General features: G+C 45.4%; 2 protein-coding genes and 1 long non-coding RNA gene across 14 annotated transcripts; 2 read left to right on the top strand and 1 right to left on the bottom strand.

Moving 5' to 3' along the window:
* The first annotated feature begins 61,342 nt into the window (after positions 1 to 61,342).
* Positions 61,343 to 185,664, top strand: SUSD4 (sushi domain containing 4). 5 transcript variants are annotated; one of them, XM_075925257.2, is made up of 9 exons: positions 61,343 to 61,485; positions 62,488 to 62,664; positions 127,838 to 128,050; positions 141,455 to 141,634; positions 150,675 to 150,863; positions 174,665 to 174,856; positions 175,311 to 175,455; positions 177,036 to 177,418; positions 177,972 to 185,664. In XM_075925257.2, the coding sequence occupies exons 2-9, from the start codon at positions 62,523 to 62,525 to the stop codon at positions 177,998 to 178,000; spliced, it is 1,473 nt and encodes a 490-aa protein (XP_075781372.1). In that variant the 5' UTR covers positions 61,343 to 61,485; positions 62,488 to 62,522; the 3' UTR covers positions 178,001 to 185,664. The 5 variants fall into 5 exon arrangements, with proteins under 5 accessions (XP_075781372.1, XP_075781376.1, XP_075781371.1 ...); XM_075925261.2 differs by lacking the exon at positions 61,343 to 61,485 and adding an exon at positions 61,519 to 61,744 and having other exon boundaries at positions 141,461 to 141,634; XM_075925256.2 differs by lacking the exon at positions 61,343 to 61,485 and adding an exon at positions 61,521 to 61,744.
* On the bottom strand, positions 184,829 to 209,202 carry LOC112544560 (uncharacterized). Of its 2 annotated transcripts, none has more exons than XR_003087898.2 (3): positions 209,142 to 209,202; positions 190,233 to 190,341; positions 184,829 to 184,966 (listed from the first exon to the last, which is right to left on the bottom strand). It is a non-coding gene; the product is annotated as an uncharacterized LOC112544560 (long non-coding RNA). The 2 variants fall into 2 exon arrangements; XR_012902945.1 differs by lacking the exon at positions 209,142 to 209,202 and adding an exon at positions 191,674 to 191,781.
* TLR5 (toll like receptor 5) lies at positions 206,981 to 244,335 on the top strand. 7 transcript variants are annotated; one of them, XR_016349260.1, is made up of 4 exons: positions 206,981 to 207,390; positions 210,161 to 210,420; positions 235,199 to 235,280; positions 244,002 to 244,335. XR_016349260.1 is itself a non-coding variant. In XM_075925253.2 (4 exons), the coding sequence occupies exon 4, from the start codon at positions 228,183 to 228,185 to the stop codon at positions 230,760 to 230,762; it is 2,580 nt and encodes an 859-aa protein (XP_075781368.2). In that variant the 5' UTR covers positions 206,989 to 207,390; positions 210,161 to 210,420; positions 226,193 to 226,307; positions 228,176 to 228,182; the 3' UTR covers positions 230,763 to 232,956. The 7 variants fall into 7 exon arrangements, 5 of the variants coding, with proteins under 5 accessions (XP_075781368.2, XP_075781370.2, XP_075781367.2 ...); XM_075925253.2 differs by lacking the exons at positions 235,199 to 235,280; positions 244,002 to 244,335 and adding exons at positions 226,193 to 226,307; positions 228,176 to 232,956 and having other exon boundaries at positions 206,989 to 207,390; XR_016349261.1 differs by lacking the exon at positions 235,199 to 235,280 and having other exon boundaries at positions 206,983 to 207,390; positions 244,002 to 244,334.
* Positions 244,336 to 244,555: the final 220 nt, after the last annotated feature.

Here is a 244,555-nt window from a genome sequence, read left to right as displayed (position 1 = left end):
ATTTCACAGGGATTGCAACAACTTCCTCCCCACCATCGAACTAGGGATGCAAATGGAGACAACCAAAGTAGTTAATGAAGCAGGGATTTAAATATCCCGCGCTCCATTAACATGATCTCGCCGGCGCGCTAGTTCGAATCACAGCTGATTCGAGCCAGGAAGTGCGCGCCGGGACGCGTTAGTCCAGACTAAAGCCCTTAGTCCGAACTAATGTTACTCCTCAAAAAATGAGGAGTAACATTACAGGCAGTCCCCGAGTTACGCAGATCCGACTTATGTCAGATCCACAGTTACGAACGGGGCTTTTCTCACCCCGGAGGATGGGAGCGGCGGGATGCCCAGATGCGCCGCGGTCCGCCGCCCCCATCCTCCAGGGCGAGAAAAGCTGCTCCCCGTCTCCCTGGTCTGCAGGGAGACGGGGAGCAAAGCCTTGGAGCATGCCCGCAGTGGGACAGCCCAAGCGCGCTTGGGCTGTCCCGCTGCGGGTGTGCTCCACGGCTTTGCTCCCCGTCTCCCTGGTCTGACCAGCAGACCAGGGAGATGGGGAGCAAAGCCTCAGAGCACGCCAGCAGTGGGACAGCCGCGGTGCACCTGGACTGTCCCGCTGCCCGCGTGCTCTGCGGCTTTGCTCCGTGTCTCCCAGGTCAGCAGACCAGGGAGATGGAGCAAAGCCGTGGAGGACTTGGGCGGTCCCGCCACCCCCGTCTCCCTGGTCTGCTGGGGGGGGGGGTGCAGCTAGTGCCCCCCCCAGCAGACCAGGTTTTTCTTGCCTACCCCTGGGGTAGAGCAGCTGGGGGCTGCCGGGTTGGTCCCGCAGCGCCGCTCCGGACCAACCCGGCAGCACCCCAGCTGCTCTGCCCCAGGCGTCCTGATTCAGCCGCTGCTGGTCAGTTTCAGCAGCGGCTGAATCAGGACGCCTGGGGCAGAACAGCTGGGGTGCTGCTGGGTTGCTCCAGTAGCGCCGAGGAGCCGCGCTACTGGAGCAACCCAGCAGCACCCCAGCTGCTCTGTCCCAGGCGTCCCCAAGTCAGCCGCTGCTGAAACTGACCAGCGGCTGACTACAGGAAGCCCGAGGCAGAGTTGCTCTGCCCCGGGCTTCCTGGAATCAGCCGCTGATCAGTTTCAGCAGCAGCTGACTTGGGGATGCCTGGGTTTCTTAAGTTGAATCTGTATGTAAGTCAGAACTGGCGTCCAGATTCAGATGTGGTTGAAACTGATCAGTTTCAGCATCGGCTGACGCCAGTTCCGACTTACATACAGATTCAACTTAAGAACAAACCTACAGTCCCTATCTTGTCCGTAACCCGGGGACTGCCTGTAGTTCGGACTAAGGGCTTTAGTCCGAACTAACACGTCCCAGCGCGCACTTCCTGGTTCGAATCAGCTGTGATTCGAACTAGCGCGCCGGTGAGATCATGTTAATGGAGCGCGGGATATTTAAATCCCCGCTTCATTAACTACTTCGGTTGTCTCCATTTGCATCCCTAGTTCGAACTAGGGATGCAGTATAGACGTACCCTTAGAGACTAACAAAACATGTCGATGGTATCATGAGCTATCATGAGCACAACCCACTTCTTTGAGCTGTGCCCACAAAAGCTCATGGTACCATCTACATTTTTGTTAGTCTCTAAGGTGCTACAAGACTATTCATGGTTTAAGTTTTTCCACTTTATCTCTTGTTGGGCATAGTGGATGTAGCATATAAGATAACAGATTTACCATATTCTCTCATGGACACTTTACTTTTCTTCCTCCCTCCTTTTGCTTCTTTTTCTTCATCCAAAATTAAAGCCATTCAGAGTGGAAAGTATATAGATTTGCTCTTTGTTTATGGATGTGCATAGCAGGGGAAATCATTAAAGGAATACACAAAGCACAGTTCAGGGTAATTACTGTAATGGCTAAAATATGCCCAACCAGTAGCAATCACTGCAAATCAGGAAAAACATCTAAAATTTGCAATGCATGGGCCTCTGGATGCTCAAATATATTCAAAAGTGCTTCACATAACCTGAGCCTCTGCCAATTGTGACAAAACTCAGTGAGTTTCTCATCTTTTCCCTACTCCAATATGCCCTCCAAGAGCTCAGTGCGCAAATAATCCCTTTATGTAAGCTCCAGATAACCTAATGACTATAGCTCATAGATCATAATGCCTTTCCTGGCGTGCATGCGTCTTTAGATAGTGATGCACCTGCTTATAAAAGACTTTAGCTAAGAGCACTAATGTGGTATGAATAAAAGCTCTTTGGAGTTTTAAATACAGATCCTAATAGAGCTCAGTCCCAAATGGAAACGTGACAGGGCCCCCAAAAACACAAAACTCCAGTCCTTTTGCGTTAACCATCTATTTATTAGAAACGGTGCTTGCTCAGGGTTTGGTCCTAGGCTTCCCTTACCTTCTGTCACTTTATAGTTTTATCACAGCCAGGCCTAGCTTCATTGTGAGCTTTGATTTGCATCATTCATTTTAGTGACTAGTGTGTGTTAGATGTGGTTGCTTTCAAATTGAATGTGATAGGCCCCAGGTGCTACAGGCATGGGTAACGCACAGGCAATAAAAACACCAAAATTGCCTTCAGTACAGGATAATTATAACTTGTGTGAAATGGTTATGGAAAAGCAGGCTCCATTTGAGCCTCTGAAAGCACTTATTACTGTTTGCCTCGTGTGTCTCTCTCTCTGTAGCGTGGTGAGAGGAATGGTATGATGTGACAATGCATTCTAACAGCCTGGACAGGAAACAAGAAAGGTGGTTTATTCAGTTGAGGCATTGGACTTGGATTTATAGCACTCTGGGTTCAATTCCCAGCTGTCACAACCCCTCAGTGTGTGTGTGTCCTTTGACATATCATCTCTGCCTCGTAGATTAAGGCCAGAAAGGACTTTCATGCTGTTACTACCAATAACAGGCTCTCTGGAACCTCCCTTCAGGGACTTGAAGGTTGCTATCAAATCTCCCCTCACTCTTCCTTCAGCCTCTCTGTGTAGGAGGTCATGTGTTCCACCCCCTTATCATTTTCGTTGCCCTCCGCTGGACACATTGGAGAGGGTCCACAGCCGTTCTGTAATGGGGGACCCAGAATTGGACACAATACTCCAGATGTGACCTCACCAGTGCTGAATAAAGGAGAATAATCACTTTTCTAGATCTGCTGGTAATGCTCTTCCTAATGCACCCCAATATGCCATTAGCCTTCTTGGCTACAAGGGCACACTGTTGACTCATATCCAGCTTCTTAACCACTGTAATCCCCAGGTCCTTTTCTGCCAAACTGCTGCTTAGCCAGTTGGTCCTCAGCCTGTAACAGTGCTTGGGATTCTTCCATCTCAAGTGCAGAACTCTACACTTGTCCTTGTTGAACCTCATCAGATTTCTTTTGGCCCAATCCTCCAATTTGTTTAGGTCACTCTAGACCCAGTCCCTACCATCCAACGTAGCTACCTCTCCACCAGCTTAGTGTCATCTGCAAAATTGCTAAGGGTGCAATCCACCCCCTCATTCAGGTCATTTAATAAAGATGTTGAACAAAATCAGCCCTAGAACTGATCCTTCGGGCACTCTGCTTGAAACGCCAACCAGACATCAAGGTATGGATCACTACCCATTGAGCCCAACCATCTAGCAAGTTTTCTATCCACCTTATAGTCCATTTATCCAATCCATACTTCCTTAACTTGCTGGCAAGAATACTGTGGGAGACAGTATCAAAAGCACATCATACCATCCCCTTCATAAACTTATCAAGGTTAGTCTTGAAATAAGTTAGGTTTCTTGACCCCATATTACTCCCATTGAACATAAGAACATAAGAACGGCCGTACTGGGTCAGACCAAAGGTCGGTCTAGCCCAGTATCCTGTCTGCGGACAGTGGCCAGCACCAGGTGCCCCAGAGAGGGTAGACCGAAGACAATGATCAAGCGATTTGTCTCCTGCCATCTCTCTCCAGCCTCTGACAAACAGAGGCCAAAGACACCATTTTATCCCCTGGCTAATAGCCTTTTATGGACCTAACCTCCATGAAATTATCTAGCTTCTCTTTAAACTCTATTATAGTCCTAGCCTTCACAGCCTCCTCTGGCAAGGAGTTCCACAGGTTGACTACACGCTGTGTGAAGAAGAACTTTCTTTTATTAGTTTTAAACCTGCTACCCATTAATTTCATTTGGTGTCCTCAAGTTCTTCTATTTAGGTAACTAATAAATAACTTTTCTTTATCGGCCCTCTCCACATCACTCATGATTTTATAGACCTCTATTATATCCCCCCTCAGTCTCCTCTTTTCTAAACTGAAAAGTCCCAGTCGTTTTAACCTCTCCTCATATGGGACCCGTTCCAAACCCCTAATCATTTTAGTTGCCCTTTTCTGAACCCTTTCCAAGGCCAAAATAACTTTTTTGAGGTGAGGAGACCACATCTGTACACAGTATTCAAGATGTGGGCGTACCATAGTTTTATACAGGGGCAACAGCCTTCCATGATACTCCCATATGTGAAATGGGGATAATAATACTCCATTTCTTCCCCCATGTGTGTGTGTCTTGCTCTTTCCCATCCTTGGCTGGAAAGAACCATCTGAACGCTAATGGACAAAATAACTTTCTGCTCTTAAAAAGTGAATGTAACAGTGGCATAGTGGGGTCCCATGCTTCTGGCTTCTTGGTGATATCTACATGAAAGGTGCCCAGAGTGCCACTAAAATGATGCTTTATGCCTTTATTCACTGCCAGCATTGCAGATACATCCTGGTATCCGAGAGTAAGGCTGAGCTTTTTCTCCATCTCAGACCAGCACCGTTAATAAACAACCCACCAGGTAAATTAGGCCCTGAGTTAAACCCCTTGTCTTCACATTGTACCCTCTGATAGAATAGAGTAATAGTTTCTAGTGGTCAATCTACCCTAAGATATGGCTTGGATTCTTCTGAGCCAGTAGAAATATATAGAAACCTGGAAACTGGGGAAGGAAGCAGTAGCCTGTACCTTTTTTGAGGCCAAAAGCCTTTCAGAGGAGGCAGGACAAGGCTCCTTCTCCTGCCCAACCCAATGGGAGAAGGGGCAGAGGCGGATATAGGACAGGGCAAGCGGTGCGGCCACCCCGGTCCCCATGCTTCAAGAAGCCCCGTGCATGCGCCATGGCGCCACCTCGCATGCGCTGTGGCAAACGGGGGCCCCACGAAATTGTGCTGCGCTGGGCCCCGCGAAGGGGCTCGGCATAAAGGCTGCATTCCTCCTCCTCCTCCCCACTGGCAGCCAGGCACAGCTGGAGAAGTCTGGCCTGCTGAACCCTGCAGGCTGGAGGGCTAATTGGGAATGGGGGGGAAGCTGGTAAAAGCCTTGCAGCTGACTCTTGTAAGGCAAGAGGCAAATATATGAACCTCTGCTTGAGCAAGAGGGCTGTTAGGAGGGCAGTTTTGGCAACTGTAAAAAGGCAGCGTGTAACTCCAGACTTAGGGAGAGAGGGTATGTCTACACTACAAAGTTAATTCGAACTAACGGACGTTAGTTCGAATTAATTTTGATAGGCGCTACACTAGTGCTCCGCTAGTTCGAACTTAATTCGAACTAGCGGAGCGCTTAGTTCGAACTAGTTAAACCTCATTCTTACTAGTTCGAATTAAGGGGTGTGTAGCCCCTTAATTCAAACTAGTGGGAGGCTAGCCCTCCCCAGCTTTCCCTGGTGGCCACTCTGGGCACCACCAGGGAAACTCGTATGCCCCCCTCCCGGCCCCGGAACCCTTAAAGGGGCATGGGCTGGCTACGGTGCCCGTGCCAGGTGCAAGCCTGCCAGCACCCAGCCAGCAGACCCTGCACCTGGCACGCCATGAGCCAGGCACCCGATGTCCCCCAGCCCTCCGCCTCTTCCCGGGACCAGGCTGGTGGCTCTTGGGAGCCTGGCCAGGACCGCAAGAGGCGGGCACCCGCCTGGTCTAGTGCGGACATCATGGACCTCGTCCACGACCTCTGCACTAGGCACAGGAAAGTGGCCATCTAGGGCAGGAGAGCTGCCAGCCTGGCCACCCAGGAGCAGGTGTGCATGAAAATCAAGGTGGTCCACTGACACCCCCGACCCTGAGCCCTGAGCTTACAATGGCCATACTAGGTCAGACCAAAGGTCCATCTAGCCCAGTAGCCTGTCTGCCGACAGCGGCCAACCCTAGGGACCCTGGAGGGGATGGACCGGAGACAGTGACCAAGCCATTTGTCTCGTGCCATCCCTCTCCAGCCTTCCACAAACTTTGGGCAGGGACACCACTCCTACCCCCTGGCTAATAGCACTCCATGGACCCAACCTCCATGACTTGATCTCACTTCTCTTTAAACTCTGTTCTAGTTCTAGCCTTCACAGCCTCCTGCAGCAAGGAGTTCCACAGGTTGACTCTTTGCTTTGTGAAGAACAACTTTCTGTTACTAGTTTGAAGCCTGCTACCCATTCCTTTTCTTTGGTGTCCTCTAGTCCTTCTATTATGGGAACTAATGAAGAACTTTTCTTGATGCACCCTCTCCACCCAACTCATGCTTTTATAGACCTCTATCCTATCCCCCCTCATTCTCCTCTTTTCTAAACTGAAAAGTCCCAGTCTCTTTAGCCTCTCTTCATATGGGACCTGTTCCAAACCTCTGATCATTTTAGTTGCCCTCCCCTCTCCCACCCTCTCTCTACCTCTCTCCCACCTCCTTTTCCCAGTCTCCCCGAGTTTTGTTCAATAAAGAGAGATTCTATTTTTGACCACATGTTTTCTTTATTTTGTACATCAGGAAGGGGGGCTAGGGAAGGGTAAGTGGAAGGAGGTGAGGGAGGAATGGGGTACGAGCCCCCAATGGGGAGGACTGGGCTGGCTCTGCGGGCTTTTGGGGGTGGAAGCTCTCCTGCAGCCTCCCAATTGTCCCCTCTGCCCAGATGGCAGCCTGCAGCGAGTGCAGCCAGTCTGATGGCCGAGTGCTGTGATGTGCCCAGTGTGGGCACTCAGGGCACTCCAAGCCAGGACTGCTTTGCAAGCGGGGCACCCCTGAGGTGGTGGGGGTGGGGGTCGGGTGGGGGTCGGGGTGGGGGTCGGGGTGGGGGTCGGGTCCCTTTAAGCACAGCCCTCGGCTAGCCTGAGACAGCATCTCCACGCTCTAAGTCCTCCTCTGATGCCCTGCCGGCACTGCTTCCAGCCATCCTTAACCCCGGTTCAGGGTCCACTTAATGTGGACATGCTAGTTCGAATTAGCAAAACGCTAATTTGAACTAGTTTTTTAGTCTGGATGCGTTAGTTCGAATTAGCTTAGTTCGAATTAACTAATTCGAACTAAGATAGTTCGAATTAGCGCTGTAGTGTAGACATACCCAGAGAGACTGTGTGAGTGGGGAAATCGGAGCCTTCAGTTCTTGATGATACCAGTAAGCAAGGTCAAGGTAGGAGCAGCTCAGGGAAAGTGCTGAGGCACTGACAGAACAGGCCCTGGCTACCTAAGCAGGATTTGGGGGTTGGTACCCAAAGGGGAAAGTAGGTCTGGATGTTCCTGACTCTGCCCAGACCAGAAGGGGCAGCATGAATGTCAAGAATAAGAGGCCAAGAATTACAAGTTTCAGAGACCAAGGACCAGGTCTGAAGGACATTAGATTCAGAGTGTTCTTTTGTGGACTCTATTAATCCACAGTGTGGATTAATGCACTGAGTGGTGACCTGGTTGGTGGGTGAGGCCATGGACTGTTGTGACACTAGAAAAATTACAGGGTGTGTTTGTCCAGAAAAAGCTTGTTAACACTGTGCCTAGGAACAGGGAATTGCTCTGGAGGTGAGAGATAGGATAGCATGCCCTCAGGGACTCTGATGCCTTCAGTGGGATTGCACACATAAATGTATCAGATTACATGATTCTGTTGCTATAAGGGACAGATGGTATCTCTCTTGCTTAGCTGGGTGGGCTCTGTAGAGCTCACAGGTGTAAAATGCAGCAGAAGCTTCCTTTTTGTCACTCAAATCAGTTTATAGGGCTTGAATACAAGCCCCAGGTCTGCCAGGTTAGATGGTGCCATTGTTTTCCATTTCAGAGTAGGAGCACACTTCTAGCCTTTCAACAACCCTGGTGAGGAGAGCTAAATGAGAGAAGCATTTTGTTTAGCTGGAAATGTGGATAACTAAAGCCACTACAATACATGGATAATTCAGTGCACAGCCTAGCTTATACTGGGCATTGGACTAAAGGATATGCCATGATAATACTGGGGTGTCTGGGGAAATAATTTGCTCATATTCAGCTGAATAGCAGTCTGGGGCTGAGATCAGAATTTTTCACAATGGGCTTCTCTGCAGAAGGTATAACTGAGTTTGAGAGAGATCCCAAAGAGCCTACTGAGATGGTACTCGAGCCAGGCCAGCATTAGAAGTCAACAGGAGTAGGGCCTGAGTAAAACCCAAGAGTGAAATGGTGCCAGCTGTTCTTGTCACTGAGATGGAGGGCTGTGGGACTGCACCTGGCAATCCCAGAGGCCTCCTAGGCATCAGGAAGCAGCGCTCAGCAGCGCTCCCTGAAGAAAAAAGGATTCAGCCTCCAGCCTCAGCAACCTTCAGAGAGCAGGAGGCCATCCCTTTGTCTCCACTCCGGGCCCACTGTGCACCCTCCCCAAACCTCCTGCCAGTTCCTGCCCATTGTCGTTACGTTGCCAGGAGCATCCCAGCCACTGCCTACCCTGTGGATCCTCCCTGACAATATTAACGTGGAAGAGCTCAGTATAAAATTAATACAGAACTGCTGTTGCAGAAACAGTGTTTCTCCCTCCCCTTTGCAGGGAGAGGGAAGAGCCATGTGAGGAAGATGCCCAGGACAGGTTTGGGCCCTGCGTAAATGCTCTGAATCCGTCCCTATGCCAGGGGCCTCCACAGGCCAGTTCCAGCCCACCAAGTGGGTTGATCTGGCCTGCAGAGGCCGTGCTGCTCCCCCGCCCCTAGGCCAATCAGGGCCTAAGGACTGGGGAGTCAACCCTGCCAGTTGACTCTAAACACTACATGCTTGAGGGCAGGGAGTAAGAGACTTTGCACCCTCTCCCTGCCCAATCAAGACTTGGGGGCAAGGGGAGTATGCAAAGTCTCCTCCCACTCTGCTCCAGTCCTGCAGGGAGCACACTCAGGGCAGGAGGAGACTTTGCATGCTCCTCCCTGGCCCCAAGCCCTGATTGGAATGGGGGGAGCGTGTGAAGTCTTCCCCCAATGCCAGGGGCACAGGCACCTAGAGGGAACCACCAGCTGTTTCAAACAGCTGGTGGTTCTCTCTGTGGGGGTGGGGACAAAGACTTCATGTGCTCCCACACATCTCCAGACCAATCTGGGTCTGTGCGGAAGTGTCCTGGCCCCGCCCCCTCCACCTGAGGCCCTGCCCCTTCCAGGGCAGCCTGGGGACACTTCAAAAATTTCTGTAATGGCCCCCGGTCAAAAATTATTGCCCACCCCTGCCCTATTGGCTTGTTATGATGGAAATCTCTTTTTATAGGTTGAAAAATAAATAGAATTCTTTTCATCAGTTATTCGAACCCTATGTGCTCAGCACTTCATATACCTACAATTCTTAGGGTTTGTGTTGCTTGTTATTTATTGCACACAGGGTGGACTCTGACCCCGTGTTACTAAAAGTACCTGTTACTCATTTATTAGGGTTATTCTTCTGGGGGGAGGGTGTTGATGATTCTATCAATATGTTGCTTGTGTCACTTGTGTCCTCAGATGGAGCTCTATTTTGTCCTTCTGCCAGTTCCCTCCCCATGGAGGTACCCACCCTAGAATCAGCTGTGCATTCACTCATTCAGTTGCCCTTTCTCTGAGCACAACTGAGAGGACCAGTTAATCAGCACTCACAAGCTGGCCCCTTATTTATTTCTGGACTCAATAGGCTGGGTTGGACAGCAGTGCCAAGCTGTGACCCTCATGTGTCTTTGGACTCAATGGGTTAAAGAGCTCTTTAAGCTGTCCCCCTCATATGTTCCCAGGTTCAGCACTTCCCTATCCTCATTTCCTGCTACCACTGTTTTGTTAGTAACTCACTTGATGAACAAACTCCACAGGATTTTTGGCCAATGCAGGGATCTTTAGCTTAGGTACAAAGAGCGTTGTTGCAGAGTGAATGGGGAAGCCAAAAATAACATCCCTGGGGATTGGGAGACAGCAGCAACCAGCTTAATAATGAAAACTATTTATTTCCAGATAGCTACCTACATGGGGAGCCAAACAAAAGAATTGCAATTTTAAATTTAAATGAAATTTGATTACAAAAGTTAGAGCTAGCAAACCATAACTGATTAAATCATGAGGCTGTGAGACACAGAGAGAGAGATTGATCTCACCACTCTGTGACGCTTAAATTGTTCAGGATTCCCAGGTGGTGATGGTAGCTGGGGGTCCAGAGTATTGGAGACAGGCAGAGCAGAGCCCCTCGCATGATCAGTAGAAGATGAAGTCCTAATGGGACTGATGCAGAATTGAGATCCAGGCATCAGAACACTTTACTTGGTAGGGGTTTTTGAAGGAAAACAATGGTTCAAGGGGGGACACTAGATTTGTTTATGGGTAAACTGATGATTCAAGGGAGTATTCCAAAGTTGTTTTGTTTAGGGTAGACAATAGGAACTGATCATTCCTGGCCATGGATGATGTTTCTTCGAGGGAGCTCAATTAGGCAGCTTCAGTATTTTGGATACTAATAGAGGATTTATTACTAAAATTGGTTGATAATTACTGATCTGAGTGCATGCAGCTGTGGGCTCATTAGCATCTGGAGCAGAGATTTCCCATCAGGCAGTGCTTTCCTGCATTTGTGTCCCAAAGTTCAGTGTGGTTCTTGCCTTGGAATTGCTGTTCCCCATTCTGTATGCTAAGATGACTTTCTGTCCCATTTTTTATGTAAATGAGACTAGGGGAAAGTCTCAGAGGGATAGCCATGTTAGCTTGTATCTGCAAAAACAATGAGGAGTCCTGTGACATCTTAGAAACTATGGGTATGTCTACACTTGCCCCCTACTTCAAAGTAGGGAGGCAAATGAAGCATACCAAAGTTGCAAATCAAGCCCAGGATTTAAATATCCCAGGCTTGATTTGCATGTTCCCGGCCGGTCGCCATTTTAGAAATTCACTAGCCCAGAGTAATTGTCCGCGTCTACACGTGGCAGTGAAACGGGAGTCCTTTTTAAAGCCCCTAATTCGAAGCAGCTGGTAAACCTCATTGCAGGAGGAATACCAGCTACTTCGAATTAGGGCTTTAAATCGGACTCCCATTTCACTGCCGTGTGTAGACGTGGGCAGTTATTCCGGGCTAGTGAATTTCTAAAATGGCGACCGGCCGGGAACATGCAAATCAAGCACGGGATATTTAAATCCTGGGCTTGATTTGCAACTTCGGTATGCTTCATTTTTCTCCCTACTTCGAAGTAGGGGGCAAGTGTAGACATACGCTAGCAGATTTCTAAGGCATAGCTTTCATGGGTAAAACCCACTTTGTCATTGTTTTAGGTGTGTTTTCTCCCTGCCTTTTCATTGCGTTTTGTAAGTCTTCCTACTGATCAGTCCAAGCAGAGGCCAGACGGGAAGGGAGTGGGAAGGAAGGTCTTCTGTGAGTCAGTCAGGCTGGATACTATGCCCTAGTTCCCCAACAAGACAGAGCTGGTAGGTAACAGCAGGCTTCTCAAGACTGGGTTTGGTCTACATTTAATGAAATTCTAAGGGGTTGAAAATAGGAATGTGATAGTGTAAGCCAGGGCTACTCAACATGTGGTCCATGGCCCGTTTGTTTGCGGCCCATAGTGCAGTATGGATTTACACAGGGCTCAAACGTGGCCCACAGGTGGGAGCCAAAACAAAAAAGTAGTCAATATAACGGTCTTCTGTTGAGATATGTTTTAGTAGTTAAATTCCTGGACTGTTGTTGTTCATTAAGTGTCATATGAAATCGGGTAAATATTGCATTTTATTAATATCAACAGAACTGACTTAAATGGGGCCTGTGCATTGTGTACTCTTGCTTTAATCTTTGTATTCATGCCCGTCAGTGTGAATGAAGCTATTTGCATATATTTGTATATAGATTTGCATGTATATGCAACAACACTTAAGTTGCAGCCTTTGGCATGTACTAGGATTATCATTGTGGCCCCCGGGGCTCCCAAGTTGAGTGGTCTTGGTGTAAACAGTTGACCGATGAGCCTGGACTCATCAGTTAACCTTCATCATTACACGTAAGCCCTCCCCTGCTCCACTCTGCTGCCTCTGATACAGAGGCAGCAGTGCAGGGAAGAAGGCTTAAAAGATGGCTCCCTGAATCCACTGGCTCCCACAGAGCCACTTCCTCTTCCCCCATCCCACACTGCTGCCTCCCCCTAGTGTAAATGTGTAACCACTGACTATGTCAGCAGTTACATATTTACAACCCCCCCACATTTTAACATCCCTGATTGAAAACGTGTCTTGTACTGTGTTCCAGCAGCTGAAATTAAACTCTGGTTAATATTGTTCACCGCTGGTAATAAGTGCCTGAGCTGACCTTTGATCGCTAGTATTTTTTTTCTGTAGGCACCAAAAGCCAACTGAGCATGTAACAAAGGGGTAAAGGGAGAGGGAGACACTGTTGATATATCACAGTTGCCTTACACATGCCTGCCATTTAATTACAGTCTTCTTCTGTCTCATGCCCCGAGGCAGCAGAATCCTAATAGGCCTGTCATCTTGGGAGATAACACAACACTGATCGTCACTAAATAAGTCATTTGAAATTAATTATCTTGCACTCTAGAAAGATTAGCTCTGGTTGACTCTTTACTCCCATTAGATGATTGTGTCAGCATTGACTAGAGTAGTTCTAACCTTGTGCCTGCTGGCAGATGTGCAGCATATATCTAGGGGAGGAAATGGGTGAACATGGAGTCTGTGTCTCATATATGGGAAATGCAGCATCTACTGCCCAGATGATGGAGAGGATTTCAAACCCTTGCACCTCTGCAAACAGGCTGAAATCCAGGCAATGATGATAGTTCATTTAGAGGTCTGAAGAATGATCTAGGAGCAGCACAATCCAACTACAACTGCAGACTCGGGTGAATATTCAGGCACGTAATCCTATCTCATGAATGTCACCCTGATTCTGGGGCATCTGGAGCCCAGTCCAGACCTGGTCCCCTGGGCCTTTTGCATTTGGGTGATAGCTGGAATGAAGCGATGCCAGGGCCATGAGTCTCAATGCTCTCTTCTAACTCCCAACACATTCCTGGGATGCTTCCTGCACAAAGAGAATTCAACAGAGAGGATGCTTTGTGGCTGGTGGAAAGGGGCTGCCGGGCAACCATAAAGTGGGCCCATAGATTTTAAGCTTGACTTCAGGCTTCCACAGAGGCAAAGGGTGGGGAGGAACCTTGGCGGTAATAACATTGCTCATCTCCTTGTTAAAATGAATTGTACAAATGTTCTTCCTCTCTCCAGATGGAATTCTTCCCATGCCTTTGATGATCATCCTTAGGATGTAATGGGTGCACAGTGATAATTAAAGACAGGTGTGAGTTATGTAGCTTGGCTTTGGAGTCAGGTCTCAATGGCCTTGTGGAGAAACATAGAGTACAGTTTTGTGCAATAGCTTCCTCTCTAGATTAGTGCCTGCAGACTGCAGGCCTGTAATGGGAAGCAAGTAAGAGCACTATACATACTTGTGTAAAGTATTATTACATTAGAACTCAAAGCTCTTTAGAAATAATGCCTTGTACAGTTGAAGGAGGGGGAATTGCTAGTAAAGCGACAGTGTGTGAATGTTTTGAGCTGGACTGTGTAGAATAGCTCTATCATTCATTCCTAAGGGGATTGGTATCCTGGAAGGGTTTGAGATAGGTCACAATGCCTCATGTAGCAGACAGATTATGACAACCTAGTTGCAAGCAAAAACAATACACAGTAGGAAGAGGCTGGTTGTTTTAACGGCTTTGTACAAAGGGCTATATGCATTCCCTGAGGCCCCATGAGCGTGGCTAATAATAGTAACTGGATTTGTATCTTGTAATATGGAGAGGTAATTGTGGAAGAATTGGTACAGGCTTGTGCTCCTAAAGCTCAGAGGACCATAGTGTGAAAACATTATTCCTGGGAGACATTTCTGTAGTGCAGAGAGGAGGAGCATAATGAATGCATGGGAATGGAAAACATAGAAGATGAGAAAGGGAAAAGTGTAAAGAATAACAATCAGGACTTGAAATCCTTAAAAAATAGCTACTTCAGTGCCCTAAAGTATAGCACCATGTATAAGGTCCATAGTTATTCTGTTTTGCAAGCAATGTCATTGCCAATATTGAGAATAAAAAGAGGTAGCTGAAGTAGTTTTGACATAATGAGCCCATTTCAGATCTGGCATAAGCAGTTGCAATTCCATATATGTTAGAGTCCCACCTGCTTTCATCAGGTCTGAAGTTGTCCCATTATTTCTGTGTGGCCATCCTCTGCCACAGAATTCTGGTGTGACTTGAGCAAGTCACGTAATCTCTCTCTGTGCCTCCATTCCCCTTCTGCAAAAGAGAATAGCAGCACTTCCTACTTTGCAGGGATGTCAAGAGGAGAAATATATATAGTGTGAAGTGATCAGATAGTATGGAAATGAGACATGTAAGTATAATAAATATATCTGCTTCCTAAAAAAAAATTTCAGAGAAGTTAAATTTAACTCTTTGCTGAGGTAATCAATAGAAACACTGAATGGGCACTTTATCCCCTTCAGCCAGACTCATGCATCTTTGGGGCCAGCAGTTTTATCACTGCAAAAGGAAAAAAAACTGTAGACACTCTACGCCCTCTTTCTCATGAAGGCATGAGAATTCCATGTTAGCCCAATAGAGCTGCAAAGAAACAATGGCCTGGAATGATTAGGTCTTGGACCAGAGTCTTTCAGAGCTAGTAATAGTGATCATCATGTCAGTATCCTAAAATATTTAATGAAATGTAATTCTTAGGTAACATTCTCCCCTATATTACCCAACTTAGCAAATTAGGCTTCTGCTGGAGATGCACTTTGTAATAGCCATGGTGCAATGCCTCGTTTCCACCAAACACAGAGGTGACATCCACAATTCTTCACTGTGAATTGTGTACCAGAATGATATATAATACTTATTTACAATCAATCAAACATTTCAGGATGCGAGACAAAAAGTTACCATCTAGAGTCCTACAGCAAGAGATTGGCCAAAAACAAAACCTTGATGGTTTGAAGAAATTGAACCTGGTTCCAGGTCCACATTTTTTGTTTTCTATCTCAAGTATCAGATCCAGGTATCTTAGACATCTGTTGTCATAGTAGCTAACAGTGGACTTGCACTAGTTATTCACATATTTACTGGTTCTTATGGACTTAGGACAAGATTTTCAAAAGTAACTAGTGATTATGAATGATCAACTGGAGATACCTTAAAGCGTCTGGATTTTCAGATATTGCTGAGTATTGAATAGTTCTGATTTCAAGAGGGTGAATATTCAGCAATATCTGAAAAACAGGCCCCTTTTAAGATTTCTTCAACTGATCATAGAAAATCACTAGTTACTTTTGAAAATCTTGGCAATAGGACTGCACTTCCCAGGCCCGGACGCAGGAATTTTTTGGGTGTATGTGTGTGCTTTTTTTGTAAATGTGGCCCACAAATTTTTTTAAACATAAAAGGAGCTCAAAATAGTCATGCAATGAGTGTGCATAAGAGAGGTTAATGGAAAATTTGAGTGGAAACAGTGATGGATAAAATTGTTTTATTATAACATACTAAGAATGTATGCAGTAATAAAGGTTCTATAGAAATTAGCTTCTGGGAAATTTCTGTAATGTTGTACATGGAAAAACAATATTCCAAAAAGTCCCCAGCCATTGGGGAATGCTGGGGCAGAATCAGCCTGTGTCTGGCCAGGCCACGGCTGTGGCAGCCCGGCCCAAGCCATGGGAGAGGCTGGTGGCTGTCCTCCTGCCCCGGTGGCCCAGTCCTGCCCCAGCCTCGCTTCTAGGGGACGGGAGAGAAATCAGTCCCAGCCCAGCTAGAATCGGACCCATGGGGGACCGTGAGTTCACCCCTTTGTATCCTCCATCTCCATGTACGGGCCTGTTCCTTAGCTTACTCCTTTATCTTTACACTGCTGCAGAAGGTGAGAGAGGCAACACTGATAAGAAAAATATTATCTGGGAATCAGAGTCCAAATCTTCTACTTCTTGCCCTGGAAGATGTTGGGACAAGGCAAGTGAAATGGATTTTTCACAGCATCTCACAAGCTGTGTGAAGTATAGAGATGGGGCCAATATTTTGGTGTCCCCAAACTCTGAGTAGGGATGGGGTTCAATATCTGAAGAGAGGTTGAATCCAGTTTTTGTAAATGACCCCTATCATTATAATGGGCTACATTAAAATCCCAGGCCCACACACCTCTAGATTTTGGGGTATTTAAAATTTAAAGCCAGATAAGGCATTTCATGAGAGGTCCACATTTAAAGTCTAGGGGGACACATTACTGCAGTGTATTTGCTGTATTTAGACTGGGGATGTTAAATATCGGTTAATTGAGTAGTCGATTAACCTCATGAATTCTTATTGGTTACTCAACTATTCTATAGTCCCCAGGGGTGGGGCCAGCAGCCAGTGCAATCTGGCCCCACGCCTGAGGACCCCCTGCCACTCCACGCTGCTGCCTCTATATCTGTATCCTGCCTTGGCTACCAGGCAAAGCTAGTCCATGAGGGGAGCCAGTTTAAAAAAATGCGACCTTTGTGGACCGACTGCCTGTTGCCAAGTGCTACAGAGGCAGCAGTGGGAGGGTGGCAGTAGCCCCTGTCCGGGGCAGGGCTAAGCTCCTGGACCCTATGTGAGACAGAACTGAGCCAGGCTGCTGGCCAGCCTGCTAAAAAATGTACTGGCAAGGAAGGGGGATGCGTGTAGTCTACAGCATTAACCTATAAGCTTTTGCTTCTCGGTTAATTGACTACACTATCACATCCCTAATTTAAACTAATGAGGACAGAGTTTTCATGGCTAGTTAAATGCTTGCTGTCATGTTCTCATTCATGTTCATAGAATTAAAAAAAAAAAAGGCCATACAGAGAAGCATTCCATTAAATGTTTTTGACTTGGGCAGGTGCTTTGGACCTGTGACTGTATTTGACGTGGACAGGTGAATCTATGGTTAAAGAGCTCCTGGGAACACTATTTCCACAAAGAAAGAGGTCACTTTCTGTTCCACTACAGTGGTGCATCTCGCCCCCTGTTGATTTCTATGTGACTACAAGCAGCAGGAGGAGGAGGATTAGGCTCATGGTATATGCAGAATGATTCCACACTGGATATGTCATTTAAAAAAGAACCAACAAGTGCCCCTCAGAGCAGGACTGGGTTCTTCTCTCCCATACCTTCTTAGGAACCACAATAAAATGCCAGACTCGAAATGGACATTCTGTACTACAGAGGGGCTACATCTTAACAGTTCTCTTGCAGGTGATGAGAAATGAAGATCCCCTGACAGAACTGATCTAGTGCGGTAAATATCACACAGTCTCTCTGTCCCCCGGATCTGACAATCAAGTCTAGACAGGACAATGGGTGTGAGGGTGCTGAAAACTGAGGGCTTGATTCTCCTTCACGCTGCACCTTCATGCACAGAAAGTGTATAAAGCCAGCATTCCCAGTGGTTAACACTTCACACCCACCTTGCACTTATGCAGAGATGAGGAGCTTGGGGCTGGGAGTGTAGCTGCTGGATCTCTGGTGTGGCGAGGACTGTGCTGCCCAGCCCTCCAAGTACTGGGCCTGGAAGTTGGGTGCACTGAGGCTGTGCCACCCCAGGGTCCAAGTGCATCCAGAGCCGCACCCTCAGCCAACCAGTCTCTTGCCAATGCACCACATGGCATACACCTTTAGGATTTCAAACACCTTTCTGAAAAGTTCGGAAAAGGACAACAAAAATGATGAGGGGTTTGGAACGGGTCCCATTTGAAGAGAGATTAAAAAGACTTGGACTTTTCAGCTTAGAAAAGAGGAGACTAAGGGGGGATATGATAGAGGTCTATACAATCATGACTGGTGTGGAGAAAGTGAATAAGGAAAATTATTTACGGATTCCCACAAAATAAGAACTAGGGGTCACCAAGTTAAATTAATGGGCAGCAAGTTTAAAACAAACAAAAGGAAGTTTTTCTTTACTCAGAGCACAGTCAACCTGGGAAATTCCTTGCCAAAGGATGTGGTGAAGACTAGAACTTTAACAGGGTTCAAAAAGAGCTAGATAGATTCATGGAGGTTAGGTCCATCAATGGCCATTAGCCAGGATGGATAGGAATGTTGTCCCTAGCCTGTCTCTGTTTGTCTTGAAATAGGTGACAGGAGAGGGATCACATGATGATTACCTGTTGTGTTTCCTCCCTCTGGGGTATCTGGTATTGGCTACTGTCGGCAGACAGGATACTGGGCTAGATGGACCTGTGGTCTGACCCAGTACGGCTGTTCTTGTGTTCTGATGTGAGGATTGCCTCTGACATGAGGGAGTCTTGTTTGTGTCAGTTTAGTGTTAGCTCCCTAATGCCACTGTCTTATTAGCCCAGAGGAAAGTGCCTGGCCTGTCTTTGCCTGGCAGGACAAGAAGAGGAGCATCCTCATGCTAGAGTTTCCCCTGAAGCATTCCCCTTTGTTGTCCAGCCCCTGACACTGCTGCTCACAGAAATCCCAAATCCTCTGCTCTCAAAGGAGCAGTGTGCCCAGTTTTACCTTCCAGCACTTCTCCTATAGAATGCACAACACTTTTGAGCACCTATAATAAAAGAAAATCTATTGAAGAAAGACTGGAGATGCAGTTAGAAACAGAAACAAGTAATGGAAGCAAATGTTTACAATGAAAACAAAAGAATAAAATGTGAGCTACAACCTACACTTTATCGGTCATTACCTTTCCTCTCTGTAATAAAGTAGGTTTCTCCCCATAACTTGATCTATTGTAGGGGAGGCTGGCTTCCTGGGAACTGGGATCCAATCCTTTGGGAAACTGCTCTGCTCCGCAAGCTGGTTTCTCAACAAATGGATGCAGAACATCTTTTGTGAGGCACTGAATCAATCTTATCTTTATTCACAGGCAGGGCAATTCCCCATCTGTCATAATGTTCCTTTTTATTCCTAGTTGTTTTGATTGTTTGTCTTTGTCTTTGGTTTTCCATTGACTGTTCTGAACCTTGCATTTCATCGTTGGCTAACCCGGAAGGGGTGACAATTCCCCTCCAATCACGAAGACCTATGTGGCCAGTTACTCACTTGTGGTCCAAGACTACAGGGCAGGGGTCAGCAATCTACAGCACACATGCCAATTGTCACTGTCATGTGAGCCTCCCTGCTGGATCCATACGCCGACCATACGGGACTGTCCTACTTTCAACTGCCATTGCTCCTCGCGTGGCAAAGCAGCCGCCACCTCCCCCTTTCCCCTCACAGAGCACGTAGGCAGCTCCATTGGAGCTTTGCTGGTGGGCACCTGGTCCAGCCTCTAGTGGTGGACATTTTCTGGCCACTCTGCTGGTCTCTGCCCCACCACCGGCCATGCAGTTTCTCCCTCCCCCCATGGGACTGCCTCTGGCGTGTGGCGCCCCTGCTCTGGCCATGCTGCCACCTCCTCCTCCAGGCCACTTGTTGGTACAGTGGCCACCGCTGCTGGGGGGGCTGGGTGGGTCCAAGGCAAAACCTGGTGGAGCTGCTCCTGGACCTCGGTGCCTTGGAGCTGTTGCTTCAGCCCCAGGGACTCTGTGGGGTGGGGCGTGCTCAAGCTCGGTAGGAGCGCTCCCTGAGAGGCCACTCTCTCTCCCTCTACCTCTCTCCACCCCACTGGAGGAGCAGCAGTGAGCTGGGTCTGGCGGGGAGTTTCTTCACCCCTGCCACTGCACCAGGATCCCCCTTGTGTGTGGGGGGGAGGGGCGCTGAGCTCCCTCCCCCTTCCCTCCCCACTAGGGGAATGGCAGTGAGCTGTCTGGAGGCTTTCCTCGCTGCAAGGGAAGCCAGGTAAGCGTACCCCCTTACGCCCAGACCCCCACACCCCAATACCCCTCACTCACTACTCTCCCCCCGCCAAGACCCCACACCCCCAGCTTCCTTTGAACCCTCCTTTGTTCCTGCACCCTCCCTCCTGGACAGACACCCTGCCCCAAACCCCCTCCTGCACATTCCTTCCTGGCCAGACACCCTCCCTCCTGGCCACACACCCTATCCCCAGCCTGCTCCTGCACCCTCCTTTGGTTCTGTACCTTTCTCCCCTCCCCTCTCCCCCTCTCTGGCCAGACACATACCCTGCTCCTGCATTCACTGTTGCTCCTGCACCCTCCCTCTTGGCCACACGCTGCACCCTGTCTTGCTCCTTCTCCCTCCCCCTGGCCAGACATCCTACTCCCAGTCTGCTTCTGCACCCTACCTCCGACCCAGATCCTGCACCCCATCCCTATCCCACACTCTGGCAGTCCAGTCCTGCACACTGAACCCTTCATTTTTGTCCCCAACCCAGAGACTAAGGGGGGGCCATAAAATCCACTAACTCTGGAACCCCAGAAAAGTAAATCTGGCCTATGGGAAGCCCTGATTCTTAGTCCTCCATGTCCCTTCTTCTTGCCCTGTGGGGCAGAAGCACCAGAGGAATGAGGTGTCTCAGTTGGGGGGCACATCAGTGAGGGTTGGGGGTTTTTTGATTTTTTTTTTGCTTCTCACTTGTGAGGTCCCCAGCTGATTTTTCTGTGCCCCCAGCCCAAAACAGATTCCCCACCCCTGCCATAAAGAAAGAAAACAGTGAAATCTTTTGTGCTGGACATAAATTAATATTTTACTTTATTTAAAATGAAGTTTGATAAATTAACATGAGATAGTTAAAATGCTTAATCTGCTTAATAATTTATATTAAACCAGTCTCCCTAGCTGCAGCTGATTCAGGAAATATGGTCACCATATCCAGCCTGCACTTGCCACCCCCCTACAAGATCCATAAATAGAAGTGAATAAGTTAGATCATGGCACGCTGCTTCTGAAAGATTGCCAACCCCTGCTATAAGGTATAGTTTCCAATTATACAGTTACATTATTCATTAAATATTATGCATATACACATCTCACGATTATTTGAGTATTGATAAGTTACAGGGTTTCAGCAGAGACCTCACATGCAACCATTCTTGGACGAAATCCATGAAAGTGATATTAGGTGTAGTGAGTTGTCAGGTCCGAGAAAGGAGGAGTTTTTAAAGAACAGTGAACCCTTTGCTGACTGGTACAATGGCTTCTATGTGATGTCACACCTTGGGAGTAAGAAATAACCAGGCGAGATGCAAAGGAAGTCTGAGTCCCTGTAGCCCAGTGTCTAATTATACTGGAGATGGACTCAAACAGCAACTTGCATCCACAGTTTCAACACCCAGAAGTGCTAGTTATTTGGATCTGGGGTTCTGGGCAAGCCCATTAAAAAGCATTGCAAACTGTGGCGCCATGCCTATCGCGTGTAAAGTATGGGAAGTTTATATACTAAACAGTTTTGCATTCATATTTTATATTGATTCACCATTATGTGGCGCTTCAAGTAATCTGAAAAAAGTAGGCTCTGTCATAATTGGAGAGCAGCAGTTTTGGCAAGACAGTGCTTAAAACATGTGCCTCAGCTATCCTGCTTGGTTTTTTAACATGTTTATTTTTGCAAATACTAGCTCCCCCCTCTGTAAAGCAGTACTTTTATCCAAAAGATCAGCTCCAGGCCTATGTAAGTTTAACTAGGATGCAAGTGGTGCCTACGCCTTGTGTGGCCTTTTCACAGGGATGCAGTTCTTTCTCTATAAATTGCATAACAATGTCACTTTGTGTGAATGTCCTTGGCTCAGATTTAATGTATTACACAATGGTCTCCATGTGATGCAACAAAAATCTCTGGCACTTTAACGAAACAACTGGCTATCAGCAGGCTGAGTAATTAGGCCCCTGCTAGGTTTACTCTGAATTAACTCTTTTCTCCTGGAATTACTCCCAATCCATCTGATCAGAGACCTACAGATTCAGTTTAGATGCTATAGTTAGTTGTTAGTAAGAAGATGCATGGAATCTTTTCCTTTGGAGATCTCTTACCAAACAGAACTAGATGTGATGTTGTACAAAAACATGAAAGAACGGTTTTTTCTGCATCAAACCCTGAGTTCTCGCCCCTCCTGTGGGTACAGATAGCTCCCGGTCTAGACACACTGGCTACATCTACACTGGTGGCGTCTTGTGCAAGAACAGCTGTTCTTGCACAAAAACTTGCCGGGTGTCTACACTCCACGTGCGTTCTTGCACAAGTAAATTTACAGTCTAGCGTCAGAAAACAGGGCTTCTTCTGGAAGAGTTATTTCTCTCCTCATGAGAATAAGCCCTCTTGCGCAAGAGCTCTTGTGCAAGAGGGCAGTGTAGACAGGCAACATGAATTTCTTTTGCAAGAAACCCCTATGGCTAAAATGCCATCAGAGCTTTCTTGCACAAGAGAGCATCCACACTGCCATAGACGCTCTTGCACAAAAGCACATCTCTTGTGCAAAAGCACATGCCAGTGTAGACATGCTCTCGTGGAAGACTTTTTGCGCAAAAACTCTTCTGCAAAACAGTTCTTGCGCAAGAAGCTGCCAGTGTAGACGTACCACTGTGTTTCTGCTACATAGCATGGGGGGCCAGGTCAGGAATCCTGACCATGGCAGAGCTGTCTCTTTGTAGCGGTGACAGGGCTCACTGATCCACCACTGTTCACTAGCCATTGACGTGTGTGTGTGTGTGTGTGTGTGTGTGTGTGTGTGTGTGTGTGTGAAGTTGTAGTGCTCCAGAGGCTACTTTAGTCCTGAAACAGGGGACTTTACAAAGGACTTTACAAATATTTGTGGACTAATCCACAGAGCACCTCTGAAGGAGGAAAGTGTAATAGTTTTACAAATGAGGAATCTGAGGCTCAGAAGTTAAGTAATTTGCTTGCAGTCACAGCAGGAGGTGGAATCTGAGCCAGCATTAGAGTGCAGGAGGAAGAACGTGTCTCGAGCCCCGTGGTATCCAACATGCTATCCTCTGGCCACTACAGTGGCTACTGCTATAGCAAACTAGCCACACTCGACTGACCAAATAGCCACATTGTTCGAGCCAACTAGCCTCATGTGGTTATTTGGCTGGTCAAGTGTGGCTATTTGATACAGAGGCAGCGGTGCGGGTGGCAGGGGGCTCCCCAGGAGAGGGGCCAGAAGTGCATTGGCTGCTGGTCCTGCCTCCGGGGGGGTACTGAACAGTCGTGCAACTGCTAAAAATGGATGCGGTTACACAACTATTCAATTACACACTATCTAACATCCCTAGTGAAAGGGAGGGAACTGGCATTTTTTGCTGAGGCTGATCTGGATATAGTAGATGGGCTGGAAAGAAGGCACATACTGGGCTGACCCCCTGTTGTCCTGCCTCACACCACATAATTATCTCGGGTTACAGCTGTGTTTCTACGCAGCAGTTACTGCTCTTCTTTGTACTTTCACACCATACCTACAGTTACCTCTCAGTTTTCCAGGTCCCACTGGATGGAAGCAGCTGCAGCATTACGTGTGTTTGTTGCTGAAGTTAGTGTGTGTGTGTGTGTGTGTGTGTGTGTGTGTTGCTGACGTTATTCTGAAATGCCAGAGTTAGTGGGTGATCTGCAGAGAGGCAAAACAGAGATAGAGAGCTCCACCCTGGTTCCAGAAAGGCCACTTTATGCTACTGGTGGCACAAGGCATCCTCAAAGCTAGCTTTACTGAAAGTGGAGCAGAGCCCAATCCCAGGGGAAACTCCGGTGGTACAGACTCAGTGTCATATCCCTTAGACCACTCCCTGGGGTGTCCTGGGGAAGCAGGAACATGTCCTGGTCATTTTGTGCCCCAGTGATTCCCGGCTGCAAACAGCTCTGTAGGATCATGGGCAACTAGTGTAATAAAGAGCGGAGTGGCCAGACAGCCCCTGGATCTGGAAGCAGAATGCTGACTTACTGCTGCCTTTGTCCCCATGTCCACATTTTCCAGATGCACCAACCACAGGATCTTGGGCTTGCCAATTCTAGTATTTTCCTAGATGAATGTCTCTGTTCAGTCACCCAGAGGAGATTGGAACCAAATACCTGGAGCCAAACCTGGCCTGAGATCTCAGTTCCATGTCAGATCCCAGACTAGTGCCTCTCTCGAGTGTCAAGAAGAGCAAGAGTATCAGCAGTGGGCTGCAGCTTCAACAGCTTGCAGAAGGCAACCCAGTCCCTCAAGGATAACACTGTAAACAGCTGTGATCAAGCCCCCTGCTGTGGGGTATGGTGAGGGGACAAAAGGGGCAATTACCCAGGGGCCAAGGTGAATTAAAAGAGCCGGGGGTCCCCGGCTGCCACCAGCAGCACAGCAGAGCTAAGGCAGGCTTCCTGCCCGCCCTCACTGCACATTGCTCATGGAAGTGGCTGGTGGCATGGCACATCCCTGCATCCCCCGCATCCTCACTCAATTGGAGCTGTGGGGAGGCATAGGTGGCGGGTATGCTAGATGGGAGAGGCATTGCCTGGCCCCGCCCATTCTCTGTCCCCAGAACACCTACTGTAGGCATACTGGGGGTGGAGTACTGCTGCGCCTGCCGTCCCCATGCTCAGGGACTGGGGAGGCTGGGGCCATGTGCCCTTCTCCTTCTTCGTGCTCAGGGGCTAGGGAGACTCGAGTTGCGCGCCACCTGCCCTGCCCATAATGCTTGGGTAGGGATGGGTGGCTTGCCTTCTGTGGGGGTGGGGTCTGGACAGAAGGGGCAGGGTTGGGGGCCAGCCCTACCTTCACCCACCACCCATGGGAGGGAGGTATGTGTGGACAGCGATGCATGGAGGTCCCCTGGCCTCCACCCTGCCTAGGAGCTGCTGCCAGAGGTGCGTGCTGGTCAATTTTGGGAGCCATCAGAGCTAAGCGCCGTATTCCTCTCCTCCTCCTGCACCCATGCTCCTGCTTCAGCCCAGAGCCTGCACTCCCTCCCACACCCGAGCTCCCTCCTAGAACCCTCACCTCACACGCCTTCCCACATCGCAACTCACAGAGCCTGCGCCTTGCACTCCCTCCCTCCCAGAGCTCTCACCCCACCACCCATCCATGCCTTGAAACTCCCTTCTGGAACCCTCACCTCACACCCCTTCCCACACCCCAGCTGCAAGTCCCTGCAGCCTCTCCTGCATCCTAACTCACCCCAAGCTCTCTCCCCACAGCCCCTCCCACCCCCAAATTCCCTCTCAGAGCTCGTACCATGCACCTCCTCCCACACCCCAGCTGGGAGAGAGCGAGCAACTGAGGGAACAGGGATGGAGTGGCAGTGGGGCCTCAGAAGGGGTGGAACAGGGGCATGGCCTCATGGAAGAGGTGTGTCAGAGGGTTTGGCAAGAGCTTTGGGTTTGTGAGATTAGAGGGTTGGCAACCCTACAAGGAGTGGGAGAGAGAGAGAAGCATGCCAGAAGAGCACACCCAGCAGCACAGCCAGCAGCTCACATGGCACCAGCTAGCGCAGGCCCAGCACCATCTGCACGGACATAACTTGTGCATGGGTAGGGGGCTCACTGATTGTTCTCCTCTGGGTGCAGAATTGCTGTCAGTGGACCTGGCTGTGTTAAAGTGACTAGATGACCTTAGGTTATATTGATGCAATGTTCCTATGTACATCTTTCCAGGTAGGTGCAAATGTCTGGAATGAAATAGGCTATGTGGTGCTGCAATATATAATGGTCACTTATTAGGAGCATCTCTCTTTCCAAGGAAATCACTGGAGGTTGCGTAAAATATGCAGCTTGGGTACATTATTTTCTCCCCTGTGCAGCAACTAGGCAGAGGTATTGGAATAGCAAATGCACTTCTATATTCATTTAGTCAGGCCCATCAGCCTTTACCCTGAGAGACTTGATCTGCGGTGAGGGCCAGGGGATAATTAGATTTCTGTCTGTTCAAATTTAGAATCTTTATGATTCAGCAGAGTCTGTTCAGTTGAGCTGTGTTCTCCTGTTTAGGGACTTTGCTAAGGAAAATGCAAGCTCATTATACAGTGCAAAATAAAGTATATTACCAAGTGATATGCTGGGTTTTTCCACAATGAAAAGGAATGAAAAATACCATTGTTCATCATTCACTTGTCGCTGTATTTAGATGCCTGTAATAATGATCTTCTTGTTATAAAAGCAACATCCACTTAACTGGATCCCAGTGGCTTTGGTTATTTATTCTATTTATAAAATGATATGTGTTCTGGGCCATGAGATTTAGTTGTACATATTTTGACAGAAAATAAATGGGGAGGAATCAGTGCAAAGGAGGATCAGAATATTATGCAGGAAGAACTTGATGGCTTTGAGGATAGGAGTAACAGAAATGGGATGAAATTCAATAATGCAAAGTGCAAGGTTATGCCCAGAGGGGTGAATAATAAGAATTACAGCTGCAAGATGGAGGTCATCAGCAGGAAACAACACAAGGGATTAAAGACCTTGTATATATTAATCAGTTGCAGGGTGACTGAGCTGCCAACATGATATGGACGTGAAAAAGGCAAATGCGAGTCTACGATCACATCAGATGAGACATTTCCTGAAGAAATAGGAAAGAATGAAAGTATCGTACAGGGCACTGATAAAAACTCATTTGGAATACTGTGTACATCTTTCTTAAATGGGTGACCAGAACTGAATTCAAACTAGAACAGGCATGGAAATCAGCTTCTAGGATGAGAATTCTGCTTGTTTAACTTAGCAAAATGAAGGCTGTGGGGAATATTGCTTCTTTCAATGAATACATTGAGAGTTTTTAGAACTATTTCACAATCAAATGTATCCCTCAACAATATAATCTATATGTTTTTTTCCCAGGGATCGAAACATTTTCAGACCCATCTGAAGCTTCCTCTGTGAATGGAAAAGCCTGAAAAAGAGATGTTGAAAGATGTGATGCCTCAGTTGAAATCTTTAGAGATCTGTGGCATTTTCCTCAGAAACAAGTTGATCACTTATATGGTTAGGTATCATTGAAGCTTTTCTCACTGCATTTCCTTCTCATCACAACCACATTTTTTAAAAGAGGGGGCCAGTTATACAAGGCTCAGTCCTACACACCTTGGAATAGTTCCATTTCAATGGATAATTTCTTTACAATTCTTAATATAAATTGAGTCTCGTTTTTTCAATGTTTAACGGATAGCGGTAAAATAGTTGTTTTGAGGGACATGGAACCTCAAATTCTTGCTGTGAGTAGAGAATTTAATTTCCCAGAATCATAGCTCTGGAATTTAATCATGCTGGGTTTCTCCTTGGCTTTCATGTGCACTTCCCAGGAAATATCAGTTTAGATTCCATGAGCAGCTTTTTTGGTATTTTCTCTGGGGCTATGCTTAATACATTTTTCTCTTTTCTTTGCAGATGGAACTCTTCCCTCAGGTCCTTAAATAGGCTAATGCTTCCTTACAGGAGACTAATGAGAAATTAATTACTGCAGTCTCTGATAAATAGCAAACTTTAGACAGGTGGTGGATAAGGCTAGGCTAGAAAGTTGCAGAAGTCAGACAGAGTCGCTTCTCTCATGCGATGGTGGAGATCATCCATTTTTATAACTAGTTCATATCGCACTTGAAATTCAAACCACAGGGCTTGACCAGAGCTAGGTTTTTACAAAATGTTTATTACAAAGAGCTTTGAGGGGTAGGTAAACTTTGGACAGCAGGGTGGTGATGTACTATAATATTCTCCTCTCCCAGGCTCAGGGATTTACCAGTTAGCCCATGTTTAAACCTTGACCAGTGCAGTGAGAATACACCCTTAACCCTTAGGTTGTTAGCTGGAGGGCTGGAAGTTGTTAGTACTTTTTCTGCTGATGGTGTATAGCTTTTGGAACCTCTGAAGCTTCCTCGAGGATCTCTGCAGAGGCTGCTGCTGCTGCTGCCTTATCTAAAGGGCTGGGTTGTAAGGTCTTTACTCACTGTGATTAGAACCTCACACTGCAAGTAGTTCCACTGATTTCAGTAGGACTGCTGATCTCATAGTATAAGATGTAACATAGTGTAATGGTATAAATCTGGCTCAAAGTAAGATAACTGAGGGTGTTTAGGGGACGTGGAAAGGGGAATTGCAAAATATCTAATGGACAGCTAGATCTGTTCTTTCATTGGTATGCATTGCTTTAGGCGCATGACAGTACAGAATCGTTGGCCTGATCCGACTCCCACTTACAGTGGTGCAAATCCAGACTAACTCCCCTGAAGCCAATGGAATTACAGCAGTGTATAAGCAGAGCAAGAGTAGCATTAAACCTGGCATTTGAATGTATAATTTTGGAACAGGAATGGTGAGAATAGAAGCGTGGACAAGTTTGGGGTTTAGGGGTTAATTATTCAACCCCAGTGACTGTGGGGAAAGGAGCTTAGATGAATTCTAACAATGCAAGTATGTCCCAGTCTGGCCCTCTGTGAGCACTACAAAGTTCTGTCTTCGGCATGATTAGAGTAACCCTAGCTGTTGGAAAATCTTTTCACACACTTTCTCCATTGGTAAATTATAATTAGTTACAATCTCCATCTCACTAATACTGCAGGGAAGGGAATATTACTGCTTGTATCTGGCACCCAGCCAGTGTTTTTTACCAAAATGACTGACAACCTTGACATTCCCATGAAATGTTAACACTAGTAAGACCCATTTCTCCTCTCACTTAGATCAGTGTAAACAGGGGTTACTCGAACAGAGTCAGTGGAGTTACACCTTTGTACTGCTTGCACAAGGGGAAAACTCAAGCCCATAGAGTACAAACCAAGACAAAATTAAGCTGAAATTCTGTTAAGAGGAAAGTACTAACTCACTGCATCTTTGGATATGTCTACACTACAGCACTAATTCGAACTAACTTAATTCGAATTAGTTAATTCGAACTAAGCTAATTCGAATTACTGCATCTAGACCTAAAAACTAGTTTGAATTAGCATTTTGCTAATTCAAACTAGCATGTCCACACTGAGTGGACCCTGAACCAAGGTTAAGGATGGCTGGAAGCAGTGTCGGCAGGGCATCAGATTAGGACTTAGAGCTGCTGTCTCAGGCTAGCCGAGGTCTGTGCTTAAAGGGACCCAACCCCCACCCTGGACAGACAGTTCTCAGGGGTTCCCCACTCGCTTGTCTAACTCGATAAGGGACAGCAAAGCAGTCCTGGCTTGGAGTGCCCTGAATGCCCACACTTGGCACATCACAGCACTCGGCCATCAGCCCGGCTGCACTTGCCACAGGCTGCCATCTGGGGGGGTGTGTCAATCGGGGGGCTGCAGGAGAGCTTCCACCCCGAGGAGCCCGCAGAGCCACCCCAGTCCTCCCCATTGGGGGCTCGTACCTCATTCCTCCCTCACCTCCTTCCACTTACCCCTCCCTAGCCCCCCTTCCTGATGTACAAAATAAAGGACACGAGTGGTCAAAAATAGAAACTCTCTTTATTGAACAAAACTCGGGGAGACTGGGAAAAGGAGGTGGGAGAGGGGAAGAGAGAGGGTGGGAGAGGGGAGGAGGAAACCTGAGAGGAGGGAGCTGGAAGGGGGAAGCCAGGGGAAGAAGGAGGAGGGGAAGTATAAAACTATGGTATGCCATATCTTCAGTACTGTGTACAGATGTGGTCTCCTCACTTCAAAAGAGATGTTTTGGCCTTGGAAAGGGTTCAGAAAAGGGCAACTAAAATGATTAGGGGTTTAGAGCAGGTCCCATATGAAGAGAAGCTAAAAAGACTGGGACTTTTCAGCTTAGAAAAGAGGAGACTGAGGGGGGATATGATAGAGGTCTATAAAATCATGAGTGGTGTGGACAGGGTGCATAAAGAAAAGTGCTTCATTAGTTCCCATAATAGAAGGACTAGAGGACACCAAATGAAATGAATGGGTAGCAGGCTTCAAACTAATAACAGAAAGTTCTTCTTCACAAAGCAAATAGTCAACCTGTAGAACTCCTTGCCGCAGGAGGCTGTGAAGGCTAGAACTATAACAGAGTTTAAAGAGAAGTTAGATAAAGTCATGGAGATTAGGTCCATGGAGTAGTATTAGCCAGGGGGTAGAAATGGTGTCCCTGGCCTCTGTTTGTGGAAGGCTGGAGATGGATGGCATGAGACAAATGGCTTGGTCATTGTCTTCGGTCCATCCCCTCCAGGGTACCTAGTGTGGGCCGCTGTCAACAGACAGGCTACTGGGCTAGATGGACCTTTGGTCTGACCCAGTACGGCCATTCTTATGTTTTTATGTTCTAAGCTCAGGGCTCAGGGTCGGGGGTCTCAGTGGACCACCTTGATTTTCATGCAAACCTGCTCCTGGGTGGCCAGGCTGGCAGCTATCCTGACCTAGACGGCCACTTTCCTGTGCCCAGTGTGGAGGTCGTGGACTTTGGAGGCTTCCCCCAAACTTCGATGAGGTCCACGATGTCAGCACTAGACCAGGCGGGCGTCCACCTCTTGCGGCCCTGGGCAGGCTCCTGGGAGCCGCCAGCTTGGTCCCGGGAAGAGGCGGAGGGCTGGGTGGCAGTGGGTGGCTGGCTTGTGCCGTGCCAGGTGTAGGGTCTGCTGGCTGGGTGCTGGCAGGCTTGCACCTGGCACGGGCACCGTAGCCAGACCATGCCCCTTTAAGGGCTCCGGGGCCGGGAGGGGGGCAGACGAGTTTCCCTGGTGGTGCTCAGAGTGGCCACCAGGGCAAGCTGGGGAGGGCTAGCCTCCCACTAGTTTGAGTTAAGTGGCTACACAGCCCTTAATTTGAACTACTTAATTCGAACTAGGCGTTAGTCCTCGTAGAATGAGGTTTACCTAGTTCGAATTAAGCGCTCCGCTAGTTCGAATTAAGTTCGAACTAGCGGTTTGCCTGTGTAGTGCCTATGAAAGTTAATTCGAACTAACGGCTGTTAGTTCGAATTAACTTTGTAGTGTAGACATACCCTTTATGCTTCTGGAAAATAGTTCTTGTAGCATGGAGAGGTAGAACAGCTAAAATCTCCCTTGAGTTAATTCTCCACTATCTTCTCACCGTCTGCTGCATGTTGGCTAGTAGGAATTAATCAACAATAGAATCATAGAATAATAGGACTGGAAGGGACCTCGAGAGGTCATCGAGTCCAGCCCCCCGCCCTCAAGGCAGGATCAAGCTCCGTCTACACTATCCCTGACAGATGTCTATCTAACCTGTTCTTAAATATCTCCAGAGAGGGAGATTCCACCACCTCCCTTGGCATTCCTCTGACATTCTCCAAAGCAGCATTACATTTGGCAAGCAGTTCCATCCAATCAGGTTCTGAATGTGCATTAAAGAAACTAGAGCAAAACTTAATGGGCCTTATTCTGGTTTTAGGTTCACCAGTGAAAATCTGTAGCAACTTTCCTGAAGTAGGAGTATGACCAATGCAGACCCAGTGTGGGTGTATCTACACAGCAGGGCTTAACTCGAAATAAGCTATGCAAATTGAGCTACATCAATTGCGTAGCTTATTTCAAAACTGGGAGCATCTACACAGCACTTATTTTGAAATAGAGCAGTCTTCCTTTGACTTCTGTTACTCCTCGTACAACAAGTGTTACAGGATTCTGAGTAAGAAGTCCTCCAGCTTGACAGTATTTCAACATTATTTCAAAATAACTGCCTGCTATGTAGATGCAGACAAAGTTATTTCAAAATAACACTAGTTATTTTGAAATAATGTTGCTGTGTAGACATACCCTGTGAGAGCAGCTGCCGTCTTTATAGCTACTTTTTTCATGAAGAGGAATTTTTCCTTAGTTCACAAGTTTATTTCACAAGTTTATTTCAACCATCTTCAAACTAAGTACAGGCAGCCCCCGACTTGTGATGTGATCAGTTCTTGGGGAAGCATTGCAAGTTGGGGGTATCGTAATTTGAACCCTCATTTATGATAGGCGTCGTGCACTGTCGTAAATGCGGGCAGAGGACGTATGTTGGGGGGTTTCGGCCCCTTTTGCACTTAAAAAAATGGTTGTAAGTGCAGGGAGTCGCAACTCGGGTGTTTCCTGTATCCATATTATATTTTTCTAATATCACAGGTGTATAGACTTAGCGATAGAAAAGACCTAGTAAGTCATACATTCTTTCTTCCTACCAAAGCCTGATTACTGCTAGCACTTTAATCAGCCTATTTTTAAAAAATCCCATGCTATGGAGCTTCCATCATTGTCCGGAAAGATAATTCCTCAGTCTAATAGATTTTACTATCAAGGATTTCTGTTAGTTGGCTTATGTTTTTCACCTAGTCTTCACTGCTCGTAATTATGCCATTTGGACCACCATAACTAGTTCTCTCTACTGCCTGATAGGCATTATGATGTCCTGCTGAAGGACAATATTTTGCGACAGCTATACATGGATGAACCCTCAGTGGGCACAGGGTAATCCCTTATGACTCTAACTGCAGGATCAGGTCCATATATTTCATTAGATGAGTTATGCATCTTTGGCTGTCTTTACACTTCCCTCAGGTTTTGCAGCACTGTTGTAATTTACAGAATTGCTTTAAAGGGTGGAAATCCTGCCAGGTTGGTTGGATTATTCCCTTGTAGTTCTTTCCATCTGATGATGCCATAGGACAGACACAGATCAGAGATGGGAGAGCAGATATGAATAATGCCTCACCTGATTTCTTTCTGAGTTCAGTCTCAGAAATGGATCTCTGCCTGAACCAAGCTTTCCAGCAACACAATTACTGGCTAATATGTAATTTCTATAGTGGATGACTTTGATTTCTAATTTCTACTTGCTATTTATCTAGCACTGTCCAGCCTATAATCTCAGAGGGTATGTCTACACTACCCCGCTAGTTCAAACTAGCGGGGTAATGTAGGCATACCGCACTTGCAAATGAAGCCCGGGATTTGAATTTCCCGGGCTTCATTTGCATAAGCGGGGAGCCGCCATTTTTAAAACCCCGCTGGTTCGAACCCCATGCAGCGCGGCTACACGGGGCTCGAACTAGGTATTTCGGAATAGGAAGCCTAGTCCGAACTACCTAGTTCGAGCCCCGTGTAGCCGCGCTGCACGGGGTTCGAACCAGCGGGGTTTTAAAAATGGCAGCTCCCCGCTTATGCAAATGAAGCCCGGGAAATTCAAATCCCGGGCTTCATTTGCAAGTGCGGTATGCCTACATTACCCTCCTAGTTCGAACTAGGAGAGTAGTGTAGACATACCCAGAGTGTTTCACAGCAAATTAATGGTCCCTTTGGAGGTATGTATTACAAACCCAGTTTTACTGAGATTATTACTAACCCAAGTGAGATAAATAATAACCAATATTGTCTCATTATTTCCTTGCACTCTCCTGTTGGTCAGTGTCCACCTTTTTGTTTTGTGATTTGTTCAGCACGAGGCAGGCTGAGGTTCTGGTCCATGGCTCAAGACTTTAGGCACTATGGTAGCACAAATCAATAAATCACCATCAAAACTGGAACTAAAACCTAGAATATGTAACGCCAAAGTCCTATGCACTAACTAGTGGACAGTTTTATCTCCCTCTGGAATCATAGACATTAAAATATTTTCCCTGGTTTTTTCCTTACAATCAAAACACAACAGAAATTTGACAGATCACTTACTCTTTTTACATGTCCACTTTCAGGCAGCTTAAATTTCCCCTTACAGCTGATATTTGCCTACCTGAATTTTTATCTTTGCTCACTTCCCCCTCAGAGCTATGATTACATGATTACGTTTACACTAATCTAGCTCCCTCCAGAGCAAAAATTAGTGCTTTATGTGACTTAAAACATCTTTTTCATTTACCTGGCCTCCACTCTGTTATTACCCCAAAGACCATGACATCTTCAACTCTAGACTACTTTCACACCTTTAACTCCATTAAAGCTACTGCTAATTTGCTCCAGTGTAGAGATTCCCTAGTATCCAACACAAATCTGTCAATGACAATGAAAAATAGTCTTTCATTGCCTCCCAAGTTGAGATAGACCTAGGAACCTACTGTTAAACTCTCTGCCTACCAACACTTTTAAACAATATCTGCTATCAGTGTTCAACCATGACAACAACACAAAAGGCTACTTATAATCAGTGGGCTAAATCTGGTTGGATTTACATAGGTGTAAGTTCTTTTACTTCAATGGAGTTCTCCAAATTGTCATCAGTGTCACTGAGACCAGAATATCTTAGCTATATCTTGCAGTCTAGTGGGCACATCAGAGCATGAACTAAGTAGATTGCAGAACTTTTCTGTTTGTAACTTTGGTGCATGCTCTTATCTATGTTTAGTTGCAGAAGCCACAAGCACCAGCATCGGCCATGTGATTATAGAAATAAATGCTGGAAGGAAGGTTCTAAGTGTTTAAGGCTGATCCTGTTTCCATTGAAGTCAATGGCAACACACACATTTATTTCAATGGGAAGTGTGTGTGTGTATGGGGAAGAAGGGAGTAAGATCACAGCCCACTACCACCCTAGTTCGAACTAGGGTGGTAATGTAGTCAACCGGAGTTGCAAATGAAGCCCGGGATTTGAATTTCCCCGGCTTCATTTGCATGTTGCCGGGCGCTGCCATTTTTAAATGTCCGCTAATTCGGATTCCGTGCCCCGCGGCTACACGCGGCACGAACGAGGTAGTTCGGACTAGGCTTCCTATTCCGAACTACCGTTACTCCTCGTTACTGGAGCTTCAGGGGGTAGCCGAGTTAATCTGTTACAGAAAAATAACAGCAAGCAAATGGTCTGGTAGCACTTTATAGACTAACAAAACATGTAGATGGCATCATGAGCTTTTGTGGGCACAGCCCACTTCTTCAGATGACCCCTTACTGGTAAGCAGAGCAGACAAAAGCAAAACAAAGAAACCTTTGAAAGTGGCTCAAGAGGGAAGCATCTCTCCACCAGGGTAATTAACCAAATGTTTCTCTTTGTATGTGTCTGTTTTTACATCAGGATCAGCTGCAATGCTGATATTTTAAACTAATTAAATTCACAGTCTGGACAGACCTCTGAGCAGCCAATAAAAGGGTTGATGCAATTTACTATTTATTATATATGAAATTGCCCCAGTCAGCACAGCAATCTGTTAAATCAGTATATATAATCCACAAAGTAAAATCTGTAAATTGTGCAAAAAGTTTGCTCTTATGGCTAGTAATTTAACCCCCCTGAAAAAAAAAGAGAGGATAAAATTTTCTGCAGAGAAATGGAGAAGGGACTGTGAAAAATGTGCCATGCATCCTTCTAGTTGAATTTCTAAAGATGTGATTTCTATTTTTAAATACTTTTGACAATTTTTCCCCTCATTTTTACTGTTTAGGCCTGGATCATGCAATTACATCTGTTATCAGGCCCCTTTCCCTCCCAGCACCCCAAGAATACCTGCATCCCCCTGCACAGCTCCAAATACATGTTTTACATTTCTTCACTAACAGGAAATGAAACCTCAGGCCTATTTAACGTAAGGATTTCTGAAGCTGAGGTTCCAAAGATTTGGGAATAAATCCTATTTTGTATCAAACATACTTTATCATATTCATTTCTGAATGTCCCATCACATACTAATAGACATGGTTCTGGCATATGAGTAACAATTTTTTAAAAGGTTCCCTGTCTATAAATGCTCTTTGGCTTCAAATGGAGTTTTCTATTCTCAGCCCTTCAGAGAGTCATGCTTTGAGAGTGTAATTCAAAACCTAGTGAAGTCCATTAGAATCTCTGACTTCAACTGGCTTTAGATCCGGCTCTAAGTTAGTGGCTCAAGGTCAAGTCTATGAGACTGATTGTCCATTTCCCCGCACTTTTGAGTTGGACCATATCTTTGGTTTGCTTTCCCTAAACTGAAATCTTTCCCCAAATATCCTAAATATTGCCTAAAAATGTACATGACTCAAACTTCTGGAATGCAGTAAATATGGTTGAAGAATTGGATCTATACAAAAAGGAATGCCAAAAGACCATGTACTCCAACATGTTTACATTAGGGCTGTGTCTACACTGGCATGAATTTCCGGAACTGCTTAAAATGGAATACTATTCTGTTTTCAGTTTTTACGGAAAAGGAGCGTCTACACTGGCAGGCTGCTTTTCTGGAAAAGCCCTTTTTCCGGAAAAGCGTCTGTGGCCAATGTAGACGCGCTTTTCCGGAAAAGAGCCCCGATCGCCATTTTCGCGATCAGGGCTTTTTTCCGGAAAAGACTACTGGGCTGTCTACACTGGCCCTTTTCCGGAACAGTGTTCCGGAATAAGGACTTATGCCCGAGCGGGAGCAGAATAGTTTTTCCAGAATAGCGGCTGATTTTGTATAGTAGAGCGTCGTTGCTTTTCCGGAAATTCAAGGGCCAGTGTAGACAGCTCGCAGCTTATTCCGGAAAAGCGGCTGATTTTCCAGAATAAGTGGCCCAGTGTAGACACAGCCTAGAAGTATAATGCATTGGTTTAATATTGTTCGCAATTCTGAACTGATAGAAGTGAAGATTTTAATTACTGAAATTATGCAGTTGTAAAAAAATGATTTAATGAAATTATTCCTCTCATTTGCATTCATAGGCTCCCTGCATTCAGACAGTATGACACATGGTAAATTGCACTGAGAATTTAGAATAATTACTAACGTTGTAATTCTGCCTGAGGACCCTGCACTTAAATCACTTTAATTCCAAGTGAAATCAAATCGCAGGGAACTAGATCTAACATCTTCTAAGGAGGATTAAATGTGACACGTGACTTTTGAAATTCCTACCCCCTTTCTTTTATTGAACTATGCCCTAGACCAGTGTTTCTCAACCAGTGGTACAAGTACCCTTAGGGGTACTCAAGAAAAGTCTTGGGGGTACGTCAACACAACTGAAATTTGGAAAAAACTGAATTTTTGTTTTAAGTTTTACAATGTTTTATTATTTTTGTACTTTTTACACCCAAAAATTTCATCGCCTGACTGGCTATGATTAAGTTGTTTAAACAAATGTGTTGCAATGGTAGAAAAAAATTGTGTATGTCTGAAAACTGTAGGTACTGGGAATACCTATAATTTTTTTTTAAAGGGTTGAGAAACACTGCCCTAGATCAGGAGTGGGGAACCTTTTTTGGGTCAGAGGCCACATGCAAGTGACAAGCAATAAATAAATAAATTAAATAAATAAACCTCACAGACGTGGCCCCCAACCGATAAGCAGAAGAAAAAGGGGGGAGACACTCATCTTGCTCATGCAAATTAAGGCACCAGGATTCCCCCTGCACTCCACCCCTGTGTGTGGTGGAGGGTGCCAAGGCTCAGAGCTTCCCCTAAGGGAATCTTCTGGGAGCCTGGGGCTAGTAGATTTTGTGGGGCTGTGGGATGTGGCCAAAAATTAGGAGTTTGGTGTGTGGGCAGGGGCTGCCAGGGAGTGGGCTGGAGATGGGGGAGCAGGGTTTGGGCAGAAGGCAGGTGCAGAAGCAGGGTGGGGGTGTGAGGTATGTGAAGGGAGGTAGGATGCAGGAGCAGGCTGTGGGTGGGCTGTGGGGTCCAGGCAGGTGGCAGTGTGCAGGAGCAGGCTGAGGGTGCAGGGTCTAGGTAGGGCTGAGGATGCAGGAGCATGGTGAGCTTGCGGGGTCAGGGCAGATGTGGGGTATAGGAGCAAGTGGGAGTGCAAGGATCTGGGCAGGAGAGGGGGGTGCAGGGATAAGGGTGTGGGGCCTGGGCAGGAGGGGGCAGAGGATTGGGCACAGCTGGGGTGCACAGGTGGATCTGTGCCTCCCTGCACTGACAAGTGTAAGGGGACTGTTACCCCTTACTAAAACTCTGTGGGAGTTTTTTGGTTTACCAGCTTCAGAAGGGGAAGGGTTCATGAGACTGACAGACCCCAGAGACAATGGAAAGCAGTCAACACTCCAGCTCAGCCTGACTGACAGGTTGTAAGTGGGAATTGTTCTGGCTCTGTCTCTGAACAAACAAGCTGTGTGCAGAAGAGGTCCTGCAAAGACAGAGAGCTGAGAGAGGAGTACAAGAAGAAGTCCTGCAGCAACAGAACCAGACACAGACTGGCCAAGCAGTGCAGACCCTGGTGTTGAGCAGCAGACTGGCAGTGCTCAGAAAGCCAAAAGGAACAGAGAAACAACACAAGAAGCTGGAACTGGCCAAGCAGCACAACCTGCAGCTGGATGTGGTGAGCTACTGGGACCTGCAAAGTGTGGGGAAAGGCTCTGGACTGGGAGAGGGGTCTGGCCACTTAGAGACTGAGGCTGTGTGGTCACTGCCAGTGCAAGTGTGTCCAGCCTGCAGCCCCTTGCAGCGCATCCAGGGCTTCTAAGGAAGAGACTGTGAACTGTCCTTACACTCTGCAGACTGCTGTGTTGATGTCCCTGTGCTACAGAGCAGGGCTGTGTGTTCTCATTTAACCATTCTCATTGTTTCTTATTCTATTCTCTTTAATCAGTTGATGTTTAATAAATTGTATTTGCTTTGAACCTTATGAAGTGATCACTGGGCCAAGAAGGCCTGCAGTGTAAAGAGAGCACCTCGGAGTGGGGACACCCTAACTCCTGCCCCTAGTGACTACAAGGTCAGGGATTAAGCCCCAGGAAACCTGGGCCCAGCCTTGTTGGGGTTTCAAGGGCTCTGCTACTCAGGAGAGTGGAGGGGGAGCCCTCAGGATCAGGGAGCCGTGGGGTAAAGGAAGTGGGAGCGGGGACTCAGATCCTTTCGCTGGTTCATTTCACCGGGGTGTATAGAAGCCAGGAAAGTTCCCCACAAGAGCGGGACCATTCCCCCGCTTACATAATTGGCGTCACGAACAGGATCCTATTCAAAGGGTCCACCTCATTGGTTTATTTGTTGAGTTCTGGTAGCACCAGCCAGGCCTGGTCGAGAGTACAACCATGGCTGGAATTGAAGAACTACAGATCCAAGTTGCTGAACTTCAGCGCAGATTATCAGACCAAAGTGAGGCATTACAGCAAGCTAGAGCTGAGCATAGAGAAGCCTTATCACTGGCCAGGGCAGTTATAGACCAACAGGCAGCAGAAGCTAAGAAACCCCCTACTATTTATGTCCCACGGGAGCGGAAGGTTGCAGAGTTTGGTGGCTTCCCAACTAGGCCAGGAGACATTACGGTAGAGGAGTGGGTGAAGTCTGTGAAGGCAGCTCTGCATGTGCTAAGAATACCTGAAGAAGATCATGTGGATTTCATAGAGGAGCACCTCAAGGGCCAGGCCAAGGCCACAGTAAAGTTTATGGCAATGGCAGACAAGAAAGATGTGAAAAAGGTATTTGAACTCCTCCTAGAAGTGTATGGAGACAAGGTACCTATTGGAACTCGGCTAAAGGAGTTCTTTGAGCGAAAGCAGGAGCCTGGTGAAACTATCCGGGCATATGCCTATGAACTCCAGGAGAGAATGAGCAAAGTGGAGCGGCGAGACCCTCAACGAGTTTCAGACGCAGATATGGCGCTGAAAGAACAGATGGTGTTTGGGCTTCGGGATGACTCCCTCCGCCGTGAAATGAAGAGAAGGCTGAAGGAAGAGCCTGGAAAGAAGTTCCCTGAACTCATGCAGGCTGCCATTATGTGGTCAGAAGAAGAGGAGGCTCCTTTGGAAGAAACCGGCAAGCCTAACTCCCGAACACGGAGTGGGGGCCTAGTCAGTGCAACTACTGGGGAAAAGGCCCTGCCCCAAACACAGTTAACATTGGAAAGTTTAAGTGAAGCTATCCAAAAACTGGCAGTCCAGCAGGGGGAGATGCTGAAAGTAATGACTGAGGTGGTGAAAGAAAAATCCACCTCCTCCACTACTTGGCCAAAATACCCCAGGACCCCAGGGTCCCGAAGGCCCCCACTAAAGGATGAGCTGGGAAGGTACATTTGTTATACTTGTGAAAGGCCAGAGCATACTAGCCGAGATTGTCCACTGAAGAGGGGACTGGAATCCCGAGTGTCTGAAATCCCAGAGACACCAAGATCGAGTAGCACATCAGGGGAAGGCCAAGCGGGGACAGAAGGGTTCCTACGGCTGTCCCTCGGAAAAGGGCAGCATGCCAGCAGTAAGGAAAAGGACCCTGATGATGCTAGTGCATTTGATGACTTCTGCGGTCGAGCTTTTGGGGACTGCTTGACAGTGGAAATAACCATAGCAGGGGTGAGGACCCGCTGTTTGATAGACACTGGCTCAGAAGTCACCACTATTTCTGAATCATATTTCCAAAACTACTTAAAAGAGAGAGATCTGACCATGCATAATACTCGGTTTGTACAGCTAACAGCAGCTAATGGATTAGCTATCCCTGTTGTGGGGTGCCTTGAAGCTGATGTAGGGTATATGGGTCGGATAATCCCAGGAAAATGCATCTTTATCCTAAAGGATCCAGCTTCGGAAAAGACTTTGATGGGGAACAGAGTACCAGGAATTCTCGGGATGAATATAATAAGAGAGCTGAAAGAATTACTATTAGTGGGGGAAGGAACCCAAGAAATGAACCGGCATGGGGAGCCTAGGATGAAGGCTGCATTGAAGCGGGTACTGGCCCAAGTGGAGAGACAAGGATGTTTTCCTGGTCCCACAGGACAGATTGGCTACGTAAAGGTGGCAGGGAGACAGAAGGTAGTTATACCTCCCTGGAGTGAGAAGATTGTTGATGGACGCTGCCAGGTACTAAGCAGATTCAATGGATACCGGGTGCTTGTTGAGCCAACACGAGGGGCCAGTCTACCTCAGGGACTACTGGTTGCGAACGTACTTGCTAATGCCAGCAAGGGAAAAGTGCCAGTCAGGCTGCTAAACTCAAGTAAGAAGGCCATAAAGTTGTACCCCCGCACTAGAGTGGCAGAGGTACACAGACCCGAAGAAGTAGTACCCCCAGGAGGAGTAGTCCTGGAAGAAAAGGGAGATGAGCTGCGAGTGACAAGGTTGGAGAAGGGAGCACAGGTTACTACACCTCAAGAGGCACCTGATGGAGAGTTACTCATTCCAGTCCAAGTGGATCTCCAACAGCTAACCCCTATGCAGGCTGGCCGTTTACGGGCACTACTGGAGAAACATCAAGAGGTCTTTTCCAGGGATGACCGAGACTTTGGTTACACCACCACAGTGACACACCGAATACCCACTAGAGATGCTGTCCCAATAAAACAGAGACACCGGCGGATTTCACCACAAGTGTTCCAGGAGGTAAAAAGGCACATCCTGGACCTAGTGGCTCAAGGTGTCCTTAAAGAAAGCCACAGCCCCTGGGCATCGCCTGCAGTGATTGTAATAAAAAAGGATGGTGGGGTGCGATTCTGCTGTGATTACAGGAAATTGAATGAAGTAACACACAAGGATGCTTACCCGCTACCCCGGGTGGAAGAGTCCCTGGATGCATTAGGAAGTGCCAGAGTGTTTTCAACTCTTGATTTGACTTCTGGCTATTTCCAGGTTGCAATGGAAGAACAGGACCAGGAAAAGACAGCAGTGACAACTCCGTTTGGGCTGTTTGAATGGACGCGTATGCCATTCGGCTTGTGCAATGCACCTGCTACGTTCCAGAGACTAATGGAAGGGGTGTTGGGAGATTACATCCTAGACACTTTGCTAATATACCTGGATGATGTTATTGTGTTTTCCAAAGATTTCGAGAGTCATATAGAAAAACTGGATGTAGTCTTCACACGACTGAAGGAACATGGGTTGAAGTTGAAGCCAAGCAAGTGCTGCCTCTTACGTGAGAGAGTCAAATTTTTGGGCCATGTGATTTCGAAGGATGGAATCCAGGTAGACGAGGAGAAGACCAGGGCTCTGGAAAACTGGCCAGTCCCGAAGAATGCCAAACAAGTGCGACAAGCTCTGGGTTTCATGAGCTATTATAGACGATTTGTTCCAAAGTTTGCACACATTGCGGCGCCACTATATGGATTGGTGGGCCAACCAACTGAAAGAAAGAAAAGGGATCAATGCTTTGTATGGGATGATGCCTGTCAGGCAGCTTTTGATGAACTAAGACACCGGCTGATGACACCACCTGTGCTTGCATATCCTGACTTTAGCCTGCCATTTATGGTGACAACAGATGGAAGCCTACATGGCCTGGGTGCAGTGCTCAGCCAGAAACAGGAGGGGGTTGAGCGTGTGATCGCATATGCAAGCCGAGGGCTGAGGAGGTCAGAAAGAAATGACAAAAACTACAGTGCTTTTAAGCTAGAATTGCTGGCCTTGAAGTGGGCTATTACTGAAAAATTTAAGGATTATCTAATGTACTCTAAATTCACTGTGATCTCAGACCACAATCCTCTCCGATACCTGTCCACTGCTAACTTAGGTGCGATTGAACACCGGTGGGTGGCCCAACTTGCTGAGTTCACTTTTGAAGTACAGTATAAACCTGGAAGACAGAATATTAGTGCTGACACCCTGTCTAGATTGCCTTTGGAAGAGGAATTAGAAGAGGGTGAAGACCTTGAAAAGGACTTTCTGGTCATTCCTGCAGACGTTGTGCGGGCCTGTTTGTGGTTAGAGGTTCCGAAGCCAGAGGGTGAAGTGATGGTAAAAGAGGTATCACAAAACCTGGTAGAAGGTGAGGATGCAATAATCTCAGGGTATTCATGGGAAGAAATTCGCACCCTGCAAAAAGAAGGGGACCTTGGGCCAGTCTTAGAGGCAGTCATGAACCGGATGAGGCCAGACCGGAGCTTTGGGGCCAAATACCCTCAGTCTAAGAAGCTGACCAGACAGTGGGAGCGACTTAGGTTGCACCGTGGAGTGCTGTTCCGTGTAATCTGTCATCCTCGTGATGGCGAAGAAGTGTGGCAGTTAGTGGTGCCAGTGTCACTTCGCCGACAAGTTTATGAAGCCAGGCATGACCATGGAGGGCATTTTGGAGACAGAAGCACTCTTGAGGCGATGAGGAAGAACTATTACTGGCCTACAATGGCTAGTGATGTAACAGCATGGATCCGTCAGTGCAAGCGGTGTGCCCTAGCCAAGGATGTGTTTCCACCCACTCGGGCCCCTTTGACCTGCACTAACGTGACTGCCCCAATGGAGGTCTTAGCAATGGACTACACTCGGCTAGAGAAATCTTCAGAGGGGTTTGAGAACGTACTGGTTCTCACAGATATGTTTACCCGATTCACTGTTGCAGTTCCAACTAGAAACCAGACAGCGCAGACAACGGCTGAAGCCCTCCTAAAACACTGGTTTATGTATTATGGTTGTCCAGCACGGTTACACTCAGACCAGGGGAGGAATTTCGAGTCAGGGGTGATATCAGCATTGTGTAAACTGTATGGCATAGCCAAAAGCCGAACAACACCCTATCACCCACAAGGAAATGCTCAGTGCGAGAGGTTTAACCGGACAATGCATGACATGCTCAGAACACTCCCGCCTGAAAAGAAACGAGCCTGGCAGGAGCATCTCCCTGAGCTGGTGATGGCCTATAATAGTCACATCCATTCGTCGACAGGGTATTCTCCTTTTTATCTCATGTTTGCTAGAGATCCCAGGTTGCCATTGGATATTCTGGACAGAGAGGGCCCTGAGGAAGATGATGTGACCAATCTGGATGACTGGGTCAAAAGTCACCATGACAGGCTGAAGAGAGCCTGTGAAGTTGCTCTCAGTACGTCTAAACAGGCAGCCCAAAGCAGGAAGAGGACTTATGATCGCAAGTCCAGGGGGGCTCTCATCAGGCCTGGTGATCGTGTACTAGTTCGTAATCATAGACACAGGGGACGTAATAAAATACAGGACAAATGGGAGTCGAGTCCTCACATTGTAGTTGCTCACAACAATCCTGACCTGCCAGTTTACACCATTCGACCTGAACGGGGAGGGCATGAGAGAACAGTTCATAGAGATCAGTTAAAACATTGCACCTTTAGTTCAGTCAGGAATCCTAGGAGGTGTAGATCAGGACGGCCTGAAGAGACTGAAAGGAGTTGGGGAATGGTTTTAGTCCCACAAACTGAATACCAAAGGGAGCAGAGGGTAGCAACCCCTGACCACAACGAGGATGACCAGATCCCTCAGGCTGACCCAGTATTACCTGAAGACAGGGAAATAGAAAATATGGGTAATGAACCACCTGTTGTAAGAAGGTCCCAGAGAACTAATAAGGGTGTATTGTCTGTTAAACTTAGATATGATTATGTTATTGGTCCTATGTAATGGCTTAATGAGTGTCCGCATGTCCAGTAGAAATAAGATGTTAAGTATGTGAAATGTTTTTGTTAATTGTTAATGTTTTTTATATGGTGTGAATTTTGTGGCTGTGGTAGAATTCTAGCAAGGGGGAATGTAAGGGGACTGTTACCCCTTACTAAAACTCTGTGGGAGTTTTTTGGTTTACCAGCTTCAGAAGGGGAAGGGTTCATGAGACTGACAGACCCCAGAGACAATGGAAAGCAGTCAACACTCCAGCTCAGCCTGACTGACAGGTTGTAAGTGGGAATTGTTCTGGCTCTGTCTCTGAACAAACAAGCTGTGTGCAGAAGAGGTCCTGCAAAGACAGAGAGCTGAGAGAGGAGTACAAGAAGAAGTCCTGCAGCGACAGAACCAGACACAGACTGGCCAAGCAGTGCAGACCCTGGTGTTGAGCAGCAGACTGGCAGTGCTCAGAAAGCCAAAAGGAACAGAGAAACAACACAAGAAGCTGGAACTGGCCAAGCAGCACAACCTGCAGCTGGATGTGGTGAGCTACTGGGACCTGCAAAGTGTGGGGAAAGGCTCTGGACTGGGAGAGGGGTCTGGCCACTTAGAGACTGAGGCTGTGTGGTCACTGCCAGTGCAAGTGTGTCCAGCCTGCAGCCCCTTGCAGCGCATCCAGGGCTTCTAAGGAAGAGACTGTGAACTGTCCTTACACTCTGCAGACTGCTGTGTTGATGTCCCTGTGCTACAGAGCAGGGCTGTGTGTTCTCATTTAACCATTCTCATTGTTTCTTATTCTATTCTCTTTAATCAGTTGATGTTTAATAAATTGTATTTGCTTTGAACCTTATGAAGTGATCACTGGGCCAAGAAGGCCTGCAGTGTAAAGAGAGCACCTCGGAGTGGGGACACCCTAACTCCTGCCCCTAGTGACTACAAGGTCAGGGATTAAGCCCCAGGAAACCTGGGCCCAGCCTTGTTGGGGTTTCAAGGGCTCTGCTACTCAGGAGAGTGGAGGGGGAGCCCTCAGGATCAGGGAGCCGTGGGGTAAAGGAAGTGGGAGCGGGGACTCAGATCCTTTCGCTGGTTCATTTCACCGGGGTGTATAGAAGCCAGGAAAGTTCCCCACAAGAGCGGGACCATTCCCCCGCTTACACAAGCACTGCCCCTGATTCCCAGCCAATGGGGGCGACAGGGATGGAGCCTGCAAGCCATCATAGGCCAGTGCAGAGCCACTTCCTCCCCCTGCCATGCAGAGCCTGCTGACTGGTACAGCCAGCAGCTTGGCTTGATCTGGCCTGCAAGGCTTGGAGCTCCTCCCTTCCTCCCAGCAGCAGAGAGCTGGTGCTCCAGCCATGCAGGGAGGGGAGAGGGAGCACCAAACCTCAGTGTGTTGTCCCTCCTCCCACGTGGCTGGAGTGCCAGCTCTGGCTCACCCTGTTGTGGAGTGAGGCAGAGCTCCAAGCCTCATGGTCTGGATCAAGGCAAGCTGCAGGCTGGATCCAGCCCATGGGCCATAAGTTACCCATCTCTGCCCTAAACAAATGTAATGTCCATGGGATGGTCTCATAGAACTGAATTCTGCTTCCATTGATTTTAATGGCAAAATGTCTATTGAGTTCCATGATGAAGAATCAGGCCCTACGAGATCAATATTTCTGGCTAACACATTAATTAAAGAGCCTAATCTGTGTTCTGAAGTGATAGCTGATCTTGCAGCCAAGCCAATTACTTCATTACTCATTTTTATGTCCATCCTCCCATCTTCTGTACCTGGATGAGACTGTAGGCTGCTTGGGACAAGGACTGTTTTAGTACCACATCAAGATGGCTGTCAGTGTTCACTAAATAATAAATCTTCAGGGATGATTAAATTAATAAAAATATTGAATTGGGGGACCCAGGAACTTTGGATAAGGATCCAACTTCACAGTTCATCTAGTAATTAGTAACAGGAGATGAATGAAACTGAGCCAAGTACTCCCAATCCTGAGGGAAGTTTAGTTCTGATTATACTTACGATAGGTTGAACCAAACCAAAGATTCAAATGTCCCATAACTGAAACTTCATGTGTTCTGTTGTTCCTTACAAATGCTGGAATTCGCATCCATTCAGTACTAACATTGGATTTTCTAAACATTATGGCTACGTCTACACTGGCCCCTTTTCCGGAAGGGGCATGTAAATTTCATGAGTCGTCGTAGGGAAATCCGCGGGGGATTTAAATATCCCCCGCGGCATTTAAATAAAAATGTCCGCCGCTTTTTTCCGGCTTTTAAAAAAGCCGGAAAAGAGCGTCTACACTGGCCCCGATCCTCCGGAAAAAGCGCCCTTTTCCGGAGGCTCTTATTCCTACTTTGAAGGGCGCTTTTTCCGGAGGATCGGGGCCAGTGTAGATGCTCTTTTCCGGCTTTTTTAAAAGCCGGAAAAAAGCGGCGGACATTTTTATTTAAATGCCGCGGGGGATATTTAAATCCCCCGCGGATTTCCCTACGACGACTCATGAAATTTACATGCCCCTTCCGGAAAAGGGGCCAGTGTAGACGAGTCCTATGATTTTTTCTAACACAAAGATATAGAGCCCAACATAAGGTATCTCTAATTTGACCTCATGACAGATTAAAAATGAACTAATCACAGAACTGAAAGTTGGTAATTGACTGGAGGGCTGGAGAAAATGTCTTATAAAGATTAGGCCCTAAGAGATCAATATTTCTGTGTGATGTTGCACCCCATATTCTTTATGCCCTAGGACTATGACATAACTGGAAGACACTTCCATGTACATGCATTTCCCTCCCCTCTCCCTTGCCAGTAAATTTTTTAGCAAGCTGCCCAGCGGCCCAGCTTAGTCCTGGCTCATGTCAAGTCTGGGACCTATCCGTGCTGTGGCTCTACTTTTAAAGTGTATTAGGAGTTAGGCAGGCAGGCAGCCTAGCTCAGTTCTGGCTTGTGCTGGGTCCAGGAGCTCAGATCCCCCCTAGACAGGGGCTGTTGCTACCCCGTGCTGCTGCCTCTTTATTAGAAGCAGCAGCACAGGGTGACAGGCAGCCAGTCAATGAGGGGAGCTGGGTTTTAAACTGGCTGCCCTTATGGACCAGCTCCCACCTGGCACCCTGCACTGCTTCCTCTGATACAGGTGTGCGTGGCTGTAGGAGGGCTTATCTCTTCACCCTCCAACGTGCCTGGTCCTTCTCACGTGATTCAGAGGCAGAAGTGTGGAGTTGCAGGGGGCTCTCTAGGAATGAGGCCGGAGCCACTGGCTGCTGGCCCTGCCCCCAAGAAATATAGAATAGTCGACTAACCGATAAGAATTCATGAGGTTACTCCACTATTCAGTTAACCGATATTTAACAGCCCTAGTAAGAAGTGGGCTCTCCATTTCTTGATGTTTTCAAATCAAGTCCGGATGTGTGTCTGTCTAGAAGATGTGCTGTTTTAACCAACAATGTTATGTTTCACTCGGATGTCAGACTAGATATAATGGTCCTTTCTGGCACTGAGCTTTCAATCTATTATTCTTAACATTTTTTCTTGGTCCCACCTCTGTAAATAATAGTCACTCCTGACTGTCAAAAATGTGCCCTAGTTGAACAAACTGGGTATGTTTATTCCAGTTTCACTTTGTATTCTAGAGCTGCAACTGAAAAATGTAGCAAGGTAAAACTCTGGTGTAATATAAACAATATAGTCATAGCATCTAATTACAAAAAAGAGTGAAGCACTGAAAATAGCATTCTGTATAATAGAAAAGGAAATAATACTGCTGTAGGAACCTGATAGCTACCCGTTGATGAAACTGGAACTGGAAGGGATGGGTTTTCATTGGCAGGTACAGGCAATGAGGAGATTGGCTTCTGTGAAAACATAAATACCTGGAAACTGGGTTATTTACAAAAAGACGCAACTGGCCCTTCTGCGCTGTGGTCATATGATCCAATCAGATTCTCACAGGATCCCCATTTATTGCAGTGTACAGTGGGTCTTATGTGGAGTGAACAGGGAAGCAAAAAGAAGACAAAGGCAGCAGAGGTCCAGCTGCTGTACAAACTCCATGCAGTAGTGAGCGCTGCTGGCCTTGACTCTTCCAACTACATGGAAGTGCTGCTGTCAGATGGCTGCCTTCCCTTTGGTGGAGGAAATGATGGTTCCTTTCTTACCCTGACTCCTCCTCTTAGGAAATGGACTTTGATATTATAACTGGGTAGTTTATATGCTGCCCTCTGCTGCATGGAATCAAAACCACTCAACTGTGTTATTGCCAGTGGCCCTGTATGATTATCTGCTAATGGAGATTCCCTTTTAGTTCAAGCTTTGTTTCTGGAGCCGGAGGCTCAACATGTGAGCCCAGCTAAGGCTCAGATGTTCAAAATGGCCATGGTGTAGTATAGTGATGACCGGTACAGTAGGGTCACCAATATAATTGGTTAGGATTTACTGGCATGGCGTCCTGACAGGTCTGCTCCATCAGTGATGATAACCAGAAGGCTGCATGCTTGTGTGCTCAATCATTTGTGCCGTGTTTACTCGCGCAATTAGTTAACACAGCAGAGTCTGAGAGAGCCCCCACAGACCACAAATCAGATAAGGATTGAAGGTGCCCAGCCAGATTTATTGTTAAGTGAAGAACAGTAATAGTTGTCAGTAGACTCTACCGAACCACTACGCATATGTACTCGTAACAATGGACTCAGCTCCGTCAGTGGCTGGACAACGACTGCCCCTCCAAGACACCACTTTATACATAGGTACAGACAAGTTACACATCCCTTCTGATGTGTTAGGTTACCATCCTCTGACTCTACTTAGATACCACCCATCTCCCTGCACCATGTGGTTCAATTAGAACATCTCTATCCATCATGCTGTCATTTTAGACTCTTTCTGGAACCTGGGTGGGAAGACTGAAAGAACTGGGCTTGTATGGTTTGGAAAAGAGAAGACCGAAGGGGGACATGATAGCAGTTTTCAAGCATCTAAAAAGGTGTTATAAGGAGGAGGGAGAAAAATTGTTCTGCTTGGTCTCTGATGATAGGACAACAAGCAATGGGCTTACATTGCAGTAAGGGAGGTTTAGGTTGGACATTAGGAAAACTTCCTGTCAGGGTGGTTAAACACTGGAATAAATTGCCTAGCGCAGTTGTGGAATCTCCATCACTGATTGTATAGATATCTATCAGCAGTGGTTTAGATGGTGCTTGTTCCTGCCACGAGTGCAGGGGACTGGACTTGATGACCTCTCAAGGTCCCTTCCAGTTCTAGTATTCTGTGATTCTATGAAATTCCTTGGTGGCCATGGATGTGTAACAATAACACTCTTATGATAGCTTGATCTTTTCCAGTATGAAATAAGGATCACACGTGGGGGTGAAAAAAACCTGAGTAATCCTAAACTTATACAAACCTCCAATCAAATGTACAGTTCATATAATTGGTACAACACCATTGTAACTGGGCTGTGGATTAATTTGATTCCTTTTTTTAGCTAGAAGAAAGACTGGCTGCAGCTGGAAGATAAATAATTTACTGGAAAGTAGAAATGGACAAAGATTTCATATTTAATTTCTCAAAGGTTTAGGCTGTGTGGATCTGGCCATCATATTTTTGAATTGGGTCCGTTTCTCTTGGATTTAATAATTGCATGCTATTTTTCTTAATGTTTGAGAATAACTACTGAAAGAAGCTGCAATGACACAGATGAAATTCGATTTTTGATAGTTCTTTGACTGGTTTATTTTACTTCATTTTATAGCAGAGCAATGTATATTACTCTAAAAATGTACAAATAGCTAATTTTGGCTTAAATGAGAAGCTCCCTTGCCTTTAATGCAATTATATCAATTTACGCAGGTTTGAATTTGAACCATGTGTTTAAACATCTGGAGATTGACAGCTCTCAACAGGGTAAATTTCACACTATGATTTTTCTTTTAAAAAATGTATTTCTGCTTTTACTGTTATTGTGTAGAAATGAAAAGTTCTATCAACATAATTTTAAACCTTATTATTTGGAATATAATTTTGGTGTGTTATAAAATTGATACCTTGTGTTATCTAGGTATTACATTAAATTTCTAAGAACCCTTCCTATCTGCAGAGCTAAACAGCCATTTTGTTCTAGTAATTGCTGGAGCTTGTTGCAGAGAAGAAATACACTTTCACTTTGTTCTCACATGGAGACTTGGTTCTTCCTTATTGTTTGTCTTCCAGTCATTTTCAATTATATGTACATGGTTGCTATTTATGAATGTGAGTTTCTTGGGACAAGGACTGCTTTTTAAATTCTTTATTTGTACAAGGTCTAGGGGCTCCTAGGCAGTGTAGTCATACAAATAATAACAAATGTAAAAATGTATCATATTGACGATAGATTTTGTGCTATGGATAATGTGGGTAATTAAAAACTTTGGAACATCCCCAGCCTGCGCCCAACAACTGATAATTTGGTGAAATGTACTAGGTAAGATAGCTCTGGAAATGGAGCTCTTCTATTTATTCATATGCCAGATAAGAAATGGTCCCTGACAGAGCAGACTCTGAAAACTTGTGCTATCAGTTCAGTCTCATTAATGACTATTGAGAATGTGTAGCATTTCTCAACCAGAGAACTCAAAGTACTTTACAGAAGGAGGGTAAGCATTATTATCTCAGTAATAGAGGAGGGAAAGTAAGGCAGTGATGCAATCACATGCTGAGTCAGTAGCAGAATCAGAAATACAAATTCAGCAGTGAAATCCTGGCCTTATTGAAATTAATGGCAAAACTCTCATGAACTTCTATAGAGCTCATCTGCCGTCTTCTGACTCCCAGTTTAGTTTCTTATTCAGTGGGCTGTGCTGCCTGATGTTAAGGAACCATCTCTAGGGGTAGAAGTCTGATTTGAAGGACATACCCATTCCATGCTTAGATGTCTGTTCCGAGATAGCAAACAAGTTTGCCAGTTTTGACACAGACAGTTGTCTCCATTTCCTAGTAGACAAACTCATTTCACACAAGCCTTTGCAGTTAGTAATGAGATTCAGTAACTAATGAACTGCAAACCATGACTTAGAGGTGAGAGGTGTCCTATTCTATTAAATGTATCCTACACTCTGAGACTTGCGTTAAAAATTTACTATGAACTTTAAAAGCCTTAATGATTTAAAAGCATATACAGGCAGTCCCCCGGTTACATGGATCCGACTTACATCGGATCCCTACTTACAAACGGGGTGAGGCAACCCCGCACTAGCTGCTTCCCCCCAGCAGACCAGGGAGACGCGAAGCTAGCGCCCCCCCCCCCCCAGCAGACCAGGGAGCGGCTTTTCTCAGCAGACACCTCAGCTTGAGAATAAAGGACTGAGGGAAGTGAGATGTGGGAGAATAAAACTGAGCTCTGGAGAAATGTTTGGCTAGAGTTTCTCCTACAATATGTACCAGTTCCGACTTACATACAAATTCAACTTAAGAACAAACCTACAGTTCCTATCTTGTACGTAACCCGGGGACTGCCTGTAATGTTGATAGTTTTCATATTTAAAATGGTGTTGCAAATCCAGTACTGTACATTAAAAAGCATCCATACCAAACTGTTTTGAGGGAGTATGAGAGAGATAGGTATCCATAACTTCTTAAAATGTTTTAATACTGGAATTATTAAAAATGTTTATGTGATTGATGAATTCTTCAACTGAAAATAACTGTCTCCTGGAAAGTCAGGCCTTTCGCTCTCTTCTCACAAGAGTAACTACATCAGTGGGATAACTCCTGCAAGGCAAGTAGGATTTAGTTTGAATCAATAAAGTACAAAATATAATGTTTTGTTTATCCAGCTAAAGAAATAGACCTGCTGTTCAGTTTGCAATCTGTACAAATATGTAGGGGCTTCATATTTTTGTTTAATTTCTTCTGGGGTTTGTTGAATGAAGTAAGCATAAAGAATGCTTTCATGTTAACTAAACATCTTTTTTGTCTCATTTAGGCATTTTTTAGTTTAAAGAAACAAAACAAAAGTAGTTATGTATGTCATTAGATTAAAACAATTAATAGTTCAGTCTCAGGTCTTTGCTATGCCCAAAGTCTTTGTAATGAACTTAATTACCACTAATTAATTAAACTATACTGATGCCTAGTTATTCAAGATTGTAGATTGGTACATTCAAGGTTATAGATTGGTAGTTATGTCTGTAGGTGTTGATAATTCACTGATTGAAAATAGAAATGTCTTTTCAAGTCCCCTGTGATTTCCTTCAGGGGGCTGAGCACACTCATGGTCCAACTGATATCTCTACTATATATTTAAGAGAGTCCGTCTGTTCAAGAACTCCTAAATGGTAAGAGCTAGGACCACCAAATTTGGTATGCAGCTTCCTGTTATCATAACCTAAAGCAAGGTCAGGGTTTGGTTGTGCCAAGAAAATGGGATGTGCCCGGAATAGGACAGTTTCTCATAAAACCATACAGAAAAGAGACAGAATTACCAGGCAGATGGTGGGTACTCCATCCCACTATCTAGGACTGCCTCATTCTCAAGCCTTCCAACCCCCAGGTTTCCATTAGGGAGAGCAGGAAGTGGCTGATGGTCCTCTCTCCCCAATTCATATTGGAACATTGCTGGCTTTTCCCTCAGGGGAAAGTGCACAGTCTGCTGTATTCCTCAATCTGACTGGGGAGCACAGGGGGCAGATGAATCAGAACCAGGCTCAACCAGGAGATCTGTATCCTTCCCTCGGCTGTGCCCACTGGAGCTGTAACAGCTATGAAGCCTCCCACCCAATCCTAAATTGCTGCAGTGAGAGAGGGCTGGGGTAGTCCTCTCCGCTGCGCAGCCTGCCTACTGGACCGCTCCTATCTTGTCCCATCCCGGAGCAAAGATTTAAATGAAGAAAAACAAAAATTAATTGAGTTAAGGACCTGAGCAGTGCTGCGTAAATCTTACATTTTAATTATATTTAAGAAAATCCCTCTACTTGTAGGAAGATGAACATCCTTAATTCCAATCTAAAATTGGTGGGAGCTAAGGGTACTCAGCAGAGCCAGGACTTGACATGTGCAAACTGCTGTTCTTTAGCCTTTGTACGTGTTCAGTGATTCAAAACTTGTTATACGTGATTGTTGCACCAGTTACTTACCTATGCTTGAAACCAAGCTTTTAGGCAAGCATCTGTTCCAAGTGACCACCTTAAATGAGCCTGCTGGGAACGACTGCTTTCCACAATCATAATGATTGTGGGGACAGCAATTCTCTGAGGAAGAATAAAATGAAAGAGAGCAGGCCTGGAAGGACAGTGGTGAAATCGAGATCAGGAATGAGAAGGAAAAGCCTCTTTTATGATTGTTGTTTTTTAAACTGCACATATGTCACCAAGATTCCACAGGGCCAATTGCATTATAAATGAAATTCCTAAGATAAATAGGATGGAAAGGAAATCCCTGAAGGTATGATATAGTTTGAAATCCCTGAATTTCTCAGAGTTCATCCTAATCTTTTGAGGGTCACCTCTTACTAATGAGGTGAGCTGGGTTGTTTGAAGAATAGGATAGATATGAATTGTTAATATTTATGTAATACCTAAAACTGCACTAGGCCCTGCAGACATTTAAGATTAGAAAGCTTCTCTGTATTATATGGATTCATGAAGTGCCCATTATCACTATTGGGACACATTTTGTATCCCTGTACTACAGGTTTGAGGATTTCTCTGGAAAATTCTCTGAATACTGAGCTTATAAATGGGTTGAAATAAACTGCCAAAATCAGCAAATGATGACTAATTTGTGTGGAAAGCCTTAACCTGTTACAAATATTAGAAAAGTTAAACCAGAAGGACACTTAGGGTTGTTAAGCTGACATGGGACTTAATGGTCTTGTCTTACAAATCGTGCACTTCTAGCTCATTAAACATCAACTGGATTAATTTAACTTTGTTTTAAATTGTTTCCTTATTTTTTCTAGTTTTTTCATAGTATTATCTTGTCTTTCCTTTTCCTGTGGTTGATTTTTTTTTTAAAGGAAGGTGGTTTGTGACAAGGAAGGTCTGAATGGTGTTTGAAGTGATATACTTACCTCTTGAAATGATTTTCTGTTAGTTCAATCTCTTTCCTAGTTCATTGCCACTTTATATTTTAAAATAATTCATCACCTAGGTGACTTCTTCTGAATGGAACTCTTTGCTTCTCTATTAGACTTACCATCCCTTTACACTCATGCCCAGATGGAATTAACCTGCAATATTCCCTTCTCTACAGTGCTCACATTAGCTCTAATCATATATATGTATCCCGTAACGGAGTTCTGAAGCATTTGATCAAATAAAAGGCCTATTTTCAAGCAGTAATCATACCTAGGTATGATACTGTACCACAGAAAAAACTGTGCATGCATGCACATGTGTGCTGGAAAGAGGGAAGGAGGAGGCCCTTAAAAAGGAACTTCACATTTTTTTTTGTATGCATCAGCATATATTTTCTTGAAATGTAGGTGGTCACCATTAATAGAGCCTCCTACTTGCAAGTGAGCTGTGAGTAAGCAGGAAACCGCTCCTCATATTTAGGCTAGCTAAGTTGTAATCAATCCAAGACACCTCAGCTTGTTAGAAACAAGCCAAAACCCACCTGCTCACACACAATCGGACAGAACTAAAAAGCTCCTTCTCCAACTCTCCAAGCCAGAACTGCATCTTGCTAGATGGAACCAAAACCAACCTGTGGTAGCAATAATCTCCCTCAACCTTATTTTGTGTATGTTCCTAACTAGCAGGAATATGTTTCTGGGGCAGTCAGGTAGGGTGTGGACTTTGTTTTACAACTAGACGGAGGTGGGTGGCTTTAGTTAGTGGGTGTGATTTAACTTGGTTCATATTAGTGGGCAATGATTTGGGCAAAGGTTTCATCTCCCTAGAACCACTACTGAGTGCACTTAGGCTTGTATTTGTATCTTACCCCAGCAGCCTTTTCAGTTAACACTTCCCCTGTGATGTGACCCTTGTGTACCTGCCTTGTGTACCTGCTGACTGGGTTGAATCTCGCACAAGAGAGGCAATCCCTCAATTTCCCTAAAAGGCACTTCCACCCAGTCACAGGGAGGTTCTGAGAACTTCTAGCTGATTAAAAGTGAATCTAGAAGGACACATGTGATTTTTGTTTGGATTTTGGTGGATTCAATTACCTGAAATGCCTTCCCTTCTCCAACTTTTTGAACCATAGATTCTTCCTCTCCTCTTTCCAATCCTGACTCTAAACATGCATGTGCCATGAAGCCAATTAGTGTTGTTATGGCATTCCACAAAAGATTTGTTATTTATTAATGATACAAAATAGCTGTACCTTTGTGTGATAAATCTACTTCCTGATTACCTAGTGCTTTGTGCATGGGGTGGAAGTTGTTCGTCTACTTAGGGCTTGATCCCTTAGCCCTGTGTACATGGTACTCTGAATTGAGGATACTTAGCTTTTCACATGATTAGATTTTAAGACTGTGTTGTGTAGGGAAAGGACTGTGCATTCTCTGCATTCTCTACAGACGTAAGCACAGTGGGAACTTCAATAGCAGCTGCCAATGATTAAGCAATAACTATTTACCGAAAGAGATGCTCTTTTCCATTTATCCTCTTCTGGATGGAGAGGAAGCTTTGTTTCTGGGCATCCTGCCTGACATGTTGAACTCAGGATTAAAAACAAGGGTCTTCTGAAAGTGTGTGATTTTTTTCCTCCTGTCCACTAATGGAAGATCCATTTACCCCGCTATCTCCCCATCCTTCCCTGGGTGTGAGAGGAATAGACATGCCTCTCACCAGCCCTCCCACCTTTTGTCAGATAATTAATACATTGATCTGGCATAAAATCTTTTTTCAATACTCTTAAAATCTAACCTGCAGAAAATTGCAGTGAGTTGCTCAGCCTCATCTCAGGAAGAACTCTTCCCCGCCGCCACCACTCACTCTATCCTCCATGTACATGTCCATATAGATTCTCCATGTCAGTAGAAATTGAGGTGAGGAGAACATACTGCTACTCAACTGCTGCACTACACCCCAATGCACAGAGATAGCTCTGCTTGCAGAGAGACTCATTTCATGTTTCTTCTTTTGCCCCATTTTCTCCCACTTGCTAAGTCCTGTTATCACCACATAATTTACAGACTTGTGAGGAAAAAAACATGACAATGGGGAAGCTGTCTACTCTGACCACAGCTTCCTGTCTTGCCTTAGCGTGCACGCATCCATTCAGGACTTTCATTGTCCTTCTGTACATGGTGATTGCTTCAAAAGCCCAGGCCTCCTCCCTTCTGAGTTGAAGAAGAATTTCTCTTAGTTGTTAGCAATATTGGGCTTGATACTCAGTTGAACAACTCTGACTCTATGCAGTAACACATATAGTGTTGCACATGAACATTAGCTAACTCAATACAAGTTGACAGAAGATATACAGTTTTCCAGTCCTTATTTAAATCCAGACACTGTATTTTGTTTCAATGATACCTTGTGGTGGTGAATTCCACAGAATAAATCCTGGGAGTGGTGGGGTGAGTCCTGCTTACTAATAGGCCAGGGTGGCCAACCTGTTCCAGACGAAGAGCCACAATAGCAGTGGAGACAGTGTGAAGAGCCGGGGCAAAGTTGTTGAGCAAAAAAAAAAAAAAAACCCCACACAGGGTGCTGGTATACCGTCCCAGGGGGCACAGCTGCTTGCTTTTTTTTTTTTTTTTTTTTTTTAAACAACTTTTCCCCGGGTCTTCACGGCCCTGCCCTCCCCTTTTTTTTTGGGGGGGGGGCGCTCATCGACTTTGCCCTGGCTCTTCACACTGTCTCCACTGCTATTGTGGCTCACAAAAAAAGCATTGGGAAGGGTGAGAGGTGTAAGCTCTGGGAGGGAATTTGGGTGCAGGAGGAAGTAGAGAAGAGGATGCTGGCTCAGGGAGGGGGCTCCAGGCTGGAGAGTGTTGGGGTCAGGGGAGGGTTGGGGTGCTGAGCAAGCCGCAGGCTTGTGGCTGTGAGGGTGCAGGAGTTTGGGCTGGGGTCTATGAGGGGCTCAGAGCAGGGAGGCTGGGAGTATGATGAGCTCAGGACACAGATTTGCAGTGTGTGGATGGTGCAGGAGTGTTGTGGCAGAAGACTGGGAATGTGGGGGTGCAGGAGTTTGGGGATGTGAGAGGCTCAGGACAAGGGTTTCCAGTGTATGATAGGCTCAGGTTTGGAGTTGGGGAGCGTGCAGGAGTGTTATGATGCTGCGGCCAGATGGGGGCTTGTTGGCCAGGCTTCATTTTTAAATAAAATATTATGTCAAACACAAAATGTTTCAGCATTGCCTTTATTTATGAGAGGGGCGGGGAACCTGTTTTGAGTCAGGGGTCACTGATCCACAGAAAAGTCAGTCGGGGCCACACAAGTAAGACGCAAACAAAAAACCACTCCAAAACCTCCCAAGTCTCACTAATGTGGCCCCAACTGCGCTGGTGGGGACAGCGGACAGGGTGCTGGGGCAGGCCAGGGTGCTGGGTGCTGGGGCAGAGTACTCATGGAGGGGGGGGTCTTGCCAGGGGAAGGGGACAGAGACAGCTGTGGCCAATACCTGGGGATCCCAGGTCTCAGGAAGCATGTGGGCTGCTCTTCCCCTCCCCTGAACAGCTGGTGAGCTTCCTGAAATGCCTGGTCTGTTACTCCACTGGGGACTTCCTACGGAGTTAGGGCTTTGTCCACACCAGCACTTTTGTTGATAAAATTTTGTTGTTCGGGCGCAATGATCCCTCTGTGCTCAAGGAAGCTGCACAAAACATGGACCTGCAGCAGCCAGGGGAGGGCCTACTCCAGACCCCACCCTACTCTGCCCTCCAACCTGCAGCCCCGTTGCTGTTGTGGTGGCCCAGCCCCATTCTGCCACACCCATGGCGGCCTGGCCCTGACTGACTGTGTTTGCTTGTAAGTTGACATTATCATCAAGTTTATGCAGTACAGTAATTCCTCATTTAACACTATAGAGATGTTTCAGAAAATGATCATGTTAAGTGAAAACGTGTTATACGGAGTCAATTTTCCCATTGAAAATAATGGAAAAGGTGGGGGTTGCGTTTTCAAGCTGTGGTGTCTGTAGGGACCGGGACATAAGGTTGGGGGAGAAAGGGCACTGGGTTACAGCAGGGAGGGGAGGTGTTTGGCTCTGGGGAAGGAAAGAGCAGGATAGCGGAGGGGGATTGCAGCCAGTGGCTGGGTTTCCCCAGCTGGCTGGTCGCCAGCAGCTGCGAGGGGCTTCCCCTGCCTCCTTGCAAAGCGGTGGAGGTTCGCAGCTGGCTGTGCTGTTCCCCGGTGACCCTTCCTCACTGGACGCAAGGAGGCAGGGCATAGGTGCGCGCAGCATGTTTCATTAGGGTGTGCACCCAAAGAATTTTTTTAAAATGTACTCTTTGACCCCCATTAGCCACACCCCCTGACTCACATTAGCCACGCCTCTGGAGGTAACACTCTCAAGGCAATATGGACCCATGACCAGAAGTAAAAGGTGTCATGTGACCCCCCCTTCTAAGGACTTTTCCCACCATCCTCCTACCAATAGGGATTAGTTTGGCCCCCACCAAACCCCCCTCATGCAACTATCCTGAAACTGCATGAACCCAGTGTGTGTGACATTAACTCGGGGGACAGAGAGGCTGGGGAAAGTGTCCCTCTAAGAGTTTCCTCCCATGAGCAGAATAAATTTTGTGTTGTGCACCAGTACTGTTTGTGGCTTGTTTGGATGTGCCACTGTGGCACCCAAGTTATTAATAAATATCTTATAAACTTCTACCTTTTTCCTCTGCTGCCCTGTCTCCTCCCCTTGCTCCATCAGCTCCCCTGGTGCCTGCTGCCCACCCCCCCAACTCCTCCCCCACCTCTGCTGTCCTGACTCCTGCCCTTCTCACTGCCCTTAGCCTTCCTGAGACCTGCCCCCCTCCACCTGCCCTTCTCTCTCCCCTGTGCCCACTCCTCCAGTAGCCCCACTCTGATCATGGGAGCAACCCCTCCTCATCCCCTCTCCTAACACCTCCCACTACACACCTGCCCTGCTTCTCTGCTCTGGTGCTGGTCCCTCCCCTGCAGGTGTCTGCCCTTCTGCTTCACCCCCAGAATTCCCTGGCACCTGCACCTTTCCTTACCCCTGCATCCTCCTGGTGCCTCCCCCTTTCCACACTGTCCCTGCACCATTTGCCCTCTTTTTCCCTGATGCCCACCCCCTCACCACCCTCTGCCTCTGTTCCCTCACAGATGCCTTGCTCCATCCCGCCTTCTTCATGCCCACCCCTTCTTTCAAACCTTCTCCCAGCACCTTCCCTTCTCCCCTCTAGCCCCCAAAGCTCTTCCCCTCTCCTCTCCCAGAATCATCCTGTCCCCCCTCTCACTGACACCTCACCTTCTGCTCTTTTTCTCATTGTCTCCACTTGGCCCCCTGGCATTTGTTTCTCTCTTCCACCCTGTCTCTTGGTGCCTTCCCCTTTCTTCTCCTGACCTGCCCCCCTCCTCTCAGCACAAGCCCCTTCCTCTCCCACACTTTCCCCCTATTTTTCCCTCCTCCTCCAGCAGCCACCAGCTGGTATGTAACAGAGTTCTAGGGTCGCCCTGACTTTCACTCTTCTGGCCTCCTTTTGGGCCACAAACCCCCACCCCGCAGTCTCTGGTTCCCAAAGTTCCGGCAGTCCCCATCACTTGGTGCCTGCACCGGGTCCGACTCGCAGAGTTGCCAGGTGTCCAGTTTTTTACCAGTCTGGTTTTGGGGCCCTCTGTCTAGTAAAAAAATCCAGAAAATACTGGACCTGTGCAATGTCCGGTATTTCCTGGTTTTCTGGCTGGGCGCCGGACTGAAGCCTGGTGGCAGCAGGAGAAGTAGCTAGAAGGTGGGGCACAATCAGCGCTGGGAGCCTCTAGTTGAGTCTGACGCTTTGGGGAAGAAAAGCCCTGTCCTTGCTCCTGAGCATGTTCTGCAGCTGGTAGGGTTACCAGGTAGACTCCCCCCAAAAAAGGACACACTTGATCGTGGGGGGGAGGGGAGAGGGACTGGCCGGTGGGGGCGGGCCTGGCTGGAAGGAAGGGGGGCAGGAAGCAGATCTGGCGGGAGGTCAGGGGCCGCAGGGCTAGCCGGGAGGAAAGGGGGTCCCGGAAGGAAGGAGGCGCAGGAAACAGAGCTGGGGGGGGTCGAGGAGCATGGGGCTGGCCAGGAGAAAGGGGGGATGGGAAGCAGATCTGTGGGGGTGGGGGCCAGCCCCACTGCCCCTGCCCCCCCTCCACTTCCCGGGCCAGCCGCACTGCTCCCAACCCGACCCCCCCCCTCCGGGGCCGGCCACGCTGCTCCTGACTCGACTCCCTCCCCTCCTCTCCTCCCTGGGCCAGCCCGCTGCACCCGATCACCTGCCCGGGGCACCCCCTACCTCTCCTACTCTTTCCTCCCCTCCCCCACCTTCCCGCCCGGGTTTTAAACTCACTGCGGGGTGACTTGCTGCATCCCTGTCGCCTTTTCTGTGGGGTCCTAAGCCCTGCTGGTTTTGACCACGCAGCCGCGCAAACCCAGTATGGCTCCTGTTCCCCAGAGGGCCAAAGTGGCACTCCTTCTAGTGCGTGGGCTTGCGCCCCTGCACCACGGCCCTTTGAAACATTAGGGTGTGCCTATGCACACCCGGCACATCCCGTGTGCACGCCTATGAGGCAGGGGAAGCCCCACCCAGCTACCCATGACCAGCCAGCTGGGGAAACCCAGCCGCTGGCTGCAAGCAGGGGGCAGAAGAGAGGGAGCAAGGCATTTGGCTAGAGGGGGTCGCAGAGGAACAGCTGGCCAGCTGCGAACCCCGCTGCTTTGCAAGGAGGCAGGGGAAGCTCCGCACAGCTGCCGGTGACCAGCCAGCCGCTCGGGGAAATCGTGTTATTGCGGGGACGGTCGTGTTGTTCGAAAAATGTTCCCTAAAAAAAAATCGTGCTATTGCGAAAACGTGTTAAGCGGGCACATGTTAAGTTTGGAATTACTGTATATATGCCCTCTGGCCTCTATGCCTCATGCTCAGTAGGGTACACTGGAAGATTTGCAGCAGATTCTTGCTAGCTCTTGACTTGCATGTAATGCACAGCACAAGGACATTTACTGCATGCACTGGCCTAAGCTTGACATGTGGGAGGCAAAGGAACACTTGCAGCAGCCAGTTGCATGCAGCACAGGACACACGGGCACAATTACAGCAATTTCTTGTGAGCTCCTGCCCTGCATGCACCACAGGGCACCGAGAGAAAAACGCAGCAGACCTTGTCCAGTGCTGTGATGTATTCAGAGCGGCCGGGCGAGCTAGCACCCGCGCAGAAGCGGGGGCCTCAGCAGATTTTGCATCAGCAGCCCCGGCTTGCGCCTGCCACGCACACCCAGCGCAGGGGAATGCGGACTGGGGCTGAGGGGATGGAAGGCGGCTCGTGCGCCTCACAGGTGCGTGCAGAGGCTTCCCATTGGCAGCTGCCGCAGCCCGGGCTCTGGGGCCGCCCGGCTTCTCCCCCTCCCCGCAGCCAGGTGGGCTGAGCGCGAGCGGCGGCGCGCGCTGCGTGTGTGGCTCAGCCCTTCCCCTCCAGCGGGCGGGGGAGCTGCCGCGGCTGACGGAGGCGGCAGCAGCAGCAGCGGGTCGTGCCCAGCGGGGGGCTCGCCCGGGGGAGGCAGGCGCGGAGGCTCCATGCAGGCGGGCAGCCCTCAGGTAGGAGCGCAGTGCGCACCTGGCTCCGTGCCCCGGGGAAGCCGCGGGAGGCAGCAAACTGCGGAGCGCTGGGAGGGGGCGGCAGGGGGAAGCCGGGGTGGGGAGTTAATGGGGGGCGTGTGGATTCCCCTGGGGCCTGTCTTCAGTACCCCCGGTGGGTGCGGTATTGGTGAGACCAGAGCTCCATGGCGGGGGTGGCAGACCTGAGCCCCCAGGCGCTGGAAGACTTTATCACGATGGCAAGCCGTGCATTGCATGGAGCGGCGCATGAAGGTGCTTAGGTGCTGGCCTCATTGCGTGGAGGCTGATGCGCTGTTTGGAAAGGGCCCCCTTTCCCAGGGAGCCTTGGCTATTGCAGGGGGAGAGGAGAGTTCAGATTGGCGCAGGTGTGTGGAGTATGGAGGGGGCACATATTAGGAGAGGGAAGAGGTGGCATTTGGGGGAGTTGGTTTTCATGTCAGGGAACAGACTGTGTGTGCGTGGGGGGGGGGGGGAATGACACAAAGATAATTATAATAATCACTGACTGTTATAGCCTGTCATTGGTATTCACAGTCCTGTCCAGATGGTTAGGTGGCAAGCTGCTTGTCCCAAAGAGGTTTCTGTTGCATGCTGGAGGTGGGAGTGGGATTGCATCCTGGAGAAGAGTGGGCAGAGATTTCATCTGGAGGAAAAGAGAGATGGATGCTCAGCTCTGAAAATCTCTGGGAGATGGCAAGATAAAATTCTCCTTCTGGCTGCAGATTATTGCAAACTGGATGCTCTTTGTGGATAAAAGATGTATCATGGAATGAATGCGAGCAGCGGGGATCCATTCCTAGAGAAGCAGCAGCAGCAGTCCCCATGTCTCCGGAGACTCTTCGTGGTGGTCTTGTGGCTTCAGCTGGCGCTATGCTTTGGCCCTGCACAGATCACTGGCGGTGAGTGACTAACTCATGTGACTGACAGGCAGCAGCAGGGCCCCAGTAAGCTAGCAAGAGAGGCTCTGGCAGACTGCAAGCAAGTGGTTTCCCCAGTGATGAGGTGCTTGGGGGGCTGGGCCCCTTTGCTGTTTTTTAGAGGCTAACTCACTGCTATCTTTGGTCCTCTACTGTTTACATTAAAGCAAGCTACTTGGTATTCAGGCCCCCGTGTGTTTTCCCCATGATTCAAGCACCGGAGACATCCCTAGTTTCTGACCCCATATGCACAAATGGCATTAAGAGAGATCATCCAGAACTCTTCTCCCCCCCCCCATCCTTGCATGAGAGCCTTCCCCTATACATGTGTATACATACAGGGATGCTGAGATGCAAGAATCCTTTGCTCTTCTCCTGCCCCTAATGCAGACATGTTGACAGCACTGACTCCTATATGCACATGTAGAAATCCTCTGCTCACCATCCCTCCAGACACATGCACAGAGAGGGGTTGCCAGGAGAGATTCCCCCCTTATTCCAAAAACCTGTGTGCGCATAGGGGTACTAATAGCAGAAAATCTCCCATGTCTCTCCTTCTGCCATCCTTCCCCCCTTTGTATACATAGATGAGAGAAGTGAACCCCTCTAGCCGTTCCCACTCTAGTATGCAGATGTTGATATGGCGACAAATACTCTTGCATGCTAGTGATGATGGGAAACAGCTTTGCCCAAATGCTGGCTAGAGAGAAGCAAGTGGTAATAAATATTTCCAGCATAACCAGACCTGAATTTTTATTTAAAAACAATGTCACGATTTAATAATGAACAGCAAGTTTCCAATTCTGTCAGCTTTTTTCCCATTCTTAAACCTGGTCTGTGCATTTGGGGAAGCACACCTTTTCAATGTTTTGGGAGAGGAGGAAGCAAGTAATATTGTGCTGAAGAAGGAGACATTAAAATTCAGTTCCATTGCCTCCACTTTGAAAAAGGACCATTCCATGTTTGTCCTTTCTATGATTTTAATTACAATTTTTAAACCTTTTTATTTTATTGAGGCATTTTAAGCAGATACATTTACTTACCAAATTGTTTGAAACTGATTCCCTAATTAGGTCTGGACTGCAGAAAAAGTCTTCAAATAAACTGCTGTGCTGCAAAATGCATTTAGTTGGAATAACATTAGCAACTTCAAAGGATTTCCACTCTAAGATGCTGTTATATTCTTGGGGACAGGGAAAGAGGAATAAGCTGTTTTGTGATTGGATCTCATAATTATTTCCTGGGTTTCAGTCTAAGAGTAATTTTGGTTACTTTTCATGCCTCTGAATTATGTCAAGTGGTTTAAACTTTGTTGTTTGCAGTTAGGTTCCTAAATCTACTGTTAAGGACTGAAATAGAAGTGGGGTGAGTACGTGCTGTTCCAATTGTCTTAAAAAACTTCCTGATTTTTCGGAAGTGTGTTTTAGACTCCTAACAATGGGTTTAGGACCCTAATTTAGCTATCCAAGTTGGAACATTTTGGCCTGAGATAATAGCATAAGAAGAAAGTCAAGCAACTCCCACACTGACATACTTTCTGTCATTAATTGTGTAGTCTATTTGTATGTTGATTTATCTTTTTCTCCTCTCAAGAATGATTCTATTTTAAAGTAGAAATCCTTTGATGTTGCTAACATTCTAGTTAAGATCACTTTGCCATTCATACCCCCTGTTCTGTAAGAGATCCTATACTCTTGGAAGTGCTGCCTTTCTGATGAGATTTAAAAAAATTAATTAGTGTGGTCTATGTCCTGGCTAACTCTTAAAGTGACTAATTACATTCTGCCCACCTATGTTTCTTTTTCCAGTTTCAGTTGGACAGGCCAACACTCACCAAAAAAAAGAATGCCCCATGGATCCACCTTCTGTTCCAAACTTCATCTCCTACCGCTTAATTGTTGATTAATGGAAGGAGCTTTGTAAACTTCAGGTTTTGAGCCTCTGAGATACTGTATTGTTTTACTACCTGTGCTGAACTCTTGTGTGGTGGTGGATGTTAGTAAACAGCTGCTGTGTTTCACTTAATTAGTGAAACCTGATAGTGTTTCTGTTTCAAGCTACATTTGTAAAGCACTTTGGGATCTGTCAGGGTGAAAAGTTCAGAGGAATTATACGAATCCAGTATATTGTTTCTTACTAGGAGAGCTTTTGTTATAGACCAGTTTAAAGGAAAGAGAAATGATTGTCCTGATCCCAGTGAAACTTAATGCATTGACTCTCAAACTGTGTGTTGGGATCTCAAAATGGGGCACAACTTCATTTAAATGGAGCTGCACAGCTATGGTCTGGGGCTGAAGCTTAAGTCCTGAGTTGAAGGACTTAGGTTACAGGCCCTGTCACTTGGGGCTCAAGTCCTCAGGCTTTGTCCCTGCCCCTTCCTTCCCTTGGTGGTGGAGCTCGGACAGGTTCAGGCTTCGATTCCCTCTGTAGTAATCTTTTGTTGTCAGGCGGAGGTCGTGGTGCAGTGGAGTTTGAGAAACCCAGCATTAAATAACAGTTTGATTAAAAGAGCCAGTGAAACATATTGATTGCATTTCTAAGCAGTATTATTTTCTAATGCATTATATTGAGCAGTACTGTATATACCCTGTTAAAGGAACACATCTTTCATGTAGTAGAATACATATGCTTGTTTTTCTGAAGGGTGAAAGTGGTGAGACAATAATTTAAAGAAGGGAACTGTTAGCCAGGACTCAGTATCCCTATTTTCCACTCTGCCATGCTCTTTGGCAAGCCACTTTGGCTACTTATTTTGGATGCTTTAGTTTGACATGGTGGTGTTATATTTTTTTAGAACTGCTGAACACCTATTTGACTTTAGTTGGAGTTGTGATTGCTCAGCACTTTTGAAAATCTGGCTTCTGTAGTACTCATAAGTTATGTAGCCATATATAGGCATACAAAATCTGTGAATACTGTTGAAAATTTGGCCATTAACCTCATTATATCTTTTACTGTCAGTAAAACAGTATCCTCACCCTGGTGGGTGTAGAAGCGTATCTGATACAGGTTGACCCACTCTAGCCCCAGCATCCTCGGGATTGACCAGTGCCAAACCAGCAAATTTGTCAAACCACAAGAGATCAATATAGTCTAGCAGCCTTACTGGGCTCTTTGGAGACATGTAGGGGTAAATTAGAGCTGAACAATAGCACAGAACACTGAGAATGGGGACTGTGGCTGTAAATAAACTTTATGGGACCATGAGAAACTTGGCCACACCGTAAGTGGACAACTAAAATCATGTTGGACCATTCATGTTGCTGGACCAGAGAGTGCCGCACTAGAGAGAGTCAACCTGTAGTTTGTAAAGAGTTCTGATGGCTTTTTTAATTAAAGATGCTATGTAAGTGAAAACTATTATTATAATTGTTGTTTGTATATTTCAGCAGTAGTTCATCGTTAGCAACATCAATGTGTTATAAGACAAAAATAAAAATTAATATGTTGAAAAAGGGCAAAATGATAGTATTAAATTTTGCTATGGAGCAGTTAGTTCACTGTTTTCATTGATAGGATGAAAATACATTCTTCCTTTTCTTACCTGAAGGCAGAATTTGTCCCAAAGTAATAATCTTGTCATGGCTTGTATAGTCCCTTCTATTTGATATTTGACTGTTCTATAAACTGTATTGATTGCAAGGTCCTTCCAGTTCACCCCAAATCAATATTATTTATAACGCTTCTTTTTTTTCTTGTCAGTAATTTTATAGAGAATAAATCTGCCTGTAGTATTTTTATTCTCTCAAAAGTGGTTCCTGGAAGATCCTTCAGAAATTTCACTCAACAAGTGAAATCAAAAGAACAAACTGTTCAAAGCTCAGTAGGCCTAATTCCTCCCTCATGTATGAAACTACATTCGCTCCAAAGATGAATTAAACCTGCTTGATATTAGCTTGGGACTTTCTTCTAGTCACCTGGTATCTTTGCTCATCTTGGGCTTTTTACTGTTAGTCCATAATGAAGAAAAAGTGTTTTTAATAATGGAAATTACCAATGTGAAGACCTTCTGTGACACAAAACATATAGCTAGTGCTCAAGGCAAGATATTTATTGCTCCTAAGCAATTTAAAGAGTTCCTGGCTCAACATGTATCACTATAATGGGATATTAAAATATAGATATTTTCCAAACATTGCAGATCTCTGCAAGCATGTTGATTTTTTTCCAGGAATTCTGAATTTCCTGATGACTAGGCAAAGAATTCATCATGTGAAGATTTATTTCAGTTTCTGTGTTTAGATGTGAGTTCTGGATTTTTCTGCTGTAATAGAGACACTTGAGCTGATTTCTCTTTTTTTTTTTTGTTCTGTTGGTGGGATCAGTAGTATTTCAGGTCCTTAGGAATGCCTTTTTTGACAGCCCTTTGAGGAAGCTCACTACTAAGGTTTGATGGAGTATTTTGATACATTTGAATCAATGTCAACTTCTTTGGTTTTTAATGGTTGGTTCAGATTATATTTTCTCTGCTCACAAGTAGTCCCATGGTATACAAATAATTCCCACTAACTTCAGAGGGAGTACATAAGATGTTTAAGATACTATTTGTTGTGATAAAGGGTGTTGCATTCTGGCTTTTTGTAAGTTACTCAAATATGCTTTGAAATCTGTTGGAACCACGAAAAACAGTAGTTTTGCTTGTAAATATAGGCTGAATTTTTATTGCAGTGTATTTTTCTTGTGTTGCAGCCTAGACTGTGCTTGGTTCTGGATTTGATGATTCTGTAAGAAACCTTTCCCCAAGTTGCCAAGCAAAGTAAAACTGTTCAATCTGGATAAGTAAAATCCTTTGCATGCAGATGACTTCTGTTCACACTAGTGATATGCATCACCTTGTTTTGACAACCTGCTATCTGTCTTTGGTGGGTTTTGGGGACATAAAACTTTTTAAATAGGTGCATGCAGACTCTTAGATCTTATAAAGAACAGTATTTTCTGAACAGACTCCTTTTGACTGACATCCTAATAAATATATCTGTAGCCGGCATATTTTGCTTCTTCTCTTTCAGTGTGACTGCCTAAATTGACAAGAAAAACAGACTCTTAGTTAGGGATGTGAACAACTAGTCGATTAATCGTTTCCCCCCTTGCTGCCTCTATCAGAAAGAGGCAGCAAGCAAGGGGGGGGCAAAGAGAAGGGGATGCTTCAAAGCAGTATCATCTCATGGAGCCCGGGGCCAGCTGGGATTCCCGGGCTGTGTGTGGCGTTTCAAAGCGGTGGCGCTGCATGGAGCCCGGGGTCCTGCTGACCCTGGGCTCCATACAGCATTGCTGCTTTGAAATGCTGCAGGGAGCATGGCGCTAGCGGGGGACTGCTTGAGTCCCCCACTGACCCCTTCCTCCCTGCAGTGCTTTCACCTTTGAAGCCCCTGGGGCTGTTGCTATGCTTCAAAGGTGGAGGTACCTTTATCGACTAATCAAATAGTCGATGCAAGTTAATCTAAATTTAACATCTCTACTCTTAATATATAACTGAGGTTGGTGAAATCAGTTAGCTTTACAGTACAGATTGTACCACTTTATCCAGGACTCTCTGGTCCTGCAACATCTATGGTCTGGCAGGATCACAGATGATCCTGGACCACAGAGTCCAGATATAGGGCGGTTTGGCCACAGTGAGAAATGTAGCCACGGGGGCTGGCAACTCAGCCAGGAGCCCTGTGTTGGAGGGGGGAGCAGGCACTGCAGTGGGGCGATCTGGCCCTAGCAGCTGGGCAGTAGCAGGGGGCTCCCAGGAGGTAGCCAGGGAGCTATGATCTCAGCTGAGTAGCTCTCACCCCCGCTGCGCAGCAATGGCCCCAGTGGCAGCCAGGAAGCTCTGGCCCCAGATGTGCAGATCTGGTGGCGGAGCTCTGGCATCTGCCAGGGAGCTCTGACCCCAGCTGTGCAGCTCCGGCCTTGGTAGCACCGGGGCCAGTGGGAGCTGACGAGCTCCAGCCCAGGGAGTGATGGCTAACCAGGCAGCAGTAGGGCAGGCTAGAGCCCTAGTGTGTGTTTGTGGGGTACGTGTTAGTATGGGCCAGGAGGGGAGAGACCTCCCCTGGTCCAGCAGATCCCCTTGATTGGGACTGGTCAGGTCCCCAGGGTGCTGGACCAAGGGGGTCCAACCTGTATTAGCCTTAACTTGCTACTTTGGAAGAGCTTGTTTGGGCATTGTCATGTCTTTTAATGTGTCTGTGGTGTAGCCTTGGTATAGTTTCCTTTTATATATCTGCTGGTGTATGTTCTAAATTCATTTCATTGAGTAATTCTAATTAAAATGGCAAGTAGTAGAATATACCTTGATATGACAGCTGATAGTTTGCTTAGTGGCGTGTCCACCCATATCCTTGTGAGGTGTGGACATATTTGATAAAAATATTTAATTTAGCGCTTCTTTCTTCAAAGTCCCTCAGTACTTTACGAGGAGGAGGTTGATCTTGTTGCTGATGCATGGGAATAGGAATTAAGATCTGAATTCTGTTCCCAGCTTTGCTCCAGACTTGCACTATAACCTTTGGCAAGCTACTTCACATCTTTACAGAATGGTCCAAATTTGTGTGCCTGCTTTCTCTGCCATGAAGATTGGTAGTAATGAAAAAATGAACACTGCGTGACTGGAATGTAAAGTATGATGATGATGATGATTATCCTTCACCCCATGTGAGTAGAATTTTGCAAAGGTGATTTGATTTTTCTCTGCACAGTTTCCTCATTTGTAAAATGGGCATAATAATCTTTCACACAGAAATGTTGTGAGGTACCCGGAGAGCCTCATATGGCAAATGCTGTGAAGCAAAAAGTATTTATTACATAAAATAAAAGATTAATCTTTTAACCTTGATTGTTTGCCTTAAAGGTCAGTCAGTAAAGATCCCTAAGGAAGGTAGAAAGATTTCATCTCTTTTGATTTCTGAAGCTTTTCTGAGGGATATTTCTCTCTCTAGGGCTTTGATCACACATTGAATTTTTTCAAGTATCTGCCACCTCTGACTCTGATAGCCCTTTTGTTCCTTGTAACAAAATAAATCTTGCTGGAAACCATGACTGTTACACCCTTACAACTCTACTTATGTAAAAAATGTAATGGGCGTTTTTTGGTAGGACCCCAGGGAGAAGAATATGACCCCAATTCAGAACTGATGTAAGCAAATGCAACACCCATGAAAGATTCTGAGCCAAGTTCAGTGCTGAATATTATGTATTACATGTAAATTGGCCAGAAAAGGGACTGTAAAGGGAAAAGTGGTATAACTTGCACAAATGTATTGTTCAGTACACTATTTTTTATGCACAACTTACATGCGGAGAAAGCTAAAGATGTATGCATTGCAGGAAATCCAGCAAAAAACAATGTAAGATAAAGTAGCCTGCCTACTTCATTTCACTTCTTCCTTGCCATGGTACAAATCCTTCACTATGTTAATTACACTTGGTTTTAGGGATGTTAGGAAGAGTGTAATCTGGTAACCATGTAGCCAACAAAAATTGTAACTGCTGCAGCTCTGCATTGAAAGGAGCTTGGAAGCCAGTGGACAGGCAGACAAGCTCAGTCCCGGCTCAAGCCCAAAATACTTTAAATGCAGAGTTGCAGTGGGGGTAGCTGACGGGACTCGGCATGAGCTGGGACTGAGCCAGCCTGCCTGTGTGCCGTCTCCCAAAATACTTTAAATGCAGAGCTGGCGGGTGGGGGGAAGAGTTGCATGTAGCCAGTAGTGTTGACCAATAAGCACCCGCTTATCGGTTAATCATTTAACTGGATACACTGTTACATCCCTACTTGGTTTACACACTCACTGAATGTATGCAGTGTTGTAGCCATGTTGGTCCCACAGTATTAGACATACCATGCCCATCTTGTATCTTGGGAGAGTCACGCTTACATAGGACCACTTGATGTCAAATTGGAACAAATTGCAGTACTGACACTTAAAATTTATTTATGCTATTTTTCCATCCATCTTACATCATTGCTTATGTTGATGCTAAATTTGGACTTCTGTATTTTCAGAAGGGGTTCTGATGCCTTTCCCTAAACAGCTGGTCTGGTCTTATGATTAGTTTAAATTGGGGCATTTATTTTCCCGTTTTGAAAACATTAGAACAATTTGTCAATACCATCTGTGCCCACCAAGCACATGCTGACAAAATGTGTCAGACATATTTTTTGACGCCTGAAGAGTGACCCTTGAATCACTTTTTTTCCTTTATTTAGTCATATCTTTTTAATGAAATAGTGTCCATATTGGATTGCTTGTGTGCTTATTATTTAGGAATTTATATCAAGTTTCCACTCTGTGAGGAATTTTAAGATTTTTATTAAGAACATTTTTCTGTTGCACAGTTCTTTCTATTATCAACATTATGGCCTTAGAAAGGTAATATGTGGAGCTGGTCTGCTAGGATCACTATCACATTGCTAAGAGCATCAAATTAAAAGAAAAGATTAAGGTTTTTAAACTGGCTCCTCTCGTGGACCAGCTCCCGCCTGGCACCCTGCGCTGCTGCCTCTGATACAGAGGCAGCAGCGTAGAGTGGCAGGGGGCTCCTTGGTAGTGGGGCTGGAGCACCCTGACTGCTGGACCCACCTTGGGGACAATAGAATAGTTGAGTAACCAATAAGAATTCATTAGGTTAGTCAACTAGTCAATTAACTAATATTTAACATCCCTATGATGGGCCCCAATTTAGTGTGGACAGGCATTGACAAAAGGGTGGGGCAGAAGCCATTGTGGCCACCTCTCCCCACCTCCAGTGCCCTAGGGGAGCTATAGATGATCTGGCCAAGGACCCTAGAAAATTGGGGTGGGGGTGTGAAGAGAACCGAATCTTCACATGTGCTGTCTCCCCTCCCAGTACTCCAGCTGGGAAGTGGGGTTGGGGTCTTGCCCAAATCTGCCCAGCACTACTCCTGGGGTGTGAGTTGGGGCAGTGGGATTTACCCAGCTCCAGTGGGGGGTGGTCAAGGTACTGGGCCTTGCCCCACTCTGCCCACCTGATGCTGCTGCCAGCGAGTGGGGTCGGGCCGCAGGGGCTTGCCCCCCTCTAGTGCTCCAGCTGAGGAGTGGGGGTTGTGGGCTTGCAAGCACCATTCCCAATCCTGCTCTGCGGCTGGAGCATCTGCTGAGCAGAATGGGCAAAGCCCTATGCCCCGACCCTGAACCTAGGCAGGAGCATTGGATTGGCAGAACAGGGCAACCCCTGCGGCGTGACCCCCTCTGTCTGGCTGGGGCTGGGCAAGCCCCTGTGCCCCAACCCTGCTCCCCTGCAAGAGCCCCAGACTGGCTGAATAAGGCAGGCACTGGGGTAGGAGTGGGCGGGTCATGACCTACTCAGGCCTGCCTGTGGCTACACCACTGGTTTAGCAGCGGAAAGGAGAGTCAGTTCTGTGTGACCAGCCAGCTGTCTGTAAGCCATGGTAAGAAAATCACTGTTTAGTTGTTACCACTCTTCTCATTGTTTTGATATCAGTGGAAGTTCAATGGCTGCACTCAGAAACTTCTTCCCTTTCTAAAACTGCTTTCCTCCTGCAAATAATGCCAACCTGTGTTTTTTGCAGAAGGGAAAGAAACTGAAGAAACAGCTACATTACATTACTTGCTGTTGCACTTGTTCACACCAGATGGCTATGCTGTTGTCATATTCTCCTATGTTAGGTAACATCCCACTCTAGCCAAGAAGGGGTAAATAAGTTTCTCTGCGCACAGACAGCTGATGCCTATTTCACCTGAAAAAAGGTGGCTATTTAAAAAGCAGGAGCTGAACACAGTGATAACTGCTGACCTGGAAACTTTGTTGAAGGTCGTCTGCAGCCTGGAGTCTCTGAATAAATGGAGGAATCTCCTTTATATTGTTTTCACTTTCTTTAAAACCTTGGACACTCAGGGTATGTCTACACTACCCTCCTAGTTCGAACTAGGAGGGTAATGTAGGCATACCTCACTTGCAAATGAAGCCCGGGATTTGAATTTCCCGGGCTTCATTTGCATAAGCGGGGAGCCGCCATTTTTAAAACCCCGCTGGTTCGAACCTCGTGCAGCGCGGCTACACGGGGCTCGAACTAGGATTCCTATTCCGAACTACCGGTACACCTCGTTCCACCGGTGTACCGGTAGTTCGGAATAGGAATCCTAGTTCGAACTACCTAGTTAGAGCCCCGTGTAGCCGCGCTGCACGGGGTTCGAACCAGTGGGGTTTTAAAAATGGCAGCTCCCTGCTTATGCAAATGAAGCCCGGGAAATTCAAATCCCGGGCTTCATTTGCAAGTGCGGTATGCCTACATTACCCCGCTAGTTCGAACTAGAGGGGTAGTGTAGACATACCCTCAGTCTGGGCCTCACAAAGGGTTAGAGAATTTAGTCCATTTGCCTTGTAATCGTAATGGGGCAAACCCTGATTGTTTGTGGACTACCAGACTCTTATACTTTGCCCTTATTACTGGGACTGCTTGAATGACTGTAAGAACCAGGGGAACTGCCTCCTTGAGATGTGTTGCTGAAAGAACATAAACTTGTGGCAGACTGGCTCTAGCGACTACTCACAATCAGGTAAATGCTTCTGGGACAAAAGAGGTGCCTCCTTTGCACTGATGCACAGCCTCTGACATCTCCATTGCACTCTGAATTTTGAGGTGGGAGGGCGGGTAGGAGTACCATAGTTGAAGTTGCGTACGAGTTTCTGTTTAAAGCCAAAAATTCCATTTTGGGGGGGAAAAAACCCTACAAAAAAGAGTCAGATGAATTTGGAAACTGGTAAAAGAGGACAAGCGCTATAGAGGACTGGGGAAGTGAAGGTTAGGTCATCTTGAAATACTGTACCCCAGCAGTGAGTTGTTTACAAAGATGATAAATTATTCTATTGCTGTTTTGCACACATACATTGGGGGGGGGGGGGAGAGGCAGATGCAGAGACACAGGAAGTTGGATTCCCCTTGCTGAGATATCAAAGAAAGAACTGAAAAGAAGCCCTTTGAAATCTAAAAAAAGTTAGACCTTGTTTTTGGAATTATCATGGTTAAAACTCAGTGTTGGGGAGATTGGTGTCTGCCCAAGGTAGTGCACTAAGATCTCCAGCGTATGCTGGAGGGGGGGGAGATTGTGTATCCTTCGCCACAGCTACAAAAGAGACAGATTGGCTTTTCTAGGTCAGGCATCTGGCAGAGATTCTTCAAGGCAGAGCCAGGAGTGGAGCCAGGTCCCATGTATACCACAGCCAACCCTTATCCCTGTAGGCTGGTACCTCTCAGCCAAGTATGCAAATTTGGCCTTATTTTCTGTTGTACCTGTATACTCAGCTCTGAGAGGCACTGTGAGAAACACTGATGAATTTGTATAGTAAATAGTTGCACATTTTCATGTAACAAATTAGGCTGTAGGGCAGGGGAAGAAGGATAGTCCTGTGGTTAAGATAATAGACCTGACCACAGGTGAACTGCTTTTATCTATAGGCAGCCTGTGTGGTCTTGGGCAAGCATCCTTTGCCAGAATTTCTGAAGGTAGCTACTAATTAATGTCCTTGTGCCTTGGCTCCTCCTCTGTAGAAATTGAAGGTTGTGGTGGTTATTACGTTACTAAGTAGGAATGTTTGCATCATGCAGTAGTCTGGAGCTATACAAGAAGTTTATTAGAAAGATGTTTAGAGCATTTTCTAGGTGGAGACAAAATGTGGGGGAATAGCATGTTTGTAATGGGGGTGAAGTCAATGGAACTAATCGCTTGAGTAAATGGTACACAGCATAAGTTTTCAACAGAACTCAAGTTCCGTATCAGACCCTCTGACTCTAAGCATTTCCTGGTAAGGAATGTGTGTGGGTTTTTTTAATCTATGGTTTTAAGTTCTGTATAAATTTACAGTGCAACACCAGTGTTTTTGCAATACTAATTAGTATTCAGGAATCATGCTACCTATGAGCGAAACAGGTATTTTTCTCTGCATCACATCACACACACAAGTGCTACAATATTTTAAAAAAGATACTGTATGAATACCATACTGTTGAGAGAATGCACAAATCACCCACTCCAATAGGAAAATAAATAGTAATTAATTTGGTTGCAAATAAATTGGAGTTATGAGTGCTTTTTAAAATAGCTTAATTGGAACTAATTGCTTTATTAATCTTAAAGATGGTAGCCTGAAAACACAAGGGAAAGTGCAACAAAATGATCAACAGTCGTTATGGGGAAACAAGAAACAAGTGGGAACGCCCAGGTTATTGGCCTTATCTTGCAAAAGGTGCAGAGTCTGTCCCTCTTGTTAAGGGCTAACACTGTCGCAGAAGGTGCTCAGTGTTAGAAACTTGCCCACTCCCCCTCTCGAAGGACACTAACTGTCTACACTACAATTTTATCGCCCCCTAGCCTGAGCCCCTCGAGCCAGAGTCAACTGTCATCTGTCATGGGCTAGTCACAGGTGTTTTATTGCAATGTCGACATTATGCTATGGCACGCTCCCAGAGTTGTGGTACTCTCCAGTGCTGTTGTCTTTGAACCAGCCCTTCTGAGCTTCTAGTAGTTTATATGTACTACTTCAGAGTCCACCTGGATGTGGGCACTCTGAGCTTTGGATTAACCCCTTCAGGGACAACAATATCAGGCAAGCATGGAACACAGACTTAGCAACGCAATTGCTTAAAAGCACAGGGGGTTTTATTCTTGAAACCCTTGAGAGATACAGATCTTTAGAAAACAACACACTCCTGAATGTGCAGCCTTTTAGTCTGATCTCACCCTCCTTGTAATCCCTGGGTTTTGTCAGGGTTCATAGGCTAGATGGCCCTTGTACCAGCCTTTTCTTTCCTTAGCCTGGGCTTCTTGCATGTGAGGGTGGTCTGGCTGCCTGCTCAGAGATTCACTTTTAAAAACAATCCCATTTTGCCAATGGGCTTCAGCCGGGGGAATTCCAGACTTCATCCTCCCCTGCCCCTGGGGTAGGGAGTTATATAAAAATCAGTGGCCCATTGTTCCACAAGAGGAGAGTCAGTCATCCTTAATGATCTTTGATGGCTTTCTCATTGTCAGCCTTTTCCAAGGTGATCTACATCCCTGCATGAGCAGGACAATATTCAGAAGAAACTGTCTGTAACGGTCTGGCTGATTTTTTTAGTACAAATTGGATATCTTATTCCAACATGGAGGTTACAATCCACAGTGCCAGTTACAGTCCCAATGAATGTTACAGTCAACAATGGTATTCACAAAACAAAATGGGGTTCATGGTTTGACACACAGACCCCTATTTCCAATCTGTTACACTCAGAGGAGCTAAATACATGAGAAGGATGTGGAGAAAGGCAGACTATATGTGTGTGTTCTTATGCACATATGCAAGTACACATTAGTCTTAATCTTATGGGCTCTCAGATGCAACCACACTTGCCATGACAGTAAAAAAAGAAGCAATGTGGAAATTGGAAGAAATGTGCTGCTCTCATTAGCAGTCATTTCTGGGTTATCTTCCAGTAAATGAAGCTGCTTTAGTAAGGTTAAGGAAGGGGAAGAAGAGGGAAGAAGCAGAGTGGTGATGTATGGGCATTGTGTTCAACATTTCTGTTTGGGTGCCAGAAACATCTGTGTGGGTGATGGAGAGGAGTACTGGCTTGGTGTATTCAGTTTTCATTTCATTTTTATGTAATATACAGCACTTTATTTCCTCAAAGCGATTCCAAATGGAAGGTACATAGATAAATTGGGTTATCTGAGGAAAGAGGGATGTTGTTACAAATAGGCTGAAAAAGATCTATTTACAGCAGTCTTGATTTAATGGGAAATATCTGCTTGGATGCTATTGATCCATGTAGTTTCCAAAACCAGGTTCTCTGTGTGTGTGTGTGTATGTGTGTGTGTGTGTGTGTGTGTGTAACCTATTCTTTAAATCAGCTTCTGTGCCTAATGACTGGAAGATAACTAATGTGACACCAGTATTTAAAAATGGCTCTAGAGGCGATCCTGGCAATTACAGACCAGTAAGTCTAATGTCAGTACCAGGTGAATTAGTTGAAACGATAGTAAAATTGTCAGATACATAGGTGAACAGAATTTATTGAGGGAAGATCAACATGGTTTCTGTAAAGGGAAATCATGCCTTACTAATCTAGAGTTCTTTGAGAAGGTCAGCAAACATGTGAACAAGAGGGATCCAGTGGATATAGTAGGGTATGTCTACACTACAATGTTAGTTCGAACTAACGGCCGTTAGTTCGAACTAACATTCATAGCCGCTACACTAGCGCTCCGCTAGTTCGAATTTGAATTGAACTAGCGGAGCGCTTAGTTCGAACTAGGAAAACCTCATTTTACGAGGATTAAGCCTAGTTCGAACTTACTAGTTCGAATTAAGGGCTGTGTAGCCCCTTAATTCGAACTAGTGGGAGGCTAGCCCTCCCCAGGTTTCCCTGGTGGCCACTCTGGCCAACACCAGGGAAACTCTATGCCCCCCTCCCGGCCCCGGACCCCTTAAAGGGGCACGGGCTGGCTACGGTGCCCGTGCCAGGTGCAAGCCTGCCAGCACTCAGCCAGCAGACCCTGCACCTGGCACGGCACAGAGCCACCCACCCGATGTCCCCCAGCCCACCCCCTCTTCCCGGGACCAGGCTGGCGGCTCCCGGGAGCTTGCCCTGGACCGCAAGAGGCGGGCACCTTCCTGGGCTAGTGCGGACATCGTGGACCTTGTCCACGATCTCCGCACTAGGCACAGGAAAGTGACCGTCTAGGGCAGGAGAGCTGCCAGCCTGGCCACCCAGGAGCAGGTGTGCATGAAAATCAAGGGGGTCCACTGAGACCCCCGACCCTGAGCCCTGAGCTTACAATGGCCATCCTGGGTCAGACCAAAGGTCCATCTAGCCCAGTAGCCTGTCTGCCAACCCTAGGGACCCTGGAGGGGATGGACCGAAGACAGTGACCAAGCCATTTGTCTCGTGCCATCCCTCTCCAGCCTTCCACAAACTTTGGGCAGGGACACCACTCCTACCCCCTGGCTAAGACTACTCCATGGACCCAACCTCCATGTCTTGATCTCACTTCCCTTTAAACTCTGTTCTAGTTGTAGCCTTCACAGCCTCCTGCAGCAAGGAGTTCCACAGGTTGACTCTTTGCTTTGTGAAGAAGAACAACTTTCTGTTACTAGTTTGAAGCCTGCTACCCATTCCTTTCCTTTGGTGTCCTCTAGTCCTTCTTTATGGGAACTCATGAAGAACTTTTCTGAATGCATCCTCTCCACCTAACCCCTGCTTTTAGAGACCTCTCTCCTGTCCCCGCTCCATCTCCTCTTTTCTAAGCTGAACAGTTCCAGTCTCTGTAGCCTTTCTTCATCTGGGACCTGTTCCCAACCCCTGATCATGTTAGTTGCCCTCCCCTCTCCCAGCCTTTCTCTTCCCCTCTCCCACCTCCTTTTCCCAGTCTCCCCCAGTTTTGTTCAATAAAGACAGAGTCAATGTTGGAAGAAACGTTATCTTTATTTTGTACATCAATAAGAAGGGGGGGCTAGGGAAGGGTAAGTGGAAGGAGGTGAGGGAGGAATGGGGTACGAGCCCCCGATGGGGAGGACTGGGCTGGCTCTGCGGGCTTCTGGGGGTGGAAGCTCTCCTGCAATCCCCCAATTGCCCCCTCTCTCCAGATGGCAGCCTGCGGCAAGTGCAGCCGGGCTGATGGCCGAGTGCTGTGATGTGCCCAGTGTGGGTACTCCGGGCAATCCAAGCCAGGACTGCTTTGCAAGCGGGGAACCCCTGAGAACTGTCTGTCCGGGGTGGGGGTCGGGACCCTTTAAGCGCAGCCCTCGGCTAGCCTGAGACAGCATCTCCACGCTCCAAGTCCTCCTCTGATGCCCTGCCGGCACTGCTTCCGGCCATCCTTAACCCCGGTTCAGGGTCCACTTAATGTGGACATGCTAGTTCGAATTAGCAAAACGCTAATTTGAACTAGTTTTTTAGTCTGGATCCGTTAGTTTGAATTAGCTTAGTTCGTATTAACTAATTCGAACTAAGTTAGTTCGAATTAACGTTGTAGTGTAGACATACCCATGGAGACTAATTTAGCTACAACTACTCAACAGAGAGATCTTGGAGTCATTGTGCATAGTTCTCTGAAAACATCCACTCAGTGTGCAGTGGCAGTCAAAAAAGCAAATAGAATGTTAGGAATAATTAAAGGGATAGAGATTAAGACAAAAAATATCTTATTGCCTCTATATAAAGACATGGTACGCCTACATCTTGAACACTGCATACAGATATTGTTTCCTTATCTCAAAAAAGATACAGGCAGTCCCCGGGTTACGTACAAGATAGGGACTGTAGGTTTGTTCTTAAGTTGAATTTGTATGTAAGTCGGAACTGGTACATATTGTAGGGGAAACTCTAGCCAAACATTTCTCCAGAGCTCAGTTTTATTCTCCCACACCTCACTTCCCTCAGTCCTTTATTCTCAAGCTGAGGTGTCTGCTGAGAAAAGTCGCTCCGTGTCTCCCTGGTCTGCTGGGCGGGGAGGGAGAGGGCGCTAGCTTCGCGTCTCCCTGGTCTGCTGGGGGGAAGCAGCTAGTGCGGGGTTGCCTCACCCTGTTTGTAAGTAGGGATCCGATGTAAGTCGGATCCATGTAACCCGGGGACTGCCTGTATATTGGTATTGGAAAAGTTTCAGAAAAGGGCAACAAAAATGATTAGAGGTTTGGAACGGGTCCCATATGAAGAGAGATAAAAAAGATTTGGACTTTTCAGCTTAGAAAAGAGGAGACTATGGGGGATATGATAGAGGTCTATAAAATCATGACCAGTGTGGAAAAAGTGAATAAGGAAAAGTTATTTACTTATTCCCACAATATAAGAACTAGGAGTCACCAAATGAAATTAATAAGCAGCAGGTTTAAAACAAACAAAAGGAAGTTTTTCTTCACTCAGTGCACAGTTAACCTGGGGAACTCCTTGCCAGAGGATGTGGTGAGGACTGTGACTTAAACAGGGTTCAAAAAAGAGCTAGATAGTCATTGATGGACCTAACCTCCATGAATCTGTTAGCCAGGGTGGGTAGGAAAGGTGTCCCTAGCTTTTGTTTGTCTGGAAATGGATGTCAGGAGAGGGATCATGTGAGGATTACCTGTTGTGTTCCTTCCCTCTGGGGCATGTGGTATTGGCCACTGTCGACAGACAGGATACTGGGCTAGATGGACCTTTGCTCTGACCCTGTATGGCCATTCTTATCAAGGTTTTACCCCGTTCCAAATGGATTCTCTGGAAAATCCTCTAGATGGATTTCTTTGTTCTATGATGTTAAAAAATATCATCAGTCAGCTTTGGTAGATATCATCTAATAAATGAAGGGGGTATTATTTAAAACATACTTTATAAAAGTAAAATCAGTTTTCAAAATTTTTACACTGTCTTAATAAAGTCAAGAGCACACTGCTCGTTATATAAATTAAATGTCTATTCTGATTGTCCATATTTAGAATAACGTCCTTAAGCATAATGGTCATCTTATACCAAGGAAACTTTAAAGCAGTAGGTGCTAGATGATGTTGCCAAGCCATCTAGCGTCTGATGATTTCATTAAGTGTATAGGATAGTTACTCTCAGTTTAATTGCAGAAGTTATTTGGATGGTGAGGAAAAATAACCTTGCTACTGTCACAAACAATGCATATTATAAAAAAAGTTTGTTCTGTATGTGATGATATTTTTGCTAGCTTTTTATTCAGGTGATTGTGTGGTCACAAGGTTCCTTCTGAAATGCAAAATTAAAGCATTTCAGGCAGCTAAGCCAGAACTTCCTAGATGTAGTAGCACTTCAGTAAATGCTCCAAGTTGTATGTGTTAAACTGAAAAGTGTGTGTGGCTTTCTGTCTCTTTTTTATTTTTGGAAGTTGGGTGTGGGGATTGCCTACTTCTTCATCTTTCCATTCCCCCTGTAAGTTTCTTTTTTCACCCTCAATGGCATACATCACAGCAACCTCCTTCAGGTTGAAAAGGCTAAGATTATAAGAGCTGCTATCATAGCTGAGTTCTTCAAGGGCGAATGTGGATCTTGTGTATTGTCTGCTAAGGCTACCCGATAACACTCAAAGGCTTCATTCTAAGTGTCAAATCTTATCCAAATTGTGAGAGATTTGGCCCTATATGAAGTATTTATATAATAAACCAAGCAGTCTGATCCTCAGCAATCTGATCAGAGTAGAAGGAGATTTACTTGCTTCCCCACTTCATGAAGTGGTAATAAAGCTGTCTTTCTGAGCATATTATTTTGACTTCACATTCCTATCTCAATGTGGTACATCCCTGATTTTTGTAGCATTGTTTTGCAACTTGAACTGTTTCTGTGCAGCAGAATGAAATCTTCCGGTCTGTCCTCTGTGTTGCTTGAATAAACTTGCCTGGTAATGTGAAAGGTCTAATTTCATGAGGAAAGTCAGCCCAAGCCTAGCCAGTTATTTTCAAATGTAAGTGAAATTGGCCTTGGGTTCTTATGTTTCTTCCCTTAGACACTGTACCCTTGTCCTTTGCCGCATACCTTATTGGGGGAATTTGTTTTAAAAAACTCCTTTTTTGTTTTCTTTACCTCCCTTAGGATGCATCTACACTGCACCCGTAGCTCAAAATAAGCTACGCAATTTGAGCTATGCAAATTGCATAACTTATTTTGAGTCAATTTCAAAATTGCTTATTTTGTAATTTGGTGTGTCAACACAGCGCCAGTTTTTGAAATAACCCTCTATTCCAAAATGTCCCTTACTCCTCGTGGAGCAACATTTACAGGGACAGTGGAATAGCGAGCCCATTATATTTCAAAATAATGGGCTTCCTGTTAAGATGTGGGATAGCTATTTCGGGATACCTCTGGTGTCCTGAAATAGTGCTGCAATGTAGACATAGCCTTAGAGACAGACCTTTTCTGCATTTTACAGGCAGCTTGTGTGAAACACTCACATAGTAGAACTTTTCTGGGAAAGAAGATTTATAGAAGAAACTGTGCATAACATACCTCATTTCAGCACCTTGCAAAATCCCATGAAAGCAAGTCCCTCTTCACTTACCTGTAAGCTCTCTAATGTAGTTGCTCTAAGCCATGGTTCTCAAAGTGTGGTCCATGGACCACTAGTGGTCCGTGGCTGCCTCCCAGGTGGTTCCCAGTAAGAAATCACACCCCACCCTCTCCTCCACCATGAAGCGGGGAGCCCACACTGTGGCTGCAGCTTCTCATTCGGCAGGCAGCCACAAGGCTGTAGTATAAGCTTTGGTGGGGAGGTGAAGAAAACAAACTCACCCTCCCCCCCAGCCACGCAGGCCGTGGAGCTACATGTCAAGGAGCGCCACCACCATGGTAAGACACCTTTGGTCCCGCGGAGTAGGCAGCAGGTTGGGCAGCATGGAGCTCAGCTGGGTGAGGTGGGCTCTCATGGTGCATGAGTGGCCAGCAGCCCCCTTCAGCCCCGGCAGCAGGTTGGGCTGCTCAGGGCCCAGCAGTGGTGGGAGAAGGTGATGCTGGGGCTAAGGACCCTGCACACGCAAGAGGCAGGTGGGGTTCGGGGCCCTTTGGGACTTGGTCTGGGGGGAGGGGCCGAGCAGTGGCTTGGCCCTGAGGGCTCCATGGACTGGACCTCTGTGGGACCCCACCCACTGCAGGGCTGGACACCCTGGGGTCACCCATTGACTCCTACCCGCCTTGCTGTGCCGTGCCCAGCCTCCTTGCCCCTCCATTTCCCTGAATCATCCCCCTAAGCTACCTTGACCCCAGCTCTATTCCCAGGGCATCCCCTCTCCTGGCCAGACACCCTACTCCAAGCCTGCTTCTGCACCCTACGTCACACCCTTACCCCCTTCTGCACCCCACCTCCCTCCCAGATCCTGTACCCCATCCCTATCCCACACACTGAACCCCTAATTTTTGACCCCACAAGGGTCTAAGTGGGTCCATACAATCCACTAGCTCCAGAAACCCAGAAAAGTAAATCTGGCCTATGGGAAGCCCTGAACCTCAGTCCACCCTGTCCCTTCCCTTCTCCTCTTCCCATTATCATGCTGCACATTAGGGAGGGAATGATTCTGCATATCTAGACCTGATGGCCCAGGATTTGTAAAACTTGAACAGCAGCAGTTTGATGCTAGCTAGGGATGTAAGAGTTTAACCAGTTAACCAATAAGCTGATGCTTGTTAGTTCTGGTTAACTGTTAAACTTCTGGGGTAGGAGCCTGCAGTGCCAGCAGCCTGTGGGATCCAGGAATGGGGGCAGATTGTGAAGCCAGCAACCTGCGGGGGCCGGCAGTCAACATAGCCATGGCCCCCGTGGAGCTCATTTAACCACATAACCAATTTAAATTTTAATCAGTTATATAGGTAATATTTTAGGAGTTTTTATATTCCTCGTGCTGTCTTGAATAATTTATTATTTTTAGCTCTAAAGGGAATGCAGTTTGTCTGAGGGCTTTCCTTGTCTTGCCATACCAGCTGTGGTTTCCTTGGTATAATTTGCCACCATTGATGTTTTTAACTCCAGGGTTTCCACTTTAATCACATGTCTGCAGGCAGGGGCAGATGACCGTTTTGCGGGGCCCCGGGCAGCATAATTCCGCGGGCGCATGCGCGGGGCTTTCTGAAGCGCAGGGCCCGGGGCGGCCGCCCCGTTCGCCCTGCCCTATATCCGCCCCTGTCTGCAGGATCTACTTACAGCTGTTCAATTTTTTTTTCTTTTTACGGTGTCAGTCCTTGAAAAAATAGTTCAGTGAAGTTGATAAGTGATCTGTTGCTATTCTTTTGCAAAGGGTCCTTTTTATGGCTCTCAAGAACTAAGACTTACAAAGTTGAGTTTCTGGAGTATGTGGGATCAGAGCAGGAGTCTAAGAGGCAGGAATTTACCTACAGTAGCAATATAGCAGGCTTTGGAATAGGCTATGTTAGTTGGATAATTTTTTTCAGTTTCCATTTTTAAAGCTTATTCCAAATAATAATTTCATGGGTCAGAATTTTGTGGGCACTGATCCAGGACAAAAGCTTCGAAAAATATACTGGTTTTGAAAGCACTTTTGGTTATCTTCTAAAGCACTCGAAGCCCTGGCAAGTTGTATTATATTTTTTAAAAATTTAAGTTAATATTCATACTTACTTCATTGTCATTACTTCTTCCAGTGAAGTTTGACCAGCCATTATTACTCTAGTCCAGTGGTTCCCAATCTTTTTGATACTGGGGACCAGTAAACCCATTCATAAGCTTTTGGAGGACTGGTAACATCATTAAGCAAATGATGAATATGCAAATAAATTGTGTCACTGGCCCTACCTGTCCGGTGGGTTGTTACACCCCACCCCCTTTATCCCCCCACCTCCTGGCCCCAATCCTGGCTCCTTTATCGACCAGCACCGGCTCCCCTGGCTGTGTCTGGCGCCAGGTGTTCTGCATCGGTGCGCATGGCGCCTGGCAGGTTCTCCCCCTCCCCCCCGCCCCAATCCTGGCCGCTTTATCAGCCAGTGTCGGCTCCCCCAGCTGCGTCCGGCACTGGGTGTTCTGCGTCGGTGTGCACGGCACCTGGCCTTCTCCCTAGGTCCTAGTGCCCGCAGGATCTAGCCCCGCCGTCTGGGAGCACGCCCGGCAGAGACTCCGCGGCGGCGGTCTCTCTCCCAAGAGGGCTGCGCCTCCGCGCTTGGCAGTGCAGGGTGCTGCTACCCTGTCACACAAATTAATAGGATTGTGTGCAATAATTTTTCTAAGGACTGGTACCACACTTTGGGAAATGCTCTCTAGTCTGTTCTGTTCAGAGTTTTATACGGTGTGTGTACTGGGGGTTGAGAGAGAAGTATGGTTCAGAATGGATGCATTGGAAGTTCAGAGTCAAGTCAGTGAAAAGAGAAGGAAAAGGGCAATGAAGGAACAGAAATGTCTTGTCTCAGTGTGAGTCTGTACTCTTACTTGTCGGCAGGCCTGCAGGAGTATACAGCACCGATGCCAGACCCGGAACTGAAACCCAGATCTCCCTATGATTCTGCATTGAGACATCACTCTTGTTCTCCCCTATCAATGTGGGGCTCTCCTCCTCCAACACCATCACTTGCTCTGTCTCACTACAGTGACTACCATGATGATCGAAGGAGTGTGTTCTCCTTTCAACACTCCTCCCCAGCAAGAGCCGACACATCTTATGAGGTACATTGACCACAATATTTTACCATCCTGAATATCAACCCTGCGGTTCCCCATGCTGTCTATGGGCTCTCCCACGATACCAGTCAATGGCACCCTTGACACCGGCTCAAAGTTCCTTTTTATTTGCTTATCTACGCCCTTTGCTGCCTCCAATGGAAGAGGGAAGAAGGGAGGATTACTGATGTGTAATCATCCACCAACCTGATGTGTTGCCTACTGACAAATCGTCTTCATCACTGGACAAGGCAGTTATTCCTGGTGACCCCTCGCCCACTGACAACTGGAAACAATTTCAAGACTTATTCAAAAGGGTTGTTACCAGCCAGGAGGTTGTATTATCAGAAGGTCAAGAAAAAAAGCACAAACTCTTAAAGAACCTTAAACCTTCTGCAAAATCAAGAATTGTACTTCTTTTACTGTGGCCAATTCCCTCAGCCGCCACTTAGCAACAGACCATGAATGGGAGTTGCACATGCAGATCACACACAATCTATTCCAATGATGGGGCTGGCCATATATAGACCTATTTGCAACGAGCCGGATTACCAAGTTTTCCCAATATTGCTCAAGGGCAGGCATAAGTCCCAGATCACTCGGGGACACTGTTATTCCATGGAATACTCACCTGGTCTACACATTCCCTCCTATCCTGCTCATCCCCAGAGTCCTCTGGAAAATACAGTCGGACAAGGCCCAAGTAATCCTTATAGCCCCAGCATGGCCCAGATGGACCTGCTTTCCCTACCTCTATCAAATATCTCTTTTACCTCCCTACCCACTTCCGAACTGTCCAGACATCCTATCCCAGAACGGAGGCACTCTTCTCCATCCCCAACCACAAACAATACAGCTGATGGCCTGGCATCTTATCTGGTTCTCTAGGGCAGAGCAGATGTCTTTACAACAGATAAAGAGTGTATTACTTCACAGTAAACGTCAAACTATGTGCAATACTTACCTTTAGAAGTGGAAATGTTTTGCCAACATGGTGCCTGGGTAATGGCGTCCAACTGTCTACTGCTCCACTTCACTTGATCCTGGACTACATTATGTTCCTGAAACAAGACCTGTCAGTTTCATCATTCAGAATACACCTTGCTGCGGCTTTTCATCCTCAGATAGAAGGTTTCCCTGTATTTGTACATCTCGTTTCCAAGAGATTATTGAGAAGGCTACAGAACTTCAACCCACCAAGTAGGGCTATACCACCCACATGGGTCTTGGGATTAGTTCTTCATGTGCTCACAAGACCAGCCTTTGAGCCAAAGGCCAAGTCCCTACTCACCCTTTTGATATTAGAAACGGTATTTTTTAACAGTAATCACATCTACAAGAAGGGTTAGTGAAATCACTGCTCTCACCACCCTATCCAATATTTCACAAACACAGAGTCGTCCTCCAACCCCAACCTTCCTTCCTACTTAGTCTTCTCCGATTTCCACATCAATGAACCTATAGTCTTCCTATCTTCTGTCCAAAGCCTCATGCCTCCTGAAAGGAGGCTGTGCTGCATATGCTGGATGTCAGAAGAGCGCTTTCATTCTATATATATACACGACACAATCCTTCCATAAAGCACAGACATTGTTTGTTTCATTGGCTGAATGTTCCAAGGGAATGCCACTCTCCTCCCAACGTATCTCCAAACTGATAACATCCTGCATCATCCAATGCTACTCATTCTTACCTACCATGCCTTAGGGAGGTGGATTAGCTATAGTGATGGGAGACCCTCTCCAGTTGCTGTAGTGAATGTATTGTGCTGCTGTAGTGGTATAAGTTTAGATACAGTCTAAGTTGCTGCTAAATGCTCTTCAGATTCTTGATACCCATATAATCAAAGCAGAAGAGCTGCTTTCGGAATACAAGTGTGTTGGATTTTTGTGCTTCAGATACATTAGCTTTTATTGCTCATGAAGCATATTTGATGAGATGGTTTCTGCATGTGCAGGAAGGTGAAGGAAAGGATTTTTTTAGATTGTTTTTAGTTTTTCTGAGAGCTTGCAAACAGCTCTTTTACTGGAAAGACTTAGCCTTGTATAAGTTCAATTTGAATTGAATTTATAAGGAAAACTTATGGATCAAGAATCTCAGTCAAGCAATAATGGGGTTTCATCCTGCTGCATTTGAAAGGTTAATGTGAATCAAAAAGGGAGGGAAGGACAGAGAAGGAGGGATAAGGGGATAATGTGCACCTATGTAATTAGGGAAATGCAAGCATAGAAGAAAGTAAGACAGAGCCACTTTCAAAGAAGTTTGAAGCTTGCTCCAGGCAGTTTTAACTTACTCAGCCTGCACTTACATTGGCAGATAACTCGTAGTGACACTGATTTTGAGAGTTGCGCAAGGGTACATTCCCCAGAAGGATGAACTATTCTTGAACTGTTTCTCCAGTATGCCAGGCACAATCCTACATTCTTTCAGCATTGATTATGGATTTCTGTTTTATTCCAGGGTCAACATATTGATTGCAGATAATATATGTAAGCACACCTGCTTCCATTAGGCAGTACCACAGGACGGTGTGTCTCAGTAGAGTCTCTGGTGAAACACTTATTCCCTTTTTAATTCTCTCAACCCCCCCTCCCCCCCAGCCCATTGCTCTTCAAAATGCTGATGCTATAAGGAATATTGTTTTGCATAGTAACCATCTGCTGTATGGTGTTCTTTGGGGCAATTTAATAATTTCTTCCAGCCTCGTGTTAATGTCTAGAGAGTGCCAAGTAATCTTTTACATGTACAATTTCACTTGCACAGGTAGTGTTCCAGCATCATAAGTGGCAGCTTGGAGCTGATCAGTCTTAGGAGACAGTCAAGGCAGTTCAGCCACAATGATACTATTTTTAAGCCATCCTCTATGCGTTGAAAGAGGCTGCCTTTGCTGCTGAATCACAGTACCTCTTGCTAAATATGCCAGGGTCCGTGGGTGTTGAGTCAAAATCCTTTTTCTTGTAGAGACTCCTCCAGATTCAAGAATAAAGTGCCACAGAAGGAACAAAGCTTATTTGCATCCTCATCATGTAGATCACTGCAGTTTCTATGTGCTGAACAAGTCAGCTGGGGAATCCAGGCCTTATTACGAGTCCTATCCTATAGCGTGGAATGTTATGAATTATGGTCCACTAGAGAATCTTTAGTTGATAGGTACATGTAGGGTTGCTAACCCTCTTGGATTAGCCTCAGTCTTCTGGTGGCTGTTAAAAGCAATCTGGGAGATTTTAATACACCAAAGTCCTGTCAGCAATGCAGCAGGGATAAAGCATGCTGTCTACCTGCTGTGGCTCTGCAAAGCTCTTGGAAGCAACAAGCACGTCCCACTGGCTCCTACGTGTAGGGGCAGCCAAGGGATCTCTGCATGCTTCCTCCATCCTAAACTCTGACTCTGCAGCTCCCTTTGGCTGGGAACCGTGGCTAATAGGAACTCAAGGGCAGAGCCTATGGGCATGGGCATGTGCAGTGCACAGAGCTACCTGGTTGCCCCTGAGCCTAGGAGCCAGACATGCCACTGCTTCTGGAACCACTGGTTTAGGATTATAGAACCATAGAGCTGGAAGAGACCTCACAAGGTCATCAAGTCCAGCCCCCTGCTCTAGGCAGGACCAATCCCAACTAAATCAACCCAGCCAGGGCTTCGTCAAGCTGAGACTTAAACACCTCTAGGGATGGAGACTACGCTACTTCCCTAGGTAACCCAGTCCAGTGCTTCACCACTCTCACACACAACCACATTCCTCTGCTCCAGCTGTGAGTCTTTTCCTGCACCTCAGCTCCTTCTCAGAGCCCGCACTCCCTCTAGCATCCCAGCTCCCTGCCCCGAACCCCCTCCTACACTCTTACTCCCGCCCAGAGCTTGCACTCCAACCCATTGCCCCAGCCCTGAGCCACCTCCCACAACCAAATTACCTGCCCCAGCCCTAAGCCGCCTCATACCAACTGAATTCCTTAGCTCTACCCTTCAGCCAAGAGCCCAAGCCTCAACTTGCTTCCCAACCCCATGACCCAGCACGGTAAAGTGAGCAAGGTTGTGGGAGAGTGAGTTACAGAGAGAGGGGGGATGGATTGTGCAGGGGATTGCACCTCAGAAGGGATGAGGCCTCATGGAAGGGGTGGAGCTCAGAGATGTTACATTTCGATTAGTTGATAAGGACTAATGCAGCGTTCTGCCTTTGAAATGCCATGTGGAGCCCAAGGCCAGCAGGGAGTCCCCCACTGACCCCGGGCTCCATGCAGGCACTTCTGCTTTGAAATGTACAAGAGCTCCAGCAGGTGAAGCACCCACTGGCCCCAGGCTCCTGTATGTTTCAAAGTTGGAACGCCGCTGCTGCGCCTTTGCCCCCTCCCACGGAGCTGGAGCTGGGGGGGAACCAGCTTTTAAACCAGCACCCCATCCTCCCCCCTCCCTCCGCCCTTGCTGCCTCTTTTTGATAGAGACAGTGTGATGAACCGGGCTGGGGCTGGGCACCACTGAGGGTGTCCGCTCAGGGCGAATTTCTCAAAACCAGGGTTACTTACAGCCCTTGACTGGAGACCTTTCCCAAATAGGCCACAAACCAGTCACACAGAGCACTTCAGCTGCCAATCCGACCAGCAGGAAGCCTCACAAGCAAAACCCCTCAGACACCTCAGCTTTCCCTGTTCCACAATCTGCCCCGGGCCTTACACAGGTGAGAGGTTATAAAACCCGATCTCGCCAACTCCAAACAGACCCTCCTGGTCCCAAAGAACCAGTCACAGTCCCCGGTCAATTTTCACTTTAGATCTTACCCACAAGAGCACGCTGAGCCAATCCTTTAGAATCTAAAGGTTTAGTAATAAAAGAAAGAAAAGATTGAGAGCAAGATTGTTAAGGAGAATACATTACATACATCAATCACCCAAGTTCTTGATGCGGGCTCTTAGCAGAGATGTTACAAACTGCTAGCTTAGAAGTCTCTGGTGTACATGATGTATTAGAATGGGTCAGCAATCCTTCCTGGCTCACTGTCCATAGCAAGGCTGCATCTGGAATCAGTAGCAAGATTGAAGACAAGATGGAGACACCCTCCTGGCACTCTTATATTCCTGGTGTCTCCCAAGCTGGAGCCGGGCCCATGATCAAGTGACCTGTCTGCGTTTCACATGCCAGCAGCCATGAGGCTGTGTTCCCTTTAAGATTTTCCAGCCATGAGTGGAGTGAGTTTTGTCCTGTGTGCCAGTAATGAGGTCATGTGTGCTAGTTTGGGGGTGTGCCACCATGGCACCTGCCAGTGGCTTTGCTCCCGGAGAGACTCTCCCAGCACAGACACCTCGAGCCCTGCGGCCAGGTAGTGCCCCCCCACCTTGTGGAGAGAAGGTGATATGTCCCCCCGCCCGACCTTGTGCAGGGCAGGGGCTGCCCCAGGCTTCTCCTTGCGGGGCTGGCTGAGAGTCCCTGCCTGGGGCAGGGAGAAGCTTCTGTCAGTGACCAGTGCTTGAAGGGAGTGAGGTGCTGGGGGAGGGGCAGTGACATGAGGGGAGTGGTCAGGGGGCAGCCAGAGGAGGCTGAGTGGGACAGGGGGCTCAGAGAGGGGAAGAGAGGTGCAGGCAGGGAGCTGGATGCAAGCAGCCTCAGCCCCAGAAACAGCTGCACCACAGCCCCGCTCTGGCCTCCGGAGCAGCCACACCACAACCTGGCTCCAGCTTTGGCAGGTGCCTGCCATGGGGCTGCTGTCCCAGCCCCGAGAGCAGCCGCCTGCCAGGCTGCCCTTGCCACTGGTGCTGAAGCTACAGCCAGGGCTGTCTGGTGGCTGCCTGGCTGCTCTCAGGGCATGCTGCATGACGGGCAGCTGCCCTGTGAGCCAGGGCTGGAGCTGGGGCTGTGGTGCAGCTGTAGTCCAGTTCCAGCAGCCACCACATGGCCCACCCTGGCCGCAGTTTCAGCATGGGGAAGGGCTGGAGTTACGGCCAGGGCGAGCTGCATGGAGACTAACCAGTTGCTCCCTGTCCACCTTGCTCCCCCACTGAGCCCACCACCTGCAGCTTACCTTCAGGAAAGTGAGTACGGCTGCGCAGCTCTGTGGAGGAGGTGGGCGGGATTCAAACTCTTTGTGCGTGCCCGCGCAGGCACACACCCTACGGGGTACTTAGTTGGTAACCCTGGGTATGTTGTAGGAATTAAAGTGACATTGTCAGGACTGACCCACTCTAACACTTAGGGTATGTCTACACTACAAAGTTAATTCGAACTAACAGACGTTAGTTCGAATTAACTTTGATAGGCGCTACACTAGCGCTCCGCTAGTTCGAACTTAATTCGAACTAGCGGAGCGCTTAATTCGAACTAGGAAAACCTCATTCTACGAGGACTAAGCCTAGTTCGAACTTACTAGTTCGAATTAAGGGTTGTATAGCCCCTTAATTCGAACTAGTGGGAGGTTAGCCCTCCCCAGGTTTCCCTGGTAGCCACTCTGGCCAACACCAGGGAAACTCTATTGCCCTCCTCCCGGCCCCGGACCCCTTAAAGGGGCACAGGCTGGCTACGGTGCCCGTGCCAGGTGCAAGCCTGCCAGCACCCAGCCAGCAGACCCTGCACCTGGCACGGCTCGAGCTGGCCAACCGCTGCCACCCAGCCCTCCCCCTTTTCCCAGGACCAGGCTGGCGGCTCCCGGGAGCTTGCCCGGGACCGCAAGAGGCGGGCACCCGCTTGGTCTAGTGCGGACATCGTGGACCTCGTCCACGACCTCTACAATAGGCACAGGAAAGTGACCGTCTAGGGCAGGAGAGCTGCCAGCCTGGCCACCCAGGACCAGGTGTGCATGAAAATCAAGGTGGTCCACTGAGACCCCCGACCCTGAGCCCTGAGCTTACAATGGCCGTACTGGGTCAGACCAAAGGTCCATCTAGCCCAGTAGCCTGTCTGCCGACAGCGGCCAACCCTAGGGTCCCTGGAGGGGATGGACCGAAGACAGTGACCAAGCAATTTGTCTCGTGCCATCCCTCTCCAGCCTTCCACAGACTTCAGGCAGAGACACCACTCCTACTCCCTGGCTAATAGCACTCCATGAACCCAACCTCCATGAATTGATCTCCCTTCTCTTTAAACTCTGTTCTAGTTCTAGCCTTCACAGCTTCCTGCAGCAAGGAGTTCCACAGGTTGACTCTTTGCTTTGTGAAGAACAACTTTCTGTTACTAGTGTGAAGCCTGCTACCCATTCCTTTCCTTTGGTGTCCTCTAGTCCTTCTATTATGGGAACTAATGAAGAACTTTTGTGTATGCACCCTCTCCACCCCACTCATGCTTTTATAGACCTCTATCCTATCCCCACTCCATCTCCTCTTTTCTAAGCTCAAAAGTCCCAGTCTCTTTAGCCTCTCTTCATATGGGACCTGTTCCAAACCCCTGATCATTGTAGTTGCCCTCCCCTCTCCCACCCTCTCTCTTCCCCTCTCCCACCTCCTTTTCCCAGTCTCCCCCAGTTTTGTTCAATAAAGAGAGATTCTATTTTTGAACACAATTGTCCTTTATTTTGTACATCAGGAAGGGGGGCTAGGGAGGGGTAAGTGGAAGGAGGTGAGGGAGGAATGGGGTACGAGCCCCCAATGGGGAGGACTGGGCTGGCTCTGCAGGCTTCTGGGGGTGGAAGCTCTCCTGCAATCCCCCAATTGCCCCCTCTCTCCAGATGGCAGCCTGTGGCAAGTGCAGCCGGGCTGATGGCCGAGTGCTGTGATGTGCCCAGTGTGGGTACTCCGGGCAATCCAAGCCAGGACTGCTTTGCAAGCGGGGCACCCCTGAGAACTGTCTGTCCGGGGTGGGGGTCGGGTCCCTTTAAGCACAGCCCTCGGCTAGCCTGAAACAGCAGCTCCACGCTCTAAGTCCTCATCTGATGCCCTGCCGGCACTGCTTCCGGCCATCCTTAAGCCCTGTTCAGGGTCCACTCTGTGTGGACATGCTAGTTCGAATTAGCAAAACGCTAATTCGCACTAGTTTTTTAGTCTGGATGCGTTGGTTCAAATTAGCTTAGTTCGAATTAACTAATTAAGTTAGTTCGAATTAGCGCTGTAGTGTAGACATACCCTTATATATTAGACTGTGTCCATGATACAGAAAACCTTTTTTAGGCTATTCAGAGCTGTGGCTGCAGCAGAGTTAAAATTCTAGGTCCTCTGCTAAGTGATCTACCAATAGCACATAGTTAGGGATGCTTCTGTGCATGATACATTGTCCGTCTGTTCTTGCTTTCTCTGATCCCCTGAGCTGACAGAGGAGCAAAATTGACAAGACTTCTGCTCTCGTAGCCCTTCAGAGAGTAGGAAACGTGTCAATTTCAGGACCATGCCTGCTTATAAGAATTCTGCTTGCAAGGAAAAACAGATAATATTGTGGGCTTGTGTGTGACTGCAGCTGCAGAAAAACTCTTGCCTGGGTTTTAGCAGCACTCATCAGGCTATAGAATGGGATTTTAACATTCCTGGATAGCTGCTAATTTTTTTCTGTATCAGGGAGACATTTAAACAGAAAAATAATAATATTCTAGTGGGAAGATTTCATTGTATTGCATCCACTTGTCTCCTGTGACCTTTTAAGTATAGGACATACTTAAAGTCAGTCTCTTTCTGAGTGCCTTTGTTAATAACACGTGCCAGTTTCAGGGTAACAACCTCTATATCTTCCTCGCCATGGTCCACTCCAGGAGTTTTTCCATCAGGATTCCAGGAAGAAATCTTTGTGCCATTCCCTTCTGACTGGGACTTTAAGGCCACCTGGCTCCCTGCCTTATATTATGGCATCTTCAGCAAACTAGGCTGCCTAAAGGCTAGTGCCTGTATGGTTTTTAATCTCTTTCAGGGCAATGAACAGTATATTGCCAGCAGATCCAAGTTACCGCACAGCTCCATCTAAGCAAGCACCTTTATTTTAGGGTTTAGCATTACAGAGAAAACATAATAAAAACAATAGACAGATTTGAACACACACAACATACTAGGAGTCACCTATCAGTCTAATGGAGCCCTAGGAAGTCAGAGTCTTTCCAACCCTTGTTCCATTGTTGTGGTTCAAATGCAGTCTTTTGATGCCAAAAGCTCTCTCTTTGTCAATTGGTCTCTAAAAACCAATTTGAATGAGTAAATGCTAATCACCCCAGAGGGGATACCTTTCTTCACAGCTTAAGTGATTTACTCCCCTCCCCTCCACCGTTGATTTGGTTTCTGGAGGAGCTATGGTGACCCTCCCCCTAGAGTTGCTTGTGTTCCCTGGCCCAGGGCCACACTTAGGGAAAATGGTGCCCTTGAGTTCAAGTATGTAGTAGTGTTAGTGAACGTTTCCGAAATAAATCAGTAATCTCTAAAGTTTTCATAAATGTACTCAAAAAAACTGGCACAAAATTTGATTCATTGTTATTAAAATAATACTGTCAAAAACTAAACATTAAACTAAGCGCTAAACTAATAAGAACAAATACAAGCAATGTCACAGTTTGCAGAAGTAAAGGCACGCAACACTGCCTGCTGAATCTTAGCAACCTGGTGAACAACATTTTGTAACAGGCGAGACTGTGAGCCACGGCATTCTTCATAGACGGGGGTAGAATTGGAGTCTCAGGAGATTAAGGGACAAGGCATGTCCTATGGGCACATGAAGAAAGCTACTCAGTCCTTTGCTTCCCCGAGTGCAGGGCCTGCTATTGTGTCTGCCCCTTGCCAAGGGAATTATCATTATCAGTCCTTTAGCCAAGCACTTCCTTTAAGAGCGGCGTGGAGAAGGGATTATTTTAAATTAAATATTTACCCTAAGACAGGAGGTACACAGGGTGGCTATTTGTGAATGGCATCAGATTGTGAAATGAAACTGTGGGTGAAAAACCCAAGTTTGTCACTCACCCTTCAGTGGGGTTCTTCCTCCACAGCTTGAGCTGCTCTGCAGAAGCCCTGGCAGTGCACTTGACCCTTTTGCCTGGTGCTTGGCCTGCAGCTCAAGGCTGTCAGATGGGAGCTGCATTTTTCCTGAGTCCCTGCTGGGTGGGGACTCTTATACATTTCAAAGCAGGCACCCATGTGCAACCTAGAGTCAGTGGGACTTCCCGCTGGGGGCTCTTGTACATTCCAAGGAGGAATGCAGATGTGACTATCGACTAGTTGAGTAGTTGATGGAAATTCCATCGACTATTTGACTCGTCAATTAACCACAATTTAACATCCTTAGCTCTTAGGAGGGAAGGGGGAGAAAAGCGGGGGGTGGACCCAGACCTGCTCCACACTAACACACACCCAGATAGATAGCAGGGCTGCTCCAAACCCCAGCCAGCCAGAACACAGAGAGAAGCTGCACACAAACACACTTCTTCAACCACCACCAACCTCAGCCACCCACCCCAAGGCGCTTCCAGCACATCCTGCCCCACCCACTGCTCACATGGCTTCTACGGGGGCCCTCTATCCCAGGGAGAATGGGGAGCCCCTCCCCATCCCAGGCACTCACCTTGCTGCTGCTCCTCCCACCAGTGCAGACAAGTTACTTGAGACAACTAAATGAGTGCCTTTGTCCTCCCTGAACCTGGCTGGGCTGGCAGCTGTTTCTCCTCTTGCTTAGCTGGTTGGCTCCAGGTAAGGTCACATGGGCCCCATCAGGTAAGGTCTAAGGCCGCCAGTGCCCTGGCCTACAATGATACATAAACCTAATACAATATGGTCCTCAAACATACTGCATGGGATTGCAATATCTATCACAAATGTTGAACACAGACTTGACAGAAGAGCAACTAAAATGATTAGGGGTTTGGAACGGGTCCCATACGAGGAGAGATTAAAGAGACTAGGACTGTTCAGCTTGGAAAAGAGGAGACTAAGGGGGGGATATGATAGGGGGTCTATAAAATCATGAGTGGTGTGAAGAAAGTGAATAAGGAAAAGCTATTTACTTGTTCCCATAATATAAGAACTAGGGGCCACAGCGCATAGTCAGTCTGTGGAACTCCTTGCCTAAGGAGGTTGTGAAGGCTAGGACTATAACAGGGTTTAAAAGAGAACTAGATAAATTCAAGGATGTTCAGGCCATTAATGTCTATTAGCCAGGATTCATAATGGGTCTAAACATGAAATTCCCAAAATCAAAACAGGAAGATTTAGGCTTTTGGTCTTTTAAGTGGCAATAGCATGATGGCTAATCTGTGTGAGCAGATGGCATCTTGCATCACACTTCAGACTGCATCATAGTTTCTGTCATAAACTTGTATTAGTCAGGAACTTAAGTCAATTGTACAGTTTCTGCTTGGAGCGAAAACTTAACATTCAGGGTCACAGCCTAAAAGCAATTTTGCTGATTCCTTAAGGTAGAAAAGAAATTCTGGAAGCTACACCTCTATTGTCAGAGGGACCTGATTTTTCTAAGGTACTGTGACTCCTGCTGAATTCATTGGGAGTTGCGCTATCACAGCTCTTTTGAAAATCGGACTCCAAATCAAGAGATCTACCCTTTAGGACTACGGGTCATTTGAATACCATCAGATAGGACCAAGCTCTTACCACTATATTGGGGTCCCTGAAAAGCATCTGTTTGGCCAATACGTTCCTATGGAGACTTGCCAGCTGAAGGTCCACTTGGATGTCCGGGAGCAGTAAGGAATCCAGTAAGGAATCAAGACTGCGCACCATTTGCCCTAGACTGAGGGATATTAGGACACAGCTAGTTCTTCAAAACACTTTTTTGTCTTGTGATCCCCTTTGTCTTGACTTGGATTTGGTTTCCGATAGCAGCTCTTCATGCAGGTGCATTATTAACTGACGTATCAGGAGAGCTTTGTGAGGGTGCGAAGGACATATAAAGATGGGTGTTATCCACGTACAACTGGCATTGGAGCCCATAGTATGTGACAGTTTACATAGTCGTATATAGGATGGGAGGAGATAATTGAGCCACGTGGGACTTCACAGGTGAGAGTTCTCAAATCAGAACAGTTGCCTGCAGTAATTTGCTTTGATCTGTCCTAGAGGAATGTTCAAAGCTAGCATAGTGCAATTCCACCCATCCTGTTACATGTTCTCTCAGCAATCTGAATATAATGGTCTGCTCATAGGTAAGAGTGCCATCTAGCTGCTATATCCTGGCTTTGAAAAGTCTAGGTTGTACAGCTGGAGATGGTTCTTCACCTGCTCCTCAGTTATGTTGCTCAGGAGTGGTAGATTTGACACAGGCAGACACATGAAAAATGTTAACACCAGAGCATTCAAAATGCTAGGTTTTGTTGTTGCCAATTCTAAAATGTGTGTGTAGACTGTGCATAGGTGGAGGTTTGCAGCACAAGATACAGGTACATATGAGTGAGTGCTATTTGTGCATTGTGCATGAGAAATTGGAGGCTGAGCAGACACCTATTTGAAAATTTAGTCTTAAAAATATATAGCAGCACCTATCCTCTTTCTCTTCCTAGCACCCCTGCAGAGTTACTATGGTATTGGATCAGGATGAAGCAGTTTGGCAGTGCAGGAGGAACTTTGCACTAAGTGTAATGCCATAATAGTAAAGGGACTGAACTTAAGAAATCAAAAGGCTTATTCAGGCTTTTTGTAGGGCAATGCCTCTGCATCGGGTCTATTATGTGGAATACATTTGGAATGGTTTACTGCATTGTGTCTTTGAGCACGCAACATAACTAGACATGGTATAACTAGGACCAAACCCTTGGGAAATAGCTCACGTTCTTCAATTTCCTTGTATTACTGCTTTTATTACAGGAACAATGGCTTTGTTGGAATGTTTTAGGGTTGGTTAAGTCAAAGATGTGAAAGGTCAAATGAACTGGCTTTTACTGGAATGTGCTAGTTACCTTGGCTGGTTATCTTAACAATCTTTGAGAATACATTAATCCATTGCGTAGATAGGATTAAAGGTCTGGTAGTGCAGGAAAGGAATAAAACAGAAAATGAATTGAATATTTTTAAGTAAGCAGTGCAAAATGACTGTAAATTCAGTGCCGTATTTATTTACACATTTTGAGACAATTTTTCCTTGCTTTGATTCTGAACTTGTAGCAACAATTTTTTTGTTGAATAATACATACAATTATTCTGCTCTCTTGGTGCCATTTCAGAGCTAGTTTACAAAATATAATCTGAAGTCTGGTGTCTGGATAATGGGTTGTAGAAATATACTCATTTCTAGAAATGTAGAACAGACCTTTAAGTCTGTTCAGATTCAGCTACTGTGAATAGTAGTCAAGAAGTATTGCTAACTGGTGTTGGATGATCTAACATGTAAAATAAGTTGGTGGTACTTATCCTGGGCCAAGAAGAGACCTGATGAGTGCTGATCTCTTAAGTCTCTCCCACAAAGCTGATTAGTTTTATTTTCAGTATAGCAGTCAGTGCTGCCCTTATACATCAGCTTCTCCTGATGGAAATTAGAGGAAATAGTTATACATACCTTTGCTTCTCAATCAGAATACAAAATATTTTCTTTCTTGATTAGTTCATGGGCTCCTGAGACTTTAAAAAAAAAAAACTATTCCTGGTATGCTCTAAAAATCCTACCTGGTTGATACAGCCTTAGAACAGGTCTCTTTACTAACATCCTTAATATGCGAGTGTGGCCTTAAAAATGACAATGGTCAGAGGGAACATTTTCTTAAAAATATTTAAGACCTACAGTGAAATATTTTCATTAAGACACAGTTAAGAATCATCTAGGTGGGTCACTGTGCATACGTACTAAAGGTTTCTATATTATGTTATAAAACTAAACATTTTCTAGGGCCTAAAACAAGCTTTTGGATCAGTCATATGTAAATGCAAGCTCAATTTTTCAATTTGTTTTTATGGTTTGAATTTTTACACCTTTAATACCTGGAACTGGAGTGTATTTTCATTTGTGCCGGAGGAATATCCAATACAGGCAGTCCCCGAGTTACGCGGATCCGACTTACGTCGGATCCGCAGTTACGAACGGGGCACTTCCTCTCCCTGGTCTCGAGCAGACCAGGGAGAGGAAGCAAAGCGGCGGCGGAACGCGCGGCCAGCTGACAGCCCAGACGCGTCTGGGCTGTCAGCTGGCCGCGCGCTCCGCTCTGCTCCCCCCCCCCCGCAGACCAGGGGGAGGGGGAGCAGAGCGGAGCGGAGCAGAGCAGAGCGGCGGAACGCGCGGCCAGCTGACAGCCCAGACGCGTCTGGGCTGTCAGCTGGCCGCGCGTTCTGCCGCTCTGCTCTGCTCCCCCTCCCCCTCCCCCTGGTCTGCAGACCAGGGGGAGGGGGAGCAGAGCGGAGCACGCGGCCAGCTGACAGCCCAGACGCATCTGGGCTGTCAGCTGGCCGCGCGTTCCGCCGCTCTGCTGTGCTCCGCTCTGCTCCCCCTCCCCCTGATCTGCAGGGGGGGGGGAGCAGAGCGGAGCACGCGGCCAGCTGACAGCCCAGATGCGTCTGGGCTGTCAGCTGGCCGCGCGTTCTGCCGCTCTGCTCTGCTCCGCTCCCCCTCCCCCTGGTCTGCAAACCATGGGGGGGGGGGGAAGCAGAGCGGAGCACGCGGCCAGCTGACAGCCCAGACGCGTCTGGGCTGTCAGCTGGCCGCGCGTTCTGCCGCTCTGCTCTACTCTGCTCCCCCTCCCCCTGGTCTGCAGACCTGGGGGACGGGGAGCAGAGCAGAGCAAAGCCGCGGAGCCCGAGGGCAGCAGGATAGCCACAGCGCGTCTGGGCTGTCCCGCTGCCTGTGTGTTCCACCGCTTTGCTCCCCGTCCCCCTGGTCTGCAGACCTGAGGGACGGGGAGCGGAGCAGAGCAAAGCCGCGGAGCCCGAGGGCAGCAGGATAGCCACAGCGCGTCTGGGCTGTCCCGCTGCCCGTGTGTTCCGCCGCTTTGCTCTGGACGCCTGTGGTACAGCAGCTGGGGCGCTGCCGGTTGGTCCCGTAGCACCGCTCTGGGTGCCACTGGACCAACCCAGCAGCACCCCAGCTGCTCTGCCCCAGGTGTCCCCTAGTCAGCAGCTGCTGAAAATGACCAGTGGCTGACTACAGGAAGCCCCTGCCCCGGGCTTCCTGGAATCAGCCGCTGATCAGTTTCAGCAGCAGCTGACTTGGGGATGCCTGGGGTTCTTAAGTTGAATCTGTATGTAAGTCAGAACTGGCATCCAGATTCAGCCACTGTTGAAACTGATCAGTTTCAGCAGCGGCTGAATCTGGACGCCAGTTCCGACTTACATACAGATTCAACTTAAGAACAAACCTACAGTCCCTATCTTGTACGTAACCCGGGGACTGCCTGTACATTGTATACATAGATTACAATGATTAACACTTTTTTCTAATTACTGAGTAACTTAATAGAAAAAGAAAACACATTGCCATTGGAAAAAGTTGTAATATTATCTTTTACGCCTCCGGGTGTCTTAGGGGTGGTAGGAAACCTATCTATGGTAATATTTTCTTTCCAGTTATTACCGTTAACGTTTTTTCCTTACTTTTTCCCTCCAATACGTTAATTATTTCATGTTTTACAAATTGTTGAGGGGAAACTCAAATACTTTTGACGTCATAATTTTTTAAATAAGAACTGAGATACATGTATTAAGAGTGCATGTATTTGTTTGTAATTTCCGAAAAGGTAATAAAGTTAAAATAAAGTATGTGGATGTTTGAGAATGATTGATGTAAGGATGTCATCGAGAAAATATTTTGCATGAATTTTATTTACCAGTTGAAGTTTATTAGTTGTTGTATTAACAACTCTAACACTGATAAAGGGCAGTAAAGGCACACTGGAAGAAACAATCCCAGCTATGCATACAAAATGATGGGGTCTAAATTAACTGTAAGAAAGAGATCTTCGAGTCCTCATGGACAGTTCTCTGAAAACCTCTGGTCAATGTGCAGCAGCTGTCAAAAAAGAAAATAGAATGTAGGAACGATTAAGAAAGAGACACCAACACAGAAAATATTATAATGCCACCCTATAAATCCATGGTGTGCCCACATCTTGACCACCATGTTCGGTATTTTTTGTGAAGCTATCTGGCAACTCTAAGAGCAGAAGAATCACTCTTTTCTCATATTTAGGTTGACCGCTATATCTCTTTCCACAGTACTCCCTCCTAGGTAGCCATTTCCCATTTTGTTTGTTTGCAATTGATTGTTCCTTTCTAACTGGGGTAATTTGCCTTTGTCCTTATTGAATTTCATCCTTTTTACCTTAGTCTGTTTCTCCAATTTGTTTAGATCATTTTGAATTCTAAACCTATCCTCCAAAGCACTTGCAGCCTCTCTCAGCTTGGTATCATCTGCAAGCTTTATAAGTGTACTCTCTATCCATTATCTAAGTCGATGATGAAGATATTGAACAGAATCCATCCCAAAAGTTATCCTTGTGGAATCTTACTCACTATGCCCTTCCAGCGTGAATGTGAACCAATTATTACTACTCTGTAGGAATGATTATCTAACTAGTTATGCACCTGCTTTCTAGTAGTTCTCTGTAGGCAGTATTTTCCTAGCTCATTAATGAGAAGGTCATGCAAGACTGTATCAAGTGCCTTACTAAAGTCTAGATCACGGTTTCCCAACCTATGGGTTGGGACCCAAATGTGGGTCACCATTACATTTCAGAAGGGTCACCAAGTGTTTCCCCAGGTGGCTCTGCTCTCCCTCCTCCCCCTACTTTTTAATTGCCTTGGGTCACCAAGTCTTCATGAATTGTCAAAATGGGTCCCTATCTGGAAATGGTTGGGAACTGCTGGTCTAGATATACCACATCTACCACTTCTCCCTTATCCACAAGGCTTGTTATCCTGTCAAAGAAAGTCATCAAATTCTTTTGACATGGCTTGTTTTTGGCAAATCCATGCTATCTATTACTTATCACCATATTATCTTCTAGATTTTTGTAAACGGATTCCTTAATTATTTGCTCCATTATTTTTCCTGGTACAGAAATTAAGCTGATTCCATGGATTGCCCTTACTTCCCTTTTTTTATAGATGGGTATTATATTTGCCCTTTTCCAGTCTAATGGAATCTCTCCCATTTGGAATGCTGAGTTCATTCCCATTTGGAATTTCTGTGTTTCCCCAGGGTATTAGATCATATTAGAATATCACACTTTTAACACTACCATTCATTGTAAAACATTTATAGAGACAAGACTACATCCCTTGTAATCCAAAGCATAGCTGAGGCAGATTGCTTCTAGAGCTAGATGTATGTCTTTGCTGTACTGAAATAATTAGTTCTTACCTTGGAAGTCAGATAAAGGATGGTGTTCCTGTTGTTAAGTAAGGTACCGTGTATCAGAGACGCAGCACAGGAGCAGGGAGGCGGGAGCTTGAAACCGGCTCCTGTGGAGTCACCCTCCTTCCCCCATGTAAACATGTAACCGTTGAAAATTTCAGAGAATATTAGCTTCAAACAAGGGAAATTCCACCAACTACCTGCAGGATTTTTCAAGAACACAAATATAGTTAAAAAATAAAAATGTATCAGGGCCATCTTTAAGCATGATCTATGAAGGCCACGTAAGAGCAGCCATACTGGGTCAGACCAATGGTCCATCCAGCCCAGCATCCTGTCTGCCGACAGTGGCCAATACCAGATGCCCCAGAGGGAGGAGACACAATAGGTAATCCTCACGTGATCTCTCCCCTGTCACCCACCTCCGGAGAAACAGAAGCTAGGGATACCATTCCTAGCCATCTTGGCTAACAGCCATTGATGGACCTAACCTACATGAATCTATCTAGCTCTTTTTTGAACCCCATTAAAGTCCTAGCCTTCACTACATCCTCTGGCAAGGAGTTCTACAGATTGACACTGCACTGAGTGAAGAAAAACTTCCTTCTATTTGTTTTAAACCTACTGCCTATTAATTTCATTTGGTGATCCCTAGTTCTTATATTGTGGGAACATGTAAATAACTTTTCCTTATTCACTTTTTCCACACCAGTCATGATTTTATAGACTTCTATCATATCCCCCCATAGTCTCCTCTTTTCTAAGCTGAAAAGTCCAAGTCTTTTTAATCTTTCTTCATATGGGACCTGTTCCAAACCCCTAATAATTTTTGTTGCCCTTTTCTGAACATTTTCCAATGTCAATATATCTTTTTTGAGATGAGGCAATCTGTATGCAGTATTCAAGATATGGGCGTACCATGGTTTTATATAAAGACAATAAGATATTTTCTGCCTTACTCTCTATCCCTTTTTAAATGATTCCTAACATTCTATTTGCTTTTTTCACTGCTGCTGGATTCTGAGTGGATGTTTTCAGAGAACTATCCACAATGACTCCAAGATCTCTGTCTTGAGTAGTTGTAGCTAAATTAGTCCCCATTATATTGTATGTATAGTTGGGATTATTTTTTCCAATGTGCAACACTGACTTTACATTTCTCAACATTAAATTTCATTTCCCATTTTGTTACCCAATCACTTAGTTTGGTGAGATCCATTTGAAGCTCTTCACAGTCTGCTTTGATCTTAACTATCTTGAGCAGTTTGGTATCATCTGCACATTTTGCCACATCACTGTTTACCCGTTTCTGTAGATCATTTATAAATAAGTTAAATAGGATTGGTTCCAGGACAGACCCTTGGAGGACCCACTAGTTACCTCTCTCCATTCGGAAAACTTACCATTTATTCCTACTCTTTGTTTCCTGTCTTTTAACCAGTTCACAGTCCATGAAAGGACCTTCTCTCTTATCCCATGACAACTTATTTTGCTTAAGATAAGTCTTCACTGAAGGACCTTGTCAAAGGCTTTCTGGAAATCTAAGTATACTATATCCACCGGATATCCCTTGTTCACATGTTTGTTGACCCCCTCAAAGAACTCTAGTAGATTAGTAAGGCATGATTTCCCTTTACAGAAACCATGTTGAATTTCCCCCAACAAATTATTTTCATTTATGTGTCTGAAAATTTTGTTCTTTACTGTGGTTTTAACTAATTTGCCCGGTACTGCCATTAGACTTACCTGTCTGTAATTGCTAGGATCACTTCTAGAGCCCTTTTAATATATTGGTGTCACATTAGCTATCTTCTAGTAATTAAGTACGGAAGCTGATGTAAAAGATAGGTTACAAACCGCAATTAGTAGTTCAGCAATTTCCCTGTTGAGTTCTTTTAGAACTCTTGGGTGAACACCATCTAGTCCCAGGGACTTGTTACTGTTAAATTTATCAATTTGTTTCACACCTCCTCTAATGACACCTCAATTTGAGATCATTCCTCAGATTTGTCACCTAAAAAGAATGACTCAGGTTTGGGAATCTCCCTCAATATCCTCAGCCGTGAAGACAGAAACAAAGAATTAATTTAGTTTCTCCGCAATGACTTTATCATGTTTGAGTTCTCCTTTAGCATCTCGTTCGTTCAAGGGTCCCACTGGTTGTTTAGCAGGTTTCCTGCTTCTGATGTATTTAAAAAACATTTTGCTATTTCTTATTGAGTGTTTGGCTAGCTGCTCTTCAAACTCCTTTTTGGCTTTTCTTAGTATATTTTTACACTTAATTTGGCAAAGTTTATGGTCCTTTCTATTTTCTTCACTAGAATTTGACTTCCACATTTTAAAATATGTCTTTTTATTGGGCACTGCTTCTTTTACTTGGTTGTTAGGCCACGGTGACACTCTTTTGGTTCTCTTACTGTGTTTTTTAATTTGGGATATACTTTTAAGTTGGGCCTCTATTATGGTGTCTTTGAAAAGTTTCCATGCAGCTTGCTGAGATTTTACTTTTGTCACTGTACCTTTTAATTTATATTTAACTATCTTCCTCATTTTTGTGTAGTTCCCCTTTCTGAAATTAAATGCTATAGTGTTGGGCTGCTGATGTATTTTTCCCACCACTGGGATGTTAAATTTTATTGTATTAAATGTAAGGTGGTACATTTCAGTAAAAGACAAGATCCTAGGTCTCCCTGCCACACAAGGGCCTTAAAATGACTAACAGACAACATTTATTCTCACAAGAAAAAGTCAGAACCCAGTACTTAGTAAAAAGAATACAGGAAGTGAAAAGGAAAGACTAATGTGAGATAGGCAGGCAATCCATTATGCATATGACTGGAGGCTGCAGCATAAGGATGTAGGCACTTGCACTTTTCTACGCCCTCTTGCTCCATAATTCAGGATATTGAGGTTTGCTGAAGATGAAGCACCAACCTGGAATTTTTTTCTCTGATCACTGCACTATAAAGTTATTGAAAGAATAAACATGCTTGGTGACCTGCACACAAACAGATCTGGGTACCTGGCCTTTTACTAGCACAGCAGATGTATAGATCTGATGACATGTACTATTTTACAGATGATTTATTTACTAGAAGACTTACATGACATCACTCAGATCCTTAATTCCATTTAAATCATTGCTCTAGAGCAGCAGTGTGCAACCCGTGGGTTGTCCTCTTGAGGGGTCATAGCGCTGGGTCTGCCACCATTTTCTTTTCCCAGCTCAGTGGGGGCGGGGGTAGTGGCAGGTAAGCAGAGCAGGATTTATTTAAAGGAGCCACGACCCTTTTTTCCCTCCTCCCAATCAAAATTTCCAGGGGTTATGCCAGGAAAAAGGTTGCACACCGCTGCTCTAGGGTATGGCTGGAGGTGAAGGGTTCAGTATGCAGGCTGTCCTATCTCACTGCAGCAGCCAGGGGCTGATGAAATGTGCCTCTCCATGGGTGCTACAGCTACAGCAGGTACAGCTGGGGGAGGGGTCCATGCCCCAGGTGGGGCAGGTCCATGTTCATCTGCTCCCTGTGTTCCCCAGCAAGACTGAGGAATGGAGAAAACTGTTCACTTTTCCCCTGGCTCCCTGATGAGGGGGAACAGCTAGCAATGTCCCTGTATGAATTGGTGGAGAGGGGGAGGGAGAAATGTCAGCTTCCCTGTCCTCCCTAAAGCGTACCTAGGGGTTGGGAGGCTTGCTACTGGGGCAGTCCCAGACAGGGAGGAGCATATCCCCAACCAGCCCCTTTCACTTTCCTGGTGATTTTGTGTCAGTTCTGCATGGTTTTATGAGATGAAATCTCATTCCAGGCACATCCCATTTTCCTGGCACCACCAAGCCCTTCCCTTGGCTTAAGTTAGGATAAGAGGAAGCTGACTACCAAATTTGGTGGTCCTAGCTCTTACCATTTAGGAGGCGCTCTTGAAAAAACAATTAGATGCCCAGACAGACTCATGTACAAACTCTTTCAAATATGTAGTAGAAAATAAATCAGAAGGCTATATAGTTCTGAGAACCAAGAGGCTGGAGAATTATTTACCTTAAACCCTACAAAGACAAATAACATTTACATAAGTTGCTAGTTTACGCATCTGAAGTTCTTGTCAGCACTACTTGAATAAGAATAATGTACTATGTCATTGTGACCTTCAGAACCTTCATAACTCCCAGATGATCAAATGATGATATCTATAAAAATTATATAACATCAGTTTCTTTTTCTCCCTCCCATACTTTGAAATGATGAGAATCTATTTGCATGGCAGTTTGAGATATGAATACTGTAACTCTAGAAAACAGAAGACAGACACCTAAAGTATTTCAAGTATCAGATATCACAGGATTAATTGTTTTTGTGCACACTGAATCCCATAGTTCTTGATTACTCAATTGACTAATAATAGTGTATGCATTTTGTTAGTATATACATTTGACTGTCTGGGTCTTCACCATTGTCATTTTGCTGCATGTGATGCCACCTACAGTTCTTCAGAGGAAAGAGCAGGATAAAAATCTGTTCCTCCTATTTTCAAAGCATTGCCACTTATGCTAAATGAGACTCTTTGCTAATTATCAGTATAGATCCAATCATGCACAGGTGAATGGTTCCTAGCCCCTTTAGTTAAAGAGCAATTGTACACATACACAATGGTTAATTCATTACCATATGTTAATTGCACCATTACATTGGATAAGGCTAAAATAGTGGAACTATGCAAATTTAAAATTTACAAACACCACAGAAAATACTTGAAAAATGTTTCTCCTGTAACTGGCCTTCCAGGATGTGTGATGTAGGTCTCTGTGTTTCCTGCACCTGTGAATACATTGCTGACCTCCAAAACTAAGTACAGGATAGAAGGACTTGAGTGCTGTGTCTCTTTTCTTCATTGCTTCATCAGTGAGCACAGAGAAAAGCAAAACCCCAAAGTTGGGGCTTGCTTGCTAAATTACATTTATTGTTCCTTTCATTCTCCCTGTCCACAAGGTCAGTCCTTGTTCGTGTCAGAGGTATGCATGTCAGCAGTGCAGTTCTGCAGTGTGCAGATGCTGTTTGTCTTCATTTTTCTCCTGGCACCAATGCCATCTCCAAGCCCAAGCTCACCAGCTCTTCTCCCTAGATCTACCTCACATCTTTGTGTGTCTGTTAACACATCTCTTCCCCTATTGGTTCCATACTACTCCCACAGCCTTCTGCCATTCCCTATCCCAGAATTCTTCCCACACTCCCTACCATCCTGACTCCTCCCTCCCAGCTTCTAATGATGTCTAAAGGCAGAAACAACAGGCAAAATCACCAACACCAAAGATGGGATGGATTCTCCTAGCTAATCAAAGATGGTAGAAACCGTTGCTCATTGGTTCCAGTGTGTTGAGAGCTTACATCAGCAATGAATCCAAGAGCCTGAATTAACCAGTTCTGAGTGTATGCCATAAATCAACAGAGACTGTTTGGTGGTTGCAAACTCTTAAATGCTTTCCTTTGTGCACAAGTTTCATCTCTGTCTTGCTCAGGTTCACCTTCAGCAGTGGTATGGTCATTTTTAGTGATAAGTGGAGCTGTATATCATCTGCATATTGCTGGCAGCTGTGTCCTTGCCGTCTGTCTACTTCATCTGACAGCGGCACAGTGTTGTCTTCAAGTCGTCATTGTCAAGTCCAAGTCAAGTCTCAAGTCACTATAGTTCAAGTCTCAAGTCGAGTCTTGAGTCCCTAAAGTCTCTTTCGAGTCAAGTCCCAAGTTGAGTCTCAAGGTTTAATTTAAGAAATATCAAGTCACTTTTGTACACTAGCCATCTATATTGATAAATAAGAATAATCACTATCTGTTTTCATTTATTAACATAAATCCGAATTGTACTTGCCAACTACTAGTAGTCTTCTTTATTTTTTGACTACTCAGCTAAAAGGTAACAAACTACACACTTTATGTATTTTTACAAATATATTCATAGCATCCTTGAGCTACAGCTATGTAAAACTAGGTGCACAAAATGACATTAGAAATAAAAAAAAGTCTTCATTCATTAACAAAGTTAGTATTCAGTATTACATTTAAGAAATATTATATTTTTCACTACATTATCACCCAGTCTGGCACGATGTGGGTGTATTACAATCCCTCCTTGGCTAAACACCCTTTCAACCAGTACACTACTGGCAGGAACCATAAACACACTCATAGTAGCCTTGTGCAACAATGGAAAGCTTTCTCCAAGACTTTTCCAGAAAGACATCACATCAATTCCATCATCTGTTGGGGGTATCTTAGTAGCTAGCTCTTAATAACGCCGCAGCTCATCATCAAAATCTCCCAGCTGTGGTGTGGTGGTGTTAGCTGGCCTTCGATAAACGTACAGTGAGGATGCATGTTTTGATTTTTTAACTACTGGGCCATCAGCATCAGAGTTTGAGACATTGTCCTGGCCAGTACAGCCAGAGGCAGACAAACTGTGAGGATTTGAACAAAACTGCTGAAGTTGTGAAACAATTTCTGCTTTCACAGTATTAGTTTTAGCATCATCAGAACTAATTTTTTCCAGCCACCAGAAGCAAAAATTAGGGTCTAACACAGCTGCCAGAAAGTACATGAAATGAGTGAAAGCCAATAGTGAGATTTCTGTGTCATCCAAAGGATTTGGTAATGGTATCAAACCAGCATTAATGCAAATGCCAATTAAACATTTTTCAATACTGCTTCTTAAAGCTGTAACCATGTTCCCCAAGTATGTTGGAATAAATTCCAAAAGGTGGTGGTATAGTTCAATTATTGATGGCACCACTGCTGAAATCGTAATATGCTGTTCACCTTGCACTTTATCTGTGGCATCCAGAAATGGCTGGAGTAGCAAAGCTAGTTCTCTTAGTTGGGAATAATCCCTCTGGCTGGGTTTTAAATTATACTGGTTTTGTTCTTCAAGCATTTGTTTCAGCTTTTCTTCATCCAGGGACACACAGGCATTTATTTGTCTGCAAGTACTGTTCTACCTGGTGGCATTTGTTTGGGGAATACTAGCTTGAAGACCAAACCTTCTTTCAAAGGCTTCCTTGACTAGGGTACTTGTGTGAAGAAGGCTGCAGATTTTTGACACTTTTGCCTGGGCACCATATAACTTCGCCTCCTTGAGACCATCCCCGACAGTGAGTTGCAGAGTATGAGCAAAGCAACTTAGGGTATGTCTACACTACAGAGTTAGTTCGAACTAATTCGAACTAACGCGTCTAGAACTAAAAACTAGTTCGAATTAGCGTTTTGCTAATTCGAACTAGCATGTCCACATTGAGTGGACCCTGAACAGGGCTTAAGGATGGCCGGAAGCAGTGCCGGCAGGGCATCAGAGGAGGACTTAGAGCGTGGAGATGCTGTCTCAGGCTAGCCGAGGGCTGTGCTTAAAGGGACCCTACCCCCACCCCGGACAGACAGTTCTCAGGGGTGCCCCGCTTGAAAACCAGTCATGGCTTGGAGTGCCCAGAGTGCCCACACTGGGCACATCACAGCACTCGGCCATCAGCCCGGCTGCACTTGCCGCAGGCTGCCATCTGAGGAGAGGGGACAGTTGGGGGGCTGCAGGAGAGCTTCCACCCCCAGAAGCCCACAGAGCCACCCCAGTCCTCCCCATTAGGGGCTCGTACCCCATTCCTCCCTCACCCCCTTCCACTTACCCTTCCCTAGCCCCCCTTCCTGATGTACAAAATAAAGATAACGTTTCTTCCAACATTGACTCAGTCTTTATTGAACAAAACTGGGGGAGACTGGGAAAAGGAGGTGGGAGAGGGGAAGAGAAAGGCTGGGAGAGGGGAGGGCAACTAAAATGATCTGGGGTTGGAAACAGGTCCCATATGAAGAGAGGCTACAGAGACTGGGACTGTTCAGCTTAGAAAAGAGGAGATGGAGCGGGGATAGGAGAGAGGTCTCTAAAAGCAGGGGTTGGGTGGAGAGGGTGCATTCAGAAAAGTTCTTCATGAGTTCCCATAAAGAAGGACTAGAGGACACCAAAGGAAAGGAACGGGTAGCAGGCTTCAAACTAGTAAGAGAAAGTTGTTCTTCACAAAGCAAATAGTTAACCTGTGGAACTCCTTGCTGCAGGAGGCTGTGAAGGCTACAACTAGAACAGAGTTTAAAGAGAAGTGAGATAAAGTGATGGAGGTTGGGTCCTTTGAGTGGTATTAGCCAGAGAGTAGGAGTGGTGTCCCTGCCCAAAGTTTGTGGAAGACTGGAGAGGGATGGCACGAGACAAATGGCTTGGTCACTGTCTTTGGTCCACCCCCTCCAGGGTCCCTAGGGTTGGCCGCTTTCGGCGGACAGGCTACTGGGCTAGATGGACCTTTGGTCTGACCCAGTACGGCCATTGTAAGCTCAGGGCTCAGGGTCGGGGGTCTCAGTGGACCCCCTTGATTTTCATGCACACCTGCTCCTGGGTGGTCAGGCTGGCAGCTCTCCTGCGCTAGACAGCCACTTTCCTGTGCCTAGTGCGGAGATCGTGGACAAGGTCCACGATGTCTGCACTAGCCCAGGAAGGTGCCCGCCTCTTGCGGTCCAGGGCAAGCCCCCGGGAGCCACCAGCCTGGTCCCGGGAAGAGGGGGTGGGCTGTGGGACATCGATTGGGTGGATCTGTGCCGTGCCAGGTGCAGGGTCTGCTGGCTGGGTGCTGGCAGCCTTGCACCTGGCACGGGCACTGTAGCCAGCCCGTGCCCCTTTAAGGGATCCGGGGCCGGGAGGGGGGCATAGAGTTTCCCTGGTGTTGGCCAGAGTGGCCACCAGGCAAAGCTGGGGAGGGCTAGCCTCCCACTAGTTCAAATTAAGGGGCTACACAGCCCTTAATTCGAACTAGTAAGTTCGAACTAGGCTTAATCCTCGTAAAATGAGGTTTTCCTAGTTCGAACTAAGCACTCCGCTAGTTCGATTTAAATTCGAACTAGCGGAGCGCTAGTGTAGCGCCTATGAAAGTTAGTTCGAACTAACGTCTGTTAGTTCGAACTAACTTTGTAGTGTAGACATACCCTTAGTCTCTTAATTGGAGATCTGCTTGAGTTTACATGATGGATGACTGATGTAATGACTTCTGGGTTTAAGTCTTCCTATAAATCTTCATTTTCCAAAGTGTCATCTTGCATATCACTTTGCTGCTCTGATTCATGGTTGTTAAATGCTATGGTGAATGCTTTACACATGTTCGCAGCATTGTCTGTTATAACATATCTAATTTTATCCTTGATTTTATAAGAATCACATATGTTCTCTAACCCTTCTGCAATGTTCTCACCAGTATGCTGGCCAAGGAACCTTTTACACGATGACAGTTTTGACATGAGTTCATACCTTATTATCATGTGGGCTGTTACTCCCAAAAAGCATCTCATTCTTCTATCTGACCAGATGTCGAGCGTCAATGCAATTGTGTCCACCTCAGTAAGAAGTGCCAACACATCAGCTTTCACATTATGGTACAAATTGTCCAGTTCTGTCATAACGGGTGACCGACTTATTTCTCGTGACTGGGGATCCAACACTTGACAAAATTGCCTGAACTGCGGTTTTTCTGCTATTGAAAGTGGTAGTGAGCAACCAATTATCAGTTCTCTAACCAAAGAACTGACTATTCTCCTTTGTTTGGGATGATTTATTCCATAAACACCTTGATCATCATGCTTTATAATGAAATCAGATATTTTACACTGTGAGGCAGGATCGACCGTGGTTTGTCGCAGATAGTTTTCGTACTCACTGTGCTTTCCCGGATGGGTTTTTATAAGGCGCAAAACATTGGAAGTTGTTGCAATGCCATCAGTGATTACAACCCCACAGAATTTGCACTTAGCTGATTGTGTTTTCTCTGTTTTTTTGGACAAAACAATAAATTCAAAGTTTGACATTTTGAGTTTTCTTGCTTGTTCTTCACAGATGGATATTAACTTTTTGATTATTTTAATATTTGTATTTTCTTTTCTTTTTGTTCACTTTGAAATTTCAAAAATGGCATATTAATGCAAAATTTCATAGACATGCACGTACAATCAATGAGATTTTTGCAAATCCTAAGCCAATAGACTATTTTTGAATTATTGTTGTCGTATCTCTCTGTTAAAACTGGAAATTGCGCCTACATGCGTTCAAAACAACAACAAAAAATGGAACACATTCACCATATATTGCATCGTTTCGAGAGAAAAGTAACCCACAAACAATGTAGCATATTGTTGACAAGTAAATACAATATTTTTATCAATTTCTTTTTTACAAATCTGAAATCTTGCATCTTCATGCATATAATAATTGTTTACTTGACTGAAGTACTTAGGGTTGCCAGGTGTCCGGTATTCTACAGAACAGTCCGGTATTTCCTGATTTTTCCGGCTGCGCACCGGATGGAAGCCTGGCATGGGCGGGGGGAGCAGCTGGGAGGTGGGGCCGCGATCACTGCTCAGGGAGTGTCAGAACAGCAGCATTTTCAGACAATTTTTTCACCAAGTCAGTTTAACAAAATTAGCAAGTCTCAAGTCAAGTCTCAAGTCATAAACAATGAACCCAAGTCGAGTCTCAAGTTGAGTCACCTAGGCGACTTAAGTCGGACTTGAGTTCAAGTCGTGGGACTCAAGTCAACAACTGCAGAGGCATGTCATGTATTGGACAGGACCAGAGACAGAACGACTCGTAAGACTTCACAAGTGAGGGCTGTAGTGACAGAGGTGTAATTTCCCATTATGACTCATTGGATGTGTCCCCCTAGGAAAAAACATAATCCATTTTATTGCTTTACTCAGATACCCTCAGGCAAGGCAGCAGTACCTGATGCTTGATATTGTTAAATGCTTCAGAGAGGTCCAGAAGATGAGAATGAATGTCTGCTGAATCTGCTGGCAGCAGGAAATCATCCTGAAAGTAGTTTCAGTTCCATGTCCTGGCCTGAATACAGATTGTTCTGGGTCTGCAATATTAACCTCAAATAGATGCGGTTCAGATTAGCCTTTGGATAGCTTCTCCATGAGCTTGTTTCAGTCACCCTCTCTGTATACAGCTGCTGCTGCTACTCCCCTTCGCCAACTGCTTTTTCCATACAGTTTCTGCATCGACCAGCGTCCTTCTGCACCCATATGGAATGACAGGTGTTTCCATCTTGTGCAAATTGTGACCGCTTTGTGAATGGCATAATACGGCTATTCAAATCCATTTCCATGATGCTTCAAGCTCTTTTCTGATTTAATTTCTTAACTTGTTTTCTGATATATGCAGCTTTGTTGCACCAGTCTTGGTCCCAGGTTATTTGAGAAACCAGGTGGGTGAGATAATATCTCTTATTGGACTAACTTCTGTTGATGAGAGAGATGAGGTTTTTGAGCTTACCCTGAGCTTTTGTTCAGATGTGGGACATGTACTCACAGTGTTACAAGCTAAAGCCAAGGGTGAAAGAGTTTGTTTAGCCTAAGTAGATAACATATTTCAAGGGACTATTCAAGGTGAAGTGGCCCATTAATACTCTCTAGTCATCTGAGGGGGAAAAATGGGTAAGGGAAAAAGGCAGCTGGGAGGGAAGGGGGATTAGTGAGTTACAGGTTCTGATAATAAACATAAACCCAGTGTCTCTGTTCAGTCCATGCTTTTTGGTGTCTAGCAAAATTATGAATTTAACATCTCCAGGCTTGTCTTTTGAAGGCATTTTGCAGATTTACTTTGAAATGAAGACGGAGGAGTCAGATATGGAGCGATCACTTTGCACAGTGTTCATCTGCAGATATGTTTGTCTTAACATTTATCTGAGTGAGTGCCTGCTTTCACCCACAGTGTTGTTATAACTGGGCCATTTAATGAACTGGATAAGGCATGCCACATTTTGTGATAGGCATGTGTAGGACCTATGAATCTTGAAAGATCTTTTATGGGCTGTGTTGATGATCATACCAGTGGAGATAGGACTACAGATGTGTCTATTGTTTTGCCATTGTTTGGTGCCACTTTGAGTTGATGTATCATGGTCTATGAGTAGCTTGTTTCTGATTATAATCTTGGAGAGGTTGGGAATCTGTTTGAAAGCCATAAGAGGGGGTTTCAGGAAAGATTTCTTTCAGGATGTGGTCCCCATCGAGTATTGGTTGTAGTTATTTAATGGTATCCTATGTCAGGTTCCAGTGTGGAGTGTTAGGTGACAACCAGGGGTGTACCGTCGAAGGGGCTTTTATTTCTGTACTGAAGCAGGTTTTGTTGGGGTTTTGGGTGCCCTGTTCCATGATGTGAACTTCTCTGCTGGAGTGCCCTGTTCTATGCAGGTGTGTTAGACTAGAATATAGATCTTTTCTCATAGGAGCATATTCTGGGATATCTGAGTGCCTGGCTGTAGATAATAGATTTCTTGGTGTGTTTGAAGCAGTTAATGGATTTGTGAAAGTAAGGGTAGTGATCCTTGGGTTTCTTGTATATAGTTGTCTGTAGGATTCTATTGCTGGAGCTGATTGTGTTGATTCACAAGTTTGGGAGCGTTCTAGAAGGGAGTTTAATGGATGATTGGTGGTTGAAGTTGTGGTGAAAAGCTGAGGGAGTTGAGTTGTGGTTACCCCATCTCAGATAGCATATAGCAGAAATGGAAAGCATCCAGAAACAGCAATGAAAATTATTTAGAGCCCTGGAGAGACTTTGATGTAGGGAAAGATTACAAAGATTAGGAACTATTTAATTTAAAGAAGAGACTAGTACGAGGGGACATGCTTTCAAGAATGTCTTGTTTGTAATCATATTTCTCTTTCATAATAGAAAGACAATGCAACATCCAATGAAATTAAAAAGCAACAAATATGAAACTGATAAAAAGGAAACACTCTTTAATACAGTGCATAGTTAATCAGTGAAGCTCATTGCCACAAGATATTACCAAAGCAGATAGCTTAATAGGATTCAGAATTATTTTATATTTATATGAATAATAAGAACATCTACGGTTACATTAGGTTAAAAATGTGCCTTCCATCTGTGAGACAAAAGCCAAACATTAACTGCTGGATTTTAAGAAGAAATTTCTCCTGTTGTGAGATTAGACCATAAATATCTGTTACCGAGAAAATTCTTGAACCTCCCTTGGAAGAGTTTGGCTCTGGCTTCTGTCAGCCACAGGATGCTGGAGTAGGGAGGATATTGGTCAGGTTTGGAATTTTTTCTTTCTTTAATCCTTTTTAGGGGAGAACATATGCCAAGGGGTAGATACTTGGCTTGTGGAAATTGATCCACTAATTTCAGTGACGCTCTGATAATTTACACCAGCTGAAGACCTGGCTCAAGTCTTTGAAAGCTCTTTGTTGGGAGGGAATATTTCACTTTTTATGTTGTGTGGATGGTATATTAAGTCACTCCCAGAGGTTTCAGCTTTGGCCATTTTAAAGTCTGAACTTGAGAGGCCAAATTCTGCCATAGTATGTTCTCATATAAGTCCCAATAAAGTCCACCGGAGCTCTTTGCTTGGATCTGAAGTCAGCAATTAGTTTAAAACATGTCTCTCCCATGTTCTTTTATTGCTTGTCAGAATATTTGAGTTCTGTGTGATTATGTTATGTGGCCTTAATGTTTTGAGGACATATGTAGAGAGACATTTATTATGTTTTTGTATACTGACTTAAATTTGGTATTGCATAATGCTATTTGCTATGTTCTTGCAGTTCAGTGCCTTGAGGCCCTTATTAAATTACAGTTAATATTACTGTTCCTGGAGTTATTGCAAACTGAAAGGGCTTAGGGTGGATGGGTAATAAAAGTGTAACTTGAAATCCTTAAGTATTAAATCCAGATGGGGAGAATATTTTATTCATCAACTTATATAATGCCTATAATTCAACTGTATGTAGGTGCTTTCTATAAAACACGAAAAAGTATTTTCTAGTGGCATAAAATAGTGATTCAATAATTCAGCCTTCACAAATAACTCTCCTACAATAACATCTAGCTCCTAAAGTAAATGAGGGCCCGATTTTTTTCCCCAGCCCGGCCCCTTGCTTTGTGTCCATAGTACAGTTGATTGTGGGTACAGTATATTTCACAAAAATGTTTGTCTATCTAGTGTGCAGATACAATCCTGGAGTTAGACATTTGAGTGACAAAAAGGGAGTTCATATGTAAAAACTTAAATTCTGAAATGTTCCATTTAAAAGTCTCTTAACCGGGACTCTCTGATCTGGCAACATCCCTGATCCAGCAGGACCTCAGACGTCCCAGGACCAGAGAGTCAGTGGAGGGCTGGTGGCTGGGCACCCTGCAGCAGGGCTAGAGCCCAATAGCAGAGCTGCCCTGTGGCAGGGAAATAGGAGCCCCGCAGCTGGGCTGCAACCCAGTGGCAACACTGCAAAGGGTAGGCGTAGGGGACAGGAGGCAGCGGGGCTGGAGCCTGGCAACAAAACTGCTAAGCAAGACCAAGAGGCAGCAGGGCCGCCCGGCAGCATGACCAGAAGTCCACCAGTGCCACTACTACCAAGCGGTGCAGCTGCCTGGTGGGACTAGAAGGCAGCACGGCTGCCCATAGAGCCGGGATCCTGACCACAGAGTAGTCTGGCAGCGGGGCCAGGAACCCGGCAGTGGGGCTACGCATGCTGCCACAGTGGGGCAGGAGCTCTGTGTAAAGAAGGGGTTGGCGGCAGGGGAAAGCCAGCTGGGAGACTGGCACTGAGGCCATGGCTGGGGGGCGGGGAGAAGGTTAAGGAGAGTAATTTTTCTTCTTCCTCCTTGTAACACCCTTTTAAAAGCTGTTGTTGTGTGTGTCCCCCCCCCAGTCTTCTGTTTTACAGATTAAAGAAACCTAATTCTTTCCACCTGCCCTCATAGATCATGTTTGCTCGTCCTTTAATCATTTTTGTTGCTCTTCTCCGGACCTTTTCCAATTTGTCCTCATATATGATGCCCAGAACTGGACACAATACTCCAGATGAGTCTAATCACCGCATAGTAGAGTAAACATGACTATTTGATTCCTGAAATTTTCATTGTGCCCTGAAGAAACCAGGTACTCTGCTGCAGTGGTGCTGAAACAGTTTTTGCTGTGGGGGTGCTGAACTGCACTTCTCCTTACCCTTGTCCATGCCCCTCACTCCCCCTAGAGCTCTTCATGAGGACTCAGGCCTGGTGGCCGGGAAAGATCCTACATGTGAAAGGTGGTGAAGCCTTCAGATGTGGATCTGGCAGCCAGCTGGGATCTGAGGCTAAGTGGGGGGTATGGCTGGCAGCTAAGAAAGACCTGGAGCTGGCAGTGGTGCTCCCAGGGTCGGCAGGGTCTGGCATGTTCAAAACGCAGGGATTCTGCAGCACTCCTACATCCCACACCTATGTTTTGCTGCATGGTTCAAGTGACATTTCATTGTTCTGGATTTGCTTTGATTAAACTTATTTTATACTACCTGTTGAACCTCTCTTGTCTGGCACCCTTGGAACATGACCAATGCTGAACCAGAAAATTTTTGGAATCACAGGAGGTCAGTATTGTCTAGCAGCATTACCAACACTTCCATGGCTTACTGGGCTCTTAGAATACATTTAGGGGTAAATTAGAGCTAAGTAACAGCACAGAACACTGAGAGCCAGGACTGGTGGTTGTAAACATCCTTTATGGGACCATAGGAAACTGCCACAACCATGATAAGTGAACATCTGGCTAACTAAAATCATGTCAAACCAGAGAGGTTCAACCTGTATTGGTCTAAAAGAAATATTATACTAAACAACTCATGCTTCATTTCTGCTTCTATCTTCATACATTTCATAAGGGATACATATGTAGAGCAAAAATGCTTATATTGATGAATGGTAATAGTAATTTTTTTAATGCCGATGAAAAATATGATAAATACAATAGCAATATTGAAATGGATATTAAATATTATTTAAAAACACAGAAGAAGTAATATTCTGATTTTTCTTTATGTTGCATACCTAAGGATGGATTTCCAATATACGAATTTAGGAAATTCCCTGTTAAGCTCATGACAGTTTTGTGTATAAATCCCTACCCAGACATAAAAGATGAATATATGCTCCTTTGACAACTAAGCTGAGTTTTTATTACAGAAATATAGTAGTGTTATATGAGCTAAATGCTGTCGGAAGAACCACTGATTCACTTTCTAAATTTTGTCTTTCATTTAATTCAGTGGCAACCAATCTTTTTTCACCCAAGATCAGTTTTTAAATGTTAGGACAACCCAGGATCTACCTCACCCCTTCCCTGAGGCTCTACCCACTCCATTTCCTCCTCTGTCCATCACTTGCTGTCCCCCACGCTTGCTCAATTTCACTAATCTGGGACAGAGTGTGGGCTCTGAGCTGAGACCCAGGGATTTGGGAACAGGAAGGGGTGAGAGATGCAAGTTCTGGGAGGGAATTTGGGTGCAGGAGGAGACTCCAGACTGAGGCAGAGTGTTGGGGTGCAGTTGGGAGTGTGGGGTGCTGAGCAAGCACCCAGGCCAAGGAGAAAACCCCTGAATGCTTGTGGGAAGCAGGGTTTTGCATTTTCCCCCTCAGTGACCCCCTAGAAGGCAGGACAGCTGCTTCCCAGGCTGGAGGCCCAAGGGAAAGGCCTGTGTGCATGGCGTGCCACGCCACAGGGTTTGGTGGAGGAGTTTGCTTGACCACGACCCCCGCCCCAGAACTCCCTGCTGAGTGCACAGAGGCAGTCCGTGCAAGCAGCCTCCCCTCTCCTTCTGACGCTGAGGGGCCGTACTCAGAGAAATACCTTCCTGCTGGCCAGATCCACCACTGGACCAACTCTTTCTCATCAGATCCCAATTTAGCCCCCTCTTTCCCCAAGCAGCACCAGCAGTCTTCCAGAACAAGATCACTGGGTAGCCAGGAGGGGAGGAGGGAGTAGCCTATGTGACAGCAGGAAGAGGCAGCAAATTGATGATGGAAACAGGAAGGAGTGCGAGGAAGCAGCAGCAAATGGATGAAAGGGCAGGGACAGAGACAGAAAGAAGGATGAAAATTAGAAGGGTCCCAAGAGAAGGGAGAAGAGGAGAGTAGTAAAAACAGAGAGCTGGGGAGGATTCCCACGCCCCCCTGCTTCTGCAGCTGGCAAGCCTGCAAGGATTGGGGGGCTGTGGGAAGTCCCCTCCCCCCCATGTAGACTCTTCTGGTTGGTTGTGGAAAGGAAGCAGCCTGGTCGTTGGGCATTGTGGAACATTCTGTCCTGCAGTCACAGCTGATGGGTAGTTTTATACTGACTTGTTTTCTGGATTAGCAGCAAACCCAGCCCACACCCTTCTCAACATTTCCCTGGCCTTTTAAGCACCTTTCAAAATTGAGACAACAACCCCCTCTGAGAAGGTATCCAGCAAATCAGCCTGAGGCTGCAGCGGCATGCAGCCTGTATTTGGAGTTCAGCTGTGGCTTTTGGAAAACAAAGGGAAAACAGTATCTCAACTCTGCGTCACAGCGCAGGTACTGTGTGGTTGCTCTTTCACAGGCAAAGTTTAAGTGAGTGGGATTGCAACATGGCATATGGAGTTACAGTGCCCTATGCCATGACACAGTGTGCAGAGTGAAGATCTGGGTCTAATCCCATGGACAGAAAGGAGCTTCCACTGTGGAGTATGATAGAGGTCTATAAAATGATGGTGATTAAATTAGCTTTTATCACTGGAGAGAGATCTTGGAGATATTGTGGATGTTTTCAGAGAACTATCCACTCAATGTGCAGCAGCAGTCAAAAAAGCAAACAATGTTAGGAATAATTTAAAAGGGGATAGAATAAAACAAAGACTTATTGCCTCCATATAAATCCATGGTACACCCACATCTTGAATACTGCATGCAGATGTGATTGCCTCATTTCAAAGGTATATCTTGGCATTGGAAAAAGTTCAGAAAAGGGCAACAAAAATGATTAGGAGTTTGGAATAGGTGCCATATGAGGAGATATTGATAAAACAGGGACTTTTCAGCTTAGAACAGAGGAGACTAAGGGGGGATATGATAGAGGTCTATAAAATCATGAGTAGTGTGGGGAAAGTAAATAAGGAAAAGTTATTTACGTGCTCCTACAACACAAGAACTAGGGGTCATCAAATTAAATTAATAGCAACACAGACTGCTCCTTGGGTAGAGCTGGCTCCCATGTTAGGAAGGCAGGATAAGGGACATGCTGAAGGTAGGGAGATGGGTGGGTTGAGAAGTGGTTTAGGGGATTAGCTATTTGCCTGGGGAGTACAGGGTGGTGGGCCTGAGTCTCCTCTCCCACCCACCCCCCTCCAAGCAGCTGGACAGCCAACACTGGCTGCCTCAGAAGTGAAGCCAGTTCTGGCATTAGGAAGACAGGGTGATGGAATGTAGGGAGGTGGGGTGAGTCCTGAAGTGGCTGAGGTGATTGGGCATTTTCCTAGGGAGCACAGGGTGGTGGTGGGTTCGAGTTTGAGAGTAGCCAGTCAGCCACCTTAAGGATGGAGCCAGCTCCGGCATTAGGAAGGCAGGGTAAGGGTCACGCTGAAGGGAGGTAGTTGGGGTGGGTCCTGGAGTGGCTTAGGGAATAGGGCATTCGCCTGGGGAGCGCAGGGGGATGGCATGAGCAGCCAGATAGCCAGGGATGGAGCGGGTAGGGGTTAGGGCATTTGCCTAAGGAGCCCAAGGTGATGGGTTCAAGTCCTTCTGCTCCCCTGGGAGCAGCTGAACCACCAACACAGGCTGCCCCAGAAATGGAGCCAGCTCCCACACAGGGAGGGCAGGATATAGTGGCTTAGGAGATAGGGCATTTGCCTGGGAAGCACAAGTCCTGCTTCCCCCATCCACCCACCGTGGGAGCAACTAGATAGCCAGCACAGGCTGCTCCAGGGATGGAGCCCGCTTCTGCATTAGGAGCAGGATAAGGGACACACAAGTTTGAACAGAGCACAGAGAATTCCCACCTTGGGCAAAAGGAATATAAGGGGAGGGGTGAACCCAACAACAGTGACAATCTCCAGACATCAGGATGCCTCCTTCCCCACTTACCATCTAAGATGCCTGCTGGAAACATCCAAGACTAAACAGGGGGAAGGATCGGGCCCAAACTGGGAAGCTGGCTAGTTTGTGTCATCTGCATCCCCATGCCACCATCGCTGCCTGCCTCCATCCTCAGCCTCTCCCTGTGGCTAGCCTCGGCACCATCCCCTCCAGACATGGGCTTGTTCCTTGGGCTCCATGCTTTGAAATGCACAAGAGCCCCCGCTGGGGATTCTTGTACATTTCAAAACAGGCACACTGTGTGCAGCCTGGAGTCAGCAGGACTACGCATTCCTCCTTTGGAATGTACAAGAGCCCCTTCTGAAGTGCCTATCAACTAGTTGAGTAGTGGATGGAAATTCCATTAACTACTCCACTAGACAATTAACTGCAATTTAACATCCTTAGTACTGAGCCCTTGTAGTGGAGCCCTCCCAGAGCTGAACTGGTTCAGAGTTTGTTACTGTGCAGGGGTGTGATAAACCCAACTCTATGCTTTGGCTGGGGAAGACCAGTGCTTCTGGCTCAGCAGGACAGGATGGTGGGGAGCCCGAGAGAGCAAGAAGGTTGGCATCAGTGGCATGAATAGCACACCTGAGGACAACCCCAAGGGGACCTCTGTGATGTCACGTACTTTCTCATATGCTTCTGCCATCTCCTCCTATGCAGGAGCTGACATACTGCCAGTGTATCCTTTCACCCTTCTCATCGGCTCAGTTTAATCACTGAGCTGCATATCAGGCAAGGCAACTTATAGCTGACTCTTTTTGTGCACTGTGGGCTTTTTGCCCATGTTTTATTTTCTATTGCTCTCTAAACCTGCATGTCTGTGTTCCTGTCAGAATGGAGCAGCTGTCCTTAGAATTACCAGAGAGTTGTCAGCACAGTTTGACACAGATTTGTCCCAGAGCTTAGAAAATACGTCTCTCATGAGTGAGGATTTTAAGGCTGATCTGCCCCTTAGGCTCAGAAATGCTTCTGAGAGGCTGCTCTCTAGTGTTGCTGTCCTCAGCAGAGGGTGCTGCAGAGTGGCAGGGGAGGGGGTAACTATGCCCTGTGGGGGGATTTGAGAGTGTCCACTGAGCACTGATTTTCCTGCTGCTGCTTTGCAGATGGGCCTCAACAAATAGTTTCTGTTGTAGAACATTGGAGGCAGCTTAAAGGAAAATCATAACCCCCGATACCAGTACCATCCCTTGGCCTGATGGAAAGTTTGCTGCCAATCGTAGAATAGAGGGAGGAGTTAGGGGAAGAGAGAGGAGGATAGATGGCAAAGGGAGATTCAAGGAAGAACAACTGATTTGAGTAGAGAACTCAATAACTTCCAGTTTTTGGCCAATTCCTAACACATTCAAAAGTTGCAGCAGAGCCAAAGCAGCAGGATGTAAGCAGATGACCCTTTGCTTTATTCTCAGCTCTGCCATTAACCTGCTGTGTGACACAGGGCTAGCAGTCCTCTCAGTTTCTCCATCTCTCAGAATGGAAATGATAAATCTTACCTGACTTTGTAAGGAGTGCTCTGATTTCTCACAGAAAAGGGGTGCTAATAGAATTCCATAAGAATGGCCATTTTTCAGACCCATTGTCCATCTGAGTCTTTAACAATGCCTAGTGCCAGATGCTTAGGAAGGAATAAACAGAGCAGGACAATTATTGATTGATACATCCCTGGTTATCCAGTGCCAGCTTCTGGAAGTCAGAGGTTTAGGGCCACCAGAACACTGGGTTGTGTCCCTGACCATCGTGGTGAATAGACATTGCTAGACCTATTCTCCATGAATTCATTATCACCTTTCTGTTTGCCACTTTTGAAACAAATTTATAATACTGCACATAATGAATATATCATTATTAATATATATCCAGTCATTTAAAGGATCAAACATTCTCTCAAGTCTTATTGCCTCACTTCTGTAATTCCTGTGTCTTTATTTTCTCTTGTGCGTGGGAGGTTTTGGTGCCTGTGGATTGCAGTGCACAGTGATTTCCTTATTTCTCTACTTCTGCTAGGGTTATGTGAAGGAAAATGTTGCTTTGTAATGTTCTTGGTTTTAAGATCAGTTTGTAGTTAAACGAACTATCAACCCCACCCCCCGAAGTGTTTGTTGGCTATTCTACTTTTCCTGCATTGCAATTGAAACACCTGCCTTTCTTTCAGTGGCCTAATATGCTGTTCTAGATAAGGTTGAATAGTGTGAGAAGCAGGAGCACCCAACAATCTTGTGAGCTGGGATGCACTCTGAAACAATAGCAATCAAGATTGGGAATCACATTTTAAGCCAGGCCGAGTTTCACAGAGCTGCTGATGCCTTGAGGAAACCTAAGTAATAGTGATTTAAAGAATTAGAGAGGGGCTGTGTTTTAGCAGGGATTTCACTAATAAAATTACAGTTTTATAATTAATTTAACTTCTTCCAACAGAAGATGTTAATCTAAGTAGATCCTTCTTTTTCTGTAGTGGTGAGCAGATGCTTCAATTAACATCACTGATTATGAAAAAGCATAGGTAGCCAGAGGCACAGAACTCTGTGTGGTTAAAGCAGAGCTACTTAGGGTAATGATTATTAAAGGGACATAAATGCTTTTTTTTCCTTTGCAGGAGACAAATGAGCCCTCAGCATGTTTGCATTTCTGGCCTCTTACTATGTTTTGACTTCAGATAAAATGTTGAAGCTGCAGCATATACAGATTACTTTTGAAAAATGTGAGCTGGGGATCCAGTCCCACTGTAAGCCACAAAGTCTCTGCTTCCTGCCACTGTAGAAAAATAGAGAAAGGACATGTCAATTCAGTAATCCCCAAAACAAACATATTGTCTTAAAGGAAGCCCACACTCCAATATAATGTTACAACCAAAGTTCTTTTACTCCAGTGAAGATATGTGCTACATTTATTTTTATCAAGGAATAATCTGCTGTTTTTACAGCTCTCACAAGTCTGCATTAGGAAGCAATTGCCCAGGAATGGAGATACCCATGTTAAGGAATGTTAGGGATGGCAATGTGAAAACCTTTAAAATATGGAGCAAATCCTAACCTGAGGTGTTCTAACACTCTCTGGCCAAGGAATTTGCAAAAGATGAGCAGTTTTGTGGGTAGCTAAAAATCTGGTTCAGAATGGGACTATGTTTAAAAACCACCAGACTACTGTGAAATAACTGGCCTCTAATTTTCAAGCTTTTCATCGTGAACAAGATGAATCATATTATAACGGGCAGTTTAAAATGGAGAATTTCAGTAATACAATAATTTCATATGGATTATAATTGTTCATTATCTACCTAAAACAGAACCCTGCTTCTTTTAGTCTTCTGATTGATTTTTCATCATATTTTTACACTGATAATACCAAAGTAATTTAGGTAGCATGAACCTGAATAAAATACCCTGGGTCTTAGTGTTCAAACGCTCTCTTGTTCCTATCCCTGCACTCACTCTTAAGGGGACATGCTGTTTTAATTTATTTATTTATTTATTTATTTATTTATTTGCTTAATAAGTCTTGGAGTCCTTTTTTTTCCCCCTAAGAACTTTGGTCTCTCCCTCCTCCCTTTTTTCCTTCAACAGAATTTTTTCCCGGTGTTTTTTTGAGGGAAGATGGGGGGTGTTCGGTATTTTTGTTTCAACCATCTGGCAACCCTAGTCGTGGGTAGATAGAGAAATGTATGTTTAGTTGTGATCAGGGTATTTTTCTTTATTTCGCTGTTTGGTTAAAATTTCTGTGTGCAATCCATGTGCTTCCCCCCTCCCCCATTCACTATACCTAAGCTGTGCCAGAGAGACCATTTTTTCCTCTGTTTTAATCTGTTCTTTTCTCAGTTGCTCTGTAACACCTAGCAAGCAAGTATGCTTTATCGAGTATATCTTTTTCTTTTGTTAATAAAATCACCTTTTTTAAGGCAATGATTTCATTCTTGTGTCCTGGAAGGTAACATGTCTCTGTGTGTGCCTGCTTAGGCTAAGAGGTCAGCTACTAGAGACTGCAGTTTGTGTTATGTTTTCTCTTTCAAGCTCTCTTGTTGTAAAAGAGCTTGGGGGAGGGGGTACTCTGGAAGAAGTTCAAGTGATTCTTCCAGGGTTTTAAAAGAAGGAGTTGGACACTTGATGGCAGCAGCCTATCTCCCAGAGCCAGTGAATCTGTGACTGGGGAGTTTTTGTAAGCAGAGTCTTGTAGGCAAGGTATTTTGTAAGCAGAGTCTTGTAGGCAAGGCAGAGTGCCAGAGTGGGTGACAGCCCTGATGTGGTGGCAGAGCAGTGGGATCATTTTGAACCAGGAACACAGACCTCAGGAATGGATGGATCAGTGGCAAGAAGAAGCAGACCAATGGTGAGGCCTTGGGTGGAAGTGTGGGCTGGGGGCAGAATAAATGTTTAGAGTAAATTTACTATAATGAAATCAGCATATGAACCCAAGGTATAATTATACACATGATTAAGGACAGTTACTACTTTTAAAAAAGTAACAGAAATTTGTGAAAGCAGTTTGACATTGACAGACACGATTTACTAAAGCATCCATAATTCTCCAAGTAACCACTGCATAATGTACCATCCCACTATAAAATCACCCCTGGAGTTAATTCCAACATAAAAATCTAGGGGATGTTACAATTTTCAAATTCAGGTGGAATTTTCTGTTTGGGCCCCTGAGACTATAAATACTTGGTATATCTGATGTGGGGCGGGGTAGGGGAGTTACACCACTTCTTCCTGAGGCACCTTCATCACAAACAGATTAGCTTTCAGGGTTGCTCTAACATGCAACAGGTAATAATGACTCCCTAGGCGCCATGATGTAGAGGGGGGGGATGCCATAGAATGCAGTGCACTCGAATCACAGCACACTTTCCTTCTCTGTGCTGGTACTGGGAGGCAGGAAAAATGGCATTGAATTGACTTTGCAGTTTTAAACCAGTTTTCTATCTCCTTTTGTGTCTTTGAAGCAGCACAAAGGGGCCTGAATTGCAACTGGGATCTGGCTCAGTCTTTTCAAAAAGCAGAATTACATGTAACTTCCTTCTAAGTTAGATGGGGCCCATATCTGCTAAGGATATTTTGGGGGATTTTTTTGAGGAATTGTCCTTCACAGATGCTATGTATCATCACCTGCCAGTCTAGGGTTTTAAATCTACTCTTCCTGCCTGGGGACTGGAATTAAGGTTGTTTTTACCCTCTCTTGCCCTTCAATAGCTTGGTTCCATCTGCAGGAGGCTGACAAACCCATGAACATGAAATGATTCTTCTGGTCAGGGTCTCAAGGGAGACTAGGCGACCACCTTCTCCTTTATCATCCAAGATTGCTGCCAACCCTCTCATCCTTTGCTGAGAGAGACCATGATTGGCCTCAGTTGGAGGCTTTTGCTTCTATAGCTGGCAGCATAAGAAACTCTCTTTGAAACTCAGATAATGAGCTTAACCCTTCCCCAGAACCAAGACCTGTATGAGCTATATAACCCCACCAGCATAATGAATCTGTGGCTGCGTGATCATCACATTTGTTAGTGGTAGAAACATGTATATTTTATGCAGTAGGTCCCAAGGTATATGATGTCTGTACAATGTGCATAGGGGGAGGGGAGCCTGTCATGGAATTGTTTCACAGACCCATCACAGATGAGACTTGACCTCTTGTGAATTTTGAGCTCTTGTGAATTCATAGGGCAAGAGGCTGTGGTCTGCTCCCCTTACGCTTCCCTAGTGATACAAAGGAAGTGGAGGGTGGCTGCTTTCCTTGGGCTGAGGTTCCCTGTGGCATAGGAGAACCCCAAAGGTGCAGATCTAGTAGAGCCAGCTCCTACACAATACCTCCTGCCACCTCTGGTGGGTGAGGTCTGTTGGGAGCAGGACAATAGCCATCCATCTGACAGCCATGGAGCCTGCATTCACTGGACTGTGGAGGCACTTGAGTCTTATCATACAGGAAATGACTGAGGGCCCTACAGCACTTTACTTTTAAAATCAAAGCATGAAATCTATAATTTGATGGTTTTCAGATTTTCCAGGCATCCCTCCCACTGGCTGATTGCCACCCTGCTGATCTTGTTGCAGAGCTATTTGCTTTTTCAATATACTGAACATGTTCAGTACAAACCTGTGTTATTTTTCAACCAAAAAACCAACGTTTTGTGTAAAAGACGCTGCTTATCTTGCAGTGAGCGTGATAAAGTGCAGATGGACACTCATTTTACAAATATGATTCTTGGCTATTTGTTTGTTGATTAATTAGTTCTCTCGAAGCAAATGTCTTTGGTGTTAACTCCTGCTTGTAGGTTACCAATATGTGAACTGACTCATAAGCCACATTCTTTGTTTGGATCTCATTTACCTAAAATAGAAAGTCACTTTTCCCTATGTGCCAATAGTCCCCAAAATGCCTGTCATGCCCCCAACCTGCTCAGCTCCTTGGGTTGCAGCTAGACTTCAAGCCCACCATGCTTTCCCTTCTCATTTTCTCCCCTTTCTCTTTTTCTGTTTCTCCCTCGTGATTTTATTGTGTCTTTCCCTTGGCTCTTCCAAATCACTCTGCTCCCCTCCCCACAGCCTCCACCTCCTCCAACTCCTGTGATGAACTTTGTTCCCTGCCCACATGTGGGTCCGGTCTTTATTGACTTTGATCAGGTACTGAGTGGCTGGGCTGACATCACTTCTACTCCAAGCACAACAGATGTGAGTTAGGGGCATGAGAAGAAGCAGAGTACCTCAGCACCTAGGATTTCCTTTTTGGGGATGGGGGGTGGGTTGCTCCCTAGAATGCCAATAGTGAAGAGCCTACTGACGGGCATTAATAGGTGGCTTAGGGGTTCCACTAAGTGACAGGGATTTCAGTGGGTGATTCTTTTTGTCACTGTTTTCCACTGGCTGTCACTGTTCGCTGGAGGCTGTCGACGTGGTGGATCCTAAGGGAAAAAAGGAAGACTGAAACTCTTTGAGTAATAAATTAACATAAGTGACATACATGTTTGTTGACATAGGATTTGATGACTTCCATGCTTGTGCTGATCCTGGAGTCCCTGAACATGGATACAAGACACCCAGCACAGGTGTTTTCTTTGAAAGTGCTGTAGTCCGTCTTCACTGTCAAGAAGGATACAGGCTCAAGGGTCCTTCAAAAAAAATCTGTGTGAGACATTTTAATGGCTCCTTGAGCTGGAAACCAAGTGACAAAGCTGTGTGCCTGCAAGAAGGTGAGTTTTGAACATTTCACAAACAGCAGTCATGATCACTTGTGTACAGACCATTATACTTCCCTGCAGTGTGCGCAAGTCTGTAAACACATTTCATAGGATTACATTCAATGTGTGTTAATTTTTGAGTTACCGGTAAATTTTTATCCAGATAACGTAACTAGCATGCACATGTGTTTGCTGTGTGGGCAGGAACAGGGGAAGCAAATGAATCTTAGCCATGAAAGTAATAATGTCCAATTACAAATAGATTTATCACTGTTTTTGTCAAAACACACAGAGAGAGAATAATGCCATTAATAACAGTAGCATTTATTACTGTTACTGTCCACTTAGTGCTCCTTTTTGTAATATGTTGCCATGAAAATATAATTCATTTCTAATGGTACCATAGATATAAGCTAATCAGAGGCATAAATCAATTATTATTTATTACATGTATATGCATAATTAGAGGATGAAATAGGCATGGCAAGCACAATATATGTTTACTTTAAGTATTTTAGAATTTCCTGTGGTGAAACCAACTTCATTTTTGTTATCTGTAAATATGTTCTGTTTAAAAATGTATATTTGGTTCTAAGAAATTGGGACACTGTTACTTTTTCTTCCAAGATGTTTGATAGAAGCAGGATTAGACTATCCAATTGCAAACATTAATTTTGGCTAAACATGTGTCCAAGTAGTACACTACGTATGATTCCTTTCACCAAGTATATTAAAACTATCTCTTCTTTCTACAATTGATTTTTTTGTTGTTGTTCAACAGAGATACTATAATCAAGAGACATAAAAAGTGTCAACAGGATTTAGTGTGAATGCTTTACCTCCTGTGAAACTTCATAAATAATATTTGGCTGGCAATGTTATCTCTTTATTATAATAAAAACTGTGGGGCAGATATTCAGCTGGTGGAGTCACACTGATTTACTCTAGCCAAGCAGCTTGCCCTGTGTATTGAGGAAGATTTTTTTTTCTTCTGCTGTTTGTTCTTTTTTCCCCCTAAGGTCTGGTCTACATTAGGACCTTAGTCCGAAATACCACACCCCCCAAGTTGAATTTGTAAACGATGTGTCCACACTTCCAAGCCCATTATTCCAGAATAATGGGCCATGGAATTCAAACTCTGCAGTCCTGTTTTTCATGAGGAATAACACTATTCCAAAACTTGTAAGTCCAAAATAACATTAGTGTGGACACCCTGGCACTGCTAATTCAAACTTATTGGCTTCCCGGAGGTATCCTTCAGCTCCCCAGAGTGTTTCCTGTGGCTCTGAGTCCTAGGTAGCGCGTCAACATTAATTGAGCCTGCCTCGGACTATATTCGATTCTTCCCTGTAGTGAGGACACGGAAGTTTGAGTTTATAAAATCGAGTGCCTAGAAGTTGAACTTAGTAAATTTGAAATAATCTCTTACTGTAGACATGGCCTAACAGTATACCTGTTGGCTGCGTCTACACTGGCATGATTTTCCAAAAATGCTTTTAACTGAAAAGTTTTCCATTAAAAGCATTTTCGGAAAAGCACATCTAGATTGGCAGGATGCTTTTCCGCAAAAGCACTTTTTGAGGAAAAGCATCCGTGGCCAATCTAGATGTGGTTTTCCGCAAAAAAGCCCCGATCGCCATTTTCGCGATTGGGGCTTTTTTGCATAAAACAGTACTGTGCTGTTTACACTGGCCCTCTTGCGCAAATGATTTGCGCAAGAGGGCTTTTGCCTGAACGGGAGCAGCACAATATTTCCGCAAGAACACTGACGATCTTACATGAGATCGTCAGTGTTCTTGCGGAAATTCAAACGGCCAGTGTAAACAGCTGGCAAGTTTTTCCGCAAAATCAGATGATTTTGCAGAAAAACTTGCCAGTCTAGATGGCCAGTCTAAATGGGATCTGATTTTGCTCCCCTTAAAGTCAGAGACAAATTGCCCATTGACTTCAATGAGAGCAGGGTTGAATTTTATTTGTTAAGACTCCCTTCACGTAAAAGAAGGTAAAATACCATTACCTAGATCTACAGATCTGACTCAAAAGAAACAACTGAAAACTATATGGACTGTAGAATCTTTTATTGCACAGGTCATAGCTATGTGAGCAAGATTTAGCCCAGCATCTACAGTAACAGCAAATATATCATGCAGGAAAAAAACCTTTTATATTTTTCCAGTTGTTCTGAATCACATGTTCTATGCATGAAATGTACGGAAGCCCATAATTTTGGATGATAAAATTGTATCCTGGTTTCATGTTATTTCGGAGCCATGATAACTGATCCTTTTGCAGTCACAGTCTGTTCATCTACAAGTTTGACATTGTTACCCTGGGCTTGAATAAAAACATCAATTGGTTGGTGCATTACCAAGCCAATTTCCCCTGCTTTTAACATCTGCATTTTCAAATCAAAAGCTATGATTGGGACACATCCAGCCCACTTAATTAACCTCATTAACAAGAGGTCATACAATTGTCCTGTATTTTGTTACAATTGACATGTACTTCTTTTGCTGATATATATATATCTAGGTTTCTGTTATTTCCATTTTAACTCATCTGATGAAGTGGGTTTTGCCCATGAAAAATCATGATTCTATATATTTTTATTAGTCTCTAAGGTGCCCCAAGACCACTTGTTTTTCAAGTTACAGACTAACACGACTACCCCTCTGAGTCTGTTCTCGGTACTTTTTCTTTTAGTAATTCTCATTAGTAGTATTGTTTTTGTTTTTTGTTTTTAATAGAATGACATGAGAGTTTTGTTCCATTCCATTGTCAATGCAGGAAATTACCATCTTCCCAGGACAATTCAATCCCCATTTGAAAGACACTTTTGTTGTGTGATGCTTTGCACATTTCATGCTGTGGCAGAAATAATCCTGTAGATGTGACACAGTAAAATAGCAGAGGTTTTTTATTTCACTGTTTTATCACCAGCAAAATAGTTACAAATAAAAACTCTGCCACAGTTTAACAGCGCAAATGTTCATATGCTTGCATATTCAGTTCACCTGGCATTAGCATACATGTTCTCTGGCCAAATGAGGATTAGTGAAACAATGCAAATGGAATGACAATGGAAACAATTATTTTTAAAACGAGCAATACAGCTAGGGGAAAAAAGACAGTATCTTGTAAAAATGTATTTCTTGTAAACATTGCTACGTGTTTGCTTGGGGATTTCTTCTGCATATCTCTGAAACAGTATATGTATTTCTTGTTGCAACCGTTACACTAAGCATTAATATGTTTTTATTATATTAATAAATAACAGTTTATTAGAATTCATGTATGAAATTATGCCCCTATAAGATAGCAAAAACTCCCATTAAGTTCATTGGAGTCAAGATTTCACCTCATGTGTGGGACAGAAATGTGATGGGCTGAGTTCCCAAAATCTCACTAGAGGAGATCATTAATTTGCAGCATTGGGTCATTAAATAGCATTGCCTGTCATGGCCTTAATGCAGCAAAAACTGAATCAAAGAATCATAGAAGGTTAGGGTTGGAAGAGACTTCAGGAGATCACCTGGTCCAACTCCCCTGATTAGACTACTAATGTGATTAGAGTAAAGCATATGCTTAAGGCCATTATTTTTGGTCTGGGGCCCAAGAGCATAAGGCTCTTATTGAGGAAAACAGCTAAACCATATGCTTAAATACTTGACTGGTTAGGATGATTTCCTGAATATTAAATACTGTACTATAAAAGAACAGAATTTAGCAATTAAATTTTAGATGATATAGTTCATCCCCCTGCCAATGCATATTATAGCCTCTGATTCAGAATAACACCTAAGCACATGTAAAACTTTATTCAGTGGGATTTAAGCAGTTGTATATATGCTTTCCTGAATGGGGAACTTAGTCACTAGGCAAGTGAATTGTAGATTGATAGGCAATACAGTTGCATGGCACATTTGGAGTGTAATTGGGAGGAGTTCTAACACCTTTTGGGGTTCTCATGGCATCTGCATCACAGACATTTTCTTCTTTAATGATATGTGTAGAAATTTCAAGCAATTAGTGGTGAAGCAGGCTTTTTAATATTTTTAACATACATCATTATAGCACAGCAGAAGGTGAAATAATTTTTGTGTTAAAAGCACTACTTGACTGTTTAAGACAGATGTTGATTACTATATTTGCCACTGTGCCTTATATAAGTTTCAGGTACTGCCACCTGGACCATTAAAATAACTGTTTTTCTAATGTTCTTCGTATTAAAACTTTAGCATCAATAACTATTAACATATCACAGTTGGTTTTAAATTTAACCCTAAAAGTCTGACATTAATAGGACAAACTTAAAAAATAACAAATAGTCTTGCAGCTTTTTAGAGACTCTCAAAATTTGTAGATGGTTTAATGAGTTTTCATGGGCACAACCCGCTTCTTCAATGGGTTGTGCCGAAGAAAACTCATGATACCATCTACAAATTTTGTAAGTCTTTAAGGTGCTTCAAGACTATTCATTATTTTAAAAGTTTTTTCAGTTACAAACTAACACCGCTACCCCTCTGAAACATTAATAGGACAAGTTATATATGTAAAATTATTTCTTAACAATTTGTAAAAAAATCTGAAATTGATATTTGTTTTGCTGTTTAAAAAACTATGAAATGTAAATCTATATAAAAATTTCTTCATTTAAAGTGAATAAGTTTACCAGGAGATTTTCAGTCAATTGATTTGATTAAATAGACCTGCCATTTCCTATTATGGTGCAGATGATCTTAAGTGTCAGTGCAAGGACAAAATCATATGACCCAGCACGATGCTGTACTTGATAAATGCACTTGTCAAAAATCTATTTACTTAGTATTATCTTGTTTTGCTCTGCAGTGTGTGATGCATGTTCTTCCCTCAGTTCCAATGGGGTTATGTACATAAATCCTGAGGCATCAAGGTGAGAATTCTGTATTTACAGTTAAAGAATAAGTGCTATATTTTCTACATCTTAATCTTCTCCCACTGCAATATGTTGCTAATGAAACTACCAGACTACTAGGAACAAATGCTACCTACTTCCTTTCAGGCTGAGCGATGGTTACAGTCCACTTTGGGATGCTCTATTGTGTTGCAGACTGAACTCTCTCACTTCAACGCTCCCGTACTGTCGGTTTCCTTTGAGAGGCTTTCCATGCCTATCTGTCCCAGGGGGAGAGAGGATGGTATTGTGGTTAAAACAGGAAATATGAGTTCAGTTTCCATCCTTGACACAGACTTCCTGTCTCTGTGCCTCTGTTCCCTATCAATGAAGTAAAGATGACAATATGTTCTTCCTCACTGCAAGTCAGTCAGGTCTGGTATAGTCTCACTGTTAGTCATATTAAACACAGCTCTTTGAATGGTCCAAATGGAAGTACTGGAAACTTACATAAGGCACCATAACAATTAAAACAATGCATATATGTCTTAAACAGTCAAGTAGTGCTTATAACACAAGGATTATTTCACCTTCTGTTGGGTTATAATGATGTATGTTAAAATATTAAAGCCTACATCAGCACTAATTGCTCAAAATTTCTATGCCTCTCTCTCTCCCTGGCTGCAAAAGCAGCCAGAGAGAGGGTGATTGGCGAGTATAGTAAGCAGTGGCTGCAGTCCCCTACTTTCATTAAAGAATAAAATGTCTGTGTAAGCGGGGTCAGGGTAAACTCTATCCTGATATCTGGTGGTGAACTGTGGCAAGTGGTGCAAAAAGACTTCAGGGGCTGAGCGCAATTTGCATAGACACACCCACCCTGTCTAGTATGTGCTCACAGCAGCCCAAATGGTCACTTTGGCCACTGTGGGATCCCCCATCTCTCTGTTATTGAGGCAGGGGGGATAAAAGTGTTGTTACCCTGATTAGGTGAATCAAGGACAATGGAATGGTGGAACTGTTTATGACAGAGGGATTCGCCATAACCTAAGTAGCACTCGCTAGACAAGGGGCATGGGTTCCAAACCCAGTCAAATTGAGAGAGGTTGGGGACAGGTCTTTGTACCTGGTGGTGGAGCCCTGTCTGAGGACCTGAACAATGCCGATTGCACCCCCCCCCCCCCCTCTCTCTCTTTCCACTGTGGAATATCAGAGTTAATTTGGATTCCATTAGGAGTCTAGTTGTAAGCTGTGAAGTTAACTTCACTGTGGGCTAGTGGCGCGCTAGCACTAAGGCTCCTTTGTTATGAGCTGAAATCACTGTGTGCTGCGGATGCTGAGGGGAGCCTGGTGCTGTGCTGCGGACGAGAGCTGAAATCAATGTTGCTGAGGGGAGCCTGGTGCTGTGCTGCTGGGCTACTAGCAGAGCAGCTTGCAGAGGACAACCAGCAAGTGCAGGCGGACAGCAGAGCGGTTTGCTGGGATGACCGGTGAGTGCAGATGGACAGCAGATGCAGCTGGCGGGGGTGACCTGCGAGTGCAGGCAGACAGCAGAGCAGCTAACAGGGAGGAGTGGCAGCAGACAGCCAGCGGAGCAGTGGCAGGAGCAACCAGCTGGCACCCAGGAGTGTGGACTGAGATGGCGGAGCCAGACAGTGAAGGCAGCTCACTGGACGACAGGCCACCGGACCACGTAAGGTGCATCGATCCCCACCCCTCCAGGTTGGGATGGTGAAACTCTGCAAGGTGAACTTTTGAACCCTGGGGCGGCACTGACCCGGGGCAGAGACTTTTGGGGTTTGGACTTTTGGGGGATTTGTGGCTGGGGTTTGGACTTTTGGGACTTTTGGGGGATTTGTGGCTGGGGGGAGGGCCTTTGCTTGTGTTTGGTCTGTAAATCCGAGTTGTGGTGTTTCTACTATACTGAGGCTCTGTGCTTGCGAGAGGGGAAGAATTGCCTCTCTTGAGGCACCCAGAGGTGTATGTAAGATTTCCCAGGTCACTGGGTGGGGGCTTGAGCCGGTGTTGTATTACCTTGTTGGGAGGAGACCCCAAGATACTGAACCCGGCCCTTGCTGCTATTTACTGGCCTGGCAGAAGGGTTACATCTGTATAGTGCCTATCACTACAGGGCACCAGTCTCAGGTGGAGCCTTGAGGCACTGTTGTAATACTACTAGTAACAATAATTAACAAAGAATAGGAATCCCTGATGTCTGCAGAGATGTCATCTCTCTACCATCCACAGAATTATCAAACCAGCTCTGCCAACTTTATAGCACTTGCAGGCCAAGTTTTTCCATAGATTACAAAAATACAACTTACCAAATAGGAAAATGTAGATACTTTTAAGGAGACACTGTCAGGATCAGTTAACCCCAAACTGAACACATTCTTAAAAATGTCATTCCTGTCATGCTTCCCTCCTAATCCTGGAAGACCTACATACATGCCCCTGAACAAGCACTGCAGCATAGATAAAATCCAAGCTGCTCTGGTGGGCAGTTCTATAGTAGCACACTTGGAACACTGGATTTCTTCACTGTTGTGTACATGTCCTGTTCTCCCTCTGGGCTGTCTTTGTTCACTGTTCTTGGGAGCAGGAAGCAGTTAAGAAATAATCCTTGAAATCTTAATTGAGAAGAGGTTGTATATATTACAATGTTGCAACAGAATGGAACAGACATGCACCTTGGTATGAAAGATGAGCTCCATTTGCAGCTATTGGACTGCTGGATGTTCACAAAGGTGTCTTGCTTTTGCATTGACATATTTCAATTTCCTTTGCTCTCTGTTGGTGGTTAAAGATCACTTATCACATGTGATGTGGTTTATATGATCCAGAGGACTTGCTGAAAAGCAGTGACAGGAACACATTTTATTTTGTCTGATCAAGAAGTCTTTCAATATGGTCACTTTCACCTGTTCCAAATGGAATAGGTGCAAGCTAATCAAGTTTATGGAGGGGGAGACAACAAATTGATTCATGGAAAAAATCTGAACAATGCCTATTCAGATGGAAGACCCTGTTTGTTTGTAAGAATACAGTAGACTGTACAAAAAGATGCATTGTGTGTACCTTCTTCTCTGATTAGCTGAAGCTTACAATACATCTTTTGTTTAAGCCCACCAGAGTGTAGTCGGCCAATAACGGTACAATGAGCAACTGTCACTGTACTCTGCCAACTTCCATCTGAGTAAAATGAGTCAGTCTGCAGCCGTCCTTTGGGATAATAGGAACGAAGACTTTGCAATGAAGCATTGTTATGGGATCAATTTTTCCCGCTTTGAAAATAAACTTTTGTACTTCGTCTCAGTCTCTAGTTGGTTTCTGTCTTTCTGTAGCAGCAGAAAAACACCATTATCCCAAGAGTAAACTGTTCATCACCGTGACCATCTGTGCTGAGCTTCCATCTGCATCAGGCTAAGGATTGGGATCCCCATCTATGTCATTGCATTCCCCAAAGACTTTCACTGAAACTCCTTTGTGGCAGTATTCAAGCCTTGGCGTAAGGCTTTTCTGTTGGGTCAGGACACCATTTTTTACTCCTATGCTCACTAGTTTTCCCTTTTTGGGGGGTGAGGAAGAAGGTTTGGCCATGTTTTTGAGGGAATGTCTGAGTTTTGAATGTGTTGTAGGTTTAACTTCTTGTGCTCTATAAATTAATAATCCTTCTTGCTGCTGTTCCCCTGCAATACCTGACATGATGCCATCATCCATGAATTTTCCAGGCAAAACACCTGGCATATTCAGCACCACTGAAATAGTTAAAGGACATCATTGAATATTTAATTGCTAATTATTTCCAGATGACATAATAAAAGTTTATTAAATAAAATGTAATCCAGAAAGGACAAGTATACAATTGAAGACATGGAACATAAATTTTAAATTGGGGTGAGGCAGAAGTCTCCAATTCTTAAAGCAAGTTATATTTGGTGTTAGAAAGGATCATAGAACAGAAGATCATCTGGTTCATCTCCATGCCATTGCTCAAGGTTTATCTAGTCTAGTTCTAAGCATCTAGGCTTACTTAGAAATTGAACCCCTAGTAAACAAGCAACTTGGAAGCAAGATGTTTTAACATATCTTCTTTGTGGATGACTGACTGATTACTAACATGTAAATTTGAAAATATACAGTAAAACTCCAATTGTTCGGCATCCAGTGGTCCAGCACTCCTGATAGTCCGGCACCAACTGGAACCCGGAAGTGCTCCAGCCAGCCGGACAATTAGAGCTGCTGTGAGCCCCACGGGCGCTCGCGACTGGGAAAGGAAAGGGGAGAAGAGGAGAAGGGTATTATACCCCTGCGATGGGTCTGCCGGAACCTGCATTGCGTCCGGCTGGGGGGTGGAGGATAGGCGGGAAACAGCGTGGCGAGGGGCAAACCCTCCGCCGTTTTCCAGGAAAGCGAGGGAAGCCCTGTGCAGCCACCAGCGACAGGCCAGCTAGGGAAACCCAACTGTGGACCTGCAAGCGGCAACGGAGGAGAGGGGCGAGAGCTAAGTCCCCGAACTTGCCCCGTTCTGGCTGCGTTCAGGCCCGCACCGCCGCCGAGAGTTTTCCGGGAGGGGAGCGGGCTCCCCACCCCCCAGACCGCAGTAGTTATCGCCGAGCAGGGGGATGAGGGGCGGCGCTGGGGACCATCCTGGCAGCACCCCAGCTGCTCTGCTCCATTGCTTCCCCAAGTCCGCTGCTCAGTGATAACTACTGCAGTCTGATGGGTGGGGAGCCCGCTCCCCTCCCGGAAACTCTCGGCGGCGGTGCGGGGCTGAGCGCAGCCGGAACGGGGCAAGTTCGGGGACTTAGCTCTCGTGCCCTTTCCTCCACTGCCGCTTGCAGGCCCGCAGCTGGGTTTCCCCAGCTGGCCTGTCGCTGGCCCTCCACCTTCCTGCAATACGGCGGAGGGTTCGCCCGTTGCTGCGCCGTTCCCCACCCACCCCTCGGAAGCAGCACGGGTCCCGGGAAACCCGTCACTGCCCCCCGCCGGAGTACCTCCCAATACTCCGGCATATCCAATAATTCGGCACCACCTAGGTCCCAAAGGTGCTGGATTATCAGAAGTCTACAGTACTGTCAATGAAATTGGCAGATTTCTCTTGATTCCCTAAAACTTGCAGCTCAAGTGATTTTCAAAACAAGATAGTTCGGCTCTTTATGTAATAGATAGTGTGGGTGAGCATCCCTGGGAAGAGAGAAGTTTTTTGTAAAGCAGTACAAAAACAGATTCATGATTTTTTTATTTGGAGCCTTTTACCCTGTCTACACTTGCACCCTAGTTCGAACTAGGGATGCAAATGTAGGCATTCGAAATAGTCAATGAAATGGGGATTTAAATATCCTGCGCTTCATTAGCATGATGTCGCCGGCGCGTTACTCTGATCAACAGCTATTTCAAAAGTGAAAAGTGCACACCAGGATGCATTAGTTCGAACCAAACCCCTTGGATTGAGCTAACGTTACCCCTCAAAAAAATCCTGGCACGCACTTTCACTTTCGAAACAGCTGTTGATCGGTGTAACGCGCCGGCGAGATCATGCTAATGAAGCACGGGATATTTAAATCCCCGCTTCATTGACTATTTCAAATGCCTGTATTTGCATCCCTAGTTCAAACTAGGATGCAAGTGTAGACCTACCCTAACTGTTCGATCTGACATGATGTTATGTGGGAGTATTTCTCCAAGATTTCCTTTATTCCTCTTTCTAATCTTATTTTATATTTCAGGAGAATAAACTTTGAGTCATGTATACAAGTCTCTCTTAATGTACCTAGCTGCTAACTGTTTAGTATCAATGGAATTTTTTCTGTCTCTTTGTCCTCCCTCCCCTTCCAGCTTCTATTTCATCTATTTATTAAGGCTGTCAATTGACCTGTGTTAACACCTGCAATTAATGCAGGGCAGGATTAATGCGTTAATTTTTTTTAACTCATTAATCACAGGCATTAATGCTGCGCTGCCCCTTTGAAGTGCTGCTCTGGCACTTCAAAGGGGCAGCGCAAGTGAAGCCAGGGATCAGCTGGAGTCGCCAGCTGATCCCCAGCTCCACTGTTGCAAAGCCCCTTTGAAGCACCTGTCGAAGCAACACCTGAGCAGTACTTCAAAGGGGCTTTGCAACATGGAGCTAGGTATCTGGGAACTCCAGCTGATCTGAGGCTCCTAGTGCGCTTCCCCTTTAAAGCTCCAAAATGGCACTTCAAAGGGGCAGTGCAACAGCAGAGCCGTACATCAAGTAGAGTTCCCAGCTGATCCCCGGCTCCTAATGTGCTGCCCTTTGGAAATGCCACTGCAGTGCTTCCAAGGGGCAGCACTGCATGGAGCCCAAGGTCAGCTCTGGACTCCAGCTGATCTCATGCTCCATGCAGCACTGCACTGTTGAAATGCTGCTGCGGCGTTTCAATGGGGAGGCGCATGCGATTAATCATGATTACATTTTTTAATCGCTTGACAGCCCTACTATTTATCTGTATATTTTCTGCTTTTATTGCTTTGGCACCACTGTGTGTCTATGCCCGTGTATTAATTACCATTCTTCTTCATGTTTCATATAGGAAATAAAAGGTTTTCAAAAGTGGCTATTGATTTTGGGGTCAGCCCAGCTTTTGGATATCTACATGGAGATGCCTGAAGGGGGCCTGATTTTCAAAGGGATGTTTTGGACAGTACTGAGCAAATTCCTTTTAAGGCATATCACTTGGGACACCAAAAAAGTGAAGCATCCAAAACTGCTAGTAACTTTTGAAAATCTTGGCCAATGAATTCACACCAAGCCTGAGTCTCAGCTCCTTTACACCAGTTGTGACTCTGCTGACTTCAGCAGAGAGCTGCAGCAGAGAGCTAGCTCTGTCCTCTCTGGAAAGAGGGACATTTTCTTGTCCTTTGGACTAATGCCTCACATACAGTATACACATTTTTGTAAATAGACCTCATGAGTGCTTAAATTCTCAGAGAGAATTTCAGGAAGGCCCCTGTCCTTGCTATAAAAACTTCAGGAGGATGAAAATATTTACCAGAGGCCTGACCCAGGATAGGACATCACTCTCAATTGACTTACCTTATTCAGCATCTCTGTATAATGCACACAGTACGCAGCCTGGGAAAGTTAAGTATTCATGCAAATTACAATGTAATGGCCTGTTTATGGCCAGCCTGTGGACAGGTGTCTGCAAATGGGTAACATGGTGCATTTTTTTTCTGTTTTACTATCTGAGAGTGATTGTAATATACATCACTAAAAGCAAAAAAACAAATGAGCAACTGAATGCTAGCAATGTGGACTTGCTATTGGCTAAACACTGACCGGCTACGTCTACACTGGCCCCTTTTCCGTAAGGGGCATGTAAATTTCACTAGTCGTAGGGAAATGCGCGGGGGATTTAAATATCCCCCGCGGCATTTAAATAAACATGGCCGCCGCTTTTTTCCGGCTTTTAAAAAAGCCGGAAAAGAGCGTCTAGACTGGCCCCGATCCTCCGGAAAAAGTGCCCTTTTCCGGAGGGTCTTATTCTTACTTTGAAGTAAGAATAAGACCCTCCGGAAAAGGGCACTTTTTCCGGAGGATCGGGGCCAGTCTAGACGCTCTTTTCCGGCTTTTTTAAAAGCCGGAAAAAAGCGGCGGCCATGTTTATTTAAATGCCGCGGGGGATATTTAAATCCCCCGCGCATTTCCCTACGACGACTAGTGAAATTTACATGCCCCTTACGGAAAAGGGGCCAGTGTAGACGTAGCCACCATGTTTAAGGAGAAAAAAATAAATATGTGAACCCTATCACACAGCTCTATTCCTAGCATGTAGATGTCAACAGGGTGGGATGAGAGTATGGGGTTAAATGAAGTCTGCTGCCTTGTTGGTGTGCAAATTCTCAGGTAGTAAGGAGATATGCTATTGACCACAGCAATTTAAGCATTAATAGTTTTAGCTGGTGAGGAGCTTAAAATGTAGGTATATTTTGTGTGAACTCTGTAGCACTAATCTGAGTGCACCCTTGTAAATGTAGTTGGTTCTCATTTTCTCTTTCCTTAAATTGCAGGTCTTCATTCCTTACAGGGTATTTGCATTTCCTCTCCCAGCCTCCTTCCCTCTCTCCCCCCTCTTCCACCCCGCAGAATGCTGTTAAGTCTGTCGTCCTGCTTACTACTGCACATGCAGTTTAATTCGTGCTGCGATGGAAGAGGAATATTAAAAGCAATCTAGTTGTGCAGTCTCCATCTGCTTTTATGCAATGATTAGAAATACGTACTTTCATTATAACACATCTGACTCTACAATTACACAATGGGCTATAAATGACTAGGAGAATGAATATTAACTGAATTAAACAACAAATGGTCTGGTAGCACTTTATAGACTAACAAAATATGTAGATGGTGTCATGAGCTTAACTGAATTGATTTTGGACTTTGCAGACTGGGAACTGTTTAACCAGAATAGATATATTACGGAGTGAGTTTTGCTAAAGAGCTGAATTATTGAGCAGTTTGCCACAGGGTTTGTTCTGTTTTGTGTTGGTAACTAAAGTAATAATACATAATTTTTATTAAGTCACAGATTGCCTTGTTCCACATGTTGAAGATGCAGAGGTTCATAACAAGACATATAGGACTGGAGATAAGTTAATAGTCAACTGTCATGAAGGTTTCCAGATCCGTTACCCTGACTTAGACAACATGGTTTCAATATGTCAAGATGATGGAATGTGGGATAATCTTCCTGTTTGTCAAGGTATAGTACACCAGAACACTTTGTTTTATAGCTTTTGCACCTTGTAATAGTTTATCAACACTTTTTCCTGCAACTAAAGAGTATAGCAATAAGCTGACAGCTCCAGTTGTGCAGTATTCTAATGGTACTTCCGCAAAGGCTTTTGGATTTGCTCATCCCTGTTGTTCACTTTTGCAAGTAAAATTCCACATTCCATCATAGCCTTATTTAAAAATATTATGTTAAATTTTGTTATTTATTTGCTAGTCTAAAATCAGTGTTAGTCATATCTTTTCTTTTGATGAAACAAGTTGAAATTCATCCTTGTTATGTTACCACAAGGCCCTTTGAGTCATCTAAATCCATGCACTACTTCGTTTAGTGAAAGAATTGAGCTTTTATACTGATTTTCACTTTGTTAACCCTGCAGGGCCGATGCAACTAGAAGAGAACAAGTTAGAGCCTATTCTGCCTTGTGCATTCTCAACAGAATGGTTTATCAAGTTTTCAATCAGTTGCACCGTGGATAGTGACTGAACACTGTGCAGTTGCATTGAGCCTTTAATTTGGCTAATAGAACCATTAGTACTAGTGATGTGTATGAGATGGGGAAAACACAGCTTGAGATTGTCAGACTTGGGAAGAGTGATTGAGGTTAGGCCACCATTAGAGGACGAGTGTTAAATACCCTGGTCTAACCACATCCCTTTTCTCTTGCATGGGCATGGATTAGTACCTTTAACCTCAGTTTAGCTAATTCAGATTGATCATAGACTCTCCCGGGGTTTGTCCTGACTATATTAATCAAAACAAGAGGTGTTAACCAGCATCTGCACCAAGAGACGGGTTAGGGGTGGCTAACCTTGACCTCATTTCCTTATCTAGACAGGTTTCTGTGTGTAATACCATTTAGGAAATGTACTGTCCTCTGGGGCTTGGAGGTGAGAATGCTGAGCCCCTTTCAGGTGAAATCAGTGTGCATCAGGGGTATCCAGTGTGAGGGGGTGTGGTCACAGAAGACTGCTTGGTGTGCTTCCTGGAGTGCTGACAAAGCCACTGACACTCACCTCCTTGCTCTCTGGGGCTTCTCACTACTGAGAGAGAGGTAGCAAAGGGGGGGAGGAAGGGGTACTTCAAAGTGGTAGCGCCACACAGTGGTGCTGCCACTTTGAAACCCCAAGGTGGTCATTGCAAGGCTGATCTGCGGATCAGCTGTCCGGCGGGCTGCCCCTTTAAAACACCACCTCTGCGCAATCCAAAGGGGCAGCCATGGAGCCCGGGCTCCCTGCGGCATTTCCCCACAACCTGGGCTCAGCCGGGGACTCCCCAGCTGACCCCGGGCTCCTAGTGTCATGCAGTGTAGCATGGAGCCTGGGGTCAGCGGGGGACTGTGAGTCCCTTGCTAACCCCAGGCTCCATGGCTTTGAAATGCACAAGAGCCCCCGCTGAGGACTCTTGTACATTTCAAAGCAGGCACGCCGCATGCAGCATGGAGTCAGTGGGACTTCATGCTGGCCCTGGGCTGTACACCGTGTTCTGCATTCCTCCTTTGAAATGTCCAGCATGGTCTCTTGTACATTTCAAAGGAGGAATGCGGAAGTGCCTATCAATTAGTTGATGGAAAGTCCATTGACTAGTTGACTATTCAGTTAACCACATTTTAACATCCTTACTCACTACCCTCTCCTGCTGGGCCAGATCTCCTGGTCTTCCCCAGCCAAGGCACAGAGTTGAGGTCACCACCCGCCTGTCCCCCAAAGAGCAATGCAGACATTGAATCACCTCAGGTCTGAGGAGAACGTCGTTTTGGGCCTAGCTTCCCGGAAACCAATCCTTAAATGGGATCAGAACCCCAAATAAATAATTCAGAGTAGCCCCCTTTAACTATGAAAGGAGGATGTAAACACTGATTGTTCCCCTACGTAACAATTATTTACACTGGGCTTGATAGTAAATAAAAGTGAATTTATTAAGTACAAGAAATAGGATTTAAGTGGTTGCAAGTGAAAACAGGCAGAGCAAAGTGAATTACAAATTTAAAATAACAAGAAATGCACTGCTAATTCTAACACTAAAAGCTCAGTACAAACCTACCCTAAAACCTACCCTAAAACTCGGTTCTAGTTCATCTAAACCTCCAAGCCAGGGAAGATCATTTTCCCTTCAATCTCTGGTTCATTTACTTGGGTGTGATATGCCAGCCAAAGAAACAAAAGGGCAGCTAGCTTTCCATTGCTTTATAGATTCCACTTTTGTGACATTAATATTGATAGGTTACATGAGGTATTTTGTCCAAAGCATCTTTGAGTGATGCATATTTGTGTCCATAAGTCAATTTCATAAAGCATGGGGAGGGGTGGGGAGTGATACCGTCACATACAGTTAATCTTTTAAAATGCAAGGAGAGCAGAAAAATGATGAAATTTCACTTAAAACACACAGTTGAATAGCAGTGGCCAATATAGAAGCAGAAACAAACCCTTGAGTGATTAATTCTAGATTCATTTTGTTTACTTTAACATGCTTCTGTTTATATGTATTTTGCAAAGAAAGGTCTTAGAGCTGCAATGTGACACCAGTATGTTGAAGTTAAGCAGCTGTGATAGCCCAATATTACTTTGCACTTATGTCTACACTACAGCACTAATTCGAACTAAGCTAATTCGAATTAGCGCATCTAGACTTAAAAACTAATTTGAATTAGCGCATCTAGACTTAAAAACTAGTTTGAATTAGCGTTTTGGCCGGAAGCAGTGCCGGCAGGGCATCAGATTAGGACTTAGAGTGTGGAGCTGCTGCCTCAGGCTAGCCGAGGGCTGTGCTTAAAGGGACCCGACCCCCACCCCGGACAGACAGATCTCAGGGGTTCCCCGCTTGCAAAGCAGTCCTGGCTTGGAGTGCCCAGAGTGCCCACACTCGGCACATCACAGCACTCGGCCATCAGCCCGGCTGTACTTGCCGCAGGCTGCCATCCGGGGGGGGCGGGGAGGGGGAGGGTCAATCAGGGGGCTGCAAGAGAGCTTCCACCCCGAGGAGCCCGCAGAGCCACCCCAGTCCTTCCCATTGGGGGCTCCAGATGAAATGAATGGGTAGCAGGCTTCAAACTGTTACACCTTGGTTCAGTGATGTGATGGGAGCCTCAAGGGTTAAAGCCGACTACCCAGTGAAAACTACTGGATGATGGTGAAACAAATTATTTTTATTAAATGGAATGATTTTTTATTATCAAAACTAACAATTAGCAAATGTTTTTTTAAAACTAGCAATTGCTTAATACTTTTACAGTGTAGAAAACCCTAAACTTAGCTGTACTTAACTAATTACAAACTTCTTTGATTACAATTCAACTATACCAAATCACTGTCTCTAATTTGCTTAACAAAAATACAAAACAAAGACAATATAATGATGATAAAACTTTGTCTAAAGCCAGCTCCTCTATGGTTATTTTAGGGCAGCTGGTGGAGTTAGTCATAAATCTACTTTTACAACTTAACAACTCCAGGGCTTCTATTTCTAACACTTATATTTAACCTAAATACAACACTACTACACAACACAAAATTATACAATTTACACAGTGTGGTTAACAGAACTTAGATACGCTTTACAGAATTACACAGTGAAATTAACACAATCTAACTATTAATTAAACCAATAACTAATACATTTAAGCAATACTTACAAATCCAGAAACAATAACATCAGAAAGACACACTAGAATTCGGAGCATGCTCAGGACTTGTGCACCCCTATATTTGACTCGAAGGGTGGGGAGGCAGCCTCAGGGTGATCAATCCTTTAGCCGGGCAAAAAAAAAAAGACACATGCCCTCAATACACGGAACCTCCGTCGAACAAAGGGATTGAGGGTCTTTTATACAAAACTTCGGTGTCTGTGCCATGCTAGGGTCTGCATTTGGCAGGGCCTGATAGGCTAGTGATGAGGTAGTATGACAATACTGCCCTATAGGAATTTTCGTGATGTATGCGTGATCCCCTCGTGGACAGGACCAGATGGGGCATAGTTAGTGTGAGACAACTGTGTTTTATTACCCTATGTTTACTTTTTCCCTTGCCCCTAAGACTGGTCAAGCTACGGTTAAATGAGGCTTATCTGTAAATTCAGCTAGGCGTTATCTAGTTATGCTTACCTCCCTATTTTCTTGGTGCCTTTGAGTTCCAGGATGCCTATAAGGTCAAATTCCATTCACAAAAACTGCATTGTGCTGCCCATGCTCCTCTGAGTATCTGGGTTTTGTGTGAGGCGCCTTGTGTGGCAGGATGGGCTATACGCGAAGGCTATGGACAGAAAAAGCCTGCTTTACAACACAAACTAATAACAGAAAGTTCTTTTTCACAAAGCAAATAGTCAACCTGCGGAACTCCTTGCTGCAGGAGGCTGTGAAGGCTAGAACTAGAACAGAGTTTAAAGAGAAGTGAGATAAAGTCATGGAGGTTGGGTCCATGGAATGCTATTAGCCAGAGGGTAGGAATGGTGTCCCTGGCCTCTGTCTGTGGAAGGCTGGAGATGGATGGCACAAGACAAATGGCTTGTTCATTGTCTTCGGACCATCCCCTCCAGGGTACCTAGTGTTGGCCGCTGTCGGCAGACAGGCTACTGGGCTAGATGGACCTTTGGTCTGACCCAATACGGCCATTCTAAGCTCAGGGCTCTGGGTCGGGGGTCTCAGTGGACCACCTTGATTTTCAAGCCAACCTGCTCCTGGGTGGCCAGGCTGGCAGCTCTCCTGCCCTAGACGGCCACTTTCCTGTGCCTAGTGCAGAGGTCGTGGATGAGGTCCACGATGTTTGCACTAGACCAGGCGGGCGCCCGCCTCTTACGCACCTGGGCAGGCTCCTGGGAGCCATCAGCATGGTCCCGGGAAGAGGCGGAGGGCTGGGTGGCAGCGGGTGGCCGGCTCGAGCTGTGCCAGGTGCAGGGTCTGCTGGCTGGGTGCTGGCAGGCTTGCACCTGGCACGGGCACCGTAGCCAGCCCATGCCCCTTTAAGGGCTCCGGGGCCAGGAGGGGGCAGAAGAGTTTCCCTGGTGGTGCCCAGAGTGGTCACCAGGGAAAGCTGGGAAGGGCTAGCCTCCCACTAGTTCAAATTAAGTGGCTACACAGCCCTTAATTCGAACTACTTAATTCAAACTAGGTGTTAGTCCTCGTAGAATGAGGTTTACCTAGTTCAAATTAAGCGCACCGCTAGTTCGAATTAAGTTCGAACTAGCGGTTTGCATGTGTAGCGCCTATTAAAGTTAATTCGAACTAACATCTGTTAGTTCGAATTAACTTTGTAGTGTAGACATACCCTTAGAGATTAAATAAATTGTATCTGTGGGTACTAGCAAAAAAAAATGTAGAACCCTTAAGAAAATCACTTTTCCAGTCAAAATGATTAATGCACTTTGCACCATTGAATGCTGGTGCAAACAGCATTTGTGTGTAGCAGTTTTAAGTGCAAAAAATGACAGGCTCAAAGACTTGTTTTGCACTTAGCGGACCTGCTCACACATATTATAGGTGAGATTTTCTGAGCTTTTTTTCAGATGAACAATAGTATCCATTTCTTTCCTTCAGTGTAGTATCAAAGCTGTGGAACAGAATATAAGTGCTGCCGCACATGCCTCAGCTTCAGTGAATTCATATTGCCTCCTAAACACAAACCTCGGTTCTCCTCCTTCTTAATTCAACATTAACATTTTAGAAATAAATTTAGTACAAGTACATGGTGCAAGATCAACAGCATTGGTGTGAAATCCTGTATCTATGAAACAGGTACAATACAGGCAGTCATAGTGCAGGCTCCCTCATGCTGCTCTCTGGTGGTGCTCAAGTCTTGTCGTGGCATTACCATATGTTCCGGGTAAAGGCTGTCTGTTAGGATTGCTATCACGAGGTGCTAAATATGATGTGGGCACTTGTCCACTAACGGATGGATCACCAACTAATTTTAGATAGTCCAACAATTACTATGGACTTGATTCTCATTATACTAAGGTCCCTTTTAAGTTGTCAGAACTGTGTAAAGAGTGATAGAAATGTAGCCGTGTTAGTCTGGGGTAGCTGAAGCAAAATACAGGACAATGTAGCACTTTAAAGACTAACAAGATGGTTTATTAGATGATGAGCTTTTGTGGGCCAGACCCACTTCCGAGGTCTTGGTGTATATAATAAATGGACCAATGATTTTAGGCATTACAGTGCTGACCGTAACTGACCTGGGACAGATTTAAATTAACTAGAGGTGAATGGCTTTGTTTTGTAGTACCAACCCCCTCTACTTCTTTATTTGTTTACTAAGTTAACAAATTTAGCATGGGAGGGGACAATGAAAAATTGTTAGAGGGTCACATATATTTTCTCCTATTTTTAAACAAATTAAGTTTACCTACTCTAATTGTATTTTTGGGTGAGAGAAGGTGAGCCTAGTAAATAAGGCCCAGAGCCTCAAAGGTATTTTGGTGCCCAACTCCCATAGCTTTCATTGCGAGTGTGGTGCCTAAATGACTTTGAAGATCAAGGTCAACATGACAGCTCATAAGTGCAAAGCATGAGTGTGGCCAATAAATCTGATCACATCACGACTTTGGGTGTACCTACCCCTGGGGCTGGAGGTGTAAAAGTCAACACAAGTAGACAGCCCCACTCTAGTTCTGATTGTGTTAACAAGCTAAAAATGGAAGTATAACTATGATGGCACAAGCAGTAAGATAGGCTAGTCACACACCCCTGTACAATTCCATCCAAGATGTTAGATGTGTCATCAGGGCAGCCAGCACCTCCTACTATTTGAACTTCTGTGGCTATACTTCTATTTTTAGGATGCTAGTTCAATCAAAGCTGGTGTGGGATCTACATTTACACTTTCAGCTCTAACGTAAACGTACTTTTCAAGAGTGCGTTTGTCTGATGTGCAATAACACAGACTGACTTTTTGGGCTGATTTTCAAATTACATGCTCCTAGTTACAGAATGACAGGATTTTAGTTGTGTTAAAGGGGGGAAAGTTTGCTGGGTCACTAAGAATTGTGAACCACTGGAAGAGGCTACCCTCTTTCTTGTTTTATTAAATTGAATTCTTACAGAATTAAAGCTTCTGAGCTCCTGGGGAAAATGGGAGGTTGCTTGTTTCTTGATAGCCCTTCATTTTACTGCTCCATAAGATTAATTTTTTTCATACTTTTCTATATATCATACTCTTTTAAGCTGGCATATTGGAGCTTCCTCCCCACCCCTCGCCCCCCAAAAAACTCTCTTACCTTCAGGAATGGGGGACTCTCTTTCTCTGAACCCAGATTAAATTTCCAAGGAAAGGACAGGTTAGGTTTACTATGGCACTGTGAACTTGGTGCTCATATATAATATGATTTTCTGCAGGTCATAAACAATCACACAAGAAATCACTACCAGGCTTTAATACTACGTTTCACAATGTATTTTTAAAATTTGCTCTTACATACTGTTTCATTGGGGTCTGTTTTTTAGAGCTCTGTTATCTTTATCTGGAAATCCAAACAAAACCTTGTCTGAACTTAATTGTGTAGGACCAGATTGTCAAAGGTATTTATTTAAGTGTCTAGAGATGCATATAGGCACTGAATGGAAGTTTTAAAGTACCTATTCAAAATCTCACTAGATGCCTATCTTCTTTACTCTTTAAGGACCCTTTGGAAATCTGGCCAAGAGGCAAAATTCCATCTGGTATAATTCCACTGAATTGGAAATTTGGCTCATTTATATATTCTGTACTCTTTGTCTGCAGACATGAAGGCATTTCATATTTGGTCCAGAGGAGGGAGGAAATAGCCAATAATAGGGCCATTGAGGCTTTATTTGAACAGGAGGATTATTGAACTAGTACAGGATATACTGAAATTGGAGGATCTGTCCTGTGGCTTTTATTTTGATAAAGTCTGTAATTTTTTACAGTTTGTGTAACAAGACTTAAAATTATGGAAATCCATGTGGCCATCCTTCTGGAATTCCTGATAGTGACAAGAGGCCTATTAACTGTGTTTGTTGCCACAACAAACAGCTTCTATTAGTCTCATAAATTTTCATAAGGCTTTTTTCATTCCCAGGTTGCTAATCATCATTCCCCAAAATCATTGCAAGCTAAATATCAACATCATTAGTCATTACCAAGAGGGTCGTTTTTAAGGCAGTGAACAAAATAATTCTGGTTTCTTTCAGTATGCAACTTGAAATCTCAAGTCTCGGTATCCACTCAGAACATTATGTGCATATTGATGAATCAAATAGTAGTAAGTTGTGAGAAATCATCTTGTGAATTTCCTTTTATTTCAAATGTCATCTAATTTGTAAAGCCAGCTGCTATCAGTTCCTCTTCTAGGGTGCCAAAATTACAAAATCTGCGTGGAGTTAATCACACTGGGCCAAACTCATCCCTAGTGTAACTCCACTGAAGGTAAATTTGTCCCATTCTACGTCAGTTCTGGCTATTGTTCTCAAAAATGACTGATGAGTGTAGGTGCCCCAATATTTGGGTCCCAATCTGAAATATCTCAAACGCCTGATTTCCAGAAGTGGAGCCTACTGAGCACTGTTTGAAAATCAGGCTATCTCAAATTGGGGTCCCAAAATCACTACTTACTTCTTAAAAATCTTGGCCTCTTTTGCTGCTGTGTATAACCTCTGGACTGTTTGTATGAGGAGAGGCATAAAACCCATGGTTTTGTATAAGTAATCATCTTTATTTATTAAGGATCCCACCTGGTAATAAGTGATAACTGCTAAACTGTAAATGTGTGGGTGTGAAAAACAAAACATTGAAATTGTCATTAGTGGTATGTTGGACTTGCAGAGGATATATTCTATACTGGCAGAACGTGTGGGCTAAGCAATAAAAGAACTTGAAAAGAGGTAATGACACTTGAGCATCTGAGGGAAAGATTAAGTAGGAATGCTACTTGCTGAGGGGAGGATGGGAAGTAATGTGCTTCGCAACTTGGGAACCATAATCAAGATGATTTATAATGACTAAGATAACTTTAAGCACCTCATAATAAAAGATGCCTCCCTCTTCTTAATTTGCAGGTTGCCTGAGGCCATTGGTTCTTCCTCATAGTTACATTAACATATCTGAGTTCGAGTCTTCCTTTCCAATAGGAACAGTGGTATATTATCAGTGCTTTCCTGGATATAAACTGAAGGGGACAGAATTCCTTGAGTGCATGTATAACCTTATATGGTCACATAGCTCACCTAGGTGCCTTGATGTGGAAGGTAAACCAATTTATTTGTTTGTTTTTAACTTTGGCCAATTAACATAATATATTTTATTTGAATGTAGAGCTACAGTTTTTAACTCCATTTTGCCCAATGCCTCCTGGAGATGTACAAAATGCATCTGTTCAACCTCTTGTTTTGTTGTGTGTATAATTTGTAATCTGGAACATCACATAGCTTAACTGTTAAAGTCACTTACATAATGCTTGCTCTGCCATAATTATAATAGTTGACATTTGTAACAAGGAAGATGGTTTGTACTTAAAAGCTAAAAACTATGTGGTTTGCTGTCTTTCTAATGAAATGCTAAGAACGTTAATGAATTTATATTCACATAAGGACAGCCTGAGTAGCTGAAGGTTTCAACACCATACTTTTTTGGACTAAAAGCATTTGCAAATACTATTAAGTACCAAGTTTAATTTCAGTTTGCATGCTAAGTGTACACACAATCTAATACTGCATGATTTTGCCTTCAGACTATTGAATGTACTACCCTAAAGTAGTGGAGTGTTTCTTATTTTTAATTAGCAGTCCAGTTTCCAAAATTCTAAAAGGGCTTTGCAGTGTAAGAGTTCCACCTACAGGAACTGATTTTTCTGATCTGACATCCTAGAAATTTAACTACAAAACAACCCTGCATAAATCATCTTTGTTTTTATTTTTTGTAATCCATGAAATACATGTTAACAAATAAAATTATAGAAAGAGACTACCTGTCAGATGTCGTAAAAGAAACTATGAAATGAATCAGGATAAGCCAAAAATAAGTCTTTGATGTATTAGACAAGAGCATTAAAACCTACAAACAAAAAATATTCATAACTGAAAATTTTGTGTCACTTCCCTGCCCTCCCCTAACAGAGATGACAATCTAAACTGCCTGTTCCAGCTTCCGTCAAAGTACATGACAAAACTCCTGTTGACGTTAATCATTATGGAAGCATGTATCTAATAGTTCCTACAGTTCCATTGCGCAAAGCTTCTTAAAAAGAGAGAGAGAGCATGAGAGAATCCCTGCCCTGTTGATTTTGCAATCTGAATAGACATGACAAATAAAGGGCAGGAGAGGCAAAGTAGTAGCATCCCCAATTTACAGATGAGGAACCGAGAGAGAGAGATTTAAGTGCCTTGTCCAGAGTCACACAGGAATTCTGTGACAGAGTGGGAAACTGAACCTAAACCTCTAGAATCCTGAATCAGGCACTTAATCATAAGCTCAGTCTTCCTCATGGTCACTTTTGGCACAAGTCTTGTTTTTCTGCTGCAACACTGATCAATTGTTTCCCCGGTGATTATTGTAGAAACCCCATATATACAGGTGATGAATAAACTACGGATGTTTCAGATAGTCCCAGAATGTGTTAGCTTGAGATTTTTGGATCTTTTCTGTTTCTGTATGGATAGGACAGTCTTAACTGACCACTCCATTTCTCAGGTTCCATGTGGGGATGATGTAACTGGAACACACAGAACTTGTAAAGTTCCATCCTGCACCTGTAAATCAACTTTAAGTATTCACATTTGAAAATGTTGCACTAAGTGACTTAATCAAGAAGCATCAAACGCCAGGGGTCCTGTCTCTCATCTAATTCTCTAATCACTGAATAGCACTCACCCTTCTTATTCGATATTATAGAATAGTAGAAGTGCAGGGATGGCGAGAACCTCAAAGTCATCAAGTCCACTTCCTTCCACTGAGGCATGACCAAGTGAACACAGACCATCCCTGACAGTGTTTGTCCAACATGGTCTTAGTAACATCCCATGATGAGAATTCCACAACTTGCCTTGGAAGCCCATTCCAGAACGTCACTCTCCTTACGGTTACAAATCTTTTCCTAATAGCTAATCTAAATCTCCCTTGCTGCAGATTAAGAAAAATTCTTCTTGTCTTGGTTTCAGTGGACATGAAGAACAAATGCTCACAGTCCTCTTTAGAAAACCCTTTGACAATTAGTTGGTCCCTCCTCATTCTTCTTGTATCTGTGCTAACCATGCCCAGTTTATTTAACCATTTCTTATAGGTCAAGTTTCTTCTTTGAGTGTTTTTTCACATTGATTCCAATCAGGTGTATGCAGGGCATGATTGCTGAAGCCCCCCCCAACCTGCAGTTGTCCCCCACATTAATCAGATTGCAGCGAGCCGGGTTATGCTGATCTGTGCTGCAGTCACATCTTTGCTACCCATGTAGACAGCCCCTGAACCACTGGAAATTGAGCTTCTAGTCCAGCCTGGTGTTTGACCTCAGGCATGTCACAGCCTCCACTGTGCCTCAGTTTCCCCAGCTGTAAAATGGGAACAATGTTGGCCTCCTTTGAGTGTTACCAATGGGCGGAGCAAGGGCTGGCAAGGACAAATCTTGCCTTGGTCACGCGGGCTTGGTACCATTCCAGTGGGCGGATGGTGCCATCAGTTGCTTGATAGCACTTTGTGTCCAGATGAAATCAAGTGAGGCAGTCCAGTGACAGACAGGTGAGTGGCTGAAAGTCAGTGGGTAGGGAACTGGGTGCCAGGCGGCGGGTCACTGGCAAATTCAGCATACGGGGAAAGGGGCTCCCCACGACTCTGTTCCCAGCACTTGCGGGCGGAGTTCACAAATGACACAGCTCTTTTCGCTTCCCCACCAGCCAAGCCATAACTTTACTCCGGGTCTTTAACACGTGCTGTCCCTTGCCTTGGCTGGGCACTGCTCTGGGGCGGACCCAGTTCTCCTAGCCCAGAATCAAAGAAGTGTCCAAAACGTGGGATTGGAGGGCTCAAGCACCCAGACCCATGATCCCCCACCCTGCTGTTCTTGCCCCAAGGCCACACACACTGTCCCACCCCCCGAAAATGCTCCTGAGCTACCTCTTCCTCCCAAGATCCACCCCCCACTTGTATTCTCCCCCTGCCATTGCCTGCTCTTACACGCCTCTGGCCCCCTGCTCCTGCCCCCTGGCTCCAGGGGTTGCCGCTGGAGACTGGCAGGTTTTCTACCAGCTGATGCCAGAGCCAGGCACCCTCAGCACCTCCCCCAACCAAATCCCCCTCCTTCAGAGACTGGCAACCCCAGAGCCTCCCAACCAAATCCCCCTCCTTCAGAGCTAAGCACAGAGCCAGAGGAACCTGTCAGGCAAGTTAATCTTACTTTTAAAAGAGGCTGCTCCTGCCGGCTGCCTCTGCTCAGTGAGTTTTGGGCAGCAGCACGGGGCCCAGCTCCCGGCTCAATGATCTAAGCGTCAGGTGAGCCTGCGCAGCGTGCGCTCGCTCCTATCCCGGCCTAGCGCCCCCTAGTGTGGTGCCCAGGGGCAATTGCCGCCCTCCCCCCCCCCACTCCCTCCCATCTTTGTCCTGCAGTCTGCTTATTGACCACCCATGCACTATGTGATTTGTCATCACACACAACACGGGAGGCCTGACCGTCATTCTGTACGAAATGGGGGCTGCCTAACAAATGAGCCTGTAAATAATGAATTGTGATGGTTGCAGTAGCTATAATCTCATTTAAATTGTTTAACTATAAAACATTTTAGTTCAGATGAGATGGCTGAAACATGGAAGGAAAGGATGGAACAAAACATTGCCAAGATAGAGACGTTATCAAAGCCTGGGCCAAAAGACATCTTAGCTGGAAAAAAAAAAACCAACCTTGGTCAAAGCTTAAATACAAAAATAAATAGCAGTTTAGAAATGTAAGCAACTTAAATGAATCATTTGTTCATAACCTGCAATTTACACACATACCCCTTAAAGCTCTTTGAAAGTCTAAAATAATTTTAAAACCAAAATTTCAAAACTTCAGCTAGTAAAAGGTAAGCCAAGAAAATTTAAAATATTTAATCTCTCATAATAAACATAGCAAGGAACCTCAAATTTTCAAAAAATACTTTAAAAAATTATATATAAAATAAATCAGCTTTTTAAAAATTCCACTAAAAATCCATTCAGATGTTTTAGTCAAGGTTGCATAACTGACAGCTACTTTTTATCTGGTAGGGAGCCTCTATTGACAGCTTTAACTTTGTTAGTTAACTCTTCAAATGTCCCGATGCTTTCACCAACTTTTTTTTCCCTTAAATTATTAATATGAAATATAAAATAAGTGAAAATAAAGAGAGAAACCCCAAATAAACACTGAGTCCCTTTTGTTAATAATAAAGCAACTAAAATCATACAAATTATCATTAAAATAAAAATTTAAAAATAATTGTAAGTATGCCTATAAAATACAAAAAAAAAACCCCACTTCTTACTTAAAAACTTTTAAAAGCTCAAAAAAGGCCACTAGTTGAGTGGTTTAAAAACAAAAAACCAACCTCTCTCTCTCTCTCTCTCTCAATATAAAACAATCAAACCCAACTATTAACCTCCCATTCAAATAGAGATTTGAATGGTTAACATCACCCTTACTGGATGATGCTTACTACTTATGGTCAACCAGCGGGCTGCTCCAGTTCTGTGGGGCTCCAGCCTGGCAGGATCAGCCCCCACCCTGGCTGGGGCCTCCAGAGCAGTCGCCACCCACCATGCAGGCTCCAGCTTTGACCCCACCGGGGTTACTCGACATGTGGGCTCCAGCTCTGGCCCCACCCAGGGCCACCTCTGCCCGACATGCAAACTCCAGCTTTGGCCCCCGACTGGGGCCACCGGAGCAGCTGCCATGTGGAACCGCATCTCCAGCCCTGGGGAAGATCTGAATCTAGGGTCAGGGCCACGTGGTGGCTTCCCTGCTGCTTCTGGGGTGGGGCAGCCATCTGCCATGTGGCCCCATCCCAGAGTAGCTTAGCAGTTACTGCGCTGCTCTTCTGAGGAGGTGGGCAGGAGGCAAATTCTTGGTGTGCCTCCGCACAGGCGCGCACCTTAGAAGAAACCCTGGGCAGTGTTTTCTGAGAGATTTCACTTATGACAAGGAACAGTAGCAGCTGAATCTTTCTGGAGAAAAGTTTTATTTATCTGTATCCCTGCAGTTCTGGATCACAGACTATCAGGAAGTCACCACACTCAGCCTTACAACAAGTTCACGACCTTTATTAGCAATTGCCACATGGCTGCAGGGAGCAATTCCAGTCCATAGTTGAAAAGGATCAGCTATTGGACCAACTGGCTCTCCAGGCACCCCTAGATGCTGCAGACACTGCTGCCATATCCATCTCTGTGGTTCTAGTTATGTGCAGGGTGTCGTGGTTCTAACTTAGGTGGTTTCTGAGAGAGGTTCAGAACATAGTAGAGGACCTGCTGGGTCTGGTTTTAAAGGCTTTCCTTCAGAGAGGGGAGGGAAAGCAGAGGACTGGGAGTGAGAAAGTGTGTTTTGGAAGAGCAGGAAGGACTTGCTCAGGCACCAGGAAGAAGGTACTGGGAGGGGTCGTTTGGGGGAAGTGGCCGAGGGAAAAGGCAGTAACACCAGGGCTGTGTCTAGACTGGCAAGTTTTTCCGCAAAATCATTGCTTTTGCGGAAAAACTTGCCAGCTGTCTACACTGGCCGCTTGAATTTCTGCTAAAGCACTGACGATCTCATGTAAGATTGTCAGTGCTTTTGCGGAAATACTATGCTACTCCCATTCGGGCAAAAGTCTTTTTCCGAAAAACTTTTGCGCAAAAGGGCCAGTGTAGACAGCAGAGATTTGTTTTCCGCAAAAAAGCCCCGATCACAAAAATGGCGATCGGGGCTTTTGTGCGGAAAAGCGGGTCTAGATTGGCACAGACGCTTTTCCGCAAAAAGTGCTTTTGCGGAAAAGCATCCTGCCAATCTAGACGTGCTTTTCCGAAAATGCTTTTAACGGAAAACTTTTCTGTTAAAAGCATTTCCGGAAAATCATGCCAGTGTAGATGTAGCCCGGGAGTGGAGGAAACACAGCCTGGGTTGCATCTGCCTTAGGGTTCCTGGGCCAGAACCCAGAGTAATGGGCGGGCCTGGGTCCCCTGTCCTCCCCCCCAAAAAAAACCTCCCCATGCCACTCCAGAGTCTCTCTTTTAGAAGGAAGATCAGAACTAGGGAGGGGTTTTTACTCCAAACTGTGGACTATTCTATGATGAGCATGGTTAAGTAGGCTGTGACTCTTGCCTCTAGAAAATAAAAGAATCATAGAATCCTAGGGCTGGAAGAGACCTCAGGAGGTCATCGAGTCCAGCCCCCTGCCCTAAGCAGGGCTGTGTGGAGGGTCACAGCAAGCCTTTATGCATCAAATTTAAAAAAATCACCATTTTACACCTTCTGTCTCACTTGCATTCATTGCAGAAATGTCCTAGCCTTTCTCAAATCAGCCAGACATTGGAAATCTTTTATGAAACCACTAGAAAAATTACCTGGCAGTGCTTAGGTCCTTAACTAAATTCATTATTTACAATGAAATTAAAATGTACATGCTTCATTTGAATGATTGCTCTTGGGTGGGACTGGGGATGAGAGTTCAGTAGGCAGGTTGCCCTGCGGAGAAAGGGCCGTCCCAAACCTCTCTCAGTGCAGCAGCTTGGGGCCAGATGAGAATGGCCTCTCCGTGTTTGCTACAGCTTCAGTAGGCACAGCTGGGGGAGAGGTGCATGTATCCTGGCTGGGGCAGGTCCAGATTCATTTGCCCTCTGTGCTCCCCAGCCAAAGTAAGGAGTGCAGCAAACTGTGCACTCTCCTCTTGCTCCCTGATGAAAGGGAACAACCAGCAATGTTGAATCAGAGTTGGGAAGCTTCAGCCATTCCTGCCCTCCCTAATGGGTAGGGTGGGAGGCTCAGGCTGGGACAGTCCCAACGGATAGGTGGCACCTCCAGTCAGCCCCTTTCACTTGCTTGGTGATTGTCTCTTTTCTGTATGATTTTCTGAAAAGCAGTCCCATTCTAAGTACATCCCATTTTCCAGGCACAATCAAAGCCTAAGTCATGGTAAGAGGATGCTGTATACCAAATTTGGTGGTCCTAGCTCTTACTGTTTAGGAGAAACTTAAAAAACAGCAAATAGTCTAGTAGCACCTTAAAGACTAACAAAACATGTAGATAGTATCATGAGCTTTCATAGGCACAACCCACTTCTTCACTAAGAGAAGTTCTTGAACAGACAAACAGACAGACGGGTACACAAACTCTCTAAAATGTATAGTAGATAATTCTTGTCCTTGTGCTTCACATTTGCCCACTGTTACCAGATTTGCCCAATACTCTGGGGTATGCTCATTTATTAGAGTTACTCTTATGGGACGGGTTCTTCCCACCTTAGTAACACAAAAAGACACTCACACCCACTAACAGAGCACGCCTGAGAGAACTGGGTAATCGGCACTCACAAGCTGACCCCTCATATGTCCCTGGACTCAGCTGGCTGGATTTAACAGCAATGCCACACTGCACCCTCATGAACCTTTAGACTCAGTAGGCTGGATTAAACAGCACTTTAAGCTGCCATCTTAATAAGCCCCCAGGTTCGGCACTCCCTATTCCCACTTTCACACCACAGTCATTTATTGGTAAACCACACGATGAGCAAACCCCACAGGATTTTGGGCACTCAGGGATCTTTAGCTTGGGTACAAGAAACGTTGTTGCAGAGCGAATGGGGAAGCCAAAACAACACCCCTTGAGGAAGAGTGAGCGAAAGAGAAAGAGGGAGAAGCAACCAGCTTAGCAATGAAAGTTATTTATTTCTGGGTAGAGATAGGAAGCCAAACACAGATAACAGTTACAATGTTAAATCTAGATTGAAACTGATTACCAGGGCTTGACAAATGCACTCGCCCGCTCTCCTGTGGCGAGTAGATTTTATCAGCTGGTGAGTGTAGGGGCAGACTCGCCTGGTGGGCAGTTGTGACGGGCTGGCCAAAGCCCGCACTGTGGCCGGCGTGGTCCCATCCAATCCGCTGGCGGAGGAGTGGAGCGCAGTGATTCTCAGCGCCGGGCTGCCTGCGTGCAGCTCCGGCGCGAGGAGGTGGGACAAGAGGCGGGATGGTGGCAGACGCCAGGACGCTGACATGACATGGCCCTGCTGATTTTATAGGGCCGCAGCAGCTCGGCTCTAGCTGCGTGGCCCCGGGAGCTGGGTAAGGGTAGGAGTTTTTATAGGGATAGGACAACAGTTCAAAGAGAACACTGGATTTGTTTCTGGGTAAACAGAAGTGAGACAATAGAGACTGATCACCCCTAGTTATGGGTGATGTTCCTTGAAGGAGCTCACAATGCAAGTAGGCAGTTTCAGTATTTTGGAGGTCAATAGGATCCATTACTAGAATTGGTCTGATAATGGCTAATTTGGGTGTGAGCAAGCCTGGGTTCATTAGCATCTGGAGCAGAGATTTCCCATTAGCCAGAGCTTCTCTGGTTTTGATATCCCATAGTTCAGTGCGGTTCCTGCTTTGGAAAAGCTGGTCTCCATTCTGTATGCTAATGGCAATGTTTCTCTCTGTGCTATCTTCCATGCAGATGAGGCTGGGGTGTTTCCTTAATTCTATAACCCTTGTCTGAAACGATTTAGATGTGTCTTCCCTGGCCTTTTTCATTGCTTTGTCTTTGATTCTAGCAGAGGCCTGGGGAAGGGGAATGGTTTTCCATGAGTGTCACTCCCTGGCTCCCCAAGAGCACAGGGCTGGTAGGTAACACCCCAGGTGCATGATACATTTTATTAATGGTATTGCAAATGTGTGTAGGATTAGGGAAAACAGATCAAGTTTCTCCCTCAGGGTTGTCTTGTATTGAACTTAAATGTTATCTGATGGTGTACCTCTAACAGTGCAAGAGCTGTGTCAGTGGAGATACAAATATTACTTTGTGCATCAAGGACATATTTATTGATTTTCAGTCCGCTTACTGATATCCTTGGGCCTGCTCCTCAGCTAGTGGAAACTGGTGCAGCCCCACTGACTGCAAGTCATTGAAGTTATGCTGATTAACACCAGCCGAAAATCTGGTGCTCTCACGATAGCATCTAAAATATACATTACATGCTGCATTCACTTCCAGGAAGGAGTTAACATTTGAAACTCAGCTAATTAGTAGAAGAACTTTAAGCAAACAAAGGGCTGGAGTCAGAATGATGTCACCATGACAGTGATACACCCTGGCCTTGTATGATGTCTGCATTAGGGTCTGCTCTGGTCTGATTTTAAAGGCCAAGCCAAACACAGTCAACCTGAGGATCAGGTCATTTTCAGAAGTGAAGCAAACTTGACATTTTCCCCAAACCTGTGTCAGTGTCACCACCTCATCTTGGGGGTTCCGCTTGGTGGGGACTTCCTATGCCCACATCTGTCACTGGCCACCTCTTGTCCTGTTCTGACCTTGCTGCACCCCGCATGCTGCAAGTGACTGGCACTACATCAACACGCTCACTCCACAGACCAACAAGGCAGCAGTGGCTAGTGGAAGGACATGCAGTATCTGCCCTACAGCCCCACAGGCAGGCAAAGGTGATCAGAGCCTCTCCAACCAAAGCCCAAGAGGTTCTGGTTGTTTCAGCCCCAACACTTGTAGTCCGGTTCCATCAAGTTGCAGTGCTCTAAGCTGCCCCCTGTTCCCTTCCTTTCCTCTCTGAGTGCACATCCTCAGGTCCACACAGGTCAACATTCAACATTAATAAATTATTTTAACTCCACATGCACCACACATGGCAGAAAGCACTGGCCCAGAAAGATGTGGCTTCCTGGAATGACCTTTTTCACACAGTAGCAAATTAAAGGCCTGATTTGGAACAGGGCTCCAGTCTGGACTCCTGCCTATGATTCTTTCTGGAGGTAATTGAAGTTGCTTAGACACCTAAGGATAGTACCTGACTGTAGCTGCAATCAGGAAGTGAGGTGCCTAAATGACATCCATTGCACATGGAAATAATTATGAACATCAAATTGGACTCTCACCCACAAATTTTGCGCCTGAATAGTGAGTCCAGCTATTGAATGCCTGGAGACGACACATCATTGTTCAGTGAAATCCTGAGTTAATTGGGGTACATATTTACAGAAGGAAAAAAGCCACAGAAAGTAGGTAATGTTGTGACTAATGCCACTTTCTGTAATTGCAACCCCACTGCTCCAAACAGCCATGTATTCCTAGCACAGCATATATATTTATTCAAACATGATTCAGCTCATTTTTTGCCAAGTTTTGACCTTTGTTAACTCCCTAGCAGCTCAACAAGATCATGACCAAAATTTGTTGTTTAAATGAAAGCTGCATTTGTTTAGATCCATGGTGTCTAACCACCTCTCAAGCAGTAGCCACCAAAGTGAACTAGCACATATTCTGAAAATGTAAATAATTTTGTGAGCCAACTAGCTACATTCAACCAGCCAAATAGCCACATATGGCTAGCGGCTAGCATGTTGGACCCCATGGGTTTAGATTATCCCTCGTTCAAAAAATCAGAAGGTGTATGCTTTGCCACTGTAAATACATTTTACAATTTATAACATTTAATTAAGATCAGCAATGTTCCAGCTGCTATGCTTCAAATGGCTGCATTACTAAAAACCATAAAAGCTAGTCTGAAACTTCCGTGAGAGTTTCGCATGAGTGTGGACATGCAGAACTGAAACCATTATTTGTATGTCCCTTCACAGGGAAGGGGAGTGATTGTGAAAGAAGGACTGCAGGTTATTTATAGTGTGGATCTATTCTAAAAACAGAATGGGAGTCAGTTTTATAATCTTTCAGTTAGTCTCAGGCTGCTGGTTTCACACTGATACTAATTTTCTGCAAAAATGGCATTTGTCGGAGGCAGACCAGAAAAGCAGGTGTCATGGCTCCTTCCCCACTCTGGCATGATAAATGCAGAAGTGGGGGCCAGCAGGTGTACCCCAAAGCCTTATCTACCAGGCTTTGGTATAAAACTTCCCCCAAAATCTTAAAACCCTAGATCTTGGGAATAAAACTTCCGCTGCCACCCAAATGTTAATAAAGAAATCAGGGGAAAGATCATTTGGGAAATCTCACCCCTAAAATAAAAATCAGGGCACACAATTAACCAATGCCAGGTTAATAAAAAGAAAAGAAAGAACTTTTATTATTACAACAATATTCCTGTTGCAAACATCATGACTAGATGGGAAGGTAACAAAATATACTCATAAAGAAACTCCATGGACCTAGAACTTAGTTACAAAGAAAAGCCAAAACATATTTTAAAACATGTACAGATCTCATTCCTATTGGCCACTCCACCTGGCTAGGTGTAGTTAACCCCTTAATCCCCAGGCTGTTGGCTAACCCTCATAATCATGACAGCAGGTTTGCATTAAAAACTTAATTATTCAAATAATTTCACACTTTCTGCAAGGTGAAAAGCGCGGTTCCCCATGTGAACACTCAGCTTGCTGTGCAATGTTAATGTAGCTAGTTTGTCTCTAAATTTTACAATCTGAGCTCACAGATGTTTTTGGAAAAGACAGTTTGGTCTAGTAGTGCTTAGAGCAAACAAGCTGGGTGTTACAAGACCAGGATTCTACTGCAGACAATCATTGGCTTGCTGTATAATTTTCAATCAGTCACTGAAATCTTCTGTGTTTCTTTTCTTCAGCTCTAAAATACACATGCAATGTTGAAGCTTAATTGACTGGTGTTTGTAGGAGATTGTAGGATGAAAGGTGATATCCAATTGCATATTATTCATACAGGTTCAGTCTTCTGTGGCCGGATTTGTGACTTCCTTCTGCGGTGCCTTCTTGTGGCTCATCAGGGGACTAGCTTTCAACCAGTCTGACCTCCTTCCGTTGCCCACCTATAGTGTGTTTGTGTCTGTCTCTCTGGACTTGGGACGCTCTCTGTGTGGCTCAGGCCTGGGGCTGGGTCACTACAGATTGCCCCTTCCGGTGTATCCCCTGGACAAATGGAATCAGGCCGTCTTCTGATTCGTTGCTTACACTTTGCCACATCCCCAGTGGCTGATAGAACCCAAACCCACCCTCTTCTCTGTGTTCCAGCCCAGGGACACACTGGGTACGTCTAGACTACATGCCTCTGTTGCCAGAAGCATGTAGATTAGGCTACCAGACATAGTAAAATGAAGCGGCGATTTAAATAATCGCCGCTTCATTTAAATTTACATGGCTGCCGCGCTGAGCCGACAAACAGCTGATTAGCTGTTTGTCGGCTCAGCGTGATAGTCTGGACGCACGGGTCCATTAGAGCAAGTCTGTGTTGAATAAACTGCTTTGATTTCCTACGAATGGGAAACTAAGGACTTTCATTGCACTCCAGTGGACCTGTCTGAGGGTTAAATAATGCTCTCCGTCCTTGGCTTCCAAAGCCAGCGACAGAATGATAAGCCTTGGGGAACGTATTGAAACATATGGTTAGGAGAATGAGGCTTCCTGTATACCTCCATCCCAGTAATATAAATAGTGATTTTCTTTATCTGGTCACTGTGGAACAAATGTGAAAAACACCTTGTTTTTCTGTTGCCATCTGCTTCATGGTAATTCCTGAGAGGGAAGAAGTTTTGCTGATGATACCGGTAGCAGATTGGTACCTTGTGTCAATTTAATTAACATGAAGTCTGGCTGCCTTTCTGGTACACAAGGGAGAGAGACTCAAGTAGCAGGTGCCTGGATTTCAGGGGTCCAGCTTCTTGGTGTGGCACTCTGCGTATGAATATGAGAAACAAGAAGGGCAAGAGAGGAGAGTACACGGATGGTATTCACTTCACAGGCATGCCAGGGTTTTTCAGATCTCCATTATTATCTAAGAGAAATCTGAAATACAAACTTTCCCTTCACATTGCCCACTCAGCTATTACTTGTAGAGCTCTGCAGATCTGTGGATATCTGCTTTATATGCCCAGGTATCCGCAACCACAGATGTGGCTGCAGATATCTGTGGCTCATTTTTGCAGATACAGATGTGGATGTGGATACAAAATTTTGTAATTAGAGCCCTGCACAGATACTTACACTGGCCTTACTATAAAGGCTGATCTTAATTCTTTTTCATCCTTTAAAACATAACAAGCACTGGTCCAAAGCATATTTAGAACAAATTGTTGTTGTTGTTGTTGTTCAGAGCACCTCTGTTTTCATTATGCCCTGCTTCCCATGTGAAAAATTAAAAACCAGGCCATGCACAAGAATGTTCTGAAAGTAACCGAGCACAGACAGACATAGGAATGGTAATCGGACATAGGAAGCAGACTGCTAACTATAGGAAAACCATATTGTTTGATTCTGATTGAAAGGCAGAAGATGGGCTTCTAAAATGCCCCAGGTCAACAGATTATATTGCTCTTATTGTCAGCCTTGAATGTGGAAGTCAAGACAAAGCTTAAATCATTTTCCTAACATTTAGCAATAATGCAAAGACTAAATGTGCCAGCCAGGCTGAAAAATGACGTGTGAACATGCTGAGCTAAATTGTTGTGCACAAGTAACACTTGTAACACCATGGCTATGTCTACACTGGCCCCAAATTCCGGAAAAGGGATGCAAAGCAGGTAAGTCAGCATAGGGAAATCCGCGGGGGATTTAAATATCCCCCGCGGATTTAAATAAACATGTCCGCCGCTTTTTGTCCGGCTTGGGGAAAAGCCGGAAAAAAGCGTCTAGACTGGCGCGATCCTCCGGAATAAAGCCCTTTTCCGGAGGATCTCTTATTCCTACCTGAATATTCCTAAATATCCCCCGTGGATTTCCCTATGCTGACTTACCTGCTTTGCATCCCTTTTCCGGAATTTGGGGCCAGTGTAGACGTAGCCCACATCAACTTCCAGTCTACAACTTTAAAAACAGTAATGTTACATCTCTCTTGCTTCCCCCTTAATGTTACTTGGCATTATGTGAATGCCCAGAATCCTCCCAAAGTTAGCAATGCCGAAAAAGTAGGAATAGGTTCACATCCAAAAACCCAATTGTCCACAATGAGTAGGAAGCTGTTCTGAGCAAATGCCACCAACTGCTGTCAAGTGTAAGCTGTAAGCAGCCCCACGCTGCACCTGCTCCCCAGAAGTCCCTGACATGGGAGAGTGGTGCTAGTGTGCAGAATGCTGTGAGGCTTCTGAACAGCAGAGTAACCCTGGGAACTGTGGAGGTAGCCCTGACACAGAGCAATTGTCTGTAGCTCCCTGTGCCTCCTGCACACTCTCTCTGGAGACACAACAGAATCTAGCCCCCTCAGTCTTTTACAGTGAGCTTTAGAAAATGAAGTTGGTTATAGTTGCTCAGCTTAGGTGTAGGCCTGGTTTGGAGCTGTTACAAACCAAAATAACTATGAGTCAGACTAAGAAGGAGAGGGGCACAGTTCTGGCCTGGCGTGACTGACTTCTAATACTTGATCACTCATATAGGAACCAACATCCCTACTGAGAATCAAGACCCTTGCTCAGACAATTGAAGCTGTCAGTCATTTGACGTCTTCTCCTGCCATCACCCACGGAGCTTTATTCAAACACAAGGGTGAAACTATGAGCATGTATGGACAAATTAAATTGTGATTCAGTATTTTGGTGTCTATACCTCTGCATGCGAGTGACTAGGAGACTGCTTGGTTGAAGAACTGAGCTATGAAAAATTGTCATGGATAAGGGTCCAACCACATTTATGGTTGATTATGGCTAATTTCACGGCCATAGGGTTTGAAAATTGGTAAATTTCATATTTTCATCTGTGTAAGCTGAAATGTAATGGAATTGTAACTGCAGAGCTTCCTGCAACCACAGGAGGTTCCAAGAGGTAGAGGTGGGTCCAATCTCCCCTGTGCTGCTGGGAGCAACCGAGCTAGGGACTCCTCACTGCTAGTCCTGGCTGGCATGGGAGGGACAATACTTGCTCTCCCTCCACACCTGTAGAAAGTGCTGAACTCCTCACCCCACACTCAGCTGCAGGAACTTCAAGCTGCTGCCAGTCCCAGAGAGCATCCTCCAGCAAAGGGAGGCACCTACACGTGGGTCTGGTCTGGTCCCCCGCACCAGGGCAGTTTACAGGGAGAGAGACAAGTCCTGTCCTTTCTCTGCCCAGTTGGACCTGGGAAGCCCCCTTTGATGGGGCGCTCCTCGGAACAATGAGACATCAGATTTCATGGGGATGGACTTATTTCACAGTCCATGAGCTGTGTTTCATGTCTGTGAAATTGGTAGGGCCCTAGTTATTGATAAACCAAAGATTGGGAACCTGGCACCCAAGGAAAACTCACCAGTTGAGGGCAGGTGTAGTTTTTGTGTACGCTTTAAAGTGGGATATATTCTGCCATCTGTCATAAAGGGGTGCTCTGCTTAGAGCCAGTATATGAGTCTCAAGATTAGGCCCCAATTCATGGGAGCTCAGGGGCTGAAGCATCCATAGGAAAAAATCATGGGTGATCAGCACCCACCGGTGGCCCTGCCAATCAGTCCTTCCCCTCCACCCAGTGCCTCCTGGCTGCTGATAATGTTCAGCAGCATGTGGGAGCACTGGGGTGGGCGACAAGGAACAGAGACAGGAAGGGATGTAGTGAGTTCGGGGGAGGACTCCGAATGGGAGTGGGAAGAGCTGAGGTCAGGACGGGGTAGTGGTAGGGGAGGCAGGTGAGGATGAGGCCTTGGGGGAAGGGGATGGAATGGGGGCAGAGCTTGGGTGGAGTGGGGCACCCCTGCGGAAACCAGAAGTTTGGCATCTCTGGTCTCAAGGTTTTAAGCACTTCCTGGGAGTTGCTGAACATCTTTATTGGAATTAGTGGAAGTTGGAGGCCATATTTTAGATGAGAGTCCTTGGGTTCCTGCTGTCCTTAAGAAAAATTGTGAAAGCCCATCACATCAGACTGAGCTCCCTTCATTTCATTGACCAGCTGTAGTGTTGAGTATTCCAGAAGGGATTTGTTATACTAGACAGACATGGGGTTTTTTGGTTAACCATTTCAACTGGACTGACATCTGCAAAACACCCAACTTAATGTGCCCGCTACAATCTGGCTATTACCCATTACAACTGAGTTTTCAAAAAACACAAATATAGAGAAACAAGACTCATTTGATTTTTGGCTACTCAGTGTTACACATTTCATAATCAACAGAAGATAAGGCACAAATTCACACACACACACACCCCCACACACTGAAAAGCTTTAAAGTTCAGAGTTAAGAACTCAAAACCTGTCTCTTTTAACTCTCATTTTCAGAAAAGAAGATGATTTTAGATTCTCCGGGCTAGAGGGTATAGTTACTGAAATAAAGTCTAAGAAAGCATTATGGACTGCTGAAAATCTTGAAATCTACAGATAGTAAAAGGATTCTGTCACATTTTAAGAGTAATAATGTAAACGGATTCTTTACATATGTTACAAATAATGTCATAGATTACTATATCTGAAAGAATTTTTGAAGTGGAATTGCTTGTCTATGTTCTTTATTAACTTTTCACATTTTCATTCTCCAACCTCAGGGAAAAGGCTTGTCAGCTTCACTTCTGTTTGTTTTAATCAGTTTATGGTCAGTTTCATTATGTTATCTCTCTCTCACACACACTATCCCAAGGTTTCAGTTGGTGGGTTACAAACACAGTGGGAACTGTTTTTGTTGAATTTTTTTGTGATATGCACAATGGAATTTTTCATTTTAGTTTCTTGGAAACATTTCTTCACTTTGGTAGCCTAAATTTGGGGTCATCTTTGATCTGATAGTGTCCCTTAAATCTGTAGAATATTGGTGTGATGTACTAGTTTCTAGCACACAGTAGAGTTTATAAGAAACAAAATGTGAATAGCTGCAGAGATCCATAGTGTTTTAATTATAACTAAGGTGTCAGAAATTTAGGGCCCAATCCTGCAAGATGGCTAGTGCCTCCTGTTGCATTCAGAATCCTCTCATCACCAGGAGGCAGGTTTGTTCAGCAGTCTACATCAGTGGTATCCAACCTTTTTAAGCACAAGATCACTTTTTGAATTTAAGTGCAATCCAGGATGTACTTCAAACCCAGATATCCTTGCCCTGCCTCCTTCATGTCCCTTCTCTGAGACCCAACCCCTGCTCACTTCATCCTTCCTCCCTCCCCCACCCATATTCCCTCCCTTTTACCCGGGCAGAGGGTTGGGACATGGGCTCTGGTCTTGGGCTAAGGGATTTGAAGTGTGAGGGGGCTCTGAGCTGAGCCTGGAGCAGGGAGTTGGGGTACAGAAGGGAGTTCAGGGTGCAGGCTCTGTCAGGGAGTGTGAATCTAAGGGGCTTAGGGCTAGGGCAGGAGCTTGAGGTGTAGGAGGAGGCTTATGACTATGGCAGGGGTTCAGAGCTGACTCCAGCTGGACACTGTTTACCTCAGGTGGCTCCTAGGTCCATGGTCACCAACAGGTCAATCGCGAGCTACTGGTCGATCTCAAGACCTCGACCAGTAGCTCGCGAGGCATCCTGTCTGCCCCGCCCCCATTTCCCTCCCACCCCCCAGAAACCCCACTACTTACCTCAAGAGGTAGTGTTGGCTTCAGAAGTCCCGCGGCTTAGCGCCACTTCCGGCAATGCCAGAAGTGCGCTAGCTGCTCTGCTGGCCCCCTGCACCGCACAGGAGGGTGAGTCAGCCCTGTGGGAGGCGTGCAGGGGGTTTCCGGCGGGCACGGGGGGTTGGCCCCGGGGCAGGTGTTCGCGCGGGGCTTTCCTTCCCGGGGGGGGGGAGTTGGTTCTGAGGCAGGCGCGCGCGAGCGGCTTCCCTGTGCGGGTGGGAGGGTCGGCTCCCTGGGCAGGCGCGCGGGGCTTCCCTTCAGGGGGTGGGGGGCTGCCCCTGGGCAGGTGCGCGCGGGGCTTCCCTGCACGGGGGGAGGATCGGCCCCTGGGGCAGGCGCGGGCGCGGGCTTCCCTGTGCGGCGGGGGGAGGTAGGGGTTGGCCCCGGGGCAGGCTCGTGCCGGTTTCCCGGAGGGGGAGGAGTATGTTGGGAGAAGGGAGATGCAGGGGACACTCTGCGTCCACTGGCACCCCACTCCCCAAGTCACAGAATGCTGTCCCCACTCCTGTCCCCAGCTACAGAACTCGGTCCCCATTCCTGTCCCCTCTCCCCAAACTCTGTCCCCAGCTACAGAACTCTGTCCCTATTTCCGTCCCCACTCCCCAAACTCTGTCCCCACTGACACTCTGTCTCCTGCTGCAGAACCCTGTCCCCACTAGCACCCTGTCCTCTGCCCTCCCAGCACCCTGTTCCCTTTCCCCTGCCCCCAGCCGCAGAACTCTGTCCCCACAAAATGTATAAGTATAAATGCTTCATTTTAGATTTAAATAGCATGAATACAAAACAGACCATTTATTTCATAACTATAAACACATGATTTTAATTGTATGTATCGCATAATTTAAAAATAAACTGTTGATCAGAGTGTGTAAGTAAGGGCTGGGGATAGCAAGTGATGGACAGGAGGAGAATAGAGAGGGCGGGACTTCAAGGAAGGGGCGGAGCTTCAAGGAAGGGGCAGGGCGGTAGATCTTCGCCTGTTCTGAGATTTAAAAAGTGATCTTTGGTGTAAAAAGGTTGGAGACCACTGTCCTAGGTGGTGGTGCAGTGGGGCTAAGGAAGGCTCACCCATGCGCTGACCTTGCACCCCCTCAAAAGCAGCCAGCAAACTGCCTCCATCCCAAGCCCTGTGCCCCCGCTCCATTCTGTAGAGATAGAATACAGGGGGCACCCTGAAATCAGCACCTTCTCCTCTCCCTTCCCTGCTCTGCACAGAAAGCAGGAGGCTCCTGGGGCGGGGCAGCTCCAAGGCAAAGGGCGGGAGATGCGCAGCAGTGGGGGAAGGGGCAGCTGAAGTGCTGCACATGACAGCCTCTTGGCCAGTCAGTGAGGATAACCTGTCAGAAGCTCCAAGATCTACCAATAGATCCTGATCTACTGGTTGGTGACCACTGGTCTACATCAGTGTTTCTCAACCCTTTCTTTATAAAGTACCCTTTTAAAAAAAATAATTACCCCTAGTACCTACAGTTTTCAGACACACACATTTTTTTTTTCTACCATTGCAGCACATTTGTTTAAACAACTTAATTGTAGCCGGGTGGGCGATGAAATTTTGGGGTGTAAAAAATACAAAAATAATAAAGCGCTGTAAAACTTAAAACAAAAATTCAGTTTTCTCCAAATTTCAGTTGTGTTGTCGTAACCCCTAGACTTCTCAAGTGCCACTAAGGGTATTCATACCACTGGTTGAGAAACACTGGTCTATATGATCAGACCCTTAAATACAAAGCTGTTTAAGGGCCAATTCTAATGCATGTTTGAAGTCCCTGGGAGTCTTTCCATTCATTTGGATCAAGTCTTTAGTTATTTTTTTACATGGAGTAGCTTGCAAAGAGAACTGGGAGTATGATGGCTGCTCTGTACTCAATAATTAATTGATTGATAAATAACCCAATCAATTAACCAAAGCAAGCAAGCTACATTACAAAGACTCTCTAAAACTGAAGGCTATTAATTACACTGGCATAGTCAATATGCAGACGGACAGTGGACCAAATCCAGACCATCAGATGCTTTTGAATAGATGACAAGATCTTTTTGTTTATTTTAATAACAATAACTATAATTTTTGTATTATTTTCTATAGAGTCTGGACCCTGGCTGTTCTTTAACCAAGAAGTTTGGACCTTGACAATAATAATTAATTACCTTGGAATTACAAGTCTCAATATCTCAGTTTGCAGACTTGAATATAACCATAGGCTATGCAAATTTTGAAGTGCATTGAAGATTCTTTAGACTGGATTAGCATAAAATTCATTAGTGAGACATGCCTGAAATGAGGGAAAAGCCCTTATTCTCTTGGGTGACTGAAATATGAATAGAGTACTGCCTGAATTAAGTTTAACTTGCTCATTTTCAACCTGCTTCATTTTTTCCCCATCTGTTCCCCGTAATCAGTATTTTAATAAAAAGAGCCACTGGCAGGCAAGAGTGTTTAAAACAGGTTCAGTTCATTTTATTTATTACCCAAGACAAATTTTCTGCAAAGATAAAAAGAGGTTTGTTTACAAATGCTTCTTGGGCAGCAGCAGTATGAGTTTTTCCCTTGAAACGTGGCGGATATCTACAATGAATGTGACACCAGCTTCAATTTTATCATTAGGAAATAGAACATGCTGAGATTAATGCTCCTGTTTTCAGAGTTTAATAAAATATATCTCCCAGTATAAGCTGGCTGTGACAGTATCATAGCTGAGTTGAGCCGGCAATGTACTCTTTTTAATCTTACAGTTGAAAAATGCTTGCTTACTGGGCCGACACAGAATGCCAGAAGGCCGGTGTTGTGCCTCCTACATTCAGAAGATTGATGCAGCCCCCAATGTCATTAATAGACTGGGGATTCTAAGTGCCAGGAGAGGCAGCAGGTGTCATTGCTTGAGACTGGAAATTTGCTTCTCAAAGCAGTTGATCACTGCGATGAGAAGCTTTTTATTTTGCACATTGCTGGAGCAGTACTGTGTATTGACACATCTCTGGCAGCCTGCTACAGCTTGCAATGCTTGCTTTGAACCCAGCTGCAAAGAAGTTGGGAGCATGGAGAGGGCAATAAATGTATGTAATAAAAACATGCCATATCCCATGGAGTGGGCTGGGATTGTTGCTCTCATAGTTTTGGGAAGTGAGGCTATCCATAATATGGGTAATAGGCATCTTCCCTTGCCACCTTGGTGTCCTTCCTTTGAACTAGAGAAAGGAGAGACTCTTCAGACTTTTTCTGGATTTCTTAATAAATCATTCCTGCTTCTCCTGGGTTTAGTCCACTTAGGAAAGTAAGCAGGGTATTGCCTTTGGTGTGAATTACTTATCTGGGCTTCAGATTATCTTTAAGCCTTGTCAGTGAGAATGCAAACACAAAGCTTGTCTTCAGGGCATGGGGAATAGACAGTGCTGCACATTATAATCAGCTACTCTTGGAGTTTAATTTAATGTCTCATTGTGGGTTTTCTTTCTTTTCTTTTTCTCTTCTTTTCTTTTTTCCTTTTCCTTTCCTTTTCATTTCTCTTCAGCTTTTGAAATCCATTATTCATGTAACAAGATTCACAGAAAGAAACAACTGAACTGTGATTTCAGTGGAGATTTTGTTGTAGAAAAATGGTATTTTCATTATTTAAATCTATGCAGTCGGTCTTCACTGCAAAGCAGCAGATGCATGAAATTAACACAACAGCCTCTTCAGAGGGCACTGATCCTGTTGGTTATTTGTTATAGTCTCTGAAGGGAAATAAACTGACCGTTTTAGCCCGTTCAGAGAAGTTAGACTCCCAGAACAAAATCAATTAAATATTGAACTCATTTTATTAATCACATTAGCAGCTATGAGAAACAGTAACCAAAGCAGTGGTCAACAGATGTTGGTTCTCATTTTTAGTAAAGAGGCTTCCTTTGATATACAAAGAAGCAGTTTATTCATACACTTTCAGCTACTGCTATTTTCTAAAAATGTTCCTTCAGTCACTCATTTAATTTGTGTACCCAACAGTGATTTCTTTTACTTTCATTGCCTTTTTGAAAGCCTGTTTATACTGCAGTTCTTTGTTATTGGCATAGCCCTTTGTAGTATTCTTTGTTAATAGAGGGCCAGATTCTACTACTGTTGCATTTAATTCCTTGGGGTATGTCTACACTACACCAGGGCCGGCCCAAGCCATTCGTATACCAGCGTGGCCCTGCCCCTGGGTGCATGGCGCATGTGTGGCAGCCCCGCGCAGCACTTCCTGACCGGTGGTAGCCCAGTCAGCCCATAGCTTGGGCTGGCTCTGCACTACAGCGTTATTTCAAAATAGCTTATTTTGAACTAGTTCTTTCAAAATAGCTTATTTTGAAATAACGCATCTACACACACAATGCATTTTGAAATAGCTTTTTCCTATTTCAAAATAGCACGTCCACACTGAGTGGATGCTGAATCGCATTTAAGGCTGTCTGGAACCAGGTCTGGCAGGGCATCGGGTCAGGAGTTACTTTGTGTGGTTGCTGCCTGGGTCTATCTGAGGCCTGTGCTTAAAGGGACCCCCCCCTGCTTCTCAGGTTTCCCTCCTTGCTTGCCTACCTTGCTGAGAGACAGCAAAACATTTTGTCTCTGCGTGCTCTGGTTGCCCTCACTCGGGACACCATAGCACTCTGCAACATGGAGCCAGAGCTGCCCCTGGGCACTCTGGTGCTTCTCGTGGACACGTTGCTGTGAGCCTAGCTGCACTTTCTGCAGGCTGCCATCCGGGAGGTCCATCGGGGGGCTGTCAGTATCCCGGAGGCCCTGCAGGAGATCTTCCACCCTGAGGAGCACTAAGAGCATCCCTGGACTGCCCACTTGGGGCTTGTGCCTCATTCCTCCCTCACATCCTTCCACTTACCCCTTCCTAACCCCCCTTCCTGATGTCAAATAAAATACATGTATTTTCATTAACACAGACTCTCTTTATTTAACAAAACGGGGGGGAGGGGATGAAACTCTGGTGAGACTGGGGAAAGGAAGTGGGAGAGGGAAAAAGAGAGGGTGGGAGAGAGGAGGGGGAAACCTGGGAGGAGGAAGCTGGAAGGGGGAATCAAGGAGAAGAAGGGGGAGGGGAAGCCAGGGGTCAGGGTTGGGGGTCTCACTGGACCAAGTTGATTTTCATGCAAACCTGCTCCTGGGTTCACATGTGGTCTTTGGTGGCCAGGCTGGCAGCTATCCTGCCATAGATGCCCACGTTCCTCCATCTAGTGCAGAGATCATGGACATTGGGGGCATCCCCCCCAAACAAGGTCCATGATCTCCACCCTGGACCAGGAAGGCGTCCGCCTTCTTCAGGCCTTGGCAGGATCCTGGGAGCTGGCAGACTGCTCCTGGGGTGCAGTGGAGGGCTGGCTGACAGTGGCTTGCTGGCTCATGTTTTGGGGCCACTGGGTCAGGTGCAGTGACTGCTGGCTCTGGGCTGGCAGGCTTTTAGCTGGCACAGGCATTGTGGCCAGAGTCAACCCCTTTAAGGGCTCCAGGAAGTGGGGAGGGAGATGAGTGTTCTTGGTTGAGGCTGGAGTGGCCACCAGAGCACCCTGGGAAGGCTGAAGGCCCCCTATTTCGAAATAAGTGTCAGCACCACACTTATTTCAAAATAGCTATTTTGAATTTGGCGTTATTCCTTGTGGAATGAGATTTACCAATTTGAAATAAGCGCTCCGCTATTTTGAATTAATTTTGAAATAGCGGTTTGGCTGTGTAGACGCTAGTAAAGTTATTTCAAAATAACTTTGCTGTGTAGGCATACCCTTACTTCCCAAGCAGGCCGATTGATATCCTCACTCAAGTCAAATAGCAACTCACTTTGCAAGCAGGTCCTTGATTTCAGACTCTGACACTGGCTTTAAAATAATTAATTTTAGGGACTTTGTTTTAGCAACATCATCTGTACTGTACCTATCACAGCATAGAACAGTTGGTTTCATAACATGAGCTGTTTGAGAATGGAATTATTATTTGTAGCTTTTTTATAATGTTAATTATATATGTATTAACGGGACCTTACAACTCAATTTCAGCTGCTTAGTAAAGGTTCTTGTCAGAAAACCCCAGGATAGAGTGATATGATAGAGTGGTAATTTTCTCTCCTAATTATAACTTCCCCCCCCCCCTTTCACTTTTAACACCCTGGTGCCCAAAAGAGACATCTTCATGAAAAAGACCACTGAGTTCTGTGGAGATCTTGAAGTGGGGTCTGCACATTTCTGCCATGTGGATTTCTGACTTAACTATGGACCCCACCTTACTTCCCCCACACTGCATCAGACATATCTGATAATGGTCATTTGTGGTCAGAATTCAGGCTCCCAGTAGCATTAATATGGTTTGGGTTTCAGTTATAAAGGAAGGCAGTATTTGGTCCCGTGTCTAGTGTCACACAAAATCCATATACTGGGGATAATCTGTATGAAGTGGTTGCTGTTGTTGTTGACTTTCTTTTTTTCCTTTTGCACAAGTTTGTCCACTACCTCCAATGGTGATTCATGGAGATTATATTTGCCATCCGCGGCCTTGTGAGCGTTATAACCATGGAACTGTGGTTGAATTCTATTGTGATCCTGGTTACACTCTTACCAATGACTACAAATACATCACTTGCCAAAAAGGAGAGTGGTTCCCTTCAGATCAAGTATACTGTGTCAAAACAGGTAAAAATAGCACTAAGGTCACAACGTCTGCAGGCGTTAACCCTTTATTTTGCTGGTATGATCACAGGCTGACATGATCTGCTGAACTACAGTTCTGTCACGTTTTAAATTTTACAGAGTCATCTTGAAACATTAGTAACATGTAGTTTATTTCTGCTTTTATGATCTTGAATTTTCAGCAGCTATCTCCATAGATGCTAAAATGTGCCTTGTTAAATATTTGCTAAATCTTCTTTATTTTGTTTGCAAATAAATCCTAATAAAACACATCACTAGATTTTTTCAGTTTTTTCTATACTATTTTTTAAAATTTATGACAGTGTACCTTAAGAATAAGGATATTGTCTATGTATTTGTACAAAACCAAGTGCCCTGATCCTGACTGGCACTACTGCAATACAAATATGAAACAGTTATAATCTAATACAGCTGTTTTATTGCATTTTTGCTACAGAGCAAACCTGGCCAAATACACAGGAAACCCTCCTGACGACTTGGAAAATTGTGGCATTTACTGCTACCAGTGTTCTACTGGTACTTCTGTTGGTTATTCTAGCCAGGATGTTCCAGACCAAATTTAAGACGCATTTCCTTCCAAGGTTTGTACTCTTTTGCTCTTTGGACATTGAAGGCTTTAATTTAGCTATTTCACTGAATGCCCTTTGGAGAGGAAATAAAATGAGATTCCAACTATCTTATTTTCTCGCATTGAACAATAAACAACAGAGGGAATGGGGACAAATCTAGGCAACCCATAGAGTTGAGAACCCCTGCAATTCCATAGTACTTCTGGCCTCTTTTAGGGCAAAGAGAAAAAGAAAAAATTGCCAAATTGGCTTTAGGTGTGATTATACTAATTGCTACATTGATACTGAGAGTTTTGTCTTTGATCAAATATATTTACAGGGAGAAGCAACGTATTTTAATATATCAATTTGGGGGTTTAGGAGTAGGTTCTTTAAAATATTTTAGGCTTAGTAGAGTAGCATAAACTTCAAAAACTATTTTTTCCTCAATGGAAATTGAAAAAAAAAAAACCTTCAGTGACGCTTCTCTTAAAACCCCTCCTGAATATTCATAATCTCTCTCTCTTTGTGGCTCTTTCTCTCTCATATCCTCTTCCTGTTCTTTGCCTAAAGCACTGTACAGATATCAGCTATCTGCCAATAATGCTTATGCTAGTCCCTGCAAGACAGGGAGGTAAATATTAACCTTCTTTTACAAATAAGAAAGCTGAGGTTTGTAGGTTGACTAAATATAGCTATATAACAGAGGTAGTGTCATAGCTAGGTTCAGTCATATTCTTGGACCAAGACCTCTGTGTGGGTGGGGGTGTGGATGTGGATGAGAGGTAGGAAAGCTATATTAAGTCAGATAATCTGTCGCTGTACCAGTGTATGTTGATGGACTAGATCACCTAATTAATATGTACACAAGAGGGAAGACCTCTAGATTTAAGAGGCAGCACTATACCAATGACAGATATCCTGGTCTTGCTCCTCTGACTTGCTGAAATAGACTTCTGTCTTCCTCTTCTTTTTTTCAGATGTTCCCATATACCCTAAAAACACATGGCATACCGGTGGGACTCCAATGTAATCTAATTTAAATTTTTGAGAGTAAAAGATCCACAATTTTACAGACTGAAAAAAAGTAGTTTTCTTGAAAATATCCTCTTAGTGGTTGTGGGAGGAACAGGGAAGTGCATCCTTCCAAACTGAGGGTGAAATGAGCTAAAAAACTCAACCCCAAAGCTTGCATCATCCGGCAATTATCAGCTCAGTAGATTTACATGTCCTGCATGTGCCCATACTCCTTTAGCTCCCATGTTGACCTCTCTACACTTATGGATCCACCCCGAGTTTATATCCCTGATATTTACTGTGCATGGGACAATAGAAAATGTTCCTTATCTCCAACACACAGATGTCCTTTCCTTCTCTGAATGATGCCTCAGGTTACTGGCTTTGTTTATCTCCTTAAACCAAATTGCACACAGCTATTGGCCTGAGCTGATTTCTGCAGATCTGGGAAAGGATATTCCTGTGAACATTAAGAACAATGTATAGCTCTATTTATGTGATTAGAAAATATTATACTGAGAGAAGTTTGGTGGTTGCTTCAAGATGCTATTGAAATGTTCAAAGACTCCATGATAATCTGTCTTTGTTTGATGTAGAGCCGTCCAAGAGAGTTCCACCAGTGACCCCGACTTCGTGGTAGTGGATGGTGTTCCTGTCATGCTGCCTTCCTATGATGAAGCTGTGAGCAGTGGCTTGAATGCCTTGGCGCCAGGATACTCATCTCCTGCAGGCCTGGGGCATGTTTTGCAGATAGAAGATCAGAACCCTCCAGCTTATCCCGGCCCAGGAGATACAGACACATTACCTGCTGAATTTGAGAGTTGTGAGAGTATATCAGGCTCTTCTGAACTTCTCCAAAGTTTATATTCATCTTCTGTGTGCCAAATGGGCGTGCATCCTGTTTCAGATAGAACTGAGGTGATCAATAGCACCACTGGGGAGGCTGCATCTACTAGCCCAAGTATCGATATTGCAGATGGTAAGATCTGTTTGGATAAGTTACATGGGATGTGTGTCAGAGGTAATAAACCATACATACAATCTGTGTTCTTGTGCTTCAGAGTAAGAATTAAGTAAGAATTATTTGCAACATATGTGTTATTCTTTATGCTTTCTTCAAAATAAATTTTTCGGTGCTTTTAGGGTTTCATCTCCTCTACCCTGCCAGGCCAATCCTGAGCCACATTTGTGGCAAGGGGATTGACTCTCCAGGAGTGAAACAGGGAAGAATCTTCATTCCCAACTCACACAGTGGCAACAAAGCCCCTTAGAGAATTTTTCCTTGTTTATTTTGGAGCGAATGCAGGTTTTAGTTGTCTGATTCCATACTGGCATCACAACAGAAGCAGGTGTTAAGGAGGGACTAGACTGGGGATAATATTGTATATTTTGCTCACAAGTACAACCTTTCATCATAAACTTATGCACAAGCTATTTGTATAGCATCAACTGGTACATATGAGATGACACTCTTCAGGCACCCAAGCAGTCTACTAGCTAAGGCCAATAATTCTCTTTTTTTTTTTTTCTAGAAATTCCATTGATGGAAGAAGACCCTTAACCAGCACAAAAATTGTTCATTATGTAATCACACTGGGTGAAATGAAACATGCACATACGTATATATACAATAGAGAGATAAAAAACTGTTTAAAGATTGGAGGGAGGGTATTTTTCCTATTTTTGATCTTCCATGTGATGATGTCACCAGATTGTGTGCACATCATAATCAACCGTGTGGTTAACAGCATCAGCAATTGAATAGCAGGTTTGTGAAATGAATCCTGGGGATTTGATGAGGCCACTTATAGAAAAAGAACTGTGAATTCTTAGAACTGAAATTAACATATCTCTGCATCGCAGGAAGTCGTATGATTCTGTAGAAATGCTCTTGAATTTTGATACAAGTACTAACTGCCTCTTGAAAGCATGTCCAATTGTGTAGATTTGCTTATAAAGGCTGCTTTATATTATCTATGGACCCTGATTTACAAAGGATTATTATAATTTTTTAATCAGTGTTGAAACCTGAAAACAGAAAACGGTTTCCTTTGAATTCCTATATTATCTAAGTTATCAAGTGGAAGCTATTGTTTTGTTTCTTGCTAACATAGTTTCAGACCTTGTCTGCAGAAAGCATAACAGAAGAGAGGAGAGAGACTCATAAATTTTGACATAACAAATATATAGTTATGTACTCTTTGAAGGAAAATGTAAAAGAAATGGAAAACCTGATCTGAAGATTTTTTTAAAGTAAAGTAGGATTTATATAAAATATAATATTCAAGGTAAAATATCAATATTTATATATATGTGAAGCACCTGTACATTACATTTGATAAGTCCTGTTATTTTGTAAATGAACCTAGAAAGTAACAAGGTCATGATGAGGGAGGTGTTGAAATACTCCCCTGTTTCCCCATTTCTTACACCATCTCATACAAATATACATAAATTATTTTATGGCCATAACCCAAAGCTCTACAGTGTCTCTACTGTATGTGGAAGTTCTCTGGTCATTACTGTAGAATATCATAGTATTTTTTTAAATGAGGACCCTTTATTTCAGTCCTTTTCTGAATCACCAGCTTGTCTCCAGTTGACCTTCATAGAGCTTGTTTATTACTAACAAAGTGCTCTGCTACCATGTTAGCTTCTTTGTGGGACATAGTCAGATCTTAATGCACTCATCATGGAATCAAATAACACCACTCTGTCTGCTTTCAAGAAAATGCACAGTGCTCAGAGTGCTGTTGAAACTGGATTTTCTCCTTTGCAAGAAGAGAACAACTGGTATCCTGGTCCCCTTGTGGCTCCATTTCTCTTCTTTTACTCATGTGGAGCTGGGGCACAATCTAGTCACTGGAAACAAATCTTGTATCTATGTTATCTTCCTGGAGGGGTATGTCAGACATTCTTTGTAAGGAATATCCCCTCCCCCCCACTTCAGTATGACTGTTCATTTGCCAAGCAAGTTTTCCATCTCGTTTCTTGTATTGCGTAATTGAAATAAGAACCATCATGTTAAGTTTACAGTGGCTTAAACAATAACTCACTGTTATGCTGATGGAGACAGACTGTCATCTGTGTGGGCTAGTTGAAAGCAATATACTGATATATTCTGGTTTCAGCTGCAGTAGAACAAACCAGGAGTATTTCTGTTGTTATCAGTAGAGTCACTCCAGATTACCTTGTTGTTTTCATGTAATTATTTTTTAATTTTTAATTTTTATTTGTGCTTTGAGAGCATTTAGAGGCCTCTGACATCAGCCAGCGCCTTATTGCGCTAGGCACTGTGCACCCATAAAAGGAGGACATGGTCCCTGCTCTGAAGAGCTTACTGTCTAACTATAGATTGGATCTCCCTGATCTAGCAACCTCGGACCTGATCAGTCCCAAATGAAGGATTTTGCCAGACCAGGGAAAGTCATTTCTGGACTCCCTGCTACTCAGCTGGGCCACTCAGCTGGGCCACTCAGCTGGCTCCTCCCTCCCCCATCTCCAGTCCTGCCAGCCCCACTGAGCTTTAAGGCCCTGCTGGGCAGCCCAGCTGAGATGCATTGGGCTTCCTGCCTCTGCCACGCAGCATTGCTGGAGCATGCCAGGCTTCCATGAGGTTTAACTGTTAATTCGAAGTAAGGGGTTTATTTCGGAATCGCCCTTCTCTGCCGCGTGTAGATGCGGGCAGTTCTTCAAGGCTAGTCAATTTCCAAAATGGTGACCGCCCGGGAACATGCTAATAAAGCGCGGGATATTTAAACCCCACGCTTCATTTGCAATTTCGGTCGCCCTCATTAGCCTCCCTAGTTCGAACTAGGAGGCTAGTGAAGACATACCCTATGAGATTTTCCCTCCTCTCCCACCCAGGCCATGAGGATATTTCCCCAATATTCTGCTGTATTTATATTTCTAATTCCTGTTTCAATGTGCTACCCTAGCATATAAGCTATGTGGGTTATATGTTACCAACCAAGGAAAACCCTCTGGAACACAAGGTGAGTTCAATGATTTAGTTTTATAGTATTGTTGCAAAAAATTTCAAAATATTAAACGTATTACAATTATCCTATAAAATATAGTGAAATCTGTACTTGCTGCTTTTCACTGTCCCCTGTGTTAACAGTTTTCAGATCTCATTCCTTGTGAAATTCCTTCCTTCCTGTCTGTTAACTTCTACTGCCGTTAATGCAGATCTGCCTGTTTGGAAAGTTGCTTTGCTCTGTATGTTGTACTGCCAGTAAGCCTGCTGAGGTGGCCAGAAAGGTCAATGCATCCAAACTTGGAACTGTGTTTTTCAAATGAACAGTTTAGCTCATAACATTTCACTTTCAAAGTATCTTTAGAGAGTTACAGTTTATTAGACCATTTTTCTTTGCAGAACTGAAAATGAATTAGAAAACATGTACAAGTGAAAACTGCCCATTAGACTTTTGGTAGCACTGTTGCATTGTATTAAATATGACCTGAGGAGGGGGAATATGGGTTTGTGCCCTCTTTAATTCTTTATAATATGCAAGATAGCCGAAAAGGTTTTTCCAGGTGTTTTTTTGCTTGAAATTTTTTTTTCTGATTGTTTTCTTTGAAGTAGAATTGTAAAGAGAGTTAAATGCAGCAGTGTTGAGCATGTTTGAAAATTCCCCCACAGAAATTCACGTCTAGTCTACTATGTTTTTTCTCAGAAGACACTTTAGGCTCACTGGAGAACTGGTATGATTATGACACTAGGCTTACATGGCAAGTGAAACCATAATGGGCGGACACGGTATTCTTATTGTTGTTTTATTTGTTTTTGTTGACATCTGTTTAACGTAAACCTGTGAGAAACCCTGGGGGAAAAAAAACCTCTCTCTGTTAAAGACTCAAGCTCCTTCATTGAAGAGTTAAGCACTCTCAACCTATATTTCTGATCTCCAAGAAAACCAAAAAAAAGCAGGCTTGACATTCCTGATATTTCTAAGATGAAAAACAAGGAGGAATAAATATATTTTGTGGAGAGAGCAAAAGGGAATCATTTCAGGCCTTCTTTCTATGTTATAAAGAATTACAAAAAGCACAAACCTCTTCTGTTTAATGATGATCTGACATGATGTTATTAAAAGGTATAAACAACCACTTGTTATAATGATCAGAAAGCTGGGGTCTCTGTGATGGTTGTTAATAAGAGTCACTGTATTCATCTTTGTAAAGGCACCTAATGTCTCTCTTAGGCTACATCTACACTATGAGCCTCTTGCAGAAGAGGAAATGCAAATGAGCGCTCCATTTGCATTTGTTCTTCCGCAAGAGGCTCGTGGTGTAGACGTAGCTTCAGTGAACCAGTTCCGGCTACGTAATATGGTTATGGGATGACCACAACATAGTACTTGCTAGCACATTGCTCTCAAGCAGCTATTGAAGCTTCTAATACTAAGGCTACGGCTACACTGTAGCCTTCTCCCAGAAAAGCTTATGAAAATTAAGCGCAACATGCAATATCGCCATGCTTCATTTGCTTAAGCTTTTAAGGAAGAAGGCTACAGTGTAGCCATAGCCTAAGTGATACTGAAAACCATGCATCTCAAGAAAAATAAAAAGAACATTTAAACTGTCCTAGTCTTTGGGAGTATTGAAGTCCCAAGAAGCTTTGGAGGAGAGACACCATAAATAATATCTGCCATTTTGGTACTAGTGAGAGAATATTGCAAACACACTTTTACAATCACCTTTAAAGAAAAAAGCATTAATTTTGAAGTCTAGCCAGTTTCAAAAACTAGTTAAAAGTAGTTACAGAAGCTTTATCTTCTCTGCAGTACCTCTGCCAGCTTCCTGTTTGGGGGGAAAAAATTGCCTATTTTGAAAAAAATATTTCATTTCTGTGTTGGTATGTGAAAGACCCACCTGGAGAGAAGAGGAATGCGGGAGTGGCTTGCACACACACTGCTGCCAAACGTAAACTGAAAAAACTCAGAAACGTGTTACTCTCATCTCCAGTATAGTTCTCCTGAGTGGCAATTGCTAACCATTTGGAGACAGAAGTGTAATTGCTTACAGCAGACAAACCTCTTTTTAAGGATTTTGGGTTACTCATCTCATATTGCACTGGACATTGATTACATACGGAGATGCCGAACTTGAACACAAAAGTATGAAGAAGAGATCCAACAGGTTTGGCAAGAAGCACATAGACAGGGCTGTTCTGAGGCCTCATATTGAATCAGTGAGCAACTGTATGTTTGATGTCATTTCTGCCCCTGAAAACATGTTCTCCAGCATTACTGTGTCAGGCAAATTTGACTAGCCAACTCTCAGACACATCCAGAAGTGTCATAGATCCCTAGGCTCAAAGTATTTAGAGGAAATAACTGAGCTTAGCCCAGGTCCCATAACTTCAGCCTGTATTCAGTGTTATTTATATGGTAACATATTCTGTGCCTTCTCTGTTGGCATGTTCTCCGTCCTTTTGGTGTTCTCGGGTCCAGCTGTGGAAGTAGTCCACAGACCCGGGCACCACTAGGAGCCTATGAGAGTATTCGAGCCCCATTGCTGCTAATGGGAGCTTTGCCATTGCCTTCAATGAGCCAGACTTTGAACCTTGTATCAATCTGAGATTGTGCTCATCTGCTCTTTACTTCTAGCTTTGGCTGTTCACTAGGGCTGTGTCTACATTGGTGCAATCTTGCGCCAAACTTGCTGCCTCTCTACACTGGCCGTGAGTTGTTGTGCAAGAACACTGACGTTCTAATGTATATAATCAGGGCTTCTTGCACAAGAACTATGATGCCACCGCTCAGGAATAAGCCCTCTTGTGCAACTGTTCTTGCGCAAGAGGCCAGTGTAGATAGGCAACATGAATTACTTGCGCAAGAAAGCCCTATGGTTAAAATGGCCATCAGAACTTTCTTGCACAAGAGAGCATCTACACTGGCAAAGATGTTCTTGCGCAAAAGCACATCTCTTGCGCAAAGGCACATGCCAATGTAGACACTCTCTTCTGGAAGAGTTTTTGCACAAGAACTCTTCTGCAAAAGAGTTCTTGCGCAAAATCATGCCAATGTAGACATAGCCTAGGTGCACAGCTCTTTACTGGACACTCATAGTGCACTTTGAGGTCATCCACCCTCAGAAACTATTTTCTTCGGCTTAATGCTGAGTGCAGAGCTACAGTGAAGGCAGCAGCTAAATTACTGAAGTGGTCAGACTATAGTCAAGAAGGAATATTCTGCATAAACCTAACACAGCATGCCCCATTAGAAGCCAAACCTGTACATAGGGGAGAGCAGCATACCTGCAGCTTTCTACACGGGGAACTGGAGCACTCTTCAATTCTGAGGGAGCAGCCAGGGAGAGAGGGAACAAGAGAGCAGCTTCTCTGGATCTCCAAAGGCACATCCGCTCCAGAACTAATGCTGGTTGAACGAGTAGCAAATTCCACTGTGCAGTAGCAAATCCAACACCTCCCTGGTTGTTTCTGAAGGAGTTTTATGCTGCCATGGTAGAGAGACTGTGAAGCGGGGCAGGGGAATTGTCTGGTTTCAGGTCATTTTATGTGTGCTCCTGCCCTCTGAGGTAATGTGAACCTGCCAATCACTATGTTGTTGGGTTTACCTCCAACTTCTTGCCAAAATAACTAGGGTTGTTTTCTACTTCTCATTGTCCTCAGCCTCTGGTTTCTGAGTTCAGTGCTGGACAAATGCTGCTCTTAATTCAGTCTCTCAGCACCCGTGCTGGATACATGAATCAGACTACTTGTTCTTTCTGGGTTATTTACACTTCTCACCTTTGTTCTTGTGCTATCTCTCTGGCAGCTGTCTCACAGCTATCTGATATTTTAATGGTAATGCCATATCAACTGTGAAGTATTTTTATAACCCTGTAATCACTACCTGTTAACAAGTTGCTTGGGGGAAGGTCTTTCTAAAAGCATTGGGAGAGGGTGGTTATAAACAGTCATAAATTTCAGAGTTAGTATTCCAAGAGGCTGGATACCTTCTATTACAATTGCTTAATTGTTGATTTGTGGTATGAGAGTGCCTCCTTTTAATGTGGTGGGGAGAGAATTGCCAAGCAAAGCTGAGCTGTTCTGCATTCACAAGAAGTGCAATGAATGGTGCGTCTTCATGCAATATATTCCTTTATTCAGTATATTTGATAATACCTGCCATTTTAAATCCACTTTTTATAGCAAACAGAGAACCGTTACAGTCTATGGCTCCACTAGGAGAAAACCAAACAGGCCTGAGCCTATAAGGGACTAAGTGCCATTCACCACTGACCATGTGCTGCTCTGTACTGTGCCATTAACACAGCTTGTTTAATAAATGGAGTGTTACAATTGCCAGTGAAATTATTCATTTACTTTATAGTCTGGGGATGAGTTGGCTTCCCCATTCTGCTGTTCCTTAGAGATCCTTTATCCTGTTCTGCCCCTTTAAATCTTGCATCAGCATGCACTGCGCCTTTATCAACAGAGATGATATGAATGGATTCCCCAGGCTTGTCCTGCAAGGTGCTTGAACATCTTCCGTGCCCATTGACTTCTCAGTATCTCCTGGGAGGGCCATTAAATTGTTACTTCATTAAAAACAAACAAACTGCACATTAAAAAACAAATGAAAAAGAAGGGGAATAAAATCTGGGAGTCAATTTCAATGTCTAATTTTAAATTAAAACATTTAAAAGAAGTAGCCAAAGAAGCCCCCTTTAAAGCAGATCAGACTCATGGTCAAAACTAGTGATAGAGATGCAGCCATGTTAGTCTGGTCTAGCTGAAACAAAAGACAGGACTATGCAGCACTTTAAAGACTAACAAGATGGCTTATTAGATGATGAGCTTTCGTGGGCCAGACCCACTTCCTCAGATCAAGTTGATCTGAGGAAGTGGGTCTGGCCCACGAAAGCTCATCATCTAATAAACCATCTTGTTAGTCTTTAAAGTGCTGCATAGTCCTCTCTTGTTTCGATCAAAACTAGAGCACAGAAAGAAAAATTGGTTAAGGAGAGTTGGACACAAAACTGTACTGAAATCTCAATATAAGGATACAGCTTGCAGTAAGCTTTAATTGCTAATGTTTATAAGTGCTTTTGCTGGAAAGATACAACTTCTGCAATGCAGTTACATCTTTATACTTTGTACAATAGATCTGTACACTTACAAAAGTGGGCCTGTGTCTTTGGCCCCCAGTAAAAAGGGAGTTGTGTGTAATATTCACAAGTGCAATACAAATAAAACACATTTGTGAACTTTGACATTTGTTGATTTATTTTTTCTTTTACAGACTGAAAAGAATGGCTTAGAGGAAAATGAGTCAAGGCATTAGTAGTGTATGTGTGTGTGTGTGTGTGAGAGAGAGAGAGAGAGAGAGAGAGAGAGAGAAGAATATAAGAACTGTGTGGAGGGTCATAAGTAAGTTTTGAGGGATGTTAAAAATCCAAACTGATAGAGTCCCTTTAATTATCTAATTTTAAAAATCAGGTTTTTGGTACAGCACTCTTTAAACAGCTTCATATATTTTTTTAAAATATTCTTTATACTTTAAAGAAACTAATTACTTGATTCATCTGCATCCCTGCAGATCTGTATCACAACAATCATTGTTACTTTGGTATGAATGTTGCTGCTTTCTGTTCCCTTTATTATTCTGGAATGTGAGACTTCTAGCTTGTTTGTAAACATTTGGTTTAGGCTTTAGGTCTCCCGCATATTCTGAAAAGAATATTAGTTACATGATCATCAAAATAAAAGAATGGTCTCCTGGGTCACACCAATGTTTCATTTAGCCCAGCATTCTGTCTTCTGACAGGGCCAATGCCAGTACCGCAGAGGGAAAGAAAAGAACAGGTCATCAAGCGATCCATGGCCTGTCACTTATTTCCAGCTTTTGGCAAACAGAGGTTAGGGACACTTCAGAGCATAATTTTGCACCCCTGCCCATCCTGGTGTCAAAGTCAGACAGGACTCACTCAGAGTTGTCAGACTGCTCTGTTTATTAGCAAAGCTGCTCTGCTAAATGCACCCAGAAAATGTGAGTACCGTGCAAGGCTCAAACCCCTTAGATTTATACAGTCAAAAGAAAGCCAACTTAACAATATTAAAAGGTGGCAAAACTTCACATGATTAGTATGAGACTAGTCAAGTATCTTCATTTCCACATCAAGCACACAGCAATCTCCTGTCCATATCTCCCTGGTTATCTCAATTACTTTCTGCCTAACACCTAATGTTCCTTTTCCTATTATCTCAGGCCCACCTCAACTTATTCCTTCAACTTATTCAATTATTACAGCATAATTCATGCTGGCTAATAGTCATTGATGGACCTATTCTCTATGAACTTACTCAATTCTTTTTTGAACCCCATTAACCTTTGTCCTTCACAACGTTCTCTGTCAAAGAGTTCCACAAGCCTTCTTCATTCTATGAAGAAATACTTCCTTTTGTTTGTTTGAAAACTGCTGCCCAATCAGTTCATTTGGTGACCCCTAGTTCTTGTGTTATGAGAAGTACAAAGCACTTCCTTCCTTACTTTCTCCATCAATCATGATTTTATAAACTATCATCTCCCCCCTTGGTCATCTCACATTTTCTAAGCTGAAAAATCCCAGTCTTACTCATCTTTGCACTGACTTTACACTATTGCAGCTGATATGCTCTGGGAGATTGCGTTGTGGAGCAACATCAGTGTAAAAATCTCAGTGTAGACAGAATCTTAGAGTCTTTTGCCAGGAGAGAAACATGGATGGGCCTGAGAATAACATGGCCAACTGTGTTTGCTGCTCATCCTCTCTGCCTACTTCTCTGGCTACAGCTTCCAGTGTTTCAGCTTTGTGGCTGCAGAGAGCTGAAATCCACCCTCAGGCAGAGCAGTTGCATTGCGGGGAGGATGCTCAGTTGCCCTCCCTGCCTCATAGGAGTGAATATACTCAAGGGCTGTGTCTAGACTGGCCAGTTTTTCCGGAAAATCAGCCGCTTTTCTGGAAAAACTTGGCAGCTGTCTACACTGGCCGCTTGAATTTCCACAAAAGCACTGACTTCCTACTGTAAGAAATCAGTGCTTTTTGTGGAAATACTATGCTGCTCCCATTCGGGCAAAAGTCCCTTTTGCGCAAAACTTTTGCACCCCAATGGCGAAAATGGCAATTGGGGCTTTTTTGTGCAAAAGCACGTCTAGATTGGCCATGGATGCTTTTCCTCAAAAAGTGTTTTTGCGGAAAACCGTCCGTGCCAATCTAGACACTCTTCCGAAAATGCTTTTAACGGAAAACTTTTCCGTTAAAAGCATTTCCGGAAAATCATGCCAGTCTAGACGTAGCCAAGGAGCTCTCAAATGCACGAAGTAAAGAAACAGAATGAGAGATCTCGGGGACTGCTGGTAACAGTAGCCAGAGCGTTCTCAAGCAAATGTGGTTTCCAAGGTGATGCTGACTTTTAAAACGAAAGTCGTTATTTGTCTGGCAGAACGTGGGCTCCCCGATAACTTTCATGAAGCCAGTCCAGCCTTCACCATGCAATAGGAGGGATGGAATAGAGGTGAGCAGTGTGTGTGGGACTTGTACAAAGGGTATGTCTACACTGCAACAAAAATCACCTGCAACTGACCCATGTCAGGCTAGGGCTGCGGGGCTGTAACACTGTAGTGTAGGCAATCTGGGGCCCTCCTCCCCTCGCAGGCAGGCCCACTGATGGGAAGGCAATGGGGGCAACTGCTTCAGAGCCTGGTGATACCAAAGGGCCCAGAGCTCCCGGCTTCTACTGCCACTACTGCAGTGGGTGGAGCCCCAGGCCCTTTAAATCGCTGCCAGAGTGCCACGAGGTGTGCTCCGGACAGCACTGAAGGCTGCCTGGGGGAGGCCCAGCTCTCTCACGGCAACACCGAAGGCTGCCTAGACCCAGCCCCGCCCCTTCTACCTGAGGCCCTGCCCCTTCTGGGGCATAGAGCCAGGTTCCCCTGACTTGCCATGGGGTCCAACGATGTTGTCAGCCCCATTGCTCACAGGACATCTACACTATGTTTGTGTATCCCCGCAGCGCAAGTCAGCTGACATGGAGCCACCAGGGGTAGTGTTAAAGCAGTATAGATATACCCAAAGGCTGCAGAGACTGGCAGGAATCCCCAGCAAGAGTTGACCTCATTCTACAGTGGAGGGGCAATTGCTGGAGCATGCTTTCTGGTTCCAGGCAGGGCCGGATTAAGGCATGAGCTAGCTGGGCAGCAGCTTGATAGCTGCCATTGGGTGCCGCGCCTGGCTCCCGGATCGCGAGCTGCAGCAGTTCCCAGCAGCCACCCTGCAGCGGCCACCCGGGCGGGGACTGCATTAACCCCCACAGCGCCAGCCAGCAGTGCCCTTCCCCCTGCGGCCATGGGGTCCTGCATGGCCAGGCTCAGGCGGCCCTGGGCTGCGCACCAGTGGCGGTAGCCAGGCCAGGCACGTGTGTCCTGCTGCCGCCAGCTCCACGTGCCCTCCCCCTGTGCAAAAGACAGCCCTCGCCCTTCTGGAGGTTTTGACATTCTAGTAAGCCAAGGCACACAAAGCTGAGCATGAGGCAGTGCTGTCCTTCCTATGGAACTTTTGCATACAAGATCCTGCCCACTTTCAGATGGAAAAGCAGGTTGGCAGCTACAAAAGGGGACTGGCAGGCAGGACTCCAGGCCCCTATTCTGAACTTTGCAGTGAATTATCATTATTCCCATTGTAGACCTGAGGAAATTGGGGCAAAGAACTTTCCCAGGCGCACACTGGCAGCATTATGAGGCTTCATTAATAAGAACTGCAAAGCGCTCTGAGATCCCCCGTGTAAAGGAGGATTCCACGTGCCAAATGTGACTTCTTATGCATTTTTCTAACTTGACAACTTCCTCAAATGTGGAAACAGTGGAAGAGATGATAGACATAATGTTTTGCACACGCATGCAATAGCAGAATGAAGCAATACAGCCACAACAGTGGGCTGGTTTTGCGTAATGACAACTCTTCTCAGTGACATGTGAGGTGCACAGCTGGCTTGGAGATGCTGAGTTTAAGCCACAATTGCACTGGAGTCTAGCATGCGCCAGTGTGTGCAATATATAACTTGTTTCACAGGGCATTTCTTTTGGTGACAACTTGGCTTTGATCTTCATCCTCTTCTTGTTCGCAAACTGCTGGACCTCTAATGGCAATAGCGGACTTATTGATAGTGCATAGAATGAGAGGGGAGGAGGATGCAATGGGCAGGGACCAATCCATCAGTCAGTTTATGTGCAAACTGCTAGACACATCAATTTGATGGAAGCTGTTACAAGCTTGGTTAACCCTTATTAAATCTGCCTGTGTAAGTGATTTACACTAGTTTAAAAGGTGGAGGCCCAGACCTATAATATCTATCTTTTCATCATGAGTAATTCCACAGAGAACATTTAAAGTTGGGACGATGGGGCTTCAAACATTAATCCTTATCTCCCTCCCTTTTTCTTGGTCACAGTGATAGATCCTGGTAAAATGGCTCAGAATTTAGTCACTGTGCTTTAGACCAGGGACTGATAGTAACTGAAACTTTGGCTAACCAGTTGCTGCTTCAGTTTTCCATACTCGTAACATAGGCATTTGCAAGTGAAACCAGAACATGCTGAATTATTCCTGTGGCCAGTGCTAGGCATCTCAAGTCTGATGGAGTGTCCTAACTTTTTTGATCAATGGGGTTATTTGGTTTAATCAGACAGACTGTTACTTTTCTGTTCCTGGTTCATATTGCCACTGAGCCAATTAAATCTTCAGTGTAACTTCACTGTGCCGTGGTTGCAAGATTTTTGACTACTTAAAAATGAGAAAATACTCACCTTGCATGTGATTCATAATGAAGCTCACAGAAACCCAGTTGGAGCTGAATTCAAGCCATCTGAAATTGGAAGGCATTTGGAGAACCTTCTTTGGGCTCACCTCTACTTTCTAAGGGAAGAAAAGATATCCAAGCTCATCATATAATATTTTTTATGTCACTCTATCATTTTGGTATTGAGTGTGTAGCTTTCATAAAAGCTTTGCAAAAAGCCTGAAGGCTACCCAGGAGATATCTCCCATTCCCCTCCCAGCTACTGTGTACGTGTCTGGGTTCTTTAGAAGTTGTGAGTATATTAAAAAGTGAATCTTTCTAGCAGGTTTGCATAGGACATATAGACAAACAGTTTCAAATACTTGGGATTTTAAAACCTTTTCCAGACTGGTCTTTTAAATGCCAAGACATGAGGATAAACACTAACTGTGCTTTAGTATTACTGGAACATATCCAAATGAACACAGTTATTTGCTTCTGGTGTCCTCTGTAGGCCAGCACCACAATAATGGCTTTGATCTTGCATGGTTGGGAGCCCATTACAGATGAGACCTTTGTGTCCCCGCAAGAACATTTTCCCTGCCTGTTGTACAGTATGCAAGAGACCAATGGTGCAGTAAGAAATAAATTGTCAATTTATTTCATATATTGCACTGGCTAAATGTATCACCGAAGTGCAATTAGGGGACTTTACTTAGACACGGTTAGTTGTTCACCTTAAATCTCATCCATGGCTATTCGCATGTCATGCATTCAGTTGAGTTAATTTGACTGGGGACACCAGCTACACAACCAGCACACTCAAAGGTCTTGAGTCTCAACTAAATCAGGAATTAAGTCTAGTTAAAATTTCCTCACATTCATGAAAAAAAATTGTCTGTTTTGGGTCATTTCTCAATAGCCATTATGGTCACATTTATTTATAAATGGCTTAGCAAGGCTTTGTACATTGTTACCATGGCTTATAAGGCTGACTATTGATACATGTTATAATCATGTTCCAGAGTGAGGCAGTTTCAATAAACAATCTATTGACCCGTTGGAGACTAATGGCCAATTAACCCATTTGTAGCGATATATACAAACAACCATTTATTAATCCCTTTAAAAATACTTTATAATGTAGCTGCAGCAGCAGCGGCAGGTGGGAGTCCTGGACCCTGTTACATCCTGGACCTGTAGGGCTCTTAGGTGGCTCTTCTGCATCCCAGTGCCTGCCTCAGGCTACAGCGCGGCCAGGCCCCTACAAAGGAATTTTGGGCACCGGGGCTTTTTTAGGAAACGTGGACCACAATTTTTTTTAAATACAAAGGAGTTCAAAATAGTCATGCAATGAGTGTGCATAAGAGAGAGTAATGACAAATGTGCGTGGAAACAGTGATTGGTAAAATGATTTTGTTATAACATACTAAAAACTTATACAGTGATGACGGTTTTATAGAAATTACCTTCTGGGATCATGGCGGGCAGTGTGTAGGGTTGCATATGGTTTAACGAAAAATACCACACACTTCCCCTCCCCCTCCACGCCAAAAAAAAGGGGAAAAAATTCTGTTGAGGGAAAAAAAAGGGGGAGACCAAAGTTAAGCCAAAAAAAAAAAAAAAGCGCTGCACCTTTAAATGGCCCTACACTCCTCATTCCCCCACCCTCGCCAGACGTGGCAGGGAAAAGTGTCCCCGCGGGGTTTCTGTCCGAGGGAAACAGGAATTACTGGACATTTTACATGTCTGGTATTTTTCTGGGTTTTTTTAACCAGATGGGGAACGTGAATACCGGATTGTCCGGGTGAATACCAGACACCTGGCAATCCTAGCAGTGTGGCCGCCAGAGCCCCCTGCTCTCTTGGCCACCTCTGCCTGTTGCTGCTCTACTTACTTGGTGAGGCCAGCACCCGGTGAGTGCGGGTAGGCTTCTGGTCAGCAGGGCTGGGCCTGGGCCACTCCTCGCGGGTGGGAGGCACCACTCCCCCAGTCCTGCTACCACTCCTGCCTGTCCATTCCCCCTGCAACACAGAACTCTCCCATCCCCCTAACACAGCAGTTCTCCAACTTTTTGGTCCATGGCCCACCTCGGTTAATACAAACCTTTCCATGAACCACCAGCTGCTAATGGAAACTAGCCATTAATTACATAATTACACCAAGCCATTTTGCTAGGGCTGCAGCTGGAAAGAATGGTTTTATTTAACCAGTAAGAAAGAAAATATTAATTTAAACAGACTAAGCACTTTAACTTTCTCTTGTTAGTTTAGAAAACTTCATTTTAAATAAAATAAAATATTAATTTATATCCAACACAAAAGGTTTCCTTGTTCTCTTTATTTATGGCAGGGGTGGGGAACCTTTTTTGGGTTGGGGTCACTGACCCAGAAAAATCTGTTGGAGACCACAGAGCAAAAAACAAACAAAAAAACAAAAACAACAACCCTCCAAAAAAAACCAACCCTCACTGATGTGGCCCCCAGCTTTACTCCTCTGGTGCTTCAACCCAACCAGGGGAAGGGAAGAGACAGGGAGGACTAAAGTTCAGGGCTCCCCATAGGCCAGATTTACTCTTCTGGGATTCCAGGTTTAGTGGATTTTGTGGACCCCCCCAGGCTATGGGGTTGGGACAAAAATGGGGCGTTCAGTGTGCGGGACAGGACTGCCAGTAAGAGGAATGAGGGTGCAGAATCTGGGCAGCAGGTAGGGTGCAGGCAGTATGAGTGGTGTGACGTGTGGATGGGAAGTGGGCTGCAGTAGCAGGCTGGGAGTAGAAGTCTAGCCAGGGAAGAGGATAAGAGCAAGGGAAGGTGCAGTGTGTGGCAAGGAGGAAGGGTGCAGGAGAAAGGGTGGGTGCAGGACCAGGGTGGAAGTAGAATGTCTGGCCAGGAGGGAGGGGGCAGGAGCAGACTGAGGCTATGGTATCTGGCTGGGAGGAGAGGGCAGGTGCATGCTGGGGATGAGAGGGTCGCAGCAGCGTGTGTGCGTGAGGGAGCTGGAGATGCAGAGGGTCTAGGTATGAGGAAGGGGAGCAACTTACTTGCACTGGTCCCAGGCACCACCTTCCATTACTCCCATTGACTGGATACTAGCCAATGGGAGCAGTGGGGAAAGCCTCCAGGCAGCATGCTGGCACTGCTGTTCCCCCAGCCAGGGGACGGGGAGGAGGAGCATCCCCCCCCCCCCACACACACAATGGGAAGGCAGCACTGGGAGGCTGAGGCTGCAGCGCCAGCATGAGCTCCCTGCTGTGAGTGGAAGAAGGGGGCTGAGCTTGTGTCACGGACCATCTAGAATTAAGGATGTGAAGGAACAGGTACTTTGCTAATCATGTAATCGATACAATTTGTACCGCCTACACGATTAGTCGAGAAGAGGAAGGCTTGTTCCAGGACTGCTGTGCCTCTGCATTTTAAATGCCTAGTGGCTCTTACTGCATTTAGCATGCAGAGATGCAGCAGTCCCATGCAAGCTGGGCCTGCTAGGTCCAGCAGCCCCTGTTTGTGGTGACCCAGCTAGCTGCGAACAGGGGCTGCTCCACAGCAGCAGCCTCCCCTATTCCCCCCCCCCCCCCCGCTGACTCTGATAGAAATAGCAGTGGGAGCAGGCAGCACCATAGAGATAGTGCTGGGGGGAACCAGCTTTCAGCCTGCCTCCCCCCCGCACCAGCTCCTGTTGCCCTTCCCCCACTTTCTGCCTCTCATACAGAGGCAGCAAAGATGGGGAAGCAAGTAGCCAAGAACTCCACTCGACTATCTGTTAAGCTTATGCAGTCGAATAGTTGAGCACTCGCATACATCCCTACCTGGTGGCCACAGCCTCTCACTGACTTGGGGTGCCAGGGCAAGTGGGGCCCTGGGTGGCTGTGGGGCAGGTCGGGACAGCAGCACACCAGGCATACTGGGAAGGCAGAGCCAGGAGGAATAGCTGGCCCAGCTGCAGCAACTGTTGCTTCAGCTTTGTATTCATGGGTGAAACTTTTTGAATCCTATGTGACAGACAGGGGAAGGGGAGAGCAGGACTGGGAAGAGTGGGGCTGGCGATAGCCGAGTGAGGGACACTGCGGTGTGAGGACACTGCTGGTGTGAGGAGAGGGGGCAAACTGAGCTGGGGATGGCTGGGAGGTGCCAGGCTGGGAAGAGAAAAGAACAGAGGGGTGCGGGCAGAATTAGGCAGGGAGAGAGAAGCCTGGTGGGGAGGAAGAAAAGACGGTTGGGCAGCAGAGCTGGGCTGGGGGAAGCAAAGAGGGGAAGGAGCCAAGCTGGGTACAGGCCTGCTGGAGGCAGAGCTGGACAGAGGATGGCTGGGGTGGCAAAGGAGGGAAAGCGGGTATGAGGGGTACCTCTGGGCAGGTGGAGGATGGGCTACAACTGACTGGGGGCCCTCTGATGGGTGGCACTCAGGATTTCTCTGGGTGTGGGAATGGGAGGCCTGTTGCTAGGTCTGAGGGAGGCAGACAGGGGGCCCATTCATTGTGCTATCCTGGGGCCCAGAATTCCTGTCAGCGGGACTGTCTGACACACAGCTAGGCTAAGCAAACAGAACTCTGTAAAGCTGAAAGAGGATGCCTATTTGTAGTGTTTTTCACGGGTGTAGGAAAAGTACCCCCTGGTATTCTGCAGTGAAAACTGTAATAAGGCATTTTAACACAACTACAGTGTTGTAGTCCTAAAAATGGGCTTGTGACTGCCAGTAGAAAGCTGGAAACTACATGCAAAATCAGCCAGCATGGGCTCTACCTCACCCTTGGTGCATGTCACTGAGGTGCGCAGTTAAATGTAGCAAGTGGTTGTACAGCCACGGCCACAAAGGCTGCCTCTGATTTAGCTGCCACCATCTTCTGTTGCCCTTAGAGAATGACAGACTGACATACCAAGAAAAATCACGTAGTTTGGTCCTCAGTATATACCTTCTTCTACAGTATTCTAACACTTACACCAACACCTCATGCTATATTGCAGCTGTTGTATTTAACACAACTGTCACTGATCACTTTGAATTTATCTTGAGGTAGTATAAACTCTCTATTGGAGTATCCCATATGCATAGCCAGGCATCATCCTAAACTAATTATCTCCGCATATAAGGTAGTGGACAACATCCTAAACTTTGAATCAGAACATTTCTAAAATGAGAGGTATCTACATGAAAAATTTCCAAGAGAATTCAGGCTAGACCCAGAAATCCCAGTGATACTCAAGGAGCACATCCCAGCCTGACTTGTAGGCAGAGTCGATACAGCAGCTAAGGAAAAGAGAGTGGACTAATTTTCAGAAGTGCTGAGCACCTTCAATTCCTGTTGACTTCAATCCCATGTCAATTTCAGTAATAGCTGTGAGTGCTTACCATATGTAGGAAAACTGCAAATCCATTTATCAAGCACATTACTTCTGAGTATTTTAAAATACTTTACAAAGAGACAAGGAAAGGTCAAGTAATTTTCTCAAAGCCATAGCCCAATTCTGTGACAGAGCCAGGAATAGAAACCAAATATGCCAATCCAGTCCCCAATTATTGCAAATAGCTCACACCTCCTCTCCTACACACTGTGGCAGTCAGTAGTGTCTCCTTTGTAACATGTTTATACAATCACATTGTCACATTCTATTATACCTGATATGCCGGTGCCCATGTACTGAAAGCACTGTTATTTATGATTAATTATTAAGCATCTCCATCTTTAACATCCATAAAGTTTTTATACAGCAGAGGCTTTTCAGCTGTAATAATAGTTTATGTGGCTGCTGAATATCTGCTGTTTAGAGTTAGCAGTTGTCACTGAACAATAATTTATAGGAGAAAATAAGTTTCATAAAAGCCTTTGAATGTGCTGTCATAAATTGGCAATCTGAACCCTTCGATTTCTACATGGCAGGTTTGCACACACACACATCCCACAGGGGCAAAGGACGTGGAGTCTCATCCTCTTATGCAACAGTATTAGCAACATCCTGTACACAGAGTTCTGGCTCACAAAGGAAAAAGAGCATGACCGCCAGAAAAGTCCTGCCATAGTCAGTAGTTCCTACAGAATCCAACGCAGCAGGCTGTACTCAAAGGCAAACAGTGACCTTTAAAAAAACCACTCCTCTTGCAATGACAAATTAGCTCTCACCATTACTGGGATCCTCACCCTCTGGTGATTTATGATCAGAATCATGCCAGGTGCTAGCCTATTACAAGTAAGTAACAGTATTAATTTATATGGCTTAGAACATTAAAAAAAACACTTTTTAGTTATCTCTGAGTCTAAAAGCAATATACAAAGGTAGACTTTGGACGTGGCAGTTGGCCAAACCCTTGAACTAATGGAAACGGATGTAGCTTCATCAACATATGGGAAGTACAAGGCTACGTCAACATTGGCATGATCATGCGCAAATACTCTTTAACGCAAGAGTTCTTGCGTTAAAGTATTTGTGCAAGAGAGTGTCTACACTGGCATGTGCCTTTGCGCAAGAGATGTACTTTTGTGCAAGAGCATCCGTGCCAGTGTAGATGCTCTTGCACAAGAGAGCTCCGATGGTCATGGGCACTGTGGATTTGAATCCCACAGCATGTGTTCATCTGGAGCTCTCCCATCATACGTTGACAGAGCTCTAGCAAATTCATGTTCATTTTGGTTAATTTCATGGTCATAAGGTTTTTAAAGGGTCAATTTCAGAGCGTTACCTCTGAAATTTCCCAGTATACTAAACATGGGGGTCCTGGCCCAGAAAAGCCTTGCGCATGGGGGGGGGGGCGGAAGGGGTGTCACAAAGCTACTGTAGAGGTGTCATGGGATTGCCACCTCACTTCTGCACTGTTCTGGGGTTTAGAGCCTGGTTCCCATTTGGTAGTCACTGCTATCCAGGTGCCTGGTTCTGAAGGCAGAATCCCTGCCAACACCATTGCCAGCTGCAGCACAGAAGTGAGGGCTGCAGGGTGTTGGAGTGGCAGGGTTACCATATGGCTGGGTTTTCCCATCAGCCTTCCTGCCTGGTCACAGGCTGACATCTGGGGCTGCAGTCTCCCTCCAGGTGCTGGAGCTGTCTCAACCAGCAACATGGAGCTTCCTGAAGCTGGAGATGGGTCTGACCCAGCTTTTGCAGGTGAAGAGAAAGTCCCATCCCTCCCCAGGCCCAAAGTAGGAGCTGGAGTCTGGCCCACAGTAGGCGATCCTGGCTGGAGTATCCCAAGCCCTGTCCTTCCTCTACAGTTACCAGATTTCACAGGGTAGATTAGATTTCAGAGTCCATGTTGTATTCGGTAATGCCCTCTACACGGGGCTCATAAAAAGGCCATGGTTGGAGTCTTGTATTTAGAAGTGATTCCCTGGGCACTCCCTCAGTCAGTGCTCATGGGAGTTGGGGGCAGGGTGTAAAGTGCAAGCCAGCCCAGCACAAAGAAAGCTTTTGCTTTATGTAAACCCTTATTTGACCTGCCCTGGGTCATCCAGAATGAGCTACCAGCAGCCGCAGGTGGAGAACATGGCAGCCCTCAGGCTCAAGCCCTAGTTTTAACTTGGTTTAAACATACGTCCAAATTTATTGCTGAACACTAAGCTCAAACTTATGGTTTTCAAGGGTAGGGCTGGAAATGGATAATTGCAAGAGACCAAGCCTGAGATGTAACTGAGAACTAAAAATCTTGCTATACCTCCAAGCCAAAGATAATAACTGGAATTCAGCACAGTCTTGAATACAACTATTGCAACCATGAGAGTAGGATTACATGCTGTCCGGCTGCATCTGATGAAAGGCATCAGTACTTGAACAACCCATAGAGGAGAAGAAAAAGGATCAAAGCTAGCAGCTGGCTTGACAAGTGATAACCCTGGGAAGAGCCAGTTCCCTTCCTCTGGTTCAGGACTGTCAAAATATAGCAGCCGTACAAACCGTATTTGTGAAAAAGCTACACTGGAAGCAGATCCCTACTTGAAGTGGATAGTCTCCAATGTGGCTTTCTTAAGTCCCCCGCCATCCACATTTTGGTCTCCATAATTCAACCTGGAAGTAGTTTGCTAATGTGAGTAATTTGGGATTTTTAAAGAAAGAACAGCTGCATGGAAATCAGCCTTCTAGACTATGTCGAGAACTGGGCAATGGGTACCCATCTAGCACAAATGGAGAATGTTATGAGACAAACAGTCCCTTTTCATCAACACAGTAATCTATAGTGCTCCTCCCCAGCAGTTAGCAGCTAAGTCTACAATGGTGCTTTACAGCATTGTAACTTACTGCACCACGGGTGTGGGTGTTTTTCACATACCCGGAGCCAGAAATGTACAGTGTTGTAAAGTGCCAGTGGAAAGCCAATAGCAAATATGCCCCAAGCCACATGCAGAATCAAGCGTCAGTGCAGATATGTAAACTCAGGGATCATTCCCAGCCCCGTGCCTCAGTCGCTGGTGAGGAGCTCTGTTGCCTCAGGCTACATGCAGTCAAGTCTACACTGGCACCTCACAGCACTGTAACTTTCTGGCCCGGGGTGTGAAAAAACCCCACCCAAGCACAGCAAGTTATAAGCGCTGTAAAGCACAGTGTGAAGCAGGCTACAGCACTGGGAGCTGCGCTGTTAGAGACTCCCCTCATGGAGCTGTTTTACACTAGAGATATAATTGACTAGTCAACTAGTAATGCGACTTGTCGCTTCCCCCCCCGCTTGCTGCCTCTATCAGAGAGAGGCAACAAGGGTGGGGAGCAGGAGCCGGTGTTCAGAGGAGCTGGCTTAAAAGCCGGTTCTCCCCAGCACTGTCTCCATGCGGGGCAGGGGTGGTAGAGACACAGAAGGAAACAGCACGAGTGGGGAATGAAGGAGTCTCCTCTTGCACCACTTCTGCTGTGATTCTACTCTTAAAATGCAGACTCAAAAGCAGAAGCCCCACAAGGAGCTTGGGGCCAATGGGAGACTCCCCTGCTAGCCCTTCACTCTCTGTGGGGCTGCCTTTTGAAATGTACAAGAGCCCTGGTGGGGCTCTTGTACATTTCAACAGCTCAGGTGCTGCAGGGAGCAAGGGTCCAGTGCCCCACTGGTCCCGTGCTCCCTGAGGGGCTTCCACTTTTGAAATGGAGCAAGAGTTCAGCAGGGCTCTTTCTGCAGTTCAAAGGCAGAGGCGCCCTTATCGACTAGTCGATGGAAATCCCATTAACTATTTGATTAGTTAATTAATCTAATTTTAACACTCCTAGTTTATAGAATCATGGAATCCTAGAGCTGGAAGAATCCTCAGGAGTCATCAAGTCCAGCCCCCTGCCCAAAGCAGGACCAATCCTGACTAAATCAACCCATCCAGGGCTTTTTCAGGCTGGGACTTAAAAACCTCTAGGGACGGAGTTTCCACTCCCTCCATAGTTAACCCATTCCAGTCCTTTCACCCTCCTAGTGAAATGTTTTCCTAATATCCAACCTGGACCTCTCCCACTGCAACCTGAGACCATTGCTCCTTGTTCTGCCATCTGTCACTACTGAGAACAGCCTCTCTCCATCCTCTTTGGAACCTCCCTTCAGGAAGCTGAAGGCAGCTATCAAATCCCCCCTCACTCTTCACTTCTGCAGACTAAATAAGACCAAATCCCTCCGCCTCTCTTTGTAAGTCATATGCTCCAGCCCCTAATCATTTTGGTTGCCCTCCGCTGGACCCTCTTCAATGTGTCCACATTCTTTCTATAGTGGAGGGTCCAGAACTGGATGCAATACTCCAGATGTGGCCTCACCAGTGCCGAATAAAGTGCAATAATCACTTCTCTAGATCTGCTGGCAATTCTCCTCCTAATGCACCTTAATATGCCATTAGCCTTCTTGGTTATAAGGGCGCACTGTTGACTCATATCCAGCATCTCATCCACTATAATACCCAGGTACTTTTCTGCAAAACTGCTGCTTAGCCAGTTAGTTCCCAGCCTGTAACAGTGCTTGGGATTCTTCTATCCCAAGTGCAGGACTCTGCACTTGTCCTAGTAGAACCTCATCAGATTTCTTTTGGCCCAATCCTCCAATTTGTCTAAGTCACTCTGGACGTTATCCCTACCTGCCATTGTATCTACCTCTTCCCCTATCTTAATGTAATCTGCAAACTTGATGAGGGTGCAATCCTTCCCCTCATCCAGGTCATTAATAAAGATGTTGAACAAAACTGGCCCTAGAACTGATCCTTGGGGCACTCCGTTTGAACCGACCGCCAACCAAACAATGAGCTGTTGATCACTACCCGTTGGGCCCGACCATCTAGCCAGTTTTCTATCCACCTTACAGTCCATTTATCCAGTCATACATCCTTAACTTGCTGGCAAGAATACTGTGGGAGACCATATAAAAAGTTTTGCTAAAGTTAAGGTATATCACATCCACTGACTTTCCCATGTCCATAGAGCCAGTTGCCACAGCATAGAAGCTAATCAGATTGGTCAGGTATGACTTGCCCTTGGTGAATCCATGTTGACTATTTCTGATCACTTTTCCCTCTTCCAAGTGCCTCAAAACAGATTCCTTGAGGATCCCCTCCATGATTTTTCTGGGGACTGAGGTGAGGCTGACTGGTCTGTAGTTCTCTGGATTGTCCTTCTTCCCTTTTTTTAAAGATAGACACTATATTTGCCATTTTCCAATAGTCTGGGACCTCTCCTGATCTCCACGAATTTGCAAAGATAATGGCCTGCAATGACATTTGCCAACTTCCTCAACAGCCTTGGATGCATTAAATCTGGACCCATGGATTTGTGTATGTCTAGCTTTTAAAAATAGTTCTTAACCTGTTCTTTCTCCACCGAGGGCTGCCCACCTCCTTCCCATATTGCGTTGCATAGTGCAGTAGTCTGGGAACTGACCTTGTCTGTGAAGACAGAGGCAAAAAAAGCGTTGAGTACTTCAGCTTTTCCCACAACATCTGTCAATGGATTACCTCCCCCGTCCAGTAAGGGCCCCACACCCTCTCTGATCACCTTCTTATTGCTAACATGCCTGTAGGAACCTTTCTTGTTACCTTCTACGTCCCTTGCTAGCTTTTGCCTTCCTGATACAGCGGGCTGGGAGAGCTCTCTCAGGCTGTGTCTAGACTACATGCCTCGGTCGTCAGAGGCATGTAGATTAGACACATAGGCAAAGGCAAATGAAGCCGCGATTTAAATGATCGCGGATTCATTTAAATTTACATGGCTGCCGTGCTGAGTCGACAAACAGCTGATCAGCTGTTTGTCCGCTCAGCGGGCTAGTCTGGACGCTCCCCTGCCGACATCAAAGCCCTTTGTCGGCAGCCCCGTTATTCCTCGTGGGATGAGGTTTACCGGGGCTGCTGACAAAGAGCTTTGATGGCGGCAGGGGAGCATCCAGACTAGCGCGCTGAGCAGACAAACCGCTGATCAGCTGTTTGTCGGCTCAGCGTGGCAGCCATGTAAATTTAAATGAAGCCGCGATCATTTAAATCGCGGCTTCATTTGCCTTTGCCAAAACAACAAATCTATATGGCTCCGTCGACGGAGCCATGTAGTTTAGACGTACCCTCACACTGTGTGGGGCCATGGCCACACTTTAAAGTGCTGTTGTGGCAATCCTTCTGTGACAGCGCTTTCAAATGTAGACAGCCAGGGATTGGTGTTCCTTCCCCATCTGTGAAATGATAATGACCTATATGCCTTACCGGGGAGGGGGGGGGGTCTGAGGAAGAACAGAAGAGTGAGGGCATAGAGCTGGGGGTAATTATAACACAGTATTTGTCATATTCCGTTTTATAAGGAAAGGAAGCCAAGCATTCCTTTAGGTTCACTCCCTACCCTTGCAGCCACTGACTCTGTTAAACAGTGCGACTGTAAATTGCCCTGGTCAATAACACTCTACAAGTAAAAACTAAAACAACCACAAATAGTCTGGTAGCACTTTATAGACTAACAAAACATGTAGCTGGTATCATGCGCTTTCGTGGGCACAGCCCGCTTCTCTACAAGTAGTTTTTTTTGTCAAAGGGTTGGGCCTTGCCAGAGCCTGAATTCTTGGGTGTTTATTAGCCAGCTGTCAACTGCCAGCAAATGAAGAGGGTGGAAGACATGTACAGTCACCAATTGTAGGAGCCACCCCACTGCTAAATTGTCTTTGTTAACTCTGAGATCCTTCTCTTTATTCCATGGGCCTGATGCGTTGTTCCTCCGGTACTGGAAATGTTCTCTCTCAAATCTTGTGTGCTCTTTGTCTTTTAATCAAAATGTTTGTATTCCTCACATTCCCAGAGCTTCATTCTTTCCCTTCCCAACTTCCCCCAATCAATCATGTTTCACACCTGCCAATTATTTCATTCTTGCCTTTAACTTCTTTTTGCCCTTTCCCCTTTCGTAACACTGGTCTTTTTTGTTGCTGCGAGTCCCTAGGCTGAAATGGATTCCTGCACAATTTCATCCCCACATGTTTAAAGAGATACAGTCTGTGTCAAAAAACTCATTTCTTTCTACAAATGTTTTATCCTTTATTGACAGGTTTCAAAAATAGCCATGTTAGTCTGTTTCAGCAAAAGCAACAAGGAGTCTGGTGGCATCTTCCAACTTACAAAAGCTTATGCCATAATAAAAGTGTTTTTAAGGTGCCTCTGGACTCTTCATTGTTTTTATCTTCTAGTGCAGGGATGGCCAACCCGCATGCAGCTCTTCAAAGAAAAAATTGCAGCTCCAAAAGGGGCAGCGTGTTTCTGTCTGCACGGGATGCCGGTACAGACTTCAAAATGGCTGTCTTGAAAATGTCTGCCTTAAAAGGGCAATGTCTGCTTTGCTCTTAAAAGGGCTACAGCCCATTTGCTCTACCAAATGTGGCGGCCAGGGCTTTTTTTTTTTTTTTTTTGGCTCTATAACTTTTTTCCCTTGGCTCTTTGAGCTGTGTTCACCATTATTTTGGCTCTTTGTCTGTAATGGGTTGGCCACCTGCCCCCCCCCCCCCCCCCCCCCCCCCCCCGTTGTAGTGTTGCAATTAACACCTAAAATAACTGTAAGAGAGTGTTGGAAAATCAGTTCAGTTGTTTCTCCTGCATATTTATATTCTTCCTTATGGATTTTACAGAAAAAAGTGGGGGAAGATGAGAAAAATCAGCAGGGCCAAGTGTAGTATCCGGAATGACTTTCACTTTAAAGGGATATCTTTATTTGGAAAACAGTGCCCAGTTTTATAAATATTTAAGGATCTCTCCACAATTTATATATATATGAGTTTTTAATCTGGGTGATGGCCTGCCATCACAAAACCCTTTCATGAGAATTGAAAGGCAAATGCTACAGTAGTGTGGATGGGACCTAACTCACTTTTTCTAATACTTCACTCACTCACTGTATCCAGAGCTACCTAACAGGTTTTGTGCTTGACACTGGAGAATTCAAATAATGAGGTAAAATGTTGTGCAGAGTGAGGAAAAGCAACTGATGTTGAGCCGAAACATTTGGTGTTCTTCCTTCAGCTTTTGGTCCTTGTACTAGTTCCAGTAATAAACGGTCACTGAGCCAAAATCTCACTCGAAGGAAACTACCTCATACAGGCAAGAGATGTCTGCTAAGAGACATTACAGCTTCTGTAGCTACATCTGAAGTCTTGCCCTTTAACCTGACTGGCCCTTTGAGCTAATGGAAAGAGGTAAGGTTGCAGAGTTGGGAAAGATTTTTGCTTGAGCTTTTCCCACCGTTATAGTCAGCATTAATTCAGATGATGACTGACATTCATTCTCACAGTATGCACATCACTCATCCTCCAGCCCAGTGACGTAGCTATGCAGCACATGGCCTTCGATGGACCTATCTCATGAACTCACCTAGTTCTTTTTTGAATCCTCTTATAGTGTTAGCCTTCACAATAGCATTTCCTCAAGGCACCATGCTTTCAGTGTCCCTAGCCGCTGTTTGTCACTTCTTTCCCTCTGGGGCATCTGGCATTGGCCACCATTGGAAAACTAAATACAGGGCGAGATGGACCTTTGGTCTGACTAAGAATGGACAGTATTATGTTCCTAGTGCATGAGATATGGCCCTAATCAGCAGGGCCATAACCTGGAGGATGTGGGGCACCAGGCAAACCCACCCATAGGCCCCGCCTCACCTCTCCTCCAGTTCCACTTGCCCCTGCTCTATCCCTTCCCTCAAGTGCCATCCCTGCTCCGCCCCTTTACCCTCTCCCTTGTGTGACGGAATTACTAGGGGCCATGTGGCAGCAGGGGTTACCTCCTCCTCCTGCACTCACCATAGCAGCAGGAGCTGGAACAGATGGCAGCCTGCTCCATCCTGCTCTGCTCTTCCTGCCTGCTGCACCTGGCTTCTCTACAGCAGCGGGAAGCAGAATGCCATGAGGCTGGGGATCTCTGCTTTCTGCTGCCACAGAGAAGCTGCATGTAAGTCAGGCAATTGCATTGCTTCACATCCCTCTGCTGTCAAAGCCCCTAATGTAGACACTCTGGTTTATACTGGCAAAGCTGCAGCTAAATGGTGTTTTTAGCAGAATAGCTGCAGTTTTGCCAGTATAAACTGATTCAACACTAGCATCACTTTGCAGGTACAAACTCAAGACACGTATGTAAATGTAAGTAATTAATGGTATGATTGGATGGGAGCAGGGCCCGTTCAGGGCCACTGTGCCATAAGGAATAGTGATCTAAGGCAATTGCTCCTGTGATATTTATTCCCAGTCTGAGAAGATTTTACCTACAAACTGTTATCTGCTAATCCTAATCTAAATCACGCCAGAGCTCTGAAATAGCAAAAACTAGCAGCACATCTGTAGCACTAAAATATGGGTTGGCTCAGTTTGCAACCTGTGCTATTTATGTGAATACAAAACATTTCATATCAGAAACTCAGTACAATCAGTGGCCCCCCTATTCCTCCCGCCTGAAACCACATTGAGTTGAAGGGACGGGGGCGAGGGAAAGGTGTATTAGCAGCAGGATCAAAAATGAAGTTAACAGAAGTGATCAAAGATGAGACACCAGTGAATCCTGCAGTGTCCTCTTTTCCTAAGATACTTTTCTGCTGAACATTTATACTGCACAGTTTGGCCTGTTTGTAGCCACTTTGTTGTCATTATAGTGTGACAAGGCCGTGAGCTAAAAGCATTTATTGGCCCAACTTTTGTAGACTGAAGAGCTGAGCTTTCATGTTACACTGAGTGCTTCTTCTGTATTGATCCAACAAAAGAGACTGTTGCACATCTCTATTTTTTTCCATCCAGGTATGGAATTTTTCCATCCGTGTGTGGAATAATTTTTATGTGCAGCAAGCATGTGTAAATGTGCACCATCAATACAAACACAAAACCTACCAGTGGGTGCTCTGCTAATCAGCTGGGTAGCATTTGACTGTCTTCTGAGTGGCCACACAAGTGTGCAGCAAGCACCGGTCTGCACCTACCGTATCTCCCTTTCATATCCTGAGACCAACACTACTAGAACACTGCAAACACTAGGCAGTGTTTGGTGACTCAGCTATAAAATGGCCACACTTTTCAAATCTTGGTTACAAAGCATGGATGGCCAGTGACCCGGACACCTGGAGAGGCTAGCTGCTGGACTCTCCCCTTGTGCCCCTCTCTTCTACCCTACTCACCCCCGAGGAGCCCAAAGCATACACACTGCAGCCCATGACCCCAGCGCTGCTCAGCTGGGGGCAGGAAGGCCAGGCCCCAGCTCTGATGTGCTGCAGCTTCAGCCCCAGGACTCCAGTCCCCAGAGTACTGGGCAGGCAACATGTCTAATCCCAACTCCCTGTGGGAAGTGCACTGGTCAGGGGGCTGAGCTACATTAGGCTCTTTGGGGATGCTTAGCCTCCCACTGCCTACAATACCTGGCACCCATGCTACTCTGTCAATACTGTATTAACCCATGAACCAGCCAGATCGCAGGGATGTGTCTGTCAGTGTCCCACTGAGACACGGAGACCTTGGCATGAGCTGGCGACTAGTCTGCCAACCTCACAGCCTCTACTAAGGGAAGATTTTTCAGCTTATATAAATAAGGCAAATCATTGTCTAAGTACGCATGGAAAGCCTTAAAGCTACTCAGGCTTGCTCAGAAGTTCTACGCAGCTTTCACTGTACCCCCAGGGCTCTTTCATAACAACAGCACTGACTGTCCATGGCCACACTGTGTGGCTTTATTCCAGGCGTTAAAAGCTCCACAATGTTATTACTGGTCTGGTAAAGCCAAATGCATCATGGCTGCCCACGAGGCTGCCACCTGTTAGGGTTACTAGATGGTTTAAAAAAAATACTGGACACACTTGATCTCAGATGTGGGGGAGGAACCGTCTGCGAAGGAAGTGGGGCTGGCCAGGAGCGGGTTGGGGCGAGTGGGGCTGGCTGCGAGAGATTGGGGGGGGAGCCGACCAGTGGGAAGCAGGGCTGGCTGGGAGGGGGTTGGAGGAAGCTGGGCTGTCTGGGGGGAACCGGCCACTGGGGAGTGGGGCTGGCCCAGATGAAGGCAGATCCTGGGGTGCTGCCCATCCCGCGCATGGCCCCGGTTTCCCCCCCTCTACTGCGTAGTTGTGTACTGCCTGGCTGGTAGACACACTCACGCAGTGTGAGCCCGCCTACCAGCCAGTCAGTAGCCGCTGTACTGATACTCATGATAATAATAAAAACGTAGAAAATACTGGACATTTATATGTCTGTCTGATATTTTCTCAGTTTGTTTCCCGAACAGAACGCCCCAAAACTGGATTGTCCGGTGCAAACCTGGACACCACCTGTCCATGGGCGTTTGAACCAGGATCCCCTGCAGGTATCCACCCCCTGGACGGTCCCACTGACGAGCTGTGTTTGCATTGACCCAGCTCTTGGAAAGCGGCCACTAGTGCGGAGCTGGGGAGCTGAGGGCCTGTGCTGCAGAGTGCGGGGCACGCCCAGGTCCCTTGAACTTAACTGACCCCCCCCCCCCACTAAACTCTCACACGATGGGGGGCGCCCCGCACTAGCAGCCGCTTGCAAAGGCCGGGGTAGGACGTGCAGGGCTCCGAGCCGCCCGGCTCAGCGCGCTGCTCCCGGGACAGGCGCTCCCACTGCAGCCCTGTCAGTCCCGGCCTCTCGCCGCCAAGGGCGCTGAGGCAAGAGCCCGGGCGAGAGGAGCCCCGCGGCGGAGCCACACTCGCGCTGCGTCTGCCGCGCGGACAGTCCCAGGCGGGGAGCAGCGGGACGCCGGCAGCGGCTGGGGCGCAGCTGGGGGCTGCGCTGCGGCCGGAGCTCGACCCAGGACGCGGGTAAGCTGGAGCTGGCGGGGGGTGGCGAGGCGAGGCGGGGCGCAGGTGCCCGCACCTGGCTCGCTGCGCCCCGCCCCGTCCGCCAAGCGGGGCCAGAACTACGGGGTCGGGGCGGTGGCCGTGCGGGGCGGGGGAAGGGGCTCCCCGCGAGGTACCCCAGCCCCCTGGAGCAGCTCTGGAGGGAACGTGTTCGGCCCGGCTCGGGCTCCTGGCAAAGGGCCAGAAGAGCTGGGCACCTGCCCTCCACAGAGCTCCTGTAAAAGGAGTGGGCCAGGCCCGCTGAGCCCCGGGCACAGGGATGCCTGCCTGCCTGCACAACCCCGCCCCTGGACCTGGCCGCACAGGGAGCCAAACGCAGGTGCTAGTGCCAGTCCCGGCAGCTCTAGTTTGTCCGTACACAGGCCCCGACTCAGGAGGAGTTTGGGTGTGTGTATGGAGGGGGCAGGTGCTTTATTTGTAAACATGGACCTAAGGGTGCGGATGCACGTGAGCATGCTAACTTGAGGGACCAGGAGAGGTGCTTTTGCCTTGCAAAGTAGCACCTAGTTTCTCCAGTGGTAAAATGTGACCAGTCCCCTTCCTCCGGCTTGTGGGACTCTATGGCTATGTCCAGGGCTCAACCATCACGGTGAAAATCACTCGCCAGCCCCGCACTGCGCATACGCAAACCACCGGTGAATGGGGTGACCAGCTGAAATCTATTCCCACAGGCGCATAGATAAGCAGATTTCTCGAGCCCTGGCTATGTCTACATTGGAGCGTTGTTGTGCAAGAACTCTTGCGCAAGAAAACGTCCACACTGTCATGTGTTTTTGCACAAGAGCATCCATGGCAGTGTGGACGCTTTCTTGCGCAAGAAAGCTCTGATGGCCATTTTAGCGATAGGGCTTTCTTGTGCAAGAAACCCCTGCCGCGTGTCCACACTGCCCTCTTGCGCAAGAGGGTTTACACTTGTTAGAAAAGAGCGTAGCTGTTGCGCAAGACGCCCTCTCTTCCAACGCCGTACAGTAAATCTCTTGCGCAAAAGCAGGCGGGCAGTGTGGACGCTCTGCGGGTTCTTACATAAAAACAGCTGTTTTTGCGCAATAACCTGTCAGTGTAGACATAGCCCAAATGATTTGGCAAAGGTCCCTCAGCCAGTCATACAGAGTCTAGGATTCCCAAGTCCCTAGGTATGGGTACATTTAACATTGTAATTAAAAACCTCCCACTGGCCTGTGCCAGCAGACACTGGACTTGGGCTAATGGGCTGGTCCATTGCACTGTAGCCCTTTTAGGCTCACTAGGCCCATGCTGCAGCCCAGGCTCTAAGCCCCAAAGTCTGTCCCACAGGTTAACAGCTGCTTAGCTCAAACCCCAGGAGCTGGCCTAAGCCCAGCCAGGGGTGTATGAGCAGTCTAGACAAAGCTCCAGTTTCCTCTTTCACAACATTCACACTACACAACACTTCGAGCACCTACAACATGTGTACACTGAGATTTCAAACTGTGAGTGATGTTGTTTAGTAATAAGGATTTAGCCCAGGTTTCAGTTGCAAACAGTAACAGGGTCATTATTAGAAATCAGAAGGAAAGTCCATAGAAATAACTGAGGTAGCTGTCCATATTGCCCAAAGCAACTGTTCTAAATTGACACATTATCTATGATTTCTGGAGGCTGGCCTGTCTGGCACAAAATCTATATAAGCAAATACAAGATGAGTGTTTTAGCCTGCAACAGGGAAACTGACACAGATCCCACATGCTACTGACCTGTTTCAGTTGATCAACAAGCAGTGAGTAAGTCTTGTTTGCTGACTACCATACTGGATACAAAGGGACACTGACATTCAGGCTTCTACTATGACTAAGGCCTTGTCACAATGGCATGTTTTGTTGCTAAATCCTGTCTTTTGGCAACAAGTACAGTGAGAGGTGGAGCAATCTCCCATTTACCTCAGGGGGGAGAGAGGATGTTCTGTCCTTCTGAAAATCAGGCCAAATAGCTCAGAGTATTCCTCTTTTCTATGCACCTCTGCAAAGGAAGTTTCTCTCTTCTTTTACTACACTGAAGCTGAAAAGAGAAAATCGTTGGTATCTGGGCATGGAAGAATTTTGTGTACTCTGCTAGTTCTTTAATAAATAATGCTTGTATATTACATTTTTCAAAGCAATCACTCCTTCTAACATGTCTGTAAAGTATTATTATCTATCTTTTACAGATGAGCAAACTAAACACCTTGGCTGTGTCTAGACTGGCAAGTTTTTCCGCAAAATCAGATGATTTTGTGGAAAAACTTGCCAGCTGTCTACACCGGCCGCTTGAATTTCCGGAAAAGCACTGACGATCTCATGTAAGATCCGGAAATACTATGCTGCTCCTGTTAGGCAAAAGTCTTTTTCCGAAAGACTTTTGAGCAAAAGGGCCAGTATAAACAGCACAGTAGTGTTTTCCGCAAAAAAGTCCCGATCACGAAAATGGCGATCGGGGATTTTTTGCGGAAAACCGCAACTAGATTGGCCATGGATGCTTTTCCACAAAAAGTGCTTTTGCGGAAAAGCATCCTGCCAATCTAGACGTGCTTTTCTGAAAATGCTTTTAACGGAAAACTTTTCTGTTAAAAGCATTTTCGGAAAATCATGCCAGTGTAGACGTAGCCATAGAGAAGTGATCTTAAAGTTAAAAGCATTTAGCATTACCCTATTTCCATTGACACAAATAATACAAATATTTGAAAGAATGAAGTGATATCTTAACTGCTCCCATTAATTTACTTTTTCTTTATTGACAGACTGGGAACAGTTAGATGAACTTTCCACCTCTCTGACCTTGTTCCCTGGAATGCTAGGGCTTCATGTAAAATAGAACGTGTGAGCATTACAAGGGAAGACCAAACAAAAAAATCTCTACATTGTACTAAGCCTTTAGTTGGATTCAATCTGATGACATCTAAATGTACTGTTCTGCACTACTGGCTCCTTTTCATATGCGAAGCTTAATCCTGGTTATCCAACTATCATTTCCAGCACCCACCTGTTATGGTAAATGCAAGTAAGTCACATGCACGTAAACAGTTGATACTCTATACATTCTGTCAATAATTGGGATTGAGGCTTTTGTCTGGATCTGAAATCTTCCCATTGTTTTATTGCCCAGTTCATTGATTAAACTTTCTAGCTTCCACTAAACACCATAATGAATAGGAAATGAAGCATTCAGATAGACTAGCTTCTCAGGACTATCAACTCATTGGGGAGATAATTCAGGGAAATTCATACCTTTAATCTATAACTGAAAATTAAGCTCCTGGAATTAAACTACAAAAATAAGGTTGCTGAATAATAAATAAAAATGTGCCATTAAAGTCTGTATTTATAAACAGCCCCTTTCCAAGCCATCATTGCTAAGGTATAGGTGGAGGATTGGGTGTCAAAGGGTGTGTCTACACGGCAGGGCTTAACTTGAAATAAGCTTCGCAAATTGAGCTACGTTAATTGCATCGCTTAGGGTATGTCTACATTACCCTCCTAGTTCGAACTAGGAGGGTAATGTATGCATACCGCACTTGCTAATGAAGCCCGGGATTTGAATTTCCCGGGCTTCATTAGCATAAGCGGGGAGCCGCCATTTTTAAATCCCCGCTGCTTCGAACCCCGTGTAGCGCGGCTACACGGGGCTCGAACTAGGTAGTTCGGACTAGGGTGCCTATTCCGAACTACCGGTACACCTCGTTTCACGAGGAGTAACGGTAGTTCGGAATAGGACCCTAGTCCGAACTACCTAGTTCGAGCCCCGTGTAGCCGCGCTACACGGGGTTCGAAGCAGCAGGGATTTAAAAATGGCGGCTCCCCGCTTATGCTAATGAAGCCCGGGAAATTCAAATCCCGGGCTTCATTAGCAAGTGCGGTATGCATACATTACCCCGCTAGTTCGAACTAGCGGGGTAGTGTAGACATACCCTTATTTGGAAATAGCTTATTGGGAGTGTCTACACAGCACTTATTTCGATATAGAGCTTGCTTCCTCCAACTTCCCTTATTCCTTGTACAATGAGGCTTACAGGAGTTGGAGTAAGAAGTCCTCCAGCTTGACAGTATTTTGAAATTATTTCAAAATAACTTCCTGCTGTGTAGATGCGGACTAAATTACACTAGTTATTCTGAAATAATGTTGCTGTGTGGACGTACCCAGAAAGATTACTATGACTGCATGTGAGAACTCTGTTTCAACGGCTTCTCCCTCAGAGATAGCCAAGGCATCCTGAAGATAACCTTCCTACAGCTCTTCTCAGCCCTTGTATTGATGCAAAGTTTTCTGGTGCTAGCTCTTTGTTGCTGTTTATCATCCACTTATGACCACTTGAGCTCACGTAGTTGCTCTAAAGCAGTGTCTCCCATGGATGAGGGAATAGCCTGTAAAGGGGAACTTATGTCAACTTCAGTAAGTGTTCAGGCAATATTGTTCCAAAAGAGAATGAGCTTGTCTTCAAAACCAACTAAGTTACACAATTGATAAACACTTCATTGATACCCAGTACCCATAAAAGGCCATTGTAACATTATCTTAACTCAGGTTAAAGCAGGAACATGCCTGAGAGTCTGGGCATGTCCTGATTTGTGGCCGAAGAGTACCATCTGCTGCACCTAAACCAGCCTGATAGTATTCAGCGGCTGGATTGAATACAGGAGCCTGTGTCCTGGGTCTACCACCATGTCCTCAGACTGAGAACATTTCTCTAAAGTATTTTGGTGGGGGCTAGCAGTAGTGACAAAAGTTTAAGGTTTGGCCAGGGTTTTTGTGAACTTCCTGGAGTGTAGTGATCCTTTTTGTAATTTAGTGCAAGACAATGGAACCCATAGAAAAGTGGCTACTTCCCAAGCCTAAGCTTCATTTGTTTGTCATCTTCCTTATGCCCTCAGCTGAATTTCCTGCAATAAGTCTGTGCTGCCCCAAATACCTTTCAATACTGTGTGAGCTGACTTCCCTTTTGCACAGGGAGAATAGATACATGTTTATCTGTTTCTATAAATCTTGACTTCAGTGATTGGCTTAAAAAGACCCAAAAGGAGAGGGACTTGCTGCTCTGTCCTCAGCAGGGGAGCTGCTGCTGTCACTGAGGGGGAAGTGTCCCTCCCCTAGCTAACCAGCTCTGTGCGTGGAGCCCTGAGTTAGGGCTCATTAAGAAGCTGTGGGCTTGTGCTGCCATGCAGCTTAGAGGGAACCTTGCCTGCTTACTACCACTGACAGGGCCGTCCATACTAGTGATGGTGCCCTGCATAGTCTAACAGTGGCGTCCCTGCCACCGTAGGCAAGCAGCCTTTCTGGAGGAGGGGTGGGCTGTGGGACCAGAAACTGTGGGGACTAGAGTTGGGGTCCCCTACTTCCTGGACTGGATGCTATTTGCTGCAGTGGCATCCAGTTCAAAAGAGTTGGCAGCCCTGGGAGGGAAGCTCACCTGCAGCCTCAGAGGAGCAAGTGGGAGGCACAGGTGATGAGTGGCATGCGTGCGGGCCAGAAGACTCAGGAGGAGCAGGGGAGATCCATGCAGCTGTCTCCTAAGTCCTGTGGCCCATGCTCACACCACTCTCCATCACTTTTGGGGTGGGGGAGGGCTTGGTGTGGCCTGGGGGAGTTGACCAGGGGATGGAGTTGGGAGCAGCTAAGCCAGCAGTGAGCCCCTGGGGGGCAGAGAGGAAGACAGCTGGGGAATGGGGCTGGGGGAGCTACCCGAGCCATCTCTGAGCCCAAGGTGGGGGCCAGTGGAGGGAGGAGTATGGAGCCCATACACAACACCCAGATGCATAGGGCACCATTCAATTTGAGGCAATTTGATGCCCCAAATTTTGTGGTGCCTTGTTATACCAAATAAAAGCAAGCAGGATCTTATGAGGGGGATAAGGCAAAAAGCCACATTTATTATAAAGATAATAATAACAAAATAAAGAAAAGATAGAAGCAAACAACATTGTTTAACTACTTAACCCTTATGCATATAAACATTCATTCATCCAGGTTCTGTGTATTTGTTATAGTTACCAGCCTGGAAGTTGCTTGTGACAGAATACTGGCCAGGTATTCTGTACACAAGTGATGGTAGTGGGGAGCGAAGTCCTGATCAGATGCACATCTGAAGCTCCTGGTGGGCTGGCAGCAGAACCTTGGACTCTGATTCATAGTTTTTTAGTCTAGTTCTTATAGGAATTTCTTCCTATGCCAGTCTATGGAAATTGCTGCATCATGCTGATGTCTCCAGGGTGGCTGCCAGGTGCTCATCAGTGATCTCATCGGGTGGACCTCCAGTACTTGGTTTTCTCCACTTGACACCTTTTGGTTGCACTGGCACCTGACGCCTTCTTCAGCCCTTTGTTGCTGTATTCTCAGGCTGGCACCTCTCAGAACCATTCATTCACTGTCCAAGCACTCTCTCTCTCTTACATACATTCCCTAATTAATGTTTCCCATACAGTATTTTGTATAATAATAAAAGTTGTAGTTATAAAAGTTTCTGGGTGGTATTGCTTAAAACATTCTCTGAGTGCTAAGTCAAGTTACAATGTTTTAAAGAGAACAGGCATCAATTATGTAACAATGCCCTTAGTCAATTACAGGGCTTGGCTCCCATAGCAGAGTTAGTGGCTTGACAATGCATTGTTACAATGGATCTCTGCAATGTCAATTTCAAGCAGCCCCTTGCACAAGCTTGAGCATGCCCTGGGACACAGAGGGGGGGCTGTTTCTGGCTACATAGGATTATATTCTTAACAGTTCCAAGTTACATGACATAATACATTATATTCTAAAGGGGCAATAATAATAATAATAAATCTAAACATTTAACAATCTTAACAAATAATAATAAGAAGAATTAATAATAAATCTAAACACTTTAAGTTGTGGGGAACAAATTATGGGGAGTCACTTCCACTTGGGGGAATCACATTTTTAATACATTGATATGTTATCCCTACATACTTACATGGCAGCGTGTTTTGCATATGGATAGAAATGGCCCTGAGCACTGATGCCGCCTACACCTTTCTCCATCAAGTTTAGAAGTTGTCTTGTCCTCTTTGCTCACACTTGGAACAAGGTCACCACAGACAGTTGGATTTAGGAGTGGCGCTACTCGACCAACCCAGCAGCACCCCAGCTGCTCTGCCCTAGGCATCCCCAAGTCAACCGCTGCTGAAACTGACCAGCGGCTGACTACAGGAAGCCCGAGGCAGAGTTGCTCTGCCCCCGGCTTCCTGGAATCAGCCGCTGATCAGTTTCAGCAGCAGCTGACTTGGGGACACCTGGGGTAGAGCAGCTGGGGTGCTGCCGGGCTGGTCTCCGCAGCGCCGAGGTGCGGCGCTGTGGGGACCTACCCGGCAGCGCCCCAGCTGCTCTGTCCCAGGCGTCCAGATTCAGCTGCTGTTGAAACTGATCAGCGGCTGATTCCAGGAAGCCCGGGGCAGAGAAACTCTGCCTCGGGCTTCCTGTAGTCAGCCGCTGGTCAGTTTCAGCAGCGGCTGAATCTGGACGCCAGTTCCGACTTAATTACAAATTCAACTTAAGTACAAACCTACAGTTCCTATCTTGTACGTAACCCAGGGACTGCCTGTAGTCAGACATCCCACAACCCTCTTTATAGCACCACTGCCTGAGCCATCTATTGATCATCATAATCTTGTGTTGCCTTCTTTCTCCTACTATAAGGACAGACAGAATTCCACTAAAGATCACCTAAGCCTCCAGGATTTCCTTAAGCATCTTCCCCAGCCTGGCATAATCTCCCTTGATGCATTCCATTGAGAATTTAGCTGTGTCATTTGTTCCCACATGAAGGAGTTGATTCTTTGCTGCTCCTCTTCAGTCTCAGTCCACATCCCATATCTTAGCTTCCGTCAGGCAGCATGTTTTTCTGTGCTGCCTCTGGCGACAGGCCTGTTTGTTCTTAATAGGAAGTTCAGTGCAGTTCTCCAGATTTCCTCCTGTGCTTTCTAACTGCAAGTCCTATAGTTCTCTTTTGCGGTTTCCGGACGTCATTCTGTATCCTCTTGGGGATCCAAACTCTCCCCACTTGCTCAAAAAAAACCTTTTGTCATTCACGAGTGCTTAAGCCTCCCCCCTCAGTTTTGCTGAGTCAAGTGCACATGTGAATGCTGCATTGTTGGCAGGCATGCTCCCCTGCTAACAAAGCAAAACCCGCTTGGTGGTGGTGGAAGTACTTTGTCTGCAAAAGTGCCACAAAAAGCATTCACAGGCGATGGCTTTTAGGACAGGGCTGTGTTGACACAGCCTTATTGCTAAAAGCTGCGTAGTGCGGATATATCCTAAGACTCTTCGCCTCCTCTTATAAGACTAAACATTCTTTTCTTCTTCCTTGCCCTTCCACCTTCTGTGACTGCCTGCCCTGGCCAGTCATTTCCAACTCAGCAAACCTGTTCTTGAACGCTATTGCTACTTCTTTAGCGCATCTTTTCCTCTACCCAGTTCTCAGAGTCACATGCTTCCTCTGGCTATTTTCCACACCCAGCAGTCTCTGTGTATAGTTCTTTAGCTTACATCTTCAAATCTTGACTTGTCCTTTTTTACCTTCCCTCCATCACCTGTTCAAATTCTCTTCGAAACTCTACTATCACCTGCTTTTCCAAACCTAGAAATGTCTCTTCCATCCGCTCTGTCAGGCAGCATTTCAAAGGTTTTTTTCAAGTACCCACGCCAAGATAATGTACTTCCCACAGTTTCTGCAGCCAGTTGTCTTCACTGTCTCCTCCACTCTTTGGATCACTGCCACTGCTGGGATCCTGAGGTAAGTGTATTTCGGTGGATGTTTCTTTTAAATCACTCAGCTGTGAAACAGCTATCAATGTTAACATTTAAATGGTCATCTATAGGTTTCAGAGTCAAAACTCCAGTGAGCTGTTCACAGCTCTCAACGCTAGGATTTCAGGCTGCCTGCAGACTCAGGAAAATTTCACTGCTTTGTTTTCCACTCAATTCATGTTTTTAAAGAGCTCTTAACATGATGTCTGGAACTCTGGAGAGTCTCTATCACCCTTGCTATTCTTTTCTGTGTTCTCTCAGTATTTCTCAGCTTTACAATTGTGCATCATACTCCATGTATCATACATGTGTCATCCGTGTGCTCTTTTTCTGCCTGTCAAGGCCGTCCCTACACATATACACAATATGCAGCTGCATGGAGCATCCAAAAATTGTGCAGGAGCCAAGCCGCTCTTACTTGCTGTCCTGGTGGGGCCCCAAATTACATCTCTAGATGAGGGCAGTTTCCAGGTTATCTCTGCCACCAGTTCTTCGTGGCCAGAGGCTGCCTAAGCTGGGCTCCCCACTCACTGGAGGCTGGAGCGGCTCAGACTTCCAGCTAGCTGTGGAGCTAGTGGCAGCCTCTATAGCAGCCAGGCATTGAACCTCCTCACTGCTGGACTCTCTCAGGGAAGGGCAGCAGGTTTGCAGAAATGTTGGTGGTGCCCAGAATGCACATCCTTTCTCAAATCCCCTCACCCCCGCCTGTCTAAAGCTCTGGGAGGCAGTTTGGGTGCTGGGTGCAGGCTGTGAGCTAGAGCCAGGAATTGAGGGGCAGGTTCTGGGATGGGTGCAGGCAGGGTGTGAGGTTCAGACTCTGGGAGGGAATTTGGGTGCAGGAGGGGTGGTGGCTTCAGGTTTGGGAGGGAGTTTGGGGATTGGGTGTATGGGTGCAGATTCTGGGAGGGAATGTGGATTCAGGTGGGTATCTGAGTTGCAGGCTCTGGGATGGAGTCTGGGTGCTGGCTCTGACTTGGGGCAGGGGGTGGGACCCTGCAGTTCAAAAGAGCTCGAGCCTCCCAGTTGCTGTCACTGCTGCAGCAGCATCAGTCAGCGCCCCAAGCCCTTTAAATCACCACTGGGATGCCGGGTGGTACTCAGGGCTGGGGGTGGGGGACAGAGAGTAGAGCAGCATGCTCCGGGTGACACTGAGGGCTGGCACTTTCAGAACTGCAGCTCCTTGCCCCACACCTTTCCCAGGGGCCTGGAAAGTTTATGGTTCCTCTGGTCCCAGGACAGGAATATTCCTGGTTCTGAGGCACCATGGGCCATATAAGTCACCACCTATAGTGAGGTGCTATAGGGAAGGGAAAATAAGAGCACGGTGGGCCCCAGGCGGGGGGCAGTAACAAGTCACATGAAGGGCATGTAGGGGGTGGGTTTAGGTAGGGCCCCATCAATTCTAAGGACAGCCCTGCTGCCAGTGATACAAACCTCTGTTCTCTTTGCACGCTTACCTCCACCCAGACATTGAGAAGATGGGGTTTAAGCATCTATTCTCTATCAGTCCCCTGGCTTTTTTCTCGTCTGCATCTTCCCATCTTTTATTGCCTTGACACTCTCTCTAGGGCTACGCCTACACTGCGGTATCCCGAAATAGCTATTCCGCGTCTTAAGAGCAAAATATAACGGGCTTGCTATTCCGACGTCCCTGTAACCCTCGTTGCACAAGGGATAAGGGACATTTCAGAATAGCGCTTTCTTTCAAAATAAGATTGAAAGAAGCTATGCAATGAGGTAAGCGTGCTGTGTAGACGCACCCTTGCTGTTTGTCCAGTCTTCTCTTAATTGCTTTGCATTAAAGTACATGAGCATTCTCAGCCCCTTTTTTCCTACTTACCTTTTCCCTTGGGTATCTGGTTCTACAGGTATCAGCTGGCACTTAATTCTAGGTGCCTACCTGCCTATTCTTTTTCTCAGTTCTGTGTTCCATAGTATGAATAAGGTAAGTACCAAGGAGTGAATGTTGATCGTGACATGTCACTTACCTCCTATCTGATCTATAGCCAGCCATTCAGCGCTCCTCTTCCCTGACAAAACCACGTGTGTGTTTATCTTGTGGTAGCTAATGCACATTAGGTATCCCACTACAAAACATACAGGAGACTGGGCACTTCCATTTTACTTAGCTAAACTAGGCCAGGTCAGGCATGGGTGAGGGGTTGACCTTACCTAGCTACCTCACAGTAAGAGCTACGGGTGCCTTGTCTCTGTTTATGCTTCACTGGAAGCCTTCACTGTTTAGCCAGTGTTCTCTGGTTTCTGATAAGCCCCAAATTGATTAGGGTTGAATAGTCAACTCATTTCACCATTATACTTGTGCTCAGGAGCAGCTGGTGCCCCAGGTGGAACACACGATCGGCGCCCCTGCTTGCAGGGCCCTCAATGGACTGATGTCATCACCAGGCGCCCCGGGCACCCCGTGACATCATCATTGGGTGCCCAGTTGAAGGCGTGCCCTAGGCGGTGGCCGAGTCCACCTATAGTCACGGGCCGCCCCTGCTTGTGTTTGTTAACTTTACACAACGTTTTGGCAGCACTAGTCTATTGAAACTGTGCTTGAAGCCCTATAGTACATTCTGTACATGACTCACCATCTACTCTCCGTTGCCATTTCCTTTAAGATTTTTATCAGTTTTGTTAACTCTGACCCCTCTTTCATAAATAGGTCTCTCGCTAGCCAGCCCAATTCTCTCCTGTTACCTTTCTGACCCTTCTAGTTTAGAGTTTTGGTCTTGGCTTGATTTCTAATTAACTTGGGAGAGTACCGAGGGATCCCTCATCTCCGTGGTAAATGCAGCTCTGTTTCAGACGGGGCTCAGAATAATTACTCATTTTCAGGATTGTTCAATGGCTAGATAAGAAAACACTCTTAACAAGTGCTCCTCTGTGGCAATTCCTTTTCTAATCAGAGCAATTAAAATTCTTCTCCAGTGGGAGTTTTTAAGAAATACCAGACCAGAGGTGTAGCAAGGGTACGATGTGCCCAGGGGCAAAGGCAAAATTTGCACACACACGCACACCCACTGCCATGAGGCAGGGCTTCCAACCTGGCGCACAGCTGTGCCCGACCCTGGGAGGAGAAGGGGGGAGCTTGTACCGCATCTTCCCCCACCCCCTACAGTTTGCAGCCAGGCCCTCCCCCCTATGCACTAACCCACTGATGGAAATGGAGGAGGGTCAGGCTCGGGGTGGAGAGGCAGCTCCAGCTAGTGGCGACGGGTGGAGGAAGACCAGATGAGCCGAGAGATGACAGGGGGACTAAATTGGCACACACACACACCCCAGCATGGAGCCTGGGGCAAATATCCCCCCACCTTCCCTCACTACGCCACTGGACCAGACCAGACCAAAGGTGGAAGTAAGAGGGTGCACTCTGGTGCAAGAGCTGGCTGAGCTGCGGCAAAGGCAGCAGGAAGCTATTTGAAGAGGTGGCAGGGCCCCAGGTTGCAGCTGAACAGAGCCAGTAAGAAATGTTAAACTACTTTCACCGCTGACCCCCCAGACTGAGTTTTAGCTTGTGATCCAGGAGTACTTGAGCTCCAATTCTGGTTCTGTGGCTTTGGGTAAGTTCCTTAACATCTCTGTCTCAGTTTCTCCTTCGGCAACATGAGGGTAAAACTTATCCATACAGGCATGGGGGGGAAGGGAGAGGTTAACAATTAGTTGTTTGTAAAGTGCTTCGGATAAATCACGCTCATACTATTCGTCCTTTGCAAAACAGCCAGATTCCTTCTGACTTCATTGGCATTATGAGATGGTTTGTGGATGGAACTATGTTAAAGTGGTGGATTGCTCGTCAGCAGCTGCCCTTAGTCAGTGTGGTTTAGAGTAGGGATGTCAGTGTAACCAGTAATATTTTGTGTGGTTACACGACTGTTCAGTTACACTATATCTAACATCCCTAGGTTAGAACAGTGGTTCTCAACCTGTTTGGGCTTGGGACCCATATGTTTATGGCATGTTGCCACCCAGTAAATAGTCTGGGAGTTCAGGCCCTGGAGTGGTTTCAGCCAGGTCCTTTTCTCCCCCAACCCTGAAGGTCCTGCCCTGCACTCACCCTACCATGACAGCCCCTGTGCTGTGGGTCTCCCGCCAATTGGGCAGAAAAATTGCCCTAGGGCCTAGTGATTCAAAAGAGCACAGGACTCCCATCCGCTACTGCAGCAGCAATGGTGGCCGAGCCCTGGGCCCTTTAAATTGCCGCTGGAGCACCTCACTGCACATTCTGGGCAGCTCTGAGGGCTGAAAGGGGGGTGCTGGGCTCTGGGCAATGCTGAGGGCTGCCAGAAGTGGGCAGTGGCATGCTCTGGGTGGTGAGGAGGGCTAGTTTTGTTAGTCTCTAAGGTGCCACAGGATGACTCATTGTTTTTAAAGTTACAGACTAACACGGCTACCCCTCTGAGTCATGATACAAAGTTCTCCATCGCCCTTTTCTATACTCCCGTAGCTACCTACAATAACGCACTGTTTCCAGGTAGGAGAAATACAGGTTAAAGTGTATTTAACTTTAAAGGTGGGGAGAGGGATCCAGGAAATTAGAATAAGAGGTTGTCTCAAACTTTTTTTTAAGTGCTAAAAACATAGAAGAAAATAGACAACATACCAGACTTCTTTGCATGCCGATTCATTGTGTTGTGCATCTGCCATATGATCTGGGTCAAGTAACTATTCCGTGCCTCAGTTTCCTCATCTGTAGATGCCCATGCAGTTTAGTTTACAGCTGAATCTTGACTTAGCACAGCTTTAAAACTTTATTATGCAGAAGAAATATGCTGCTTTTAATCATCTTAATTTAAATGAAACAGGCACAGAAACGGTCAGATTTTTTTTTTTTTATTTTTTTTTTACTGAATTCACATTTAACACGGTACAGGTTGGACCTCCCTGCTCTGGCACTCTCGGGACCTGACTGGTCCTGGATGAGGGATTTTTGGTGTACCAGGGGAGGTCATTTCTGGACCTCCTGCTGCTGGCTTCACCCCCTGTCCTGCTGCCCCACCAGGCTTCCTGGCTTCCCCCAGCCAGCTGAGCCATGCAGCTGGGCTACCCAGCCCCCCACATCCACAGCACATCACAGCACAGCATGGCTGGGCTTCTCACCCCCCCCCCCCAACCATTCACAGCCCAGCTGGGTCATGTGCCAGGCTCCTTGTCCCCAGGACAACCTAGTTGCATCATGCTGAACACCACATCCCAGCCTGCCCACAACGCGCCGGGATTCTCTGATCCCGATCAGAGTCCCAGCTTGTAGAAATGCAACCTGTGCTGTACTGTATTTGCTTTTTTAATCTCTGCTGTCACCTGCTTGCAAGCTTCCAGTTCCAAATGCCGTGTGTGGTTACCAGATAGTTTATAACTCGGAGAGTCTACTGTATATTAGAGCTAAGCTCAGCATTACAATGTCCATTAAGAAGAGAGTAGGAAACCACACCCTGTACAGTTCCCAAACCCCTAAAGCCAATTTTTTTTTTCCAGATTGTAATTATTGGGATGAAATTCAGCTCCAGAATATGCAAGGTCATTTAACAACATTCATGCACAGGTGACAGCTCAGAGAAGAGGGGAAACAGAGAATTTTATGCTTGTTAATAAATAATTGGCTCTTGTCTAATCAGATGGGAGCAGCAAAGCAATTAGTCATGATGGCAGAAGTGTGCACACGCAGGCTCTTCTTATCTGGCCAGTCTAGCAACCAAGCTTTTACTGTAAATTGTACCTTTTTTCAAGAGCTTTATTATGGCTTAGATCAAAATAATAAACAATTTCCTTGTCAATTGCCTTCCAGTGGAAAAGTACAGCACCCAAAATGGGTTCCAGCCAATGTTTTCGGCAGGAACTGAAATGAGGGCAGGTGTTTGAATTTCCAAAGAGTGTGTTAGGGCGAATAAGGGATGAGACTGTGATGGTTAAGGTGAGCTATATGATAAATACAAAGTAGTGCACACTGGAAAACACAATCTCAACTATACATACCATATGTTGGGGGGGGGGGCCTAAATTAGCTATTACCACTCAAGAAAGATGTTGGAATCATTGTGGATGTTTCTCTGAAAATATCCACTCAATATACAGCAGGTTCACACACACACACACACACACTCATAGGTTCCTATATACAGGTTGGACCTCTCTGGTCCAGCACCCTCGGGATCTGATTGGTCCTGAATGAGGGAATTTGCCTGACAAGAGGAGACCCCCTGCTACCAGCTCCCCAGACCACCTCCCTCTCCACTGCCAGCCCCAGCCACCCTGCACTGTGCTGCCATACTGCTGTGTCTCCAGCCCCGGCTGCACTTTCAGGGCTGCCACATCTCTGGCCCCAGCCCTGCTGTCGGGGCTGCTGTGGCTGCCACATCCCCAGCCCTGCTACTGGGGCTGCCGTGGCCCTGATGCACTACTAGGACTCCGGCACTGATCCCAGCCCCTTGGGCTTCCAGCCAGGACTCCCTTGTCCAGGAACACCATTTTGCTTGGATGAGGGAGTCCCAGTTTTGGGAGGTCCAACTCATAAAAAAAAGAAAATTAAATAGATATTAGACCCACTCAGCTCTAACACTAACACATTCTGACAAATTGTGGCAAGTCACTGAAGGGACACTGGTTATCTGTAATATTTTAATGTATATTCTCACTGTTTTACTACCTCTGTGGAGAGGGAGAGACCCCGTCAGGACGCCTGGGCTCTATCTCAGCCCTGGAAGCAGAGTGGGGTCTAGTGGGTTACAGCAAGGGAGCAGATACATTTCAGCTCTATAGAAGAACATCACTATAGCCATACTCGGTCAGACCAAAGGTCCTTCTAGCCCAGTATCCTGTCTGCCGACAGTGGCCAATGTCAGGTGCTTCAGAAGAAATAACCAGAAGAGGCAATCATCATGATCCATCCCCTGTCGGCTATTCCCAACTTCTGGCAAACAGAGACTAGGGACACCATCCCTGTCCATTCTGGCTAGTAGCCATTGAGAGATATATCCTCCTTGAATCTATTTGGTTCTTATTGGAATCCTGTTATGGTTTAGGTCTTTGCACCATGTCCTGGCAATAGTTCCACAAGTTGACTGTGAAAAAATAATTGATTTTGTTTGTTTTAAATCTGCTGCCTATAAATGTAATTGGGTCAGCTTCTTGTGTTATGTTAGTGAATGAATGAATAACATTTCCTTATTCTATTTTTCCACACTGTTCATGATTTTCTAGACCTCTAACATATCCCCCCACCCTTTACTCATTTCTTTTCCAAACTGAAAAGTCCCAGTCTTGTTAATCTCTCCTCACATGGAAACTGTTCCTTACCCCCTAATCATGTCTGTTGCCCTTTCTGTACCTTTTCCAAATCCAATAGATCTTTTTTAGATAGGTGACCAGATCTACATACAGTATGCAAGATGTGGGCATACAATGACTTTATATAGAGGCAGTATGGTATTTGGTGTTGTTATTTGTTATTTTCCCAATGTTCCCAATATTCTGTTAGCTTTTTAGTTTTTAGACTGCATTGCACATTGAACAGGTTTTTCAGGGAACTATCCACAAGGATTCTTAGATCTCCTTCTTGAGTGATAACAGCTGTTTCAGATCCCACCATTTTTGTATCTCTAGTTAGGATTATCTTTTTCCATGTGCATTACTTTGCACTTGTCAACACTGAATTCCATCTGCCCTTGTGTTGCCCAGTCACCCATTTTTGTGAGATCCCTTTATAACTCTTTGCAGTCAGCTTTGAATTAGACACTGTTCACCCCATTTTCAAGAATATTTATACATTTAACATCCAAACACAGATCCCCGCAGCACAGCACTCATTCCTACAGTGGAATGAATGCCCAACCTTTTGTTATTTTTAATCATCCTGCCTCCCTCTTTTTATAACAAACCCTCTGCCCCAAAGGGAGGCTCAAACTCTGTTGCATTTAAGAACTGCCTCTGGAGTCAGGGCATAGGCTTCAAGCAGACCTCAAGTATGAAATCCAAGGGTTCAAGCTTGGGAGGTGGAGCTCTGCCCCCTAACCCCCCTAAATGGCACCCTTGTTTTAAGGCAGGGGTGGGCAATAATTTTTGTTGTGGGGCCACTCCAAGATTTTGGAAAATGGTCAAGGGCCGCACTCTTCTGTGGAGGGGGTGGGGAGTCTAGGATGGAGGTTGGGTGCTGAAGGGCACGTGGGGTAAGGGACTGGGGTGCAGGAGACAGTGTGAGGTCTGAGAGAGAGTTTGGGTGAAGGGAGGGGGGTTGTGACCTGGGTCAGGAGATTGGGGCATAGGGTCAGTAAGGGAGTATGGGTGCAAGAGAGGATTCTAGCTGGGGCGAGGGGCTCTAGGAGGAATTGTGACCTGGGAGAAGGGAAAAAGAGGGTGCAGACTGCAGCGGGTTTGGGTGGTGACCTGGGGCAGGGGAATAGGGTGAAGAGTCTGGGAGGGTGTTTGGGTGCAGGAGAGGAGTCTGGCCTGGCAAAGGGGTGTAGGAGGGAGTTGTGACTTGGGGCAAGGGGGAACAGAGGCTTTGGATGGTGATCTGGGGAAGGGAGTTGGGGTGCAGGAAGGGGAGGATCTGGCTGGGAAGCACATACCTAAGTGTTTCCTGGCCAGCATCGCTGCAGCATCCCCAAGGCAGTATGGACACCCTGCCTGCTGCAACCCCAGACTGCTTGAAACTGCAGGCAGTTCCCTCCATGTGGCTCTCCGCTCCAGGAGGGGGAAGAGGCTTGTGTTGCCCCTATTCCCCAGGCCAATATCTCAGCTCCTGTTGGCAGAAATGTAGCCGTGTTAGTCTGGGGTAGTTGAAGCAAAATGCAGGACAATGTAGCACTTTAAAGACTAACAAGATGGTTTATTAGATGATGAGCTTTCGTGGGCCAGACCCACTTCCTCAGATCAAATAGTGGAAGAAAGTAGTCACAACCATGTCCTTTTCATATTTGTTCATTTTTTTAAATTGTATCCTTTGGTATATATGGTTGTGACTACTTTCTTCCACTATTTGATCTGAGGAAGTGGGTCTGGCCCACGAAAGCTCATCATCTAATAAACCATCTTGTTAGTCTTTAAAGTGCTACATTGTCCTGCATTTTGCTCCTGTTGGCGTGTTGCTTCCAGCCAATAGGAGCTGGGGATTGGGTTGAGGGATCATACGAAGCCTCCCCCTGCCTGCAGAGCAGAGAGCTGCATGGACTGAGCTTTAAACTGTGGCAGCTGTGTACCTGAGGGTCCTGGCAGGGTGGTCCGTGGGCCAGATCCAGTGGCTTGGCGGGAGGGATCTGGCCCCTGGGCCGTATTTGCCCAGTCCTGCTTGAAGGGTACATATTTTCAAGCATGACAGCTAGAAACTTAATTTAAAAATCAATAAAAAAGCTGAGATTCTCATATAGTCACATGGCTGGAGGAACAGGGCTTTAACAGAAAAGCACCACATATTGTGAAATGCATGATAAAACTGCAAGAGCTGACAATACTGTCATATCACCAGAATCTGTTGTCCAGATATCCAGCCTGCTTCACAGACTAAGTGTGTAATTTCCTGTTTGTAATGTGTATATCATTTCTTTCTGTCTTAAAAGTCTGTTAAACTTTTGAGTACTGAACAAACAATATACCTGGTTTCAGTTCTACCAGGCTGATTTCAGCATAGTTCTTGAAATCATTTACTCTCACCATGATGCTTCTGGGCAATCTGTGCCATTAGTGAAATAGTACAGTCAATTGATAATAGCTATTAATGGGATTGCCCTACTTGTTAATTACTGGCTCAGAGCCTACCTTTTTTCTTTATGAAGCAAATTTATTTAGCAACCGCTAGATGGCCAGCAGGGATTTAGTTTGACAAAAAACTTAATGCTTATTAAGTTTGCATTTGGCTGCAGGGTACAAAAATGGTTACTCTGGTTGCAAGCCAAGAGAATCATTTAAGTGAATGCATTTTAGAAAGGAGAATCAGGTACTTGCAATCTTAGTAAATACATATTAAACTAAAGCATGTAAATAGTCCTTTTAGTGCTGACCCTTGCTCTGTGTTCTGCAGTGGGCAACAATAAGGACAATGCTTGCTCTGAAGAGATTACGTTTAGAAGAGAGATATTTAGATGACAGGATGCATGAAGAAATCCAGAGTGGAGAAAACCTCCAAGTATACATCAGTAAGATATATTCATTACATTCACGTATTGCTGTGCAAATCTGACTGCACAGTATCTCAAATGTAACCTTTTCAGAAGTAGTAGGCTGTAAACAGAGGCGGGGAACCTTTTTTTGGGTTGGGAGCCCACTGACCCACAGAAAAATTGGTTGGGGGCCACACACGGGGAGAAGTGAATTAATACATAAAACGCCTACCACCATCATAGCAAGGAGAAAATAAAACCCTCACAGATGTGTACCCCAACTGAGAAGACATCACTTCCCTCCAGCTCCATCCAGGAGACTAGGGGGACTGGAGCTAGTAAATTTTGTGAAGTGGGGCCAAAAATGAGGGGTTCAGTGTGTAGGAGGGGGCTGCCAGGGAACAGGCTGGGGTGGGGATGTGAGGTCTGGCCAGGAGTGAGCTGTGGGTGCAGGGCCTGGAAGGGAGGAAGGGTACAGGAGCAGGGTGGATGTGCAGGAGTGGCACTGGAGATTAAGAATCTGGCCAGGAGGCAGGTGAAGAAGCGGGATGGGGATGGGGGACTGGGAGTGGGGGGTACAGGAAGGGGCAGAGATTGAGCCACAGTTTCTTGCCATTTCAACCAGAAAGGACATTGTCTCAAGGACTTGATTACCTGCATCCTGCTTCAAAGACCTTTTAAGACTTCACTTGAAAGATAATCCACTGAACTATCATTCATGCCTAAATTCGACACTTTACACTCAAATTTGAATAAAGATGCTAATTATCTTACCCATTACAAAGATAGCTTCCCCAATTATCACCTCTAATATCATTAGCTCACAGACATTTACCTCCCCCCCCCTCCATCCACCTTCCGTTCTGAAATTTGATTTGTCCTTTTCATATGTGTTCATTTTTTTAATTGTATCCTTTGGTATATATGGTTGTGACGATTTTCTTCCACTATTTGATCTGGGAAAGTGGGTCTGGCCCACGAAAGCTCATCACCTATTAAACCACCTTGTTAGTCTTTAAAGTGCTACTCAGTCATGTTTTTTGTTTCTGAAGCCCCCAATGAGTCTTTCGCTTTACAATTTTCATGGCTGAGTCAAACTGTGTTTTATTAATTGATGTCAGGGTAATTCTGCTGATGACCAGAAATCTCATGAGTGCTCCAAAAAAAACCAAACAAAAAAACCAAGCCATTTTCAAATACTATTTCTGGAATGCTATTTCTCCAGTGTTGGAAATTTTAAAGACCCGGCTTGACAAAGCCCTGTCTGGGATGATTTAATTGGGATTGGTCCTGGTTTGAGCAAGGGTTTGGCCTAGATAACCTCCTGAGGTCTCTTCCAACCCAAATCTTCTATGATTCTCTGAAGTACCTTGTCTGAGAGACTATTGTGGCAAGTCATTGTTAGCCACTGGAATTGCCTTGCTAGCAATGAGGAGCGGGGAGGAACGTGTCAGTGATTACACTGTTCAGAAGGGTAGGTGGGTATCTCAATACTTGTATTAACCTAAAGTCTGTGATCATACTGTCCAAACTTTTAAAGAAATCTGGATAACTTTGCATAAGGAATGAGTTTCACATCAGTGGTGCAACTGTTACATATTTGGACCAAGATTTTCAAAAGTGACCAATTTTTGGCTGCTCAACTTAAAACATTTTGCATGGAGCCTGATTTTCAGAGTGGGTTGCTCACCGTTTTCTGGAGCCCATCCTCTGAACATCAAGTCCCTTTAGGGTATTTCAGATTGTACACTCAAAAACACATACACCCCAAATCATTTATCACTTGAAAATCTTGGCCTTGGTCTTTTATTCTGCTGCTTTAAAACTCTGCTACATAACTTTATTAGTCAGACAGCCAATTTTATAGTTTGTTCTTACAACTTTTTCTCTCTCTTTTCATGCAGCATCACAATGTTACATCATCTAGTATTTCTCTTAGGAACGTCGCTGGTAGCCAAAGAAATATTTGCATCTATAAACTGCTATTACCAAAAACAAATCGCCAGGTATAATGGTTGTAGCCTCACTGAGGTTCCACTTGTGCCCAAAGATACTCTTGTGTTCTGGCTAAATTTCAACAAAATCAGACAAGTGAATGCTTCCTCCTTCCCTCTCCTGGAACAATTGCTGATTTTGGAAATTGGAACTCAGTCTGTTTCCTCTGTTACCATAGGGAAAGCAGCTTTTAGGAACCTGCCAAACCTTCAAACCTTAGATTTAGGGGACAACAAGATACTTCATCTGGATCCTGAAGCTTTTGTGGGATTGTCAAATGTAAATACACTCCGGCTTTTTCACAACCGTCTTGACGAGTCCATTCTAGAAGAAGACTATCTTCGAGATTTTATCTCCTTAGAATATTTGGATCTTTCTTCAAACCAGATCAAAATCCTTCGCCCTCATCGCTTATTTTACCATTTAAAAAACCTGACAATTGTGAACCTGAAATACAACCAGATACCTATCATATGTGAAGGACACCTTGATAGCTTCCAAGGAAAATTCTTCTTGTTGTTTATTCTCAATTCTAATTATTTATACAAACCAACTTCTGAGGACTGGGCCAACTGTGGAAATCCTTTCAAAAACATAGCTCTAGGGACATTGGATCTTGGTAGTAATGGTTGGGGGGAGGATAAAGTGCAACACTTCCTCACAGCTGTGAATGGGACTCCAATTGACTTTTTGAAATTTAAAAATCACATAATGGGTTCAGGATTTGGCTTTAAGAACTTCAGAGATCCAGACAAAGATACATTTGCAGGGCTAGCACGAAGCGGCATTCGCCTGCTGGATATTTCACATGGTTTTATTTTCTCTCTCAATCCTTATTTGTTTCAGAGCCTGGGTGATTTGGAATGGCTAGACCTTAACCATAACAAGATAAATCAGATCCAAAAGCAAGCATTTTTTGGTCTGAGAAACCTAAAAACTCTAAACCTGTCATATAACCTTCTGGGGGAGCTATACAATGACGCTTTTGAGGGGCTTCAGAATGTGAAGCTTATTGATTTGCAACAAAATCATATTGGAATAATTGCTCAGTATCCGTTCAGGGATTTATTAAGTTTAGAGATGGTAGATCTCCGGGATAATGCCATTAAAACTCTTCCTTCTTTCCCGTCCATGGCCACTATTTTTTTAAGTGACAATAAGCTACTATCTATAGGTAGCCAGACAATAAGGGCAACATTTATTAACTTGGAAAGAAACAGATTGGCCAATCTGGGTGATCTTTATATTCTTTTACAAGTTCCAAATGTGCAGTATATCCTTTTAAGACAAAATCGTTTATCTGATTGTAATAAACATGTTAATGTTTCAGAAAATAACCAGTTAATCTACTTGGATCTAGGAGAAAACATGTTAAAGCTTGTGTGGGACAGAGGTTTATGTTTGGATGTGTTCAGGGCACTTTCCAATCTACTGGTGCTTCACCTGAATAACAACTACCTTACTGCCCTGCCACAGGATATTTTTAGTGGTCTAACATCACTGAACAGACTTAACTTAGCCTCAAACCTGTTGTCTTACCTTCCTCCTGATGTTTTTCCCGAAAGCCTAAAGACACTTAATATGTCTGAAAACCAACTTCTTTCACTTGCCCCTGAGGTCTTTATGACTTTGAGTCTCCTGGATATAACAAATAACAGATTTTTTTGTGATTGCACTTTAAATACCTGGATAGCATGGGTAAATAAAAGCAATGTGACCTTAGCTGGCTCAGAAAATGACACCTACTGTGTACTCCCACCTGGTCTCACGCGGGTTCCCTTCTCGTCAGTGGCACTTGATGGGTGTAATGAAGATGAGCTCCAGAAGCCTCTACAGTTCTCACTGTTCATCTTCACTTCAGTCACTCTGATAATGTTCCTAACAGCAGTCATTGTTTTTAATCACTTTCGGGGAACTTGTTTTGTCTGGTATAAGACCATCATAGGGACTCTGCTAAAAGAACGTAAGCAAGCAATAGATACAAGTGCATACAAATATGATGCCTATCTATGCTACAGCAACAGAGACTTTGAGTGGGTTCAGAATTCATTGCTAAAGCACCTGGACTCTCAATATTCTGAGAAAAACAGATTTACTTTGTGCTTTGAAGAGAGAGATTTCCTGCCAGGAGAGGATCATATCACCAACATCCGCGATGCTATTTGGAATAGCAGGAAAACGATTTGCATTGTGACAAGGCAGTTTCTCAAAGATGGGTGGTGTGTAGAAGCCTTTAATTTTGCCCAGAGCAGATACTTTTGTGACCTGAAAGACGTCCTCATTATGGTAGCGGTTGGGTCACTATCTCAGTATCAGTTGATGAAATACAAACCGATTAGAGTCTTTGTGCAGAGGAGTCAGTATATGCAGTGGCCTGAAGATCATCAAGATGTAGACTGGTTTTTAAACAGTCTCTCTCACCAAATTCTACAAGAAAAAAAGGTGAAAAAGAAATCCAGTGTTACAGAAATGCAAACGATAAGGACAATCTCGTAATTGGGAGGGTTGTTCATACTACTAGTGCCATAAGCCAGACTTTTGTAGTTATATTTTTGCTTGTGGCTTGACAGTTACTTGAATATTCTCAATCCATTTCCACCTGTGATATGGCAGGAGCAAGATACAGGCCATGCTTCAGGTTCCCTGAGACATGGGTAGAATATAACTTCCTTGCTTTAAGTTTTAATACACATGGTGTCAGCTTTAAAATCACTGGCAAATGGAATTAACAATGTGCAGTTATTCTAGGAGCTATGGCCCACGTTTTCAAAAGAAACCACCAATAGTGGATGTCTCAAATGTTGGGTGCTCAGACTGGGACTAAGGATGTTAAGAGGCAGGTAATTGTGCATCAACTACACAATTAGTTGATAAGGGCAGGTGCTCAGAAGGAGCTACTCCCACTGTGGCTCTACAGTTTAAATGTAGTAAGAGTCAGATGCTCAGGTAGCCTGGCTCCTACTACAGGCAGTCCCCGGGTTACATCAATCCGACTTAAGTCAGACCCCTAGTTACGAATGGGGGAGGGGGGCGGGGTGCCTCCCCCAGCAGACCAGGGAGACGCGGAGCGGCTTTTCTCGCCATGGAGGACGCGGGCAGTGGGAACGCTGAGACACGCCGCGGTCCCACCGCCCGCGTCCTCCGCGGCGAGAAAAGCCGCTCCGTGTCTCCCTAGTCTGCTTGGGGGGGGGCGCAGCTAATGCACCCCCCCACCCCAGCAGACCAGGCTTTTCTTGCCGACGCCTGGGGTAGAGCTGCTGAGGGGCTGCCAGATTGGTCCCCGCAGCGCCGAGGTGCAGCGCTGCGGGGACCTACCCGGCAGTGCCCCAGCTGCTCTGTCCCAGGCGTCCCCAAGAGCAGCTGGGGTGCTACTGGGTTGGTCCCGCCGCGCCAAGGGTCGGCGCTACCAGACCAACCCAGCAGCACTCCAGCTGCTCTGCCCCAGGCGTGTCCGATTCAGCCGCTGCCGGTCAGTTTCAACAGCAGCTGAATCTGGACGCCTGGGACAGAGCAGCTGGGGCACTGCTGGTTTGGTCCCCGCAGCACCGCACCTCGGTGCTGCGGGGACCAACCTGGCAGCACCCCAGCTGCTCTACCCCAGGTGTCCCCAAGTCAGCTGCTGCTGAAACTGATCAGTGGCTGATTCCAGGAAGCCCGGGGCAAAGCAGCTCTGCCTCGGGCTTCCTGTAGTCAGCCGCTGATCAGTTTCAGCAGCGGCTGAATCAGGGACACCTGGGGTACAATATGTACCAGTTCCGACTTACGTACAAATTCAACTTAAGAACAAACCTACAATCCCTATCTTGTACGTAACCCGGGGACTGCCTGTATATTTAAACTGCAGAGCTGCAGCGGGGGTAGCTTCCAGTCCCAGCTTGCTCAGTCCTGGCTCATGCTCGGTCCAGCAGCCCCTGTCTGAGGGGGTCCCAGCAGGATGCTGGGACCCCAAGTGGACAGGGGCTGCTGCCAGAGCAGCCTACACTGTGCCCCTACCCCCTATAGAGGCAGAAGCATGGGGAGGGCAAGTGGCACTGTGGAGATGGTGCTGGGGGGAACCGGCTTTTAAGCTGGCACCCTCCAGCACCAGCTCCTGCTTCTCCCACCCCCACTTGTTGCTTCTGATATGGGGGTCGGGGGGAATGATTAAGATGGCATGATGTGGGTAGGAAGGAATCATATATACATTTCTCACATACACACACTATTGGGTATCATTTTTCACAGAACACCACAGTTTGTAAAACACCACATAGTGTTCTTAAAAAACAACAACTACAGTCACAAGAAAGGATTTACCACTTCCTTAAATCTGGGTTTCGAAGGGTCTGTTTTTTATCAGTAAAGGTCATTAAACATCAATTTCACCATACATGTACAAGCCAAACCAACAGTATTTCTATTAATAATAAACAAAATGTTTAATAATAAACAAACAGATATGCAAAATAAGAAAAATGCTGCTTAAGAATTGAATTGAGTTTGATTTAAGGATATTTACTTAATATATTTTGACGTGATGGTGACAATTTGTGTTTGAATAATGATAAAGTTTTCATTGTTTAAGGTCAGTGCCTACTGTCATTAAATAATTACTCTCTCTCCCATGCTGTAGTCTGATTCCCCTTCCCCCAATTTCCCACAACTGTGAAAATTTAAATTAATAAAAATAGAAAATATGCTTTAAAATAAACATTGATCTTATTCATCAAAAGCATAAACATATACTGCCAAGCCTACTTACAGACACTGTACAAATAATAGATAGTGATAACTAAAAACACAGAGTCTAGGTACTACTTAAAGGTATTATTCTAACCTTGATCTTTGGTCACAAATCCCACTTCTATCACCAAGCAAGCCTCTGTGAATTGAGGGTACATTTTTAGTTGTTGTTTGGCCATGAACTCATTGGATGAACTATTCCTGGACTTTAAACTTTCTCAGCTCTATGACCTTATAGCACCAATTTCAGTGACAAGTATAAATGGTTAGAAATCTATCACCTTTTGCTGCTGTAATTGCTGTAGTATCATTCACGTTGTTTTTTTCACATGGGGAAAAGTAAGCAAGCAGAGTTTGCCTAGGACTTCCAGATTTAGCTGAAACACAGAGTCCTGAATTTTTATATACTAGACTTCAGCTCCTGCCCCCTATATGCTATTCCCGTTCAGTTGCAAAACTACTGTAATCTGTAAATTAGAACTCCTGCTGTTTTCATGTGAAGATTCTTCAGATTAGATGCATCAAGGACTGAGGTGGATAAAGACCTTAGAGACAGATGACTGCCCAGATCACTGAACAAATTTGAAGCCAGTCTTCTACACAGTCTACCTTACTCTGCGGGCAGCTAAGTATAAGTGTTGCATTGGATGGAATGTGGCATTCCTTACTTTATCACAATACCTACACCTCACTGTATTTCAAACAGCATGCTACCTTAGTGACATCAGCTTTGTACCCAAAAGGTGCATTGTATAGGCCACCCTGCTGTAGGCATTCCCAGCCTGCACCTGCCTTCTGAGAAAGGGAAATAAAGATCAATTCAGTATCAGTTGAGTAACTGCACATCTTCCCAATCAGCTCTGAGGCTGCCTCTGCTCCTGTTGAAATAATCAGCTTGACCCCCTTTGGGCTAGAACTGACAGTATGGATCTAGAAAACCAAATTTCAAAATGATCCATCTGCAAGATAATGCTATCATTTATAAGAATTAAGGCTAGGATTCTCAAATGTGTCAGAGAGAGTTAAGCGGTCCAAATTCTGTTCGAATCCATGAGGGCTAGAGCTGAATTTCCCTTAGGAGTCTTTGAAAAATCCCAGATTAAAGTAATTCTTTCATTTCAAAAAGTATAAGGTTTGCAACAAAATGTTGCCCTGAAAAGAGCAACAGCTAATCCAATTAAAATCATGTCTAAACTGTTTAACCAATATTTTATGTGGAGGAGAGACCAGCGTATTAAAAGGATGCTTTATCTGTGGCGTGATTATATTTACTCTCTTCTAAGGTAAATATTATCAAACACTTGATTTGATCAACCAGTCTGCAGGATGCGTTACCATGTCAGTGTAATCCCATGTGAATTGATATGAAAACGAAGCCCTCATTTCAGAGGATGTGTGTTATTGTACAATAAAAATGAACAAAATGAAAAATATCGGTATGTACAGGGGAAAAACAAACCTTCCATTATCGGGTTACGAAGAGGCAGGAAATGGACTTTGCTTCATAAACCAGCTGGTCAGTTAGGCCTTATCCATACACAGAAATTGAGTCACTTTAATTACATTTGTAACATTAATGTGTAACAATCCCCTAGTGTGGATGTGGTATAAAGGTGCATGTTCCAAACGTAGTTTATTCCTGCCTAGAAAGCACTTTTACACCAATATAACTGTGTTCATATTAGGGGCTGTACTGGCATAATCACTTTGATTTAAAAAACACCCCAAACTGACAAAATCCGCATGGAACCTAGATGGCAGCTGATTTTTGACCCAGATAAAGCTGGTGAAAGGAGATTAAGGATTAGACTCATTATCCTCTAGGGGGCAGGGCTAGACTGGACAACATCTATTCTACAGCTTTCTTAAGCAACTTGATTCTAGTCAAAAGAATTGCACAGTAGCTGGTTACATGTGAGACTGAAGAATTTTCATAATGAATGTGCCACATAATAGACTTGAAAAGGAGCTTGCTGCTCTGGCCCATCACAAAACTCTTTGTACTTTCCTACAGTGCCTATGGCTGCACTTTATGTTGTTAGTTACACTGTGCTTGTGCTCCCCTAAACACATCTGACAATTTTTGAAGTGAAATATTTGCCAGTGTCCCTATGAGGTAGATATTATACCAAGAAATGTGTCACGTTAAACTGACTACAGCGATCTCACATGCTCAGGACAGTCCTCTCTTTCTTTCCCTTAACCCACAGCTTTTCACTGCCAGCCCCAGTATCAGGAGCAAGTTTGAGTCTGTATCACCCAATTCACATCCGGAACTCCCACAGGGAGTGGGTAAGTAGAAGAGTTGGACCTGGAATTTGAACCAGCCCATAAAGCTATCTGAGAAATTCATATTCAGGTTTCAGTTCTGACACTGTCAAATTTGGATTTTGGTTCAGAGCTATCTCCTGCAAGGCCTCTGTTGTGTACTTGTAAAAAGTATTGTTCATTAGAATACCCCAGCACTGAGACACCTGCCTGTTGTGGCCACTCAACCGTTCACTAGGCTTGTGGGCTCTACCTATTCATCCCCCTCTGCCTGTCCTGTCTGTTCTGACTGGAAGCTCTTTGGGATAGGGGGTGTCTCTGTGGTCTGTGTTTATATAGTGCCTAGTGCCACAGGGTACTGAGCCTGGGCCAAGTTTTCTAGGTGCCAAAGTCATACGGCAATAATTGGCAGGTGCGGACCTATCAGAGCCTTTTCACCTCTCTTTTAGCTTCTCCAAAGTGCAAGATACTTGATCTGTCTCATCTCTCATCTCATAACCTTCAGGTTGGAGAGGGAGACACAGCGCATAGGTGTACTTATCACTCTGGTTTTACAAAGAGAAGCCTTTTCACATTTCTCACAACTGCCTGGAAAAATAAAAGCCTTTGGGATAGAATCCGTATCCCACTCCAGCCCTTAAACACCATTCCAGCCCTATACGGCCCTCTGAACTGCAATGCTAGGTGCTGGAAGAGACTTCTGTCATCACGCACGCAGCGTAGAGCCAGGATAAGCAGCCCTGCATTAGCCCCTCTCAAGCTCCAGTACAAGCGGTGTGCGTGGCGTGGAAAGGGGACATGCCTCTGTACATGCTGCTTTGGAGACTCTGAGCTGCTCCAAACGGCACATTCAATAAGCAGCCCTCAAAGAGGCACTGTAAATTGGAGCACAGCCACCTTCGCCATGCCTGCACTTCCCCATGCCTATCATTTGGTGCTGCCCTTCTCCACCCTCAGTCTCTGGTTTCTGCTGTCCCCCTTTGAATTGTATACTACCCCCCAGGCAGAAATGTTTTCCTCAGAAACGCTTTGTGGCCTTCCTGGCTTTAGCTTCCCTTTGCACCTGAGGGAGTTCCAAAAATTAAGTGCCTAATTCCAGGATAATTAATTACTCACTTTCAAGTTTCTCTTTTTTCAGTTAGTCGTGCGAATATTTATTTCTCACTAGTTTGTTATTAGAAGCTTGCACACAAGTTCTGGGCTTTTAGCTAGCTCCCTGGTCTGCAGGGGCAGCCAAACATTCCACTTCTTTATCCACTCAAACTACTGCAGTGTTTAGCACCTCACAGCTCCCTGTGAACAAATCCAGCTTCCTCAGCTGGTAGACCTGCAGCCCTTACAATGACCCTGTCCTAAGGGAAGACCCGTCAGCCTATTCACAGGGTTTCTATATGCAGCCTCCTTTCACTCAGTAAGGCATGGAGGACTGTCAAAAAAGAAATATTGATGCATACTTTATCTTACTGTGAAAAAAAGAAAGAGAATGACTATGATGAATTAAGCCCATAAATTAAGCTGTGGCCCCATAACTATTGACTGGTTTCCCTTTAGGCTCGCTAGGAACATTACAGCTCGATTAGAATTTTATGGCTCTTTTGTTAAAGATACTCTCATCAGTTTAACTCGCATCACTTGATGAAAGTCATTAAGTCATTGGAGAGCATCCAGAGCAGGGCAGTAAAGAGTGACACAGGCTCTAAAACTGACTATTATGGCAGAAGCTGCAAATTTATTTGCAGCAGCAGCACAGAGAAGATTCAGAGGGCGATGACTCACCTCCATAACCTACGAGTGGAGGCAGAAAGAGATGTGCTACACTGAGGCTCAAAGCATCCCCCGTGCAAGGTGTTTTATAAACATGCATCCCTGGCAGGGGAAGTATTATTCTTCTGGTATTACAGCTTGATAAATTGACAGTGGAGATTAAGTAATTTGCCCAAGGTTATTCAAGGAGTATTTAGCAAAGCTGGGATTGGAATCTGGGAGTCCTGGCTCCACAGCCTGTCCCAGGACCATGCAGAATCTCTGAGACTATTGAAGGAAGGCAGCACAGTATGTACAGGCACGATACAGTAATGTAATGTAATGTACAGGCACGATACAGTGAAGCCAAGGGTCCTCTTTTGCCAACACACATAATGTACAGGGCAAGGTACCCCAAGGTCACAAATTGCTCTCAGATGCACTGGTGCCACTCCATTGACATCACTGGTTTTGCTGTAGTGAAACAGAAAGAACGTATCTCCCAGGTATTAAGACTGATCACTGTCAAGTCGTACAGTTCACCAGAATTATTGTCTACAGAACAGTCCCCTGTATTTTCTTCCATCTCACTGTAAATGTCCCAATGATGATGGTTATGACTATTCCACATTTTAATCAGTCCATCATTAGGGAGTATTCTTGTTCAGCCTAAACTGTGGCTTCTATCATTGCTACCATTGGGGGAGCTGCACACTTGCAAGGCCACTGATAGAAAAAATACCAACACAGACAAAAGCATAAAGAGGGACAATGCCTTGCCTGCACCACGAGACTTTGCTGCATGCTGCTCAGGCCCATGTTCTTTTTTATGCTATTGAGTCACATTGCAAACTCCTCTCATCTGCAGACAACCAGGTTTCTTTCAGCATTACTGCTCAGCTGCGTCTCCCTGCTTATGCCTGGGAATGCCTGTGTTTCTGATTACTTTTCCCACCATCTTTTCATGCTGCTCAGATTATTTTCAAGTGGCTTTAACATGCTTTCTCCTGCTGGAACTGCATATTCATGCAGCCCAGTTTAATCATCAAAACAGGAATTGCACCTGGCAAAACACTCACCATTTTGCACAAAGAGCAAAACACAGAGGAGTGATAAGAGATTTGCAGGGAGAAGAGGAAATGCAGTGCAAGTGGGAGGGAAATTAAGCTACAAACTCAGAAGCCAATGGGCTCATACAAGACAGGGAGGGTACACACAGCTCTCCAAACACCATGTCACCTTAAAGAGACACTCTCTTAACCAGGAGCGGGTTCTTTGCCATGCAAAAAGGAAAGGGGGCACGATACCTTCTCAGGGCCTGCTCCTGCACGTATGACTAAGCTTAGTGCACTAATAGGCTGAGCAATTGGATTGAGTTTAATGGCATAATGATAATTAGTAATGCCATCTTCACACATTCAAAAATCATGAGTTTTCAGAATCTCAGTGCTTCAGTCACCTCCACCCACTCTAATCTTCAAACACACCTCAGAATGCACAAACGCCTGTCCATGTGTGTACAAGAGCATTTTGTACATGCATTAGTAACCCTTCGCTTACCTATGCAAAAATACATCTTGTGTAAGGATGCCATTTGGGTTTTCAGAGTTGTGTCTCTGTTCCCCCCTTCCCCCGGTGTTATCCTACAAAACTTCACCACTTCAGTCGGGGTGAACTCTGCTCATTCTGCTCCACAAGCCTGGGCCCAATGAGCTAAAACAGAATGATGTGTAGCTGGTCCATATTAAGGTATATCAGCTGGTAGAGTCCTCTCGACAGAGTGCAGGGATGCACAAAACCACCAGTCCATAAAGTACATTGTGTTCAATTTGGTGGGTGCACCAAAGTTGGTTAGGCACCACACTTTTAACAGACACATACGAAGTCATACTTTTATCAAAGCTAAGAGCTGTCACCAGGGTCTGGTCAAGGCTAAAGTGATTCTTACCTTTCCTTTTGTACAGAAATGGGCAAAGGGGACATTTTCCCATCTTACGCTACCTTTTCTTTTTCTATTGCCCATACCCAGGGGTGGCCCGTCCATATAGGCAAACTAGGCAGTGACCTAGGGCGCCAAGTTAAATGGGCGCCAAATGGTGGCACAATATCATTGAGGGGTTTGGAGGTGGGAGCGCCGATTGCATGGTTTGCCTACGCGCCAGTTGCTGGCAGCTAGTCTAGGGCCGCCCCTGCCCATACCGACTATGTCGTGTGCTAAAAATATGTCAAGGTTCCCTGTCTCAGTATGCAGAAGTCCCTGCAGGTCTGACATGAGTTATTTTATAGTTCAAAGTTTGACTATCTAGTCATTGCAGAGCCCATTTGTTTTAGACATAGGCTTTTCCTTCCTTTCGGACAGCTTATTGTTTGCCTTTTCCATTTGTATTAAAAATAAAATCTTTGAAAACTGCAAGAGGAAAAAAAAGTATTCCTTCTGAAACTAGCAATTCTCCAAACAGGAAGGTTAGCTCTTTCCTGTTTAGACATACTGTCCAAAGAAAGGAAATTGGGATTTTAAATTGTAAGAATAATTACATCGAGCAGTGGGTATGTAAACATTCGTTAGTATTGGAGAGGGTTGCACTGTTTATTTAGTGTGTCCTGAATGCTATCACTTTATTTCAAGTGTTTGCCTGTTTGCCAGTTCATGGGCGTTATGCACAGATGTAGATTCATGAGCTATCGTTCCTCTAATTTGATCACCTGTATGCCTTAGCCAGGCTCTCTCAGCGTGAGGGGGCAATATAAATTACAGCATAGAGGGCAGATACATGTCTCTGCAGTGGAGCCAATAGGGAACACTGTTAGAAAATAACAGGTAATTTCTGGGCTTCAGGTAATTTTAATGACGACAAAAGGCTGAGTATTTCAATCCACATTTATCATCACTGTTAATAACAATGAGCTGGCAACTGAATTTTAGTACCAAGAAGTGGCATGATATTAAGCAGATATTGTGGTACTTGTTATCAATGTGGTACTTGTTATCAAGAACACTCACATTAGTGCATTTTATTATCTTCCATTTTACAGATGGGGAAAACTCAGGTCCAGGGAAGAGAGGTGATCTGTCTGAGGTTACACAAAACAAATCACTGGCAGGGTTGGGAATAGAACTCAGGCTTCCTTTCTCAGTCCACTGCCCTGTTCACAGGATCATGCTGCCTCCCTCGGACAGAGTAAACCAGCAAGGGGGAAGAAAAGGAGACTCCCCCGAGACACCAGTACTATTTATTCTGCTTTGTAAGATTTTTTTTCAAAGTGCATTTCAGTCATCAGGGATATCAGAGTTACAGCACTTCAACAACAGAGAATTCTCCATACGCTGCTCCACTAGTTTACCTTAGTCTGGTCGGCAGGGACAATATTCTAGGAATGAGAAGGTAGCTAAAGCTTGCTACTTACCTAGGATGCCAATAACTGTAGCGTGGTGTAGACACCTGATCTCCTGTCACCAGCCTCCCAGCTGATTGCAGGGTTTGGATAGGTTTCCCTGAGATACCTGGGAGTTAAGGTATGTGGGAATAAAAAGAGGAGGAGGAAAAGGATCTAGAACCTAACTCAAAGCAACTCATCCTAGGCCTGTTCTAGACTCAGTCCTGCATGGGAGCAGCTTTTGAAATACCAGTGTTAGGAGTAGGGAGAGACTCATTCTCCTGTAGCTTCTCACTGGAGAGAAATGTAAAAAATGCATCAGCAAGCAGAGAAATGGGCTGCTTTGAAATGAGGCCTTTTTAAAAAAAATCATAAAAATAGCAATCAGGGAATTAAACAGAGAGCAAGTGAGCATGACAGCATAATGGGTGAACTATATCAATGGGTGAACTAGAGTAAGAGTACAGGCAAATATTGGAACAAAGCTGAGCCTTTTTACAATCTCTTTTCTCCAGAGCTAGCAAGGTTTATTAATTAGCCCTCAGTGATCCTTGTGAAAGCCAGACTTTGCAGCCTACATTGTCACAGCTGCTGTGACATACCAGGGCACAAACCAGACTAGTGAGGGGCTGTGTTACCCCAGCTCTTTGACCTTGGGTGTCTTACAATGCCTTGCTGTAGTAGCTCCCACCTGGACCACTCACAAATAACCTTCCAAATGCAAGCCAAACCATGAATATCTATGCGTACCTGCAGTCTGCACCCTTGTGGACAGGACACATATTAAATCATTTATTCCCTTAAGGCAGGGGTTCTCAAACTTTGTGATACTGCGACCCCCACATCTAAGTTGTTTCTGGCCCCTCTCTAAGTTGCTGCAACCCCCCCCCCCCAAGTTGCTTGCGACCCCCCTCTAAGTTACTCGTGACTCCCCGGGGGTCGAGACCCACAGTTTGAGAAACACGGCCTTAAGGGAATGAAATGACAGCTTTTAATTGAATTACCCAGACACTTCAACTTAAACAGTGGCATAAATGTATTAACTACAAAGAGAGAGTTTAAGTGGTTATAACCAATGAGGCATAATGTGGAGAAAGTAAATAAGGAAAAGTTATTTATTTGTTCCCATAATATAAGAACTAGAGGCCCCCAAATGAAATTAATGGGCAGCAGGTTTAAAACAAATAAAAGGAAGTTCTTCTTCACATAGCACACAGTCAACCTGTGGAACTCCTTGCCTGAGGAGGTTGTGAAGGCTAGGACTGTAACAGGGTTTAAAAGAGAACTGGATAAATTCATGGAGGTTAAGTCCATTAATGGGTATTAGCCAGGATGGGTAAGGAATGGTGTCCCTAGCTTCTGTTTGTCAGAGGGTGGAGCTGGATGGCAGGAGAGAGATCGCTTGATCATTACCTTTTCGGATCACTCCCTCTGGGACACCTGACATTGGCCACTATCAGCAGACAGGATACTGGGCTAGATGGACCTTTGGTCTGACCCAGTACGGCCATTCTTATGTTCTTATAAAAGTTAGACATGGTCACAAGAAAAACAAAGATAAAACACTTGCTTGTTAGAATCTACTTAAGGAACTATCTTAGTTGCAGAGAAAATGCTCCAGCAGATTACTGACCAAACTCTCAGGTCAGGAGCCCTCTCCTAGAGCCCAATGGCTGTTTCATTTTGCCTTTTCCTGAAGGGAGAATGAGGGACTAGGGGGGCCTTGAAGTTTTTGTCCCTCATTTTTATAGTTTCAGTCTTTGAAAAATATTTTCACTTGGGACCCATTAGACAGAGTCTCTGTGGAAGGCTCTGGGAGACAGACCTATAGTCTCCTATAGACAACCACCTAACCTCAAGGTGATTCTTACCAACAACCACAGGACACACCCCACTAACACCAGCCCCGGAACTTTCCCTTGCAATAAACCCCGTTGCCAGCTTTGTCCACATATTCACTCTGCTGACACCATTACTGGACCTCACCAAGTGAGTTATAAGATCAAGAACACACATTCCTGCTCATCCAGACATATAATTTATGCTATCATGTGCCGACAATGTCTGTCTGCTATGTACATTGGACAAACGTCTCAGACACTTCGCCAAAGGATCAATGCCCACAAAACAGATATTAGACAGGATCACAAAGAAAAAACAGTTTCTTGCCATTTCAACCAGGGCATTGTCTCAACGACTTGATTACCTGCATCCTGCTTCAAAGACCTTTTAACACCAGACTTGAAAGAGAATCCTCTGAACTGTCATTCATACTTAAATTTGACACTTTACACCTAGGTCTTAACAAGGACGCTAATTACCTTGCCCATTACAAAGATCGCTTCCCCAAATATCACCTCTAATATCATTAGCTCACAGACATTTACCTCCCCCCCCCATCCTCCTTCTGTTCTGAAAGTTGATTTGTCCTTTTCATATGTGTTCATTTTTTTTATTGTATCCTTTGGTATATATGGTCGTGCCAATTTTCTTCCACAATTTGATCTGAGGAAGTGGGTCTGGCCCACGAAAACTCATCACCTAATAAACCATCCTGTTAGTCTTTAAAGTGCTATATAGTCCTGTTTTTTGTTCCTTCATTTAGGACAGATCCAACTTCTGCCTCAGTACAACTGTGGGTTTTGGAACTTCACATACAATGTTGATACTCATATTTTACTAGGACAATAGGGATCAGTCAATTATGAGTTTTCAAATGTACAGATACAAAGATTATTAAAATAGTGTGTAGGACGTGACTACTCGGGGTATATTATGTCATAACTGCAAACTAATCTGGGGTCCTCCCCAAAATCAAAGCATATTTGGCCATTTTTTTCAGAGACCAGTCTTGAGAAGTTTATAGAAAGGAGCAGAAATGGGGCTATGAGAAATCCATTATCTTGCTGGGATCCTTTGGCGAGAAGTATGATATAAGTGCCTAGACAGTTAGGTTAGATCATATAGAATTGTAGGAAAAATTTCCAATTCTAGCAACTAGTTTTCCAGTTTGAAAGCGATAGCTGCAAGGAAAGGAGCAAGAAACTTATGGCTTGATTTTCAGAAGTGCTGAGCACTCACAATGTCATCTGCGGGTTGTGGTTGCTAGGAACTCTGACAATCAGACCCTTGTATTTTTAAAATGAAAGATACAAGCACCCATGAGATTTCTAGTGGGTCTGATAGGACTAGGTTACATGCAAGTTCCCTTCCTGCCAGGTACCTGTAGCTGATCTAACTCCTTTGCCGAGCAGAAGCCAATGGAAGAGAAGAGTACTCAACACTTCCAAGAAGGTACTTGGCACTTCGTAAGGACACATCTAGAGGGACACGCTGATTAAGATATAGACCAATTCAAAGCTAACTAGAGGGACAATATTCACTAGCGGGTTGTATCTTTCAAAATTCAATTCAGGAATAATTTGGAATCTGACTTGCTGAAGAACAGACTAGTGAGGGACAGTAGAGCCAGTTTAGTTTAAATAGAGCTGAAGTTCCTTCCTCTCAGTCCCTGAACCTTCACCCAGGTGTCACAGCCATGAACCCAAGCTGAACTTGTTCTAACATTTGAAAAAACTCCAGTAAGCTTTCCTCCCTCTTCCCCTCATTGTTTCTCTGTTTGTGCAGTTCTCTTCTCCTGGATTCTGACGGGAGATGGAAGTAAGAAATCACATGAGAAGAACCTGGTTCCATATGTAGCCCAAGGTCCAGTGTGTTTCAGCAGCAGCCCTGGGAACTACAAGTTGTGGACTACAAACTGCGGCATGTTGGGAGAACTTCCTGGTTCCTGCCAGGATGTGCCCTCTGCCCCCAGCAGGGTCTCAGCAAGGACTGTGCTAGATGCAGCACACAGGCTGCATGCTGAGAGAAGGGGCTGCTGAACTGTTTTCCTGTTCTATGTTTTTTACAGAATAAAGCCTGTTCCTGGTGATTTGTCGGAGTGGGTCTGGTCTGAGGTGCACTCACACATACACAACGTAGAGCACACCAAGCAGCCTCAGGCCTAGCCCTCCCCCCACACTGGTGTAAGAAGCCACAAGCTTCCCCTATGCTGAATAACCTCACACTGGGCTAGCCAACAGGAGGGGTTACACATACAATCTTCAGGCCAGTTTTAGCCTCTAGAGATTCCTGTAAGCAATTGGACCAGCACTTTGAACATTTGAGATGCACCTCTCAGT

The sequence above is a fragment of the Pelodiscus sinensis genome, chromosome 3, assembly GCF_052426305.1.
Source record: "Pelodiscus sinensis isolate ZL-2025 chromosome 3, ASM5242630v1, whole genome shotgun sequence".
Classification (NCBI taxonomy): Eukaryota; Metazoa; Chordata; order Testudines; family Trionychidae; genus Pelodiscus; species Pelodiscus sinensis.
Note: the sequence above shows the minus strand (reverse complement) of the source record. Positions and strands in the feature narration are given on the sequence as shown.

Excerpts from the sequence above, each read along its gene's own strand:
- SUSD4 (XM_075925257.2), top strand. The coding sequence starts at position 62,523 with ATGTATCATGGAATGAATGCGAGCAGCGGGGATCCATTCCTAGAGAAG. Across the intron at positions 128,051-141,454 it reads AGCTGTGTGCCTGCAAGAAG|TCACAGATTGCCTTGTTCCA; the intron begins GTGAGTTTTGAA and ends ATTTTTATTAAG. Across the intron at positions 177,419-177,971 it reads AAGTATCGATATTGCAGATG|AAATTCCATTGATGGAAGAA; the intron begins GTAAGATCTGTT and ends TTTTTTTTCTAG.
- TLR5 (XM_075925252.2), top strand. The coding sequence starts at position 210,323 with ATGTACTGTTCTGCACTACTGGCTCCTTTTCATATGCGAAGCTTAATC. Across the intron at positions 210,421-228,175 it reads ACCTGTTATGGTAAATGCAA|CATCACAATGTTACATCATC; the intron begins GTAAGTCACATG and ends CTTTTCATGCAG.